The sequence below is a fragment of the Mastigoproctus giganteus genome, chromosome 12 (genome assembly GCF_048544385.1).
Source record: "Mastigoproctus giganteus isolate SK-2022 chromosome 12, ASM4854438v1, whole genome shotgun sequence".
Lineage (NCBI taxonomy): Eukaryota > Metazoa > Arthropoda > Arachnida > Uropygi > Thelyphonidae > Mastigoproctus > Mastigoproctus giganteus.
The window spans coordinates 86,527,294-86,771,577 of record NC_143586.1 but is presented as its reverse complement, the minus strand read 5'-3'; the positions used below and the strand labels follow the sequence as shown (position 1 = coordinate 86,771,577).

At 37.6% G+C, this 244,284-nt stretch overlaps 1 protein-coding gene across 2 annotated transcripts; it reads right to left on the bottom strand.

Annotated features, from left to right (window-relative positions):
- Positions 1-16,983: 16,983 nt before the first annotated feature.
- On the bottom strand, positions 16,984-161,705 carry LOC150077247 (YTH domain-containing family protein 2-like). Of its 2 annotated transcripts, none has more exons than XM_090385624.1 (5): positions 161,368-161,705; positions 122,611-122,678; positions 87,949-89,418; positions 30,787-30,886; positions 16,984-17,300 (listed from the first exon to the last, which is right to left on the bottom strand). In XM_090385624.1, exons 1-4 carry the CDS (start codon positions 161,396-161,398, stop codon positions 30,788-30,790), a joined length of 1,668 nt encoding a protein of 555 aa, XP_090241750.1. In that variant the 5' UTR covers positions 161,399-161,705; the 3' UTR covers positions 16,984-17,300; position 30,787. The 2 variants fall into 2 exon arrangements, with proteins under 2 accessions (XP_090241750.1, XP_090241751.1); XM_090385625.1 differs by having other exon boundaries at positions 161,374-161,705.
- Positions 161,706-244,284: the final 82,579 nt, after the last annotated feature.

Sequence of the window (244,284 nt, the reverse complement as noted above, 5' to 3'; positions counted from 1 at the left end):
AGGGAATGTAAGGTCACACATGGCAATTCAGGTTTTGGCACATCATGATGGTAAGATTGGTGTACTAAATATGAGAATAATGTTCCTAGTGGGAACAAGTTCATCCTTTTTTACCATTATCCACTTTGCTTGAACTACTTTTTGATCTTGTAGTTCTTTCACTATCTCATCTTCAGTGACATTCATCAGATCCCACTGCTATTACAAGTCACCCCTCATGCTACATCAAATAGTTCCTTTGGAACTATTTAATGTAGCATGAGGGGTGACCTGTACGGATATCCCATCAAAAGTTGACAATTTCAGTAGAACCTGAGAATGCTGATGCTTAGCTGTTTCGACTAGCAGATCTTCAGATCGGAGTCTTTTCACCATTTTCAGTTAACAGCCACGTTTTCCAAACATTTCTGGATTAGAAATGATGAAAGTGCACTCACAGGTTTGACAGAAAGAAAATGTAATATGAGGAATGTTGGATATTCCTGCCGATTCTCATTTTTGCATAGTCTCTTAGATTGTGACTCGTCACGTTCAGTTTCATTTAGGTCATGACATGAGCGTCTAGGCTCAAGTGCTGGATAGTTGTCATAATCCATGGTTGCTCCTTTTAGCCCTGGAGGATAACTTTTCCTCCAGGTTACCAGCCCTGCCACAAGGAAGCAGGGGCAGTGCCACCAGTGACCAAGCAATTAGAGATTAGTGGTTAGTGTGTTATGTAGGTTAGTTCTATATACAAGAAGAAGAAAGGTACCTTTCCTTTCTTTTTGAAAAGCTTACTTCGAAGAGCAAAAAATAAATAACTTAGTAAATAAACACTTGAAATTTCTCTGAAAACTTAATTCTAGAGAACGTCCTTTGAAATTTGCTTTGATCACTCAGGGGCAGTAGTGCTGCTACTCTTTGAAACTCTTAGTAAGATGACTACCTTACTGTAAGGTTTTACAACTGATGAATAATTAAGTAATTTAATGACAGTATTTGGAAGGTTATTTCAAACAGGGATGACAACTGTCACATTCTAACAAAAGAAATCACACCAGAGTATTAAACTGAATAACTCGCCCAATATGTTCCTGTTTAGCAATGGCACTTTTAGTCAAAACTTATTCCTTCACTTTCAAATCAAGTTCACAAATTATTACTATATGAACAATAAAAAGGCATACACCTAACACTTGAATGCATAACTTACATTGCTGGAAATGTGTCCTACCCATGTCATTCAAAATAATTAGCCACAGTCAAATGTACATTTCCATAATATACATGTGTTCATGTAAATTTTATTAATATTAAAACAAGTTATTTAATGTAAAACAGTGCATTATATTTCAGTTGCATCAGCAAATAGTAATAATTCATGATTTATATTAAAAAAAATAAAACACTAGCAACAACTTTTTTGTACTACAAGCTGAAAGCATTTGTTTCTGCACATCTACCATATTCCCATTCATTTTTCCAATCAGTGCATGACAAAAAACTGTCCAGTGCTACAGCTACAATATATGGTATACAGATAGCCTATGCGATATGTATGAAAAAAAGAAATAATTGCTGGATCTGTATGAAGCTTGGAAATGCTCAATAGATCATTCCAAACAAGCCAAATATAAAATTTAATGAAAATTCATCTTCTGGATGTATTACAAGCAGTGGGCAGAAATATAATAATAATTGCCAGATTTTAATGAAATTTGGGATAGTTTCACAAATTTTCTAAAATAACTAAATATAAAATTTCTTAAAAATCCATCCGTTAGGTATCAAGTTATTACATGCAGATGGACATACAGACATTGTGCCAACAACAGGTGCATTACTGTTTCTGCTAATGCATCTAAAAAAATACACTTTGGGGAAAAGAATACTTTAATTGTAGTTATGGTCATGTTGTTGATCCTATTATTTCCTTTGCTTTAATGAATGGGTTTTTTTAGTCTATTACAAGACATTTTTTAACCCATCACCAAGAAATATGTATGAGAATATCACAGAACTACTGCTGACAGACAACCAAAGTACATTGAAATGGAGATCCAATAATGCACACCATTCAGAACCACAGTTCAAAATGAACTAGAACAGTCCTGCAAACTTTTTAAATTTGAGGCATAGAGATAATGACATGGAATGAGTATTTTTATATAGAAGTCTGACTAAATGTAGTTAGTAAAAGCATTTGAACATGATTCATTTAATTTAATGATGCACATTTATATTTACAATTATCAAAGAAAAATATTACTATAAGCACAACTGTTTCTGGATGAACTATGATCATCAGCATATATGCATGTTCCATTTACTCTTCCTGCAGTATATGCTGTCCAATGAAGTTCTTCACTTCACAAAAAGAAACTGACAAATCATATTCTGCATACAAATTTAGCATTGTATATAGGGCAATAAAACAATGCAAGAATTCTGCTCATAAAAGGAGACAATCACTATTTTAGAGGAAACAAAAGGAATATACCTTCTGTAGAAACACATAACAGCAGATAAGAATAAGAAACAATAATGTATTGCAATGTTATCCCAGTTCTATAAATGGAAAACATTTTCTTGAGTCAATAATGAAGATATACTTTGTCAATATTAAAGATATACTCTGCTTTAAGACTACTTTGGCATTCAAGAACATAGAAGCAAATTCAAGTATCAAACCACTGGCATGCCACCTGGTAGCAGGTGTGAACAGGGTTGGCAGTGCCTATTATAAAGTGACTTTCAATTTATGGGCATATTTCCTCTTCAGAACTATGAAAGCTAATGCATATCTATTCAAATATAAGTAGTCCAATAACTATACAAGATGTTTTTAAAATGTATTCCTTTTTTTTTTTTATCTACAAAGATAAAAAGACTATTTAAAACATTCATTAGGTCCATGGCATGGAATCTATTATTACTTACAGAATTCATAAATAATAAACGTCACACACTGGAATGTGTATTAATACATTTCAAGGTGCTACGAAACATTTTATGAATCATTTAAAAGGCAAAGTAATATATGTGTAAAATGATTTCTACATTTATTTTGCCTAGCTACCAATATTAATCTGCCCATGAATTAAAATATTATACTACTATATTATGAAATAAGCTATTTATAAAGAAAGAACATCCATTTCATGCATCCAAAAATGAGCTGTACAATTACATCAAACTGCACAAATTATTTACCATTTTCAAGAGAAATTATAACATTACAACTTTTTAAACACGCCAAAAAACAATGTTCATTTTTTTACTAGTAGGACTTCCAAGACACTCAGGTGTTAACTGAATAAGCAGTTAATGAGGATGCACGTTAAAAAAATTCATTCACATCAAATGAATGATAGATATCGCCACCACGAACGACATCATAAGCCAACTGAATACAAACACAGACAGTAAAAATAAAACAATACCTAAAATGTGGCCAAACTATAATAATGAATATTATGTATTTTATGTTTATAACAATTATTTCGATAGAAAAATGTTTTGGTTTAAATTGTGCTTTTTATGATTACCTCCCTGCCATAGATAAAGTTGCCTGTAGTTAGGTGACACCTACCTGATGGATATATTCTCTGAATTTTTTTCTTTCAATTTACAATTAGTAATATATACACACATACAGTTGTTTATAAATTAATATCATCTCTGTCTTTTAGCTTTGAAAGGAGTCAAATCATAATCCCTAATGCAATAAGAGCCCAGTTATCTGTACAAAGAGAAGTTTTGATTGCATGACACGAGAACCAGTACAATAGTAATGCCTCCTAATTTCTTGCTTGCAAATGTGGCGCCGTAAATAACTCCGCATGTCACTGAGTGGCCACTAGAGGCTTCTAGTTTCACCATACTGAATGGTGCTGTGATCAGTCTCATGAGTGCAGCACAGATAGTTCAAAATGGTGGATGTTATAGATATACACCGATGAGCCAAAACATTATGTCAAACGAGTCATTATGCAAATCAAAGCAACTGCAGGTGAACTATGTCACGTGCGTGGGTCGTGATACTGAGCTCCGTTAATCAGTGTTCTTGTTCTTCAGATGGGAAAGGCAGCGGACTTAAGCAAGTTTGACAAAGGCCAAATTGTAAGGGCCAGACGACTGGGTCAGAGTATATCCAAAACGGCACGACTGGTGGGGGTGCTCACGGTCAGCCTTGGTTAGTACCTACCGAAAGTGGTCTGAGGAGGGGAAACCAATGAATTGCCGCCAGCGAGGTGTTGGACGGCCACAGCTCATCGATGCTCGAGGTGGGCAAAGGCTCTCCCAGATGGTATGTGGCAACAGAAGGGAGACTGTGGTGCAACTTGCCAGTAATTGGAATGTTGGTGACAGAATGCACTCACAACACACAGTACATCGAACCTTACTGAAAATGGGGCTGGGTAGCCATAGGCTGCTCTGGGTGTCCATGCTAACCATGGTCCACCGGAGACAGTGCCTACAATGGGCACAGGAGCATCGAAACTGGACCTTGAGTGATTGGAAGAAGGTCATCTGGTCCGATAAATCATGGTTCCTGTTGCATCGTATGGACAGCCGGGTACGAGTGCATTGTTTACCTGGGGAAGTGATGGCACCTGGATGCACCGTGGGATGAAAGCAAGCCGGTGGCGGCGGTGTCATGCTTTGATCGATGTTCTGCTGGGATACCCTGGGTCTAATCATCCATGTGCAAAGCACTCTGATGTCTACCACCTATCTAAACATCATTGCTGACCAGGTACACCCTTTCATGGCAATGGTCTTCCCCTCTGACAGTGCAGTCTTTCAGCAGGATAATGTGCCATGCCACTCCATCTGGATTGTTCAAGACTGGTTCGCAGAACATGAGAAAGACTTCCAGGTATTGCCCTGGCCTCCAAATTCCCCAGACATCAATCCGATCAAGCTTCTGTGGTTTGTGTTGGAACAGCAACTCTGATTTGCGGCATCTCAACCTCAGACCTTACAGGATCTGCTGGTTATGTGTTAGTACCAAATACCACAAGAATGTTTAGAAATCTTGTAGCATCCATGCCTCACCGGGTACGAGCTGTTTTGGCTTCACGTGGAGGACCAACATCATATTAGGCAGGTGGTAATGATATTTTGGCTCATCGGTGTACATCTCAAGCAAAGAGTGGTGACTGAATTCCTTATCAAGGAAGATGTGATACCTATCGAAATCAACATATATCTCAAAAATGTTTATGGTGACAATACTGTAGATGTGAGTACAGTCAGATGTTGGGTAAGACACTTTAAGAGTAGGGAAAGTGACATTGTTGACAAGACCTGAAGTGGCTGGCCAGTAATGTCAGTGACAACACGAGCCAGATCAATGCGCTGATCAGGACTGCTGCATCACAACATGCAAACTGTGCAATGAAGTAGGTATAGGGAAACCTGCTGTGATAAACATTATAAAGGAACTAGACTACAAGGTTTGCCACTGGCGAGTCTCAAAAAATGCTGACATTGCAAAACTGCGGTGCGCTGTTCTTCCTCACTGCTCTCGTAGCCTGGATCTTGTGCCTTCCGACTATCACCTTTTGCCCACTGAAGGATGCACTCCATGGAACTCATCTTGCAGACGACCAGCTCAAGCACAGTATTCGTGAAGCCCTCCGGAGCAAGAATAAGGACTTTTACAGGATTAGAATACAGCATCTGACTAGAGATGGTGGAAGTGCATAGAAAATGATGGCGACTTGTGCAAAAATAAGTGTTTATTAATGATTGAGGATTAATTGATGTAAAGGCATCAATTTACATCAATTTAATTGATGTAAAAGAGGTTTAATTGTAGAAATAGAAATTAAATTTTCTGAGTAAAAAATAGGAGACATTACTTTCATACTGCTCCTCGTATGTGCTAGTTGCACGTTCTCTAATAAAAGCCTAAAAAACACAATACACTGTAGTATTGTTTGTTAGGCTAACAAATATTATTAAATAATGTTTGTTAGCCCCTCTAATGGTCACTTAGTACTCAAAGAATGCATTATGCCAACCTAGTGCTTTGTGTAAGAACTCCGAGACTAAGAAATTGGGTGCATAGCTAACTATCAATGAGTTACTAATCATGCTTTTGAATTGCAGCAATCAGCAATTCCACAACTTTGCTTCCCCATGCCAAAAATTAATTATCACTTCACAGTGGAGCACAGTAAGAACTTTCATGGCTCAGCAACGAAACTGCTGCTTCACACATCAGCATTCATGGTGGGGGGGGCTTAAGTTTTTCTGCTGGTTTTTGTTAAATACTAGCGGCTGCAATAGTATTGTTTCCTGCTATTTTTCATTAAAAATGTATAGCAGATTTAGCTACATCAGCAGGCAAATATAGGAACCTAATTATTGCTGAAAGAACTTTCTTCGATCAAGAGTCTTCTATAAAACACTGATACAGCTGTAACTTAAATCCTATTCTTTACTTTTTAATAAAATACAATAAATAAAATCTGAATTAATGCTATATACACTCATTAAAATTGCTATAAATTAAATAAGGAAAATAATATAATAAAATATAATAAATAAAAAATAACTATATACAATTAAAACTGGAATAAAATGCTACAAAACTAAAATGTCATGACACGAGCTTTCAACAATATATACTGTCTCTATCAACCTCTTAAATACAGAATAAGACATCTGATAGAAGTCTGGAAACAATGCTCTTGCATTGTCATTTACATCAAATGATGATAAACTTATTCCTCTCCTCTCTACTATGATATATCAAAAACTCATCACACTATACTGCATGTAGGCATGGAACCAGATAGGATATGTACTTCATGTGCTTAGTTTCTCAGAATCTCCTGCTAGATCAGGTTTTGCCACCTCAGCATACTGCATGAAATAAATGCTTGTCTAATGCTAGTGTGGTTCTCATTCCCTTCTATCCAGACTGACATGAACAACAGTCATTATATTGAAATAGTACGTCCAGCACAAGCAATTACCTGCTATGAACTCTACTACTTCATTACTTCTGTCATTTAAATGTCCATAATTAGGGGGGAGGTAGATATTTACAATTCATTGTTCCAAATGTGATGCAAGCCTTATCAAATAAAGCAAAGATGTCTCAAGAATCATCTGGGGAACACACAGGCACCATATAAAAAGCTTATTTCAGTTCAGCAGTGCTAAAACTTCTATCAGGTTTTAGCTACTGCTAAATGGAGGCAATGACACATTTTAGCTACTGCTCTTCAGTGAAGTCATTCTTGCAGGGATGAAATTCTTTATTCCACATTCTTCCTTTATCTAAACCTTAATTTTCCAATAAATGTGCCAAGGCTGTTTGAGATAGCATATCATTTGCAGATGATACAAAGGTTGGCAGGGTGGTTAACAACAGTAATTAAGGTAAGCTACTGCCAAAAAAAAAAAAAAAAAAAAAAAAACTAGGAAAATTAGGCAGAAGGGCTGAGAAATGGCAGTTCAGGTTTAACACTGACAAATGCAAGATACCAATAATCCCAGATTAACAAACCAGTTATGTGGTGCTACACTCAAGACACTGGAAACTGAAAAAAAGCCCTGGGGTAATTGTGCAGTCAGATATGAAGTTCTCTGAGCAGCAAAAATAGGCTGACAGGACAGCTCACGGGATTGGTCAATGACATACAGGAACTTTGTTAGCAGGCATAAGCTGATTATCCCATTGTACAAAGGCATTGGTTAAGCTGCATCTTGAGTACTACATATGTCTGGTTTTTTTTTTTTTTTGATTTGGTAGTTGTTGGCGCATCGGCTTCTGTGGCCATATTGCACTTCCCAAGGTTTTTGCAGTACTTTGATCCAAGCCCGAGGCGGGAATCGAACCTGCGACCTTTGGGTTGCCGGGCAGGTACTTTACCCACTCGGCTACATATGTCTGGAGGCCTCATTTTAGGAAAGATGTAGATCTGCTGGAACAGGGGCAATGAGATTGGTGAGGGGAACAAAAGGGTGGTGTTTACCAAAAAAGGCCTCAGTTCTGCAAATTTTAGCTTCTGAAGACTAGGCACCTACGAGGAGATCTGAGGTGTTTAAGGCCTGAGGTGGCTAATTCTTCCTCTTGCTTAGACTACACTTGGAGGCATGAATTCAAATTGAGGAAGGATGGTTACAGGATAGAAGTGCAGAAGTTTTCCTTCAAAGCCAGCAGGTGGTTGATTGGAACACACTTCCATCTGTTGTTGTGGAAGAAGGTATTTTAAATAAATTCAGAGAACTAGATAAATTATTGGAGGGGATTGACATGTGATGGAGAATTTTTTTTCCTTCTCTTATTGGCTGTTGCTTTATAAGCTTGCTTTCTTACATCATTTGCCACTACTAATACTAATCACAATTGGCTTATATCCAACCTCCAGCTTTATCTTCTGCCTACATAAAAACACACATCTGTAAAAGAATTATTGACTACATCAAAATTCAAACTCAATTTTAATTTTGACTGGAACTTAGGCCTATCTATACTTCCACCTCTGTTACAACTTGATGGCTCTGTTCTATCCTGAGCTAAAGTTGACTTACTAGCATAATACTTTTCTTCTAACTCTTGTTTTTCAATAATCTTGCTAAATCACCCTTTACCAGACCCAGTGGTCTTCTGGCAGAATTATTAGTAAAATTCAGAATAATCTTGATGCCAAAAGAGGTTTAGGTCCTGATGGAATTTCTCCACTTATTCTCAAAATCTCTGCTGCTAAGCTTATTCCATGTTGTGCCACCTTTTTACGCTTACTTATTCTACAAGCATTTTTCCTTCAGCACGAAAATTTTCTAATTTCTAGCCAGTACCTAAAAAGAGTGACAAATTACTCCCTTCCAATTATCATCCCATTGCACTTACCACTTTTCTTCCCAAAGTAATGGAGAAATCCATAAGCTGCTAAACTAACTTGAAACCTTCAATCTGATTATGATCTCCAATATGGAGTTTATTAGTATTGATCCATTGATAATAAACACAACAGTGTTCTCCCCAGAAAATTTTCCCAGCCGGGTGGGGAAGTGTAATACTTCGCATAGTATGTTCGAATTAATATTGATCGAGATCAGTACCATACAGTACCGCGAGAATCACTTAAATTTTAGCCAGGAGGTTCGCCCATTCCATAGGTCCTGTGGAGAACACTGCACAATGTTACTCACCTTTGGAGAAACTTGATGGAAACGTTCAGTGAAACTAAAGCAGCTACTCTAGACATTTCCACTGCATCTGATTGCGTTTAGCAGAAGGATCTTCAAAACAAGCTGCCATCTTATGGATTTCCAAATGCTTTTGGGCACATTAGCATACATGCATAAATGTCTTTTTCATCAAACTGTCTATCTGCCTGCCCACTATAATGACTCCCAGTGGATGGATATTCATGAAATTTTATATTTGGCTTTTTTAGAAAGATGTAGATTCTTCCTAAATTTCATTAAAATCAAACCAATAGAAATCTGGCAATTATTTAAAAAAAAAATTGTTTTCTCCCACATATATCACATTGGTTATCCATGTGCCACTTATATTGTTTGCTGCTGTGCCCAAACTGGAGGAATGAATGAGCAATATGACTAATGTGCAGAAATGAAACTTTCTCAGTTTATGTGTAAATTGTTGCCCCCCCCCCCACTTTTTATTAGTTAATAAATTTTCATTAATTTTACATGTGACTCTTTTAGAAAGATGTCTAGCCATTCTAAATTGCATTAAAATCGGAACAACAGAAATCTGGCAATTATTCCTTTTCATTCATAAATATCACAGATGCAATCCAATACCTTATATCGTAGCTGAAGCACTGAATTATATTTGTTGCTGTGCACTGATTGAAAAAATGAATGAGCAATATGGCATTATGCAGAAACAAATGTTTTATTCATGCATTAAAGTAGTTGCTTTTTTTCCTTTTTTTATTATCAGTTTACTAAATACAAGTCATGAATTATTACTATTTGCTTAAATTAATCCCAGCAAAAAAATGCTAAATACATGCTATATTTCATTGTTATTAAAATGCAGGAAGAAAGTCCATTAAACTACATTAAAAGCATTGATAGTACTACGATTGTTTAAATTATTAAATTGCAAGGCTCGAAATATGTGTTGCATTTCATGCATATTGTTTATAAAGTATTAACAAAACATGGAGTGCATATTACATTGGGAGGTAAGTAAAGTGAAGAGCAAACAATTACTTTTAATGTATTTTTAGTTAATCAGTAATCAATTGGTAACAAGGTAATGAATTATTTTTGTTTCTATTAATCACAGAAAAAGAAAAATATTCAGTTAAGTTAAGCAATAAAAATGTGCTTGAAATGTAACAGAATGTGTACATTAACTTGTTTGCAACTGGGTAGCCAGTTTTCTCTCTGGATTACTCACTGCAGCTAATAGCAAACATCTGTCTTAACTTCTCCACTAACACTGGTGTTCTCCAAGATCAGTTCTTTCTTCCTGCTCTTTTCCTCCCATATATTAATAACCTTCTATTGATTGAAAATCCTATTCATAGTTTTGCTGTTGACAGCACACTATATTCCACCTTGTGACTTAAGATACCTTGCTATGCACAAAAGGCTTAACTTCTCGAACGTCTACCACTGATTCCTTAAATGACAATGGGCAAAATGGGGAAAAGAAAACTTTGTTAACTTCAATCCTTCCAAAATTCATTCCTGTTTTGTTTTGCAAAAAGGCTACTGCTTCTATGCTCATCTTCAATGAAAATCAGATTTATAAACAAGATCATATATCTCTGTTAAGGATTACCCTGATTACCCCACTTTCTCTTGTTGCATAACAAGAGAAATTGGGGGAAATCAGGGTAATCCCTAACATCGCAGATTTTCTCTGCCTTTTTTTTTTTTTTTTTTTTTGCTGTCAGCATTACTTTTCTTCTAAATAGCTACTCACTCTGAACAAATCTGAAATCCTCCCTAACATGGAATATTGTTCCCACATCTAAGGTAGTGTCCCCAAAGCCTCTCTCAAGTTTCTTGACTCCATTCAAAAGAGAACTGAACAGGTTAATTAATGGTCTGCCTTTTATATAGATACTTCCATAGGCACACTTCTCCTGAATTGGCATCTGTAATTCTTTTGCTCTCTTCCAAAGTAGCCCAAATACATGCCAGAACTAGTCAATATTCATTCACTGTCCAACTCCAAACTCACAGAACTAACTGTTCCTCTCCTTGTTTATGTCTTCCACTTCTTTCCCTTGGAACAACCTTCCTTCACGTGTATTTCCTAAAAATCTACAGAAATTCAAGTCTAATGTCAAGAATTATCTGTCTTTTCTTCTCAAAAGCTACCGACTCTAAAAATCTCAAATCTATCATGGAATATTGTTCCCACATCTTGGATGGTGCCCCCAAAGTTTCTCTGTCAAGCTCCTGGACTCTGTACAAAAGAGGGCAGCCAAGTTAATCAATGACCCATTTCTTACAAAGTCTTTCCACTGTTTGTCTCAGACATTCAGTTTCTGCTGCATGACTTTTCTGTGGATACTTCCATGGGCCCTGTCCTTCTGAATTGGCAGCTGTAATTATATCACTATCTTCCAAACCAGTCAACGTCCATTCACTGTCCAACAACTCAGAACCAACTTTCTTCATTTATTCCTTCTACTTCTGTTCTCCAGAACAACCTTCCTTTACAAGTATTTTCCAAAATTTAATCTACAGAAATTCAAGTCTAATAACAACTATCATCTTGCTTCACAGCCTACAACTTATGTACAGTTCTAAGTACTACAGGTTCTAACACCTTTTGTGTTTTGGTGTTTCATTAAAAAAAAAAAGGGAGAGAGGAGCACCATGTGGACTCTACATTGCTGTGATTATTGAATGGAAAAATCACAACAGTGTCATCAATAGCTGAAAGTGATTCACACTTGCAGTATAAAACATACCATGAACAAATGGGGTGGTGGTTGTTGCTGGAATGATGGTTAATGACAAAGGCTACTGTGGCCAAATTGTGTGTTCATAGTTCATTCATATCTGCCATCTTTGAATCACAATTGCTATAATATGAGTTGTAATGAGAGGTTGGAAATGAATAGGGGCGGGATTTCCAAGTTTATTGCTACTTACAGTATGTGATAACAAAAGTGTAAACTGTTGTAATAGCTGCATCTACATTTCTTTGTGTATTTAAGAGACTGTTATTACAAAAACAATGGCTGATAAAGGTAAATATAAATTTGTCAAAAGCTCCTTTGCCACGAGATATTTTAGTTTTGCAATGTTTTTTTCTGAGTTTAAATTGTACATTTATTTTTATTATTTTTTTGAATATATTTTATTATACTATTTTACTATAATTTATTTATAGAGGAATTTTAACCAGTGTACATAAATATTAATAATATTTATTTATTGTATTTTATTTTGAGGTAAAGAACATCAATTTTTAAGTTACAGCTGTCAAGTGTCTTGCAAAACAGAGTATACTTTATAGCATTATTCCTATGAAAAAATGTATTCTGAGTGTTGAACAACTCACTTTTGAACTCTTGGAACACAATCCATTCGAACATTACAGACTTCCTGTATTATAAATGGGAAAGAACAAGAATTTTTGTTTTCTTTTAATTGCAAAGACTACCTTCACAATAAGTTGTCCTGGTATTGTACTAATTCATTCTAAATAACAAAGAATGTACTCTTAATAACAAATGTAATAAAAGATTTAATTCAAGCTAGAATAAATTTCTAGCTTTTATAAATTCAAACAAATATTTTTTTAAAGGCATTTCCTCAAGCACATTTCAAGTTACTGAAATGCTGCATGAGTTTTCTAGTTTGGAAAGCTTATGCAGAAAAAAAAAAAGAAAGAAAGAAAGAAAAAACGATCAATTATAGGTCAGTACAGTTGATAATTTTAGGCCTAATGTAGTTGAGTGGCGAACACTAAAATAAAACAGTACACACATTTAAGTCAGCCATGATTAGATTCCAAGTGACTGCTAAATACAGTTAATGATAATATACTTGGCAAATAACTAGTGGCAAACTTCTCTCACCTATATCAAGCTGGACCACAAACAAGAACATTTTTCATATCATATATATATATATATATATATATATATATATATATATATATAAAAAACATGCCAAACTGGGTATAATCTTCTGGAAAGGTAAATACCACTGCAATATGTTCAGAATGTTACATGTAAGAAAGTAAAGGGTCCCTTCAGCTATTCCAAATCAATATGGATGTAACAGAAATGCCTCTTCCATAAAAAAAAAAAAAAAAAACAATTAGGGATGTAATAACAGGGAATGTAAGGATAATTGACTTAAGAATACAAGCTCCTTAACCCCTTTTCTAAATCCCCTCCCCACACAAAAAAAAAAAAAAAAAACAAGAGAAAGTACACAAAGGGCATTTCTAAATTAAGATATATCTTGAAATGTACTTACTAAGAATAAATTTCAGTTGAAAATTCCTAATCAGTGGGGGTAAAAAAAGAAATGCATCACTTTCACATACAGTCAAAATGAGCTGTCACTGCTGTTTCTCATCCCCATTATAATTACAAGTTCCTCTGTTGTGTATAGGTACATACAACAAAACTCGTGGAACAAGCCATTATGATAATATCTCATCTTGAGGAGTTAGCATAGTTTGACTGAGGTGAGGAGTTCCATGGGCATGATCTGATCCTTGCAAGGTTGCGTATTCAAGCAGAGGTGGTGTGACAGCGTACCTGGAAGTATTCTTCATTATCATTATTTAATTCATTAACCACACATATGGACCAACACCAGTGGCATAACAACAAATTCTGCTCCCCCATTTACTTTAAAAACTATATTATATCAACCATTAGCAATAGACATCCCCAAGGAATGCATCAGTTAATGTTTTTGAAAGCATTTACAAAATGCTTGCAAAAAATGTTAACGCCAGAAATGTAATTTGGTCAGACTTACCATATTTTCAAATTCTTTCTAACAACAGAAAATTTTGCCTCCACAATGACCATATGTTCTTTATTTCCTTGGCTGATAGTAGCCATTTTTAACCCCACTTCTTTCCCATATACATTCTGGAGCAGCACAATGCTTTCCAACATAATTTTAGCCAGTTTCTTTATTAAAAATTGAGACGTCCCCACTGAATAAAGCGGAGCTGTCTCAAAATTTTTAAAACATACTAAAGTTAGTGATATCTTGTATAAGATTTCACATACTGCCAGCAGTTAAAAATCTGACAACATTATGCACATATGCACACAACTGGTTTCACCATTCATTAAAGCACATTATTTTTCACATATGGATTTATTAAAAAGGAAAGTTCTCTAAGGATTACAACAAAAGGTTAACGTGACAATCTGAACTTACTGGAGAAGTTTGTGTTTTTTGCCATTATCATTTTATTCTAAATAATCAATTAGGCTATTTTTAACTGACATTTATTGTAATACAAAGTATTATTTTAAAGCATGAATTATCCCAACCACAACTTCTCAATGAGCCTAATGTGAAATGTAAAAGAATTCTCTTGTTTTGGTTTTCGTATTACAGCCAGATTATATCAAAAATCTGGATTTAGTATAATTAAGTTTATTCACTGCAAAATTAGCAATGCCTGAAATATACCTGACCAGGATAATGAAGGATAACTGCAATGGAATACAATGTAGAAAAATCTATTGGTGCAATACCAAAAGAGGTAAAATATCTTTCATTATTGCACCATAATAGATTTTTCTTTGAAAACTGAACTTGAGGAGGCTTGTACCCAGCAGTTAATATTATTAGCAAGAGGCTGACCTTCAATGGACTTTATAGTTAAAAAAAAAAAAAAAAAAAAAAAAAGCTATCTGCCAAAGTAGTAGTGATCACACTAATTTTAATTTTATAAACTTAAAAAAAAAAAAAAAATTTCAATTGCCAATGTCACTTATAAAAACTACAAGACTAAATATATTTTGATAAGGACCAGTAAGTTTAACCTTTAATAACATTTAAGTGTAATTAAATTTTATTTTAATGCTTTATCACCCTTAATACAAAATAAATTAACATTATATTTCACTACATTTCAATTTATTCTTCAATTTATGAAACAAAATGGCATATAATAGACACACAAATAACCTGATAATGTGTCCTTTTAACATAAGTTAAATGATTGGATAGGGAGCACATTTTCCAGCACTAAATATAAGGTTATAATGTACTGTATTATCCAATAACATTCAAGTTGGTATAGGCCAATATTATACATAGTTTTTTTTTTTTGTTTGTTTTTTTAATAATCTAATTTTAAAAAAAAGTATACATCTGGAAACAAAATGAACTACTTTCAGAATATATTTTTTCACATGTTTAGTATTTACTTATTGAATAGCACAACAGATGTAAAATAAAAAAAATTATGCCTATGACACAATATAAGTATAGTCTGTTCCAATTTGGAATAAAATCCTTGGTTACTTGGACTGTTTAATAATAAAAAAAAATATATATATATGTATATAACTATGATTGTAAACACAAACTCGCTGCACCAAGTTCTATCTCTCTTAAAATTCATAATTCAATATTTAACATAGTGGTAAATTTTATTCAATGTTTTAAATGTTGGTCTATGAGACGGGGATGGAAAAAAAAAAAAAATCTGTGGAGAAATTAACACAAAGGTAAATCACCTGCTATTAGTTTTATTTTGTCAGGCTAACAAGCAAGCAACCAACAACTAACAACCTTTCATCAATGTATACCTCAATTGAAAAGGTGGAGATAGCCTATAAGTTAGAAGAGGCAAGATTTATTAAATCTGCATAGAATTTCCTGCAGTCAAAATTCCTTTGCTAGGTATGATCCCACTTGTTTTTAAATGGGCCATAACTAGGAATAGCTGTTAAAATGAAATATCCTAATATAAAGAAATCAATCTTTCTTATCTGTGTGTGTGTGTGTGTGTGTGTGTGTGTGTGTGTGTGTGTGTGTGTGTGTGTGTGTGTGTGTGTGTGTGTGTGTGTGTGTGTGTGTGTACACGCGCACTTATTTACACCTTGCCTCTTCTCACTATAAATCAATAAATTCATCCTGTAACTTAATCTTGATACTACTGCCATCAGAAAACAGTAATGAAAACTCATGTCAAGATACTAAAAAATTACTCTTCCATTGTAAAGCAATCAAAAATTAATTTGGGTTTAAAATAATGAAATTATAACTAAACTTCTAACATATGCCATATGCCAATTCTTCACAAGAGGGGGGAAAAAACTGATATTGCTATTACTAATAAATTAATAAAACTGCTGAAATACAGTGTGAATAATATTTTTTTACTATCATTACATGTGTCTATAACAAATTTCCATAATCCAACAAAACATGTAACAGCTACTGCAATGTTGCTTTTTTCTCTTTTTTTTTTTTTTTTTGTAACAGTGACTCAACATTCCATATTTTACAATTAAGCTGGCTAACCTAAAATCTTGCAAAAGACAGGTTCAATAACTTGCAGTGCCTGCTAATTTCCTATGAACCAGCAATATAATACATGTTTCAACAGCAGAAACCTAAAACCATCAAAGTTCAGTTTTTCCAGTCACCCATTACAAAGATACATCATGAGAATAATAGTAATTATATATATTTTTATATATATATATATATATATGTGCATATATATATATCTACATATATACACATTTATCTACATATATATATAGATATATATACACACACAATATGATCTCATTAGATATTAATGAACCTGAAAAAAATACATCTGCATTTAGGATGGGCTACATAAGGCTTTATTTTACGTGCTTTCTTATAAGTTTTAACAACTCCAACAAAATCATCTTCCTCTTGAACATGCATATCCATTCTTGTAGTACTGGAAACTTTAGTGGAGATTAAAAAGCAGACTTCTATTTTAAAAAATTTAACACTGTCCAAAAGGTATGTTCTTGCTTGGATTTTTTTTTTTTTTTTTTTTTTCTTTTTTTTCCACCATAAAATGTATCTAAATTGCATCCCTTCATTTGTCTAATTATGTAGTTCTCACAGCCACTTAGATTAAGAATTTGAGTTATAATATTTGCTGTAGTAATTGCCATTAAATTATGGGAAAGTAGTCAAGCTGTATGTTGCAGAATGTGAAGAACATCAGCCCATACAGAACTGAAGGTTATGTGAAAATTGTTCTGAAAGAATTCAAGGCTTCACACTGTCACAAAAAACTTGAAAAACACTGATGTCCAACACCAAATTCCCAAGTATTACTGTTCACTTTTTTTATGGTCACATCATTCCTAAAAAAAAAAAAAAAATTATTAACAATTATTCAAGGGGAGTGGGGAAATAGTTTCCTTAATAATTATGCATCACAGAACTACAAAATTATGAAATAATTTGTAGTTCTGTGATGCAAAAAAAATGTATTAATAAAATAATACCTTTTTTTTTTTTTTGTCTGATGCTTTATAAATTTCCTTTTTGCATCATATGCCACTACTAATAATAAATGTTCTTAATGCATTACACAAATAGTAGAAATAACTATTTTAAGGATAATTACACTAAATCTCACCAATGGGAAAAGAATGGGGGGATAGAGTAAAAACAGTAATATTATTGTAGAAGGCAAACTGTTTTAATAAAAATAACTTATCAACCACAGTAAATATTACAAATAATAAAATCTTCTATAAAATTAAGCAACCATGAAGGCATGAAGTGCATGTTAAGTCCAACTTATTCCTATTCTCTAGCAAATTTTAGAGTAACTACTGTAGACTGCAGCCAACTTTAAATGAAATTCAACTAATAGCTCAATTTTAATTGATGATATGTGCCACCAATTTCATGAACCAGGTGTGTGCACGTATTTACTGTTTCCTAATTTTATAAGTTTTTTGCATTACAGTATTTACTTTATTATTTCCTATTATTATTTCTCAATTTGTACTCAGGTGCCATCCTTAATATATGTTTTGTAAAATAAATACAAAATAAATCATTTTACATAATAATTTAAACATGAAATTCACACTAACTATCCACAGCAACAGTGTCAACCATCTGGCAAGAACCAGACTTGTTTATACAAAATTGAAAACAAAATCTTAATACCTTTCACTCTTTTCATATGCAATTCCATGAAAAAATGATAACAAGTCACTTCCAGACAATATTTTTTTACTATCATTATAAGCCGACAAATACGGTATACATACCGTATTTGTCGGCTTATAAGACACTTTTTTTCCTTATAAATACCTTTAAAAAAAATCGCCCTGCATTTTAGAAGCTGAAAGTGACGATACAGCACATGAGCAAAACTGAGAGTTAATGTATAGTGGTTAACAGATAGTTAACTACTATATGTTAGTATACTTTTCAGTAATCACCAGGCTGTTGTTGGAGTAACAAGTGAATTCCAATTATACATTTAAGCCCTAATCAATGGCAACCATATCAAGAAGACAAAATTATAAAATTGGATTTAAGCTAAAAGTAGCACAATATGCCAAAGAATACAGGAACAGAGCAGCAGAATGAAATTTTGGACAACTGCCTACTGAGAAGATGATTCGTCAATGGAGGAAGCAGAAGTTTTATTACAAGTAGCTGATAAAACAAAGCACAACTTTCATAAAATTCCACTTAAATGGCCAAATTTGGAAGAAAACTTGTGTAGTTGGATAATGGAACTTAGAGTTGTGAGTACTAAAATGAGAACAGTAGAAGAATGAAAACGAGCAGCTGATATTGGGATACACAACTTTAAAGGAACTGAATCTTGGTGTTATCGCTTCATGAAAAGAAACACGTTAAGTTTACGTACAACTAGAACAGTCCAGAGAATGCCTGCTATGTATGAACAGAAAATATTAGATTTCCATAAATTTGTCCTTAATGCTAGAAAACAAAGCAACTACAAACAGCCAAATCAGGAATATGGATGAAATTCCACTGACTTTTGATGTGAAATCCAACAAAACTGTAAATCTGAGAGGGCAAAAATCTATAAATATTAAAACCACTGGACATGAAAAGACACACTATACCGCAGTTTTAACTTGTTGTGTTCATGGGACCAAAACTTCCACCAATGTTAATTTTTAAAAGAAAAGCTTTACTGAAAAATAAACTGCCAAATGGAATTCATGTACTTGTACAACCAAAGGGATGGATGGATGAAGAATGTATCAAGGACTGGTTTATAAAAGTTTGATACAAGCATCCTGGTGGACTACTGCGTAAAAATGCACTACTTGTATGGGATCAGTTTAGATCACATAGGACCGAAAACATCAAATGACTGGCTGAAATGATGAATACAGAATTGGTGGTAATTCCGGGTGGCTTAACTTCCCAGTTACAGCCGCTAGATGTCAGCATCAATAAGCCATTCAAGAATAACATGTGGGAGCAATGGAATAAATGGATGATAGAGAGGAACCATGATACGATGCCTATGGGAAGGATGAAACATCCATCAATAGCACAAGTGTGTGAATGGGTGCTGAAGTCATGGCATGATGTTAAGACCAAAATTGTGGTCAAGTCCTTTAAAAAAGGTGGTATAAATAATGCAATGGATGGCGATCATTTATTGAATGAGAGTTACAGTGATACTAGTGAAGCGGATGATGATGATGATAATGATGATGATCAAGTCAGTGGTGAATCTGAATGATGCAATGAATGAAGCTTTGCATGCTTCATCATCTATTAATCACAAACAACAGTCTGATAATAGTAAAGAAATTTTTGATTATGTGCATCATCACTTAAACTTGGAGGGAAACGTGTTTTGAAGACCATGCAGAAATGGATGCAGAAGTTGTTTCAGGATATGCACAAATGAAGAGGAACTCATTGCAGATAAATGTAACCTGATATTTGTAGTAATGAAGAAGAGAAACCCACTATGGGCGAGCACAAAGTTTTTGAAGGACACTCAAGGATTAGTGCTTATACATTAATTTTTTCAAGCTCAGCCTAACTGCAAAAATGAATTAACTACTTTCACGTGCCTTCATAATCATCTTTTAAAACATGCTCTGCCACAGAAATAGAACATTTTGCCAGATTTTGGTCTGAAATCAATTATGGTTAGGCTTTACTATATATGTAAGCATGTACACATCATAGATATTGTACATAATTTACAAATTAATCTTACTACACTGTACAATCAATGCAATATGTACAATCTTCATATTGTTTAACAATGTGGTATCAACCGGTGAAATACTACTTTGCTTATTGGAAGCTTGAAGTGGTGAAACCCATGTTTAGTCTCTAGGGCAAAGTTTCCGGCATCCCCCTTTCCCCATACTTCTCCTTCAACCCATGCACGGTACTAAGTACTATAGGTTTTGATACCTTTCGTGTTTGGGGTTTTCATATAAAAAAAAAAAAAAAACCATATTCTGAATTAACTACTTTCATGTGCCTTCGTAATCATCTTTTAAAACATGCTCTGCCACAGAAACAGCACATTTTGCCAGATTTTATTAAAGTTTGAAACCAATTATGGTTAGGCCTTACTATATATGTAAGCAGGTACACATCATAGATATTGTATAATTTACAAATTAATCTTACTACACTGTACAATCAATGCAATCTTCATATTGTTTAACAATGTGGTACATATTCTGAATTAGATTATACTTCTTTTTCTGATTTTGTAAATTTTTAATATAACAGTCTTTTTTTTTTTTTTTTTTTTTTTTCCCCAATTGATCTGGGTGGACACTATAAAAAGCTTTGACTGAATTTCAAAAATGTGCCAAATAAAATTATTTAATTTGATTATCATATTAATCCATTCCATTTTATTTTATGAGTTCATCACAAGTATTACATTATAATACTATGTTTTAAATTCAATAAATATTAATGCCTCTGAACTATATAATTCTGTATTCCTATTTGCATGAAAACCTAAAATATACAAGGTAGTCCATAAGGAAAGAAGCTATTTTGAAAATGTGACAGGGTATTTGAAAAATTGTTTATAATCTTTATTTTTATTGTTTCAGAATAATTCGAACATAGGAAAAGTAGCATGAGCCTTACAATGAAGGAAAGAATTGAAATTGTAATGTGGCATGCAAAATATGAAAATGTTGCAGAAGAGTTGTGTACCAGTTTCAAAAGTCTTTTGGACATAAACCACTCACAATAAAGACCATAAAGCAAACTGTGAAGAGGTCTAAGTGGGAACAGTGCATAATCTACCTAAACTTGGTAGACTTTGTATCTCAAGAACACCTGCTAATTTGAAACTTGTAAGAGAAGATATCAAAAGAAGTCCGAAAAAATCTCAAGGACCACAAAGTTTGGGACTTAAAATGACTAAAACAAATTTAAATAGAATCATAAAGAAAATTAAATACAGGCAGGCCCCATTTTATGATGCTTCAATTTACACCACTGCACATTAAGGCCCTTTTAAAAAAATAATGGGAAAAAAAAAAAAAAAATATATATATATATAAAATTTGAAAGTGCAAGTATAAATGCAGCATAGGAAGTGGGTACATAGACAGCACTAGTGTCAACGTCAGTTGTTTTCTTCTCGTCCGCCAGTGCATGTGTTGTGAGCTGTGCCTTAAATTTTAATTATTTCCTGTGTTCGTTAGTGCCTTATTATTTTAAATAAATTGTGCAACCATGTCTTCTAAGCATAGTGGCGAACCTGTGCCTGCACATGTTAAAAAAGTTGCAAATCTCTAACGATTAAAGTGAAAATGGACATTATTCGTCGTATGGAATCTGGTAAGCAGCGTTTGGAGGTCTGCAAAATCTTAAATTTAGCACCTTCTACTGTTATGACCATTATGAATAATGCTGAGAAGATCAAGCAGTCACATACAGGAATTGTTAATGTAAGCATTTCTAGAACAATTTATTCAAGAAGTGAGACAATGGAGAAGTTATTATTGCTGTGGTAGACGATATGAACCAAAATAACATTCCTGTAACACAAGCATTGGTTATGGACAAATCTAGGAGCTTGTTCAATGAAATTAATAAGGAATTGGGAGGGACTGAATCATTTCGGCTAACAGGAGCTGGTTTTGCCAGTTCAAAAACCGGAAAAACAGAAATCACAATGTAAAAATTACTGGTGAGGCAGCTAGTGCCAACACTGCAGGTACTGAAGATTATTCTCCACATTCCAAAAGTTAATGGATAAAGGCTGCGACACCCCAGACTTGATTTTTAATGTTGATGAAACGGGGCTGTACTGGAAGAACATGCCTGGTAGGACATACATAGCCTGTGAAGAAAGGTCTGCCCCTGGTTATAAGGCTAGAAAAAATCACCATACATTACTTCTTGGCAGTAATGCATTAGGCACTTTTAAGTTAAAGCCAATGTTGGTGTACCATTCAGAGAATCCAAGTGTTATGAAGGGTCCTGGGAAGATTCGGCTTTCTGTTTTCTGGCACTCTAATAAGGAGTCGGTGACCCAGATCATTTTAGTGAATGGTCATACTTTTTTCCAGAGGTGGCCCAAATTTGTGCAGAAACGACTCGCCCAAAAACATTTTAGTCCTTGACAATGCTCCAAGACATCCAGCTAACCTTGAAGATATCCCTAACGACATTCTGAATGTGAAAGTTGTTTATTTGCACCCAACATCACCTCACTGTTGCAGCCAATGGATCAGCACATTATTGTGGCCATCAAGGCATACTAGTTACGTACAAATGACTTTCAAAGGAATTGTCGAGGCAGTGAAGGCATCTAACTCAGTGACTGTGAGGGACTACTGAAGTTCCTACAACATCCTTAAGGCCATAATATTTCTGCAGCCTGGAAAGAAGTGTCGCAATCATGAATGAATGGCACTTGGAGGAAGTTGTGGAGGAAACTTTCTTGAGTTTGAGCCAGTTTCAGCAGTGGCTGAAGATGTTACTTGGATGGCTGAGGATGTTGGCCTTGACAAGGTTGACATTGATAATGTCAGTGAGTTGCTGCAAAGCCATGGTGAACCTCTTTCAAAGGAGGACTTAGAGGAGCTGACTGCACAACTGGCTAAACAGGATTCTGAGGAGGAAGAGCAGCAGAACATTGTGCCAATTAGGATACTCACCACAAAGACACTTCAATCAGCTTTGGCAGAAATACAAACAGGCTGTGAAACTATGTGATACTGACCCGGACTGGGAATGCAACTCTTCCATCCAAAGAGCTGTTACTAACATCCTACTACAATATGTTAGAAGAGAAAAAGAGAAAGACTGAGCAGATGTCATTGCTGCAGTTCCTTTCTAAGGCCAAAGAACCTGCTGAACAGGTTGACCCTCCATCAGGCCCATCCCATTAATGCCACCCTATTACGCTACTGTCAAAGAATATCAATGGGGGGAGGCAAAGAGTGGCATTTTATAAATATTATTTATATCTCATAATTATAAAATAACCACAAATATTTAATATAAAAAGCACTTATATTAACCCTCGTGGTTCAATTTTCATAGTGAAGGAACCTATTCATTTAAATACATCATAATTCTTCCTTGATTTACGCTGCTTCAGCTAACAACCCTGAGGAGGCGAAACGTAACCCTGGCATAAATCGGGGCCTACCTGTATAAGGTTTATTATCCCATGTTGCTACAAGTTTGAATGAGAATGACACAAACAGAAGGTTGGAATTTGCTGAACTGTTTTTGGCCAGGAACATTACAAACCCAAATATCAATACAAGAGTGATAACAGCTCTTCACCCCACTGCATAGTTAGACAAGCCAGGGTGAGGAGCTGTTAATAGTCCTGCATGATCTAATTATGGGATCCAGCAAGGATTCTAGAATGTCACCTTTGTAATAAGTTTAGGAATTATGTCAAAGCACTTAAATTAATAAACTAATTTTGCATTATCCACATGGTATTGGCGATTCATTTCAAAATGTGTTCATTGCTCTCCTAACAATCCTCATTTATTCTTTAACAAGAATTTAAATGCCCCTCATTTGACAGTCTGGCTGGAATTTGGGCATGAGGGCCTTTTTATCTTTGAGGGAACTGTGATTGGAGAAAGCTACCTGAGACTGCTAAAAGACAATTTCATTCCATTAATGCAGTCCAAAATCAAATTTTCAGCATTATTCTTTTATACAGGATTGAGCATCAGCTTACTAAGACAAGTTCTTAAACAAAAATTTCCCACCTTGATGGATTGGACAGCAAAGTTCCATTGAATGGTCACTGCACTCTCGAGATTTAACACCTGATTACTTTCTGTGGCTATTCTTAAATTATAAAGTGTTTAGTAATAAGTGGATGTCTCTTCTGGAGTTTCAGCAGTAATAGTTATTGAACTTAAGTACATTTTTGAGGAAATGTGTCTTGCTATGTGTTGCTCTGTGTCCAAAAGACTAGCTTTGTAAAGACCAAAATGGCAGGCATATTGAATGAACATTGTAAATTTTTTTTTAGGTTTATGTGTGCACCTTCTACTGTGCTACCATTAAAATATATATTTAAAATACTTTACAGACAAGCATGTTTTCTTACTTATGGACCACCTAATCATATAAATTATTAAATAATTTTTATTAAATGAATGCTATAGTCCTTTCACATAGTAAATTGTATACTGCACTGCCAGAGGTGTACAAACACTCGTTCCATAGTGGGCCACCATTTCCTATTACACCACAGATGGAAAGAGTGAAAACTGTGTGAAACGACTGTTATAACATATACAGGCACTCCCCGGCTTACATAATACTCGACTTATGGAAATTCGACTTGTACACAAGTTTTTGCTGGCCGGTGCAAACTTAAAAAAATCTTGGAAGCGTATTTTGCATCACATATGAATAAGTGGAGGCAGTGGCGTGCGTATCCAGGTATCATCGTAAGGGAAGGCATGGCGACCAGGTCCAAGTATCATGGGGGGAGGGGGGGAAGGTATCATTAAAATATTGTAAAGTGATCCCAAAACACTTTGTTTCGGTAATTCACTCCAAGACCTCAGAAGTTGAAATATTCACTACACAATTAAGCTATTTATCTCTCTAAACGATCATTTTTATAATGGAAATTGTGCTACACTGTCACTGTTATCATATGTTCCATTATAAGAATCAATTTTGAATGCCTTTGTAATATTTTTCTAAAACACATTTTTGGAGGTCACTACCACAAAACAAAAACAATTTGCACTTTCCAGTTTATTGGGATTTTCTGTTAGCACAATCTATTATAAACAGGTAGTAAACTCGATCTTATTGAATTTGCGATAATACCGATAACTGGAATTCTGTGGGATTTTACATTATGGTATTATGGTGAAATGAGTTCCCCTTCGCTGAAATCTTCAATCATATAAAAAACAAATTTTCAGAATCTTCTCATCATTCCTGTTTACTTATTACAATGGTGAAGGGAAAGGGACCAACAGAAACTACAAGTGCTGGCAGTGCTAGGAAACAAAACAAAATTGATTTAAAAATGAAGATGATTAAGAAGTACGAAGCAGGATGAAGTTTGTCATCTATTGCATGGAATTAGGTCTCGCTGCTTCAACAGTGAATACTATTTTAAGGAATAGTGTGTGTATAAAGAACTTGTTAAAGGATCAACACATTTAATATGAACAGTGATCACAAAACAGCGTTCAGGTGCTATATCGAAGATGGGAAAGCTATTAATAATATGGATGGAAAATCAGATTCAGAAAGAAGTGTCCCTGAGTCCAATGGCCATTCAAACAAAAACAAGTAAGATATTAGTGATAAGTACGACAAACCCCAAGCCAAGTCCATGGCAAGCAATGGGTGGTTTTATAGATTCAAGGATCGCACTGGTTTCCAAAACAAAAAAGTATGCAGTGAAGTCGCCAGTGCCGATTCTACAGCTGCAGAGAAATTTTGTGATGTGTTGGGAAAAAACTCCCAAATCTTCACAGCCCTCAACTTCCGCAGCGGCATGCTTATCAGCTGGAGACGTTGATTCTGGCAATGACGCTCGAAAGGTAAAACTCACCGTGTTATGCCTGTCTCCTCTGTTTTTGTAATTTTGTATACATTTTTGTAATTTTTCCTGCACAAGAGATAAAAACTGAATAAATAATTCTATTTATATGTTTCTCGAACATTTCTTTTTTGCTTCAATCAAATTCAGCACGCATAGTTGCGAGTGCTGCACAGGCATTTAGGGAGATTCTGACTTATGTAAAATTTGACTTACGTAGAGTTCCGTGGAATGCAACCCTTACATAAGTCTGGGAGTGGCTGTATATAACATACTGAAAAAATATTAATAGTTATATCCATAACTAGCTTATGAGCCACACTATGAAACTGCAAAAGAGAAACGGAACAAAAAATATATCGAAATCTGAATGAAATGATGGAAATGTCTGAATGTCTATTTTGCTTCACCAGTAGTGTTGCTCTAGCACTCAACACTGCTATCTCCATGAATGTCCATAAAGAGAATACTGTTATTGCATTTTGTGTGTGTTTGTGTGTGTGTGCGCACGCATGTGTGCATGCACGCAGTCATAAGAAAGGGAGTGCTGAAAACATCCATCAATATGAGAATGATCCTATCAATACAGCAAGAGCTGATTGTGCAAGTTATAAAACCATAAAGTTCCAAAACTGCAAACAATCTGCACAAATGAGATCAGTTGTCAAGATCAACAGGATGAATTTATACAGCATACAAATAGAAATGCTGTTGATTAAATATGACTGAAAATAAGTTGAAGCATTTCACTTGTGGGTCTCATAATTATTTCATATCTTTCACTAATCACCGATACTTGACATATTCTGCTATCTGTAGCATTAAATAATTATAATGCACCTTATTCACAGTACAAAATTCATAACACAACAGCTTAGTCAAGTTTTGTATGACCACTTTTTAATTTTTCATTCAGTTACTGGACAATCGGGAGTCTTCATCTCGTAATCAATTAATATTGAGAATCTCTCTCTCTCTCTCCCCCTTTATATACATATACATATATATATATATTAATAGTTATAAAAGGAAAGCAAGAAATAAAGCAAAGCAAGAAAGTTAAAAGACAATAACTAATATTATGTCCTTGATGGTATTCTTATTATTGGATTGATTTACTTTTTCTAATGATATTCTATATATATATATATATATATATCTGATAATTAAAATAAATATGATATTTAAATAAAATCATCAGCCAGTAGTACGGCAATAATGCAGAGCGAAATGAAACGCAAAATAATATAAATAAACAAACAGGGAAGGGAAAGTAGAAATAATAGGACAAAAAGGTAGTCGATAATCCCCTATATAATTTAGTCAATTAAGTCATTAAACCCAATTAATAAAAAACGATATAAATTTAAATAATGCCAATTATAAATAATTTAGCGGTACCGCCCTTGAAGGTACCAGTTCCAAAAGACGTGAAATATCACCAAAAAAGGGTTAAAGAAGCTACCAAAAAACTAAAATATCAAAATAATAGACTGACCATCATGCCCCATATCGACAGAGGACCACGAGGCCAATAATGGTCATGGAATCACTGCATTTCATATATATATATATATATATATATACAGGGTGATTCACTACCAGTGCGACAAACTTGCAGGAGGTGTAGGGGGCACAAAGACGAATTGGAATCACATAGCATTCCAGGGTCCGAAATGCCTTCGTCATGTGGTAGAGGACGTTGAACAGGAGGGCGCGTGAACAGCGATCTCACTGGAAGTCAGCATTTGCGAACCGGTTCCCGAGGCAGTAGGATGGACGAGTATTCAAATGTTGAACTGGCCGACATGCACCTCGCGTATGGAGCTGCGGACTGTAATGAGCGCGCCGCTCTGCACTTGTACCAGGAACGTTTCCCACACAGGCGTGCTCCTCATCATACGATTTTCGCACGTGTGCACAGAAGGTTACGTGAGACTGGTTGTTTCATGAGAGGTACCATGAATTGAGAGTGAACGACGAGGACGCCAGACAATGAGGAGAATGTCCTACGTCTTTCAGAAGGCAATCCGAGTACGAGTACTCGAGCGATAGGCCAACGATTGGGTATTTCCCAATCCACTGTATGGAGGATACTGTCAACAAACCAAATGAGTTCATACCATCTGCAACGCGTCCAATCATTGGAGCCTGCAGATTATCCACCCCGAAGGACTTTTGCTACTTGGTTTCTTCAACAGAAACGGTTCGCAAATGCTGACTTCCAGCGGGATCGCTGTTCACATAACCTCCTGTTCAACGTCCTCTACCGCATGACAAAGGCATTTCGGACCCTGCAATGCTATATGATTCCGATTCGTCTTTGTGGCCCCTACACCTCCTGCAAGTTTGTCGCACTGGTAGTGAATCACACTGTATATATATATTTCAGAAACCACTCTTAAAACAACTCATGAGTAAATGAGCTGCTAATCAGTCATTACTTTTTATCCCTGAATAACTCCCTATACCTTTAATGTATAGGGAATTATTCAGGAAGGGGAATGCCAGACGTTTATCAAACTCTGGAAGGGAGCTAAATGATTTTGCAATAACTGAGAGCAAAGTGGAGAAGAAATTGCTGAATTTACTGACCAATGTGATTGATTACTATGATGTGGTTGCAAAGGAACCTGATATGAAAAATAATTTTGATATCATATACTTGGATTTTAGGAAAGCTTTTGATACTGTTGCACATGGAATACTACTGTACAAGTTGGAGCAGTATGGCATTAAGGGCAAGTTGCTATATTGGATAAAAGGATGGTTGAGTGGGAGAAGACAGAGTGGTAATCAATGGGCCTACTCTTCTTGAACTAATGTTATTAATGGAGTTTCTCAGCAGTCTGTGTTGGGCCCATTGTTGTTTTCTGTATTTATTAATGTTATTGATGAAGGCATATATTGGGCTTAACATCCAAGTTTACAGATGATAGGAAGGTTGGTAGGGTTGTTAATGACAGTAATGATGGTATGCTACTGCAACAGGATCTAGAAAAGTTGAGCAGATGGATTGAGAGATGGCCACTGAAGTTTAACATTGACAAATGCAAAGTACTACACATCGGTAGCAGTAACAAATACTGACTGTATGGTACTACACTCAGGGTAGTGGAGAATGAAAAAAAACCTGGGGGTAATTGTGCAGCATCAAATATGAAGTTTTCTGAACAGTGCAGACAGGCTGCAAGAGTAGCTCATGGGGTCTTGCCAATGATATATAAGAATTTTACTAGCAGGGATAAGGTGATTATCCCCTTGTATAAGGCAATGGTCAGGTCACACCTTGAGTACCTCATACAGATCTGGAGGCCTCATTTCAGGAAATGATGTTGAGCTACTAGAATGAGTATAGAGAAGGGCCTTGAATGGTTTGAGCAAGCTTAATGCTGATGGGATTCTTTTCTATTGCTCAGATTCTGCACTTGAGGGGGCATAAATTCGAATTGAAGAAAGACGGTTGTAGATTGATTTGTGGAAATTTGCCTTTAGCCAGCGGGTGGTTGATTGCTGGAACAAACTTCCATCTGTCATTGTGGAAATTAATAGCTTAAATAAATTCAAGGCTGAACTAGACAAACTTTTGGAGTGAATGCTAAATAAGCTTGCTTTCTTGCATCATATGCCTCTACTAATGCTAATGTGTGGAACTACTACAAAAAAAATAGAACTAGGGCTCAATTCAAAGATTATAAATAAGAGAAATGTTTACATATGCACGCTTGTAAATGTGTGAAAATGCATATGGTATTTCAATTAAAATTCATCAGGATCTACCTTGTTTATTTTTAGCTTTAGGCTATTTGTCATTTGGACTTTCTCATATTTTGGTTGAAATTTTTGAATTTAATGTTAAAATTGGACTTAAAGTATTACTGTTTAAATTTTATAATTTCTAAGTTTAAATTTTTCCTAACTGGCTACTTTTATCTCAATGAAAAAGTTGTTCTCCATTCTCGGCTTGGTCTAAAAAAATTCCACTGATGTACATCTGAAGCGAATGTAAACATTTTATTTGCAACACACACTTTAAGTACAAGGTAGCAAAACTATGCATTCAGCTATGCAAATGCAATTATGTATTGCATTCACATAGTTAAGTGCACATACTGAAAAGCAAACCACATTTTTCTGTTGTTAAAATTAAATCAGTTTGTTTTCATTTCAGAAGTTCATCAATGAAAATTTGACCACAAACCAATAATGGAGAACGTTTTCTTTGAGTAAAAATGGCAGTTGATAGGCAAAATTTATATCTATAAACTGTAAAATCTAAACACTAATACTTAGTCCAATTTAACTCCCAATTCAATAAGTTCAACTGAAACGCAACAAAAAGCCATAAACCTAAAAATAAGCAAGACAGACCTCAATGCCTTTTAACTGAAACACACTGTACATGCTGAAGAAATAGAAAAAATTAGCAACTAGAATATCAGAATACTTTTCCTTGTTAGAGCTTGACAAGGCCAAGATCCCGAGCTCTTCAGTGGATATAAAGTATTTTAAATAACTAAACTATCTTTACAATGATGAATATACACAATTATAATATTTGTAAAATAATAAGAGAAGTTTACCTCAATATAGTATGTCTACGTCTGAAGTGTTCTACGTACTATATTGAGGTAAACTTCTCTTATTATTTTACAAATATTGATATCAACGTAGAATGTATTGAGCATTACAGCTCTGGTTCATACTATCTAATACAATTATAATATTTACTAAAGTACAACAATGATAAATTTTCAGACAACAAATATAGCAATGAATGAAGATACCTCACTGATACTCTGAGGAGCGTTTGAGTATCACTGGCCTTGCTTCTTTTCCCTTATTAGATATATGATCTTGCAGTCTTGTTACAGAAGGAGTATCAGGCTAAACAGAAATAATTTAATAAATAACTTAAAACTTTTCAGAATAATAAAAAAATAATAATAAAAAAACCCTAAAAAATGCAATGGTATTACTAGCTCCTTCACTGTTCCCCCACACTTTTCAACAATTAATTTATGGCTTTACAACATTCAACTGATCAAAATTCTGCTACACAAAAACACTAAAGTTACTTAAGGTCTGACAAAGTTCCAGTTTAAATCAATATAAATTCTGCTGTAAATTTACCAATTATGTTTTATGGTCACCATCAAATTAGCCTTTTTTAAGTGCATATCCCCCCCCACTCAAATAAGAGTTCTTTAGAAGCAAGAAAAAGGTGTAGCCTAGTTACAGATTTGTTATTATGTTTGGAAAACTGGAGCCCAAAGAGGTTCAGACACATTGGCTCTTGTGTGCTTGAATTAACCCAGTTGAGGAATTTATCATTTAACCTTTAAACTAAATTTTATTAAACTAATTAATCAAGTGGAATTTATGTGAGCATTCACTTCCACACTGAAAACTTAATTTGGGTACAAAGTTTTTATTTTTAAAAAAATAAAAAAATTTATAGACACCCACTTCACACAACCTGCCATAACACAGCAGAAATTCATTTCCGAGGCCATATACATTTCCTGAACTCACTGCTGAAAGAGTGAGAGAGCGCCCAATGTGTGAAATGGAAGTGGTTGGTCGGTAATGGCACATCAGAAACTAAGGCCACAGTGCACCAGCCTTTAGCTAAGGAAAGTCCACTATTAACAATTTATTCCTATGGTGTTCATTAATTACACACATACATCAGATAATTACTGCCTGAGAGAATATGTTTTTGGAAGTATATCAATCTGTTTGGTTGGAAATTAGTCAGTTATAGTGATTTATCACATGAAGGAAGTAGCAGACGGTTGAGTCTCTTCTGTCATGAGCAAAGTTTGAAATGTCAGTGATCTGTGTTATTTTAATAAGATCTGCAAAAGCTAATTGACATGCTATTATAAACGTTGGAGGAAACCAGTAGGATATCAATGGCTATTTTGAAAACATTGCAATCTTGACACCAAAGTGGCTCTTCAGCTCTAAGGAAACAGGCATGGTAGCATTTGTGTATTTGATTCTTAATAGCATTTGTGTATTTGATTCTTAACCTAGCAAGGATAATCTAATCTTGCCTACTTAATCTCAAGCTGGAATGCCACACTTGATTCGTAATCACTTGCTCATTTTTCCTTTGGTTCATATTGCAATTGAGATTATTAATCTAATCTGTGTGTAGAATATGAAATTCTGTACTACAAAGAGACATGGTAATTTTGGCTGTAAATAGAAGCTTTGGATGTTACACAACTGCCACACTGAATAGAACAAGGCTGTAAAGAAATTCGCACCACTACAGGAATGTTTTGTACATTCAGCAGTCACTAATTTGAGAAGCAGGTCTACATTCAAGTGCAAGCCACTTAAACCAATTACTGGAAAATCAGTATGTGAGCCTTAAAAATTACGAGTTGTGTCTCTTGGAAAGTTTAATGAATTAACTTTTGCTGCTCATTTTAAAATATACCAAAACACATAAAACACCTATTCAATGCACATCATGACTACAGATAAATGGGCAATTCGGCATCGCTATGTCTAGACGAGTCACCAAACATGTTCAATAACTTCCTACAATAGCACAATTTCAAGATAAAGTCAGTATCTAAAATTTTTGATCACATCTCATATATTGTGAATATTATGGTATATTCAGCCATGTTTAGGAGTAACCAATTTAATATAATACAATAAATAACATACAAATATGCTTTGTGCATTATTTGTGAAATAAACTGCACTGGAGTTAGTGCTGTTGCTGTGTTTAAAATTCACTTACCCAAAACAGTTTCACTTCAAAAACTGTAGGCCCAAATGCATGAAGATGATAGGGGAAGTTGTAAATGCAGACAACAGCACTTCAAAAGCACTTTAAACCAAGCTAAAGGGCCATTGTCTCAGAGGAGGAATCTGCACTCAAATTTAAAGGTTGCACAAGACAGGCTCTCACTTCTCACAAATGCTGAGGGTGATTACAATTTGAAGCCCTTACTGAAGTACGGTTCAAAGAACCAAAAAGCTCTGAAAGGCTACACACACACACACACACACACACACACACACACACACACACACACACACACACACACACACAGGTTTCAGTTAAGAAGACCTTATTTCAAGAACTGATTACCAATTGCTGCTCTAGAATTGGAAAAAAAAAAAAGACATACAAGAAAAAACCCTGCATTCAAATTACATGCTTTATATATGTTTCTGGCCATTGATCAAGGCACGAGAAGAGCTATATCAGTCTATGATCTTACAGTTTTAGAAGCCACACATCTCTGCCACCAACAAAACAATGCATCACTAAGAAGAGGTAAATACCAACCTGAATGAATGCTGTATGGTGCAAAGTATGGTCCAAAATATGTCCATGACTTGGTCATTTTGAGGCCAGTGTTGGCAACACACAAGGGAACCAATGAGGCCAAACTGTAAGATATGGAAGCTGAAGGTTTAGCGAGTTTCTTCAATCCCACAACAAACTGTCCACTTGACGATCTATTGCTGAACTGCAACAGAATGAGTATGAAGAAAGAATCCCAACAAACATGCTTACAGAATTTTTTTCTTTGAATTCCTCCAGACAATGGAAGTGATACTGAACATGACCCTTGAGAGTGCTTACCCAAACAGAGGGGTAGCACTCTCAAGTCACCAGACTAATTAAAATAAAGCCATAGTCTGCAACAGAGAGCTACATGCTGAAAAGGTGACTTGGCATCACCTTTGGAGAAATCTAAAGTTTCAATAGCCAAGGAAAATGGGGGGGGGGGAGTTGTTTCAGTTGATATCCATGAAATTTCTCGAGTAAACCATTATTCCCCCTAAGAAATCATTAGAAATGATGGTTGGCATCAAAATAAACAAGTCTACAGTTCCATCTTCCAACGACAATGCTATAGGCAATCCTATTCTATCCCCTAGCCAACCTAGGGACGATGTAGCACTAGATAAGAGACTCAATCCAATATCTTCATTTCCACAGCTTTCACCATTTGGCTCTTCACACAATTTTAATCTTAGACTACATTGTCTATCTATTAAACGCAAAGAATTTCAGGATTCAGTTTGCTACATTATTTTACAATAAATATTTGTATTACTCACAAATTACATCTGCATTAACCTCCTTTAATTATTCAGTATTATTTTGCTCATTAAATTGCATCACATTTTCAGTTTAGAGTTTTTAATTTAATTTTATTTTTTACAAAGTACCAAAATGTACCAGTCTAGTTAATTCTTATGTGAAATTCATTGTTTTCCAGAAATGTAACCCTGCCGTTAACTGATTACAGCACAGGAAACTTCTTAATGCACAAGCAGATTTCTGGGGGTTTTTTTTGGTTTTTTTTTTTTTTTTTTAAGGTGCATTAGCAACTAAGGCAATATATGGTCATTCCCTGACCTTTCCGCATCCTCCGTATTTGGTGGTGACGGGCTCGAACCCCGGGCACAAGCAGATATATACATTATATATCTGCTTGTGCATTAAAATATATAATATCTTAATGCACAAGCAGATTTATGTAGTATTAGTTGCATTGTTGATAGCTGTATATAATATATATAACTCCAAATAATGCAACTAGGTTTTAATTTTTCTTTTTTTTAATAAAAGCACTTGCTGATACACTATACGTGGGCTAGTCTTGTCTACAATACTATTCATGTGAGTGGGTGCACAGCACACTTTGTATGCCATCCCAAACTGTTGGCATAATGCCAATAATTATCAAATATGTATTCTGCTTTAGCTGACCTGAGCTGGAGTGAAAACTTTCTACCTTAAAATTAGTGATGGGCATAATCGAGAGATCATAATGAATTATTTTTTATTATACTCTTATCATTCAAATGATTCATCAGATTATGGAAAATCATTTGATTATATCATGTAATCATTTCATTCAAAAGATATAACTGAACGATTAATAGTTAGTAATTCCTAATCATTCGATTATGGAAATCAGTTGCTTATGCCCATCAGTACTTAAAATGCATAAACCATGGAATGTTTTAAAATATTTCTCTTTTTTTAATGCAATGCTCTATAACATTACAATGGCAGTTTTTTTATTATTATTATTTCACATTAGTAATAATATGTACAGTTGTATATTCCGATTTTCACAAAATTAAAACACTTGTTTTCCTGAATTTATTATTTTTTTTCATATTATCAGTCCTTCAAAAATAAATAATCTTATATGTATTTGTAAGAGTAGCTGATTTTTGGACACTTAAGATGTGTTTTAATAACTGTAAGTGTCATTTCTAGACTTCCAATCATTTTCCAAAAACAAAAAATTCTAAATAAAATGAGTAAAACACAAACAAAAATTCTATGAAATAACTGGCTGGTTGGCTGTTCTGATGTTTATTGGCACACTGACAACTAAATCCATGTTTATGAAGGTTAAATATTTATTTTGTGCATATCATTATTATGCCCAACTCAACGCCAGAGCTCACTCCTGGGCATCAGGCAACACAGTGGCAATCTCCAAGGCAGAATGTGCTGGTCCGAAAGGAACTAGTTATTGTTGGTGACTATTGTCAGGGAAACGGGGAATATATTGTGTAAAAAGGATAGATGGAAGAGGACCAGTGTATGTCTGCCAGGGGCAAAAGTTGATGACGTTGTAAAGCATATATCATCTTTTAAGGGCACAAAAGGTGATTTTGTTGCACACGTTGGCACAAATGACATTAAGAGTAGGAGATCTGCAGATTTACTTAACAAGTACAGGTCAATGTTGCAAAAAAGTCGTAAGTTAGGGTTAAATTTGAAAGTGTCTGCAATTCTGCCCAGACACGATAGGAGGGAGTACATGTGAGAGCCTTGTCAATCAATTCAGCCCTGGAGGGAATGTGCAAGGCTCAAGGGGTAGAATTTTTTTCAGCGTGGTCTGTGCTTGTTAACAGGAGATACTGCTTCTACAGGGATGGGATACACTTAAACAGAAAGGGTGCAAGAATATTTGCTGATGCTATCGAGGCAGTGTTAGGTGGGTCAGAAAACTGCTAGCTTCACCTCTGCCTGTGGCTACTTTTAACCTTTTAGTCTGAATCCCTCACAGAATAAAAGGTTAAAAGCAGCCACAGGCAGAGGTGATTCTTGCACAACTTCTATTAGAATAAGTAGCAACCATATTCTATTAGAATATGGAGCGAGGGGTGCTGGGGGTTTCAGGGACTGATGGCAATCATCACGAAACAGGTGGGTATATGGGATGTGTCAGGGTAACTAGGAATAGGTGCATGTATACCAATGCTAGAAGTATAGTAAATAAATTTGATGAATTTGAAGTGTTGGTCAAGATATCAAAGGCGGATATCAGAGATGTGGTGTCACACTGATATTAGGAATGCAGAATTGGAATTTGGGGAGTACAATGTGTACAGAAAGGATAGACAGGATAGGAAGGGAGGAGGTGTCATGCTGTTAATTAAGAAAAACATAAAATCAAAAGAAGTGAATCCAGTTGATATAGATGAACAGTGCACTGTTGAGTCAGTTTGGTATGATATAAGCACTGCAAAAGCGAAAATAAAGTAGGAGTGTGTTATAGTCCTATTGACTTGAATGAGTACAATAAACAATTGTACAGAGAAATAGAGTGGACTAGTAAATCAGAATGTCTTATAATGGGGGATTTTTAACTTCCCAGATATTGACTGGAACTTGTGGGTTGGTCATTCACACACTAGTAATACTTTTGTGGATTTATTGGATGATTGTTTTCTGCAGCATGTTTGAGAGGCAACCAGAGAGGGTAATACTCTTGATCTGGTTATCAGCAGTGATCATTCTTGTATTAAGAATTTGCAGATAAAGGAACCACTAGGCGGCAGTGATCACAATGTACTGATGTGGGATTTACTTAAAGATATAATTACCATCAGGGGTAAAGGAAAGGGGTTTTGCTTCCGTAAAGGCGAGTACAGTGGTCTCAGACAGTTTTTAAATTCTGTACAGTGGGATCAACTGACGATGTTATCAACAGTAAATTCTAAGTGGAAAGCATTCAAGGAATTAATCATGGAAGCTAATAAAAGTTTCATACCTATTAAGAAATATTTAATATTCAAGGTTTAGGCCTAAATGGTTATCAAATGAACTAATGAGACTCATGACAGAGAAGAAAATGCATGGAATGCATATAAATTATCAGGCGACTCAGAAGCCTATGGCAGATATAAGCAAGTCTGTAATCAGGTCACAAAGTAGGTTAGGCAGGGGAAGGCAGATTACAAGAAATCTTTGGCAAAGGATGCTAAGATAAACAGCAAGGATTTCTTTACTTTTATAAACTCTAAAAGGAAGGGGATGAATCTGATATGTCCACTTGATATTGATGGTTCGACTGTTGATGATCCTGCTCAGATAGGAAACAAACTGAATGAGTATTTTGCATCTACATTCACACATGAGTTATTAAGGTTTGAAAATGGCAGAAGGTTATCAAATTGTAGCAGGGTGCTTAATGATTTTGTAATAACTGAGAGCAAAGTGGAGGAGAAATTGTTGAAGTTAAACATAAGAAAGGCACCTGGGGTGGATGGGATCTATCCAGTTATATTAAAGGAGGCAGCAAAGCAACTAAGCAAACCCTTAGCCATAATTATGAGAGCATCCTTGGACTCAGGGGAGGTCCCCACAGACTGGAGATGTGCAAATGTATCCTCAAATCACAAAGGGGAATTGAAGGGTGACACGAGTAATTACAGACCAGTTACTTTAACTTCTGTTATGGGTAAAATAATGGAGTCACTGGTTAAAGATGCACTGCAGGATCATCTAGACAAGACTGAAGCAATAATTCAGACACAGCATGGGCTTGTTAAAAAAAAGTCTTATCTGACAAATTTGATAGGATATTATGATGTGGTTACAATGGAACTGGATGCAAAAATTAATTTTGATATCATATATTTGGATTTCAGGAAATCTTTTGACACTGTTGCGCTGTTGTTGTTGTTTTGGTTTTTAGGAGCACTAGCAACTAAGGCCATATTGCTCCGGGATATGCGGTGGTCATTCCCTGACCTTTCCGCATCTTCCGTATTTGGTGGTGACGGGCTCGAACACCGGTCTAATCAAGAAGCATGTGATATGCACTACTGCTCCTTCTCACCTGGCTACGGAGATGCCCAGACACTGTTGCGCATGGAAGACTATTGTACAAATTGGAACAGAATGGTATTAAGGGTAAGTTGCTACAATGGATAAAAGGATGGTTGAGTGGGAGAAGACAGAGTGTGCTAATCAATGGGTGCTGCTCTTCGTGGACTAATGTCATTAGTGGAGTCCCACAGGGTTCGGTGTTGGGTCCACTGTTATTTTGTATATTTATCAATGATATTGATGAAGGTATATCAGGCTAAGTTTCAAAGTTTGCATATGATACAAAGGTTGGCAGGGTTGTTAATGACAGTAATGGCAGTGTGCTACTGCAACAGGATCTAGAAAATTTGGGCAGATGGGCTAAGAAGTGGCAACTGAAGTTTAACCTTGACAAATGCAAAGTACTGCATATGGGTAGAAGTAACCCCAGAGAAACGTACCAACTGTGTGGTACTACACTTCAGATGATAGAAAATGAGAGAGACCTGGGAGTAATTGTGCAGTCAGATATGAAGTTTTCTGAGCAATGCAGACAGAGTGCCAGGGCAGGTCACGGGGTTTTGTCAATGATATATAGGAATTTCGCTAGCAAGGAAAAGGAGGTGATTGTCCCTCTGTATAAGGCAATGGTCAGGCCATGCCTTAAGTACTGCATACAGGTCTGGAGGCCTCATTTTAGGAAGGATGTAGATGTGCTTGAGCATGTACAGAGAAGGGCAACAAGATTGGTGAGGGGAATGAAGGGATCCTCTTACCAAGAGAGGCTTAAGTTCTGCAAATTGCAGTGGCTGGAGACTAGGCACCTGCACGGTGAACTGATTGAGGTGTATAAGGCCTTGAATGGGTTGAAGCACACTGAATTCTGATTGGATCCTTCCACTTGTTCAGATTACGGACCTAAGGGGGGACAAATTCAAATTAAGAAAAGACAGATGTAGAATAGATGTGCGGAAATTTGCCTTTAGCCAGCGGGTGGTTAATTGCTGGAACAAACTTCCATCTGTCGTGGAAGATGATAGGTTAAATAAATTTAAGGAAGAACTGGACAGGCATTTGGAGGGAATGGTGTGATTTTTTTTTTTTTTTTTTTGGCTGATGCTGTATAAGCTCATACACTTGCTTTCTTGCATCACATGCCACTACTACTATTTACAATATATAGTAGATGTTGATTATCTTCAAGAAGACAAATATACATTTGTATGTGATTCATAATCATTGTCACCTAGGATATCTTTGAGTTTGATGTTTTGCCTTTCCTTATGATATGAAGATCCTTTATCCTATTAATGATGTGAAGATCCTTCATCCAATTAATGATGTATGTGAAGATCCTTCATCAATTACATTTTGCATGCTGGGAAATCTATCAATATATGTTTACCTGTTTGGTTACTGTCACCTGTTTGACATACTGGAGGTTCTTTGGCACAGAATAGATAACCATGTGTGATGTTCATTATGTTGTACTCACTGCCTGGTCAGTAAAACTTCTCTATTTCCTCGTACAGTACTTGTCTTCCAATGTTCAATTTAGGTTTTATTTTATATAATTTATTCAATGTTTGTTTCTGACAGTTTTTGCCATTGTGTTTGACAGTGGTTTTGGCTGACTGATTTGTAGTCATTATGTGGAACTTGGAATAATCATTTTCATTTCCTTTTATTCTCATGTGTCCTGGTATCTAACAGAAAGTTATTCCCCATTTTTCTTTCATTAAGTCTGTTAGTAAGCCCATACTCACATCTGGTGAGTATGGGCTTGACACACCCAGGATCCCAAGCTAGATATCATCATTCTTCTCTTTCTTGATGATTCCCTTCTACTTCTGACTCTTGTGTTTCTCTCTCTCTCTCTCTCTCTCTCTCTCTCTCTCTCTCTCTCTCTCTCAGGGTAATTCAGATTTTTTTTTTTTTTTTTTTTTAGCTGGTGCAGCATAAGCCTCAAGGCTTCCTTGCACCATATAGCTAATAATAATAATAAACAGAACCCCTCTTTTTTGTGACTTTTTCATTTTCATCAAAGAACTGGATGAGTTTATTGTTTATGGTTTGTATGGCTTGGATTACACTTAAGGAATCTAAGTCAATTATATTTCTCAAATCTTGACTCTGAAGTGCTCCGGGGTTATCTGAACTGCTGCTAATTCTACACTGTAAACACTACATTCTTTTGGAAGTTCTTGCAACAGTAGCTTCTGGGAAAACAACTGATTTTCTCACACATTGGTCTGATTTTGATGTCTATATGTATTGGTACATGACTGGGGTATAGAGCTCTATATACTGCACACAATTACTGAAAGATGGAGTTTGGTAATGCCTTTTTATTCCAGTTTTGCATAAAAAAAATCACAAATATGGCTTGATAGATCCATGGTGGTATTACATATCCATCTGAATTTATAACATTATATTGAGATTATGCATAGTTAGTAGTTCTTTTAGTCAGATTCCTAGAGGCTGGTTTATATATATTTGTGATTTCTATATAGGTTTTCCCATCATGGGATGAACAGGGTTTCCAGGTAGGGTGTTCTCTTATAGATCTTCTATGCACACAGTAGTGCCAACTGTTATTTTCTAAAGAACAGTGGTGGTTCAATAGTTTCTTTGAAGAGGCTCTAAGCAAGGCATATGTGGAAAACAGCTGTTGCTTTTCGCAGTGCACTATGATGAATCGGGTCTAACCAATTTTGAGAACAATCTTTCGTGTTGGGTCACAGATGGGTGCTTTATGATCTATGAACCTTACCAGTGCTTTACAAAGGTTGAGAAATATATAACAGTATGCTCCCCATGTTGTTGTTGTTGTTAAAATTTAAAGAATATTAAGACATTTCATGTATTTGTATTTCATTCAAACCTGCTTGATATAGTCCATGGCAGTTAAAAATTTGCTCTCTAAAATGAGTCCAAGAAATTTTATGCATTGGTTAATGGCACTCTTAACAACCCTAATTTCCTCAATTGTATTTTCACTGAAGATGAGTGTTGGGTGTTTCAGTACAACCCAGAGAGGAAGAGTCACAGCCTTCGGTGGACTTCAAAATCATCATCAAGGCCCAAAACATTTTGGTTACAGAAGTCCAGGATCAAGAAGATACTGATCATGTTTTTCAAAAAACATGGTATTATTCACAGGAAATCTGAACCTGAAGGGGAGAGACTCAATGCTATGTTCTACATACAGGCACTTTGAGGGCTACTGAAACATATTTCCCAGGTGAGCTGCAATTTCGAGAGAAAGGCAGCTGGTTCTTGCTGCACCACAATTCCCCATCCATTTTGCATTTGTGAAGATATTTCTGATGAAACGTAGCACTGTACAGATCAACTATCTGCCCTACTCTCCCAATCTAGCAGACTGTTTTTCCCAAGGTGAAAACTGCCCCAAAGGAAAGAGATTTTAGGATGTTGAGGACATAAAAAAAAATGTAACTGCTGAACTGAACAGCATCCCTTCGGACAAGACCCCTGACTCTTTTCAGAAACTTTTAAAAGTGTAATAAGTACATTCAATCAGGTGGTGATTACTTTTGAATAAGAATAAAACCATTTTTGAGCTCCTTCACTGTGTTCTTTTTATTTCACCAGTCCAGGAACTTTATTGCCACAACTCATATACAATAAATTCTTGTTATAGTGCCTTTGAAAGGACCAGTCCCAAAGGCCAATATAACCCCTGGGGCTCACATCTGGTGAGTATGGGCTTGACACACCCAGGATCCCAAGCTAGATATCATCATTCTTCTCTTTCTTGATGATTCCCTTCTACTTCTGACTCTTGTGTGTGTCTCTCTCTCTCTCTCTCTCTCTCTCTCTCTCTCTCTCTCTCTCTCTCTCTCTCTCTCTCTCTCTCTCTCTCTCTCTCTCTCTCTCTCTCTCAGGGTAATTCAGATTTTTTTTTTTTTTTAGCTGGTGCAGCATAAGCCTCAAGGCTTCCTTGCACCATATAGCTAATAATAATAATAAACAGAACCCCTCTTTTTTGTGACTTTTTCATTTTCATCAATATTTTGGTAGGTAATATTGATTTTCTAGCTTTTTCCACAATATTTATGAAGCAATGGTTTATATATAAGTTCAAAATCTAATATTTTATGCTTTAAAGAAGGTGCCAGAAAAGCATATTTTATGTTTTTCTGGCACCTTCAACCTTTCTTAGCATGCTGCTAAAAAGAATTTTTAAAAAGGTTTTATTAAACTGAATATAGTTCAGTACAAAGAGCAGTCAAAAGGTATTTACCCTCATCTAGAAATATCTGGGGTTGGTTGGTTTGGATTTTATTGGGGCATTAGCAACTAAGCAACATGTGCCAAGACCAGGTCATATATAAAAAATTTAAGCTTTCAGTGACCTAATTAGGTCACCATGTTGAGGTATATAATAACAAAGGTATAAATAGTACAAAAGATAAATCAATAACAGTAAAAGGTAAATTTTAAAAACGGGTAAAAACGTTTACTGATTTTATATAGCTAAAGACAGCAGACACATGGTCATTGTTGGATAAAATCTGACTGAGTGTATAAGGCCCAGCCAGATGACTAAAAGCGCTAAAATATAAATCATGTCTAAAACGTGGACACTTGGTTAAAATGTGACAAATAGTTAAAATGGTGCCACAGTTCTTGCACATAGAAGTGATATGTCCTCAACAGAAATGCATGAGTAAGATGACTGTGTCCTATGAGAAGGCGAGCAAGAACAACTTCCTCTCTGCAGTTCCTGCACAGACTAGACTGCCAGTTTCAGATTATAGGCTTTATCTGATAGAGCTTGTTTGTGACTTGCTCATGCCAGGATTGTTGCCATTGGAAGAGTAATTTGTATAGGGGACTAACAGGCAATGAGTGCTGTGCAGTTCTGGTGATCTGGCCACGGCATCTGCCAGTTCATTACCCCTGATCCCAATGTGGCTTGGGATCAGCAGAAACAGATGTCGAATGAATACCCAAACAGAGAATGTGGTGTCTGCTGAATCATGAATGGATGAGAATTATACCTCATCCCCGATAAAGCCTGCAGTGTACACCATACAGGGTTGGTACTTACGGGTTTTAATGTGGTCCAAGGTTAACTCTATAGCATACAACTCAGCTGTATATATGCTGCATTCGTGGGGAATCTTCCCAGATATAGAACTATCTGGAAAGACAGTAACAGATCTGACAGACAACTCTGACTTCGAGTCATCAGTGAACACAGCCAAGAAATCAGAATAATCAGATCAGTAGACACCATAGAGTTATTGGTAGACAAGATCAGTAGACAGCATAGAGTTATTGGTAGACAGAGGATGGAGTTATGGTCTTACCTCAACTTTTAATGGAGAAGTCACATGATGGTAAGCAAGGCATGCCAGGGTGGAAGTAGATGCCTTGGTGACTGGGCAACATTGTCTACAGTGATATTGAGCTCTCTGAGCAGCTCTTGGACATGAATGCCAAAGGGACAGTTAGCAGTGTGATGATGGGTTTTATAAAGTTTCCCATCGTGGCTCGAAAACGTAAGTCCACGTTGGGTTGTCTGGTGGGGATTTTAGTTTAAAAGTACATTTTAGAGACAATTGCTTTCATTGGAGCAATAGTGGTGGTTCACCTGCTTAGACGTATAAACTCTGGACAGGGGATGTTCTAAATGCTCCAGTAGCAGTACGGATGGCTTGGTGGTGAAGTGGGTCTAGCCACGGTAGTATGCTATTTCTAGCCGATGCGTAGACTTGGGACCGGTTGTCTAATTTTGAATGAACAAGCGCACAATAAAAGCGAAGTAAAGTGTATCAGTCTGCACCCATTTATTTGAGGAGATTCAATTCTCTTGTGCACTTTGTTCGCAGTTGACGGATATGTGGTAAAAACACCAACTTCTTATCGAATATGAGACCCGAGAATTTTGTCTCAGGTCTACTGAAATGATGCGGTGTCCGAGTTTCAGTTCTGGTTCAGGGAGAAGGTTCTGTTTGCAACAAAAGTGTACGCAGACAGCCTTCTGAGGCGACAGCCTGAAGCCATTAGCCATTGCCCAAGATTTGACAGGGTTAATGGCATGCTGCAATTGTCATTCGATAACTCTCGGTGTTGCATGACAGACAGAAGATGATAAAGTCATCAATGAAGGGGGCACTGTTTACAGTTGGAAGAAGTTGATCTGTAATAGAATTATAGAATAATAGAATTAATAAATAGCATGCAGTCGGAATAAATAACTCCATTAGTGGTAGAGTCATCTCAGTTTGTGTACCGATGGTGCACTTCGCAAAAACCTTCTGGGCGTACGAAGGCCTCCCGCTATTTATTGGTTGAATACATTTTCTGGCCTCCTGATAGGATATGTTCAGCTCTGTTTTTATTTTTTTTTATCCTTCCACTGCTGCCGCCATGCTCTAGAGTAGGCAAGGTGCTCTCCTTGGCAATTTACACAGACTGGTTTGGAAGCTGAACATTCCTTGCTCTCATGGTCTTTCGCACCACATCAAGCACAGGCAGGATTACCATGACAAGTTGTTTGTGAGTTGTCGTATTTTTAATATCTAAAACACCTCTGTGTTTGGGTGTAAATCCTCACTAGGCAGTTTAAGTAGCCTGCCTTGATGAAACTTAGAAGCCGTGTGGTGTTGAATGTTAGGATAAGAACTCGGGTAGGGGCAAGATTTCCATCCTTACGAATTGATATTCTCTTGACAGCCGTCACTCCTTGGTCTTTTAGTTCAGAGTAGATTTCTTCTTCAGAGACATGAAGATCCCACTCTGAAGTGCCTCCTCGTGAAGAGTTCAGAGTTTAGTGGGGTGTTACACTGATCGATATTCCCCCTATGGATGTCACTTTCAGGATTCTTTCTGCTTGCTTTGTGCTTGAAGATCAACTAAAAGATCGCCAGAATGCAGCCATTTTACAGATTTTGGTGATCCTGCCAACCCTTCTAATCCTTTCTGGACAAAGGTGGTGATATCTTCCCGAATGACTGCTGTCCAGTGGAATGGAGAATGAGGAAAAGCGGTGTTACAGATGGTGTTTTATCCTCAGTTCTGGCTCTTTTGACAGAATTGGTATCATTCTCATCTGATCAGTTAGGTAGGGGCCTTGTTGGGGACCCAGAAGAAATAGGATTTAAATTACTGATAGGAGTAAAATAAAAATTTCAGATGCCCTAAGTACCTCACCCACCACGGAGCCCTAAAAGGGGATGCCCACTCTACTTGTGAACTAGCAAGTACTGCTAGTTCACGAGTAGAATGCCAAGTTCGCTCAGGAACATCATACCCACGTCCAATAAGCCTTGACCCCCCCCCCATCCTAGGACCAAAGGGAGGGAGACTTATCAGAATGCAGTTGACCCTAGCAGTAGGAACCACCCGCCAATCGATCACAATAGGGCCAGTCGGGGACTCACCATCTTCTCAAAGCAGGGGCCGAAGTGGTGTATTAAGGCTGGGCCCCTCAACCACCAGGATTCCCCTTCCCGAGTTTTCATGGGTCGCGGCCACAGCTGCACATGCCTGATTTCAAGGATGTAACCCTGGAACCAAGGTATGGGCACTGGATCCCAGTGATGCTAATCCGGAAGGCCAGCAGCATCACTGGGAGGTCCCCTCAACATGTACAGGTGCCCACGTCGAAGGGAAATATCTGGGAAATTTGATGTGTGTGTGTGTGTGTGTGTGTGTGTGTGTGTGTGTGTGTGTGTGTGTGTGTGTGTGTGTGTGTGTACACACTACTAAGTCTCATAAGTTAATGTATATTAATTTATTTATTTTTCAAGCTCCATCAGTTACTGAACTAGAGACATGAATACAGCAAGCAGTGATATGGTGAAGAAGGTTGGGGTCCAATCTATTATAAAATTTCTTCATTTGTACGGCATAAAGCAAAACAAATCCACAGAGGATTTGAAAGAAGTATAAGGAAAAGCTTGCTCATCATAATGAATAAGTTGAACATTAATGGACACTATTAGGCTTACTGGTATTTATATTATACAGGGTTCTCACTGAAAAAGAACTACCACTTGCTGAGACTATACACACGTGGGGGCATAAATTCAAGTTGAGGAAGTGTGCCTTCAGCAGGTGGTTGATTGTGGGAACAAGATTCCATATCTATTAGCATTAGCATTAGTAGAGGCATATGATGCAGCATCATCAAAAAAAAAACAAAAAACTTCCATTTCACCCCTCCATTCGTTTGAAATACCTGTCCAGCTGAGCCTTAATTAGGCTATCAACTTCCACAACAACGGATGGAAGTCTGTTCCACCAACCAACTACCCGCTGGCTAAAGGCAAATTTCCATACATCTATCCTACATCTGTCTTTCCTCAATCTGAATTTATGCCCTCTCAGGTGATTATTCTGAGCAAGAGGAAGAATCCCATCGGCGTTGAACATGCTCAAACCATTCAAGGCTTTATACACCTCTATCAGATCACCTTGCCGGTGCCTAGTCTCCAGACACTGTAATTTGCTAAACTTAAGCCCTTCTTCGTAAGAGCAACCCTTTGTTCTATTCACTAATCTTGTTGCCTTCTCTGTACTCATTCCAGCAGCTCTACATCCTTCTTGAAATGAGGCCTCCAGACTTGTATACAGTACTCAAGGTGTGGCCTGACCATTGCCTTATACAAAGGAATAATCACCTCCTTATCCCTCCTAGAAAAATTCCTGTATATCATTGACAAGACACCATGACCTACTCTTGCAGCCCATCTGCACTGCTCAGAGAACTTCATATCTGGCTGCACAATTACCGCCAGGTCCTTTTCATTCTCTACCAAGTCAGTGTAGTACCACAGAGTTGATACATTGCTCTGGGGTTGCTGTTTCCCATATGTAGTACTTTACATTTGTCAACGTTAAAATTCATTTGCCACCTCTCAGCCCATCTGCTCAACCTTTCCAGATCCTGTTGCAGCAGCATAACGTCAGTAGTGTCCGTAATAACCCTGCCAACCTTTGTATCGTCGGCAAACTTGGACATTAAGCTTGATATACCATCATCAATATCATTTATAAATACAGAAAACAATAATGGACCCAACACTGAAACCTGAGGGACTCCACTAATAACATTAGTCCATGATGAGCAGTGTCCATTGATTACCACTCTCTGTCTTCTCCCCCTCAACCATCCCTTTACCTATAACAGCAATTTGCCTCCAATGCCACACTGCTCCAATTTGTGCAGCAGTGTTCCATGTGCAACAGTATCAAAAGCCTTTCTAAGATACAAATATATAAAATAAAGTTATTCCCTGCATCCAGTTCTTTTGTGACTACATCATAGTATCCAATCAAATTGGTCAGGCAAGACTTTCTCTTAACAAAACCATGCTGTGTCCGAGCTATAACTGAAGTCTTGTCTAGATGATCCTGCAGTGCTTCTTTAATCAGTGCCTCCATTAATTTTCCTGGAACAGAAATTAAACTCACAGGTCTATAATTACTTGTGTCAGCCTCTGATCCTCCTTTGTGAATTGGGGTCACATTTGCACATCTCCAGTCTATGGGTACCTCCGCTGAGTCCAAGGAAGCTCTCGTAATTATGGCTAAGGGTTTGCTTACTTCCTTTGCTGCCTCCTTTAATATAACTGGATAGATCCCATCCATCCCAGGTATCTTCCTTATATTTATCTTCAACAATTTCTCGTCCACTGTACTCTCAGTTATTACAAGATTATCAAGCTTATTGCCAGAGTTGAATACACCTCTGGCATTCCCCTCGCTGAATAACTCCTCATGTGTGAATGTCGATGCAAAATATTCATTTAGTTTGTTAGCTACCTGAGCAGGATCATCAACAGTTGAACCATCAATATCAAGTGGACCAATCTGATTCATCTCCTTCCTTAGTAGTAGTAGTAGTGGCACATGATGCAAGAAAGCAAGTGTAGGAGCTTATGCAGCATCAGCCAAAAAAAAAAAAAAAAACACACCATTCCCTCCAAATACCTGTCCAGTTCCTCCTTAAATTTATTTAACCTATCAACTTCCACAACGACAGATGGAAGTTTATTCCAGCAATTAACCACCCGCTGGCTAAAGGCAAATTTCCGCACATCTATTCTACATCTGTCCTTTCTTAATTTGAACTTATGTCCCCGTAGGTTCGTAATCTGAACAAGTGGAAGGATCCCATCAGAATTCAGCGTGCTCAACCCATTCAAGGCCTTATACACCTCAATCAGATCACCGCGCAGGTGCCTAGTCTCCAGCCACTGCAATTTGCAGAACTTAAGCCTCTCCTGGTAAGAGAATCCCTTCATTCCCCTCACCAATCGTGTTGCTCTTCTCTGTACACGCTCAAGCAAATCTACATCCTTCCTAAAATGAGGCCTCCAGACCTGTATGCAGTACTTAAGGCATGGCCTGACCATTGCCTTATACACAGGGACAATCACCTCCTTTTCCCTGCTAGCAAAATTCCTATATATCATTGACAAAACCCCATGATCCGCCCTGGCACTCTGTCTGCATTGCTCAGAAAACTTCATATCTGACTGCACAATTACTCCCAGGTCTTTTTCATTTTCTACCACCTTAAGTGTAGTACCACACAGTTGGTACGTTTCTCTGGGGTTACTTCTCCCCATATGCAGTACTTTGCATTTGTCAAGGTTGAACTTCAGTTGCCACTTCTTAGCCCATCTGCCCAAATTATCTAGATCCTGTTGCAGTAGCACACTGCCATTACTGTCATTAACAACCCCGCCAACCTTTGTGTCATCTGCAAACTTCGACATTAAGCCTGATATACCTTCATCAATATCATTGATAAATACACAAAACAACAGTGGACCCAACACCGAACCCTGTGGGACTCCACTAATAACATTAGTCCACGAAGAGCAGCACCCATTGATTACCACACTCTGTCTTCTGCCACTTAACCATCTTTATATCCATTGTAGCAACTTACCCTTAATACCATTCTGCTCCAATTTGTACAGTAGTCTTCCATGCGCAACAGTGTCGAAAGCTTTCCTGAAATCCAAGTATATGATATCAAAATTATTTTTTGCATCCAGTTCCTTTGTGACCACATCATAATAATCAATCAAATTTGTCAGACAAGACTTTCCCTTAACAAACCCATGCTGTGTTTGAATTATTGCTGCAGTCTTGTCTAGATGATCCTGCAATGCATCTTTAACCAGTGACTCCATTATTTTACCCGGAACAGAAGTTAAACTAACTGGTCTGTAATTACTCGTGTCACCCTTCGATCCACCTTTGTGAATTGGGGACACATTTGCACATCTCCAGTCCGTGGGAACCTCCCCTGAGTCCAAGGATGCTCTCATAATTATGGCTAAGGGTTTGCTTAGTTGCTTTGCCGCCTCCTTTAAAATAACTGGATAGATCCCATCCACCCCAGGTGCCTTTCTTATGTTTAACTTCAACAATTTCTCCTCCACTTTGCTCTCAGTTATTACAAAATCATTAAGCACACTGCTACAATTTGATAACCTTCTTCCATTTTCAAACTGTAATAATTCCTCACGTGTGAATGTAGATGCAAAATACTCATTCAGTTTGTTTGCTATCTGAGCAGGATCATCAACAGTCGAACCATCGATGTCAAGTGGACCAATCATATTTATCCCCTTCCTTTTAGAGTTTATATAAGTAAAGAAATCCTTGCTGTTTTTCTTAGCATCTTTTGCCAAAGATTTCTCGTAATCCGCCTTCGCCTGCCGAACCTCCTTTGTGACCTGATTACAGACTAGCTTATATCTGCCACAGGCTTCTGCGTCACCTGATAATTTATATGCATCCCATGCATTTTTCTTCTCTGTCACGAGTCTCATTAGTTCATTTGATAACCATTTAGGCCTAAACCTTGAACGATATTTCTTAATCGGTATATAAAGTCTAGTAGCTTCCACGATTAATTCCTTGAATGCTTCCCACTTAGAATTTACTGTTGATAACATCGTCAGTTGATCCCACTGTACAGAATTTAAAAACTGTCTGAGACCACTGTACTCCCCTTTACGGAAGCAAAAACCCTTTCCTTTACCCCTGACGGTAGTTACCTCTTTGAGTAAATCCCACTTCAGCACACTGTGATCACTGCCACCTGGTGGTTCCTTTATCTGCAAATTCTTAATACACGAATGATCACTGCTGATAACCAGATCAAGAGTGTTACTTTCTCTGGTTGCCTCTCGAACATGCTGCTGCAGAAAACAATCATCCAATAAATCCACAAAAGTCTGACTAGTGTGTGAGTGACCAACCCACAAGTTCCAGTCAATATCTGGGAAGTTAAAATCCCCCATTATAAGACATTCTAGAGATTACATAAGTAAAGAACTCTTTGCTGCTTTTCTTTGCATCCTTTGCCAAAGATTTCTCGTAATCTGCCTTCGCCTGCCTAACCTCCTTTGTAACTTGGTTGCATATCAACTTGTATCTATCATAGGCTTCTGTGTCATGTGTTAATTTGTAAGTATCCCATGCATTTTTCTTCTCTGCCATATGCCTCATTAGTTCATCTGACATCCATTTTGGCCTAAACCTTGAACAATATTTCTTAGTTGGTATGTAAAGCTTAGTAGCTTCCAAGATAAGTTCTTTGAATGCTTCCCATTTTGAATTTGCTGTTGGTAACATCATCAGTTGGTCCCACTGTATAGAATTTAAATACTGTCTCAGACCATCGTAGTCACCTTTACGAAAGCAAAAACCCTTCCCTTTACCCCTGATGGTAGTTACCTCTGAGTAAATCCCACTTCAGCACACTGTGATTACTGCCACCTTGTGGTTTCTTTATCTGCAGATTCATAATGGATGAAGAATCACTACTGATAATCAGATCAAGAGTATTACTCCCTCTAGTTGCCTCCCAAACATGCTGATGTAGAAAACAATCATTCAATAAATCCACAAAAGCCTTGCTATTGTGTGAGTGACCAATCCACAAATTCCAGTCAATATCTGGGAAATTAAAATTCCCCATTATAAGACTCTCTGATTTACTGGCCCACTCTATTTCCTTGTACTGTTTCTTATTATACTCATCACAGTCATTAGGCCTATAGCACACTCCTACTCTCAATTTTGATCTCCCAATGCTTATGTCACACCAAACTTACTCGACACTGCACTGTCCAGCAATGTCGACTGGCTTCACTTCCTTGGATTTTATGTGTTTCTTAACTAATAGCATAACCCCTCCTCCCTTCCTATCCTGTCTTATCTTTTCTGTACACATTGTACTCCCCAAATTCCAGTTCTGCCTTCCTTATATCTGTGTGACACCACATCTCTGATATCCCAACAATATGTGCCTTTGATATTTTGAGCAATACCTCAAATTCATCAAATTTATTTACCAAACTCTTAGCATTGGTGTACACGCGAGTGTACATGCACCTGTTCCTATTCTTAGCTACCCTAACACAACCCATGTGTTTACTTGTACCGCAATGACTCACAGCAGTTTCTGAAATATCCTGCATCTTGTTTTCCAGGCTGCTGCTCATTCCAATAGAAGCAGGGCAAGAATCACTTTCACCTCTGCCAGTGGCTACTGTTAATCTATTAGTCCTTGTATCCCCCAAGCCAGCAGTTTTCCGACCCACCTAACACTGCCTCGATAGCATCAGCAAATATTCTCGCACCCTTTCTATTTAAGTGTATCCCATCCCTGTAGAAGCAGTCTCTCCTGTTAACAAGTACAGTCCAGGCTGAAAAAAAAATTCTACCCCTTGAGCGTTGCACAATCTTTCCAGTGCCGAATGATCGACAAGGCTCTCATCATATACTCCTTCCTATCGTGTCTGGGCAAGAATTGCAGACACTTTCAAATTCAACCCTAATTCACGGCTTTTTTTCAACAGTGACCTGTACTTGTTAAGTAATTCTGCCGGTCTCCTACTCTATTTTTGTTTTGGAAGTGGATGGGTTGAATAAATTCAAGGGAGAACTAGACAAATTCTTAGAGGGTACATGTGTGTCAACTACTGAAATCATTTGCCATTGCTACCACTACTACATATGAGACCATGAAAATTGATAAAGATAGTTCAAGTGTGAGCAAAGTAGTGTGCACGATGACCCAGGAGAAGGAAGATCCATCTCAGTCACAGACCTTGCTATTGTGACTAAAGCAGAACAGCTAGTCATTGAAGACAGACGTGTGACTATAAATTTTATAGCCTCTTTGCACTGTAATGCCTGAGTTCCTGCACATGTCTAAGTGGCAGCCAAATGGATCTCAAGATTTCTGACACCTCAAAAGCTCCACAGGAAAGAGTGTTCTACAAAATTGTTGGAGCTTAGTGATTTTTGATGAATGCCGGGTACATCACTATGACCTAGAAACAAAACAGATGAGCAAATAGAAACATTCACCTTCATCAACCACCCAAAAAAACTAAGGTTCAATTGTATGCCAACAAGGTCATGTTGTTAGTCTTCTGAGACAGGTACTGTCCTTACAGATTACATTCCAAAAGGCAAAACCATCACTGAAGGATACTACAGAAACCTCCTGGGAAAGTTGAGAGGCTATTAAGTTGACAAGACACAGGAAGCTATCCAAAGGTATACCTTCTAACTGACAATGCTCCTGCTCACATGCTGTTCTCATAGCAGACTTTGCGATCAGGTGTGGATTTGAAAATCTGCAACATTCGCCTCATTCTAGGGTGTATCAAGGGTGTATTAAGGGGCCAGTCAAAAGCCAAAAAATACAATACAAAACTTAATCTGTCTGTACAGTAATGCCAGCAATAGTACCGAATACAAATTAAGCTTTTGATTAAGTCAACTAACAGTGATGTCGTTAGGCTTACTGAGACACAGTACCATTCAGAGATTAAGATGAACAATTTCATTTTGGTTAATATTTTGTGGTCAGGAGAAGGAGAGAGACAGGGAGGGAAAGAGGAGTGGGAAAATGCTTCTCATGAAAAACAGCCTCAAGATAGTAATAATATTCTCAAATCAGACAAAAGTAACGTGGATGCTGAGTCAGCATGGCACCAAATAATCCTGCAGTAAAGGGAAGATGAGTTGGAGTACATTATAGGTCAACTGACTCTGAGAAGTATGACAAAAATCTCTTTAGGGATAGAAAAGGTCTATTAAGTATAACTGTCTCATTATGGGCAACTTCAACCTCCCCCCACCCCTTATAGAATGGAATATGTGAAAATAGTTCTACATAGTAACAGTTTTTTTTTTTTTTTAACAAATCGGAAGATTGCTATTTATCCGAGCACATCCAACAAAATACAAAGAGCTCCAATATCCTAGATCTGGTTCTCACTAAGAGCCTAGCTGTATCAAAAAAATTAACAGTACCCAATAGCAGATGGTGAACACAATACCATAAAATAAGCTGTATCTAAAGAAACCTATTTGGTGAAAGTAAAAGAAGGTGCTTCAATTTCATGAGAGGGGAACTAAAATGGATTGAGATATTTCTTGAGTTTGACTGATTGGAAAGGCCACTATATGGTGTTAAATACAAATATGCTAAAGGAAATAATCAATGAATTTATTCTCACTCAAGGCCACACACTTATTTGTACCAGAGGTCAAGGTTCATAAAGATAAAATGCCAAAATGGATGACAAGTGAGGTTAAGTTTAAGGTTAAGAGTTACTGGGCAAGCAGAGAACAGTTGCAGACAATCATGTGATGCCAATTTGTATGAACATTAAAAGAGAATATGTGACAAAGCTAATGTACAAGTTTGTGCAAAAGTAGCATACTGGTATGCAGCAATTCTAAAAAAAGCTAAAAATGGCATCATTTTAGTTATATCTCATATTGTTAACACCTTCATGAGTTGCCAAGATATTGCGCTACTTCGAATAAGTAACACTTCACCAATGGAGAAGCCTACTGTTACTTATTCTCAGTGGATACCACCACCACCCCTCAGTGGATACCACCACCCAGATGGCACCATTCAGGTCTATTTGGTCCTTCTTCGGTGGGTGGATAGGTACCCTGGTGATGCAATGATGACAAAACAGTTATGGAGCGTAACTCCACAACAGAGATGCCTGATAGTGTATAAAGTGAATTAGACTAAAGCACTTTAAGGGCTTAAGCCTCAGGCTGCAAACAAATTAGACAATGTACAAGTTTGTGCAAAAGCAGCATTAGTATGCAGCAATTCTAAAAAAAACCTAAAAACAGAATTGTTTTAGTTATATCCCATATTGTGAATACCTTCACAACGAGTTGCCATGATATTGCACTACTTCGAATAAGTAACGCTTCACCAATGGAGAAGTCTATTGTTACTTATTCTCGGTGGATACCACCACCCAGATGGCGCTGAATTGCTGCTTACTCTGCATCTAAAAAACTGGGTTTTCTTTTTCGCTCTCAGTGCTACTTTTCTTCCAAACAGCTGTTCGCTCTGTTTAAATCACAAATCTGCCCTACCATGGAATATTGTTTCCACATCTGGAGTGGTGTCCCCAAAACCTCTCTTAGGCCTTCTAGATTCCATTCAAAAGAGGACAGTTAGGTGACTTAATGACTCATCTCTAACAGAGTCCCTCCACTCTGTCTCACTGACATTCTATTTCTGCTGTATGCCTTTTCTATAGATACTTCCACAGGCACTGTTCATCTGAGTTAGCTTCTGTAATTCCTGCTCCCTCTTCCAAAACAATCCAAACACATGCCACAACCAATCAACATCCTTTTACTGTCCAACTTCAAACTCACAGAACCAACTTTTCTTCTTCCTCATTTATTCATTCATTTTCTGGAACAACCTTCCTTCATATGCATTTCCAGAAAATTACAATGTACAGAAGTTCAAGTCAATATCCTCTTTATCTTATCAATCTTCATCCCATGTACGGTACTAAGTAATATGGGTTCTAATACCTCTCGTGTTTGGGGTTTTCATTAAAAATAAATAAATTTTTCAGGGCATTCAATAACCATGTAATAATCCTAACACTGATCAAGTAAAAATTTTGCAATCATGACTAGAGACTACACCATAGACTACTTGAGACTGTATCATCTTATGATCAGAGCTTTCAAATTTAAATATTTTTCATACAAAATATGCTATACAGAAGAGAGTCCATCCCCCAATTAATAAAAATAACAGCCACACAAATCTTGCCTCACTATTACTCATCACATTAAAATCACATGGCATGGTGAAGGTTTGGTAAACACTTATTGAATACAATATAGAAGTTTTTAACCCCTGGGATACAGTTGTTTGATAATCAAATGCATCTGAGATGTAACACAATGTGTGCATAACTTGTTTTTTCAGATATATCAGCATATAATGGAATCCCTGTTTATAATGCAATCACTGCATATAATGGAACAACAGATATATCTGCATCCAATGGAAAATAATGGAATCGCTGGTTAAAGATACAGGACCATTTGGAGAAGCACGTAATTATTCTTCAATCAAAGCATGGATTTGTCAAGGGGCAGGTCTTGTTTGACCAATCTGATAGGTTACTGATGCAGTGACCAAGGAACTGGATTCAAAAAATAATTTTGACATCATATACTTGGATTTCAGGAAGGCTTTTGATACTTTCGCACATAAAAGACTGTATACAAACTTGAGAAATGTGGCATAAAGGGCACGTTACTGCTGTGGATAAAAAAAAAATAAAATAAAGGGATGATTAAGTGAAAGAAAGAGTATTTATCAATGGACACTACTCTTTATGGACTAATGTTATTAGTATATTTCCCCAAGGTTCAGTGCTGAGTCCATTATTGTTTTCAATATTTATCAATGATACTGATGAAAGTATATCAGGTTTAATGTCTAAGTTTGCAGATGATACAAAGGTTGGCAAGGTGGTTAACAAGAGTCATCAGGGTGAGCTACTACAACAAAATCTAGGAAAATTAGTTCAATGGGCTGAGAAATGGCCGTTGAAGTTTAACAATGACAAATGCGAGGTACTGCACATGGGCAGCAATAACCCCAAAGTAACTTATCAATTGTGTGGTATTACACTCAGGATAGTGGAGAATGAAAAAGACCTGGGGGTAATTATGCAGTCAGACATGAAATTCTCTGAGCAGTGCAGACTGCTGCCAGGACAGCTCATGGGTTTTGTCAATGATATACAGAAACTCTGCTAGCAGAGATAAGGATATGATTATCCCTTTGTATAAGGCCATGGTTAGGACGCATCTCTGGTACTGTATATAGGTATGGGGGCCTCATTTTAGGAAGGATGTAGATCTGCTGGAACAGGTGCAGAGAAGGCCAACCGGATTGGTGAAGGGAACAAAGGGGTGCTCTCACCTAGAAAGGCTTCTGTTTTGAAAAAAGAAGTGTTTCAAGACTAAGCACCTGCAGAGAGATCTGATTGAGGTGTTTAAAGCCTTGAATGAATTGAATAAGCTGAATATTAATGATATTCTTCCACTTGAAGAGACTGCACACATGAATTTATGCACCAAGTTGAGGAAGGATGGTTACAGGATAGATGTGTGGAAGTTTGCCTTCAGCCAGCAAGTGATTGATTGTTGGAACAGGCTTCCATCTGTTGTGGAAGTGGATGGGTTGAATAAATTCAAGGAAGAACTATACAAATTCATGGAGGGTACAGTGGATGAACTAATTTTTTTTTTTTTTTTTTTTTTTTGGCTGATGCTATGTAAGCTTGCTTTCTTGTGTTACCATTACTACTACTATATGTGTGAAGCATCTGCTTTCACTATATCCATCTGTCAGTCTGTCCAACCACACACACACACACACACACACACACACACACACACACACACACACACACACACACACACACACACACACACACACACACACACACAGAAATCAGCTCTCAGTGAAGATTTGTTAAGTCACTCCAAATTTCATTAAAATAAGTAATATAATTTCAGCAATGTTTGTTTTTCATAAAATTTAGTTATCTTTGTACACAAACCAAAGTATATTTCAGATGTTTGGTCATCGTTCTACAATGAAAACTCAGATTGAAAACATGTTTTCAGAATGTACTCTTTTAGTCCGTCGGAGACGATACAAAAGTTTAACTTCTTTAACTCCTTATACAATAACTGAACAAGCCTAAAATGTACAGAATGCATATACTGTATTACCTAACATGTTTCATGATGATTATGACAAAGATGGGAGAAAATTGTCCAGAATCTACACTTTTTGTGAAATTTTTAGCTGTTATTTTTAAAACACAGAATTACACACAAATAAATTTTACTATTTGAAAAAATAAATTTTGTATACATTCCATGGTACAGCAGATCTGGGATTTGTATAGTTAGTACCTATTTACAGTGGTTCTCAAAAAAAATTGCATCACCTCATTTTTTAGGTTGTTTATCCTTATAGTGGCAGCTAATCTTTTAGAAGTAGCTGAAAGAACATAAGTAATAACAATACACATATGTAACTATTAACCTAATGGGTAAATATACAATTAAGTACTTTTCTCCAAAATAACAGCATGTTACTTATGGTTCATATAATAAAAATTCTATGAAACCAGTGATATTTTCATTGATTTGCTCATGCAAGGATGACAGGATGCAGCAGCAGCAGCTTTATAACCAAAAAAAAAAATTCAGACAAATATTTCGTTGCCCCACTCCTTGCCTTGATGACTGCTGAACGTCATCGTGGCATCAACTGGATAAAGTTTTGAATGTATTCCTGACCTCATGGTACCAAATATGGATCTGCAGATCTCAAGTTTTTTCGTTTATTTTGCTGAAACACTCATTCAATTTTCAATTCAATTGAGGTCAGGACTGTTCCCAGGCCATTTTATTGTGCAAATTGATTTGTCCTTCAACCATTTTTGCACCTGTGGACAGTAAAGACAGTGAAATAAATGACATTTATTTAACCAAGAGCATGACTTTTCATAAATTTAAACTTTTGCTAATTTTATGAAGTAGTACTTACAGTTTCGGCTCCATGAAATGGAGTACACTAGTCCTGAAAAACACAATTGGCAACATCCCCATAGTGATCTCTAATTGTGTTAAGTAACTAAGTCTCAAGAATTCCTTGAATACCTCAGTATCCACTGTACCCTACAAAAATTCAAGACCAACTCCTCTATGTGAAATAGAGCCCCATATCATTTGAGATGCAGAATTTTTCACTATGGAGACAACAGTCAGGATGAAATTCTTCTCTTTTTCATCTAACAGTCTGCTGGCCATCTGAACCATGCAAGTTGAATTTTGATTCGTCAGAAAATAACACATTTCCACTGATCCTCAGATCAACTCTCATGCTCTTTTTTCCACTTTAGATGCTGGATTGTAATTTTTTGTGTCGAAAAGTGGCTCTTTTTCTTGGACAATGTGCTACCAATCCTGATGAGAACAGGCATCCACTTACTATTGCAGTACTTGCCTTTACTCCTGTATCCTCCTCCCATACTATTTTGATATCTGTTGATGAGGATCTTCTGTTTCAGACACACAGACAGACCAGAAACCTGTCCTGTGCTGCAGAATATATTCATAGATGTCCACTTCCTTTCTTTCTGTTTAGATGACCAATTTCTGATAATTTTCATAATAATTATGCCACTTCTGACTGATTACAGTAAATTCCTTTTAGCTAATACAGAGTGGACTGAAATCATGGGATTTCTAGTAACAGGTAGGCTTTTCGTCCAGATAAGGGCATTGAGTCCACTAGTTCACAAACGCATTACGCAGGTATTTTTATCCATGCTTGCTGCACCGCTGTCCATAATTTCGCTGCATTCCTGGGTGCAGGATCCAAAGCTCGTACAGACCTTTCACCAGCAATCCCAAAGATGCTCCACAGCATTCGTGTCCGGTGAACAGGGAGGCAAATCCATGGTGGTAAAAATCTGCAGAATGCTATTCAAACCATGTTCCAGTCTGTGGGGAAGTGCAGTCCTGCTGGAAGAGTCCATTGCCCTGTGGGTGCACAATAACCACGAAGGAATGCAGATGGTCTGCAAGGATGGACACATAACCCCGACCGTTCAGAAATGCGTCTAGACATACCAGAGGTCCCAATGTGTGGCAGTTGAACATGCCAACACCATTACCAACCGTCCACCTGCCTGAACAGTTCCTTGTTGACATGACGGATGCATAATAGCTCAGTGCGGTTTCCACCAGATATGAACCCTCTCGTCGCTCAAAATAACTGGAAACAGGACTCATCGGACCAGGATACCCATCTCCAATTATCCTAGGTCCAGTACCAATGTTCTTTCACCCAGTTGAGGCATAGTCCTGTGTTGTAGTGTTAGCACTGGGACCCTGGTGGGTTGGTGGTTCCCATAACCTATTGCAGCTAATGATCACATGATGGTCTTGGTGGAGACTTTTCTCGCATCTCCCTCATGTTTTTTTTAGCCCAACTTGAACAACTGGGGCTAAAAGCAGTGATTTCTTCTTCTACTCCAATTTCCAGAGCTGTTTTTTTTTTTTGTTGCCATCTATTATAAACTGTGTGTGTACAATTACTTGGAAAACGAGAGGGGTGACAGCGTCGCATTGCCCAGGAACCAGGTATCCCATGAATTCTGTCCTGTCAGTATACATATATAAAATGTTCCTTTACATTCAACACAGCAGCAACATTTTTCCTACATGGTGCCAATTGTTAAAGCAAAGCTATTGCAATAGCACAGAATACTGGGCTCGTAGCATATGCACTGTTTTTATACTGCCACTAGATCATCTAAGAGCTTGCTAAATATGGATGATGCAATAGAATAATGCTATTACAAAACACATGATACAAGGGCAACTCTGTTTACGAACATTCGATTTATGAACATTTGCTATAACAAACATCATAGTTCATTCAAAATTTCTTAAATTTGCCAATAGTTAGAGAGTTCCTTATAAAACGAAATGCCAAATGTATAGTGAACATAATTGTAAGATTTAAATAAACTTTTAAAAAATGTATTTATTACAATAATTATCAGAAAATTAAATGATAATTATACTGAACTGTTCTTGGTTAATAAAACTAATCTAACCAGTAAAAAAAAACTGTTGGTTTACATGTCACGCCACATAGAATGTTTTCTTGTGGGAGAAAATGGCTGCAGCTTTTAAATCAATTTCTGAGGGGTTAGCAATCTTTGAAGACGACGCAAATATGGAAAGAGGCATTTATGAAGAAAAAAATACACTAACTGGGCAATCTTCTATAAAAACATATTTTAATAAAGTGGAAACCCAGCTGTTTCTTCATTATCAGACACCTCCATCTAACTCAATCTGCACCTAGTATCACTTATGTGGAAAATATTGAACTCTGATAAAGATATTGATGCGTAAAAGTTGAATACAGTACATATATTACGTTAGTACTGTACTCATTTTCTTTATTTCTATTTTGTAACGCTTGCTTGTTAATTAAAATTAACAAGCAAGATATCTTGTTTTTTCATTCTTTTCTTATTTTATTTTACGTTACGTATCGTATATAAAAAACCATAACGCATACATACATTATAATAAAACATTGTATAGACCATTCAATGTTTAGTACATGGTTTAAAATGGCTCCTAACATACACAATATATATATCATAAAAGCTCAGAAATGCAAGATACACATAACGAACAAAACGTTTAATGAACAACATCTTTGAGTGAAACTCGTTCGTAAACCGAGAGTTGCCTGTACCACCAAAAGGTGAATTTTGAAAGTGATGCAATTTTTTTTTGAGCACCACTGTAATAGGAAAAAAAAAAAAAAAACAGATTGAAAAAGAAAACCCAGTTTTTTTGATGAACTGGAAGCAATGTGATCTGCTTGTGCAAAGAGAGATTAAAACTCGGGTAATCTCCAACAGATGTGATCTTGACTAAAAATCTGAGCATCAATGAATATGTGCATAGGGACAGTCCCTCATTTTTTTTTTTTTTCCTTTTTTTTTTGCAAGAAATCAAATGGGACTTAGTTTTAAAAGAATTGAAGTTAATTAAATTTTTTTCATCCCCCATCCTATTCAAGAATTACTTTAAGATATACATTTAAGAAAATGGTGGTGGTGGTGGCTTTTCAAGAAATTGAAACTGTTTAAGCAGGGCAAGGCCAAAGGCCAAATTGGAAGATGGAATGTATTAGCATTAGTAAAGGCAAATGATGCAAGAAACCAAGCTTATACAGCATCAGCCAAAAACAAAAACAAAAAAAACCACTTCTTATTTCACCCATCCACTAGCTCCAAATGTTTGTCTAGTTCTGCCTTGAATCTATTTAAGCTACCAAACTTCTGCAACAACAGAAGGAAGTTTGTTCCAGCAATCAACCACCCAGTGACAAAAGCCAAACTTCTGCACATCTATCCTAAAACTGTCTTTCCTCAATTTGAATTTATGCCCTCTCAGGTGATTATTCTGAGCAAGAGGGAGAATGCCATCAGCATTGAACATGCTCAAACCATTCAAGGCCTTATACACCTCAATCAGATTACCTCGCAGGTGTCTAGTCTCCAGACATTGTAATTTGCAAAACTTAAGCCTTTCTTCATAAGAGCAATCCTTTGTTCACATTCACTAATCTTGTAGCCCTTCTCCATACTCATTCCAGCAGCTCTACATCCTTCTTAAAATGAGGCCTCCAGACCAGTATATAGTAGATTATTGCCTTATACAAAGGAATAATCACCTCCTTATCCCTGCTAAAAAAATTCCTGTAAATCATTGACAAGACACCATGAGCTACTCATGCAGCCTGCACTGCTCATAAAACTTCATATCTGACTGCACAATTACCCCTAGTGCTTTTCATTCTCTACCACTGTCAGTTTAGTAACACAGTTGATACTAACACACAGTTGATACATTACTCTGGGGTTACTGCTTCCCATATGCAGAACTTTAACTTGTCAATGTTAAACTTCAGTTGCCACTTCTCAGCCCACCTGCTCAACTTTTCTAGATCCTGTTGCAGCAGCGTACTGTCATTAACAACCCTGCCAACCTTTGTATAGTCTGCAAACTTAGATATTAAGTCTGATATACCTTCATCAATATCAATGATAATACAGAAAACAACAATGGACCCAACACTGAACTCTGGGGGACTCCACTAATAACATTAGCCCATGAAGAGCAGTGTCCATTGATTACTACTCTGTACTCTCCACTCAACCATTTCTTTATCCATAGCAGCAATTTGCCTCCAATGCCACCTGCTCCAATTTGTGCAGCAATATCAAAAGTCTTTCTAAGATCCAAATATGCGATATCAAAATTATTCTTTGCATCCAGTTCCTTTGTGATCACATCATGGTATCCAATCAAATAAGTCAGACAAGACTTCCCCTTAACAAACTCATGCTGTGTCTGAGCTATAACTGAAGTCTTGTCTAGATGAACCTGCAGTGCTTTTATAACCAGTGCCATCATTAATTTCCCTGGAATAGAAGTTAAAAGAACAGGTCTGTATTTACTTGCGTTGCCCTTTGATCCTCCTTTGCGAATTGGGGTTACATTTGCAGATCTCCAGTCCATGGGTACCTCCCCTGAGTCCAAGGAAACTCTCATAATTATGGCTAAGGGTGTGCTTACTTCCTTTGCTGCCTCCTTTAATATAACTGGATAGATCTGATCCATCCCAGGTGCCTTCCTTATGTTTATCTTCAACAAATTCTCCTCCACTTTGCTCTCAGTTATTACAAAATCATCTAACTCACTGCCAGAGTTTAATTCGCCCCTGGCATTTCCCTCCCTGAATAACCCTCCGTGTATGAATTTAGATGCAAAATACTCATTTAGTTTGTTAGCTACCTGAGCAAGATCATCAACAGTTGAACCAATCTGATTCATCCCTTTCCTTCTAGAGTTTACATAAGTAAAGAACTCTTTGCTGTTTTTCTATGCATCTTTTGCCAAGGATTTCTCGTAATATGCCTTTGCCTTCCTAATCCCCTTTGTGACTTGGTTACAGACCAGCTTATATCTGTCATAAGCTTTCGTGTCACCTGTTAATTTATATGTATCCCATTTAGATGATTTATAGAACTTCTTAATGCAACGTTACATAATCGACATAATAGTGTGAATAGCAGTAAAGCTTAATAGACGGCATTCAACTTTGATTGAACTGCTTATTTACATGAAGTTGGGGTGGAAATGAAGTTTAGATTGAAGTTTAAAATAAATTAAAATAAGTTAATTGAATGAATACGGAATTGTTAAAATTTGCTCAAGGAAGAAGTGCGCTACTTCATCCCCGGTTGTCATTTGAAAAATTGAAATTTAAGATAATATGAAATAAGCAAGGCCAATAGACACACAAGCAACCTTCATATTAAACGCCATCGGTTGGCAGTAATAAGAAAGAATGAAACCGTGTATTTATAGGTTTCTATGTTCCCATAACGCATTTTTCGACATGTGGGAATCTTATGTGCGTAAGATTCCAGACCGGAGAGAGGTTGGTAGATAGTTTCGTATTTAGAACGTTAAGTTTGGTATTATGTCAACACCATTCTACAACAAGTGCTTCATGTTGGAAGATTTTGTAACTAGATCTTAATTTAATAAATGTAATGGCCGAATCGACTAGGGGATTGTGGTTGTGAGAATGTACATGTACGAATAATATGAACAAAACATGTGTAAGTTCGTACGAAACATACAAACTTACACAACATGTACATTCTCACAACCACAACCCCCTAGTCGATTGGGCCATTACATTTATTAAATTAAGATCTAGTTACAAAATCTTCCAACATGATGCACTTGTCGTAGAATGGTGTCGACATAATACCAAACTTAACTTCCTAAATGCGAAACTATCTACCAACCTCTCTCCGGTCTGGAATCTTACGCACATAAGATTCTCACATGTCGCAAAATGCATTATGGGAACATAGAAACCTGTAAATATACGGTTTCCTTCTTTCTTATCACTGCCAACCGATGGAGTTTAATACGAAAGTTGCTCGTGTGTGTCTATTGGCCTTGCTTATTTCATATTATTTTAAATTTTAATTTTTTTCAAATGACAACCAGGGACGAAATAGTGCACTTCTACTTCCTTGAGCAAATTTTAACATTTCCGTATTCATTCAATTAATTTATTTCAACTTATTTTAAACTTCAACTCAATTTCCACCCCAACCTCATGTAAATAAGCAGTTCGATCAAAGGTGAGTACCATCTATTAAGCTTTACTGCTATTCACACTATTATGTATCCCATGCATTTTTCTTCTCTGCCACGTCTCAGTTCATCTGACATTCATTTAGGCCTAAACCTTGAATGATATTTCTTAGTTGGTATGAAAAGCCAAGTAGCTTCCAAGATTAATTCTTTGAATGCTTCCCATTTAGAATTTGCTGTTGGTAACATTATCAGTTGGTCCCGCTGTATAGGATTTAAAAACTGTCTCAGACCACTGTAGTCATCTTTACGAAAGCAAAAAACCCTTCCCTTTACCCTTGATGGTAGTTACCTCTGAGTAAATCTCACTTCAGCACACTAATCACTGTCACCTAGTAGTGCCTTTATCTGCAGATTCTTACTGCATGGAGAATCACTACTGATAATCAGATCAAGAGTATTGCTCCCTCTAGTTGCCTCCCGAACATGCTGCTGTAGAAAACAATCATCCAATAAATCCACAAAAGCCTTGCTAGTGTGTGAGTGACCAACCCAAAATTTCCAGTCAATATCTGGGAAATTAAAATCCCCCATTATAAGACACTCTGATTTACTGGCCCACTATTTCTCTGTACAGTTGTTTATTATATGCATCTGAGTCATTAGGCCTCTAACACACTCCTACTCTTATTTTTGCTTTCCCAGCGCTTATGTCACACCAAACTGATTCAACACTGCACTGTCCACCCATGTCGACTGGCTGTACTTCCTTGGATTTTATGTGTTTCTTAACTAATAGCATAATCCCTCCTCACTTTTTATCACATTGTACTCACCCAAATTCCACTTCTGCATTCCTTATATCTGTGTGACACCACATCTCTGATATCCCAACACCATATGTCTTTGATGTTTTGACCAACACCTCAAATTCATCAAATTTATTTACCAAACTCCAAACATAGGTGCAAACGCAAGTACACATGCACGCGTTCCTATTCTTAGCTACCCTAACACAGTCCATGTATTTACTTGTTCCGCAAGGAAACCGTGTATTTATAGGTTTCTATGTTCCCATAATGCATTTTTCGACATGTGGGAATCTTATGTGCGTAAGATTCCAGACCGGAGAGAGGTTGGTAGATAGTTTTGTATTTAGGACGTTAAGTTTGGTATTATGTCAACACCATTCTACAACAAGTGCTTCATGTTGGAAGATTTTGTAACTAGATCAAATTTATTTGATCTAGTTACAAAAAGTCTTAAACTTTTGCCCCTGGCAGATATATCCTGGTCCTGCTCCTTATATCTGTGCACGCAATTTTTGCACAATATATTCCCTATTTCCCTGTTAATAGAGTCACCGACAACTAGTTCCTGTGGGACCAGCGCATTCTGCCTTGGGGGGTTGCCGCTATGTCGCGTGAGGTTGAAGTGCAAGATCTGGTGTTGATGTAGGCAGATTAGAGTTTGATGAGTGCCTCAATTTTAATTTTGTTGTAAGCTATGTAGTAAGCTATTACATGAAAACAATAGACAGTTTGATTTCCAATCGGTGAAAGAAAGTCATTAATATACAAGAGGAAAAGAGCAGGAAAAAAGAACTGAACACTGGGGAACATAAGCATTAGTGGAGAAGTTGGAAGACAGAACCATCAACCGCCATCTGCAGTGAATGGTCAGAGAGAAAAAGTTATCCAACTGCAAAAAACAGTCAGTGGTCTAAAAGATGGGAGCTTCTTAAAAAATCTTTTATGCCAAACAATCAAAAGCCTTGGAAGTGTCAATTACAACTGTTTGAATTTCACCAAATTTTTTTCCATAGAATATGTCCAAAAATAAGTAACACATAAGTAACATGGATTCCAGCAACACTGCTGGAATCCATATTGGCAAGCACTGATCAGATGAAAAGCACTGAGGTGGTTTAAAAAGATGCGATTGATGGATTACTCCATTACTTTGGAAACAGTACAGGCAGTAGGACGGACAATAACTGGAAGGATAAAAACATTTATCATGGTTTTTAGGAACTGCCTGGATATGACAAATTCTCTTGGATAAAAAACACTCACACAGAATAAGAAAGTGTAAAAAGACAATACTGAGCAAAAGAAAGCTCAGGAACACAGATTTTGAGAACAAATGAAGACATGGAGGTTTTTTGGCATCAAGCCTGAATTCTAACTTCTCTCTGAAGATCATGGGAAGCACTGGGTGGAACACACTGGGTATTGTAGAATGTGATTTATCAACATCATCGATACAAGAGTTAGAAGAGTAAGATACTAGCAAGTCAGCTTTATCTTTAGCTAAGGACGCAATGGAATCATCAAGTTGTAAGACATGTGGGAGTTTAGATGGGCAGAAGTTGCAGCCAAGAGCTCTGGCTGCAGAACAGAACACAAGCTTGACTATCATTTAGACAAGAACCAAGTTTTCTACTCTAGATCTGTTCAAAATTAAGTTTTGATTGATTAATAACTGTTTTACAATTGTTATGAGCTTTAGTATAGGCAGAAAATAAAGATGGACATTCAGATACAAGCTAATTGCAATATGCAACATTCTTATCATGAACAGCCTTAGCACATTTATTGGAAAGATAGATAAAGAAGGAATGGTTTTAAGGTGAAATGTGAAATAAAAGATTTCATTCCTTGAAAGAATAATTTCAGACTCGATCTGAGCAAATGTTGGAATCAGAAAATTTAAAACAGTAATCCAATAAAGGAAAAAAAGAAACAGAAATCATGCAGTTCATCCCATTTCACATTCTTATAATACCAAATGACACGAGGTTGAGAATGGTCACGAGAGAAACTCATTTAGTTCTGATCTGAGACACCCAGAGAACCAGTAACACTTACCAATTACTTTGAAGGGATGTTGGTGAGGAAAACATCACTTGTGTTAGGTGTGTGATTAGAATTGTCTAATATTCTGGTAGGTAAATTAACAAGCTATGCGAGATCATCTGTAATCACAAAAGCCACAGCAATTTGGCCATCTGGGTCCACATAAGTGGAAAACTGAAGCCAGCTGGAGTTACAAATATTAAAATGGCCAAGAAAAAGAAAGGACAATTAGACTTGAGAAAGAAGAGTTTCAAAGAAAGTAAGTCAAAGAGTTCCAAGTGATTAGTAGTTCAGAAAACAACTGATTTTAAACTAGAGATCAAAAACGAGGAGAGTCCAAATTAGGATGTCTCTGACAGGGAATATCAGAGCAGACATATTTACAAATTACCACCTTTGAAGCAAAAGGAATCACAGAGTGAATAATTAGGATAACTAAGATGAGTAGTGGTTGAGGCAACCGATAACTGAAATTCTGTCAGAAAAAGAGGTGTGTTTTGCATATTATAGGTGGAAATGGACACATGAAGTTGGAATTGAAACCACATATGAGAAACAAATGAGCAAGCTTTTGGAAAGCTTAGATCTTTTTGAAGATATAGTTGTTCTATTATGCTGACATGTATTCAGAAATTAAAGTACAAATGGGTGGGGAGGGAACATAAATGAATTAATGAAATTTTTGGATATAGCATACATGCAACAATACCCAACAATACCAATACTATACATACTCATGCTACTCCAGTCACTGGCTGGCATTAGCAGAGGTATATGATGCAAGAAAGCAAGCTTATACAGCATCAACCAAAATAAAAAAAAACTTCCCATTTCACTCATTCACTGCAGAAGTTTGTCCACTTCTTCCTTGAATTTATTTAAGCTATCAACGTCCACAACAACATATGGAAGTTTGTTCCAGCAATCAACTACCTGCTGGCTAAAGGCAAATTTCCGCACATCTGTTCAACAACTGTCTTTCCTCAATTTCAGTTTCCCCCCCCTCAGGTTTATAATCCGAGCAAGAGAAAGAATCCCATCAGAATTGAGCCTGCTCAATCCATTCAAGGCCTTATACACTTCAATCAAATCACCTTGCACGAGCCTAGTCTCCAGACGCCAATTCCAGGAAGTCAAAATATATGATTTTTAGTGATTCATTTAATCCCTTCCCATTTCACATATCTTAAATCAAACTCTTCCTCTGCTGCTTATGGTGAAATGCCCTTGAGATCAGTCCGAACTCCAAATTGATTTTCAAGAAGCATTTTGCATGATGAGAGTCCAGCTACTGAAAGCCTACTGAACATTTAGAGGGGATACATCATATTAAAAAATACTGTTAAAATATTTTTTCATATATTCGGTCTCTAATGACATATGGATCAACTAGCTGATTCATAACAGCACAATCCAGCCTTCAATCAATCAATCCTCAGGCTTGAGTTTTGACGTAAAAGCTGCTGGATGGCAAACTCAGACTTCCTATTGTGCCCTCTAAGACATCTCTATTATTGTCCCTCCACTTATTCAAGCTATCTGGAACTACCAGAACTGCAAGAACATTTTTGAATTTGATGTCTGAATAGATTACAGCATTAATCCGTGGGACTTTTCTCAGCTTAGTATTCACAAGAAACAAGGAATGCAAACTGCCTTTTCGAATGGGCCCTTAATCTTCTTTCTAAGTGGAATATAGATCCTAACCTTTGTTGCATGAAACCTATCCAGAGAGTTCCCCTGAAGAAGAGTAAACTGGCCCAAGAAATTGCTACTTGTAATGGACTTCTGAATGACATTTATTTATTTATTTTTTTTAATAACACGTAACTTCTCTTATGCTTGAATGTGTTTTGTTTGTTTTTTTTTTATGTAAAACAGCACTGAACACTCATCTTTCACTTTGAAATGTTACTTCAATTTCTGCATTTCTTTCTATGCCCTAAACATCGTTCTTATGCTTATTTGTTTGCAAGTCGTCTGACTACATCTCGTTTCTCATCACTTAAAACTGAAAAATCACTTCATATATTTACTTTTCTGGATTTTATAATAATGAGAAATCTTGCATTTTCTTAAACACTACATTTTATTTTTGTTATGGTGATCCCAAATGTGAAAAGATATTAGAACCTACAGTACTTTAGTACTGTTTATACTGTTACCAGTGGACTTGAATTTCTTCAGTTTGTAATTTTCGGAAAGTATATCTAAAGGAAGGCCATTGCAAAGTTGTAGAGAGATAAATGAAGAAGAGAAACAATTAGGCCCATAGATTGGGGGTTTAATAGTGAATGGATACCCAATGGTTCATGCATTCAGTATCCATTAGTGGTTTTCAACTTAGTGGAGTTCCCCAGGGTTTGGTGTTGGGCCAATTGTTGTTTTGTGTATTCATCAATGATATTGATGAAGGTATATCAAGATTAATGTCCTGCGGATGATACAAAGGTTGGCAGGGTTGTTAACAACAGTAAAGACAGTATGCTACTCCAATTGGATTCAGACAAGTTGGGCAAATGGGCTGAGAAGTGGCAACTGAAGTTTAACATCGACAAATGCAAAGTACTGCATATGGGTAGCAATAACCCAAGAGAAATGTACCAACTGTGTGGTACTACACTCAGGGAAGTGGAAAGTGAAAAAGACCTGGGAGTAATTGTGCATTAAAATATGAAGCTTGCTGAGCAGTGCAGATAGGCTGCCAGAGCAGGTCTTGGAGTCTTGTCAATGATATATAGGAATTTTGATAGCAGGGACAGGGAGGTGATTATCCCGTTGTACAAAGCAATGGTCAGGCCACACCTAGGGTACTGTGTACAGGTCTGGAGGCCTCATTTTTGGAAGGATGTAGAGTTTCTAGAATGAGTACAAAGAAGGGCAACAAGATTGGTAAGGGGAACAAAGGGGTGAATTACCAAGAAAGACAAGTTCTGCAAATTGCAGTGCCTGAAGAGTAGGCACCTGCAAGGTGATCTGATTGAGGTGTATAAGGCCTTGAATGAGTTGAGCAAGCTGAATGCTGATGGGATTCTTCCTGTTGCTCAGATTAAGAACCTGAGTGGGGCACAGATTCAATTTAAGGAAAGACAGTTGTAGAATAGATGTGCGGAAATGTGCCTTCAGCAGGTGGTTGATTGGTGGAAGTTGATAGCCTAAATAAATTTAGAGCTGAGCTGGACAGGCATTTGAAACGAATGGAGGAGTGAAATGGGAGGGTTTTTTTTTTTTTTTTTTTTGGCTGATGCTGCAGAAGCTTGCTTTCTTGCATCATATGCATATGCATACTTTGGAAGAGCAAGATGGAATTACCGATGCCAATACAGAAGAATAGTGCCCATGGAAATATTTATAAGAAAATGTATGCAGCAAAAAATGAAAACTTAAGTTTTTTCCAATGCAAAAGAAGAATACTTGCAATATGCTTATACAAAAAAGGTTAAAAGTCAGGGTTATCCCCAATAAAGATGTGTGATCATATTTAAAAATCTGAATGTTATCAACAGTAAAGCTTGGAAGCAGCACTCTTTGGTGAGAAATAACACAGAACAGTTTTAGATACATTGAATTTAACTGCATTTTATTCACTTCATTTGAGAATTACCTGGAGAAGGCGAAACTGTGGACTGGATTTTTTCATTCTTTGGAAGACGTTCATTAATATATAGGAGGAAAATAATGGGAGAAAGAATAGAATCTTGGGGAACATCAGCATTATTTGAGATGTTAGTATGGCTGCCAACTCTCCAGATTTATGAAGAAAATAGGTCTTTTGTGACAGTATTTTTGTAGTGAGACGGTGAAGAGTTTTTGACCTCTTCACCGTCTCACTACCATAATATAAGTGGTGAAAGAGTTTCTCCATTTTTTTTTGTAAAAACTTTTTTTTTTTATGAAAATGAAAAACTATGTAAAAATTATGTAAGAATTGAAATTAAAAAAAAAAAAAAAAAAAATCACGTGTATCCTGTATTGCACGAAAGATGTTTTGTGTGTAAACATCTTTGATGACACCTACTAAATTTCGAACAGCTAGAACCGAAACCTTGAATGATGCAATTTATGCTCACGCCCACTACTTACTTTACCGAATCAATATTAGTGATAAATACGATACACACACACCCGCTGCTTACTCTACCGAATCAATTGGAAGAGGTTAGGCCAATAGCCTAATTACCCATTTAATTGTAACCATTTGTATAGCTTAGCTTAATTTTCAGCACTCACCTCATAGTAATCCGCTTAGCTGGTGGAAGGTTTTACCACATACATAGTGGTTATAGGATTCTAATACTTTACAGGGATTATGGGTTTAAAATTAAGTTATGGGCTATAAAAATTTTTAAGAAAGGAAAGTGCACCTTCCATGGTTGCCTAATTAAATTAAATTAAATTAAGAGAGAAAAAAAAGAAAAGGAAAATATAAGCTAATAATCGCGCACGAGTGACTTTCGAGTTTCCTCGTCTTCAGTTAGCTATAGTGGGGGGGGGGAGAGAGCGCGCTTGTGTTATATACGGGTTGGGTTCCCGAAATGCATTTCAGTGCACGTGGAAACTTAATACGTGCTAAATTCCAAATGGGGGAGAAACTGGCAAGAATCTTTTTGTTTAACACGTTGAGTGATGTATGGCGCTTAAACCATTCAATAACGAGGGCTTCGTTTTCAAGGATTTTGTAGCTAGAATTTAATTTAATTACTGTGATGGCTGAATCTATGAGTGGGTTGTGATTTTGAGATTGGACGTGTTGTGTTAGTTCTGTACTTGCTGAATTAGTTTTGAAGCTATTAAAGTGGTAGTTGGTAAAACTACACATTCATTTCTCAATGAAGAAACAGATACTGAGATGAAAGATGTCAAGATCTACAACGACAATGAAGAGCTCATACTAGATCATAAATTTTTATAGCCCATAACTTAATTTTAAACCCATAATCCCTGTAAAGTATCAGAATCCCATAACCACTATGTATGTGGTAAAACCCTCCACCAGCTAAGCGGATTACTATGAGGTGAGTGCTGAAAATTAAGCTAAGCTATACATACGATCTAGTTATTACATTACAGCACATAAGGACTCCTTAAAAAATCAAGAGTCAATTGTAACCATTTGTTAAATAGCATGATATCAACAATACAAGTATTTGTATTGTTATAATCATACTATCATGTTGGATCATGTTACTCTGTCACTGTCATACTGTGTCGCAAATTACACATGCAGCGCTAACAAGATCTGCAAGAATCAACAGTATCCATGCATAATATGTTATTGAAACTATGACTTGGCTCAAGATCTCAACGAGTACAAGCACGAGTTGGTAAAACTACACATTCATTTCTCAATGAAGAAACAGATACTGAGATGAAAGATGTCAAGATCTACAACGACAATGAAGAGCTCATACTAGATCATAAACTGTATGAATCAGACTTGGACATTCACAAAACAACTGAAATATGTAAGACAATGTTTTTTTTTATTATTATTAGCCATATGGTGCAAAGTCTGAGGCTTGTGCAGCACCATCCAAAAAAAAAAAAAAAAAAAACTGAATTACCCAGAGAGAGAGAGAAAAGAGTAAGAAGTAGAAAGGAATTACCAAGAAAGAGAAGAATGATGATATCCAGCTTAGAATCCTGGGTGTGCCAAGCCCATACTCACAAAATGTGAGCCCCTGGGGTTAAACGTGTCAATAGAACAACGATGACCCTGACGAAACATGCGGTAATGACCTGCATAGCCTTGTAACATGACTATGAGAAGAAGACCCTTTCGAAACTTTTACAATCATCCAAACAGCAAGATGAATGAGGACCTAAAGCTCATCACGCTCAACCGACTCAGCCCAATTGCAAAGTGTGAAAACTTGATGACTAATGAGGACTTCTGGAACTTAATGAGAATGGTCAATGACAAGCAAAAAATTCTACTCATACATGTAATTTGGCATCTTATCTCCCAATCGCAAACCAATTCAAATATTCTTGACCAGCCCAGCTGGTTGCAGAAAAATGTTTATGATTCTGCCTCTTGATGGAAATATACAACCGCTTCAGTAATACAGACGGGTACTGTAACATCGACATTACTTGCACTTCAACTGGTAAGGCTGAAGCACTTGTAATATAATTATCTTGGATATGCTCAGAGATGGTTTATGCCAGCTATAAGCACATTCAAGATCATTACCCTTGAGATATCCATTTCTCTGTTTACCAAAGGGTTTCTGCCATGAGTGGCAATGGTTAGCCCAAAGCCACCTAAGTGGTATGTCCCAAATCATAAACATTTTTCTGTAACCAGACAGTTTATCCCAGGCCTGATCACTTCCAAGATCACCTCCCATGATCCTTTGCACAATCTCCTCTCCTGACTCCATTTTTCTTTGTTATGAAACAGAAATGATGTCATTTGAAGTCATTTCCAGGTTGTAAAATCATGACAAATTGATTTTACTACCATCTGAAATTTAGTAGATGCCACCTATTAAAATATGTTTACACATCAAAAATTGAATTTCTACTTATTTTCAGAAACAAACAGCCAAACAGAAAAAAAGAGAAACACTTTTACCTTATGCACCATAAGCAAATGTAATATTTTAATTTAAAACAGAAGGAAACATGTAACCAGACATTTTCAAACAAACAAAATGACAGTGTGTAGTTCGTAGAATGAAATGAAAAAAAAAAAAAAAAATAGAAGTAGCACTTCATGAAGGGGCTCACTTCTGGTGAGTATAGGCTTGGCACACCCAGGGTCCTGAGCTGGATATCATCATTCTTCTCTTTCTTGGTGAGACCATTCTCTCTCTCTCTCTGGATAACTCAGAAATTTTTTGTGGCTGGGGCAGCATAAGCCTCAGGCTTTCTTGCACCATATTGCTAATAATAGTGACATACATGCTGTATGTCACTATTATTAGCAATAGTGACATTCATTTGCATATTTTATCATAACAGAACACAATCTTCTTCTTAGCTGAACTGCTCATTCTAGCATTTTGTTCAGAAATGTTTCATGATAATGAAGGAAAAAAAAAAAAAATAAAAAAATACACCATGGTTGCAGAAGAACAAATTTAACAAGCAAACTCTTAGTGGTAAATCCAAAAAATAGTGCCCTTTTCAATTTCTGCAAATAGCAGTAATCAAAGTGATTCTGGGCTGTAATTCCCGTGAAAGTGAATGAAATTTGTGGACATTTCCTACCAACTAGAAAGAAGTGCTAAAAGGAAAGACAGATTTAAACAATTTAAACTGATGTATTCCACTGAAGAAAGATTTGGAGCATGTGCATACACATCGGCTGACTTTGACTAAATGTCTAGAGAGATTTCTTGATGTGTAACTAAGATTTCTTTTCTTTTTTTACTTGGTCAGATTACTGTTTCAAATCTTCTGATGCCAACGTTGGGTCAGATCGCATCAGTGAAATTATTCTTGCAGGGATGAAATCCTTTATTCCACGCTCCACCTTAAAATCTCGCCCTTTATCTAAACCTTGGTTTTCCAATAAATGTGCTAAGACTGTTCACGAGAAGAAAGCTGCATATCGTAATTGGCTTGTTTCCAAATATCCAGGTTCGTTTTCTGCCTACACCAAAGCTCATAACAGTTGTAAAGCAGTTAGTAATCAGTACAAATTGATTTTCGAACAGGCTAGGAGTAGAAAACTTTCTTCTTGTCTAAATGTTAGCCAAGCATTCTGGTCTCTTGCCAAAGCTATTGGCTGCAACTTTTGCCTATCTCTGTTCCAACCTCTGTCAAAATCTGACAGAGGTTGGAACAGAGATAGGCAAAAGTTGCCTATCTCTATTGCCACTTTAGCCAAATATAAAGTTGAGCAGCTGGCATCCTATTTTTCTTCCAACTTGTGTATTGAAGATCATGGTAAACCACCTCCCACCATTCCTGGTACACACCATTCAATGCCTCCTGTGGTCTTCCGTCCAAAGGATGTCAGAAGGATTTTGATGAACCTTGATGCTAAGAAAGCTCCAGGTCCTGATGGTATTTCTCCACTTGTTCTCAAAACATGTGCTCCTGAACTTCTCTTTTGTGTCGCTTCTTTCACTTTCTTATTCCAAAGGTATTTTTCCTTCAAGCTTGGAAATTTGCTCATATCCAGCCAGTTCCTAAAAAGGGTATCATTCCATTGCAATTACTTCTACCCTTTCTAAAGTAATGGAGAAGTCAACTAAATGCCAACTCAAACTATCCAGAAAACTTCCATCTGATCAATGATCACCAATATGGATTCAATCAGTGTCGATCCACTGGTGATATTCTGACTTATGTTACCCATTTATGGACAAATTCAATGGACAAATTTTGTTCTTGACATTTCAAAGGCTTTTGATCGTGTTTGGCATAAAGGTCTTCTAAATAAGCTTCCATCTTATGATCTGCCAAATGTGTTTTGTATTTGGATATCCAGTTCTCTCTCTGACCACTCACTGACCGAGGGTGATGGTAGATGGCGCTGTCTTTTAACTTCTCCACGAATGCTGGCATTCCCCAAGGTTCAGTTCTTTCTCCCACACTTTTCCTCTTGTATATTAATGACCTTCTTCCACTGACCAGAAATTCTATTCATAGTTTTGCTGATGATAGCACATTGCTTCAACTTCTCGAATATCCACTACCAATTCCTTAAATGCTTGTCTCCAGGTAATTCTCCAGTGGGGCAAAGATAACTTAGTGGATTGCAATCCGTCTAAAACTCAATCCTGTCTTATATCTCACAAAAAGGATTCTTCTGCTCCTATGCTTATCTTCGATGACTCTCCGATTTCTAGGCAAAATCTTATCTCTCTAATGGGGATTACCCTGACTTCTAACCTTTCTTGGCATATGCACATTATAAATATTGATTCCTCTGCATCTAAAAAACTGAGTCTTCTCTTTTGCTCTCGGCATTACTTTTCTTCCAAACAACTGTTCACTCTGTACATATTGCAAATCTGCCCTAACATGGAATATTGTATCCCCCAAAACCTCTCCAGACTTCTAGATTCCATTCAAAAGAGCGCAGTTAGGTGAATTAATGACTCATCTCTAACAGAGTCTCTCCACTCTATCTCAGCTGCATGCCTTTTCTATAGATACCTCCACAGGCACACTTCAACTGAGTTGGCTTCTGTAATTCCTGCTTCCTCTTCCAAAACAGTCCGAACACATGACGCAACCAGTCAACATCCTTTTACTGTCCAACTTCAAACTCACAGAAGCAACTTTTCTTCTTCCTCATTTATTCATTCAACTTCTGTTTTCTGGAATAACCTTCCTTAAGTATTTTCAGAAAATTACAAGCTACACAAGTTCAAGTGTAATACGTAATCGCAAATATCTTCTTTCATCTTCTCAACCTTCAATCCGTGCACGGTACTAAGTACTATAGGTTCTAATACCTCTCGTGTTTGGTGTTTTCATTAAAAAAAACTAGACTAGTAGAACAGGGGCAACCTTTGATATGTCCACTGAAGGAAGAGGCTAGAAATGAGGAGAAAAGCCACATGAACACTTGTCAGTGTTACCAAACTGAAACTTACAACAACCATTAGTGAGCAACAGTAACACATGTGTAAATCCAGTATATGATCTAAAAGTTTTGAGAGAAGACAAACTGATGAAAACAACCAGCTTCTGAACTGCTAATCCTTCTGGTGAAAGCAATCCTAAACAGACCAAGCAAGCTGATAATTCCAGGCATGTTATACTCACTCATGCAGGAAGTCACTTCTTGTTACTCTCTTCTGCCTTGAATTTGCTTGTTTCTTTTAAATATAATGACAAAGTTTTAAAATCTGAAAAAAACATACCTCACATCTATGTACTAAGGTTATCACTGCTGATAGTGTTGAAGAACATTACGTGCAAATTTATTAAAACAAAAAAGTTTTTAAATCTTTCACTACCATTTTGAAGGTTTATTTTCATAGCAGACTAAACCAGAAGAATGATCTGACTTAGTCAAAGGCATTTATACTGACAGAGTCATGGAAATAAAATCAGGACCTGAAGACCCTTTTTTTTTTTTTTTTTTTTAGTATCAAGACCGTTCATGATTCTTATGAAGTCCTGTCAAAGAGCAAGGTAGGCATTGAATGGAATTTATTTTGTATATTAGGAAGTTATCAAGATTACCGACGTAAGAGAGTAGGATGCTAATAAGTCTGCTTTATCTTTACACAATGGAATAGAATAGAACCACCAGGATGTACCAGATGTGAAAGTATACAGACAAATTCTGTGTTTATTCACGACTGCTGCCATGGGTCTACTTCCACCAGCTCTTCTGATATCAGTTCCAGACTCTGGGAACCTTCTCAGAAATCTGTGGAGAATTGCATAATTAACATTCAGCCATCTTGCCACTTGTGATTGAGAATGGTGACTGACTCAAGTCCAAAAGATTTGAACATGTGGTTCCTTTGAGATATTAACATATCGGCAACTCTAATATGATTGGTTGGAGTTCACTGAAAAGAAACAAAATGTGACTAATGGCTAAGCTATGTCAGGAACTATGTTACCACAGGCTCAGATTACATTTAATTTTCATGCAATTACATGAAATCAGTACTGTCTTTGGAATAAGTATTTTTTTTTTTTTTTTTTTTTTTTGTTAGTTGTTGGCATGAATCATCGGCTTCTGTGGCCATATTGCACCTCCCAAGGTTTTTTTTTGCATTTTATACTCTGATCCAAGCCAGAGGCGGAATTCGAACCCACGACCTTTGGGTTGCCAGGTAGGCACTTTACCCACCCAGCTAGCCCAGTCGGCGGAATAAGTAATAAACCATTCATTGCACGCTTTGCACGCATTCATTGCAGTATATAAACAGTACTGCAAAGTATGCATGTTGCACGAGTTTGGGAAACTAGACTAATTTCTCCGTTATTTCCACCACTTTTTCAACTTAGCTATAAAATTCTAGTATGTGTCTGTGGCTTTTGTGATTATACATAGCTATCAACTCTGGATTTATGACAGATGCTATTTTCTTACCCTTTTTCCTGCTCACTATTCCTAAAAGCTTTTTTTTTTTTTTCCATCCTTTTCAAAAACACGTGTACAAAAAAAAATAAAATACTTGGTTTTGCTCTTAAATTCAGAATGGAATTTTTAAAACAATTCTGCAAATTTCTGCTTAATTTCATTCTTCATTTCCAGTTAATGAATTAGTTGTCAGGTATGCTAAGGTACACTGCATAAGATATGTATATCATGCAAAACAATGATGCGCATCACAGAGTATATGTTTCACTGTGTTAAATGTGCTGTAACATTAAGCCACAGTATTTTTTTTTTTTTTTTTTGTATATGCTGCTAAGCTAAATTTGATTTAACAGTATCACAAAATTCAAAACAGAGATATGCAATGTCACCTTGATTGCAACCAGAGCTCATGGCCATCACAAGAATGCAAGTATGAGCATCTATAGTAAGAATTAAGTTGCCACAGGGGTGGCACATGTCTTTTACTCCATGTTGGGGGGGGGGGAGGATTTGTATAAACAATGTTATATGGCCTAAGACCATCACTCTGTAGAGCAAATCTAGATGCCCCCTCATCTGGAGAGAGGGGAGATGTGGCATTTTCCTAATGGTATCACTGAATGTGAGAGGATAGGGAGAGAGAGTGTACAGTTATGGATAGGCATCTTGGTTCTACCAGAGATGGATTTGGACAGTCTTGGCTCTCTTACAAAGGTTTGTAGAGCTATCCCAAATTCATTAAATTCAAACTAATAGAAAACTGGAAATTATTTCATTTTTTTTTAAATATATATCACATAAGGCTATCCATATACTGTACTTTGTAGATGAAGCACTGAATATTGTTTGTTGCTAAGTGCTGATTAGATTTATGGATATGCAGAAAGAAATGTTCTCAGTTTCCACATATGAAATACAAAGTGGTTGCTTTTTAAACAGCTTATTTCTTTTGTTACCAGTTTTTCTTTAATAAGAAAATTAATATTTTCTTATTAAATTAATCACAGCAGAAATGTGTGTTATTTTTCAGTTATTAGAATCCAGGAGGACATAAGCAAAGTACATTACAAAAACATTGATTTGTGTATTTGTTGCTTGTGTATTTGTTGATTTGTGTACATGTTGCTTGTTTATTTTATTAGATCACAGAAGATCTATGTAATGCATGTTGTATTTCTATTTTTATTTAAAATCCAGATGAAAATAAGTAATATATTATAAAGCATTGGGTGAATATTAATTTGATAAAAGCTCAAAATGATTTTCAGGTCACAGTGTTGACTCATTCTCTCAATGGATTGCACACACACACACACACACACACACACACACACACACTACTTGCTTTAGGCACCATTATAAACAACACTGACAGAGTAATCAATTCCTTGGATGATGGAGGTATACCTAACATAAACTGGCAATTTAATGTATAAAGTCATTCAAATGAAACAGAATTGGAATAAACAGCACAAATGGTATACCTGTTTTAAAGTACCCATGGCATTGAAACATTGGCTGCATCATATTACTATAGTATAGGACCTCTTACACAGCAAGTCTTAGGTATAAAGGTTGCTGGTTTTCTGATTTCCTAGTTTTTGGGTCCAGCACTGCAGTTTACATTAGAATTAAGATAAAGTGTACACGATTAAGAAAAATGAAATAATTTTGCAGTGTTATTTAGTAATTCACAGAACTTCAATATTTATCTAATAGCTCCTTTGAACCATTAGTCAAACTGACTGATTTGATTTCAATCTGGAAATAAACAGGCATTTAGTTTACACACATGGGTATAAGTGCTTTATTCCTTCTTCTAATTCAAAATGAAAACAGCATGAAAAATAAATAAATAAAACACCATTCAAAATGGATCTTTCCAAATGACTTGCACCCCTAAAAATGAAACAGAAACCTGTAGAGAAAAAAAGAAAGAATGCGATTCAAATTGATTGACTGACAGGCACATTACATGAATTATTACAAGTATGCCGCCGACCGGGCTAGCCGGGTGGGTAAAGTACATGCCTAGCAACCCAAAGGTCACGGGTTCGTATCCCGCCTCAGGCTTGGATCAAAGTACTGCAAAAACCTTGAGAGGTACATTATGGCCACAGAAGCCAATGCGCCAACAACTACCAAAAAAAAAAAAAGTATGCCTATTATCAACTGAAGCAGTTAGCAGTAGTGGCAACTTGCTCCAACTAAAAGTTCTGCAATCTCTGAGTTTAATGTCTAGCTAGTTGTGTGAAAGAATTCCACTAAGCTAATTGGGGATTAATTTTAATTAGATACAATATACTCTAGAATTTGAAATACTGATCCAAAATCATTTCTTCACAGCATCTGTATTTCATGCTGCCAATCAGGGAATGTAGTTATGCTGGTTAACAATGGTCTGATGCCATCTGGATGCAAATGGCTGCTGGATGTTTTTAAACTCACTTTTAGTTGTCAAAACGTTCACATCACCACATACTGGCTGAATCCAGATGTATCCATGTTTTTCATGGCATGCAAACAATAGCCACCATTCCTCCCTTTCATTGAGTATGAACTGTTTATTCCAAAAGTGTTTCATTTGAACAATTATGTTAATGGCATCTAAACTTAATTCTCGGCATTCTAAGTTGGCCATGCAACTGCCCTTGCCAAGAAAGCTGCTTTTAGTTAAGTGTCTCCCCCTTGCACTAAACTAAAAGCAACAAATATTACCCACAAGTGTTCGAAATGGTCCTCAAAGTACAAACAAACAATAATGCATTTTTGTCTTCTCTAAAAAAAAGGGGGGATCAGTAAACACCGGATTAACTCTGTAATAGCTTCTTCAATTTATAAACAGTGTTTAGATGTTTCTTTAGTGGGCACCTTTCACTGCTTCCCAGGAAAATAAAGAAAGATGATAAGGGTGGGTTGAACCTTGTTAACCATATGTACTTTGAAATCACTCTGAAAAGACAAGCAGTAGTGCTGTCCCATTACAAATATCAAGGGATAATTTCATCCTCAAGGAGAACTTTTAAGAATATGGGATTTGTGATGCATGTACATGAAACAGCAGACAAAATCAACTTTCTAATCTATCTGTTGTGGTTTTTATTCACATAACCTGATAAATGAAATCCTGCTTCAACAGAAAAGCAATGTCTATGTTTTCATCATTGAAAATAATGTCCACAAACCAGCAGCCTAATAATTAGGAAGCTACCCCCAAGCATAACTGAATGTGGTATGCAAAGTTATTATTTTCCGTAGGTGTATTAGTATATACATTAAACCCCTGCTATTTGCAGGGGTTTAACGTTCCTGAGAAATGCCATGAATACTGAAAACATGAATACCGAGTTATGGTTCCCATAGTAATAAAAGGGCTCCGTTCCAAAGTATGAAATATATAAGAAAAACTAGCTAGTCTAAAATTTTGTCTATGTATGTATTATATGTGCCTTCATAATATGACTATGTACATAGTGAAATACAAGCATAAGGCATCGAAATGAAAATAAGAAACAATTTAATATTAAATGTAATATTTATTAGAAAATTCAAACCAATCTTTCAAACCAGCACCTTTGCTAGCTAAAAAACTTATCCCGTCAGTACTATCACTAGTTTCACTAAAGTGTTGATGAAGGTGTTTTGCCTTTTCACAAATGATAACTGAACTTAACGGAATTTTATTTTGAGTTCAGTCTTTTATCCACAGATTTAAAGCTTTTTCCAATTTTTCTAATTTAACATCACGAGTTACAGTGCAAATTTTTGAAGCAATCAGCGCGTTTTCACAGACACTACAGCGGATTTTTTCTTCCGATTTCTTGATTGATCATTTTGCCACTGACGAGACACTTTCACCATTAGAAATTTTGTCTAATAACTCAATTTTACCTGCTAATGTCATCACCTTCTTTGATCTTTTCACAATTCCCTTGTTATTTGTAGACTAATTTTTGTAGGGGTTAGAAAAGAACTTGTCTACAATAAAGTCACTTTCTTTTAACCGTTAACACACTCGAAAAAGTCTGTTTAAACAGTAGATTTTTCACTTTTGTAAGCATATCAATGTATAAATTAATAAATTTATAAGCATATAAATTAAAAGCAAACAACGAAACCTTACATGACAAGTGCATAACACATACTGAACAAGGATTAGAAGGAAATATCCACACTCGTGATTTTGTCACCCCTCTCCCCACTTACTGAGTGCTGTTTTGACTGGGAAAGATGATTTTAGCCATGCCCATGTTTTTTTATGGCAGAAAATGTTCACTGCACTTTAAAATTCACATTTTTTTTTTTTATAGGTTTCATTTTATATTAAATCAGCGACTGCGATATGCGAAACCGCAAATAGCAGGGGTTTACTGTATTGCGTAGATAGTATGAACCAGAGCTGTAATGCTCGATCCGTTCTACGTTGATATCAATATTTGTAAAATAATAAGAGAAGTTTACCTCAATATAGTACATATGATACTCTCCAGAAATTAAAACAAAAAAAACGAAAAACTTACATTAGAGTAACAAATAATTAAAAAATAAGTAAAAATCAATTTAACACAATTAAAAATCAATTTAACGCAATTAAAAATAAGAAAATTAAATAATAGAATTTAACAAAAAAAAATGCAAAACGATTTTCCTTCCTGAAGCTGACAATGCTTTTCGACCATATGTCGAAAAGCGTTGTCAGCTTCAGGAAGGAAAATCACATTCCTGTGATCACAGGAATGAAAATTACCGAAATTACCAAACAGGAATGAAAATTATCTGTTGGTACCTAACCAACCAACAATAGTAATATCAAAAAATACTTCTTTCTTTATTTCTGTCCCATATGTTCAACAGTGGCACAAACAGCTTAACAGATTCTTTAAAGATACCGAATTTAAAATTGTGGCCAGGCCAATACGGAAATTACACACTGTACTGAACAGTCACTCAGTCCTTTCCTCATTTGTAACACAAATTAATGACCTGGTATACAACATTTCTTGCGGTGATTGCGACTTGTCTTACCAAGGTTCAACGCGTTTTTCCTTTGAATATTCGTGTTAACACGTTCGCTGCCGGTCATGAGTCAGCATGCGATCGTCAATAGCATGGCACAGAAGGAGGAGACTGTCACCAGAAGCCGACTATGTTTCCATAACGAAAAATGGTAATAAGGGATTGTTAGGTATACCATATCAATATTCAAGTGTCGTATAAGCAGTTTCCAAAACATTTTGAGATTCACGCACCAGCGCGTGATAGGCACTGGAGGTCAAATTTGGCTTTAAATGCCGCATCACGCGCTGGCACGTGACACAAAAACATAATAATATAGTATGTAAATAATAAAACAAAAAACATGGTAACATTAAGAAATACGTTTTATTTCATACCGAACCAATAGAGATTACAAATACTATGTATAAGAATGTTACTTATGTATAATGTTCGCACAATCTAAGCAATAGCCGGGTGATCCTTCACAAACACTGCAGATATAAATTGTATCCTTACGTTTCCCTTCGGAATAGCAACGTTTGCATTGCTTCCTCGATATCTTTCCACCTTTTCTTTCTTCCTGTGGTTTCCAGTTCAGGTACATCATGCACAGTATGAGGGAGATCAGATGGCTGTTTCAATAAAGATCTGATCACTGATAAACGTAAGTCATAAAGTTGCACCTTGTTACGTGAATATTTATTATTGATCATTATTAGTTGCAAAATATGCATAAATATTTTTGTAGGCCACCTAATGGTTTTCCTTTCGCAAGGATAATAGGCAAGCATTTGATCTTGCTTGTCAATGCCTGACATAAACCTATTATACTCAATTATAGGCAATGGTTTTGATTTCAGTTCACCTCGTTTGTTCTGCATTTCCACCATATCATTTTGGTATTCTGTAGATATGTAACTGACATCTCTTCTGTCCTTCCACTTAGCTGTTGTTGTTTGTTGTTTGTTTAGTTTTTTTTAGGAGCATTAGCAACTAAGGCCATATTGCTCCGGGATATGCGGTGGTCATTCCCTGACCTTTCCGCATCCTCCGTATTTGGTGGTGACGGGCTTGAACCCCGGTCTAATCAAGAAGCGTGTGCTACGCACTGCTGCTCCTTCCCACCTGGCTACGGAGGCGCCTTTCCACTTAGCAATCATTACACCACGGGCACACCTTGATAAAGTTTCCCCTTTCTTCATCTTTTTTTCTCGAACCTCTTTCGGAAATGTTTTCCCATTACTTCTGATTGTCCCAGTACAATGAGTTTGTCTGTCAGCGAGACACTTAGAGAGTTCATAGCTATTGTAATAATTGTCCATAAATATGCTATGCCTGACATCTAACATCCCATCAAGAAGTAAGGTCATGACGACTTTTTGTGCATGTCCTTTTCCACCAGAATCATCCAACATACCGGTATATACTTGAAATTTGATAACCATGCCAGTAGGAGTTGTGATCATATATAACTTGATGCCGTACTTATGGCATTTGTTTTGAATGTACTGTCGAAAAACAAGCCTTCCACGCCACAATATCATAGACTCATCTAAGCTAATCTCACGTCCTGGATAATATATTTCCGACATTCGTGCATTGAACAGATTCACCATTTTTCGAATTTTATATAGACGATCCTGTCCGTGGACATACCTCTTTCTTTTCTGGATTTTTTGCAAAATGCAAGGCCTGCAGTAATAATAAGAAACGATTCCTGCTCATGTTATCTGCAAACACATGTAATCCGAACAGCTTATCTGTTTTCCAATAATCTTGTATGCGGTTCAGTCAAATGGTTCCCATATGTAAAATTAATACTAAAAATACCAGCATTTCATCTCTAGTGGTGTCCTTCCATGCATTTATTCGAGAATGTTCTTTATTTTCTAGGGGAAGAAGTATTTCATGAGCATAAACATTTGTTTGTGTAATTATTTCATCCAAGATATTGTCGGTCAATAAATAACGAAAGTAATCTATAGGATTATCACCTGACACTGGTTGCAGCAAAGACTCAGATTTTGTGAAACGAAACTGTTTCATCGATGTTACGTCATTTTCCCACATGACGTTTTCCAACTTACCAGAATCCTGCAGTGGAAGTATAGCCTCTTCCACAATATCTCCATCTACACTTTCCGAATCCGAAGCGTCCTTTGGAGGGATAAAATCTTCGTCATCGTCGTAACTGACGTCACTGGGATATACTTCAGATAAATCCTCCAACATTTTTGCAATTTCTTCATCTGTAAGGGATTTTTTATATTGCACTTTCCTTCTTTTTGGGTGCGACTGGCCTGCTAAACTGTCATCTGCACAACTCATATTACAAGGCTTTTCCGCACATCACGTAACAAAATGTTCAACACCACGCAGAACTACATATAGTTTACACCCTTTACTTGATGCAGAAACACAATGCCAACTGAAGTTGACAACTTCATACAAAAGTCTAATGAATCCCGCGCGTGATTGGGTAATGATGCCACATCCCGCGCCTGAGCATGATCGGCTCTTCAATACTGCTGCGAAATCACGCGCTGGTGTGTGATCGGCAGCGAATGTGTTAATCAACATGCGGCCTCAGTTCGTGGTTCTCGTTCAGCAGCGTCAGAATTAGCCTTTCAAGCCGTTAACGAAAAACATACATTTTTATTTAATGAGGCCAAAATACTTAGTATCCAGCGTAATTATACGCGACTATTAATTACAGAAACCGTAGAAATTAAATTACATGAAAATTCTGTTAATGTTCGTCAGCCATATCTGATCTCCGATTCGTGGGCCTTTAAGTGCGTGCACGAAGACAAATAATCCCTATTTAAGTTTCATGCTCACCCCTATTCGGTAATTTTCATTCCCCTGATCACGACATACGGTTGAAAAGTGTTGTCAGCTTCAGGAAGGAAAAATCATCTTGCAATTTTTTTCATTAAATTTTTAATTAATTTTCTTTAATTTTAATTGTGTTAAACTGATTTTTAATTATGTTAAATTGAGTTTTAATTATTTTTTAATTATTTGTTACTCTAATGTAAGTTTTTCGATTTTTTCATTTTAATTTTTGGAGAGTATTATATGGAAGGGTTCTACGTACTATTTTGAGGTAAACTTCTCATATTATTTTACAAATAGTATATATTGCATAAAGTGCCTATTGTCATCAGAATGACTGTCCACATGTAACAGCTCAACTCCCAGTGGATGAATTATCATAAATTTTATATTTTTCTTTTAGAATGATTTGTTGAGACTTTTCAAATTTCATTAAAATCAGACCAGCAGAAATTTGAAAATTATTATTATTATATATATATATATATTATTTTTTTTCCATACATATTACATAGGCGATCCATATACTATTGTAGCTGAAGCACTGGAAATGTGTTTTGGCATGCAGCAATTTAAGAAATGAATGGGCAATGTGGCAGATGCATAAAAATGAAAAATGTTTTTAGTTTGTATGTAAAAGTCGTCGCTTTTTGCAAGTTTTTTTTTTTTTTGTTGTTATAAATGAATTGCTATTTACTAATGTGCCTGAAAAGTAATTCACTGTGCACATTAACTAATTTGAATTAAATTTCTACTGAAAATTAAAGGGAGTGGTGGAGAAATTAACTCGTGCCTCCAGGTGTTATATTGTAAAGTCCCTGCTTACATTATTATATATATACTTGGGTGGTCATCTCCAGTATTACCAGGCATTTATATACATCCTCTAACACAAATTGCAGGCACCCCGAAGGAACAGGAATAGAAAGAGGATACTTAGAGTAATGATAGCAAGGAGTTAAGGAACACATGATGAAAAAAGTTGTAGCTGCTAATGTGTGTGAACATATTTAATGACACAAAATAATACTTCAATGGAATTGCAGATCAGCATGATATAAATCATATTAATCTATCCATCGACAAAACCTCCTGCAGTATTTAAACACTAAGCCTCTTGCCCACAAGTGCCCACTGGGTGAGAAATCTGAGCCTTAGCTGGCCAAGACAGTACACCCACACCACAAAGACACTCAGAAGAAATCCCTCTAGTATGTGTTCAGGCACTGTCCTACTGAAAAATGGCATCAGGCACCCCAGTAAGAAAGGGGAGAGTGAAGGATTCCAGAATTTGTCACATAGCAGTGAGTGAGCAATCAGATTGCCACTGACAAACATCAATAATGACTATCAAAACTGATTGTTCCCAAACCATAATGCTAGTAGGGTTATAGTGTAGGGAGCAAAAAATATGGTGTATAGTATAGTATTCAACAATGGCTCTAGGATCACTACATTCACCATGTCATTGCCATTCAAGGATCACTACATTTACCATGTCGTTGCCATTCATGATCAGGCCCCAAGCCCCATGATCCGTCACCACGGTGACAATCATTGGGTTAGCGGGTAAACACCGCATACATGAGTGGTGACAACACACTCTAAAAGTGGGATTTTATGATGATGAATGAATATAAAATCAAATTTTAAGTTTTGATTTTGCCCTAAGTTGGCAACTATATAGCACATTATACTATTTTGTCCTAAGTTTGCAGCTAAATAGCATAACAGCATGTATATTTGATAAAATATACATGCTGTTATTAAAAAAAAAAAAAAAACTAAAAACTGTGGGAAATATCTATTAGCAGTCAAATTATATGCTTTTAAAGATAGGATAGATCAAGAAATTTAAAAAATAACTATTGCCATTATGAACATAATTCAGTAAACTAATGGACAGTCTGACAGGTAAGTGAAAATAAAATGTTAAATATTTATATGAACTTTATTTTCTCACTAATAAATAAATTCTATTGAATAAAACTCTGAACAACACAAAAATAAAAGAAATTCTTACTTGAGTTTTACGATGCTCATCTTCTTCCTGACGTTTCTCATAATGAAGAAAGTCATCAAAAATAGATGTCACATGTTGAAAATTATGAATTACTTTTAGTACCTCTTTTCCTTTTTCAAACAATACTTCCTGTGTGTCACGTGAATTAGTGACAGGTTTATTCTCGTTGTTCTCCAAACGAATATGCCGTAAATGGGAATTGGGAACATCTTTAACATAAATCCATTTAACCTTGAACTGTCCTTTCCACTTATCCTGTGTCCACACACCTGATAAGGTATCATAGTCCACAGGGGATACCATCTGTGCCATCCCACAGAAGTGTCCAGAGCCATTTACACTAAAAAACAGGTAAACAGGACCTTTACCCTCCTGCTGACGATATGCAACATCTAATCGCTTGTTACCATGTTCTGTTGAGCACCAAATGGAATACTTAATAGAACGGTGAATATCATCCTCCGAATAAGATTTAATGATGAAAAATCGTGCTCCTTTAGGATTCAGATCAAATTCTTTTGGATTATAACTATTTTCCATTCGAAGTTTTTCTAACACAGGATGAGATGGAAAACCATCAGTTCCAGTAGACAGCTGATTAGATGACACATGAGGTTGTTGTGGCTGATTTGCTAGAGCATTATAAGAAGGTCCAGAAGGTCCATTAGCCCTACTTCCTCGGGGAGCACCCCAAGCGGCAGACCTGGATTGCGGAGGTGGTGGTGGCGGACCCATTTTACCTCCCCCAGGACCACCACTACTATTGCCATTCTTATTTTCCCAAGTTCCAATATCCATGCCTGGAGAATTATGCTTTCCATGAAGCATAGGAGCTGGTGGAAATGACTTTTTCAATTTTGGTTGCGGTTTGGCTGGCTGACTTGCTATAGTAGCCCAAGTTAATTTCTTTGAGCCAACTGGCTGTCCAGAAGCAGAAAGGGACACTGCATCTGAAGTAGCAAATTTTTTTCCTAACTGATGTTCACTTATCAAACTAGTTGAACCAGGTGTAACTACTGGTTTAGAATATCCATCTTTATTAAAATGAGAGTCACTCTTGTGATCACTTAGAGCAAGATTTCCCATTGCTTGTTCTACATGTTTTAATGCACCTCTATCTGTCCCCTGATCATAAGAACTACGATAATAGTCATCATGATACCCTGTATGGCCTGCAGGTTTGTGTGTACTAACAGCAGAATTCCCCCAAGTAGAATAATCTCCACTGGTCCCCGCAAAGAAGTTGAATCCTTGATTATAACCACTAAAGCTATTTTGTCCAAACATGCCATCCATGTAATGGGAGTCACCACCTCCCATCTGGCCGCCAAGGAATGTCATAGGATCACTGCCATTACTCCATGCCCCATCACCTAACCCTTGATTCAAATAAGGAAATCCCATCGATGCATAATAACTTGGCAAATATGGTTCATTTATGCTTGATGTAGACATTGGAGTGTTGTATGTCTGAAATAAATATAATTTAACTTAATACACTATCTGCAACAACTCAACTTCAACATTTAAAAAAATTTTACTCCTAGCATGGCTAAAAATTAATATTTCTTAAATATGGTTACTGAATTAACTCTTTTTGAATTAACTGCGTGATGGCAGAGACAATCCTCTGAAGGCCATCTCAAAAATAACAAGCCTGCATTTACTGTTGGTTGAAAAAAAAATCTGTGAGTTTCTGTACCTTCCTAAAATAGAGACAAATTTTTACTTGTAGTTTTTGAACTTTTTATCATTTTCCTAGAAGTATAGCATCAGTGACCCAACCAGAGACAGCATCACAGTATTTGTTCCATTTTTTAATTATAGTAATGCTAGCATGGAAACCAGATAGCTACTGATGCTACAAAGCTTGGAATTGTGTTTGTTTCTAGTTCAAGTATTTAAAGAAGTTTCCAAGAGATCTATAGGTTCAACAGTTTTAATGGTCTAACATGTTTTTGAAAGATTCATTATTATTTCTGAATAATAAACAATATTCACTTGGAATTGAGTTAGCAACATGTGTAACATTTAAACTGCAAGTGATCTACACCATGCTGAATTTTAAATAAATTTTGTAAAAAAAAAATGAAAATGAATAATAGTATCTTATATACAAGGGGTGATCATTTAATTTGCAGACTGGTGCAAGATCTTATCTCAATTGTCATCTGAAGATTTCTCCTCTAAATACTCTCCCTTGAACTTTACACACTTTTGCCACAGAAATACCCATGCATTAAATGCTTCTTGCAAGCCATTTTTCGAAAGACTGCGAAGTGCTTCCATTGTGGCTATGCAAGCATCATTGTGTCAGAAGCGAAATGCCTCCCTTTCATAGCTTTCTTCAGACATGGCAACAGGAAGAAATCAAACAGGGCTAAGTCCAGTAAATAAGGAGGATGTGGCAGAACCTAGGCACCTATAGCAGTGATCACTGGCTGCACAATATTAGCCATATGGGGGTCTGGCATTGTCTTGATGGAGAAACTACTTCACACTGGAAAGTTCTTGACGTTTCTCATGAATGGCGTGGCAAAGTTTGGTAAAGTACCAGTAATTTTGGGTGGATTTTGGTATGGCTTTTTCTGCTGCATACAATATATTTTGTGTGATATACTCAACCACTTCATCAGTTGAGGCCCATTGGATTATTTGTGGATCAAGTATAGCTAATTTTTTATGAGTTTGCCAATCTGCTTTCTTGGTTAACCATTGCAAAATCTGCTAAAATAGCAAGAGGATTTATTGAGTAATTCACTTATAGTAGGAAAACGGTTGCTATGTAGTGGATCATTGGTAATCTTCCACTTTTGAGAAGGATACAGCGTTGCCAAACAATCTGGTCTACTTCAGTATTTGTTCCAGAAGGAAAGCAAACATTTTTAATCCACTGCAGGATGAAGGCCTCTCCAGTAACTTTCCAGTTCCTTCTGTTTTGTGCAATGGCCATCCATTTACTACCCACAAACTCATGAATTTCATCTGTCCATCTCCGTCGTTGTGTTCCAGGTTTTCTTCTAGCTCCTCTTGGGTACTATTCTGTTATTTTTTTGTCCATCTGTTATCATGTCTTCGAGCTGTGTCCTGCCGAAGACCATTTTAGTTCTTTAGTTTTGATAAGAATGTCCTTTACTTGAGTTTGCTGCCTAATCCATGTGTTTCTCTTCTTATCTAACAGTCTAATTCCCAATATAATTCGTTCCATTCTTCGCTGTGTAGTTCTCAGTTTCTCTTCCATTCTTTTGGTGAGTGCCCAAGTTTCACTTCCATAAGTCATGGTGGGGAGTATACATTGGTTCATTATTTTATGTTTTAGACAAATTGGGATATTGCTTCTCAGTATGTGACTATATTTCCACACATTATTCCACTCCTTAGGCACCATGCCTTTCTTAATGCATTTTGTGAAGAGTCTTGCCACTTTTTGTGTCATGTCTCTTCCTCCCAATTTTAACAACTTTACAGTAACTTCATCTTCCCCCAGGGCTTTCCAATTCTTCATTTTCTTCAACGCTTGTTCTACCTCATCAGGAAGGATATCGGGTATGTCGTATGTGTTACTAATTTGCGATTCATCTTCCCCACTGCTGGCATCATTCTCTTGCTCCTTGTATAATTCTTTATATAGTCTGCTATTTGAATTATGCCTTCTCTGCTATTTATTAAGTACACCATCGCTATTCTTCAGTTTCATTATCATTTTTCTTTCTGTATGCTCAAGACTGCTGATTTAAGTCCTTTGTTTTCCCTTAATTTTCCTTTAATGCTTGTTCTACTTTTCTTGTATTAAATCTTCTTATGTCCTCTCTGAGTCTCTTTCTAATGGCTTTGCATAACTCAGTATACTCAATTTTCTCCTTATCAATGTTTATCTTGCTCTTCATTTGTCGTCTTCGGTTCATCATGACAAGTGTTTCTTGACTAATTTTTTCTTCTTTGGATTTCTTTTTACCCATAGGTTTCTTGGGCTTTATCACTTTCAGAAAGTTGTAATATTCCTCGTCCATATCGTGGTCCTGAGCAGTCTGCAGAAGCTGAAACTTGTTCTTAAGTTTCAGTACATACTGCTTTTTCTCCTCTTCTGTTATCAAAGACCTTCGTATTATTTACTCGAGTCAGTTTTTTTCCTTTCTTTTCTTACATCTATATCAAGTGTGCACCTTGCCATTCTGTGATCACTTCCAACATTTACGTTGTTCAGGACGGTAACATTATTCACGATATATCTTCTGTTAGTGAGGATAAAGTCTATTTCATTAGTTGTTAATCCATTTGGGCTCTTCCATGTCCACTTTCTGTTCGCCCTTTTCTTGAAAAAAAGTGTCCATTACTGACATTCCTCGAGATTCTGCAAATTCCACAAGTCTTTTGCTTCTTTCACCAATTCCAAAATTTCCTATAGTTCCTTTCTGCACTGTTTGATCTCTTTCCAACTTTAGCATTGAAGTCCCCCATAATGATAGTGTTTTCTGCTCATCTAGAAGACTCAATTTAGGTGTACATGTCTTCAACCTCTTTATCATCATGGCTCAATGTTGGTGCATAAATAATTATAACCTTTAGTTTGTACCTCTTAGAAATCCTGAGTAGTAGTTTTGACACCCTTGGTGATGTACTTTTGAATTCCAAAATGTTGTTTTTTATATTTTCATGGACCAGAAAGCCAATTCCACCTTTGCTCCTTTCACTGTTTCCATTGGTGTACAGCAGATTTCCACTTGATAAACTTAAGTGATTTATTTCTTCTTCTTGTTTCAGCCAAACCGATGATATTCCAATTCACATTTTCTAATTCCTTTTCCAGCTCTAATATCCTGTCTTCACTGATGAGCGATTTTAAGTTGTAACAGGCCAAGTTCAGTTTCCGTCCATGGCAGCCTTGTTGTACCCAAAGATTTTTAACACCCTCTGCTTCCACTCTGATCCTCTCACTGCCGTAAGAGGGGGAGTGAAAGCTGCTGGGGATTGAGGGCCATTTGTTTTGTCTTACTGTCATGTGCTGGAGGGTTTGGTCTTTTCCTCTTCACACTGACCAGGCGTCTTGAAGAGAACCACTCTAAACATTCGTTGCCACCTAAGTGACGTAACAGGGCTTACCATCGAGAAGGTGTACTCGTGTACACCTTCTTGATGGATTTTAGGAAAGCAGGCCAACCAGACTTCTCCTAAATCTTCTGAAATAGAAAGATATTGGATCCATCAGTGTTTTAGACTGAGTGTCTGATAACACACAGAATGCCTATTCTCCTCTAATGACATAGCCTGTGGTTTCAACTATATCCCTTGGAGGCAGAGATATACTAGTATGCAATTAGAGGTAAGGTCATATAAGGTCATCAATATTGGCTTGGAAATCACAGCAATCCCACTGAAGCAGGTGTTCATTATTTATTTTTTGTTAAATGTGCAGAATGTTTCTGAAGTGAAGAGGTTTTGTGCTATTCACTCCTGTTTTTGTCTCTTTCCCCCAGAAAGAATGGCCTTCCTGTATTCATATCTCCCTCAACAAAAATTTGTAGGGCAGGATCACCTGCAGCTTTTTGTCTGTGTCCATTTCCTGTTGGTGACTGGAAGTTTTTCTTTGTATTTACTTGTATCCTTGGTTAGGGGTCCAAAGATTTTCAAGTGGCATAGAAAGTGGCATATTGGCTGCTTGAGTTTTTGTTGTACTCATCATGGTTTTTACATTATTCAAGAAAGAATCTTAGGGGTATTGTTAGTTCAGTATGTGATTCAGCTGACTGGTAGGTCTTGGAACCTATGCATTTGGGCATGCATAGGTTTTGTTCACGAGTTGGTAGTGAGATAATTTGTTTTTCTTCCTGGTAGGTAGGAGAAACATTAAGATTTTCTTTATATTTCAGATAAGTTTCTCACTTTTTTAATGGTCACCTGTTCTAGCATAAGCAGGGTGGTCACTTTTGCAATTTGGACATACTAGTTGTGGAGCAGTACAGGCTTTGCAGTTATGCTCTACAGAACCACACTTGCACAAGTATGGGTTCCTTGTCAAGCTATCTGTGAATATCCATATTTCTGACAGAAGAAACACCATAGCAGATTTGAAACATATGGTCTGACACTGCATACCACATATCCAGCTTTAATGGAAGTTGGATGTTGCAACATATTAAACATCAAGATAAGATTTCATGTAGGGTTCAGAACACCATTTCTGGTGGAGATCTTAACTTGAATCACTCCTTGTGCTTTAAGTTCTTCTAATCTCTTCTTCAGACACATCCAGTAGATCCCAGCATGAGATCACTCCTTAGAGGTGTTGAGATATCTGTGGGTGTCACAGTTACTGGTGGTTCTGCATAGAGGTTAATATTCAAAAGCCACTCCAAATATTTTACACTGGAGGTCTCACTGAGGATGTCTCCTGACTAGTCTTTTTTACAAACTTGTGATATCCAGGTCTTTCCAAATCCAGATATGTTCCAATTTCTATTTAACTCTAAATGAAGACAATTTGCCAATAGAATTTTTAATACTAAGTTAATGATCAAGAAAGTTAGAACTGGATAGGTTTCTGAGTTAGTTTTCTAGTGTTTGGCCACTCCTGCGGTGGCAATATCTTTTTTTCTTAAATGTCTGGCAACCCAGAGAAATTAGTTTATGGGTAATTTATGTTATGCTCTTTTTTGGCTCTGGGAGTTGTCTTTTTCTCCCAGGTTACCAGCTCTGCAAAATGGAGGCAAGAGCAGTACCACCTAGTGACCAATCAAAGAAAAAGGATTAATTTAAACAAAAGGGGGTTAAAGAAGGTGAATTTCCTTTCTAGGTTATAAATAAAACTGCAATTAGCTTTACTTAATTCAAATACTCAAGCTTAATGGACTTGCAAAACTTGGTAGAAACATATTTAACAGTTATGCAGACTATGGATAAACACTATGAAAAGCTCTGTGATCACTACTATTGCTTGTCATTTGGGACCAAACATTTCTCAAAAGGTTGCTCAGCGAAAACAAAACAGGCCAACCCAGCTTTAAAAAACTTAAACCCAACAGCTCCAAGGCTCCCAAGAACTTCAGCAACACAGAATATTTGCTAATAATGATGCCCACTGTCACCAGAAAATGCCAACCAGGGCAAAACTTAGCTAGGTGGCTAGGCTCCTAGGTCCAGGCTTAATCAACTTGATGAGCTGTTTTGATAGTCACTCATGAGGCATGCAGGGAATAATTTCAACACCATTCCCTTGGATTTCAGCAGAGCATTTGACCCAGTCCTATATGAAAGGTTATTCTATAAGCTGGAAAAGGTTGGAATCACAAAAATCTCTAGATGGCTCACAGGGTAGGAGGCAGAGGGTTGTGATTAATAGTTACTCTTCGGATTGGGCCAACATACAAAGTGTGGTTCCCAAGGATCAGCACTGGGACCATTATTTTTGATTTTCTCAAATGACATTGACAAAGGGATACAGGGTGTGATGTCAAAATTTGGAGATGTCAAGATCAGCAGAGTGGTTAACAATCAGCACTAAACAATGCTTCTTTGGAATGTAGATTTCAGGGATGGTCAGAAAAGTGGCGGCTAAGTTTTAATGCAACAAAATGTAAATTCTTCCACTTGGGGGATAGCAATCCCAAATTTAATTATACACTTAGTGGGACTGAATTTTAAACAGCAGAGGAAGAAAGAGATTTGTGAGTTAATATACTGCCAGACAGACATGATGTTCTCCGAGCAGCATAGGCAAATAGCATGAAGGCCCATGGTGTACTATTGGTGATTTATCATACACTGGCTTGTAGAGAAAGGGATGTCATAATCCCACTGTATAAAGCAATTATAAGAACATAATTGGAATACACTGTTCACGTATGGAAGATATACCTAAAGAAAGATGTCAGCTTCTTGAAAGGGTCCAAAGATTGGCAACATGCCTTGCGAGATCAGCAAAGGGGCATCCATATGAGGAAAGAATTCAAATGTGTGGGCTTCAGAGTTTAATAACTAGGCATCTTAGAGGAGTCTCTAAGCTGCCTCCATGGGTGATTGAAGCTAACAGCTTGGAGATTTCGAAGGTCAGTTAGAAAAGTACTTATGTGGAGTGGGAGTCAAATAGATGATTTGTTTATTTTTTTATTTTTTTTTTTCTGTTGCAGAAAAAACCTCAGATTTCCTTGCACCATATGACTAATACTAACCCCAACATTTAATAATACTTAATACTTTTTATCTTTAATACCCCAACATTTTAACTAAAAATTCTACAAAATTTATTAATAAAATCAAACTTAATATAGCCAAACCCCTTATTGCCAGTATGAAATAGGCTCTAGATCTCATCAATGAGCAGGTTTCTTTAAGAGTACATTATTTAAAATATTAATGGCACTAAGATGGCTGGTATAAATTCCTCCCCCAAACTTTGACTGAAATATGTCAATGATATTTTCATCATCTGAGACAAGGACAATATAACTAGAACCTTTAGATAAAACTATTTGAATAATTCAATCTCAACATTACATTTTCTCTACAAAAATGCAACAATACCAATCTAGATGTATAAATAGTATAAACCAATTTGTTGGTATAATCCAATTTCTAGATATCGGTATAAACTTCAACAACCACCTATAAACCTCTTTTCAGAAACCCACCAGTATTCTGTCAGTTTTAAACCATAACCCTAATCATCACACTTCTACAAAAGTATGAATCAACAAGTGCATGATGATACCTATTTTCATAACATTGCTCATGAGCTGAACATAGGATATAATTTCAACACTGTTTACTTGGATTTCAGCAAAACATTTGACTCAATCCCACATGAGAGGTTACTCTATAAGCTGGAACATGTCAGAATCACATACATGAATAAACTGGGTAAAATTTGTTACCCTAGATAACCTAAGACAAGACCTTGACTTCATCAAATCCATCCTCATTAAGAACCAATGTGCAGACAGATTAATTAATAGGCCCATGGACTGTATCATCAAAAATGTTCATAAACCCCCCTTCTCCCTCAACTCATATAGCACAGATCAGCCAATTTATATTTCCTTTCCTTTTGGTATAGCAAAATGGTCAACAGATAAATACTCTGCTCCACCCCACCAAATGAGAGATGTAATCTACAGACTAGTATGCCAATACAGTAAATATTAAGAAGGCAAACTCTGGACTATAAATGATAATCAAAGTACACACATCTAACCCCAAAGTACCGAACATGGTATCACACACCATCACAGAAGGCACCTCCATAGCCAGGTGGGCAGGAGCAGCAGTGCGTAGCATATGCTTCTTGATTTAGACTGGGTTCGAGACCACCGCATATCCCCGGAGCAATATGGCCTTAGTTGCTAATGCTCCTAAAAACCCAACACCAACCATCACAGAAGGGATTTCTGAAGGCATATCACATAAAGAGGGATTAGTAAAATATGTTCAACATAAAGGCAGAATTACCACTCTCCCCACTCAGAAAGAGTAATCACTTTCTTCCATAGCTCAAGCACTTACAGAAACACAGCAATCAGGCTGAGTACACAAGGAAGGGGCACTCAACATACATCTATAAATATGGCAAGTTACCAGCCCATTCAACTCGCGCAATACTGCAACTTTTCACAGCACTAAAAAGGCATTCACTTCTGACATCAGTTTCCCCTCCCTCAGAGTCAACATACTTGGCTATTAAGAGGAAACAACTCCCTGATGGCCCTCCAGCCACAAATTTAGAGGATTCATCCAGTATGCATGATGCTTTGTCTTTGGATAGCATTATTTCTGCACTTCCCAAAAATCAATGTTTTAGCATTAGCAGAGGCATATGACGAAAGAAAGCAAGTTTATATAACATCATCCAAAAAAAAAAAAAAAAGAAAAATCTTCCCATTTCCCCCATCCATTTACTCCAAATGTTTGTCTAGTTCTGCTTTGAACTTATTTAAGTTGTTGACCTCTATTACAACAGATGGAAGTTTGTTCCAACTACCAACCACCCGCTGGCCAAAAGCAAATTTCCACACATCTATTCTACAGTTGTCTTTCCTCAATTTGAATTAATGTCTCCTCAGGTCAGTAATCTGAGCAAGAGGAAGAATCCTATCAGCATTGAGCTTGCTCAAACCATTCAAGGCCTTATACACCTCAATTAGATCACCTCGCAGGTGCCTAGTCTCTAGACATTAATTTGCAGAACTTAAGCTTTTCTTGGTAAGAGCAACCCTTTGTTACACTTACCAATCTTGTTACCCTTCTCTGTACTTGTTCCAGCAGCTCTACATCCTTCCTAAAATGAGGCTTCCTGTATGCAGTACTCAAGGTGTGGCCTGATCACTGCCTCATACAAGGGAACAATCACCTCCTTATCCCTGCTAGCAAAATTCCTGTTTAACACTGACAAGACACTATGAGCTACTCTTGCAGCCTGTCTGCACTGCTCAGAAAACTTCTTACCTGACAATTACCTCCAGGTCCTTTCATTCTCCACAACCCTGAGTGTAGTACCACCCAGTTGGTACATTACTCTGGGGGTTAGTGCTACCCATATGCAATACTTTACATTTGTCAATGTTAAACTTCAGATGCCACCTCTCAGCCCATCTACTCAACTTTTCCAGATCCTGTTGCAGTAGTGTACTAATTACTGTCATTAACAACCCTGCCAACCTTTGTATCACAGACAAGACTTCAGTTATAGCTCGGACACAGCATGGTTTTGTTAAGGGGAAGTCTTGCCTGACCAATTTGATTGGATACTATGATGCAGTCACAAAGGAACTGGATGCAGGGAATAACTTTGATATTATATACTTGGATCTTAGAAAGGCTTTTGATACTGTTGCATATGGAAGACTGCTGCACAAATTGGAGCAGTGTGGCACTGGAGGCAAATTGCTGCTGTGGATAAAGGGATGGTTGAGTGGCAGAAGACAGAGAGTGGTAATCAATGGACACTGCTCATCGTGGACTAATGTTATTAGTGGAGTCCCTCAGGGCTCAGTGTTGGGTCCATTATTGTTTTCTGTATTTATAAATGATATTGATGATGGTATATCAAGCTTAATATCGAAGTTTGCAGACGATACAAAGGTAGGCAGGGTTGTTAAGGACACTACTGACACTATGCTGCTGCAACACGATCTGGAAAGGTTGAGCAGATGGGCTGAGAGGTGGCAAATGAAGTTTAACATTGACAAATGTAAAGTACTACACATGGGAAACAGCAACCCCAGAGCAACATATCAACTCTGTGGTACTACACTGACAGTGGTAGAGAATGAAAGGGACCTGGGGGGTGGTTGTGCAAGCAGATATGAAATTCTCTGAGCAGTGCAGACGGGCCGCAAGAGTGGTTCATGGTGTATTGTCAATGATATATAGGAATTTTTCTAGCAGGGATAAGGAGGTGATTATTCCCTTGTATGAGGCAATGGTCAGGCCACACCTAGAGCACTGTATACAGGTCTGGAGGCCTCATTTCAAGAAGGATGTAGAGCTGCTGGAACAAGTACAAAGAAGGGCAACAAGATTAGTGAATGGAACAAAGGGGTGGTCTTATGAAGAAAGGCTTAAGTTTTGCAAATTACAGTGTCTGGAGACTAGGCACCAGCGAGGTGATCTGATAGAGGTGTATAAAGCCTTGAATGGTTTGAGCATGCTCAATGCTGATGGGATTCTTCCTCTCGCTCAGAATAATCACCTGAGAGGGCATAAATTCATATTGAGGAAAGACAGATGTAGGATAGACGTGCGGAAATTTGCCTTTAGCCAGCGGGTGGTTGGTTGGTGGAACAGACTTCCATCCCTTGTCATGGAAGTTGATAGCCTAAATAAGTTTAAGGCTCAGCTGGACAGGTATTTTGAACTAATAAAGGGGTGAAGTGGAAGTGGTTTTTTTTTTTTTTTTTTTGGCTGATGCTGCATAAGCTTGCTTTCTTGCATCAAATGCCTCTACTAATGCTAATGCTAATCATCTGCAAATTTAGACATTAACCCTGATATACCTTCATCAATATCATTAATAAATACAGAAAACAACAATGGGTCAACACCGAACCCTGGGGGATTCCACTAATAACATTAGTCCAAGAAGAGCAGTGTCCATTGATTACCACTATCTTCTCCCACTCGACCATCTTTTTATCCATTGCAGCAACTTGCCCTTAATGCCATACTGCTCCAAAATTTGACATGAAGTAACATGCAATTACAAATTTGTAAACAGTTTCACAGTTTAATACTGATGTTTAAGGTATTTTTAAATTTTCCCACAGGAGGATTAAAATGATCCCTAAAATGTCTGGGTTTTTGCCAATTATTATTTTAAGTCTAATTTATTATTACACTCTGGTACAACACAGTGTAATATTTCAAATGGAAAACATGTCCTTCAACTCTCTTATATTGAATGCATCAAATATTATGACATATAAGTTGATCTTTGGAGCATTAAAAATCACCTAAAATTAAAAACTTGAATTAAAAGCACATACCTGGGGAAGTTTGTTTGTTTGTTATTTGGTTTTTAGGAGCATTAGCAACTACGGCTATATTGCTCCGGGATATGCGGTGGTCATTCTCTGACCTTTCCGCATCCTCCGTATTTGGTGGTGACGGGATCAAACCCCGGTCTAATCAAGAAGCATGTGCTACGCACAGCTGCTCCTTCCCACCTGGTTACGGAGGCTCCTACTTGGGGAAGAGAAATTAATGTAAGTATAATTACAATTTGCTACATAATATCCTGGAAGTTCATTTTAAGCCGAGAGGATTTTATTTTATTTTTATTTTTCTGCTAACCTTCTAAATCCCAAGAATTTGTTCTTTTTCTTTATCAGATGAAAACAGTTCACATAATTTATCAGAGTTATGCTTTTTCAAGTTTACTCTGAGTTCTTGAAAAGTAAGTTTTTGAAATTCTAAATGTCTTATAGCAAATATGCTTCCTTATTAAGGCATTGTTTACAGTACCATGTATACTAACTTTTGACTTTCAAAAATCTGGAGATTAGGCATTTGGAAGCAGAAGGTAAACAGGTGTTTACATATTCTATTAGACCAACTGATTTTGACTGCTTCGAGATACTCTTGCAGACTTTGCCCACTAAAAATATGTTGAGTGAAGTTTTGTTCATAAGAATGGTCGTGCTCTCTCAACTTTACTGTCAGGAGCATTTACAAAGCTTCACAGGAATAGAAGATCTAAACTTGGCATGTGTTTCTAACTTGGCTGAATATTCAGCACTGCTATTGGGAATTGTTAAAATGCCAAGATATGATTTTGGATAATTTATTACAAATAAACAGTTCAATTATTTCAAGCTTCCTTGTGTACTTATGAGTTCCCCAACAAAACCACTGTATATCAATTCTTTCTTCTTTCACATGGGTATCTGATGGATCCTCACACTTAAACTGACAGAATTGATACTGCAAAACAACTAGTACTTCAATTAATAAGAAGGGAGAAACATGAACAGACTTTCTGCACAAGTGAGGATAGCATAAACAGAAGTATCAGCTTGCCTTGGCCTGTTCAAGATTGCTTCCACCAGAAGTTGCAAATCATAAGTTTTTTTCCTTGAGTTCATCAATGTCTTCAGTCAAAACTTTTGGATCATGAACTGGATTTAAAGGGGTCAGTACCACCCACTAATGACTGCTTGTTGTGATTTTCAACTTGGTAACTCTGAAAAGTACTCATATTGCTTTTCTTGCTAATTCATTAAACAGCCTTGTCGAAGGCTGCCACTGTTCTACAAGCCTGGTTACACATTAAACCACATAGGGCCAACATGTACACACATGCATCAAAACCTTTTAAAAATATTATCATTACAATCACTAGTAATTGTTAGATTATGATATATTTTATCATTGTAATAGTCATATTACTACTACAAACTAAAAAGTAACTACAAATTAAAAAGTAGAACACAGTGGCACTGGCCCCTGCTCAGATCACTTGCACTATATAACTCCAGGAAAATTATAAAAAAAATTAAAAACATACTAAGTAAAAATTTGTCCATATTTAGGTACTGTCAGTACCAGTCAGTTCCCCAAACTAGCACTGAGTTAAAAAAGTAGAACAATGACAATGGACCTGCTCAAGCCATTTCTGCTTATAACCCTGGGAAAAATTATATATAAAAAAAATTGTCCATATTTAGGAAGGTACAGAAACAGAAAATCAAACTTTTGTCGTCAACCAACTGTTAATGCAGGCTCATTATCCAAGATGACCCTCCAATGGCCACTGCCATTACCATGGAGTTAAAAATGTACCCCATGGTAACATTTATGATGAGAGATATGGGTATGCCTATAACAAATTAATATATATTACACAGGTTTGGTAGATACTGTATTTAAAAGTTAATATATTTGCATGTACACTTTGTTTTTTGTATTCAATAACCTCTAAATGACAAATAAAAATTGACTGATTTCCATCTAATAAAAAAGTGGTCTGTATCTGAAAAAGGCTGGGAAACAATGATTTACACAACCTTTGCTAGAAACATATCATTATTCCCTCTAAACAAGACAGTTAGACAACACCTGAAATAATGCATTCAGGTTTAGAGAACAGACCTAAAAAAAACAAAAAAAAAATGCAACTTCTACAAAAGGTTTAAAAGATGGTAACCAGATTAGTTCCATGCAAATTGATGCAGATATGAAGAATGACTCTGAAGATGTGGCTGCAAAGCTTGACAAGTACACAACTAAGGGGAATTCCTAGTGATACATATAAGGTGGCTGAGTGAAATAAACAAGGAAGTTCTGTTCTCTCACATAAGCAGGACAACAACTAGGGTGCTCAAATATAACATTTCAATGAATAACAAAAGACTGAGCCTTGTGAAGTTCACCTGCAGGCAGCAGGTTCTTCAACAGCATAATAAGTTGCTTCCTAATGTGGCAGATGCAGTGAATCTGGCTAAATTTAGTATTAGTAATGACAAATGATGCAAGAAACCAAGCTCAGAAAGCATCAGCCAAGGGGGGGGAGGAAAGGGGGAAGACTACACAACTCCCATTCACACCCCCCAAGAATTTATCTTTGAATTTATTAAAACCACCTGAAGGCAACTGAAGGAAAGGTTGGCTGAAGGCAACCTTTCACACATCAATCCTGCAACCATCCTTCCTCAATTTCATGTCCCATCATGGTTGTAGTCTCAGCAAGAAGAATGCCATCAGCATTTAGCTTAACCTATTCAAAGCCTTAAAACACCTTAATAAGATCTAACCACAGGTGCCTAATTACCACACACAGCAATTTGCTGAACTAAAGCCTTACTTGGTAAGAACACCCTTTTGTTCCCTTTGCTAATCAAGTTGCCCGTCTCTGCAGCCATTCCAGAAGAGCTACATCCTTCCTAAAGCGAATCCACCAGATTTGTATACAGTAGAGAAGATGCAGCTTAACTATGGCCTTGTACAAAGGGGTAATCACCTCTTTATCCCTGATAGCAACGTTTCCATATATCGTAGCCAAAATCCCATGACCTGTCTGGCAGCATGTCTGCATTGCTCAGAACTTCATATCAGACAGTATAATTACCCTCTGGCCTTTTTTTTTTTTCATTTTCAAATACCCTGAGTGTAGTATCATACATTTGGTATGTTAAGCTGGGATTACTGCTACCTGGAATTGTCAATGTTAAACTTCAGCTGCCATTTTTCAGCCCATTGCTAAATTTTCCTAGATTTCATTGGATACTATGATGTACATTACAAAGGAACTGGATGCAAAAATATCATATGCTTGGATTTCAGAAAAGCTTTTGATACTTTTGCGTATGAAAGACTACTATACAAATTGGAGCAGTATGGTATTAAGGGCAGGTTGCTACAATGGATAAAAGGGTGGTTGAGTAGAAGACAGTGGTAATCAATGTACACTGCTCTTTATGGACTAATGTTATTAGTGGAATCCCCAGGGTTCAGTGTTGGGTTCACTACTGTCTTTTATATTTATAAATGATATTGATGAAGGTATATCAGGCTTAATGTCGAAGTTTGCAAATGATACAAAGGTTGGCAGGATTCAGTGGCGTAGTTACCATGTAGGCAGACAAGACAATTGCCTCCAGGCTCAGACCCTTTAGGGGCCTGGCGTCTTTGGCTGTCTCCTGTTTTTGCAATTTTCATTAAGTAGGGGCCCAAAAATGTTCTTTGCCTCCGGGCCCAAAAAGGGTAGCTATGTTAGTTGCAGGATTGTTAATGACAGTATGGTACTGCAACAGGATCTAGAAAAGTTGGGCAGATGGACTGAGGAGTGGCAACTGAAGTTTAACATTGACAAATGTAAAGTACTGCATATGGGTAGAAGTAACGCCCAGAGAAACATACCAACTGTGTGGTACCACACTTGGGGCGATAAAAAATGGAAAAGACATGGGAGTAATTGTACAGTCAGATATGAAGTTTTCTGAGTATTGCATACAGGCTGCCAGAGCAGGTCATGGAGTATTGTCAATGATATACAGAAATTTTGCTAGTAGGGAAAAGGAAGTGATTATCCCTTTGTATAAGGTAATGGCCACAACTTGAGTATTGCATACAGATCTGGAGGCCTCATTTTAGGAAGAATGTAGAGTTGCTTGAGCAAGTAAAGAGAAGGGCAACAAGATTGGTGAGGAAAACAATAATGTCCTCCTACCAAGAAAGCCTTAAGTTCTGTAAATTGCAGCATCTGAAGACTAGGCACCTGCAAGGTGATCTGATTGAGGTGTATAAGGCCTTGAATGGGCAGGCTGAATTCTGATAGGATTCTTCTGCTTGCTCACATTACGAACCTGAGTGGGCATAAATTCAAATTGAGAAAAGACAGTTGTAGAATAGATGTGTGGAAATTTTCCTTTAGCCAACGGGTAGCTGATTGCTGGAAAAAACTTCCATCTGTCGTGGAAGTTGTTAGCTTAAATCAATTCAAGGAGGAACTAGCTTATGGATGTGTGAATTTTTTTATTGGCTGATGCTACATAAGCTCATATGCTTGCTTTCTTGCATCACACACCTCTACTACTACCTGATTACCATTGTTAACCACGCTGGCAACCTTTGTATCATCTGCAAACTTAGACGTTAAGCCTGATATACCTTCATCAATAAATATTGAAAATAATAATGGGCCCTGCACTGAGCCCTGAGGAACTCCACTATTAACATTATCCCATGAAGAGCAGTGTCCACTGACAGCCACTCACTGTCATCTCTCACTGAACCATCCTTTTATTCACAGTAGTAACTTGCCCTTAATTACACATTATTCCACTTTGTACAGCAGTCTTTTATGTGCAACAGTATCAAAAGCCTTAGTGAAATCCAAGTATATGATACCAAAATTATTTTTGCATCCAGTTTCTCTGAGACCATATCATAGTATCCAATCAAATTGGTCAGAGAAAACTTCCCCTTAACAAACCCATGCTGTGTCTGAATTATTACCGGTCTTGTCCAGATGATCCTGCAATGCTTATTTAACCAGCGACTCCATTATTTTACCTGGAACACAAGTTAAACTAACAGGTCTGTTATTACTTGTGTCACCCTTTGTTCTCCCTTCATGAAGTAGAGATACACCTGCACATCTTCAGTCTGCGGAGACCTCCCGAGTCCAAGGATGCTTTCATAATTATGGCTAAGGGTTTGTTTACTTCCTTTGCCACCTTATTTAATATAACTGGATAAATCCCATCCACCCCAGGTGCCTTTCTTATGTTTTAACTTCAACGATTTCTCCTCCACTTTACTCACAGTTATTACAAAATGATCTAACTCACTGCCAGAGTTCAATTCACCTCTGGCATTCCCCTCCCTAAATAACTCTTTGTGTGTGAATGTAGAGGCAAAATACTCATTTAGTTTGTTAGATACCTGAGCAAGATCATCAACAGTTGAACCATCGATATCAAGTGGACCAATCTGATTCATCCCCTTCCTTCTAGAGTTTACGTAAGTAAAGAACGCTTTGCTGTTTTTCTTTGCATCCTTTGCCAAAGATTTCTCGTAATCTGCCTTCACTTGCCTATCCTCGTTCGTGACTTGATTACAGACTAGCTTATATATACACCATAGGCTTCTGTGTCACCTGATAATTTAATGAATCCCATGCACTTTTCTTCTCTGCCAGTCTAATTCATCTGACATCCATTTGGGCCTAAACCTTGAACATCATTTCTTAATTGGAACAAAAAGACTAGTAGCTTCCAAGAATACCTCCTTGAATGATTTCCATTTAGAATTTTCTGTTTGTAACATCATCAGTTGAACCCACTGAATAGAATTTAAAAACTGTCTGAGGCCACTGTAGTTCCTCTTACGAAAGCAAAAACCCTTCCCCTCCCCTATAGTTACATCTTTTAAGTAAATCCCACATCAGTACACTGTGATCACTGCCACCTAGTGGTTCCTTTATCTGCAAATTCTTAATGCGTGAATAATTACTGCTGATAATTGGATCAAGCGTATTACTCCTTCTGGTTGTCTCAGGTACATGCTGCTGTAGAAAAAAAATCAGACAGTAAATCCACAAGTCTTGCTAGTGTGTAAGTGACCAACCCACAAGTTCCAGTCAATATCTGGGGATTAAAATCCCCCCTTAGAAGACATTCTGATTTACTGGCCCACTCTTATTTCTCTGTATAGTTGTTCACTGTACTTATCAGTCATTAGGCCTATAACACACTCCTACCCCCATTTTTAGCTTTCCCAGTGCTTATTTCACACCAAACTGACTCAACATTCCACTGTCCACCAATGTCAACTGGATGCACTGCCTATCCTGTCTGTACACATTGTACTCCCCAAATTTCAATTCTGTATTCCTTATATCTGTGTGACACCACGTCTCTGAAATCCCAACAATATCTGCCTTTGATGTCTTGACCAGCACTTCAAATTCATTAAATTTATTAACTATAATCCTAGCACTGGTATATATGCAAGTATATAGCACCTGTTCTTACTCTTAGTTACCCTACACAACCCATGTATTTACTTGTTTCATGACGACTCCCAGCAGTTCTTGAAATCCCAGCAACTTGCTTTCCAGGCTGCTGCTCATTCCAATAGAAGCAGTGCAAGAATCACTTCCACCTCTGCCTGCAGTAACAGAATCTATTAGTCTGTGAATCCCCCAAAACTAGCAGTTTTCCGACCCACCTAACACTGCCTCGATAGCATCAGCAAATATTCTTGCACCCTTTCTATTTACATGTACCCCATCCCTGGAAGCAGTCTCTCCTGTTAACATGTACAGAGCAGGCTGAGAAAAATTCTACCCCTTGAGTCTTGCACAATTTCTCCAGGGACAAATGGATCGACAAGGCTCTCATCATATACTCCCTCCTATAGTGTCTGGGCAGAATTGCAGACACTTTCAAATTTAAAGATAACACACAAATTTTTTTCAATATGTACTTGTTGAGTAAGTCTGCAGACCTCCTACACTTAATGTCATTAGTGCCAACGTGTACAAAAATATCTCCTTTTTGCCCTTAAAAGATGATATCTGCTCTACAATGCCATCAACTTTTGCCCTGGAGACATACCCTGATCCTATTCCACTTATCCTTTTTGCAAAATATATTTCCCATTTCCCTGACAAATGAGTCACCGACAATAACTCCTGTGGAACCAGTGCATTCTGCCCTGAAGATTACCACTGCATTGCCTGATGCACAAGAGTGAGCTCTGGCTTTGAGTTGGGAAACTGAGAACTTGAAAGAGCCCATTTTAATTCCTTCGAAGGCATCTACCCTACACCTCAAACTCTCGTAGACGCTCATCAGAACGCTGATTTGTCACCTAATTTTTTGACACTGCACCTAGGACACAAAAACATCCTCCTTGGCCAAATTATGTCCTGTTCCAGAAAGCTCTGCAAACATTTCACTTTTTGCACATATTTTTTAGACTGATGCATTGGAGAATCGTCCCTTTTAGTTCTCCATTGAGCCACAGTGCTCCTGCTACCTTGTTCTCGTTGCTTTGCTTCTCTAGTCTGGGGCATGATTTCCATTTAAATACAATTTAATTAACAATGAAAATTAATAAGATTAATATGTTTAATTGATTAACAGACAATACTATACCAGCTAACAGATTCATAATACAGTACTACGTATTATGCTATCTAGTTTTATATTATACCATATGCTATCAAGTTTTGAACAGTACAAAATTCTATGGATACTAAGTAGTAACCTACAAAATCTCTATCTGAATTCAAAATAACTAAGGAGCGTGACTAGGACTTTAAAGCTACTTCTAGAAAATAAATTAAGTCAATAAAATGGCAAAAATTTAGCAAAAACTTATCCGTTTGCTGAAGCAGAAAAATCTTTCGTACATCCACAAAAGTTGCTAGTGATTGACCAACCCATAAGTTCCAGAGAGTAAGTATCTGGAAAGTTAAAATCCTCCATGATAAGACAGCTGTGTTTATAACTGGATAAACAGAACTGCACCAATGTCCACTTTATTTCTCTGTATAGGTTCCTTATACTTAGCACGGCCAATAACATACTGAGTGTAAAGCAGACCAAGAAGGACCTGTCAATGATATACAGGAATTTTGCTAGTAGGGAAAAGGAGGTGATTATCTCTTTGTATAAGGCAATGGTCAGGCCACACCTTGAGTACTGTGTACAGGTCTGGAGGCCTCATTTTAGCAAGGATGTAGAGCTGCTAGAAAAAGTACAGAGAAGGGCAACAAGACTTGTGAGGGGAACAAAGAGATGCTCTTACCAAGAAAGGCTTAAGTTCTGCAAATTGCAGCATCTGGAGACTAGGCACTTACAAGTGATCTGATTGAGGTGTATAAGGCCTTGAATGGCTTGAGCAGGCTCAATGCTCATGGGATTCTTCTCTTGCTCAGATTATGAACCTGAGAAGGCATAAATTCAAATCAAGGAAAGACAGTTGCAGAAGAGAAGTGCGTAAATTCGCCCTTAGCCAGTGGGTAGTCCGACTGCTGGAACAAACTTCCATCTGTCATTGTGGAAACTGATAGTTTAAACGAATTCAAGGAAGAACTAAAAAAACTTTTGGACCAAATGAATGGGTAAAATGGGAAGGTTTTTTTTTTTTTTTTTGGTTGATGCTGTATAAGCTTGCTTTCTTGCATCATGTGCCTCTGCTAATGCTAATACTCAATGACTGCTTTCTATAGTAGAATGTTAGAGAGAGAGAGAGAGAGAGAGATAAGTGAAAGCAATACTTTTAATCTGTTTATAAGCAGCAATTCTTTATGCACTAAGAATCAAGAGATAAAAGAACCACTAAATGGCAGGGATTACAGTGTACTGATGTCAGATTTACTTAAAGAGGTAACTACTGGAAAGGACAAAGGAAGAGCTTTTACACTCATAAAAGTGACTACGGCAGTCTCAGTGAGTTTTAAATTCTATAAGTAGGACCAATTGATAATGTTACCAACAGCAAATTCTAAATGAGAAGCATTCAGAGAAGTAAGCAACCACTGCTACTAGGCTTTTTATACCAATTAAGAAATACTGTTAAAGGCTTAGACTTAATAAATGATTTCAAATTAACTAATGGGACACATGGCATAAAAGAAAAATGCTTGGGATGCATATAAATCATTATGTGATACAGAAGTCTATAGCAGATATAAACTAGGCTGCAAGCAAGTCACAAAGTCAGTTAGGCAAGCTAAGGCAGATTACAAGAAGTCACTGCAAAGAAAGTAGCAAATATGTATACACTACGAAAAAAGAGAATTACATTATTCCACTTAATATCAATGGTTTAACTGTTGATGATCCTGCTCAAGTCACTCACAAACTGAATAGGTATTTTGGATATACATTTGCGCTGTTATTTATTGTTATTTGGTTTTTAGGAGCATTAGCAACTAAGGCCATATTGCTCCGGGATATGCAGTGGTCATTCCCTGACTTTTCCGCATCCTCTGTATTTGGTGGTGACGGGCTCAAACCCCGGTCTAATCAAGGAGCGTGTGCTACGCACTGCTGCTCCTTCCCACCTGGCTACGGAGGCACCCCTATATTTTTGCACATGAGGAATTGTTTGGGGAAGGATATATCAGAAGTTTATCAAATTGTAAAGTGGGGAGCTAAATTATTTTGTGATAACTGAGAAGAAAGTAGAAGAGTTGAAGAAAGTTGGAAGAAAAGATGAAAATTTGAAGAAAGTTGAAGCTAAACATAAAAAAGGTGCCTAGGGATCTATCCAATTATATTAAGGGAGGAAGCAAAGCAGGTAAGCAAACCCTAAGCAATAATTATGAGAACATCTCTGGATTTTGGGGAGGTCACTAGAGATTGGAGATGTGCAAATATATCCCTAAATAAAAAAGGGGGATCAAAAGGTAGACACGAGTAACTACAGACAAATTAGCTTAATTTCTGTTGCAGGGAAAATAATGGAGTCCCTGGTTAAGTAATGCAGGACCACCTAGACATCAGTGCAGTTATGCTGCAGTCACAACATGTATTTGCTAAGGATCAAACATTTTGCACCATTCTCACTGGAGTATGATTGAGTAACAAAGGAACTGGGTGCAAATTTTTTTTTTTTATCATATACTTTGATTTCAAGAAAGCCTTTGATATTGTTGCACATAAAAGACTGCTGTACAAACTGGAGCAATATGGCATTACGGGCAAGTTACTGCTATGAATAAAAGGATGGTCCAGTGGGAGACGACACTGAGTGGCTGTCAGTGGGAACTGCTCTTCTTGGGCTAATTTTATTAGTGGAGTTTCTCAGAGTTCAGTGCTGGGCCCATTATTATTTTCAATATTTATTAATGATACTGATGAAGGTATATTAGGCTTAATGTCCAAATTTGCAGATTATACAAAGGTTGCTGGCACTAGGGATGTGCAAGTGAGGCACTTGCCACATGTGCCACCTAAAATAAACTACTGCATATATACACTGAGTGGACAGAAATCATGGGATACCTACTTAGTAACGGGTAGGCCTATCTTTTGCCCGGTTAAAGCAAAAACTAGTCCTACCCAGATAAGGGCAGTCACACGGTGAGGCATTGAGTCCACTAGTTCACGAAAGCATTCCACATGTATTTCCATCCACGCTTGCTACACCACTGCCCATAATTCCAGCGCATTCCTGGGTGGAGGATCCAAAGCTTGAACGGAACTTTCCACAGCATCCCAAACATGCTCCACAGTGTTCATGTCCGGTGAAATGAGAGGGCATTCCATAGTGGCAAAATCTGTGGAATGCTCTTTGAACCATGTTCTAGTCACCACAGCTCTGTGGGGAGGTGCATTGTCCTGCTGAAAGAGTCCATCACCCTGTGGGTGCACAATGCCCATGAAAGGATGCAGATGGTCTGCAAGGATGGACAAGTAAACTGGACCGTTCAGACATGTGTCTAGACATACCAGAGGTCCCAACGTGTGCCAGCTGAACAATCCCCAGACCATTACGACCATCCACCTGCCTGACCAGTTCCTTGTTGACACGATGGGTGCATAGCTTTGTGCAGTTTCCACCAGATACACACCCTCCCATCCACTCGAAATAACTGGAAATGGGACTCATCAGACCAGTCTCCAATCATCCAAGTTCCAGTGCTGATTTCTTTTGCCCAGTTGAGGCATAGAGTCCTGTGGCATGGTGTTAGCAATGGGACTCCCGTAACCTGTTGCAACTAATGATCGCCTGGTGGTCTTGGTGGAGACGTTTTTCGCACCTCCCTTGTTGAAGTCGGCAGTGATTTGTGCCACTGTCGCTCTCCATTTGGCTGAAACAATGCGAGACACGTTGATGGCCAAGTTCATTCACCACATTTCCCCACCCACGGGCGCTATCCATGATGAGATGTTATTCTGGAAATGGTGTATTCCGATACACTCTTGATACTGTCAAAAGGGGATAATGCAATTTCTGTACCAATTCCACAATAGAATGACCCATGCACCGGGCACCCACTAGCATCCCTCTTTCAAAGTCGGTTAACTCACATTTATCCATACTGACACTGAATTACCATCTAAATGAACGTAGTGATGATGCAGTGTACCTATATACCTGCCAAGTGGTGGGTTTGTCCACTAGCAAGAGGGGTGACAGCATTGCATTGCCCAGGAACCCCATGAATTCTCTCCTTTCAGTGTATGCATGTTACAATACAATATGAATTAGGTGCTGTAACAAGGTTTGCCTCAGATGCCACAAATGCTAGTGGCATTTGTGGCATCTGTGTTCATGTTCATTTTCAGCCCTGAAAGGTTGACAGGGTTGTTAACGACAGTAATCAAAGTACACTGCTGCAATGAGATCTAGAAAAATTAGCCAGATGGGCTGAGAAATAGCAACTGAAGTTTAATGTTAACAAATGCAAAGTTTAATGTTAACAAATGCAATATACGGGTAGCACTAATCTCAGATTAACATACCAACCCTGTAGTACTACACTCAGAATAGTGGAAAATGAAAAAAGAATGTACAGGCTGCGAGGACAACTCATGGGCTTTTGTCAGTGATATACAGGAATTTTCTAGCAGTCATAATAAGGAGCTGATTGTCCCATTATATAAGGCAATGGTTAGGCCACATCTTGAGTACTGCATACAGGTGTGGAGGCCTCATTTTAGAAGGATGCAGTCCTGCTGCTTAAACACCTCAGTCAGATCACCTCATGGGTGCCTAGTCTTCAGTCCAACATTTTGCATCATCTAGAGACTAGATACCCACAAGGTGATTTGATTGAGCCATTTAAGGTTTTGAACTTACTGAGCAAGCTCAATGCTTGTGGCATTCTTCCTCTTGCTCAGACTACCCACGAGAGGGCATAAATTCAAATTCAGGAACAATTGTTGCAATGTGAAGAAGTTTGCTGTCAGCCAGCAGTTAGTTAATCATTAGAACAAAATTCCATTTGTTGTGAAAAATATGGAGTTTAAATAAATTGAAGGAAGAAATAGATAAACTACTGGTTATGTACAGGTGATGTTGGGAGCCTTTTTTTTTTGTTGACAGTGTACAGGCTTGCTTTCTATACAGTAGATATCCAGTTTGAGGGGGAAAAAACAGAAAAGCAAGAAGGGGAAAGGAAAGGCTTCAAGATTACAAATTTGCTGCAACATGTGAAATGTGGAATAAATTTATAAATAATTATAGAACACGCTACTCTACAAATCAAACAATATCAATTGACAAAACTGTTTACAACGAAAGCTAGATGTCAGATTACAAAATTTGTGCCAAACAAACATAAAAGTGGCATCAAATTTCGAAAAATGTTAATGCAGATTCAGAATTCCTTTTCAATGGTTTTCTATGTTTGGAAAAGATGATAATCAACTGACAGATCAAACACTACTGGAACATGGTTTTGAAACTGATGGAGCCATTCCTTCAAAAAAGGAATATAACTACTGATATCTTTACTTTAAAGCTTTATAATTCAACAAAATATGATCCAGAAGTATTGCCTTAGAGAAGCGACTAGAAAGTGGCATCCCACATGGACCATGCAATCAGCACCCCTCCCTCCTCCCAAATACCAAAGGCAGGTTTGAGTTGATGTTTCCTGGAACCCTATGTAACCACCTAGTTTGCCTGTATGGATAGCCTAACAAAGAACTGATTAGATGACAAGGAAATATACCATCAAGGATATTTCTAGATGTCCATTAACAAGTTTTCCATAATTTACTTGGATCTAGCTGCTCTAAATGTATGTATTCTTCCTTGCAAAATTCTAAACTCAATTTTTCCAAGAAAATGTTTTGCAAATGCTTAAGAAGCTGATGGAAATCTTCAACAGAACTAAACAATTCCAACAAAAACCGCGTTACGGTCCGAGGGATAATTAATTTAAAAAATGACATTACATGATTTATGAAAACAGATACTGTACTGTCACAGTCCACTGTGCAATTAACCACTTGGGCACAATAAAAATATAACATGAGCAGGCATATTAGCAGACTTTCCCCTCATTATTATGATTGTAATAAAGGAATAAAATAGTTCAAAATTATTCACTTTTTTGAAGCCAACTGTATTTTCAATCTGTTACGAACACAACTGTGAAAAATAATTTTTTTTTTATACTGAAAATGTATATTCTTAATGTTTTAAAATAACTTCAATGCCTTTTACACACATGTACTTTAGACATTTTTATAACTTGTTTATTACTGCTCACATATGCGTGTACTTCACTGTCAGCAAGTGATACTTGAAATAAACATAGCAACACTGAAGATACTGTCGGCAAGTAAAACTTGAAATAAACAGCAATCAAAAAGCCCATGCACTTCAACAGTGCACAGACTTTTTGATTCTTGATAATGCATGGGCAATAAATGTAAACATCTGACACAAGCAAAGTGTCAGAGAACACAGAGCCAGCAGGCTCTATGGCTGGACAATAAAAAACTGCTAATCTTAAATTCCATTGACATCACAATTGACATCACTTTAACAGATATTTTTATTTTCAATTTACATATTTTGGTAAACAAGAATTCACTACCAATATACTTAGCAGAAAGTTAAGTTCCCTAGTAGGCCTGACAGCTTACAAGAACTTCTCCACAATTTGAGAACTAAGGAGATTAAAATTCTTTAAATTGAGTATATTTTGCTTGCTGTGTTTCAAACACATCATGCAACCACTCAGTGATTTTGAAAATCTTCCCTCCAAAAATTACAGTATTCAATGAAGGGGCAGCTTGCAGAACGCTCTATTTGTCATAATGTTATTAATTTTCTATAATAATAATTATAGAAAAATTAATCACCATTAAATTAAAAATAAGCACATTAATCACCAATAATGACCAAGTTAAAAAAACTGAAACCAACTCTCACAATACATTAACAATGAATAGAGAAAGGGAAAACAAATTCCAAAAAAAAAAAAAAAAAATGTTCTTAACACATTCGTGAGGGTCCTTTGTGTGCTTTGAGGCACTGTTTTTTAGTAAACGGATTTCATCTCTGAAGAAACATCACTCCAAGTAATGCCAACATCTGTTGTTTGTACTATTCTAACATCAACAGATGCATTTGAACAAGATTCAGAATCACCTGACTAGAATTCTATTTCAGTATCAGATAATATATTATAAAGAGCTGATTCAATGTTATCAGCTCTAATGTACATCCCTGTTCCTTTTCAGTCCTGATGTCCCAGGCTGCGGATCCATTATAACAACCCATTAAGGTGAAATTTTAGAAATCACTTTTTACAAAATTTTACCAGTAGACAGAGGAAGATGATTTGTTTTTCACAAACCAAAGAATTAAAATTCAGCAAGCATAAGCCTCAAAAAATTTTTACCTTTCCTTCATGTGGAAAACACTAAATGAGAAAAAATAACTTCATAGCAAAGAACATATGAAACTGCAAACAAAGTATACAGCTTTTATAGTGTTCTAAACAGTGCGATTAACTCAAAGCAAAATCCCAGCCATAATGCAATAGCCCATGGGTTCAATCAGTGTACCAATATTGCTCAGTTGTGCATTTCATGTACCTTTCCTTCTACAGTGCTCATTTATCAACTGCAATTGAGCGTTAAAGCAAAAAATTGCTGTTCATTTTGATGAAATTTTGCATTCAGGCAGTGAACATGTTAAGCAGCCACTTATTTTTCTATCCATTTTTTTTCATCCTTGTTAATAATAATATAAAAAAACAAATGAATGAGAAATATTTCACTTTACTAGTGATCACTAATTAAAGAGGGGACAGTGAAACCTGATAATGCATTAAGAACATATCTGCCCCCCCCACACACACACAGGAGGTATGTCCTACAATTTGGGAGCCACTGAAGTAAACAGTATGCATTGATACTATTTCTTTATGATGAGTTCTAAACTGAAATGCCCTCAATCAAAGAACATGAACTGAAATTCGCTGGTTTTAGAAACAAAATAAAAGTTGAAATAGTACCTATAAGATTCCAGGAAAATATTCATTATATTCTGATTTACTGCCTAATTACTAAATTTTAAAACAAATTCTTATAAATAACATCACTTTGATTTCTACAATAAATAAATTTCAGTTTATTCTACAGATGCCTAAGGCCAGTAAAGTTTATGCATTCATTGACTGTTAGTTAGTTAAAGTCAGCCAGAATTTTCTGGAACCACAGTTAGCATTAGTAGAGGCATTTGATGCAAGAAAGCAAGCTTATGCAGCATCAGCCAAAAAAAAAATAACAATAAAATAAAATAAATAAATAAATAAAATAAAAAAAATACTATTACAGTTCAACGGGTTCATTTTTCATGGTGCTATACAGGCTCAAAACCAGAACCTCCTGACTTCTAGCTGCATGCTAACTACCAGACCAAGACATGGTCCCAAATTTATAAATTATATTATTATAACCAAATTATATCCATCTAAACTTTGTAAACTACATTACACTAGGGTCTTCTATTTATTTCTTTTTTTTTTTAATATAAAATCCAAACTACTAGATTGAATGTACTTCCAAGTTTAAATGAAATAGCCACTTCATAATCTATCAGAATGTAATCCTAAATTACACTGCTCAACAGCTAAAGTGTTTCGGTACTAAAATTAGTCAATTGACTAATATTAATATGATAAATACAAATTTATATATATATATATATATATATATATATATATATATATATATATATATAGTTAAAATGGATTATCAGCTCTAGTTTTGATGATACACTGAAAGGACAGAATTCATGGGATACCTGGTTCCTGGGCAACGTGATGCTGTCACTCCTCTCGCTAGTGAATGGACCCACTACTTGGCAGGTATATCGGTACACTGCATTCATACAGACAGTTATTTGATGTCAGTATGGATAAACATCATGTGTTAACCGACTTTGAAAGAGGGAAATGCAAAATTCACCAAATTTCTATGGAATTTGGCAGTCTACCATATATGTTTTGTAATAGCATTACCCTGTTGCATCATCCATATCTAGCAAGCTCTCTTAGATGATGGTACATGCCATAGATGACTGCATCACCACACTGGCAGTATAAATACAGTGCATATGCCACGAGCCCAGTTTTCTGTACTATTGCAATAACTGTTTTCACAATTAGCACCATTAAGGAAAAATATTGCTGCTGCATTGAATGTAAATGGACATCTTATATATGTACACTGAAATGACAGAATTCATGAGGTTCCTCGGCAACCCTATGCTGTCACCCCACTTGCTAGTGGGCAAATCCACCTCTTGGCAGGTATACAGGGTGTTTCAGTTAAACGTTTCAGAACTTCTAAGAGGGGTAGGGTACATCCTGACAACTCGAAATCATATAGCAATGTGGGGTCTGAAATGCTTTCCTGAAGCGGTATTGTACACAGAAGTTGTCGTGCGACGTCGTGCAGCACAGATTCGATTTTCGGTCAATGAATGGGCCGGTATTATGGGAGATCACCTCATCGGACCTTACCTGTTACCGTGTCGTCTAACCGGACCTATCTACTTGATCTTTCTGCAGCAAGTATTGCCACAACTTTTGAGAGATGAACAGATTTCTGCATCGACGCAACAGACAATGTGGTTCCAACACGATGGAACCCCTGCCCATTATAGCGGAGATGTTCGTAACTACCTGGATGTCACATTTGGTCAACAGTGGATCGGACGTGGTGGTCCCGTGCGTTGGCCTGCTCGGTCACCCGACCTATCATGTCTTGATTTTTATTTCTGGGGTCATATGAAATCGCTAGTTTATGACACCTTATGACACCCCTGTTGGCAATGCTGAGCAGTTGGTTGCAAGAATCGCAGTAGCTGCCGAAGAAATTCGAAATTCGCCTGGAGTATTCCAGAATGTTCGGATGTCCATGCGTCGGAGATGTGAGGCGTGCATTGTAGCCCGTGGAAGAAACTTCGAACACTTACTTTAATCCATGTACCTTTTGCTTCTTTTCATGTATTATTAAAACGATTTCTCACTTACGGTCTCTTTTCTTTATGGTGCTTCTGTGTACAACACCGCTTCAGGAAAGCATTTCCGACCCCACATTGCTATATGATTTCGAGTTGTCAGGATGTACCCCACCCCTCTTAGAAGTTCTGAAACGTTTAACTGAAACACCCTGTATAGGTACACTGCATCCACGTAGACAGTAATTCAATGTCAGTATGGATAAACATTGTGAGTTAATTGACTTTGAAAGAGGATTGATAGTAGGTGCCCAACGCATGGGTCACTATCGCAGAAGTGGTACAGAAATTGCAATATCCACATTCAACAGCATCAAGAGTGCATCCAGAATATGCCATTTCCAGAATAACATCTCATCATGGACAGCACTGTGGGTGGAGAAAGACGGTGAATGAACTTGGCCGTCAATGTCTGTCTCGCATTGTTTCAGCCAGCCAAAGAGCGACAGTGGCACAAATCACCGCCGACTTCAACAAGGGAGGTGCGAGAAACATCTCCACCAAAACCATCAGGCAATCATTAGCTGCAACAGGTTACGGGAACAGTTGACCCATCAGAGTCCCATTGCTAACACCATGACCCAGGCCTCTACGCCTCAACTGGGCAAAATAAATCGGCACTGGACCTTGGATGATTGCAGACGGGTCTCCTGGTCCAATGAGTCCCATTTCCAGTTATTCCGAGTGGACGGGAGGGTACGTATATGGTGGAAACTGCACAAAGCTATGCACCCAACATGTCAACAAGGAACTGGTCAGGCAGGTGGATGGTCGTAATGGTCTGGGGATTGTTCAACTGACACACGTTGGGACCTCTGGTATGTATAGATGCATCTCTGAATGGTCCAGTTTACGTGTCCATCCTTGCAGGCCATCTGCATCCCTTTATGGTCATTGTGCACCCACAGGGCTATGGGCTCTTTAAGCAGAACAATGCACCTCCCCACAGAGCCGTGGTCACTAGAACATTTTTGAAGAGCATTCCACAGATTTTACCACTCAGGGTTCATGTCCGTTCACCGGACATGAACCCTGTGGAGCATCTTTAGGATGCTGTGGAAAGGTCCATTCAAGTTTTGGATCCTCCACCCGGGAATGTGGTAGAATTATGGCCGGCAGTGCAGCAAGCATGGATGGATGGAAATACCTGTGGAACATTTTTATGAACTAGTGGACTCCATGCCTCGCCATGTGACTGCCCTCATCTGGGCGAATTGTGGGCATATCATTACTAAGCAGGTATCCCATGATTTCTGTCCACTCAGTATACATATGCAACTTTAGTGCACTGCTCGATTTTTGGGAAAATTTGGCCTCGATGTATAGTTTGTATGGCAACACTGCAACCTTTGGTGCTAAGTCACTATTTCCTGTCTAGATACATCAATCAGTCTGAGCCAGGCATTTGTCCGTGCTACACTTGTTTTCAAACTGAACAAAAACTTAAAATTTAGCATGCCGTGTAAGTCTGTAAATAGTGCAGATAATTCTTATGTTTGTGGAAGTGACATTTGCATCCCATTATCCAATAATAAAAAAGCATACAACTTATTTTTGCTGTAAGGTTGGGCACCAAGACAAAAGTGGACTCAAATTGAGGAAAGACAGCTGCAGAATAAATGTGCGGAAATTCTCCCCTAGCCAGCCAGTAGTTGATTGCTGGAACAGACTTCCATCAAATTGGGGAAGGACAGATGTAGGATGGATGTGCAGATGTTTGCCTTTTAGGTTGGTTGGTGGAACAGACTTCCATCCTTTGTTGTGGAAGTTGATAGCCTAAATAAATTTAAGGCTGCACTGGACAGGTATTTGGAACGAACAGAGGGGTGAAATGGGAGCTGTTTTTTTGGCTGATGCTGCATAAGCTTGCTTTCTTGCATCATATGCCTCTACTAATGCTAATGCTAAAAGCTGGGTGCCTCATATTGGCTGCAATACTTGTGCTTCTAATCTCCACAGCTGGTGAAATCACAAAGGCCGATCAATACATTTCACAATGCCTATGATATGGAGAAAGCCTACAGATCATATAACAGATTTTTATTTTTGTATGGTACCCCTCTTCAGAAGGGAATTTCCAAGAAGAAAAATGGTCCCCTACGATGGATTTCCTGTTCATGAGCCACCAGCTGAATATGTTTTAGAATTTAATGAATAGTCAGGTGATGGCCAAGATAAATCACCCAAGTCCTCCACATCAACAGATCCTGATTTTATTTCTGATTTCCTCTCTGCAGGGCCACACAAAATTACAGAAAATTAATTAAATGATCTTATCAGAGATACGGATTTAGCAAAAAATAAGGCAGAGCTTTTAAGCTCAAAACTGCAACAGTGGAATCTCCTTCAAGATGTTAAGTGTTTGTATACTGGTGCTGCCAAAGGATTTAACCCAGTTTTTTTTTTTTTTTTAAATAGAAAATAACCTTCTTGCCTGCAATGATATCAACTGTTTAATGGACTCATTTAATATTGACCACAATCTTCAAGACTGGAAACTCTTCGAAGATTCTTCTAAACTGAGTTTAAAAGTAGTGTTACTACATAATGGCAGCATACTACCATCAATTCCAATAGGACATGCAGTTCACATGAAAGAATCATACAATAACATGAAGATTCTTATTGAATCCATCAACTACAAGGAGTAATTGAAAAAATATAAAAGAATCATAAAATAACATGAAGCTTCTTATTGAGTCTATCAACTACAAGGAGTACCAATAGCAGATTTGTGGTGACTTGAAAGTTACTGCCATCTTGTTAGGAATGCAGCAGGATAACACAAAAGTTTGCTGTTTTCTTTGCAAATGAGACAGTAGAGCACTGCCTTCTCATTACACAAGAAAATACTGGCCTTCAGGGGAATCACTTGATACAGGGATAAAAAATGTCCATTACAGTCCACTAGTTGAGCCAAGCAAAATCCTGTTACCTCTACTACACATAAAATAGGGACTTAGGAAACAATTTGTTAAGGCTGTGGATCACGATGGGCCAGTTTTCAGTACCTCAATGAAAAATTTCCAAGACTTGATGAAGCCAAAATAAAGGAAGGTGATTTGCTGGCCCAGAGATATGGGACTTTTTCAAGGATGAAAAATTTGACCAGATCCTCCATGGTGATAAGAAAGCAGCCTGGGATGCTCTCTCACTTGTAGCAACAAACTTTCTGGGAAACTGTTATTGTTGTTAGCGCATCGGCTTCTGTGGCCATAATGCACCTCCCAAAGTTTTTTTGCATTATATTGTGATCCAAGCCCTAGGCGGGATTCGAACCCGTGACCTTTGGGTTGCCAGGCAAGCACTTTACCCACCTGGCTAGCCCAGTCAGCTTTCTGGGAAACAACAAAGCAGATAACTATAAACAGCTTGTGAGAAACTTTCTGCCATCACACCATACATTAGGCTGTAACATAAATGTCATTAAAAATATGCTTTCTTCACTCTCATTTGGATTTTTTCGCAGACAACTGTGATGAGCATGGTGAGACATTCCATCAGGACATCTTGGTGATAGAGAAGAGATACCAAGGAAAACAGAACTCTGCCATGCTAGCTGACTACTGCTGAACTGTGACAAGAGATGTCTCAGATGTGGGGTACAAATGACAGGCGAAGCAGCAGTGTAAAATGTGAATCAAGTGATTTTTTGTATTTTGCTGATCAATGTGATGTATTTATTTATTTTTTTAATAACTCAAAATGTATCAATTATTATTTTAAATTGTTTTGAAAAGTTTTTTTATAAAAAAACATTTTTCAATATAAGATATATTAAAACATCATGGTGGATGTTTCTAATTTATCCCATTTTAGAATACAAAATCTATGAAATATGCTATCCTGGCTAGCATATTTCATAGAACATAACTATTTAATATCGGTGTTTAGATACACCATAGACACTCTTAAAAAAACTACAAAGTAGTTTTTTTAAGAGTGTCTATGGTGTATCTAAACACCGATATTAAATAGATACTAAACTCTTAAAGTATTATGCCATGTGCATTTAATTATTCTAAATAGAACATAACATATAGCAGGTATTTTCAAAACTTGAGCAAAATTTTTTATGCTGATTTCTCAACTCCCATGCAAAACAATACAGAAAAATACTTTCATCAAAGAAACAAAAAAAAATTACAAATTTGTTGAACAGTGTTTCCTTTGCATTTTCAAACCATATTAAAAATAATAATGAGATCCAATGATATAATCACTTTCATGTGCAGAGTTGAGTTGCCATCAAATTTCCATTTGATGGCAACTCGTGGTGACGACTCGTGGTGGCAATTCCATTTGATGGCATCAAATGGAATTGCCATCAACACTCATGAATTGAATAACCATATAGTTACTGGTGGGGAGAAGGTGTATGCATGATAGAAAAAGCATTGTTTACATGCTACTTCACTTTCCAGTACGTAAGATGCATAGACAGATGTCAAGAAGACGGCAGTCACATGAGAACCTTACGAAAATGAAAAAATTAACAGTTGACTAACAATTAATTCCTACAGAAAGACACCAACAAAGAAATATCAAATATCAAATTTTTCACCACAGTAAACCTTTCAAATGCTGATGCTTCCTCACAGAAGCTTCAATATTAACATTCCACTAATAATTACAATGGAGAAGTTAAAAATTAAAAAGTAAAAAACTAGAAACCAAATTTCCATAAATTACAGTAAGTAAAAATACTAAAATATTTTTTACCTGGTGAGGACGATTTCTCCAGGAATCAAATTCATCTTCTTTGACCAAGTCTTTGGGTCCATTCACCACTAAAATTCAATTTTAAATACTTTAATATAAAAAATTTATGAAATATAAATAATTTTTGCTTGCTTATCCAATTAATGTTTCCTTCTTAAAAACTTTTTTTTTTTTTTTTTTTTTTTTATTAACAGACACTATATATATATATTATTACAGAAGTAAAATTATGTTCTGAGAGCCAAATATGAAAAGCCCTACTCTGTATTTATATACTGAGCGTACATAAAGAACGTGATTCTTTATAGAGCCATATTCTTTATATATAGAGCAGAGCTTTCTAAAGGTAACCCACTCTTGGCCCCATTTAATTGGATCCTAGAGCTGAAATTAAAATGATGAACAGCAATATCATAAATTAATAAAAATTAATTTATCTGAAACTGTCATATGCTTTATGGCTTGTAATTATAGTACTGTATTTCAATGCTGTATTTAGTTACAGTTTCTATCATGTGTGAATATCAGATAATTGATATATAATAGAAAGAAATTTTATGACAAATTTAGAACATTAATTTGTTCTGTCTTTTGTTAGATCAATCTCCAAGACTAAAGCTTTAGTTTGCTATACAGTATATCAGTTTTTGAAGGAACTTGTCTTTGGGGAGAGGGGGATTATACAATGAAATTCATAAATCAAATTAGGGTTTTGTTTCAGTGACAAATTATAAGTTCCACATTACATACTGCTCACAGAAAATTTTAGTCCGTTAAAATTTTGGAAACTTTTAATTCCACTTCTAAAATATTTTTGTTTACTTTTATGTTTCATGAAGGTAAAAAAAATATTAAAGGTACCAATATGTTGGCTTTAGTCTTTCTTTGGCTTCCATTTTCTAGTCCTTTGTCTCATACACCATATTGCCAAAATCATTCTCATAGAAATGAACTTTTTTTTTTTCTCATTTCACTTTAAACACCAAAGCTAAGTTTTATAATGTACAAAGGTAAAAAATGCATGGTCCATCCTGTATTCTCAAATCTATCCATAGTACTAGGGTGTAATACCTTTTGTGTTTGAGGCCACATTCAACTTCAAATATGTACAAAAAAATGCTTGCAAAAACATGGTAGTTAATTCCACTGTATTAGGTGATTATGACACCTAGAAAAAAAGTCAGTTTTGTGAAAATGTTCAAAGACAGAAAATTTGCCTAGTAAGAATGGGAAAATGGCACCCACAGGAAAAGACTGAATTTGTTTTCTACAGAGCTTAGTAATCTAGAAAGGTTCTGACTGAGGTTTGTGTCTTTGAGAAGGATAGTAAAGTGAAAGAAAGTGAAATTTTCATGTTTTTAATGATGCTAGAACAAGGAGGCATAAAAAATAAAACTAACAGAAAAACAACTTATTCAGCAGATGGGATGACAAATGTTGAACATCACACAAGCAGCAATGTTAACTCCTCTGCAATGAGAGCAATGTAGTTTATGCAAACTACATTGCACTCATCTGCAATGGTTCATTTCCAAGCAATGCAGAGGAGGCAGTAGAGCACCGGCTATGCAATGTTAGACATCTATAATTGGATGAAATGGGGAGCCAATTTCCATGCCTTCCTGGATGGTGGGCTCACATTCACAAATGAAAAACTATTTTGGAGCCAAGGTGAGCAAAGAAAATAACATTCCTCGTTGCATGCAATTGGACAGGAATAAATAAGGGAAAGCTACTATACATCAGTAAATCGGCCAACCCAGTATGACTGCATGAAGTGCAGTCAACACAAGTGAAATATGTATCCAACTACGGCACCTCAATGACCTCTTTTATGTTTAAAGAGGGGCTCACATAATTTGACAAAGACATAGCTAGGTAACTGCACATCCCACAAAACTGATGTTAAGACCCAAGCCATGGAATCTGTTTTTCTTCCTCGAAACATGATAGCGTTCATACAACCATTAGATAAAGGAATTATTAAAAATTAAAAAAAAAACACTATTACCACAGTAGTAGTATGATGGGAAAGATTTGCCAGATTACAATGAGAGATTCGATGGTGCACCAATACTTGCGCAGTCCATTACACTGCTTGATGCAATTCACTTCCTGTCCAACACATGAACACGAGTTATCTACAATTATTTTTTATGTCCAGCCTTACTGCTGTGTATCCAATGTTTGAGAGATTTTCAAAGGAGGACTTGAAAACATTGATGAAGAAGTAGAGAGAAGGTACATAGAGACAGATGCCAACACATCAACAGAAGAGGAACTCCACAGGAAAGGAATTGTGTTGGTCTTAAACAAGGAAAATGAATTTCATTTGCATCTCTGTTAGAGAACTGCTGCAACTGAGCAAATTTTTGGCCACTTCAGAAAAAAGCATAAGAACAGCAATATGCAAAACCATTAAACAAAAAACTTTATATTTGATGTTTTTAAAAGTACATAAAAAGAGACCACCATCAGCTAATTTTGTACTGAGAATGTTATTTCAACACTGTACAAGTTCATTATGGTGAAACTGGATGTTAATTTAAGAACTTATTCCACATCACTTAGCTATTGTGTAGACAGGGTATCATCTTTCACATTACTAGCTGTTTTGATGGGTTTGCTTATAGTTACCGTAAAGTATTTGTGTTTTTGCTTATTTTTATTTCAATAAACAAAAAGGTGTCAATTTTTTTTTTTTTTATTTATGCCATAAATTTATTAATACAGTAAGCACCAGTTATAGTGATCATGTTTGCGAATTGAATTTTCATCCTAATAAACAGCGATTCTAATAAGCAAAAATTGACGAATATTATCCACAGACTATAAAAATAAAGACAAAGCACAAACTTACATTTTATTACCAAAAGTTTATTACCAATTAAATTATATGTGAACATTGGAAGAATGTTATCCACAGGTTAGCAAAATAAAAATAAATTTATACTTACATAGATAGGTTAATTAATATATATATATATATATATATATATATATATATATTAAACAACATTTTGTAATATGATTATAATTTAAAATAGTCACTTATTTTAGATTGCCTTAAATTATCAGTACAAAGTCTATAGATTTATCAATATTGTATAACAGTATATTCACGATCACTTGCACCAGTTTCATCCAACGCTCTCCTCAGGACAGCTATAGCTTTACAAGTTTGCCGTTTTGTAATTGGAATTTGTTCAGGTTCATCTTCATTTTCCTCCTCCTTGCCGAAATTATCAGTAACAGACTGGACAATTTCTTCATCTGTTAAAGCTGCAGTAAATTTAAGATCATCATCTATGTCCATCCAATCATTAAACTCCTGTTCACCCATGGCTACACGCTTTTTAACATGATCAGTATTGTGACTTAGTTTACCATTGTGAATGGTCAACTAAAGCCACGTTTTTGTGAAACAGCTGCTAACGCAGGTTTCGGAAACTTCATTCCAGTCAATCATTGTCATATGAAGTGCATCTAGAACAGTTATCTGCTATGCGATGATGTTCCCAAACCATCATCTATAGACTGGATGACTCTTTGCTTCATATCCGATCTATAAAAGGCCTTAAAGGTTTTTCTTATTCCCTGGTCAAGAGGTCAAGAGGTTGAATCAGTCATGTGATATTCGAAGGTAGAAAAGCTAATTCGATGTTTTTGAAAGTCAACTTTGGATGAGATGGACAATTGTCCAAAACTAACACAATCTTTTTTGTTTTTCTTATCCAATTGCAAATCCCATTTATGAAGATAATCTTCAAATAGAGAAGCTGTCATTGAAGCATTAGCGTTATTGGCATATTTAACAGGCAGCTGTTTTACTCCTTTAAAACATCTAGGCAATTTACTCCTGCTTTTAACTAATGGCTTCTATCTTGATTGTTCTCGTTAAAAGTGCATGTTAAAAGAACCATAATCCTGTCTTTGATCTTCTTTCTTGTAGACACAGAGGAATTCATAAAATCATGAAATGGTCTGGGGTAGCCATATAGTACAACCCTGTTTCATCTGTATTAAAAATTTCTTCAGGATTATAAGTGCTTAACACAGTTTGGCAAGAGGTTTTCAACCAGTTGTCAGCTACAGAACCATCAGATCCTATTTTTTTCCGTGAAGTTTTTTGCAAACAGTATCATGCCTCTCCTTCCACCTTGTCAGCCATTTGTCCATAACCTTAAACTCTTCTATAGTTTTTCAGCAAAATCATTAGCTTTTTGAAGAAGAATGCTGCAATTAATTGGTGCATTAAATGAGCTGGCCTGTTTGAACCAAACGAGGAGAGCTTCATCTACTGTTTGGCATTTCCCTTAACACTTAATTTTTTTTTGGTTTCACTAATCACAGTGTTTAATGTGTGAAGTGATTTTAATACAGTGGAATCTCATTAATACAAAGTTCAAGGGACCTAAATTTTCACATTTTGTAATAACAAGGTCCCACAAAGTGTCAAAAATTTTTTTTTTTTTTTTTTGGTACATACTTTATATCTAAGAATAATGATATCAAAAATAAATTAATAAAATAAAATAAAAATGAAAGCCTTGTCTAACAATACAGTAATAGGAATAACATATTTTTTAAAGATTTTATTTTATTTGTAAGATAAACTAAGAGAAAAGCAATATTAACAGAAAAGAAAATATTGTACAATATATATTTTGATATATATAATATTTTAGTATCACAGTAAAAAGAATTACAATCTTAATATAAAAGGAGACATACAAACTATTAACTTTTTAATAAATTAATCTAATTTAAAGAAAGAATCCAATGTTGTTTGCACAGTTTTCGTCCTATATGCATTTTTAACTATAGCACAGACTTTATCAAATGCAATAGTTGTTTCTTTATCAATGTTACTGCAGTCCAACACATTCTCTATCATGCTCAATGCGTTTTGGGCATCTTTTTTTAGATGGCAGTGAGTGGGCTTCTTCACTTTTGCTGGTAACAAAAACATCATCGTTTTATTTGGTATCCAGCAGTTCTTCTGGTGCTGGCATTTCAGTGGTAGCAACTTCATCATCCACCTTCACAAACTTCAAATTCGCCAACAAAATCCATATGCTCCTTCAAATTCCTCCATTCCTCACTGTTGCTATCACATTCGTCTGCTGGGCCATGTTTTTCGATGATGTTCTCCCCAAAGCCACTCTTTCTGAAGCAGTTGATTATTACATTTGATGTAATACTTTCCCAAGCAATAACAAGATTACAGATAGCATTCAAGACATTCCAGTTTGGCTGCAAATTGTTCCCTCCTTCTATGTTGCTGATCAAGTATCTTATCAAACAGGCTCTATATGCTCTCTTGAGGTTATAAATAATGCCTTGATCCAGTGGTTGCAATAAACTGGTGGTATTGGGGGTAAAAATGGCAGCCATATATTTTTCAACTTAAGTGTCTAGACAGAATGTGCTGTACAAAGGTCTAGAATCATCAAAATGTTCCTTTTTTCTGAAGCCATTCTTCTGTCCAATTTTGATAACCAAGACTGAAAAATTTTGACCGCAAGCCAAGCACTACTATTGTCCTCATAATTATTGGGAAGTTGGTTAACTGCTTTAAAACATCTTGGCTTGGAAAACTCACCAATCGCAAGTGGACGTAGTTTTGTTCTGCCATCTGAATTGCAGCATAACAAAACAGTGAGTCTTTGTTTACTTAATTTTCCACCATGACAACCCTCCTCAAACAGCAAATATTTTGTTTGGCAGCAAATCATAAAATAAACCTGCCTCATTAAGATTAAAAATATCCTTTGCCTCATATTTTTCAAGGATGGACAGTACAGAACACAACCAGTCTGTAGCCTTTTCTTTGTCGACTAATCCAGACTCACCTCAAACATTTTGCAAAACCAAGTTATTCCTGTCTTTAAATCTTTGGAGCCAGCCACTGCTGCATTTGAAGTCGCTGATCCCATGTTGCTGAGCTAGATAATTTGCCTTTTCTTGCAAAATCGGACCTGATATTGGCAAATTAGATGCACGCATCTGTTGGTACCACCCAAAAAGTTTTGTTTCAAACTTCTCATGTTTTGCACTACAAATTCGTTTCCTGTTTTTCATTGCTGCTCCAGCGTCACACACTAAGTCTTTTTGGGTTTTTCTGTATTGTAGGTGAAGGGATGTTGTATTCCTTTGCAATGTCCATTTTGCTTCTTTTCATTCTATCAGCCTCTTGTATAATTTTTAGTTTAATTTCCACGCTTAATTCTGTCTGTCTACGTTTTATCACCATAACACTGCTAGATAAGATTTAATATAAACAAATTTTAAATTAATTTAAAGACACAAGTTCCGAAAAAGACATCAGCTCAGATAAAAATGGCACAAAAAATAGATTGCTGTATACGATAGCAAAAGACTCTTTGGACTGGGGTAACAATTGCAACTGACCTTATTCCCATGGAGAGCAAGGGAGTGCATGTAAACAACTTAGAAAAATTTTTTATTCTTTTCTTATTTTAACAACTCATCCTTCAGAAAGATGTTTTTCAGAGTGCACTTCATGTTGTAGCTACCATAAACCTCTTTTGTTTACACAAAACTAATTTCTAATAAGTCAGTGGCATCCTTCGGGAAGTAGGGAGCCAGGTGGCCGAGGGCAATAATCACATCGCTATGCCAAGATTTGTATTAAACATACAAAATGACAATATTTATTTCTCATGGGGTGGGAAAAAAAAAAAAAAAAACACTTTGTAATACATATTAACCGAATTTTGTAATAAATGAATATATTTACATGGAAAAGCCTATCCTTTCACAGGGGAATGGTATGTGCTTCATATAAACGAGTACTTTGTATTAACGAGATTTTACTGTAATCCTGATAAAGATGAATGAGGCACTCCTAATTTTACTGCTCCTTAACCTTGGAACATATTGCTTAAGTTTAATTTGTCATATGTTTCTATAATTCATAAGTTATCTTTTACACTCTTACAATATATTTTACAATTTCTCATCTTTTATCTTAGTTATCTTTTACAATTTCACCTTTTGCCCTCTCAGGTTTGTAATCTGAGCAAGACGAAGAATCCCATCAGCATGGAGCCTGCTCAATCCATTCAAGTATAAGGCCTTGAATGGATTGAGCAGGCTCAATACTGATGGGATTCTTCCTCTTGCTCAGATTACAAACCTGACGTGGCATAAAGTGAAATTGAGGAAAGACAGTTGTCAAATAGATGTGCGGAAATTTGCCTCGAGCCAGCAGGTATTGATTGCTGGAACAAACTTCCGTCTGTCGTTTTGGAAGTTGATAGCTTAAATAAATTCAAGGAAAAGGTGGACAAACGTTTGGAGCGAATGGATGGGTGAAATGGAAGGTTTTTTTTTTTTTTTTGCTGATGCTGTATAAGTTTGCTTTCTTGGAGCATATGCCTCTACTAATGCTAATACACTCAAATTCACTCTTTCTGTTCACTGACATTTTTTTTTTTTTTTTGGGTAGTAAAATTTAAAATGCAGTAAAAAAGATAAGTGTCAATCAATAAAGCACATGGCATGCACAAATTGGAACTAACACAAAAAGCACAAGGGAAATACACAGTAAAAAGTTTACAAAGTTTAGATATGAAGAGCAGATTCTGAAAATTTTTGTTTTTTATATGATTGAAGATTTCAGTGAAGGGGAAACACATTTCACCATAATAATGTAAAAACACACAGAATTCCAACTATCAGTATTATTGCAAATGCAATAAGATCGAGTTTACTACCCATTTATAATAGATTGTAGAAACAAAAAGCACAATAAACCGAAAACAGCAAATTGTTTCTGTTTTATGGTTGTGACCTCCAGAAATGTGCTTTAGAAAAATAACACAGAGGAATTCAAAATTGATTCGTATAACAAAGATGTGATTCTAATAAAGGATGAAAGTGCAATGCATTTTATTAATTTGAATCGGTTCTTTGAAATTTGATTCTATAAAGCAGCTGATTCTAATAACTGGTAATCACTATAACTGGTGCTTACTGTATATCATTACATAAACCAGGGGTGTCTTTTTTTTTTTTTTTTTCATTTTTTTCTCATTTTTTTTTTTTTTTTTGGGTAGTAAAATTTAAAATGCAGTAAAAAAGATAAGTGTCAATCAATAAAGCACATGGCATGCACAAATTGGAACTAACACAAAAAGCACAAGGGAAATACACAGTAAAAAGTTTACAAAGTTTAGATATGAAGAGCAGATTCTGAAAATTTTTGTTTTTTATATGATTGAAGATTTCAGTGAAGGGGAAACACATTTCACCATAATAATGTAAAAACACACAGAATTCCAACTATCAGTATTATTGCAAATGCAATAAGATCGAGTTTACTACCCATTTATAATAGATTGTAGAAACAAAAAGCACAATAAACCGAAAACAGCAAATTGTTTCTGTTTTATGGTTGTGACCTCCAGAAATGTGCTTTAGAAAAATAACACAGAGGAATTCAAAATTGATTCGTATAACAAAGATGTGATTCTAATAAAGGATGAAAGTGCAATGCATTTTATTAATTTGAATCGGTTCTTTGAAATTTGATTCTATAAAGCAGCTGATTCTAATAACTGGTAATCACTATAACTGGCGCTTACTGTATATCATTACATAAACCAGGGGTGTCAAACGCCTGTTTTGTATCTCGTGGGCCATTTGTGGCCCGCGAACACAACGAAGTTTCCAAAAAATATTTTTAAAAAAATATACACTGGTGTTCAAAGAAAGTGCATCATCCCTTAAAATTGTAATTGTCATCCGAATAACTTAAGTATATGACAATATTTCTTACATTTTGCATCAGATAAGATTGACATGCATAGGTGATGACATAATATTGCATCAGCTGCTACTTTCAGCTATATAAGCACGCTCTGCAAGATTTACAGTCATTCCTTGCTTGTGTCAGGATGGCGAGTTACGTGCAGTTGCTGTCACGAAGAAAGAGTGCTATTGTTGCTTTACGTGAGGAAGGATGTTCTTCCCGTCATATTGCTTATAGTGTCTTGTAATCAGTCGGATGACAATAACAATTTTAAGGGGTCAGTCGACGGGGGAGTAGATTTCTTTCCAAACTCAAGAATACTGTTCTGCTGATAGGAAAAAGAGGAACCAGATACAAACGAGTCTCTACGCCAAAACAGTTTTGAAGCGCTTATGCCTTAAAACCCATAAAGCTTCTTCATCTGAGCTGAAAAAAGAATGGGAAGAACATAGTGGTGAAGAATACCAGAAGAGTATCTGAAGAATATCCAGACTTTATGGTGTCTACAGTGAAATTCCCTCCCAGTCAAATGATATGGGGATGCATTTCGTATCACGGAGTAGGTCACCTGCAGTTCATAAAAGATTCTGTAAATGCCAATGGATACCTGGCTATACTGGAAGTCAAATTGCTGCCAACCATTAGAGACCATTTCAACCTGCCAAGTAACTGCATCTTTCAGGACGACTCTGCTCCTTGTCATCAGGCAAAAAGTGTAAGTAGGAACTTCTTCATTTCTGCATTAGAGGTTCAGCAGTAATGTGTTTACATTTGTTACAGGTGAAAAAAATGGTTGGAAGAACCGACCATTACAACTCTCACCCAGCCAGGAAACAGCCCAGACCTGAATCCTATAGAGAACTGTTGGCATTGTGTGAAATCTGCAGTTGCCAGAAAGAAACCAAAGATCCTTTGTGAACTTCAGGAAGCCATAATTTGTGTTTGGAGCCACGACCTATCAGTTGATTATGTCAATGCCTCGATGGTGTGCTGTTGTCATCTGGGCCGGAGGTGGTTCAACTAAATATTAGTTTGCACCTGGTGAACTTTTCATTTTGTTTTCCATTTAAAATAATAAACTGAAGCAAATTGAGTGCTTCTGATAACATTTCAGCCATAATTATTGTTTACCAAAACTGTTGTATAAAGGTTGCAAATGCTCATTTTGGAATATTTTGAGTGCACCTGTCAAATATTACTTAGCTTTGCCTTAACTATTAATAAATATCTTTTGTTTATATTTCTATTTGTGATGCTAGTCATTAATGTAACATACCAATGCAAAAAAGGATTAGAAATGTGAAATTCCTAGATTATGCACTTTCTTTGAACACCGGTGTATATAATAGCACAAAATGGAGTGTAGCAACTCCTGCACCACCTATCAGTTAAGCAGGAAAGCTCAGCTTCTCAATGAGCACGCACAGGTGGCGCATCTACATTTTTGCGTACTTTCCAGTTCTGGTGTTTACCTGAAAAATATTCGAGTCTTTGGACCTTTATAGAAACTGTCAAGGTGTATATATATATATATATATATATATATATATATATATATATATATACACACACAGTACTTGCGCTTGCATGGATTTTAGTCATTCAGTCAGTTAGAATTTGATCTCATGATGCACTCTTTCCGAACTTTCGATTATTAACGAGTAATATTAATAATTCTTTAGTTTTTATTACATTGTTTGAGTGCTGTAAAAAGAAAGCTAAGTGAATTTAATCGCCTTTGTTATATGAAAACATAAGAATGGTAATAAGAGGCCCTAGTAAATTCAAAATGGTGGGTAGTACCAGAAAAAAAACATGTTTACAGTGACATTGTTTGCAATTTCAATGAAAAATGGACTGATTTATACTTCTTTGTGGAACCTGATGTAAAGCCTGTTTGTTTAATATGTCAAGAATCAATATCTGCTGTCAAGGAATACAATTTGAAAAGACATTATGACATGAAACATGCAACCAAGTTCGTCAGTATCCGGGGTCAGGTATGCACAGACAAACTGAATCTTCTCAAAAAATCATTAAAATTGCAACAATCAGTTTTAAAGAAAGTATCGGAGGATGCTGAGAGTTATGTCAAAGCTAGTTATATCATTCCTCAAAAGATTGCCAAAAGGTCGAAACCATTGTCTGATGGAGAATTTGTGAAGGAGTGCCTTGTAGCAGCAGCTGAAGTTGTGCCCAAACAAAGCTGATACCTTCAAAAAGATAAGCTTGTTCTGAATATCTGTTACTAAGAGAATAGAAGAACTGGCACTGAATGTTGAGGAGACATTGAAAACAGAGTTGCTAGCATGCAAAATTTTACTCATTGGCATTGGATGAAAGCACAGATTTAACTGATACAGCTCAGTTGGCTATTTTTATTTGTGGGATTGACGACGAACTTAAGTCTTTGAAGAACTGTTGGCTTTATGTCCCTTGAAAGAAACCACAAAGGGAACAGACATTCTGGAAGCTACAAAAACAACTCTTGTTAGATATTACCTCAGTTTAAAAAACTTTGCAGGGTTTGGGATGGATGGAGCCCCAGCTATGGTTGGAACAAAAGCGGGATTGGTAGCACTTTTAAAAAAGGAACAAGAAACAGATACTAGCAGATTTACGAACTACCATTACATCATTCACCAGGAAAATTTGTGCCAAATCTCTCGGTTTTGAAAATGTCATGAAAGTTATCACAAACATTGTGAATTTCATCCGAGCAAAGGGTTTGAATCATCGACAGTTTCAAAATTTTCTACAGACGAAAAGGGATGCTGATCGTGGCGATTTTATCTACTTCTCCGACGTGCGATGGTTAAGCCGTTCAAAAGTGCTCACGAGGATTTTTGAGTTGAAAGATGTCATCCAAGAGTTCATGACAGCAAAAGGCTAGCCAGTATCAGAGTTGGACAATCCGAAGTGGTTGGCCGACTTTGCCTTCCTTACGGACATTTTTTCTCATTTGAATGAGTTAAATTTGAAGCTCCGGTCAAAAGATCAACTGGTGCAAGTCCTGTTTAATCACATTAAAGCTTTTTGGATGAAATTAGACCTGTTTAAGTGCCATCTTCAAAATCAGAATTTAACTAATTTCCAAGGAATGTTGAAATTGCAGTCTGCAAAACATGCTCCTCAATATGTGACTGCAATATCTCAGTTCCAGACTGAGTTCCAAGAGAGATTCCAAGATTTCTGTGCTCAAAAAAAGACCCTGAATGTGGCAACTAACCCATTTCTCTGTGAATGTGATGGAGACTCCAGGAGACCTCCAAATGGAAATCACTGACCTTCAATGTAACTCAGACCTGAAAATCAAATTTGATGAAGTGTCTCTCCTAGAATTTTACCAAAAATATGTAGAAAAGGGAAAATATGTCAATTTAAGAATGCATGCAGCAAGAATCTTCTCCCTCTTCGGAAGTACGTACTTATGTGAACAGATGTTTTCTAGAATGAAGCACTGATTAATCTGGAGCACTGCCTCCGATTAGCTACCACAGAAATAGTTCCTGACATTGAATTATTAGTAAAAAATACACAGTCAGTTTTCTCATTAACTGAATCTTTCATTGCTATTGTATTGTAATAAAATTTACTTATAAATGCAGTTGGTTTCGTTCTTTTAAAGTTTAAAATTTAAACAATTCCTAGGTTTACAAAACAAAGTTATTACATGGAGTTGAATTCCAAAACAACTCTCAAGGGCAATATTTTCAAGTCAAAAAATTAAAAGAATCACATTATAGTAAAGTGCATGGAACAACACTGCAATTGGTTTTAAGTGTTTTTACTCAAAAAAATTTTCCCTTAGGTGTTGCTTTTGAATTCGAGCCTAAAAGCTGTATATACGACTTGTCTACTGTATGGCCCAAGATGTGTACCAAATTTTAAAATTGGTCTGCAACTTCTAAAAGGATGAGTGCCCTTGACATAAACCAATCACCATTTTCATGCATATGGAAGATATAGCACAAATATAGCATACTGCCAACTCATGCATCTTTGGTGCTATGGCAACTCTCGGTCCGTGATCCTGAAAGGTCTGTCCCAATAATCACACATAATGGGAATTGCACATTTTACTTTGAAAAAAAATTCCTATGCAATTAGGTGTTATGGCCTGTACATTAAAATAAGAAACAAAAGGGTAAAAAAAATTGAGCTATAATAATGTGAGCATCCTTTGATTCAGGAAAAGTCCATCAGATTGGAGATGTGTTAACCTCCCCTATGCCAGGGAAAATTATGGAGCCAATAATTAAAAAGGCAATACACAATTGCCTTGACAGAAGTGGAGTTATTATTATTATCATTATTATTAATATTGTTATATTATTTCTCCCTGATTGGGGTTTCCACCTCGTGAAGGGTATTGCTACCAAGTACACAGGGTGGTTGTTGTTATGTCTGGTGCTACTGTTGGTCAAGGAACTCTGACTATCCTACAGGTGTTCAGGATTGCGACTTTCTGGAGTTCCTTGTAGGTGTTCGCTGGGAGACCTATTGCTGCTAGGCTGTTATGTAGGGCGTTTGGCACCATACCTGTGGTTGATATGATGACCAGTGTTGGGTATCGCTATGTCAATCAGATAGGTAGCCTTTTCCTTCTTGTCCACAACGGTTATGTCCGGTCTGTTGTGCGGCACTGTCCTATCCGTTATTATGATGTGGCCCCAGTACAGCTTGTGGGTTCAAGTCTCTAGTACTGCCTGGAGTTCGTACTTGTAGTACGGTACACTTTCTTTGACCAACTGGTACTTCCTTGCTAGCTTCTGATGTATTATCCTGGCTACCTGGTCGTGTCTATGAGTGTACTCAGTCTGGGTGATCACCTTGCATCCCGCAGTGATGTGTTGGATCGTTTCTGAGGCCAGGTGGCATCGTCGACATGTGTCATCGAACACTCCGGGCACCTTGGCGATGTATTTTCCATAGTTGATTGATTACCTGGTTGATTACTTGGTCTTGGATGGCGAGCAAGAATCCTTCAGTCTTGGGGAAGAGCATCCCCCTCATGAGTCATGCATTGGAAGCAATTTTATCTATATGATCTTGATGGAGATCAATTATAGTATCTGCCATGGAATGTCTTCTCTGCCAGTCTTTCTAGCTTCGTTTGTAGCTCCCGGTTGGGGGGAGAGAATCCTCGCTTAGGTTGAGTGGGGTATATCGCTTGTCTATCTTCCGTATGGCCTGGTGGAGTGCTGCTGCGTGTTTCTGGAGGTAATCCTTCAGGTTAACGATCGCTGTCTTCTGTTACTCAATGAGGTCTATCAGGCCCCTTCCTCCTTCTTCCCAGGCAATTGTGAGTCTTTCCATGGCAGATTTCGGGTGGTGTTGGCAGCTCTTGGTCATCATTGTCCTTCTCATGATATCCTCCAGCTCGGTGTTAGTCCAATCTATGACCCCGAATGAGTATGTTAGCACTGGGACTGCATAGGTGTTTATGGTTTTAACTGTGTTCCCTCCGTTCAATTTCGCTTTCAGCAGGCTCCTGAGTTTCTAATGGTATTTTTCGGTCAGGCAGGCCTTAATTTCCTTGTGCTGCAACTGCTGAGCCTGCATCATCCCCAAGTATCTGTAGGCCTCTCCCTCTGCCATGGCTTCCATCTCTTTACCACTCTGCAGCTGGTAGTTTCGGTTGCCTAATTTTCCCTGATGCAATCCGTGGGTCTTGCATTTGTCTAGTCCAAATTCCATCCTAATATCATTGCTGAATTCTTTGATGATCTGGAGTAGTTGCTGAAGGTGCTTCTTGGTTTCTACGCAGAGCTCGATGCCTTCCATGTACATCAGGTGGGTGAGGGTGTACAGGTTCTTCCTTCTTTCTTTGAGGTTATATCTGTACTTGCTACTGGTGGGCATGGTAGATAGCGGGTTAAGTGCTAGACAGAACCACAAAGGTCAGGGCATCTCCCTGAACGATTCCTCTCCTGATGGGGATTGGCCTGGTTGTGATGTTTTCGACCTTAATGATGGTACTCCATTTCACCATTGTTTCTCCTAGGAAGTTTGTCACTATCGGATTGACTTTGTAGATGTTCGGCACCTCTATTAGCCAGCAATGAGGCACAGAGTCGAAGGCTTTGCGGTAATTGATGTAGGTTGTGTACATGTTGCGGCGCTTCTTGTAGGCTTGCTCCACAACCGTAGCATCTATGGTTAATTGCTCCTTGCGTCCTATGCTCAGCCATTTGCATCCTTTCTGCTGTTCGACCATTATGTTCTGGCTCCTCAAGTAGTCTGATATCTTCCTGGTTATGCAGCTGGTCAGGATTTGTACATTGTTGGGAGGCAGGTGATTGGCCTATATTTCACCGGGTTTCTTGTATCTTCATCTTTAGATATGCGATTCCTCGAGTGAGAAACTTCGGGATTGTCTCTGGGTGCCTTATCATTCGGGTGAACTGCTCTGCCAGGTGCTTGTGTGTGCAAGTGAGCTTCTTGTACCACTATTTGTGGACGTTATCTATTCCCGGAGTTCGCCAGTTGTGAGAGTTCTTGATCGTCTGTTTTACTTCTTCCCGAATCTCCCACCCTCTCATTTCTTGTACATCCTTGGTTTTCTTATGTTCTAGTTCTATCCAGGTGGCTCGGCTATTGTCTTACTTCCCTGCTCCATATGTTTCCCCAGAACTCCTCAATCGTCTTCAGCTCGGGAGGTCCGTTCCCTTCTTTCCCGTCTTCTCTGAGATTCCTGTAGAAGCTTCTTTGGTCCTCATCGAATATTCGGTTGTTTGTTTTCCTCTGGGTGCTCTCTTTGTATCGGCGTAGTCTCTTGCTGAGTGCAAGGAGGTTCTGCTTCAATGTGTCCAAGTACTCTCCTATTTTCTGATTTTTTGTCTCACATTTGCTGTGGACACTGTTTCTTGAGGATGCTCTTCACTTTTCCAATTGTCGTACCTTGTATATCAAGCTTCACTTCAATCTAACCATTACACAGCCTCCAAACAGTCTCAATAAAAATACTTTAATTATAATAACCAGTATTTACCCATCAAGAGGACACAGCAGCAGATACATTGGTGTAAAAAAAGTCATTCACATTTTTGGAAAAAAAGTGCTAAAAATTGTTTAAAACTGTGCACTTTGAAATGCTATTTTAATATAAATGGTACAACTACAAAAATTTTATATGCATTTTTTATAAATGCAACTGTACAATGGAATATCAAGATTGAGGGATCTTTCTTAGATCAAAAGGTGTTATACAAGTGGGTATGTTGGTGTACATACATTGTGTTCCATTCAATATCTATGTGAAAAATAACTAATAAAATAATAACACAATTTTAAAATAAAGGTTACATATTCTTCATTTGAATTTGCATAATGGTGTACGAGGCCTATCCAACATGTTGTTGTTGTTTGGTTTTTAGGAGCATTAGCAACTAAGGCCATATTGCTCCGGGGATATGCGGTGGTCATTCCCTGACCTTTCCGCATCCTCCGTATTTGGTGGGCACGGGCTCGAACCCTGGTCTAATCAAGAAGCGTGTGCTATGCACTGCTGCTCCTTCCCACGGAGGCGCCCCTATCCAACACAGTGCCCTCAGTAAGGTCAAGTGGCACCTTGAAACAAACAACAATCTTCTCTGAGAATGTATTTAAAGAATACTGGGATGTGCCAGCATGGTAGCAAGGTCTAAGATAATTCTTTGATTTTAAAGAACACATTCTGACAGAATCTTAGTTACTGGTTGCCCCAAACACTACTCAACTCAGCTACCCTAATTATGCTGTCTGATTCCTTTTGCTTCAAAGGTGGTATTTGTGCACATGTCTACTCTGATATCCTTTGTCAAGAGGTTCCTAATTTGGAATCTCTTTTTGAACTCCTCTGACTTAAAACACCATTACCTCCAATTTTGTCAAATTCATCTGTTGTGATTATCACTCTCCCAAATCACTTGTAACTCTTGACTTTTTTTTGAAACACAACTATCTCCAATCTTACATTCCTAACAGCGATGAAACTAATGCAATTTTCCTTGGTGATTTTAACGTTCACAACTCCAGCTAGCTTCGGTTTTCTATTTACACAGATTCAGTTAGTGGAGATGCTGAGGATTTTGCAATTGCTAATTACCTCACATAGCTTGTTCACTTACCTACCAAATAATACAAACCACACACACGCCCAACACTTGATATTTTCCTCCCCAACAACCTTTCAAAGAAAACATTCACCATGAGGGGTCCTATCAATCGGTAAATCAAAAAACACCACACAGTTTCCTACTATATCCTTCCTGTTAACTCACAATGGGCTTAATGCTGCTGATATGGTATGAACTTACTGCTGCTCATACTTTAAGAGATAAAATTTTTTGAAGACTAAATGCACAAGACATGTTATGGGTTGAAATTAACTATATAATATTGGTGTAAATACACCATAGTTTACCCATAAATTTAACTACATAAGTAGTGTAACGGCATCATTTATCTCATATTGTGGCTACCTTCACGAGATATCAGGTATTGCACTACTAGATAAGCATTTTTTATTCGAAGCAGTGCAATACTGATATCTCGTTGTGAAGGTAGCCACAATACGAGATAAAATCAAACAATGCAATTACACTACTTATAGTCAAATTTATGGGTAAACTATGGTGTAATTACACCAATATTATATAATTAAGAGAAAAAGAACTAGATGATACTTTATTTACATAGCTTTAGAAAGACAGTTTCAACTTCCAGTAACAATATTATATGTATTTACAACAGCATTGGAATTACGGAGACAGCATCTACACACATCCCTTTCTATTCAACTGTAACTATCCATCTGTGGGCACTGAATACAATTAACCCTTTGAAGAACATGTACATAGATCTACGTCTTTCTTGTATATGAGTTGTGGAGAGTATGTATGTAAAGTCCATCTCATCTAAATTCAGACTTTCCAGAAGTTGCTATTTGTAATCATATCACTGTGACAGCATGGCACTGTATCCATTGATCAAACGTTCCATATTCAAAAACTGTATAGCTATCACAAATATTTTGCAATACTTTCTTGCACATTTAAAAATGTATATAACTAAATTTAATAAGTAAAAATTTTTGCAGTACTATTCTCTATAGTTAAAATGCAAATAGTTTAATCAAAAATGACATTTTAATATGGTTGAAAACATTTGAACACTCTTTGTGGTAATGTATGTATGTAACAAAAGAAAAAATACCCAATTTGCAGATTTTCGCTTTTAAACAATAAATTGCCTTTACAAACAATTTTGAGTGCACTGTTTAAGTAATTATTTAAGCCAAACCAAAAAAAAAAGTGTTAAATAATGTTTGTTATAAAAGACTAATTTACAAACACTATAAGGAGTGGACAAGTGAAGTGGATATTTTTTTTTTTTTGCTGATGCTTGCTCCCTTACAACATATGAAATTTTATGAACTGGCTTTTCAATATTAAAATTTGTTGTCCTGAAAAGAGTAATGAATTCATATGGAAAGAGATATAGAGAGAACATTAACTGCATTTTATTTTTACAGAATGCAAATAAAATCACTGTAAAAGTTTCTGCTCTTTGCCCCAATAATTATTTTCCAAATCCCTCACATGCTGTACACATTGAACCCATCTATCAGATGTCACCTGCTTTAATGCTTCCTGTGACTTACATTTGATTTGCTGTAAACTTTGTTAATAGCAGCATTTTTTTCATAATATGGTTTTGCCTAAGCCCAACAGATTCACAAGACTGAGGTCACAATGGTGTGGCAGTAATCTTAAAACAAAACAGCCATGCTCTTCTAAAAGTTCATTTACAACATATTTTGTTGCATAAAATTCAACAGTTGTTTTCAGTACACCAGGTGGATAATAAATGTTATTTTGATGCAACCATAATTTAACGTTGTACTTTTGAAGCCCTATTAATTTGCTGCTAATGACAGGATGCACTGTCAAAGACAATTACACTTCTTTTTTGGAATAAAAAAAAAGATAAACTGAAGCCATTATTAACCCACTGCAGGATGGAAGCCTCCTCAACGATTCATGTTGAGGGAAATGGACATAATCTGCCATATTGTTCCAGTGGGGGTTGGCAAATCAATTTTATTTAGCATTCAGGGACTTGAACCCCAGTCTACTCAAAGAGCATGTGCTACAGCACTCCCGCTCCTGACCACTCGGCTACAGAGACCTTTTGAAAAACTGGGCAGTAACTCAGTTTAAACCTACTGCTGAAATTCTCAGCATTCACTGAATCATGGTAATGATCCACTTTTTTTTCTTACACAAAATTAAACAGCAATTCTAATCAGCAAAAATCAGAGGAATATTATTCCTCTGATTTTTGCATTAACGCACAAATTTACACCTTTTTTTCCCCTTACTAATTAACAAAATTAAATAAGTGAAAATTGGAATATTATCCACATGTTAGCAAAATAAAAATTTACGCTTACGTACATAGTTAATTAATATACATACAATACTAACTAAACATAACACTTTTTGTAATTTGTTATTCAACACACTTTGTAATCTGATATTTCTGTTCACTGACTTTTTTTTTTTTTTTTTTGGGTTGTAAAATCTAAAACAGTAAAAAAAAAAGATGTGTCAATCAATAGCAAAATGCAGCATGCAGAAATCGCAACTAATACGATATATGTGCAAGTGAGATACTGAATAAAAGGTTTCTGAACAGAGTTTTTACAGAATTTTATTTTCCCATACTGTAGTTTTTTTCATCTTTTAAAAGGAAACAGAAATTTTTAACAATTGAATTCAAGATTGAGATTTTAACCAGACTTTCAAAGGGAGAAAGTGGATCTCGTTAGCAAAATTTTACAAGGCCGGAAAGTCAACCATAACAGACATTAAAAACAACAAGGAAAATATTTTAAAGTTCGCATCAAAACTTGATTCAGATGATGCAAAAAAAAACCAAAAAAACTATGACAACAGCTAACAACCCATCCCTCGAAAATGCTGTTTATTTCCAGTTCACACAGAGACGAAGTTTGGGAGAAACCATATCTGAATCTTTGTGAAAAGGCACTGGATTTTAACAAAATTAGGCAGTTTCTCAGATTTTAAAGCCAGTGTTTTTATTTCTAAACTTACTAAACATTTTTTTAGCCTCCAGAACAGTATTTTTGATAAGTTCAGAAATCCGAACAAATCGGAAGTCCGAATTACCTCCGCTTCCAATTAGTTTGGATTATCGATGCACTACTGTATATGATATCAAAATTATTTTTTTGCATCTAGTTTTTGTCACTGCATCATAGTATCCAATCAAATCGGTCAGACAAGATCTCCCAACCTATTCTGTGACTGAAGCATAACTGCTTTCCTGTCTAGATGGTCCTGCACTACTTCTTTAACTACTGCCTCCATTATTTTCCTTGGAACAGAAGTAAAGCTAACAGGTCTGTAATTACTCGTCACCCTTTGTGAATTGGGGATGCATTCACACATCTCCAGTCCACAGGGACTTCTCCTGAATCCAAGGATGCTCTCATAATTATGGCTAAAGGTTTGCTTACCTCCTTTGCTGCCTTCCTTAATATAAATGTACAGATCCCATCCACCCATGGTGCCTTTTTTGTTTCAAAAATCTCTTCCACTTTCCTCTCGGTTATCACAAAACCATAAAGCTCTCTGTTAGAATTTCATAAACTTCTGACATCCCCCTCACTAAAGAATTCCTCATGTGTGAAAATAGATGCAAAATAACTATTGAACCTGTCAGTACCTGAACAGGATCATCAACTGTCAACATCAAGTGCCTCAATGTGGTTCAACTCCTTCCTTCTATTGTTAATATAGAAGTCTTTGCTGCTTTTTTTTTGGTATTCTTTACCATAGTCTTCTCAATCTGCCTTGGCTTGCCTAATCTCCTTTATGATTTGATTGCAGACTAGTTTACATCTACCATGCTCTTCTGTATCACCTGATAATTTATATGCATCCTGTGCATTTTTCTTCTCTGCCACCTGTCTCAACAATTGCTATGAAAAGCCTAATAGCTTCTATGATTATTTCTCTGACTGCTTCCATTTAAAATTTGTTCTTGGTAACATCACTGGTCCACTGTATAGAATTTAAAAACACTCTCAGAACACTGTAGTCTCCTTCACAAAAGCAAAATCCCTTCCCTTTAACCCTTGATGGTAATCACATCTTTAAATAACACATCAATACACTGTGATCACTGCCGCCTAGTATTTCTTTAACTGTAGATTCCTAATGAATTAAGAATCACTGCTGATAATGAGATCAAGAGCACTGCTCTCTCTTGTTGCCTCTGCTGCTGTAGAAAACAGTCATCCAATAAATCCACAAAAAGTCGTGCTAGTGTGTGAGTGACCAATTCACAAATTCTAGTCAATATCTAGAAAGTTAACAACTCCCATTATAAGACATTATGATTTACTACCCCTCTTTCTCTTTACAGTTGTTCATTGTACTCATCACAGTCATTTGGCCTATAATACACTCCTACTCTCATATTTCTTTTCCCAAATGCTTATGTCACACCAAACCGAATCAAGCTCTGGCCATCCACATCAACCAGATGCACAGGCTTAGATTTTGTGTTTCTTAACAAAAAGTATAACCACCCTTCCCCCTCCCATAATGCTTGATGCTCTGTCTGAAGCAAGGACTTCCTGGAAAGAATTTGGGTGTCCGGTTGTGCCCAATGGGTGTGGCAGCTGATGGCCATGTTGTCTACTGAGAGGAAAATCTGTGATAAATTAAACACCATATGGCAAGCACAGTGGACCAGTTCTGAGAAGGGAAGGCAGTTTTATACTTTCCTGCCCTCTGAGCTGGCAGAGATTGCCTTGGCTCCAGATTGGCTTGATGATCTGTTCCATCCTTACTGGACATGGCTTGATGTCCAGGCACTTTCAGCTGGGTATGGTCCCTTCATTTTTGTGCGAGTGTGGTGAGCAACTGGCATCCACATAATGCTATATTGTCCATTTTATGCATATTTAAAGTTCCAGCTGGAGCAGGAGATTCTTATTCTATATGATGACACTGTGTGTGAACTCCTTGAGAGTTGGGAGTTTTATAACTAGTTTTGCTGGTTTGTTAAAAATGTATCTAAGCGGAAAAGCATTTATAGTAGTCACCAAATCCTCATGGTGGAGATGGTAACTCATGGTGGTGGACAGTCCATACCACGAGGCCAATAGTCGTTGCTGCAATAAATTTTATTTACTTTATGTTTAAGTTGACACTTGGTGATTGTTTAATTAACAAGACACTTGCTGATTGTTGTCTTTTGTTTAATTAATAAACCAACTGACAGCAGCAGTTGAGTTTAACTGCAGATGAGAGTCAACAGCTGCATATAGGTGGAAGCCTGGGGGGTAACTGATACAACTCACCTAAATATAAATGTCCTTTCTGTATACACTGTACTCCCCATATTCAAATTCCCTTATATCTGAGTGACACAACTTCGCTGATATTGCCACAATGTTTGCATTTGATGACTGACTTGCCATGCACTTCAAATTTATCTAATTTATTTACTATGCTCCTAGCATTGATGTACATGCACTTGTTCTTACTCTTAGGGTAACTAAGAGTAAGAACACATGCAAATACACCAATGCTAGGAGCAAGAACTAAATACAGCTTCTGTATTTACTTGTTCCATGATGACTCACAGCAGGCCATGAATTCCCTAAAACCTTGCTTTCCAAGACCTGTATGTTCCAATAGGAGCAGTGCAAGAATCACTCTCACCACTGCCTGTAGATATTGTTAATCTATAAGCCTTGTACCCCCCCCAGGTTTGACCCACCTAACACTACCTTGATAGTATCAGCAAATATTCTTGCACCCTTTCTATATAAGTATATCACACCCCTGTAGAAAGTCTCTCCTATTATCACAGACCATGGCTAAGAAAAATTCTATCTCATGAGTATTGCACAATCTCTCCAAGGCAAATTGATTGACAGTGCTCATCTTAATACTCCCTTCTATCGTGTGTACAGAATTTCAGACACTTTCAAATTTAACCCTAATGTACAACTTTTTCTGAACATTGCCCTGTACATTTTAAGAATTCCGCAGACCAACTCTTAACATCATTCGTGCCAACGCATACAACAATATCACCTTTTGTGCTCTTAAAAGATATCTGTTCTATAAATTACATATAAATTTTTAAACATATAAAATTTTACATATCAGATTGGGATGAATCAGATTGGTCCACTTGATATCGATGGTTCAACTGTTCATGATCCTGCTCAGGTAGCTAACAAACTAAATCAATATTTTGCATCTACATTCACACATGAGGAGTTATTCATTAATGCCATAGATGAAGTAAACACTGGCAGTGAGCTAGATGACCTTGCAATAATTGAGAGTAAAGTGGAGGAGAAATTGTTGAAGATAAATACAAGAAAGGCACCTGGGGTGGATGGGATGTATCCAGTTATATTAAAGGAGGCAGCAAAGGAAGTAAGCAATCTGATAGCCATAATTATGAGAGCTTCCTTGGACTCAAGGGAGGTACCCACAGACTGGAGATGTGCAAGTGTAACCCCAATTCACAAAGGAGGATCAAAGGCTGACACAAGTAATTATAGACCTGTGAGTTTAACTTCTGTTCCAGGAAAATTAATGGAAGCACTGGTTAAAGAAGCAATGCAGGATCATCTTGACAAGAATTCAGTTATAGCTCAGACACAGCATGGTTTTGTTAAGAGAAGGTCTTGCCTGACAAATTTGATTGGATACTATGATGGAGTCACAAAAGAATTTGATGCAGGGAATAACTTTGATATTATATATTTGGATCTTAGAAAGGCTTTTGATACTGTTGCACATGGAAGACTGCTGCACAAATTGGAGCAGTGTGGCATTGGTGGCAAATTGTTGCTATGGATAAAGGGATGGTTGAGTGGCAGAAGACAGAGTGGTAATTAATGGACACTGCTCATCGTAGACTAATGTTATTAGTGGAGTCCCTCAGGATTCAGTGTTGAGTCCATTGCTGTTTTCTGTATTTATAAATAATATTGATGATGGTATATCAAGCTTAATGTCCAAGTTTGCAGACGATACAAAAGGTTGGCAGGGTTGTTAAGGATGCTACTGACGCTATGCTGCTGCAACAGGATCTGGAAAGGTTGAGCAGATGGGCTGAGAGGTTTAACATTGACAAATGTAAAGTACTACATATGGGAAACAGCAACCCCAGAACAACGTATCAACTCTGTGGTACTACACTGACAGTGGTAGAGAATGAAAAGGACCTGGGGGTAATTGTGCAGGCAGATATGAAGTTCTCTGACAGTGCAGACGGGCTGCAAGAGTATCTCATGGTGTCTTATCAATGATATACAGGAATTTTTCTAGAAGGGATAGGGAGGTGATTATTCCCTTGTATAAGGCAATGGTCAGACCGCACCTTGAGTACTGTATACAGGTCTGGAGGCCTCATTTCAAGAAGAATATAGAGCTGCTGGAATGAGTACAGAGAATGCAACAAGATTCGTGAATGGAACAAAGGGTTGCTCTTACGAAGAAGGGCTTAAATTTTGCAAATTACAGTGTCTGGAGACTAGGCACCGGCGAGGTGATCTGATAGAGGTGTACAAAGCCTTGAATGGTTTGAGCATGCTCAATGCTGATGGGATACTGCCTCTTGCTCAGAATGATCACCTGAGAGGGCATAAATTCAAACTGAGGAAAGACAGATGTAGGATAGATGTGCGGAAATTTGCCTTTAGCCAGCGGGTAGTTGGTTGGTGGAACAGACTTCCATCCCTTGTTGTGGAAGTTGATAGCCTAAATAAATTTAAGGCTCAGCTGGACAGGTATTTCGAACGAACGGAAGGGTGAAGTGGAAGTGTTTTTTTTTTTTTTTTGGCTGATGCTGCATAAGTTTGCTTTCTTGCATCATATGCCTCTACTAATGCTAATGCTAATAACATCATCATATTATGCCTCTGACAGGCATACTCTGGTCCTATTCACCTATCCTTTTTGCATAAAATATTTCCCCATTTCCCTGACAAGTCACCAGCAATAACTATCTCCTATAGAACCAGTGCATACTATCTTGGGATTGCCGCTGTGTTGTTTTAATAGTAAGTGCAAGCTCTGGCATTGAGGTGATGGTCGGCTGAGTGCTTGATGGGGCCCAATTTAATTCCTTCAAGGGCATCCACCCTGTTCTTCAAGCTCTCATATGTGCCAATCAGAAAATTGAGTTGACAACAAATAACATCACACTCTTGACATTGAACACACAAAAAGACATTCTGAATGGCTGTATCATGTCTTGCCCCAGATAGATCTGCAATATCCAAGCTTCATCTAACATAATTGGATGAGGATTCTGTAATAAAAGCATGTTCCATTTTTGCAAATATCTTATCCTGGCAACCGCTAAATATGCATTTTCAGTTAAAACTTTACAGTGATTGTGCTTCTGATAGTCAAATCCAGGCTCTTTCATGGTGCAGCATAACGATGCTCAGCTACCAAATAATTCAACTGTCTAATGATACAATTTGATTATTAGCATATTGATTATAAATCAAATGTTTTAAACAAGCCTTACTGAAACTGTCCATTCTAGTAATGCTTGCAAGTCTTTTAGGTCTGCTTTTTCCTGGTGTCGATGGCTGTTGTTCAGTTACTGCATATTTTCAACACTTGCTTGAGAAATCCTTAACATTTATGCTGCTCCTTCACAAACAGATGTAAAATTGAGTAGAGCCCATTGTTCCCTTTACAAAATAGGTCACCATATTTTTCAACATAATTTGAGCAGCTGATTGTAAGCTTTTTCCTTTCAACATATCATTACTGCTTGCCTTCATCTTTTACCTTTTACTATTTGAGCAAGAAGGATGGGCTTATCTCATTTGTGCAATCAGGACCTTGTAACAATTTCATATTAAAATAAAACAATATATGAATTGATCAATCAAGTTTTTTTTTTTTTTTTTTTTTCAAAACAATTGATGTATCTTTGACGTAAGTTGGCCACAATTTCGTTCATAATGCAGAACTACTTTCTGCAGAAAGTAGCAAAATAAATACCAAACATAATTCTGAACAATAAGACAATATGATTGAATTTAATAGCTATGGGGTTTTGGGTGATAAAAAATAAAAAAACTATAATAAATAAGCAGTTATATACTAATAATGTGCTCATTGCTAATTCTTATTTATTTCCTATTATTATTTTTGTACCATTCAAAACTCATAGCTATTTCTTAAAATTCAAGCAGCCATAGCTCAGTAACTGTTCACAATCACACACACACATTTAAGTCACTTTTTTTTTAAAATTTAAATCTAGAATATGTCTGATAATTTTGTTTTTATACATCTTATATATGGCCGAAGCCATTCTATACTTCTCCCTCTCTCAAGGTCTAGACTATCTCTCCCTTCCCCCCCTCTATATGTCCTCCCCCAAAAAAAAGCATGAAGTGTTTGAGGCCTTGTGTTTTTGTTTTAATTTTTAGATCTTTGTCATGACCTAAACTTTATTTGCACTTGTTTTCTCACTTCATTTTTGAAACATCCTGTACATATCTACAGTCATTCTATACTTCTTTTCCCTGTCTCAAGGTCTGAATAGTATCTCTTCCTCCTCCCCATCGTTCCCCAACTCAAAAAAAAAAAAAAAAAAAAATACAGAGTGTTTGAGCCATACTGTTTTTTTTAATTTTTTGATCTGTGACATGACTTAACCTTGATTTCTTACTTCTTTTTTTTTTCTTTTTTTCAGCCAAGGCTGTAAACTTTGTGATACCCTAGTAAGGGAAAACCTAGCTTAAGAAATTATTTTATACTACAGGAACTCCCTGACTTATGTAATACTCGACTTACGCAAATTCGACTTGACGTAAGTTTTTGCAGGCCAGTACAAACAGAAAAAAATAGGGAAACGTATTTTGCACCTGTAGGGATAAATGGAAGCATCGTGAAAATATCGTAATGTGAACCCAATAATATAGTGATGGTTTTTTTTTTTTTTTTTTTTTTGTAATTTGTTCCAGGTCCTTGGAAGTTGAAAATTTCACTATATTACTAAGCTATTTACCTCTCTAAAAGGTCATTTTTATAATGGAAATTGCAATACCCATTCATCGTTATCATATGTACACGTTATAATAATCAATTTTCAACACCTTTGTGATATTTTTCTAAAGCAAGTTTCTGGAGGTCACAACCAAAAAACAATTTGCACTTTCTGGTTTATTGGGCTTTTTTGTTAACGCAATCTATTATAAACAGGTAATAAACTCTATTTTATTGCATTTGCAATAATACCGATAACTGGAATTCGGTGGGTTTTTACGTTACGGTATTAGGGTGAAATGTGTTCCCCTTCACTGAAATCTTCAATCATATAAAAAATAAATTTTCAGAAACTTCTCTTCATTCTGATTTACGTATTTCAATGATGAAGGGACCAATGGAAAGTGCAAGTGGTGGTAGTGCCAGGAAACGAAATGAAATTGATTTAGAAATGAAGATGAAAATGATTAAGAAGTAGGACAAAGTTTGTCATCCATTGCAAAGGAATTATATCTCGCTGCTTCAATGGTGAATACTATTTTAAAAGACAGTGTGCATATAAAAGAATACATTAAAGGCTCAATGCACTTAAGATCAACAGTGCTCACAAAACAGTGTTCAGGTGCTATATCAAAGATGGAACAGCTATTAATAATATGGATGGAAAATCAGATTCAGAAGCAAGTACCCTGAGTCCAATAGCCATTCAACCAAAAGCAAGAAGTACTTATGAAGATATTAAGGATAAGTACGGCGAACCCCAAGCCAAATTCGTGGCAAGCAATGGGTGGTTTAATAGGTTTAAGCATTGCGCTGGTTTCCACAATGTTAAAGTATGCAGTGAAGTTGCCAGTGCCAATTTTGCAGCTGCAAAATTGGCACTGGCAATTTTGTGATATGTTGGAAAAAATTATTGATGAAGGCAGCTATTCAACACAGCAAATTTTTAACATTGACAAGACTGCCCTGTATTGGAAAAAAATGCCGGATCGAACATACATTGCCAAAGAGGAAAAGACAATGCCAGGTTTTAAGGCTTCAAAAGATAGGGCCACGCTCTTGCTTGGGACTAATACAGCAGGAGATTACAGATTAATGCCACTGCTTGTGTACCATTCTGGAAATCCTTGTGCATTTAAGGGCATCAATAAATGCCACCCTACCCGTGCATTTCCGATAGAACCAGAGAGCATAGATAACAATATGTCTTTGAGGATTGGTTTAAATGCTGCTTCATTCCCAAGGTTGAAAAATATTGTAAAGACAACGATGTTCCTTTCAAGATTTTGCTTCTATTAGACAATGCTGCTGGACAGCAGCATTATCTAATAGAAGCAAAATCACAACTAGATGATTTCAATTTGAACATGAGTCATAATTCTACCACCAAACATGACTTCACCATTCCAAACTATGGATCAGGGTGTTATTTCAAATTTAAAAGCATACTATTTATGCACAACATTTGCTTGTTTGTTATTTGGTTTTTAGGAGCATTAGCAACTAAGGCCATATTGCTCCGGGATATGCGGTCGTCATTCCCTGACCTTTCCGCGTCCTCCATATTTGGTGGTGATGAGCTCGAACCCCGGTCTAATCAATAAGCATGTGCTACGCACTGCTGCTCCTTCCCACCTGGCTACGGAGGCGCCTGCACAACATTTGCTCAGGCATTGTCTGCATTAGACGGTGAGAAAAATTTGACGTTAAGAGACTTTTGGAAATCTTACAATATTTACCACGGCATCTTAAACATTAATAAGGCTTGGACGGAAATTATTAAAAGTTGTTTAAATGGCACACGGAAGAAAATATGCGCACGGAATTTAAAAAGCTTCAAAGGCTTTGAAAAAGACAAATCATATGAAGAGGTGATAGATAAAATTGTAAAGGTAGCAGAGTTACTTCAGTTGGAGGTTGATGCCAAAGACATGGAAGAAGTTAATAGAAGAAGAAGAGAAGGAATTATCTAACGAAGAATTTAATGACTTCCAGGCAGTAATAGTAAAAGAATAGTAAATGCTGATGAAGCTCAAGGTGAACCAAATAAGGAACCAAGATGCTTCATTACCAGAGAGATGGCAATAGCATTTCGTGAAATTGCATCGGCAATGGTGAGGTTTGAGGAGATGAATCCTGACAGCGAACGATTCTTAAAAGTTAAGAGGGGTGAATGATATGCTTGCTTGCTACAAAGAAATCTACAAGGAAAAGAAAAAAGCCACCGTCCAGTCATCCATTAATATGTTCTTTTGTAGTGTTGAGCAGCTGACCCCTTTTAAATCTCCACAACCCTCAACCTCCACAGTGGCATACTTATCAGCTGAAGACGCTTATTCTGGCAACGAAGCTCGAGAGGTAAAACTTACTGACATTATGCCTGTCTCCTCTCTTTTTTTTGTAATTTTATAATTTTGAAATTTTTTAAATTGCACGCTTTTGTAATTTTTCCTGCGCATGAGATAAATTGAATAAATACAATAAATAATTCTATTCACATGTTCATTGAATATTTCTTTTTTGATTCAATCAATTCAGCGAGCACAACAGTTGCACGTTCTACACAAGCATGGGGGAAATTCCGACTTACGTAGTTCCACAGAACGCAACCCTTACATTAATCAGAGAGTGGCTGTATTTTTAAATATTTCTTTTTATTGGCAAGTTATCAGTCACAGCAGTAAGTTTGTTATCTTTACATTTATTTAGTTTTCAGGCACATTTGCATATTTATATGCAAAAGCATAAAGACAACAGACAAAACAGCACAGGAATGGAAACTACAAGAAATTTTGAAATTGATGAAAGAAATGAAAGGATGAAAGACTTGTGGAATTTGCAAAATCTAGAGGCATGTCAGCAATGAACACTTTTTTCAAGAAAAGGGTGAACAGAAAGCAGATATGGAAGAGCCCAAATGGATTAACAACTGATGAAATTGACTTCGTCCTCACTAACAGAAAATATATTGTGAACAATGTTACTGTCCTGAACAAGGTAAATGTTAGAAGTGATCACAGAACGGTAGGATACACACTTAATATAGATGTACGAAAAAAAAAAAAGGAAAAAAACCGACTAGAGCAAGGGTTCCCAACATTTTTTTTGCTTGTGGACCCACGAGTTCTAACTTTACATATGTGGTCCCCATATACGCATATGTAATATTCCTAAATGAAATATTTATTTGTAGGTTAGTAAAAGCTAATAATTAAACAATTCCAATATAATATAAAAAATGTAAATTACAAATTTTTGAAAATTTTAATTGATAAAACTGGTTTATATTTTTTACTTGTAATGACAGAATTAGTAAAAAAAAATTTTTTTAAATACTTTTTTTTATATTTAATGTTGAAAATGCTTGTAGGTACTAATGGAAATATAGTTCACTAGTACAATAACGTTCAATAACACAAACAATAGATTTCACCACGACGATGCCGATTACTCACTATAGAATGAAATGACTGCCTCTGACTGACTGACTCTTTCTAGATTAGTCGGTGCTTAAATGTTTTCTTCTTCGAGAATTTTTTATGGAAAGAAATTTTTTTTTTGCGTCAACTAAAGAAGGTTCCAGAAAATACGAGTATCTTCTAACTGCAAATTTCTGGACTTTTCTATGACATTAGTTTATTTTATTATTTTTATTTATTTAACAAATTATTTTATTTATAATATTTTATCATGAACCCCTCAAGCTCATATTATGGACCCCCAAAATACAATTTTTTTTCTTGTGGACTCCCTCAAAGCTTCTATGGACCCCTGGGGGGTCCATGTGGACCCCGGTTGGGAAATGCTGGACTAGAGTAAATAATACAAAGGTCTTTGAGATAACAAAAGAGAAGAAAAAGCAGTATATACTGGAACTTAGGAACAAGTCTGAGCTTCTACAGATCTTTCAGGACCAAAATATCAATGAGGAATACAACTTTCTGAAAGTGATAAAGCCCAAGAAACCTATAGGTAAAAAGTAATCCAAAGAAGAAAAAATTGGTCGAGAAACACTTCTCATGAACTAAAGGCAACAAATGAAGAGCTAGATAAACACCGACAAGGACAAAACTGAATATACTGAGTTATGCAAAGCCATTAGAAAGAGACTCAGAGAGGATATAAGAAGATTTAACACAACAAAAGTAGAACAAGCATTAAGGGAAAACAAAACTTAAATCAGTACTCAAGAGCAGTAATACAGAAAGACAAATGATACTGAATCTGAAGAATAGTGATGGTGTACTTATAAATAGCAGAAGACTATTATAAAGTATTATATAAGGAGTAAGGAAATGATGACAGCAGTGGGGAAGATAGATCACAAATTAGCAGCACATACCCAATATCCTCCCTGATGAGGTAGAACAAGCATTGTGAAGAAAATGAAGAATCAGACCCCAGGTGAAGATGAAGTTACTGTTATTTGTTGTTGTTATTTTAGTTTTTAGGAGCATTAGCAACTAAGGCCATATTGCTCCGAGATATGCGGTGGTCATTCCCTGACCTTTCCGCATCCTCCGTATTTGGTGGTGACGGGCTCGAACCCCGGTCTAATTAAGAAGCGTGTGTTACGCACTGCTGCTCCTTCCCACCTGGCTAAGGAGGCGCCATGAAGTTAGCGTATAGTTGTTAAAATTAGGATGAAGAGACATGGCACAGAAACTGGCAAGACTCTTCACAAAATACATTAGGAAAGGCGCGATGCCTAAGGAATAGAATAATGCAATCATAAGTTTAAATCATAAGATAAATCCAAAATTAGAAATTATAAACCAATTAGCTTGTTGTCCCACATCTACAAGTTGTTTACAAGGGTCATTACTAGCAGATTAGAAAGAATACTTGATGAGAATCAACCGAAAGAGCAAGCTGGCTTTAGGACAAGATTCTCAAATATGGATCACATTCACGTAATATCACAGCTAATGGAGAAAGCAAATGAACATAAAACACCATTATGTCTGGCATTTGTGGATTACAAAAAGGCATTTGACTCCATACAGCATAAGGCAATGTTTCGAGCACTGGAAAGACAAGGCATAGACATCATACATTATGATTTTGAAGAAAATATGAGAACGTCCTCCTTTATTAGACTAGACAAAGACAGTAGCAAAATTAAAATTGAGAAAGCATTTAAAATAGCAAATTTACAACTGAGAAAGGAGTTCAACAAGAAGACAATTATCTCCCAAGTTGTTTACTGCTGCTCTTGAACAAGCTTTCAGAAGATTGGACTGGTCACAGAAAGGAGTCAATGTGAATGGAGAGTGCCTAAACCATTTGCAGATGACATTGTGATCAAAGCCATGATCCCGAAAATTTAGAAGAAAATCTTAATCAGTTATGAAGAGTTAGTAAGGATTTTGAACTAAAGATGAATGTGGTTAAAACAAAAGTAATGATGAACAAGTATGCCACAGGAGGAGATATAATCATTAAAGGAGCAGAAATTGAAAAGGTGGATTCATATAATTATCTTGGACAAGTCATTAGCTTCAATAATTATAAATGGCTGGAAGTCAAGAGTCAAGAATAAATCTCAGATGGATAGCATTCAGTAATATAGTCACATACTGAGGAGCAATATCCCAATTTGTCTGAAATGTAAAATAATAAACCAATGTGTACTGGCAACCACAACTTATGGAAGTTAAAACTTGGGCACTCATCAAAAGAACGAAAGAGAAGCTGGAAACTACACAACGAAGAATGGAATGAATTATATTAAGAATCAGACTGTTGGATAAGAAAAGAAATACATGGATTAGGCAGCAAACTTAAGTAAAGGACATTCTTATCAAAACTAAAAAATTGAAATGGACTTGGGCAGGACATGTAGCTCAAAGACATGACAGATGGACTAAGAAAATAGCAGAATGACACTAAGAGGAGTTAAAAGAAAACCTGTAAGACAAGAACGGAGATCTCCAGATGAAATCCAAGAGTTCGTGGGCAGTAAATGGATGGCCATTGCACAAAACAGAAGGAAATGAAAAGTTGCTGGAGAGCTCTTCATCCTGCAGTGGATTGAAAATGGCTGATGATGAATAAGCACCTACTGTCTTCACCATGTCCAACCATCTGTCCATCCACACCTAACACTTCAACTCCAGTGGGTGTATTTTCATAAAATTTCATTAAAATAAGACCAACAGAAATCTGACAATTTTTTCCCCCCAGTTTCTAAAGAAAAAAGAAATGCATTGATTAATTGTGTATTTAATGCAGTATGTTAGCTTTAGCCAGTCAATGAATGCTTTACATGTATTGTTGCTTTGGGGGAGAGAGTGGGGGGGAGGGAGAGAGAGGAGTGTATTAAAAAAAAAATATATATATATATATATATATATCCAATATTTTAAATTAAATAAAATAAAACATAAGCCAGTAGTATGGCAAAAACTGTAGAGCGAAAATTAACATAAAAATAACCCAAATAAACAAACGAACAAAAAAAGAATAGACATAATAGTAGCCCGATAACTCTTCTATAATTTCGAGTTTTAAATCCAATTAATATACTTTATTATAATTTAATTAATGTTCATATTTAATAAAATTCAATGATAGTATATATTTCGGCTTCATATGGAGGAATTGCAGGTTGCTGCCTCTAATGAATGCTTGATTATATTTATTTTATTATGATTTAACTTTCGTCAACATTTAATATAATTCAATAGTAATGGGTCGATATGCTAATTCAGCAACGCCTGTGTCACCATCTATTTTCCTTTTTTCTTCTATATAAGCTGATTCAGCTTACAGTATGTCAGTGGTGTGGCTCTGCTCTAGAGTGCTGTCTGTTCTATAGTTTATTTTTCGCTGCATAAGGACCACCGCCGTGCAAATCCTCTGCACTGGTGGATCGATCGGAGGAGGGAGGGTGAATTGGTACTTCGATCTTTTCACCACGGCGACGATTTGTATAGCGATTGAAATGCAGCGATTCCATGACCATTATTGGCCTCGTGGTCCTCTGTCGATATGGGGCATAATGGCCATTCTATATTTATTTTAATTTATTTTGATTTTGTTATTGTTTGGTAGTTCCTTTAACCCTCTTTTGGTGATATTTCACGTCTTTCGGAACTGGTACCTCTCGGGGGGGTACCGCTAAATTATTATATAATTGGCATTATCCTAAAATTTGTATAGTTTTTATTAATCGGATTTAAAACTCGAAATTATACAAGAGTTATCGGGCTACTATTATGTCTATTCTTTTTTTGTTCGTTTGTTTATTTGGGTTATTTTTACGTTAATTTTCGCTCTACAGTTTTTGCCATACTACTGGCTTATGTTTTATTTTATTTAATTTAAAATATTGGATGTATTTCAGCTTCATATGGAGGAATTGCATGTCGCTGCCTCTAATGAATGCCTAATTATTTAATTATTTATTTATTTACTTTATTATAATTTAATTAATGTTAATATTTAATAAAATTCAATGATAGTGTATATATATATATATATATATATATATATATATATACATACACACACACACACACACACACACTGTAGTTGTAATCAAACTGAACAGCTAAGTTTAGAGAATGTAAAACTATAGTTTAACCGTTCTATAGTTATAATTGTTGCACTTGACAGATAAGAAGATAACTACATTTCTTTTCACTTTTATTAATCATAGTAAAAGAAAAAACATTTCAATTAATTTAAGAAGAAAAAAAAAATCTAATGCACCCAAAAAGTAATGCACTACATACATTACTTAACTTATTAACAACTGAAATTGCCAGCTAAAAGTATTATCCTTCCTGTATTATCCTTCACTTTGTAGAATTACCTCATCCATGTGGCAGAATCATTATTTCAATTCTCCACCACTAGAGCTAAATAACTTGTCTTTCTGAACCTCACACTGGAGTGGTGAAATAGCTGTTTTATCTAGCAACTTCAGTCATGGCCACTTGGAGGGTGAATAACGTCACTTTAAAACCCTTTAAATCAGATGAAACTAACTCTAATCACTCTGACCATGATAATCTGTATTATAATTCTTGAAACAGCAAGGCATCAAAAATTTTATGAATATATTCATTGTGATGCTTATTGCATTAATTCTTGTCCCTGTATGAAGTCACTAAGAACTTACAGCAGATTTAACAGAAATAGCAACATCAAAATTCCTCAAGAATATTTCTTCTCGGTTGTTGCCACCAAATGTCAAATTTTGAAAAATGGCAACATCCCACATGATTAGCCTAAGCCAAGCATATACCATTCACCTCACAAATGGCTGCTGCAGAACCAAAGGACAGTCCTAGAGCTAAGGGAGTCTGTGTGCAAAAAAGTAACATTGCAGTCCTAGCAACTCTACTACCCTTCCAATTTAGACCTGCAATTTGTTAGTCCCAAAACCGAATGACATTATATAAGTTAAAATAATGGAGAGCACCACAATTTGAAATTTTCAGTATACAACATGTGTTCTCAATGACAACTTTTTGGACAAATACAAGATCTGTAATAATAAATTGAATGTATAGAAGCAATAAGAATGTTCTGATTACTCTATATTTCTGTCTTATAATAAAAATTAGTCATTTCTGCATTCAGAATGAACTCCATATACCAAATGTAATGGAGCATGAAAAACAAAATAACATTCACAGGTTGTGTTACAAACTATCAAGCTGCAAAATGATAAGGTTAAACTATAAACTGCTACTAAAGTTTGGTTTCATCATTTAGGTTCACCTAACTGGGCTCATACAATAAAAAAAAAAAAAAAAAAAAAAGACAACAAATGATGAAAGCAATAGTTGCAATCATTTCAGTTCCTTGACAAGCAGGTGGATCTACCACAAATTGGTGAAAAGCTTATTACAGCAAAAGGAAACCAAAAGCCCTAACTAATTGAAGAAACATCTTGGCCTATCAAAAGTTTTAAGTTTAAAATCATAAGAGGAAAAAAAATGATGAAAGTGGGGAGGGAGAGATCCTCACTTCTTTTTCAGTGTATTTAATGTTACTTTATTCAGAATTGACATTCTATTGTGCATTATATATCTAGCTTGTTATGGACAAAACTTATGAATACAACTGAAACTAAGTTAAACTGCAGTTTACAGTGCTTACTCAAAGATATGTGCAACAGGGAGTGATGGACATGTGTAGTTCTGCCCATTGCTTTGCAATGGTTGCTGATCACAACACTTTTCTGTTAGAGTGAATGCCGTTTTGCAAATGACTTCAGCCAGCAGCAGCGTATTTATTCCTTTTTTTTGCCTATTAATCGTGTTAATCTTTGGTATATCATTGTAAAAAAGAAAAGTTAGGTATTTGTTTAGTTTTTTTTTTTTTTTTTGGCTTGAATCCCTCCCAAAGTCATTCTTACATAAAAAAAACCAAGAAATTAAGCAAATGAGGGATAACCCCAGGGGGCTCACATCTGGTGAGTATGGGCTTGGCACACCCAGGGTCCTGAGCTGAATATCATCATTCTTCTCTTTCTTGGTGATTCCCTTCTCTCTCTCTCTCTCTCTCTCTCTCAGGGTAACTCAGAATTTTTTTTTTTGTCTGGTGCAGCAAAAGCCTCAGGCTTCCTTGCACCATGTGGCTAATGATAATAATAATAATAATAAAAAGCCATTAATTATTCACAATAGTAAATTCTACTAATCAGGCAGAGCTACATATGCCCTCACTCCTTGTCACATGGATAAGCACAATAAACTGAAGATTAACTAAAAACTATCTTCCTTTAAAAATCTGCAGTAACTAAACAGCATAGACCACTAAGTGCCAATTTTAATTTTAAAAAGTATATAAATTTTTATAAAAATTGCTATAAAGTCCTACAAAAAAAATCCATAAAAAATGGTGGTAAAAACTGAGTATATAGACTACATGCCTTTTGTTTTTTTTGTTAAATTTTTTTCAGACTAAATTCAATGTGGCAACAAGTCTGAAAATTGAAGAACAATTAATTTAAAACTGAAAAGGGGCTTCCAAATTTAAATATTACTCACCTCTTGGCTTCCATTATTTCATATAAAATTTCAGTAGAGAAATATTTAAAAAAAATTATAAGCATTTCTAAAATAAATATACAGATAGCACTATCATATTACTGTATAAACAGGAAAATTTAGTTAACCATCAGCAGCAGAAAAAACTCACAGGACAAAGAGGTGAGCTGAAACTTATTCAAAAATTCATTCAAAAGCTTTTCTTGAAAGGTACTGCAAGTTTCCAATGAATGGACAAAACGTTTTGAAATGCAAAACAACTGAAGCTTATAATGTAATGTAAATTTCAGCTCTTTTTGGTTATTTTAAAATTACCCTGATGCACCATCCAATGGAAGGTCACATCTATGAAACTAAGAGGAACAATTTGCAGGAAAACAATTTTTAATTAACCCAATCCCTGAATTTCAAGAATTCATTTTATAAAAGTGGTACCCTCCTCATGAACTACCACCTTATCATGTTGAGGTCTGGGTAACCCAATGACCCTGAGGGCTATGCTGGTGGGAGCTTAGACTCCTGGTAGAAATATTCTAGCCAGACAAGCTGAAAGATAGGGGGTCAGATGCAAGTATAGTCCACAACCAAAGAAAGAAACCAGCAACCCACCCTTCAGATGTAAAATTAAAATGCACAAAGAAAATTAAAGGACAAAAAACCAAACAAGCAATATGCTTAATGGGAAAAGAAGAAATGGATACTATTTCTACTAAATTGTGGTCTTTATACAGAAATTAAGCCTTTTGTGAACAGAAATAACACCAATTCAAAAACCTACATCCAAGTTGACATCAACCATCACTTATCACACCAATTCACCTGTGTAAAAAAATGTACCACTGCAATATCTAAAAGGCATTAGCATTAGTAGATGCACAGGATGCAAGAAAGCATCATGTACCTCTACTAATGCTAATTTCTTTTTCTTTTAGATGTTTCTCTACCAGTGAGTTATGGGAAAATTTTAAGTGGGCTAATACAGAAAAGTAATGATTACAATAATGGAGGAAAACAAACCTTTACCACTTTTTCATTTTTATAAATTTTTACTACTTTATATATTTATACTTTTTTTTTCAAGAATATATACATGTAGATATATAATTAATAGGTGAGCTGTAAAATTAAACTTCTTGAAAGGCAATATACAGTGGGGAAGAGGAAAAAAGCACTGCTGCCTTGTTATGGACAGTGTGTTAAGTGAGCTGCAGGCCAACATTATTCTTTTGTGCTGATACATTACAGAAAAGATAATTACAGCAAATACTTGCTGTCTGTAAAATATATCTGTTATGAACTCTCACAAGTGTAATACAGATCATATTACTTTGGGCATTAACATATGCGAAATCTATAAATGATATAGTAAAATATCTGTAAATTAGGAGGTTTTATTCAAATATATGAGAACACACATTGTACTTCACAATTTGTTTGCACCACCACATTTTAAAAAGACTTTCACACAAGTAACTGGAATGCTTGATGTAATCGTTTCATGATTATTTTCCTCGGATGATATGCTGTTTATCACATTATTCATAATATCCAGATGTCTTTTATGACTAAGTGCAGTTAGAGGTTCATTAGTACTTACCCAGTACTTTTCTTATTTCATTGTCAATATGATATAAAAATAAAATATTTCCAGCTTGTAAGAATTAAATACAAACGCAATATCAATAATTCTAAGAAGTCTAAATCACTAACATCCTACAGGGAAAACTAGTATTCAGAAATGTTAACGGACAACGTACAAAGTTCGTAGGAACTCCATAGGAACAGAAACGAATGTTGTGGTTTTAATAATACTGTTCACTCGTTATACGAAATACAAAAGAAATATATCAATCATCCTGCTTTTTTTTGGTGCAGGACTTAAACGAAACACAACTAAGAACATAGTTACCCGTACTTCCTTGAACTTTCATACGCTGCATAATTTTCACTGTCCCTTATTAGTAATGCTTCTGGAAATACACCCAATAAGCCTAATGTTAAATCTTGTAGATGGCTCTAAGAATATTTCAACAGAGGTTCCGTAAAGTGTAAGTATCCGAGAATTTTCCCCACCAACAGCTGATTAAAGCGTACAAAGTCTGTTTTTTTGATTTTCACCGAAGGAAAGACTAATTCTACTAAATGCGTGATTCCGGACACTGAAATAGCACTAAGGACATTGTGATGGGGTAATGCACAATCAGATTGCTCAGAGCCAAAGCAGCTATACGGAGACTTAGAATTCGTCACTCTTACGCTCGATGGTAACAAAAGAATAAAACTATGAAAAATTATACATCACATTTCTGATGTTAATTAAAAAATTAAGCAGTTCAAATTTTACATATATTTGCTTCTAATTTTACAAAAGAAATTAAATAGAGAATAATAAGACCGCAGCAAATACTTTTGACACCGTATACAAAAAGCGTTTAATCATTAGGCATATTCTTTAAAAGGTAAGAATTACACATAAAAGAAAAGGATAAAAATTTCAAAAAATAAATAACATACAAAACAAAAAAATAATAAAGATTCTACACTAGTAGTTCAACTTCTTATCATGAAAACCACACTTCGAATTAAAAATGCTATAAAAAGTGATTGTCATTAATCTGAACTAAGTCCGTTACAATGAATTTGAATGCCACTGGCACAAAGTGTTGTATATTATTATTACTGAGGCTCTACTCGGTTTCATAACAGACTGAGTTTCAAAAGCCATTATCAAATAAAGGGCACCATTACTGTTTTGTTGTGTCGATATATAGAATCCATATCAGTACCGTGGCTTAGTCACTTGGCACCAAATGGGATGGGTGGGAGGAGTATCGAGTAAATATAAGAAATTGCTGAAGGCTTTTACACGCCAGTCTGATTATTTCGTCTCCGTTGGAGACGCAGGTATACCCGTGAGTTATTGCTGGGTCCCCTTGCAAGGCACACAAACAAGCAGATAAATTTAACACACAACGGCCTCAGTCGAAAGTAGCATGGTTTTCCTCCCGGAAACAGGTTTTTCATAAAACAAATGAACAACAGAACACATGTAGTTTACAGGCATATTATACACTGAGTGATCACTGAATTATGAACAGCCCTATAAAAACTTAATGCAACCCGTTGACCACGTGAGGAACGAGAGTGCTGAGTCAGTTGACCTATGTAGCATTGATAAGATGCCAGTGGTTCAAAAGGTATTAAAATTCCAAGAGTGAAGGGTAAAAGGAAGGATTTATCGGACTTTTATTAGGCCAGATTGTGGGTGCTCGATGAGCTGGTTCCTCGATTTCCCAAACGGCTGAACTGGTGGGGTGTTCGAGAACCGTCGTAGTTAAAGTGTATCAGGACTGGTGTCAAAATTGTCAAACGAAAACCCGGCGGCAAAACTGCAAAGGCCAAATTATTATTTTAGGGTTACCCGTAATTAAAAACATTAACCCGTATTTGTGTCTGTAAATTGCGTATGTTCTATGGTTGATTTGCTTGTTTTGCTGGACGAAAAAACCCTAGTAACTGGGGAGAAAAACCTTGCTATCTACGCCTGAGACCAACTAACTCAGCCACGGAGTGAAAAAAACCCATTAAAGTTCCTCGCGTTAATTGGTGTTTTTCACTCCGTGGCTGAGTTTTGGTCTCAGGTCAGCGAAAAGCAAAGGTCGCTTTTCGCTGCAAAAGTCAGCGAAAGGCTAAGGTTAGACGTGTGCACCGGGTCCGACGACTCGTACAGGCGAACAGGTGCAACACTGTTGAAGGTTGAGGATCGCCAATATGGCCGCCGTCGTGATCGGACGTACGATTCATCGCTCCGTAAATTTTTAGTCAAAAATGTGTTTTAACAATAGTTTAAAATTTACAGTGTATTCTCACAACAAGATAAACAGTACAGGAGTCCCTTGGAGAGAAACTTTTGGTATTTTAGTGGGTGTTTTTTCAGATATAAACGTCATTATCTGTAACCGTTGTTGCCAGACCGCATGGTCACCAAGTGGCTGACGACAGGGCTATAGAGAGGTAGCCGTTATTGCGCGGCTGCCACGTTTCTATCTGGCACTTGACTGGAGAGGTGTCCCAAATAGTATGACTTGGACAGAACTTCTGTCCCAAAAATTTCGACGTGTTGTGTGAGTTTAATTCTCCCCCCCCCCCTTCCTGCCATGGACAGAACCTATCATCGCTTCTACACGTGCAGTGATAAAGCCAAGCTCAAACCCTTCACCTGCGGTATAGAAACGCCATTTCGAAAGTAATCCGAACTCTGGGGCTATTTTTAAACTGGCTCTTTACCCCCCCCCACCTGTGGACAGTAGGGGTTAGCACAAATATTTAAAGGCCTACTACCAGCCTTCTGCTACAGCTACGAACTTGTGGTGGGCATCATTTGCCATAACTCTCGAAGCGCTACCTAACAGGAACAAAACAATCCCTATAGACCGAATAGTCTCTTTTATCCGAATATTGCTAAAATGGAAGGGAAACCAGATACCCCCTGCAGCAGACCAAAAACGATGACTGTATCACCATACTAGACCAACACGAGGTTTCTCGGGGCCCCCGTTCTGGGGCCTGTCAGACCGGGAAGAAAAAGAACTCGAAGCCAACGATCCTGAAATTGGAACGGGAAACGAGTTCCCAAACCGAATTAAAAGACACACCAGAGAATTCCGCAACGTCAAAGGAGGCTAGCGAAGAGAAGCAGGAGGAGTCAACCCTGAATCCTACACTGCCAGAGGGTACGATATATGAAAAGTCACTATTTCTAAAAACAGCTTTGGAAAACATTTTCAAAGAACAGATAAATAGTTACTACCAGGGTAAGGGCACAAATAGTGACCCTTTGGAATAAACTGGACACTCTCCTGGTAGAGGCCTACCTCGAAAGTGAACGAGAAAACGCAACACTCCAGGCCTACATTGACTGTGGGACAAAACAAATGCCACAACGTGCACTCACATATGCCCAAGCGTTGAGGGCCACTGCTCAGGATAACAAATGCCACAACGTGCACTCACATATGCCCAAGCGTTGAGGGCCACTGCTCAGGATACCATATCCCAAAAACTACAACCAAACGCAAGATTCTCTTGCCGACGCCGCACCTGGTCATTCTCAAACCAACCTCAACTGAGGAGCATCGCACCAGCGAAGCTGTTAAGCAAACAGTAATAAAAAAACCTTTGACAGGACCTAAAAACTATAAAGATAAAATCTGTCTATAAAACATTGAATACAGGTGTTATTATTGAAACGCAAACTGAGGAAGATGCGAACAAAATTCTGAACAATCCAAATCCAAAGATTCAGACTCTCGGTCGGGAAGCTGCGCCCCCTAAAAGAAAGGCCCCCAGCATAGTAATCTTCAACACCGACAAAGACCTAACGCCAGAGGCACTGCAAGTGGAACTGTACGCCAGAAATCTCCAGCATGAGCATCCAGAAATGGAAGCAGCCACTTTGATAACTCCTAAATATCAAACAAAGTCCAAGACAGGAGGAAACACAACCTGGGTAATGGAACTCACACCTGAGGCATGGAAAACCATCAACCAAACAACCGGAATCTTCATACAATGGGGCAATGGGGCAGCCACCGCTTTAAGGAACACGTATCTGTCCCCAAGTGTTACCAATGCTGTCGTTTTGGGCACACCACACACACACCTGTGTCCAGACGGAGGCTACCTGCGGCCACTACGCGGAGAGAGTCCATGAATTCAGCACATGCCCCAAAAAAGGAGAAACCACCAATCTGTGCCAATTGCAAATTACAGAAGGTGCCAGCTGAGCACTCACTTAGGGACAAGAAGTGCCCTGATACTGCAAACCTGTCTAGTGCATATCAGATGACAATTGATTATGGCTGTACGCCTTAAACCATTCAATCTCAACAGGGTCAATTTTGCACAACTAAACGCGCAATGATCAAAAGTAGTAGCTGGACAATTTACCAAAAAAGCAAATGAAGAAAATTTAGACATTCTCCTGATCCAGGAGCCATACGTATACAGCAAGGAAGAAAGAGGACATCCCCTGGCTTACACAATCGTACAGGACAACAGAGAGACCCCTTGGGCATGTATAATAGTCAGAAACCCGAACATCACAGTCACTAAAATCCCCAGCTATTGTACATCATGGGCCGCTTGCGCCCACATTATCACTCCACTTGGCGAGTTATATGCAGTCTCGCTGTACTGCCACCCATGGGGGACGTCCTCCCAGCTATCAGGTACCTGCAGAATATTCTTACTGATTTCCAAAACGCTAGGATCGTCGTGAGTGCTGACGTCAACTGTCGATCCCCGGCGTCGTGAAGCGAAACCACAGAAAGGAAACGTGCCACAAATGGGCAAGACTTGGAGGACTTCCTGGCAACCAGTTCTTTTACCATTCTCAACCAGCCAAATAACCCTACCACCTTTTCCAGTACGATGTGGGAATCCACGATCGACATTACATTGACCTCAAGATCTCTTGCTGGCCACCTCTCTGCGTGGATGGTTAGAGAATGCTGGACCACGTCGGACCATAGGGTCATAACTTTCGAACTCCACCGTACCATAGCCAGACGAAAACCTGTTCCTCAAACCCAACACAGACTGGCCTTTATTCCAGACGATGCTAAGCGAAACAGCCCAAACTCTTCAAACGGAGGAACCCAAACTCTTCAAATGGAGGAACTAAACCCTGACCAACATCAAGCGGCTGTAGTCAGCCTGATCACCACGGCTGCAAACCGCTGCATTAAAAGGAAAAATCCTACTCCCGGGGCTGTCCCCTGGCGGTGCACGCATCTACAACTGCTCAGACATGAAACTAACAGAATGAGAAAACTATTCCAGCCAGCACATCGTTCCTGGCCTGCAGCAGAAGTAGACCAGCTCCGAGAGCAATATCGCGAAGCAAGAGACCAGTATACTGCCCTGATCCGTCGGCAGAAGCAGCACTCTTGGGAACAACTAATCTCCACAAGGGGTAACGACAACCCCTAGGGCGTCGTATACAAAGTTACAACAAATAAACTCCCGAGGGGAGAAGTCATTCCCGCAACCAGAACGCCACAAGGGACTTACACCTATGCGTTGCAGGAGACCATAAACAATATTTTGGACAGCATGTTCTGAGGACACCTCACCCCATCTACTTTGGAACAAATATCATTATGCCAGGATAATGACACCTATTCCACCACCAACATGGAAAAGCCACTCACCAGAACTGAACTTGATGTCGCCGCTAGGAAGCTACGAAACAAGAAATCACCTGGTGCCAACCTCTTGTAGCCCGGGATTGTTAAGAAGACCGTCCAGAACATTTCCGAGGTGATACTTAACCTATTTAACCACTGCCTCAAGGAGGGATGCTTTCCGCAAGTCTGGAGGGCTGCCAGGGTGTGCCTTATTCTCAAAAATCTAAACAAGCAACAGGACCTCCCGGAATCGTACCGACCAATAGCGCTTCTCTCTGTGTTAAGTTAGCTCTTTGAACACCTTCTCAGAGACAGAATTGAAACTCACTACTCGGCTTCAGGTCTGCGGTCACAAAATTAGTTTGGTTTCAGGCGGGCTGCTCCACCCAGGACGCCCTGGGAAACATTACTAGAACTGCAGAGACAACTAACCAAAAATATCTTCTAGTAATAGTAATAGATTTTGCCAGGGCATTTGACACTTTGTGGTGGCCAAGTGTCCTCGGCCGACTCCGGAAGGCCTACATCCCAGCAAACCTCTTCCAATGCATAAGGATGTACCGCACTAACAGATCGGTCGGCGTTCAGGCCCCATACTGCTCCATTACTAGACAGATTTTCAGAGGCAGCCCTCAGGGCTTTGTCTTGTGACCGCTCCTCTGGAATATGGTCCTCGACAGCTTTCTGAACCTGGACCTTGGCCGCGTCACATCTCGGGCGTATGCGAATGACCTGCTCCTGATATTGAGGAAGGATTCCAGAACCATGCTGGAAGCTTCAGACACCCATGCCATTAGTGTCCTACAGGAGCAGGCCGACAATAATAATCTCCGCATATCCTCTACCAAAACCAGTTCAATACTACTGAAAGGAACCCTAGATATAAGGAGACCTCAAATCCGCATTAATGGATCCACCATAAAGCTCACAAAGGAAAAAAACACCTCGGTGTCATATTGCACAAGAATCTTTCATTTACGCCCCACCTGATCTACATTCAAAGAAAGATTAGAGGATACTCTGCTCTACTTGCGAGGGTCATCCGCAAGGACTGCGGCCTGCGAAGGAGAACCCTCAAATTATTCTACAAAACTGTCTTCCTGCCTGCCGGCGTGTGGTACAGAAAGGCCAACACCGCCGTTAACAGAAGAAAATTGGAAACCACGCAGTGGTACATTCTACTCACAATCTCAAGAGCCTGCAACACCCTAAACACACATGCGCTCCAGGCCCTAACGGGGGCTCTTCCCCTCGACCTGGAGATTGCTTACTGTGGGGTAGTATACCAACTATCCAAAGGACGAGGAGCTACCCACTTGGACTTCATTGCGGACCATGCAAACGACTCCAATCGGAAAGTAAACGTCTCTCTATATACCTCCAGCAGGTTTGGCAAAACCGCTGACAAGCATCAAGCAAGGGTTAAATTACTAGAACATTTATACCTAATATACAACTAGTATTCCCAAATTAAATTATCCACCTTGGCTCTCTCCCGGACTCCTTGTTACCCCTCTGCTAACTGGACACGGCACTATAAGAGACAAACTCCAAAGATTCGGACTTTATGACACCCCCTTATGCCATTGTGGCCAACAGGAAACTTGGAGACACCTAATGTACAACTGCTAACTGTATGAAGACCTGTGCTGCCGACTCATAACCAACACCCAATTAATATTACAAGACCAGGAGCACCTCCTACTAACAGAAGAAGACACCTACAATGCTTTCACCCAGTTTGCCCAAGATCTCTTTACAAGAAGAAGGATGTTCCCACAACCAAAACTGCGGCCGTAAAGGGTCTACCCGGCATAAACTATGGCAAACCATGGCATAGACCTGATACCAACGTAACCACGAACGGCATTAACTGCCCGCAAAAAGACTACACCACCGACAGCTTCAACTGTAGTGAGTACAAGAAGCAAGAAATGAAGACGATATGGACGGAACTAGTCCCATGAATGACTACTGAATAAAATGTACCTTTGGATACCTTGTTGGGATACTGTCCCATGAGTGACCTTCCACCGACTGATGACACAAGCCATGTTGGCAGTCTGAGCCGGTGCCCTTGCCCGGCCCATCTTACCTTCTCTTTCCCCGGCAGGGGGGAGAAGACGATCCTCCTGTTTCCTCGCCACCCCCACTTTCCCTTCGGGTGGAACATGGGCATGCCCCACCAAAAGCTGGAGTCGTCTTGCCTGTTGACTCCAATAATTCTGTCTCTCCCCCCAGCCTTCTGTCCCCTCTCCCACTCTATCTGATGCAAGCGAATGCCCCACACTCTCCAAACCTAATTACATTCGCCCATTAATATTTCCGGCCTTTCAAATTCTAACGTTATCCCCACTTTTTTTTTTTTTAGGTCCCAGTTGCCGAAATCTCAGGAAATTAAGCGGCAGGACCTGCCAGAGTAAATCTTAGTCTACTGGTGTTTCGTGGACTGCCTCCATGGGGCAACGTTGGGCCTCAGCAGGGGTCCAACAGCTAAACGACCAGAAAATCAAAAGTGCATGACACTACACAAATACAATATCCGCACACTTTTAAATCTCTGCCATTTCCAGTGAACTGGTACACTCACAATAAAAACAACGCGGAGATTGGGGAAACCACTGGTGCCGTTGACCCTAAACACACTTTACACTTTTTACTGTTGAAGAGTTGACTACCCAATACAACATAGACCAACCCGGAACAATATCTGGCATGACCATGCATCGCACGTATGGGCTATACCAACAGACGACCCCTACAGCATCCTCTCCTAACCAAGGTTCATCAGCGTAAAAGACTCGCCTGGTGCAAAGAGCATGCAAGTTGGACGTTAGAAGACTGGAAGAAGGTGTGCTGGTCGGATGAGCCACGTTATTTACTCCACACCGTGGACTGTCTTGTACGGATTTGGCGTCAACAACATGAGGCTCTTGATCCAACATGCATGGTATCAAAAGTGCAGGCTGGTGGAGGCAGTTGTATGGTGTGGGGCATGTTTTACTGGCAGGAACGTGGAAGAACGTATCAGTGGTCTCTGCTATCGTTAACTGCTTGCTCACTGTGTACACCCCAAGATGATAATGCACCAAGCCATTGAGCACTTGTGCAGGAATGGTTTGAGGAACACAGTTCTGACTTCCAGCATATCGAATGATGAAAAATGGAATGACATCAGAACTAGAGTGCCATCTGGCTATCAAATCTCGCACCTGTGAGATTTCTTTAAAACGCTAATCCCTGGCGGGGGGAGACACACGCTCCCTTCCCCCTTGCCAACCCTATTTCCCTCTGGTGAGGCATGGCCATGCCCCACTGAAAAACGGGATGTAACCTTCTCTATCGACCCCTCTGCTTCCTATTTCACCCCCAGCCTTTTGTCTCCCCCCCAAATCTGTCATCTCACACAGCGATTAGCCCTACATCAAAATTCTAAGCCACACCAAAATTCTTGCCCGACCCAATTAGGCTTTATCAAGACCTTCAGCATAAAACCCCAAACAGTGCTCCTAAAGCAAAAACCCAAATTCGCAATAAAACATCCTCGCGACTATTTATTTTTCTAATTTTTATTTTATTTATTTTGGTCCTAGCCACTGAAATCCCAGGAAAGTAGGTGGCAGGATCTGCCAGAGTACTGTTTCAATCACTGGTAACACCCGGTGTGTGGCTGGTGTTGGTAACGTCGGGCCCCACTAGGGGCCCAGCGGCTAACAGGCTGGATCAACAATGGGCACAACATGAGAGCAAAAATAGCAGTAAACAGAAAGAAGCTCGAAACTATTCAAAGATTTATCCTCCTCACCATTACCAGGGCCTGCCGTACTGTCAGCACCCTTGCCCTTCAGGTGCTGGCAGTCGCCCTTCCTTTGGACCTGAAGGTGATACATTGTGGACTCCTCTAATAACTATCAAAAGGCACATCGGTGATTTTCATGGACTACACCATTGATCCCACTAATAACTTGATTGCTGAAAAGAAGCACCTTAGCCTCCATTTACAGCAGATATGGCAAGATAGATGGGCTAACTCTACTAAAGGAGATATCTCTAGGAAATTTATTCCACATATCAACAAGGTGTATCCCAAGTCTCCTTCATGGTTCTCTCCCTGCCTGTACACAACTTTCATGCTAACAGGTCACGGATCCATCAGAGCCAAACTCTCAAGTCTTGGAATTATTGATGATCCCCTCTGCCATTGTGGAGAGCTGGAGAGTTGGTCTCACCTAATGTATGACTGCCCTTTGTATAAGGACCTTCGCTGCATTCTGATTGCCAGAATTAACTTCAATCCAAAACTCCAACAGCGTTACTTGTTGGACAGCGACAGAGAGTACAAGGCCTTTTCGCAATTCTGCCAGGAGCTCTTCACAAAAAGATCCCTACCGCAGGAACGAACGTACAGCTGATTAACTCGTCTTGTCTGCGCGGTAGCACAGTGGTATCGTCACCATCTCCCCCCATACCGGGTGGAAAAGGCCTGGGTTCGAATCCCGTCGATGACGCGAGGAACTTTAATCGGCTTTTTTCACTCCGTGGCTGAGTTAGTTGATCTCAGGCGTAGATAGCAAGGTTTTTCTCCCCAGTAACTGGGATTTTTTTCGTCCAGCAAAACAGGCAAATCAACCATAGAACATACGCAATTTACAGACACAAATACGGGTTAATGTATTTAATTACGGGCAACCCTAAAATAATAATAATAATTTGATTAACTCGTCTTGCCCGAATTCAAGCTGGACTGTCAACGACTACCATCGTTAATGGGACGGGACCTCTGTTCCATGAACGACAACACTGTTTTGGACCTTCCTGATTTAGACTCTTTACAAACTGTGATATTATGCAGCTCTGCTGAATCAATTTCAAGCTGGACTGTCAATGACTACCATCGTTATCGGGATGGGACCTCTGTTCCATGAATGACAACACTGTTTTGGACCTTCCTGATTTAGACTCTTTTCAAATTGTGATATTATGCAGCTCTGCTGACCCAGTTACCAAATGGACAGAAGCCTTGAAACCGCCCCCAAGTCAGACTGCAGTGAACATACATCTCTAATTTTGACTTAACAAAAGGGACAAATCTGCGGTGAGACCCGTACTAGTGAAACAGTCTAGTGATAACCACACACTTGAAGACCAGACCTGAAAGCTCCGAACTCGTAGTGACAAGTATACATCAGGCGGGACATATTACTTACAGTCCCAAGTGTGACAGCCTTGCCAGACTGAAAACAAAAAAAAAAAAAGATGGGATGGGACCTTCGTCCCAGCTATGACACTCCAAAGCACAGCTCAGCTACTGCCATTAAGCTTTCTTTGCCACGCACCCTTGCGTGGTTCTTTTTCTCCACCACCCAGGCAGGGGGAGGTTACCCCTGGTCGCCTGCCCCCTCGCCATCCCTCTTTTCCCTCTGGTGGGGCATGGGCCTGCTCCACTGATTTGGGGGTCATCTTCTCTATGGACCCCTTATCTCTGTCTTTTCCCCCCAGCCTTCAGTCTCCCTCCCCCTTCTCTAACTTATAACGAGCGTCTGAACCATCTCTAAATTGCCTGAGCCCTACACCCAAAAACTTAATAACAACATCAGTTGCATAATCAGTAATCCTTTTGGCTGACCTCTATCTGTAGCATTTTTTTTTTTTTTTAGGTGCTAGCCACTGAAATCTCAGGAAATTAGGTGGCAGGACCTGCCAGAGTAAATAATTATAATACTGGTGTACCTGGTCTGCCTCCACGGGGCAGAGTGTGGACAACGTTCGAACCCATTAGGGGCCCAGCGGCTAAATGACCAGAGGAACAACGGTACACGACACTACACATATACAAAACCCATACGCTTTTAAACCTCTGGCATTGACAGTGTTCTGTTCCACACCCACAATGTATACTACGTGGAGATGGGGGGAACCCCTGGTACCGTTTGACACTAAACACACTCTACACTCTGCTACATAGTACATATCCCACACACTTTTAAATCTCTGGCTTGGCCGATACAGAGAACATACGCGGAGATGGGAGAAATCCCAGGAACCGTTAGACCCTCAACATACCAAATATCGATTGGCCTCCGTACTTCCCCCGATATCAATCCCATAGAGCACTTGTGGGACACTATAGAAAGGCATATCAGGCGTCTATCTACACCAATCATCTCCATACCTGCATTGCAGACCGCATTACACACATCTTGGTTGGCCATACCTCCCGAACGCTTCGACATCTTGTTGAATCAATGCTACGTCGGATAGCTGGTGTACTGAGGGCAAAAGGAGGACCTATGAAGTATTAGGGAGATGGTTATAATTCAGTGATCACTCAGTGTATGAGTGCAATACAACCTAATTTTCTAATACACCTAAAACACAAACAGCTGTAATAAAGTTGTACAAATAGCTTTATTATAGCTGCCAAAGTGCGAGAAAGCTGCCGATATAATTTTCAAAATAAACTATTTATTAGGATCACCCAGAATGTTAATTCAACACCCATGTGTATTGTGTCTGTATATTGAGTGTGTTTTCTGGTCAATTTACCTGTTTTGTTGGACGAAAAACCTGATATTTACACCTGGGACTGAGTAACTGAGCCACGGCATGAAAAAAACCCATAAAGGTTCCTCGCGTCATCGATGGGATTCGAACCCGGGCTGCTTCCACCAGGTGTGGGCAAGACGGTGACAATACCACTACGCTACCCACGCAGACATTTACTACTATTATTTTTAGGCCACCCAAATAATTAAATTCACCTGCAGTGCTATGTGTCTTATGTCTGTGAATTGCTTGTGTTCTATGGTTGATTTATCTGTTTTTCTGGACGAAAAACCCCAGTAGTTTCTGGCTAGAAAACCTTGCTATCTACGCCTAAGACCAACTAACTCAGCCACGGAGTGAAACAAGCCCATTGAAGTTCCTCGCTTCATCGACGGGATTCCAACCTGGGCCTTTTGCACCGAGTGCAGGGAGAACGATACCGTTGTGCTACACGCGAAGACTACTCACGCAGACATATAATTCTCCAAGAAACTATCTTTAGGCAGAACGCTTTGAATAAATGGCAGTTGTTTGTTTCTTTGATCGCCAACGCATCTTAGATTACGAAAGTGTAAATACCATAGCGAATTGCCAGTTTTCCTAGATAAAAATTCCGAAGTTCGGGATTGGAGAACTGTGCAAATTAAGTTTAAACTTTCATCTGCCCATAAATATTCAACATATTTTGTTTATCGGTTCTAAGTAAAACTATTAAAGCATTCTAATTAATTCACTAATCCAGCACGCTTATAATAAAGTTTGGGATTAATTCTCAATTCTAAGAAGAAAGAATGGGCATAGGTTCCAAAATAATTGCATAACAGTCTGATTAAAGAATAATAATATTTCTTAAATAAGAGGAGAATAAAATTTCCTACATAAGAAGAGTACGTGCACTGAGAAACGTTCTCGGTGCATCTACCGAGAACGTTTACAAAATACTCCACTCGTCAGGCTGATATATGCAATACTGCAAAAATTATTAACATATATTTCCGAGCTATCCACTGGAAAGGTTGCGGCTTTTTTTTTTTTTTTTTCACATTTTAGACGACTGCTAGACCTAATTGCTTTTGCAGGTAAATACTCCTTAAAAGCCTCCATTAAACAAACGATACGATTATTGCGCTGCGTCTTTTCTCTGTAATTCATGGAAACCCTAAAAGAGGATCCAAGAGAACGTACCGCATACTGACGTCAAGTACACTGAGTGAACAGAAATCATGATATACCTACCTAGTAACGAACGGGTCCACCTTTCACCCGGATAAGGGCAATCAAACGGCGAGGCATCGAGTCGACTAGTTTAAAAAAGAGTTCCAGAGGTATTTCCATCCATGCTTGCTGCAATGCTGTCCATTATTCCATCGCATTCCTGGGTGAAGGATCCAAAGCAGCTCAGACGGACCTTTCCACAGCATTCCAAAGATGCTCCACAGGGTTCCTATCCAGTGAATGAGGCCATTCCATGGTGGTAAAATCTTAAAATACTCTTCGAACCATGTTCTTGTCACCACGGCTCTGTGGGGAGGCGCATTGTCCTGCTGAAAGAGTCCATTGCCCTGCGGATGCACGATTACCATGAAGCGATGCAGATGGTCTGCAAGGATGGACACTTAACTTGGACTGTTCAGAGATGCGTCTAGACGTACCAGAGGCCCCAACGTGTGCCAGATGAACACGCCCAGACCACTACCGACCGTCCACTTGCCTGAACAGTTCCTTGATGACTTGACGGGTGAATAGCTTCGTGCGGTTTCCGCCAGATACTCACCCTCTCGTTGCTCGGAATAACTGGAAACGGAACTCGTTGGACTAGGAGACCTGTCTCCAATTATTCAACGTCCAGTGCCAACTTTCTTTCGCCCAGTTGAGGCGTAGAGTCCTGTGCCATGGTGTTAACAATAGAACTCTGGTGCGTCGGCGGCTCCCTTAAACTGTCATGGTCTTGGTGAAGACCTTTCTCATACCTCGTTGGGTCGGCGGCGATTTGTGCCACTGTCGTTGTCTGCGCGGGTAGCACAATGGTATCGTCACCGTCCTCCCCACACCGGGTGGAAAGGCCTGGTTCGAAACCTGTCGATGACGCGAGGAACTTTAATGGGCTTTTTTCATTCCGTGGCTGAGTTAGTTGGTTTCAGGTGTAGATAGCAAGGTTTTCTCCCCAGTAACTGGGGTTTTTTTCGTCCAACAAAACAGGCAAATCAACCATAGAACATACGCAATTTACAGACACAAAATACGGGTTAATGTATTTAATTACGGGCAACCCTAAAAAATAATATACATTTTTTTTTTTTTTTTATTTATGCCACTGTCGTTGTCTGAGAGGGTAGCAAAGTGGTATTGTCACCGTCCTCCCCACACCGGGTGGAAAAGGCCCGGGTTCGAATCCTGTCGATGATGCGAAGAACTTTGTTGGGCTCACTCCGTGGCTGAGTTAGTCGGCCTCATGCGTAGATAGCAAGCTTTTCCCCCCAGAAACTTGGTTTTTTTTCGTCCAGCAAAACATGCAAATCGACCAGAGAACACACGCAATTTACAGACACGAATCGGGTTAATGTAATCGGGTGACCTTAATATAATAATTTGTTTTGTTTTTTGTGCCACGGTCGCTCTCCGGTTGGCTGAAACAATGCGAGACAGACGTTGACAGACACGTTCATCCACAACTTTTCTCCACCCACAGCTACGTACTGTCGAACGGGGATAGTGCAATTTCTGTACCACCTCAGTAATAGAGTGACCCATGCGTCGGGCACTCACTATCATCCCTCTTTCAAAGTCGGTTAACTCATGACGTTTATCGATACTGACATCGAATTACCGTCTATGTGAATGCAGTGTACCTGAATACCTACCAAGCGGTGGGTTCGTCCACTAGCGGGAGAGCGAGAGAGAGAGAGGTGACAACGTCGCGTTACCAGGATCCAGGTATACCATGTATTCTGTCCTTTCAGTGTAATATGCATAAATGATTAGGCATACGTTGGAAAACTCTAGTTATATCAGATAACAGTCCAATTGGTATACTGCATGATTACAGCTCCCGGCCCTCCTGGGTTCGCAATTCGTAAAATCGCGTCCTCCATGCACTGGATGGAAAATACCTGAATTCGAGTCCCATCGATAACGTGAGGAATTTTAACGGTCTGTTTCTCAACGTGGCTGAGTTAGTCGCTGAACGAAAAACCGAGTTTCTTGGAATAAAACCATGCCAAGAAACTCGGTTTTTCGTTCAGCGAACAGACAATCGACCAGAGAACAGATGCAATTTACAGACAGTATACATGAGCAATACGGCCTTAGTCGCTGATGCTTCGAAAATCCCACTACATTCAAATTCCAAACTTTACAGTAGGTGTGAAAAAAAAATCTGAATTGCCCCTTTTTCCTGACCCTAATAGTAAGTATTAGACACCTAGAAAATAAGGCTATTAGGTATCATATACCGCTTCCATAAGAGTGTATCTTGTTTGGTTGGTTTGTTTGTTTTCCATGAGAAAAAAAAAAAAAAAAAAACATGAATTTCCTGTAAATAAAATCATGCAACCCTCTCCCAGGGACTAATTCGGCCACGTTGTTAAACAGAAAAGTTTCTCCAATAGAGATGGAATTTGAACCCAGACTTTTTTCATTCAGTGTGAAAGGTGGTAATCAAAATCACTGTATTAACCGCAACGATGCTGACAGATGCATTTTTGCAGAGAGAATCATACCCTGGAAAGTCTTAGGAATGCAACCTCATAGGAACATAAATTTAGCACACTGAGTTGATCCTCTGTCCAGTTGGATCAACTCAGTTGCTAAATTATCTTTAACCCAGAGTTTTCATTTTGCAAAATCGCAGACTGAAATCACAGTAGACATTTAGCTTATCAATATCCTTCAAACTGAAGCAGACTTTACACATATGTGGCTTGGTTAGTCAGTCTCAGGAGAGGCAGTCCAAGTTTTTTCTCCTTTAATCTTAATATCACATTTTTGTGAAGAGTGAATGGTTTTGCAACGGATTTTAGTACAGTGCAATTTAATAGTATAGGCCAGCAGTCAAAAACCTTGGCAACCTTTTGATAAAATAATTAATAAGGTCTCTAATTGCAGTAAGAACTACATATAATTAATCCCGTCACAGGACATAAGAGATGTGTATCTTTTATATCACAGCATGGTGGTGCCAGGGGTTAACAATGGATATTTACATCCATATCCATACAGACATAAGAGATAAACATAAGAAACACATACACGTTAGCTACATAATATACAGTAGTTATTAGGCAAGTGTTGTCCAAGGTGAAATTTTGTGAGGAAGGCAGATTAGCACGAATAAATATGTCTTTGTCTTAAGGGAGGTCCTGAAGATTGTTTTGAGGTGCTTATTGTTGGAACCCGTTAAGTAGTTGATTAGTTATGGGAGTTTAAAATTGGCTACTGTTTTCCATAGACTTGGCATGGGGAGGGGGGGGGTACAGTAAAAATTTGGAGAGCAGAAGAATTTTAGGGAGGACTGATGATTCTGATTCAGAGAAGCGATCTCTGCTTGATGCTGATTCTACTGGTGTTTGAATGATGATTTATCTTGATAGAATTACAAAATTATAGCCTTAGAAATATTACGATACCGTAACGATATCCAATATGGCGGAGGACAATGGTCTTTTTTAAGGATATCCAATATGGCTAAGGACAATGGGAGGTACATCGTTATGGGATGAGTCTCACGAAATACTGTTACTGTCGAAAGTCTGCGCATCGTCACTGTCCTCCCCACACCGGGTGGAAAAGGCTCTGAAAGGAATGGTTCGAATCCCGTCGATGACGCGAGGAACTTTAATGGGCTTTTTTCACTCCGTGGCTGAGTTAGTCGGCCTCAGGCTTAGATAGCAAGGTTTTTTCTCCAGAAACTGGGGGTTTTCGTCCAGGAAAAACAGGCAAATCGACCAGAGAACACACGCATTTACAGACCCAAAACACATGGGCAGATGTAATCAATTACGGGTAACCCTAATAAATAATTTGATTTGATTTGTTACTGGCGAAAGAAATCGTGAAAATAGTCTCACAAGAAAGTCCACAGTCTTTTTAGTCAATGAGAGCCCCCATTGTAGTAAACAAACCTGTAAATTCAAAGCGGCAGATGATCGAGAGTGACGATGCAGCCTCTCTAATGTTAATCCTATGGCTGACCAATGGTCACTACCATAGGAACAACGTTAGGTTATATGTAGGAATTCCAGCCTTACCCATGAGATAAACGCTTGAAATTTTACTTACGTGCACTGAATAATTCCATATCAGATACACTATGTGGCACGATCAGGAAATTCGATAGTCCGAAGCTCTGAATCATTAATTCGGAGCAGTGAAATAGGCCGGAGGAGCGGAGGCTCTTCCCCAGGACTGTGTGTCATGCTGGAACATGACAATACTTGACCTCATTCAACTGCTGCAAATAACCTTTGAAATAATATAGAAACTTTATTTTTAACTTTTCCCTCACCCACCATACATCCGGACGTTGTACCTTTGCTCTGTCACCTTTCGGTCCTCTAGAAAAAAAGAAACATTACGAGCACGTCGTTCTTTAGATGACGAAGAAGTCAAAGAAGTGGTGCACATGTGGCTTCACAAACAACAGCAAGAGGTTTTCAGAGTTGGCATTAATAAGCTTATGGGAATATGCGAAACATATTTGGAAAAGCAAGGGAACCACTTGGATAAGTAATAGTAACATTTTTCTATATTTTTAATTTTCTTGATTTAATAAAAAATAAATTGCCTTTACGTTTTGTTTTACCCTGGTATATTCCATAATAAGTACAGAGAAGATCAGAACCTCGATATGTATGCCAGATAGTGGGAAAACTGATGATGTAAGGAACCAGCTATCATATGTTAAAGCTACTAAAAAGTGAGCAATTATTCATATGAGAACTAATTACTTGAAGCAAAAATGAACTGATGACTTGGTCAGAAAAAATGCCTCGAGACAGAGCAAAATTTCATTGTCTCCAATTCTACCTAGACATAATAAGAAGTATTTTAAGATGGAAGCCTTTGTCAGCCTGGTCTGCCATAGTTATTAGAAAGAATCTGTAAAGTTGAAATTCATTTGAACGGAGTTGATGCAATAATTCTTACTAATGTCACTGAGGGGACATTAAGCGTTCGGGAAATTGTTTCGGAGAGGAAGACAGAAGTATCATGCAAATAACTCAGGTTAGTAGCGCGCGCCAATACACTGCACCCTCTTGACAATGCTTGTGTGCGATTTCTAATTACTTTGTGCTTTAAGAAGCTATAAGGCTGTAAAAAGTAATAAAATATAAAATATTATTTGTCTATATAGTAATCTCAGAAGTATTGTGAATAAATCAAACGAATTAGAGCCTTGATTAAGTCAGCCATTCCTGAAAAATTAGGACTAACAGAGAGACGATGAAATCCAGAGATTGGAGATGAACAATTTCATTATAGTGAATACATCATATGTTCTAGAAAGATTGAGATGGTCGAGGGGAGGAGGAGAGAGGAAGATCATGTTTCTTAGAAAAACTCCCTGAAAGCCACCAGGTTGTTCCCAAACGGCCATTCAGTCAGTGGGATGTGAGATGACATGCCATAAAAAAAGTTAACGATGGAGATATGTTACGGCTGCTACACAGGCCTGAACCCTTATATTGAGCAGTGAACAGCGGTCGATATAAGGGTATCTATAAGATTCTGTTGCAACAAATCCCATTCTTCCACCCTCCAAATCTTAAGGGTGAGTTGTTTGAGGAGTTAATTTTTTCTAAAGGTTTAACGGTTTGGAACATTCCGTATTCACCTCCAACTTTTGTTTCTGCTTCCGGACAGTCCAGTGTTGATGTAACTCTTACCAACAGAGCCTTTGGCAGTAACATTCATTCTTGGTCGGTTCAGCCCATGTGGTCCGGTAGTGACCATAATGCCATTGTATTCCACATTAAATTTAACGTTTCCTTGGGCCCTTCCAGACACACAGCTGATTTTCCCAGATATAGAACAGTTAATATAGATTGGTCACTTTTTGATGCAAAATTTTTGGATACTTTTACTCCTACCTGTATTGCTTTTCTGAATTCTCTGGACACTAATTCCCATCTTGAAGAATTTATGAAGTTATTCTCTTTTGTTTGTGACTCTACATTGCAGAAATGTTCTCGTTCCCCTTCTTCCGTCCCTTGGTGGACGTCTGAGCTCTCGAACCTGAGAAAAGCTTTTAGCTCTGCAAGGCGAAAATTTCAAAGGGCTAAGCGTTCACACAGACCCCAGGCGGAAATACAGACTTTTTACGAACAGTATAAAACATCAAGGAGAACTTATTTCAATACTATATATAAATGTAAGAGAAAAGCTTGGGATGATCTAATTTCAAAAAACTTAAATTCTGACCCTTGGGGTTTTGTGTTCAAACTGGTTACTGAGAAGATTCACCCTGGTCTGATCCATTCTTCAATCCTAAAACCAGATCTCACGGAAACTCTTTCTTGGAAGGAATCCATCACTCTCATTTTACAAGAAATAATAAAGGATGATATCACCGTTCCTGAGAGTCCTTTGCAGACTTCCTTAAGATTGAATCATCTTTGTTACTCTGCTTCAAGTGTTGAGGAACCTTTTTCCATTTTTGAAATCGACAACTCCATCAGTTCACTTAATTCGGGCAAATGTCCCGGTCTGGACTTGATGGAGGTGTCCATACTGAAGCGAATCTGGAAGCTTTGCCCGACTTGCATTAGTGACTTATTGAATTCTTGTTTGGCTGGTGGTTGTTTTCCTGATTCTTGGAAGGTAGCAAATTTGAAAATATTATTAAAACATCAAGACAAACCGGCAAATATGGTTACTTCATATAGGCCTATTGCTTTACTTCCTGCTTTAAGCAAAGTACTAGAAAAATTAATCTCACTTCGTTTTCAGATTTATTATAACAATCATTCTCTTTCGGCACGTAATCAATTTGGCTTTCGGAAAGGGTACTCAACGGTGGATGCCATTAATGCCACCCTTGATTTGACAGCTGCCTCTAATAGCAAATATGTCCTTGGTCTCTTTGTAGACTTCAAGGGGGCCTTTGACACCTTATGGTGGCAAAGTGTCCTCGCGAGGTTTCGGGAGGCCGAGGTTTCCATTCCTTTATACAGGTTAATATCAAGTTATTTCTCAAACCGTAACATTGTTGTCTCCTCTGGCTTTGAAGTTGTAAAGAGACAGGTTACTCGTGGCTGCCCCCAGGGCTCTGTTCTGGGACCAATTTGTTGGTCCGTTGTTCTGGATGGGTGGCTCACTCAAAATCTACCATATACACATAAAGTTGCTTACGCCGATGATTTGGTCGTTCTCATCCTTGGTAATTCCAGGTTGGAATTGGAGGAACGTGCCAATGAGGCACTCCTTGATCTTGACTGCTGGTGCCAACTGCATAAGCTCGAGGTCTCAGTCTCAAAGACAAAGCAGATGCTGTTGAAGGGGCGGCTAGCTGTTAACAGACCACCAACCGTAAAACTTAATGATAATTCTATTGGCCTTGTAACTTCTTTCAAATATTTAGGAGTCATGCTGGATAATAAGCTCAATTTCGTCCAGCATGCGAAATACTTGCTAAAGAAAATTAAAATCCTCACTGGCAAAATACTTCATATAGCAAGATGTACTTCTGGTTTAAAATCCAGTGTGCTTCGAACATATTACAGATGCATCTTTATCCCGATTATTGTCTATGCTGCTGGTGCTTGGGGCCGTAAATGTACTACAACTATGGTTGCAAAGTATCTTATACAAGCGCAACGTTTTTTCCTTTTAGCAACATCACGTGCTTGCAGAACCATTTCTACCCCAGCCCTGTTAGTTTTAACTGGGAAATTACCAATTCAATATGAGGTTATTCAAAATTTTCTTATGTTCCATAAAAGTCGAGGTATTCTTGTCCAATTGAACCAGTATTCTAACAATTTGGATCTTACCTATAAGGAGGAATGGAAAAGGTTGACAGCACTCTTTAAAGATTCCTGGCAACAGGATTGGAATCTTAATACAAAAGGAAGAGTAACTTATAGTTTTAAACCTACAGTAGAAATTTTTACTAGGGATAACTTTCCCTGGTTTACGCCAGGTCTATATCTCACCTTTCTTCTTTCTGGGCACGGTAGCATTAATTTTAAGCTTTTTCATTTCGGTCTTGCTAACTCTCCAAACTGTTTGTGTGGTGAATTGGAAACAGTTCCACACATAATATTAGACTGTCCTTTATATGTTGATTTACAGCTTCCTTTTCAATTAATAACAAACGTGTTTGATGTTTCTGAGTTTCCTCTTTTGGTTTCCTCTTTGGAATTGTTTGGGGCTTTTTCAACTTTTGCGGATAAGGTTTTCAAACGTCGGAAAATCTTAATGTCAGATAGTTCTTAGATAACATCGACACCATTAGGAATCTAACTCTTGTGTTTTAGGTATAATAATGCACAGTTTTTGTTTTGCCCTGGTTGGGGTGGAGTCTTTCTTCTTGTACTTCTGTTGTAAATGAGATGTCTTAGCTCGTAGTTAAATGTAAATATGTAACAAAGTTTTAACTCTTCTAGAACTTTTGTATTATATTGTAACTTACAGTTATTACCTGGTTTTGTTTTTGGGTTTCTGAGTCTGTTCTGTGTTTGTTTTCTAGTTTTGTATATATGTATATCTCTTCTCAGAAATTGAGATTTTGTAAATTTCAGCCCCATTCGGGCTGGTGGTTGATTCATTAAGTTAAATGGTAAATGTAATTATTTACTTAAGTGTTGTTCCAATAGTTGCTGAATTTTGTTGTAATAAGTTAATTGGTGTTATTGAATCAAATTTAACTTAACTGTAGTTGAATATACTTACTTATTTTTGCTTTCAATTGGAAGATTTTATATAACAAAATATAAATAATATTTTGTAATAGTAAGAGTTTTAAAGCAATATTTGTTGAAATGTTTTTAATTATTTGCCACTAGTGTTGAGGAAATTCTTTTTTCCTCTTCTGTTTCCTTTTCTAACCTATTTCTTCCGTTTCTTTCTTCTAACTATTTTCCTACTAAGTCCTTCCCATTTATTCTTGATGTTTTGCATCAGTATGAAGTATAGTAGTTCCTGGCTGCCTCCACGTGGCTAGGGACGGGAGTCTGGGGGTAGAAGGAAATTGCTTCTGCCCCCAGACTGCGAAATGCCAGGAGCCGGCACACAACATACAACAGAACACAAACTTACACACAGTAACGGGTTCAAACATTTTATTAGTTGTTCTTTCTTTGAAAAGTTTTTTTTTTTTTTTTTTCTGCCGGCTCAGCGATATGCTTTTAGAGTACACTGCGGTGTATAGGGGAAACCCTGGATCCCGCCTAACAAACACAAATACTTGAATACTTGAATTCTTCCACCAGCGGAGATCTTAACCAACCAAGTGACCGGGGAAGTTGGCTGTTGCTGTTGAATGCGAGGCCCGAGGGCGACTCACCCCAGTTCGATCGGAATTAAGCCTGGTAATCGTACTGGTCACAGCAGTCGTTGGTTATCTTCAGTTTCAAAATATTCCTCCGCCACTTCAGCACTATATATAATGTTATCGTGCATGAAAAGAAAATATGGGCCAACTGCACCCCTAAAAAGTAGCAGGTAGAGTTCGACGATCTGTTCTCCGTACCGCTGCGCAGTTATGGCACCTATCCAATTATATTAAAGGAGGCAGCAAAGGAAGTAAGCAAACCCTTAGCGATAATTATGAGAGCTTCCTTGGACTCAGAGGAGTTCCCCATGGACTGGATGTGTGCAAATGTATCACCAATTCATAAAGGGAGTTCGAAAGGTGACACAAGTAAATGTAAACCTGTTAGTTTAACTTGTGTTCCGGGGAAAATAATGGAGTCACTGGTTAAATAAGCATTGTAGGATCATCTAGACAAGACTGCAGTAATATTTAAGACACAGCATGGCTTTGTTAAAGAGTCTTGCCTGACCAATTTGATCGGATAATATGATGTGATCACAAAGGAACTGAATGTCAAAAATAATTTTGATATCATATACTTGGATTTCAGGAAAGCTTTTGATACTGTTGCACATGGAACATTGCCGTACAAATTGGAGAGGTATGGTATTAAGGGTAAGTTGCTACTGTGGATAAAGGGATGGTTGAGTGGGAGATGACAGAAAATGGTAATCAAAGCACACTGCTCTTCATGGACAAATGTTATTAGTGGAGTTCCCCAGAGTTCGGTGCTTGGCCCATTGTTGTTTTATGTATTCAGCAATGATATTGATGAAGGTATATCAGGATTGAGGTTCAAGTTTGCAGATGATACAAAGGTTGGCAGGGTTGTTAACGACAGTAAAGACAGTACTTCAACTGGATCTAGACAAATTGGGCAAATGGGCTGAGAAGTGGCAACTGAAGTTTAACATTGACAAATGCAAAGTACTGCATATGGGTAGCAATAACCCAAGAGAAACGTACCAACTGTGTGGTACTAGACTCAGGGAAGTGGAAAGTGAAAAAGACCTGGGGGTAACTGTAACAGTCAAATATGAAGTTTGTTGAGAGGTGCAGACGAGCTGCCAGGGCAGGTCATAGAGTCTTGTCAATGATATACAGGAATTTTGCTAGGAGGACCAGGGAGGTGATTAACCCGTTTTACAAAACAATGGTCAGGCCACACCTAGAGTACTGTGTACAGATCTGGAGGGCCTCATTTTAAGAAGGATGTAGAGTTGCTAGAACGAGTACAAAGAAAGGTAACAAGAATGGTGAGGGGAACAAAGGGGTGCTCTTACCAAGAAAGGCTTAAGTTCTGCAAATTTCAGCGCCTGGAGCGTAGTTACCTGCGAGATGATTTGATTGAGGTGTGTAAGGCCTTGAATGGGTTGAGCAAGCTGAATGCTGATGGGATTCTTCTTCTTGTTCAGATTAAGAACCTGAGGAGGCATAGATTCAAATCGAAGAAAGACAGTTTTAGAATAGAAGTGAGGAAGTTTGCCTTTAACCAGCGGGTGGTTGATTGATGGAACAGACTTCCATCTTTTGTTGTGGCAATTGATAGCCTAAATAAATTTAAGGCTGAGCTGGACAGGCATTTGGCATGAATGGAGGGGTGAAATGGGAGGGTTTTTTTTTTTTTTTTTTTTTTGGCTAATGCTGCATAAGCTTGCTTTTTCGCATCGTATGCCTCTACTAATGCTAATGCTAATGCTAAATAACGTCTACAATCTGTTTGTAGGGTAAAACGGGACTCATCACAGAACAGAACTGTATGCCATTTGTCAGGACTCCATGTCACATGTTCATGGAGTCCTGACAAATGGCAGAGCTCATCGACACGCAGTGTCGATGAGCTCTGCGGTGGTTTGAGGTTAATGGGATACAAACCACTGGTTTCCTTGCATAGAGTCCTCTTTCACTGAGCGTTCTTACCACCCTCTGGTTGGAAATGTCTTCACCTATGGTCGCAGCACCTCAAGAGACAGTTGATGACAAGACATCATAGGGTTCCGTCTTGCTGCCAGTTAGGGGTCTGTTCTGTTTGACGTAACCCTCGGGCTTACCTTGACAAGCTCTTCTTATAATGGGTCCGGTGTCCTGAGACTACCTCCATAAAAAACTATTATATTTAGGCCACCCGAATAATTAAATTCATCTGCCGTGAAAGGCTGAAAGGGGCACCAAAAGAAAGATTAAATAATTGCCAACGTTGCCGTCATTAACAGTAAGGCACAATTTTCCATTCTTGCCTCAGGTACTAAAATAGCTCGGCACGGCGCTTAAGCTTTCTACTGCACTCCCGCTCCTGACCACTCGGCTACGGAGGCGTCGCACATATCCTGTAACAATCTTTCCTCAATTTGAATTCATAATCCCCTCATGTGTGTAGTCTGAGCAGGAGGAAGAATGGCATCAGTGTTGAGCTGGCTCAGCCACTTACTTTTAAAGGAGGCTCCACCGCTTAGCGGTTGCCTTCTAATCCCTCCTCCATTGTAAACGGTCGTGCAACTTTCTGGCTCGCATAGCTCCACAATTCCTTCTCTTCAAGTAAGTCGAAGCCGTCCCCTCTTTCGTCTTCCCGACGGCGACCAATTCATAATTTGCTCTTTGAGCATTGATCTTTTGCATTGAATTTGAACATTGATCTTTTGCATTGAATTTGAGCATTGATCTTTGCCGTGGTACTGCACGTCCTTAGTTGGACGTGCCGTACGACTGCAAAGATCAATGCTCCAAGCGACCTACCACATTTTCTCAAAATTCCATCCCTCCATGATGGTCTCATTCCGAACTCTTTGAAGGCGTGCAGTAATCCAGGGGCCAATAGCGTTTATTGCATATTATTCTGCAAAAAAGGTCAAATTTTTTGGGAGCTGTGAGAGCCAACTACGGCCAGACTACTACTTTCGGCCTCTCATTCCTAGCGCTTCCCTTCCACGCGAGCGCATAAAGGGTATAAATATATATTTTTTTATTTTATTTTTATTTTTTTTAAGGTCCTAGCCACTGAAATCTTAGGAAATTAGGTGGCAGGACCTGCCAGAGTAAATCTTAGTCTACTGGTGTTTCCTGGTCTGCCTCCACGGGGCGAAAGTGGGGCAACGTTGGGGCTCAGTAGGGGTCCAGCGGCTAAATGACCAGATGAACAACGGTACACAACCCTACACATGTACAATATCCATATAGTTTGAATCTCTGGCATTTCCAGTAAACTGGCACACCCATCACAATGCAAGAAACGCGGAGATGGGGGAAACCCCTGGTGCCGCTTGACACTAAACACACTTTACACTTTACGGCCAGACTACATTGTTCTCCAGTATTGCCGTTTTCTATACATTTTTGTAAGCATTTCTGTTCGCAACTGTAGAACTTTTTTGTCGAAATGTTAATTGACTACTTGAGCACTGTTCCATCGGTGTAAAAAAATCTGATTAAATTGCCCGTGACATTCGAGTAGACATGCTCTCATGCCCTGAAGCCGAGAATTTTCGGCCCACAACAATATGACAGTACTATCTCTCCCTCCGTTTGATCGGATAGAACTCGGCATGATTTCTTCTTGACGTCAAAAAAAAAAAAATTGGATAAAACGGAAAACAAAAACAAAAACGATAAAAAAAAATTATAAAAACCGGAACTCCAAAAAAGGCAGTGGAATCATATACAATATTTGTAACAATCTTTTTTTAGTATAATTCTTTAAATACAATCAGGATACTTTTTTTATCACATTTTGCAATGTTAACTGTTGTTAATGTAGAAGGTTTTAGCACGTTGTGCCTTCAAGTAACTAATATAAAAGTTTCAAATTTTCTAAATATTTAGATAAGCATGCTTCTTACAGCTGAGAGAACATCCTGACCTTCTTTAGAAAGAAGATTTCATCAAAGTGGCCCTCGTGGGTAGCAGAGCTGGTAGAATCACCATCCTCCCCACACTGGGTGGAAAGGACCTCAGTTCGAATCCCATCGATAACGGGAGGAATTTTTATGGGCTATTAGCATTAGTAAAGGAACATGATGAAAGAAAATAAGCTTATATAGTATCAGCCAATAAAAAAACCCCCTTCTGTTCTGACTTGAATCTATTTAAGTTATCAACTTTTATAACGACACATGGAAGTTCGTTCCGGCAATCAACCACCCGCTGGCTAAAGGCAAACTTCCGCACATCTATCCTACAGTACAACCAGTGGTGTATTCCGGCAGGAACGCACTGGAACGACCTTCCGGTACTTTTTTCTCAATGTCATAATAGAAAATCATTAAATTTATACACCTTATATTATGAAACAATGGCATAATCAAAGGGGAGGGAGAAATATCTATTTTACCCATTGCTACTATATATTAATAGTAATCTTTAATTTTAATAGATTTCTTTAAAAATTTATTTAAGAACAAAAATAGAAATTTCGCAATGAAACTTGAACGTTTCTTACTAAAGTACAATGTGTTAGATAAAGAGATCCAACGAATGAGATATACTGTGAAAGTACAATGTGTTAGATAAAGAGGTCCAACGAATGAGATATACTGTGATGGGTGCGAACGCTGCATTTTGATTCGCCATGAGCTGAACGCTAGAACTGGTTGTTCTATGAACCGTGAGTCTGAAGTCTGATTCAGTTACTGTACAGTAGATGTGACGTTATCATATAGTCTTCTGGAGCACGAGCGTCCCGGTACTATATTTTTTAGCAATGCACGTCTGCCTACAACTGTCTTTCCTCAATTTGAATTTATGCCCTCTCAGGCGATTATTCTGAGCAAGAGGAAGAATCTAATCAGCATTGAGCATGCTCAAACCATTCAAGGTTTTATACACCTCAATCAGATCGCCTGGCAGGTGCCTAGTCTCCAGACACTGTAATTTGCAAAACTTAAGCTTTTCTTCATAAGAACAATCATGTGTTCCATTCACTAATCTTGTTTCCCTTCTCTGCACTCGTTCCAGCAGCCTACATCCTTCTTAAAATGAGGCCTCCAGACCTGTATACAGTACTCTAGGTGTGGCCTGACCATTGCCTTATACAAGGGGATAATCACCTCCTTATCCCTGCTAGAAAAATTCCTGTAGATCATTGACAAGAAACCATGAGCTACTCTTGCAGATCGTCTTACACTGCTCAGAAAACTTCATAGCTGCCTGACCAATTACTCTCAGGTCCTTTTCATTCTCTATCTACCACTGTCAGTGTAGTACCACACAGTTGATACATTACTCTGGAGTTACTCGTCCCATATGCAGCACTTTACAGTTGTCAATGTTAAACTTCAGTTGCCACCTCTCAATCCATCTGCTCAACTTTTCTATATCCTGTTCCAGCAGCGTACTGTTATTAGTGTCATTAACAACCCTGCCGACCTTCGAACGTCTGCAAACTTGGACATTAAGCCTGATATACCATCATTAATATCATGACTAAATACGGAAAACAACGATGGACCCAACACTGAAACCTGGGGGACTCCACTAATAACATTAGTCCACGAAGAGCAGTAGCCATTGACCAGTGTCTTCTCAACCATCCCTTTATCCATAGCAGCAATTTGCTTCCAATGCCATACTGCTCCAATTTGTGCAGCAGTCCTCCTTGTGCAACAGTATCAAAAGCCTTTCTAAGATCTAAATATATGATATTAAACTTATTCTTTGCATACAGTTCTTTTGTGACCACATCATAATATCAATCAAATTGGTCAGAAAAGACTTCCCCTTAACAAACCCATACTGTGTCCAAGCTATAACTAAAGTCTTGTCTAGATGATCCTGTAGTGTTTCTTTAACCAGTGCCTTCATTAATTTCCCTGGAACAGAAGTTAAACTAACAGGTCAGTAATTACTTGTGTCGCCCATTGATCCTCCTTTGTGAATTGGAGTTACATTTGAAGATCTCCAGTCCATGGGTACCTCCCCTGAGTCCAAGGAAGCTCTCATAATTATGACTAAGGGTTTGCTTACTTACTTTGCTGCCTCCTTTAATATAACTGAGTAGATCCCATCAACCCAAGGTGTCTTTCTTATGTTTATCTTCAACAATTTCGCCTCCACTTTGTTCTCAGTCATTACAAAATCATCTAGCTCACTGCCATATTTTAATTCACCTCTGGCATTCCCCTCCATGGATAACTCCTCATTTGTAAATGTAGATGCAAAATACTCGTTTAGTTTGGTAGCTACCTGAGCAAGATCAGCAACAGTTGAACCATCGATATCAAGTAGACCAATATGATTCATCTCTTTCCTTCTAGAGTTTACATAAGTAAAGAATTCTTTGCTGTTTTTCTTTGCATCCTTTGCCAAAGATTTCTCATAATCTGCCTTTGCCTGCCTAACCTCCTTTGTGACTTGGTTACAGACCAGCTTATATCTGCCACCTGTTAATTTATATGAATGTCATGCATTTTTCTTCTCTGCCATATGCCTCATTAGTTCATCTGACATCCATTTTGGCCTAAACCTTGAACAATATTTCTTAGTTGGTATGTAAAGCCTAGTAGCTTCCAAGATTAATTCTTTGAATGCTTCCCATTTTGAATTTGCTCTTGGTAATATCATCAGCTGGTCCCACTGTATAGAATTTAAATACCGTCTCAGGCCATCGGAGTCGCTTTACGAAAACAAAAACCCTTCCTTTTACCCCTGATGGTAGTTACCTCTTTGAGTTAACCCCACTTCAGCACACTGTGATCACTGTCACCTAGTGGTTCCTTTTATCTGCAGATTCTTAATGCATGAAAAATCACTACTGATAATCAGATCAAGAGTATTGCTCGTTCTAGTTGCTTCCCGAACACGCTGCTATAGAAAACAATCATCTAATAAATCCACAAAAGCCTTGATAGAGTGTGAGTAACCAACCCACAAATGCCAGTCAATATCTGGGAAATTAAAATTTCCCATTATAACTATTGTGCATTATTGCGGACACAGAGCGAAATGGAGACAGAATAAATAATGACAAGTTTAATATTAATTGGAAAACATATATTAAATTAGATACATGCAGAATCTTTTGGTTAGTTTGTTAACCTTCATCAAAAACAATTATTTTAAGGCCACCCGAATAATGAAATTCATCTGCCGTGCTGTGTATCTTATGTCTGTTAATTGCGTGTGTTCTATGGTAGATTTGTCTGTTTTGCTGGACGAAAAACCCCAGTTTCTGGGGGGGGGAACCTTGCTATCTACGCCTGAGATTGACTAACTCAGCCACGGAGTGAAAAAAGCCCATTAAAGTTGCTCTCGTCATCGACGAGATTCGAACTCAGGCCTTTCCCAACCGGTGTGAGGAGGATGGTGACGGTACCACTGTGCTACCCACGCAGACTGTTAACCTTCATCATGTGTGAATATGTGTTATTGTTAGGGCGGCTCCTAGAACGTTAGTTCAAATCCGACTGGTATTACTGTAGCTTTTTACAGACTCTATAAATTAGGCCAGACTTGGAGTAGTGTGATGTTTGTGTATTTTATGTATGTTGTGTTGTTGCGATGTGCTGACCTCTTAGTTACCTAGAAGCAGCGATCGCCGGTAAGGTGGGCCAGTTCCAGTAGATGGGACGCCTTAGGGCTCAGTTTATGAGACAAAATGAAAAAAAAAAAAAAAAAATCTCTGGGGGGCCGCTCCAGAGTTAAAAAAAAATAAAATAATAATAATAATAATAATAATAATAACAAAAATAATAAATAAATAATAAAAATTAAATTAAATTAAATAAATAATAAAAATTAAATTAAATTAAATAAATAATAAAAATAAAAATAAAAATAAATTAAATAAATAATAAAAATAAAAATAAAAATAAATTAAATAAATAATAAAAATTAAATTAAATTAAATAAATAATAAAAATAAAAATAAAAATAAATTAAATAAATAATAAAAATTAAATTAAATTAAGTAAATAAATAATAATAAAACAAACTCTCGTCAGCTATAACTACAAATGCCACGTTAATCCCAATTAATTATCCAAAGTTAAACCAGTTCTTAACTGTGGAAGCATACTTTTTCTTAGATCAAATGCAGCTTTAGCAAAGGTTTGTAACAGTTGAAGTTTATCTCGTTCCATCAAGAGATGAAACTGCTGTCCAGGAATCACATTCACCAGGGGATCACTAATTATTGATCGCACACTATCATAAATATTACATTCACACAAAATGCGAAGCCAATTTTCCTTGGCTCCACAAAAACACAATTCAGTATTTGTTAATCCTAGAGCAAATAGTTTCTCATTCAATGAGCCATGGCCTGTTATCATATATAGCAACTCCAACCCAGGCGTAAACCATTCAGTTACCCTTTTATCTAGGAGAAATGTCACCTCAGGAAGAAATAAATATGTCACCCTTCCCGCAGTTCCGGTGTCCCATCTCGTTTGCAGGTTAATTATCTCCTTTATACACCGCTTCTTTTCCCTTTTAATATCTACCTGAGTATCAATTGTAATGTTATGAAACATAGCGGGAATCTTCTTCTTAATCCGATAACATAGTCCTCGGTATATCAGGAACAAGTCCAAAGGAACAGCCCCGGACAACACCTGAATTGTTGCAGTATATACGGTCCTACACACTCTCAACATGCTGAGAAGCATTGATCTTTGTATAGAGTTGATTTTGCTTGGAACCTCACCAACACAGCACGATGAAACCAAGCGCCCGCTGCATATGTTATCATGGGAAGAAATACTGCCTTATAATATAATGAGAGAGTCTTGCGGGATAAACCCCAGTCAGACTTAGAAACACGAATAACAGCTCCAGAGAACTTTTTCGCTTTAGTTCCTAAATATGTTAGATGTGGAAAAAATGAGAGTTTATAACCTATTACTATTCCTAGATATTTAGCTTCAGATGTCATTGGTAGCTGAATACCATTTAACTTTATTTGTGGAGGTCGACCAGGGTCCAATTTGCTTTTAAAAAGCATCATTTTAGTTTTATACCGATTAATAGTTAACTTGTAGTTTTGTGACCAGAGATGCAAATCAGTCAATACAATATGAGCATTATGTTCAAGACTACTCCTCGAACTCCCAGCCACTATAATTTCCAACTGTAGGGCAAAGGCTATTGTCCTACAGTTGGAAAAAGAGCGAGCTAACCAATTTTGAAAGACAAGGTTCCATATGAAAGGGCCTAAGACTGAAACTTGGGGACAACCACGAGAAACGTGCTTTTTAATATAAAAGGTTTTAGATTTAACAATTACATATCTGTCACTAAAATACCTTCCAAACAATTTATATAATTCTTGAGAACATCCAGCTATCCCCAACTGAGCAAGAGCAGCTTCCCACCATACTGAGTTAAAGGCACCCTGAAAATCCACAAAAATGGCCAATTCATACTTTGAAGCAGAACTCTCGATGTGTGTTCGAAAGTCCTCTAAAGCATCCTCTGCTGACTTTCCAGATGTAAACCCATATTGTTTATTTTAAATCATCCCACGCTGCTCTATTAACTGCGTAATGCGCAGAACCATCAACCTTTTCAGTAATTTGTCATGGTTAGCTAGAAGGGCCGGTGGTATCCAGGATCTGAGAGGGGCTTACCAGGCTTTTTGATTAACTTCAATAAAGATACCTGGTGGAAAATATCCTTCTGCAAGACATTTGTTATATAGTAGTAGTAACAACTGCCGAAACAATTTATAAAACCGTGCTATAAATTCATTCTCTATCAAATCATATCCTGCACATTTCTTAAAATTTAATTTTCCAATTACACATGCTAATTCATTCATTGTAAATGGCTCCGTAGTTATCTGAGTTACATGTAAAGAATTTTCTCTTCTTATTGAAGTCTGATTTGCTGTATCTTCCAAGGAATCATCTTGTGGGAATAGTTTATCAATTATAGCTACAGTGGAATCCATCCATCTATTGTTTCTGTCGAACTTGTACGCACAGTATTAAAAACATCAGAATTGCGTAGCTTGTCTCTTGTAATTTCATACAACAGTTAAGATGTTAACCTTCATCAGTCAAACTGACAGTTATGTGGAACATGAGGGCGTGTACTGCCATCATGTATATGAACTGCGTGACGTTCATATACATCACGCCTTTAATCATATCCCCCATTATAAGTAACTCAGATTTACTGGCCCAATCTATTTCTCTGTACAGTAGTTTATTACACACATCAGAGTCATTAGGCCTATAACACACTCCTACTCTCAATTTTGATCTTCCAATGCTTATGTCACACCAAACTGACTCAACACTGCACTGTCCAACCAGGTCGACTGGCTGTACTTCCTTGGATTTTATGTTTCTTAACAAACAGCATAACCCCTTTCTATCCTATCTATCCTTCCTGTACTCCCCAATTTCCATTTCTGCATTCTTTATATCTGTGTGACACCACGTCTCTGATATCCCAACAATATCTGCCTTTGATGTTTTGACCAATACCTGAAATTCATCGAATTTTTTTATCAAACTCCTAGCATTGGTGTAAACGCAAGTACACGTGCACCTGTTCCTATTCTTAGTGCCCTAACACAGCCCATGTATTTACTTGTTCCGCAATGACTCCCAGCAGTCTCTGAAATCCTCTGCACCTTGTTTTCCAGGCTGCTGCTGATTCCAATAGAAGCAGTGCAAGAATCACTTTCACCTCTGCCAGCGGCTACTGTTAATCTATTAGTCCGTGTTTCCCCCCCCAAGCTAGCAGTTTTCCAACCCACCTTACACGGCCTCAATAGCATCAGCAAATATTCGTGCACCCTTTCTATTTAAGTGTATCCCATACCTGTAGACGCAGTCTCTTCTGTTAACAAGCACAAAGCAGGCTGAGAAAAATCTACCCTTTGAGACTTGCAGAATCTCTCCAGGGACGAACTGATCGACAGGGCTCTCGTCATATACTCTCCTATACTATCTGGGCTCAATTGCAGACACTTTCATATTCAACCCTAACTCACAGCTTTTTTTTTAACATTGACCTGTACTTGTTAAGTAATTCCGCCCGTCTCCTACTATTAAGATCATTAGTGCCAACGCATACAACAATATCACCTTTTGTAACCTTAAAAGAGGATATCTGCTCTACAACGTCATCAACCTTTGTCCCTGGCAGACTTACCTTTTTCACAATGTGGTTGACTTAGTCGGTCTCAGGCGAGTGTAGCATGGTTTTTTTCTCCCAGAAACTCTGGTTTTTTGTCCAGCAGACAGAAAATCGACCTCAGAACACACCGAAGTTACAGACAATATACACGGAGCAAGATGGCCTTAGTCAGGAGCGGATTAAGGTCGGTTGAGGCCCCGGGCGCAGAAGAAAATATTGGACCCCTTAAAAAAAAGAGAGAGAAAGGGAAAATAAAAATACATGTTAACCATTTTTTTAAATAAATAAAAAATATTATGTACTATTAATGTTTTATTTCCAATAAAATTTGAATATAATATATGTATAATATAATTAATAATAGCATAATAATAATCACAAAGTTTTGAACTAATAGTCGAACATATTAGTTTAACTATTAGTTGAACTAATATATTCAACTAATTTGTTGGGGTTTTGCGTGGGCCCTTCAGAAGTCGGGGCCCAGGGCGTGCGCCCGCCGTTAAATCCGCCTCTGGCCTTAATCGTCGATGATTCTAAAACCCAACAACAACAACCAACCAACCATCAAAGTGTGGTTCGCTGTTATAAATTCCTGTAAACCTCTGAGAGATATAAAAGTTTCTAGCCATTCCTGCTGATAATAGGGCCAGTCAAGTAAAATATGTTTCACCGTAAGAACATTATGGCAGTGAGCCTGTGGAGGGAACTTCATATCAATGACATTTGAATCTATTGGTTGTTTTTGTTGCCTAACCGACGTTTTCGTTTCAGAATATGCGAAAATATGCAGGGATCCAGCAAATTATCACTGTATTTTGTTCGTCTTATAGCTGAGTCAATTTGGATTTGATTCGTTTCAGCAGGAGATTGTGAATGTGTTTCATTCTGCATTGAATTAATAGAGCTTAAAGATCGATTTAATGATATCCTGTATACTGGTTTGAGAAAATAAATACTTAAGAGCCAGGTAGATGGCAGAAAGTCCTGCAGAGAAACTGCTAGAGAAGCAGAACAGTGAAAGCAGGTAAACTGTGGCAGCACATACTGTTTTGTCGGATTTCGAGCCAGCAATGTGTATTTCATTACCTGAGGATAATTTTGGGTGTGGATAGCATGAATCGCCTTATATTTAAGATTTCCAAGAAATATCTACCTCACTGGGTGAAATAAATGTCATATATAACCACAATTGTAGCCTACGGATGCCTGGAGACTTCCACGCCTTGGTAGATTTTTTCAATCTGTAAATTCCAATCTGAAGTAATCTCATGGAGTCTAAATGCTTGCAGGTTTATTGAAAAGAGGCCTATTTCTATATTACGCCTCTATTGCGGCTGAAAGAAGTATGTCCAAATAGGATGAGTTGGTAAGCTCCACACTTTGGATGCATAGTTCTAACAAACATTTTCCATCTGAGATGTAGTGGTGGCTCCACTACATCTCAGATGGAAAATGTTCCTTCGACATATAAGCTTTGAGTTTGGGAGGTTCTGTAGTCTCCCAAAGAAATTCTCAGATCGTTGGCTGGATAGGTTCAAGCCATGCTATTGCACTATTTCTGGCAGAGTCATAGACTGTAGATCCATAGTCCAGATGCGATCTGATTAGAACTCGATAAAAATTGAGAAGGCTAGCATAGGTTTGGATTTGTTTTATATGTGCTAGGAAATTTGTTAATTTGTTTTTGTTTTATCTAGTATCAATCCAATGAAATGCACGGCACGTGTAAACATGATGATATGGTTCTGTAAATATAACTAAGGGTCTGGATCCAGATATTTGCGCTTTTTGCAGAAATGTACGGCTAGCGTCTTTTATTTTGACATATGATAGTTCTACGTAGAAGCCATGCAGTGATCATGTTAATTGTGATTTGCAGCGTCTTTCTACGTATGACATATTTTGAGAATTACACGATGATACATCGTCTGCTAAAAGACATCTTGGCACTGAATTCGCAAATTCATTAGTTAGTTGGTTAAGTCGGGGAGTAGTAGTAGTAGTAATGGAGGCATGTGATGCAATAAAGCAATTTCATACCTCCATTCCCTCTAAAATTTTGTTCAGTTCCTCCTTGAATTTATTTAAGCTATCAACTTCTACAACGACAGATGGAAATTTGTTCCAGCAATTAACCACCCACTGGCTAAAGGCAAATTTCCGTACATCTGTTCTGCAACTGTCTTTCCTCAATTTAAAATTATGTCCCCTTAGATTCGTAATCTGATCAAGCGGAAGAATCCCATCAGAATTCAGCGAGCTGAACCCATTCAAGGCTTTATACACCTCAATCAGATCACCTCGCGGGTGCCTAGTTTCCAGCCGCTGCAATTTCAGAACTTGGCTTTCTTGGTAAGAGTACCCATTCGTTCCCCTCACCAATCTTGTTGCCCTTCTCTGTACATGCTCAACCAACTCTATATCCTTCCTAAAATGAGGCCTCCAGACCTGTACGCAGTGCTCAAGGTGTGGCTTGACCATTGCCTTATACAAAGGGATAATGATCTCCTTTTCTCTACTAGCAAAATTCTTGAATATCATTGGCAATGTCCCATGACCTGCTCTGGCAGCCTGTCTGCATTGCTCAGAAAACTTCATATATCACTGCACAATTACTCCCAGATCTTTTTCATTTTCTACGACACTAAGCGTAGTACCACGCAGTTGGTACGTCTCTCTAGGGTTATTTCTACCCATATGCAGTACTCTGCATTTGTCAATGTTAAACGTCAGTTGCCACTTCTCAGACCATCTGCCCAAATTTACCAGATCCTGCTGCAGCAGCACACTGACATTACTGTCATTAACAACACTGCCAACCTTTGTATCGTCTTCAAATTTCGACATTAAGCCTGACATACCTTCATCAATATCACTGATAAATATACAAAACAATAGGGGGCCAAACACCGAAGCCTGGGGGCCTCCACTTTAGTCTACAAAGTTTGCCACTCTCTGTCTTCTCCCACTCAATCACACTTTTATCCATTGTGGCAACTTACCCTTAATACCATACTGCTCCAAATTGTACAATAATCTTCCAAACACAACAGTGTCAAAAGCTTTCCTGAAATCCAAGTATATGATATCAAAATTATTTTTTGCATCCAGTTCCGTTGTAACCACATCACAGTATCCAATCAAATTGGTCAGACAAGACTTCCCCTTAACAAACCCATGCTGTGACTGAATTATTAGTGCAGTCTTGTCTAGATGATCCTGCAATGTACCTTTAATCGGTAATTCAATTATTTTCCACGGAACGGAAGTAAACTAACCGGTCTGTAATTACTTGTGTCCTTAGATCCCCCCTTTGTGAACTGGGGATACATTTGCACATCTCCAGTCCGTGGGGACTTCCCCTGAATCTAAGGATGCTCTCATAATTATGGCTAAGGGTAAAAGAGTAAAATGAGTGGGACTTACAATCGATCCCTGTGGTACTCGTTCTTTTATATAATGCTGTAAGACAGTATTTTGATAGCGTACTTGAAAGGTTCGACGTTGAACAAAGAGGGGAAGGTCGCCTCGAAGTCCAAGTCATAGAGATCCTGAAGAATTCCATAACGCCTAGCAGCATTTGACACAAGTAGTGTCAAATGGTCATTCTATATCCAAACTCACATTAGCCAAATGTTCTTTTTTAATGCCTTGCAGATATTAGATTCTACTTTGATCATAAGGGTGATCAAGGGAAGATCTGTGCTTGCAAAAGCCCAACTGATTGGCTTTAGCAAAGTTTGAGTTTCTAAAATGCAAGTTAAGCTGTTATTCATCCTTTCATGAGTTTTCCGATGACAGCTGAAAAGCAATATCGGATGATAATTACGGGAATTTGAAGGTCTTTTCCAGGTTTTAAAAAGGCAAAATTATTGAATGGCTCCAAGAACTCGGATACACATTATCTAGAAAAATACAGTTTCGTAGTCTTTCCAAGTCTGCTTCATTCCAGTGTCATAGAAATAAAAATTCCGTCCCTACCATCTGCATAATCGCGAGTTTTGGCTATGGACTCTCTCAGTTCTGATAACCCAAACGGCTAGCTGTAGGCGAAGGAGGCATATGTATAGAAATTAATTTTACACTGTTTAATTGAGATTTTATTTTCTTAAAAATTGAGCTGAATAACGTCACTGCTGTTACCTTACATGTTTCTCCTAGAATGATGTCTTGAAGAGAATTCATTCCCATTCCAATTGATGGTGGGAAAGTGAAACTGTGGAAACTTGCCATTCAGCAGTCTGATCTACCAAATTAGTCTCACGTCGGTGTCTTTTAAATGACGAAGCGAATGTGATCCAGAATCATTTCTTCGCTTTTCTGATAACTTTTGTCGAGCTTTTATTATAATTTGTTTACTGGTTGTGAAATTAATAGTAGTAGATTTGCAGAATCGGTTCCAGCTTAATTTTTCTCCTTCTTAACTTTTGTACATTCTTGATACCACAAGTGCTTAGTCCGTCTTCGGCGTGATGATATTTGTGGAATTGAGGCGCTTGCTGCATAACTATTATTTGCTTTCTTATGTAATAAGTTGCTGTATCGATCGGTCGGAATGAATAAAATTCTGATGTATTTTCACATGGGAACTAAAGGTTGACGAGTTTGACCCTGTAAGCTTCCACTTCGTTTAGTTGATCTTGGTAAACTCACCATTCGAAGTTTGAGTATAGAGAGGGAGAGCAGATGTAGAGGTCAGTTGCTGAAGATGACCCACTAGACAGGTGTATGTGCTGCAGCCTGTATTTAGAAAGGTAAAGTGAGGTGAGCGAGTAATAACGTTTTGATTAATCTCCCTCATCCATTTCTGAAAAAACACCCACAAAGGGTGGTGACCATTAAAGCCCCTAATAGTTAAATTAAGGGTAGCAAATTATCCAGAAAATCGTCGAAGTACTTTATGGACAAATGGATATTCGGTGAAAAGTGAACACAGTACTGCGACTGCTTCCAACGAGATATGTGTAAAAATTAGTGTGGAAAAAGGCCCTGCGCGGATAGCACAGTTGTATCGTCACCGTCCTCCCATACTGGGTGGAAAAGATCCTGGTTCAAATCCCGTCGATGACATGAGGAACTAACTCCTGGTCAGTCTCACACGTGGACAGCAAGGTTTCCTCTCCCCCCCCCCAGAAACTGAAGTTTTTTCCGTCTAGCAAAACAGGCAAATCGACCAGAGAACACACGCAATTTACAGATAATATATAAAAGGGTATGTGTAAGAAAATACAATAATCTGAATTTGAATTTTGTGGAAAAAGCCCCTGTGCGGTAGCACAGTGGTATCGTCACCGCCCTCCCCACACCGGGTGGAAAAGGCCCGGGTTTGAATCCCGACGATGACGCGAGGAACTTTAATGGGCTTTTTTTTACTCCTTGGCTGAGCTAGTCGGTCTCAGGCGTAGATAGCAAGGTCTACCCCCTCAAAATCTGGGGGTTTTCGTCCAGCAAAACAGACAAATCGGTCATAGAACACACGCAATTAAAGACATAAGACATAAGTAAATAAAAATCGCACTAGAACAAAATACACCTCAAGTTAAGCACAGCGCTTCCAAAGCGTCCTCACGATTTCGTAAATGTAATGAGACTGGAATGTCAAAATCAAAAAAATATATATATATATATATAATAATAATAATAATAAGTAAAATGTTGAAAATTTAATAGCATCATTAAAAAACGAATTCTTAACTGTTCTTTTAAGTAAATGAAGCAATCGTATCGTGGAAGAAAGGCATATTTAACCACAGTTAAGTTTCCATTTAGTACCCATCCAACCGCCAACCAAAAAAACCTACCGTTGTCGAATATTCAAATACAGTCAATGACATTTAAATACAATATATTTCACTTTTTTTTAGTACGGATATTACGTGAGGAATATCTCCGTAGGAGAGTTTTACATAACGTGGCTGAGTTTGTTGGTTGCAGAAGATAGTACGGTTTTATTTTCCCAGGAACTCGGGGTTTTTGTCCAGCAAACAGGAAAATCAAAACCATAACACACGCCATTTACACATGTAAAATAAATGCCACAATATGGCCTAAGTCGCTGATGCATCTAAAAACCCTACAAATATATATATATATAAATAAATAATAATAATAATAATAAATATACAAAATTTACGAAAACCAAAATAAAATTTAATTAAATTCTTCTTTTAACTTTATTTTTTAATTAAATTTCTACTACGTTTTTAAATGCGATTAAAATATCGTATACATAATGAAATAAAAGTTATCTGAACAAATGTACACACAGAATACGGGAATGTATGCAGGGCTGTACTTATGAACAGGCATATTATGTACATATGAGGCGCTAGCCTCGGGTCTCACCATAGTGGGGAGCCTCGCATGGCCCTTGTTATCTCAATTTTTTAAAACGATTTCTTTTTTTAACGCCCTGATCTAAACTAGGAGGACTCACTTGTACCTCCATGTAAACAGAGACAGGTGAAATTTACTGAAAGCATTTTTGCGAAAGAAAAGATTAATTTCCAGAATAAAGGAAAACTACTCTCTCCTAATTCTCTAATAGGGGATGAGAGTAGAACACGGGTTGACCACGGCATATTATCGGCGTCGGGAATATGCCTTAATCTCTTCCACTGGCTATGAAAGAAAGAAAGCAGTTGACCAGCGCGACTTCTCGGTACAGTACGTTGGAGTCGATTGTAAATGTGTTACGGACACCACTAAATCGTGGAATGTCCCTTTAGTTCTTAATTCGTGCATTGTACAGCAGCAGCTCTATTGCCTAAAAGCCAGAGGTGCGTACCCAGGTCTCTCGAAATCCGTTCGTTATATGGAAATTTTATTTGCTCTACAGAAACTATTTTAATTGGACCACCCATAGATTTCAAAATCTATATAACCTGAGATCGGAAAGCTGTGAAATTTAGTTTAATTTAGCAATTAATAATGCAACGAAAAAATTAAACTGGAGCATCTAAACGAAAAAGGCAACGAGAAAAAGATCAAATTCAAAAACAAGTTCAATACTTGTCTTTATATTTCGCAGTATTGCAATGTTTGCTGTAAACAGAACGATAAAAATAATTGTTTCTTTCTGATTAGTATCAGCATTAATAGAGGCACATGATGCAAGAAAACAAGCTTATACAGCATCAGCCAAAAAAAAAAAAAAAAAAAATCTTCCCATTTCCCCGTCCATATACTCCAAATGTTTGTCTACTTCTGCCTTGAACTTATTTAAGCTGTTGACCTCCACTGCAACAGATGGAAGTTTGTTTCAGCAATCAACTACCAGCTGGCTAAAGGCAAACTTCCGCACATCTATTCTACACTAGTGTGCAAAACTTAAGGACCAACACTATTTCTAAAGGTTACAACAACAAAATCTCTACTTAAGGTACGCTTTATTGATGAGAGTAGATTCAGTCTCAGCAGCGATTCTGGACGTCAGCTAATCTGGCGAGAGTTTGGCACACGATATTACCCCGAAAACATCACTGAAAGGGATCGATATGGCGGTCGAGGTGTTCTCGTCTAGGAAGGCGTTATCTTGGATGGACGTAAACAACTCCAGATACTGGAAGGCGGTACTGTAACCGGTGCACACTACTGTACTGAGGTAATCCTTCCCCATGTGCGTCTGTTCCGTGTTGGGTCCGTTGTTGTTTTCGGTGTTTATGAATTATATTGATGATGGGATATCAACTTTAATTTCCAAGTTTGCAGATGATACAAAGGTTGGCAGGGTTGTTAAGGACACCACTGACGCTATGCTGCTGCAACAGGATCTGGAAAGGTTGAACAGATGGGCTGAGAGGTGGCAAATGAAGTTTAACATTGACAAATGTAAAGTACTACATATGGAAAACAGTAACCCCAGAGAAACGTATCAACTCTGCGGTACTACACTGACAGTGGTGGAGAATGAAAAGGAACTGGGGGTAATTGTGCAGGCAGATATGAAGTTCTCTGAGCAGTGAAGACGAGCTGCAAGAGTAGCTCATGGTGTCTTGTCAATGATATACAGGAATTTTTCTAGCAGGGATAAGGAGGTGATTATTCCCTTGTATAAGGCAATGGTTAGGCCACATCTTGAGTACTGTATACAGTACCCAGGTCTGGAGGCCTCATTTCAAGAAGGATGTAGAGCTGCTGGAACGGGTACAGAGAAGGGCAACAAGATTAGTGAATGGAACAAAGGGTTGCTCTTACGAAGAAAGGCTTAAGTTTTGCAAATTACAGAGTCTGGAGACTAGGCACCGGCGAGGTGATCTGATAGAGGTGTATAGTCTTTGAATGGTTTGGGCATGCTCAATGCCAATGGAATTCTTCATCTTGCTCAGAATAATCAGCTCAGAGGGCATAAATTCTAATTGAGGAAGGACGGATGTCGGATAGATGTGCGGAAATTTGCCTTTGGCCAGCGGGTGGTTGGTTGGTGGAACCGACTTCCATAATTTGCTGTTGAAGTTGATAGCCTAAACAAATTTAAGGCTCAACTGGACAGGTATTTCGAGCGAACGGAGGGGTGAAATGAGAGTGGTGTTTTTTTTTTTTTTTTTTTTGGCTGATGCTGAATAAGCTTGCTTTCTTGCATCATATGCCTCTACTAATGCTAATGCTAATGCTAATGTTCCGAAGTGCCATTGACTCCGAGTTCGTGTTTACGGTGATAACGCCACACCCCATCGCACTATAGCTGTTGATATGCTTTTGGAAATTGAGGACATTGTTCGTATGGATTACCTGCCCGTTCTACCCATCTAAATCCCATCGAACACATATGAGACACTCTGGAGAGAGACCCACCAGAAAATGTTCACCAGCTGAAGATGGCGCTGACCGAGGAATGGACGATATTACTGCAAGAACTTATCAGCATTGTTCTAAGTATGGCCAGGCAGTGCAAAGCCTGCATCGACATTAGGTCTGGAGACTAGGCACCGGCGAGGTGATCTGATAGAGGTGTATAGTCTTTGAATGGTTTGGGCATGCTCAATGCCAATGGAATTCTTCATCTTGCTCAGAATAATCAGCTCAGAGGGCATAAATTCTAATTGAGGAAGGACGGATGTCGGATAGATGTGCGGAAATTTGCCTTTGGCCAGCGGGTGGTTGGTTGGTGGAACCGACTTCCATAATTTGCTGTTGAAGTTGATAGCCTAAACAAATTTAAGGCTCAACTGGACAGGTATTTCGAGCGAACGGAGGGGTGAAATGAGAGTGGTGTTTTTTTTTTTTTTTTTTGGCTGATGCTGAATAAGCTTGCTTTCTTGCATCATATGCCTCTACTAATGCTAATGCTAATGCTAATGTTCCGAAGTGCCATTGGCTCCGAGTTCGTGTTTACAGTGATAACGCCACACCCCATCGCACTATAGCTGTTGATATGCTTTTGGAAATTGAGGACATTGTTCGTATGGATTACCTGCCCGTTCTACCCATCTAAATCCCATCGAACACATATGAGACACTCTGGAGAGAGACCCACCAGAAAATGTTCACCAGCTGAAGATGGCGCTGACCGAGGAATGGACGATATTACTGCAAGAACTTATCAGCATTGTTCTAAGTATGGCCAGGCAGTGCAAAGCCTGCATCGACATTAGGTGTGGCCATATCTCCTACTGAGGACCAGCTCTTCCCTTTGTTCCATCTTTGGCAGTGATGCATCGGTATCATGGCAGCCAGTGGTAAGCTGCCATTTTTGAATAAAGTCCCTCTGTAGCGTTTTGTTTCCGTTGTTGCGTCAGTGTTGTTTCCTTCATCATTTCTGTACCACACGAGGTTCCTTTGGTATGCTTTTCCCATATCCTGGCCACTCCTATGAGAAGCTATAGGCGAAAACCTGACTGCGCCTTAAATTTTGCACACCAGTGTACAACTGTCTTTCCTCTGTTTGAATCTATGCCACATCAGGTTTGTAATCTGAGCAAGAGGAAGAATCCCACCAGCATTGAACCTGCTCAATCCATTCAAGTCCTTATACACCTCAATCAGATTGCCTCGCCTTTCTTCATAAGCGTACCCCTTTTTTTTCCTTCACCAGTATTTTTTCCCGTCTCTGTACTCGTTCTAGTAACTCTGCATCCTTCCTAAAATGAGGCTTCCGTCTGTACGCAGTACTCAAGGTGTGGCCTGACCATTGCCTGACAAGGGGATAATCAACTCCTTATCCCTGCTCGCAAAGTTCCTGTACATCATTGGAAATACCCCATGACCTACTCTGGCACCTGTCTGCACTGCTCAGAAAACTTCATATCATGTATGCAAGTTTTTTTTTTTTTTTTTGGACTTTGGTATCTTTAAAGGGAGCTTGGCAAGAGCTTAGCTCCTCGGGCCCCGAGAAGTGCAAGTACAGTCCTTGTTAAGTGCATTGCAATTTGTTTTTCGATGTAACAGATTTCTATCTAATAGTGAACAAATGGCCGATAGTTTAAGTTAGGTTTTGTTAATATTGCCATCTGTTGGCAATATTCTGTACAAGAAAATAATATACAGACGCTTAAACAATTTTTGTTCTTATAATTGTGTTTTTAACATGCCGGCTCTAAATAAAATAATTAAATTTAAATTTAAAAAATGAAACGATTAGATTTTAATTTTAAAATCTCATATTTCGAAATTTTGATTTGTGAGAATTATAATCAACATCTTAGAAACAAATAAAATGTGATGCTGCTTGTTTTAAGAGATACTTTAACAAACAGTGTACACTTAGAACTTTCTGTAGTTTGCCTAGGTCGTGTTGTTATTACCTGTACAAATGTACACACAGAATACTGGAATGATATATATTATTAAGTGCATCGCAATCTGTTTTGCGATGTAACAGAACACGATCTATGAGTGAACAAATGGTCAATAATTTAAGAAAGGAATTGTTGATGTCGCCATCTGTTAGCAATATTCTGTAAGAGAAAATAATTTACAGACATTTAAAACAATTTTTGTTCGTATATTCGTGTTTTTAACATGCCGGTTCTAAATGAAATGATTAAATTTTAATTTTAAAAAAATCTCATATAACGAAATTTGATTTGTAAGAATAGTAATCAACTTCTGAGAAACAAATAAAATGTGGTGGAACTTGTTTTAGGAGATGAATTAACAAACAGTGTACACTTAGTGATTTCGGTAGTTTGCTAGGTCGTGTAGAAATGTACTATTTTTATTATTTTTTCTTCTTTCCAAGAATATAAATTATACTCCCAAAATTTATTTTCTACTATTTTATGACAAGACCTATTAAAATTCAGCTACATATACATGAATGTTATCAAATTGCTTCCCAACATAAAATTCGATGTTGCTGGGAGCAAGGCCATAAATCTAAAGAAATAGCACAGATAACAGAACTTCGAAGAACTGGAAAATTATGAGTCTATTCAGTACATTCGTCATGCTGCTTTCAGGAAGGACTCTAGCATTTAACAATAAAGATACCGAATATATAATAATAATAATAATAATAGTCAGAGAGCTCCTCGACCAACAGTAGCACCAGACATAACAACCACCCTGCGTACTTGGTAGCAATACCCGTCACGAGGTGGAAACCCCAATCTTAAAGAAATAATAATAACAACAACTACTACTACTATTACTACCACCCCATGCACCTGGTACCAGTACCCGTCGAGGAGTTAAGAAAAGCCATTAAGAGAAGAAAGATGATAATAATAATAAAGCAATATAACTGCAACATAATAAAAATATTAGAAACATATTATTATTATTATTATTTCTCCCTGATTGGGGGATTCCACTCCGTGACGGGTACTGTTACCAAGTACACAGGGTGGTGGTAATGTCTGGTGTTACCGTTGGTCGAGGGACTCTTTGACTATCCTACAAGTGTTCAGGATTGCCGCTTTCTGGAGTTCCTTGTAGGTGTTCTCTGGGAGACCTATTGCTGCTAGGCTGCTATATAGGGTCTTTGGCACCATACTAGTGGTTGACACGACGATCGGCATGGTCGTTACTTCTTGCATATGCCACATCTCCTTGACCTCATGTCTGAGATTCGTGTACTTCCTAATTTTTTCCTCATGGGTTTTCTGGACATTGCTATTGTTGGGCACCGCTATGTCAATCATGTAGATAGCCTTTTCCATCTTGCCCACAAGGGTTATGTCCGGTTTGTGGTGCGGAATGGTCTTATCCGTTATTATGGCACGGTCCCAGTACAGTTTGTGGATTGGGGTCTCTAGTACTGCCTGGGGCTCGTACTTGTAGTATGTTGCACTTTCTTTGGTATTTCCTCGCTAGCTTCTGATGTATTATCCTGGCTAGCTGGTCGTGTCTATGAGTGTACTCAGTCTGGGTGATCACCTTGCACCCCGCGGTAATGTGTTGAATCGTTTGAGGCCAGGTGGCTTCGTCGACATGTGTCATCTGACATTCCGAGCTCCTTTGCGATGTATTTTTTATAGTTTCTGGTGTTGCAACACCAGAAGTTCTGAAGTTGCAACACATTCAAAAAATTTTGATTAATGCATCACATAAATCATCAAGGAAAAAACATGTCAATTCCAGAACTTGTTCCTGGTGGTCGTCAGAATTATCTTTGGTTGGGAAACAGGTCCACCACGCTCGTCGCACCTATCAGCGCAATCGTCATTTGTCTCAGGCTGATGTTCGCATCTTTTATAATAATTACGTTGATCTCAAGAAACGTTATGTGAAGGCAATTGCTACCAGGAAGAAGGAAACTTGGACAGAATTTGTGCACAACTCTGGTAATGCAGACCCGTGGGGCTACTTTATAAAATTGTAAGAAATACATTATTTCCACTAGAAGTGTATGGATCGATCATATACAATGGTCTGGAGACCACTAACTGGACGGATTCTGTAAACATTATTCTAGATAATCTTTTTCTACAGGACAATGTGAGCTCCGACTCTGATTTTCATACTAATATTCGTTCTGCCAATTCTCTGTATGTTTCTTCAATTAAGACTGAGCCTTTTAGTGCCATCGAGCTGGACACAGCGGTCAAACAAGTGAAAGTTAGGAAATGCCCAGGGATGGACATGCTGGAGAGTACCTTTATAGTACGGCTCGCCAAGATTAAGCCCAGTATACTTCTACAACTTTTCAATAAATGTTTAGATGCTGGGACTTTCCCAGATCTGTGGAAGACAGCCCTTATTAAGCTGATTAGGAAACCTGACAAGTCCCCCCAGGAACCGAGGTCTTATCGGCCTATAGCTTTATTGGCCAACCTTGGTAAGCTATTAGAACGTTTAATTGCCCTGCGATTAAACAACTTGTTATTGGAACGGGGATTAATTGCGCCTAATCAATACGGATTCACTCCTGGAAGGTCCTGTGAAGACGCCCTTGTAGACTTCATTTCTTCTGTTGAACACTCCAGTTTCAAGTATACTCTTGCTATCTTTATTGACTTCGAGGGTGCTTTTGATTCCCTTTGGTGGGAAAGTGCCCTCGAACGTTTACGTCATGCCGAATGTTCCCAGCAACTTTATCTTCTAATTAAGAGCTATTTCTCTAACAGATTTATCACCGCCAGATCTAAGTACAGACAAATTTTGCGTCAGGTCTTTCGAGGGTGTCCTCAAGGCTCCATTTTGGGACCACTTTTCTGGAACTTTGTCCTGCAAGATTGGATTACCCGAACTTTTGACAACGTGAAGATCATGGCATATGCGGATGATTTCACAGTCCTTGTTGGTGGAAATTCAAGGTCTTCTATTGAAATATCCGCTGAGAAAGTTCTATCTGATCTTCAACAATGGACAGTTGAAAATAAGTTAAAAATTTGTTCTACCAAGACAAAAATTATGATCCTTGGCTCTAAATTGGATGTTCGTCGACCACCAAGAGTTAAAATAAACAACAGACAAATACCTCTAATAACGGAAATTAAACTTTTGGGAATAACTATTGACAGCAAGTTAAACTTTCTCCCTCATTTATCCAATCTGCGAATTAAGATCAGAAATTTCACCGGCGCTCTTGTCAGAGTTTCTAGAACTGAGTGGGGTCTTTCTAGAAGATGTTTAAGAATCTACTATAACTCTGTGTTTCTCCCTATGGCTACCTATGCTGCTGACGCTTGGTTCCATAGGGTGCGGACTGTACAATTTCAATCAAAATTGATGACAATCCAGCGTACAATGTTACTTTGTATTTTGAAGATTTGTCGAACAGTTTCAACACCTGCTTTACAGGTTTTAGCCGGGACGTTACCACTCGATCTCTACGTAATTTTCAGAGGCTTATGTTATCGCCTGAAACGTCAGATTCCCACTGAGATCCTTGGTATTTCCATTAACACTCAAGTCGATGTTAAACCCGAACGACAAAGAATTTGGCAAGAGTTGATCAACTTGTGGCAGGGTAGGTGGGATGACACAACACTGGGCAGTGTAACGCGTAAGTTTTTTCCTGAAGTTGACTCTCTTATGGATAAAAAATCTACAGTCTGGTTTAGCCTTGACTTGTTTACCTCCTATTTGATATCAGGACACGGATCATTAAATAAGAAATTGTTTAAATTTCGCTTGTCTCCTACGGAACTCTGCCATTGTGGCGGTGTGGAAGATTGGCAGCACGTGTTGTACTCTTGTCCCTCATACAATGAATTTCGAGTAATTCTGCAGAATGCAATTCCCAACTTTTCATCAGGATTGGAACCTAATTTTGTATCAAATGCCACGAGTTACCGCGCTCTTCAGGATTTTGCTAAGGCAACCTTCAATAAAAGGCTCGCAATCGTTTCTGCAATGACTACACATGCGAATGTTTCAAATTCAGCTCAAGACTCTTCACCTTCACTGCAATGACGTCCATTTTCTCAACAAGATCTACAACTCGGGACTTGTGCTCTGTGTGTGTGTTGTGTTTTTTTTTTTTTTTTTTTGTTTTTTTTTTGAAACTCTACAAGTGTCCTACAACAGTTTGGTGATGAAAATTCCTGTGCTCCTTTGCTCCGATGGCTGTTAACTGACTGTGACTTTGTTATTGGTGTTTGACTGTGACTTTGCTACTAATGACTGCAGGACTTACTGGATTTAACCTCAATTGTTTATAAGGTTTGTGCCTGCTTCAGGGCTTGTGCAAAGTTTTGTCGGTTGAATGGTACTGTTATCCTTAATTATTTTCTTTGAACTTTTTTTTTTTTAATGTTAATATGCATAAGATTACTTTTATTGTTTACTTTGAAATTATCTATGTTTACCTCAATCTGTTGAGGTTTTCTTTTGTACAGTATTTAATCCTTGTATAGTTGTATAAGTTAACGAGGCGGAGATGAACTAACGTTCCAGGTGCCACCCAAGACAAATAAATACATACAAATACATACATACATAGTTTCTGGTGTTGATTACCTGGTCTTGGATGGCCAGCATGAATCCTTTAGTCTCGGGGAAGTGCGTCCCACTTGTGAGCCATGCATTGGAAGCAATGTTATCGATGTGAACTTGATGGTCATTGTAGTGTCTGCCATGGAGTGTCTTCTTTGCCCATCTTTCTAGCTTCGTTTCTTGTGCCGTCTGGGCGGGAGGGTGCACCTCGCTTAGGTTCAGTGGGGTATACCATTTATCTATCTTCCTTATGGCCTGGTGGAGTGGTGCTGTGTTGTTCTCGAAGTAATCATTCAGGTTAACTATCGCTGTTTTCTGTTGCTCTATCAGTTCTATCAGGCCCTTTCCTCCCGCTTTCCGAGCTGTTGTTAGTTTCTCCATTGCTGACATCAAGTGGTGTTGGCGGCTCTTGGTCATCATTGTCCTTGTCTTTCGCATAATATCCTCTAGCTCGGTGTTAGTCCAATCTATGACCCGAAAGGAGTATGTTAGTACTGGAGCTGCATAGGTATTTATGGCTTTAACTGTGTTCCCTCCGTTCAATTTCGCTTTCAGCAGGCTTCTGAGTCTCTGACGATATTTTTCTGTCAGGCATTTCTTGATTTCCTTGTGCTCTAACTGCTGAGCCTGCATCATCCCTAGGTATTTGTAGGTCTCTCCTTCTGTCATAGCTTCGATCTCTTTACCAGTCAGCAGCTGGTAGTTTCGGCCGACTAATTTTTGCTGGTGCAGTGCGTGGGAATTGCATTTGTCTAGACCAAATTCCATCCTGATGTCCTTGCTGAATTCTTCGGTGATCCGGAGTTGTTGCTAGAGTTGCTTCTCGGTTGCTGCGTAGAGCTTGATGTCATCCATGTACATCAGGTGTGTGAGGGTGTACAGGTTCTTTCTTCCTTCTATGAGGTTATATCCATACTTGCTGCCGTTAAGCATGGTGGATAGCAGGTTGAGTGCTAGACAGAACCACAGTGGGCTCAGAGCATCTCTCTGAAAGATTCTTCTTCTGATGGGGATTGGTCTGGTTGTGATGTTCTCGACCTTAATGGTGGTACTCCATTTCGCCATTGTTGCTCCTAGGAAGTTTGTCACTATCGGATTGATCTTGTAGATCTTCAGGGTCTCTATTAGCCAGCTATGAGATACGGAGTCGAAGGCTTTGCGGTAATCGACGTAGGCCGTGTATAGGTTGTGGTGCTTCTTGTAGGCTTGCTCCATAACTGCAGCATCTATGGTTAATTGCTCCGAATTCATCCTTTCTGCTGTTCGGCCATTATGTTCTGACTCTGTAAGTGGTCTGATATCTTCTTGGTTATGCAGCTGGTCAGGATCTTGTACATCGTTGGGAGACAGACAGGTGATTGGCCTGTATTTCGCCGGGTTTCTTGTATCGTCTTTAGGCTTCAGACATGTGACTCCTTCAGTGAGAAACTTATTATTATTATTATTATAGTAGGATCTCCCGTAAATGATTACATATACTCGTTTATATATTGTGCCTGTAAATTGCATGTGTCCTCTGGTCGATTTGCCTGTTTTACTGGACAAAAAACCCGTTTCTGTGGAGAAAAACTTTGCTATCTACGCCTGAGGCCGACTAGCTCAGCCACGGAGTGAAAAAAGCCCATTAAAGTTCCTCGCGTTAGCGACGGGATTCGAACTCGGGCCTTTTCCACCCGCTGTGGGGAGGACGGTGACGCTACCAAGGGTCACCGTCCAGCGCAGAATAGAGATAGATTTGCTCATTCCAGTACGTGAGGACTTCCCGAGTCTAAGGATGCTCTCATAATTATGGATAAGGGTTGCTTACTTCCTTTATCGCCTCCTTTAATATAACTGGATAGATACCATACACCCCAAATGCCTTTCTCATGTTTAACTTCAACAATTTCTCCTCCACTTTGCTCTGTCATTACAAAATCATTCCACTTCCTTACAGAATTCCTCATGTCTGAATATAGATGCAAAATACTCAGTCAGTTTGTCAGCTATCTGAGCAGGATCATCAACAATCAAACCACAGATATCAAGTGGACCAATCTGATTCATCCCTTTCCTTCTAGAGTGTATATAATTAAAGAAGTCCTTGCTGTTTTTCTTAGCATCCTTTCCCAGCTTCCACGATTAATTCCTTGAATGCTTCCCATACGGCTTATTCAACACAGCATGATAGAGCAATGATTACACAGTAATTAATGAAAAATTAATGAACTAACGGCCTTAAAAATAATCTGTAACCTTTTCATGTTACTTTGTACAGCAATGGCCTTTCCGTCGATATTCGGGACTAATTAAAGTTTTGATTCCATAAAAAATCCCATAACTTGAAAAGTATTACAGTGAAATGAAGTCGCGGGTTCGATTCCCGCCTCGGGCTTGGATCAAAGTACAGCAAAAACCTTGGGAGGTGCAATATGGCCACAGAAGCCGATGCGCCAACAACTACCAAATCAAAGAAAAAAAAAAAAAAAGTGAAATGAAATTCCTCTGCGTCCAATAACATTCATGCAATTTTTAGACAAATTATATGACATTATATTATTCGTCACAAATTATATGACATTAATTAGACAATTATTCTTAAATAATTATATAACAAATAGCATTCATGTAATTTTTATTTTATTACTTTATTTTTTTGTTTTTGCAAGACTTTTTAGAAACCACATACTTTATTTATAATGTTGATTTTATTAACTAAGAATTGGGGTTTGCGAAATTCTTCGATATTATTAGATAAAAAGTGCAGCCATTATCAACCCACTGCAGGATGGAAGCCTCCTCAACAATTCATGCTGAGGGAAATGGACCATAATCTGCCACCTGGTCGACCGTATTCAGCAGTCATGGGATTGAACCCTGGTCTACTCAGGGAGCGTGTGCTACTGCACTCCCGCTCTGACCACTCGGCTACGGAAGCCATTATTAGATAACAAAGTAGTAATTATTCTGAAATATCTTCCAATGTACTCATTCAAGAGTTTATAACAAGGAAATCCAAAAATTTGAAAATTGAATGTGATGACCCAATTCATTTCACTCTACTGATTACGAAATCACCAAAATTCTTGCATTAGTGGGCACCTAGATAACTTGACTTATAACTGCTGTAAACCAACGAGACGTTTGAAATGTATTAAAGTCCAGTTGCATAATAACAACCTTAGAGACTTCGCTGTTATTTGATTAAGGAAATGTCGCTTAACCAAGTTGTTGATATTTTATTGGCAACGTTATTGAGGAAATAGAGAAGAATGTTGAACACTGTTCTAAGAAACGTTTAATACAGGAATTACTCAAGTGGTCATTGCTCTTGGAATATGAGAACAAAGGAGGGTCGGGGGCAAAAACATATACAGTATATGTATATACATATATATATATCAGAAGACTCAAGTTGATTTTATCCACAGGACTGCTTGTAAATATCTTAACCTGACTTTATATTGCAAAAAAAAAAAATAAATAAACTTGATTCATCAATACTTAACTTGAAAATTGTGAAACGATTCAACAAATTTCAGTACTGCGCTAGTACAGATTCAGAAGATAAAATAAAAACTAGCTGTTTCATCAACATAACTTTAGGCGGATACTAAAGCATACACAATTAAGAGATTGAGAATGATCACCTTCAACCAAAATATACATCCTGGCTCGTTTGTGAACCTCAGTGGTTATGGAGTTGTGGGTATTTGAAGTTCAAAAATGATTGAATAGTAAGTCCGGATAATTTCATTGATCACTAAACAAAAACACATTGGCACGTGTTGACAATGAAAGCGTATCTAAGCGTATCGCGATCATTGGTAGATGGATTGGGGTGGATGGATCCCTGGATTGATTGATGGATCCCTGGGGGATGGATTGATGGACCCCTGGTGGATGGATTGATGGATCCCTGGTGGATGAATTGGTGTTGGCCACGAAGATGTCCATATCTCAACGCCTTAGATGTTATTATTGTGGATGAATAAAATGATCTGGAGTATCATCAGAAAGCGAAAACCCTAGATGCACTGGTCCGTTTATTAACATTTATTGTAAATTAGTAACTATTATCGACAACTGCTGTAAATTCAGCAACAAAAATATTATTTAATTGCTTGTTTTAAGCTTTCGCTATTCTTTCTAGTCTATTAACACGGTACTTGAAGATTTCTAAAAATTTCGTATTGCTTGTTCTCTTATTTTATTTTTTAAATTGAGGTATTATAATTAGACAACCTTTGAGAATCGGACCAGTATTTATACGACATTTTTTCACTGGAAATGACCTCAGGAATTGGTTTTTTGAATTAAGACACCGTTATATGTTTCATAGAAAGGTATCACAGTGCTAGCAAGAGTGAATCGCATGCGGCACAGGTGTAAAACCATCTAGTGACTCTAGTCATTCTAGTGCAGCGATTCCCAACCGGTGGTTCGCGAACCCCTGGGGATTCGCGAAAGTGTTCCGGGGGATCGCACTAAAAATTCCGTAATGGCGTCTGCATAATTTATATAGGTATATTATTGTAAACTGCAAAATATAACTAATAATAAACAATAAAGTAAACTAAAATTAAAAAAAAAGTCAAGAGTTGCCAAAGAAATCTCCCACAATTCCTTATAATTACTATCTTACAGTATATCATGTTAAATATCTAAAATTATTTCTTGACTAAACCTCCAAAAGTGTGAAAAAGGTTGTTTATGCTTGGGTAATGCGAGGTATAATCAGATGCATGCATACTACCTGGGTAGTAGAAAAGACGGAAGTGCATTACCCATGCATAAACAACCTTTTTCATACTCTTGGACGTTATTCCAACAACAAGGCAAATATGGGTAAACCAATAAGCTTCGAAACGGTGCCATCTGGGTGGTGGTATCCGCCGAGAATAAGTAACATTAGTCTGGTGAAGTTACTTATTCAAAGCAGTGCAATACCTCGGCCACTCGTTTTGAAGGTTCGTTCACAATATGAGATATGAATAAACGATGCATTCATACTACCTGTGTAGTAGAAATGATAAATATGTTTTCCATACTATTTTTTTTTTTTTTTTTCATTCTCAGGGATCATTGTTACGTATAGGTACATTTTTTTTTTTAGAACCTATAGTACTTAGTACCGTGCATGGGTTGAAGAGATGAAAGAAAATATTTGTTGACATTAGACTTGAACTTCTATAGATTGTAATTTTCAGGAAGTTGAATGAATAAATGAGGAAGAAGAAAAGTTGGTTCTGTGAGTTTGAAGTTGGACTGTAAAAGGATGTTCGCTGGTTGCATCACGTGTTCTGACTGCTTTAAAAGAGAGAGAGAGACAGTGGGAATTATAGAAGCTAATTCAGAACAACAGTCCCGTGGAAGTAGTCATCGATAAAAAAGACATGCGGCAGAAACAGAACGTCTAAGAGACAGAGTGGAGAGACTCCGTTAGAATGAGTCATTAATTAACCTAACTGCCCTCTTTTGAACAGAATCTAGAAGCCTGCGAGAGGTTTTGGGGACACCAGATGTGGGAACAATATTCCATGGTAGGGCGGATTTGCAATTTGTACAGAGTGAACAGCTGTTTGGAAGAAAACAGCTTGGTTTCCCTTTTCGCTGAGAGCGAAAGAGAAAACCAAGTTTTTTCGATGCAGAGGAAGCAATATTTGTAATGTGCTTGTGCCAAGAGAGATTAAAAGTCAGGTAATTCCCAAGATCTTGCCTAGAAATCGGAGTGTCATCGAAGATAAGAATAGGAGCAGAAGAATCCGTTTTGCGAGATATAATACAGGACTGAATTTTAGAATGATTGAAATTGAGTTTTCTTTGCCCCACTGGAGAATTCCAACAGCTTCAACTTCTCGAATGGATACTCGAGAAGTTGAAGCTGTTTCAGCAGGGCAGAGTTTCTCAAACTGGAACTTGGAGTGTAAAGTGCTATCACCAGCAAAACTATGGATAGGATTTACGGTCAATGGAAGAAAGCCATTAATATACAAGAAAAGAGTGGGAGAAAGAACTGAACCTTGGGGGGCCACCAGCATTAGTGGAGAAGTAAGAAGGCAGAAAGCCGCCTACAATCACCCACAGTGAGCAGTCAGAGAGAAAACTGGATACCCAATTACAAAGCTCACAAACCATTGGATGAAAGCTTATTTAGAAGACCTTTATGCCAAACACGATGAGCCTTTGAAATATCAAGACCAATGGTTTGAGTTTCACCAAAACCTTTTCCATTGAATTTGTCCATAGATGTACATCTTCTTCTTCAAGAGGAGTGTTTCCATTTACAATGGGTTTCCTCAGCCTACAAGTTATTTTTGGTAGGATTTTTTTCCCGCCATAAAGTGCGGTCCAAGGTGTCTTGGCCAGTTAAACCTTGGGCTGTCATTAACTCCCGTTCTCCAGCCATTCATGTCCTTCTACGTCTTCCTCTTCTCCATCTTCCAGGAGGTATCCATTCTGGGATAGCCTTTGGATATCTGGTTTCTTGCATCCGTTTTACATGTCCATACCATGTGAAACGCTTTTTTTGATAGTGTCAATATTCTTTTTCACTTCTATTTTCTCTCTTATGTCTTCATTCCGTTTTCTGTCTCTTCTAGAAGTTCTTGCTGAAGTTCTTGCATAGATGTACATAGCAAAAACATCATCAATTGAACGACACTGACGGAATCCGTGCTGGCGATCGTTGACCAGATGAAAGATTTTCAGATAGTTTAAGAGTTGGTAGTTTAATTTATTTCTCCATTACTTTGGAAAGAGTAGAAGTAATCGCAATGAGACGATAATTGGATGGAAGGGATTTGTCACCCTTTTTAGGAACTGGCTGGATATGAGCAAATTTCCCAGCAAAAGCAAAAACACCTTTGAAATAAGAAAGTGAAGCAAGACGACACAAAACAGGAGTAAGTTCACGGGCAGAGGTTTTGAGAACAAGTGGAGAAATACCATTAGGACCTGGATCTTTCGTAGCATCAGATTCATCAAAATCCTTCTGGCGGAAAACCTTAGGATTCATTCAATGGAGTGTACTGGGAACGATTTAAGGTGATTTGCCAGGATCATCAATACATGAGTTGGAGGAAAAATAGGTTGCTAGCAGGTTAGCTTTATCTTTGGCTGATGTGGCAATAGAACCATCTGGTTTTGACAGAGGTGGGAACAGAGATGAGCAAAAATTGCGGCTTTGGAAAGACCAGAATGCTCGGCAATACTTAATCATTTTTATTATGCAATGTCGCTTATAAAATTGTAATGCTGGAAATATTTTATAATGAAAATTCAGTACTTTTATATGATTTCAGAGAATATAGGCTTAGGGGTCTGCGATAAAAATATTATGTTGAAAAGGTCCGCGAGTCAAAATAGGTTGGGAACCGCTGTTCTCGGGGATAGTTTTACACCTGTGCAGATATCTCATTTGTTGAAAGAAAGTTCTAGATTAAATAGTTAAGAAATCATTTAGGTTAGTAAAGTTTCGGCAACTGTTGTACATTGCCCTGATGACGTTTTGTGCCTAAGTAGTTCTCTTATTTTGCGTTGTGCTTCTCGGTTAAAATTTCAAAATGTATATCCATTTGACGGCCGAATTCCCAGCTGCGTTCTACTATTTCTGACTTATTTATAGTGCCACCCAAGTGTGGACGTCAAAGACGTCTTTTCAATAGTTTTCCATCTACCGATGACGTCACAAAATTGAAATTTTGTGAATGCCATGTTTTGTAATTTCATCTCTCACCTCTGAACCTCTTCATGTTTGTTAATACTAAAGCAAGAAGGATTGTTCCTTACATTTTCTATACAGATCGCATACTATATTAAGTGTTTCAAATGGTTATTAAATTAATAATAATCTAGTGGCATTATTTATTAATAATAGCAGTAATAAATATAAGCATGATCTGTTTGTTTGATCGTAGGATTTACAGCGCAAGGGCAACAAGGCCAAATACCCCAAGCATGATCTAATTAAGTCGTTTGTGTAGTGCTCTCTTTCACGATAGTGGCTTATTAAAAATTTATTATAAATTTTATAAATGGCTTTTTATTATTTATTTTTTTTTATTAAATACAATAATTAATTAAATATAATAATGTATATTGGCTAAATTATATTGTTTTAATCGATTCTCTGGTGACGTAATGCTGTCTCTATTTCTGCTCATATATGCAATCTTTAAATTTGTTTGGGTTTAAAAAATATAAATATTATTTAATTTGTCTAAACGTCAAGTTATTTCCTCCTTTAGTTATATAAAAAGTAAATTCCATGAGAAAGTTCGACATTTTCAGCTAAACATGTGAAAAAATGATTGAATTTACATGGCTTGGAATGTTGTGTTTTATCAATTGGCAACCAGAAATGCAGGCATCGTATTTCCTGTAATATTTCTTACAGGATAAAGATAACAGTTCCAGAAAATGACTTTTTGCATTGAAGTTGGTAGTGACAATTCAGACAGATTGTTCGTCAGATTTCCGTCTCACTAGCTGCTTTACTGAAAGAATTATGGGCTTTGAATGGATGTTGTCAAGTCACTTATTACTTCATATAACCAAGTAGGCGTGTAATTCTGAACAAAAACATTTACTTTACGGTAATTACTAGTTCCAGAACGACACAAGGTTTGCAACCTTTGTTATTCATTTGTCCTTGAATTTAATACCTAAGTTCTCTGTAATATTCCTTGAAATAAGTTTGCCAAGTAATGTTTATTTCTGCTGTTTTTTTAAACTTCTATCAATAAAATAAATATAATATTAATTGTGCGAGGAACGATGCATTGCAGAATGCTGTAGTAATTATCAAGAAAGACTATGTGTACATTAACTTTTTTTTGTGTGTGATCCATTGTGATAGACCCCTTTTCTTCTTTTTTTTTTTATGGTGTTCTAAACAAGACAAGTTATTGGAACTTGCCATGTTTGGAGCACCATGTTCTAGTTCTACGGATAAAATGCTGAGAAGCACGAAGAAACTTATCGACATTATACATGGATTTCTGCATATCGTAATTTTCAAGTACATTAGGAGGAAGACAACAGAAATCAGAAAACAGAATATCAGAATCAGTGGCGGATTACCCATTAAGGCAATGAGGCACGTGCCTAGGGACCCCAGGCTTTGGGGGGACCCATCCAAGACATTTTTCTATAGTGTTCTAAAATAGATTAATGTTTTCAATAAACATCATAAAAATCTTGATTAATTTAAGCGAAAATTGAAGCAAAAAATTCAAAAGTACAAAATTTTATTTATTTGCCACCTAACTTTTATTAATTTTTTTTATTATTATTATTTGGGGGGGGGGCAAATATAATTTGCCTAGGAGCCCCAACTATCCTTAATCCGCCACTGATCAGAATATCAAAACAAAATATCAACAGAATATCAGAAAACAGAAGTAGAGTGAAGAAATACACAGTAGTACATTTAGTGAGGTCTCTCTCTCTCGTTAAAAACTACTCAAATAAATAAATAGTGCAATGAACAAAAAAAAAAAAAGCTTTTGAAATGCAAAGGATACAATATTTGTAATATGTTTTTGCGTACAGGGGTCAGAAGGGCATCTGCCTATAGTTGCACACCAGATTATGCACGACTAATGAAAGTTGGTCACATGAAATCAAAGGCAAAGGCAGAAGAATGTTCATGTCAGTTATTCCAGATCTTTGAATATGCATCTTGATACAGATCATGATACTACCACTACTAAAGCGAAAAACCATGCATTTCAATAACTGGCTATTTCAATCCTTCAAAAAACAGTAAATGTAGAAAACTGCGAGTGTAGACACTGTTGCTGCTACAGACACATTCCTAACCAAGTAAAAAACCTTCATAAAAAATTAGGTATAGTAAACAATTTTTCAATTAGATAGTATGAACCAGAGCTGTAATGCTCAATACGTTCTGCGTTGATATCAATATTTGTAAAATAATAAGAGGCGTTTACCTCAATATAGTACGTAGAACTAAATATAGTAAGTATTCTACGTACTACATTGAGGTAAACTCCTCTTATTATTTTACAAATATTGATATCAACGCAGAACGTATTGAGCATTACAGCTCTTGTTCATACTATCTAATAAAGTGTTCTACGTACTATATTAAGGTAAACTCCTCTTATTATTTTACAAGTTTTCAATGTAATAATACCGGCCACTTTTGAAAACTCCTGCCAGCAACGACTTTCTTTCTCTTAAGAAAGTAGGCTGACCCTTCTCCTTGCTCGACTCGGCAAGGACGATTACAAGTTGAAGCTCTTGTTTATGTACCATTCAGAGAACCTAAGAGCTCTAAAAGCCTACACAGAAAGTCCCATCTGCCCGTTATGTTATATGGCGTGTTATAATAATTATTATTATTATAATTAGCCATACAGTGCAAGGAATCCTGAGGCTTATGCTGCACCAGTCAAAAACAAATTCTCAAAGAATTCTTAAAGAGAGAGAGAAGTATAAGGGAAACACCAAAAAAGAGAAGAATGATGATATCCAGCTCAGGACCCTGGTTGTGCCAAGCCCATACTCACCAAATGTGAGCCCCTGGGGTAAGATAGCCAAAAGATTGGTTTATCGTCTTATTCCAAGAATTGGGATTACCAAGTGTTATGTGTTTCTGCCAATGGGAATCCAGCCTTCAAACATTGGGAAGGAATAATACTTAACGGCAAGGGCAGATCTGGTCTTTGCATATACGGAGTGTAATAGCAAAGAAAAATTTATTCTATTTACAGATAACGCAGAATCTTCTTTTCGAATTTGGTTGGGGGATTATTGTTTCCAACCCGATATGCCTTTGGTTGCTGCTCCAGAACTGTAAGGCTACTGAGAAAGAGAGAGAATTTTGTATTAAAAATACTGATAAGTTCGGATAATGTTCCCGGACTACTGAGAAAGAGAGAGAGAGAATTTTGTATTAAAATACTGATAAGTTCGGATAATGTTCCCGGTCATTCTTGTTCTGGGTGATTATTGCCAAACAATAAGGACTATCGGATGGCATTCTGTTTATAATAAATAAATAAATAAATATTTTTTTTGCTGTCGACCACATAAGCTCAGAGGAGTTCACAAGAGAGAGAATACAAGAATATTATACAGTATTTAGCATATATATATTGATGGCCTGACGTAGGTCAGGAGTGAGGATGCATAGCATGCGTTCCTTGAGTGGACCGGGGTTCAATCCCGTGACTACTAAATACGATAAATATTTGTATTGACGATTTATTGTAAACTCTACTGACTTGGTTGTCGTGCCGGAATATAAACAGAAAATTAATTTAATTTATTTATTTATTGTGTAGGACGGCATCTGAACATCAGATGCCTACTGTTCTGTAGGTAACCTACAGACCAGCTGTTTCTCGTGAAGTGGACATGCCGTATTCCACTGTAAAGCTAGTAATGCGTCAGGTGTTGCGGTACTATCCTTACAAAATGCACATGCTAAAGCATGGTGATGCAGATATTCGTTTCACATACGCACTTCAGTTTCCGGCGCGAATGACAGTGGATATCACTTGGCCATGGAACATCCTTTGGAGTGATGAAGCCCACTTCTGCTTAAATGGACAAGTGAATACCCACAACTGTCGCATTTGGGCAACAGAAAACCCTCGAGTTATCCAAGAAGTACCGTTGCATTCTTCAAAAGTGACAGTGTGGTGTGGATTTACGGCCACATTCATGATTGGGCTATATTTTTTTTGAACAGATAACACCGACTGAATCCCGCACCTGTTCCGTCACTGGACAGCGATATTATGAAATGTTGACAAATTTCGCAATACCAGAGCTTCAACAACGTGGGTGCCTTCAGGATGATATATTCATGCAAGATGGTGCGCCATCCCACATCCACCGTTTGTCCAAAGATTGCTAAGACAACACTTTACAGACGAACGGGTCATCAGCCGTTGTTTCCAGACATCTTGGCCACCCCGATCACCGGACCTCACCCCATGCGACTTCTGGTTGTGGGGTTTTTTTTGAAGAACCAGGTATTATTGCGAAGGATTTCAAACTCTTGCAGACCTGAAGGACAGCTTTAGATGTCAGGTGCTGGCTATTATGTTACTCATTTATGGACAAATTCAATGGAAAAGTTTGGTGAAACACAAGCAGTTGCTCTTGACATCTCAAAGGCTTTCGATCGTGTTTGGCATAAAGGTCTTCTAAACAAGCTTCCATCTTATGGTTTGGCAACTGTTTTTTGTAATTGGTTATCCAGTTTTCTCTCTGAGCGCTCACTGAGGGTGATGATAGATGGCTCTCTGTCTTCTAACTTCACTAATGCTGGTGTGGCCCAAGGTTCGGTTCTTTCCCCCACTCTTTTCTTGTATATTAATGACTTTCTTCCATTGACTGGAAATTATATCCATAGTTTTACCGATGATAGCACATTGCATTCCACTTTCCATTTTGAGAAACCTTGCCCTGCTCAATCAGCTTCAACTTCTCGAATATGCGCTACCAATTCCTTAAATGCCGATCTCCAGGTAATTCTCCAGTGGGACAAACACAACTTAGTTGATTTCAATCATTCTAAAACTCAGTCTTGTCTTATATCTCGCAAAAAAGGATTCTTCTGCTCCTATGCTTATCTTTGGTGACACTCCTATTTCTAGGCAAAATGATATATCTCTTTTGGGGATTACCTTGACTTCTAATCTCTCTTGGCACAAGCACGTTACAAATATTACTTCCTCTGCTTCTAAAAAACTTGGTTTTCTCTTTCGCTCTCGGTGTTACTTTTTTTCCAAACAGCTGTTCACTCTGTACAAATCGCAAGAACACGTGCCGCCACAAGCCAACATCCATTTACTGTCCAACTTAAAATTCACAGAACCAACTTTTCATCTTCCTCGTTTATTCATTCAACTGCCGTTTTCTGGAACAACTTTCCTTCATATGTATTTCCTAAATTTTCAGTCTACAGAAGTTCAAGTCTAATGTCACCAAATATCTTCTTTCGTCTTCTCAACCTCCAACACAAGCACGGTACTAAGTGCTATAGGTTCTAATACCTCTCATGTTTGGGGTTTTCATTAAAAAATAAAAATAAAAAATCCAGTTGACATGTCACGTTCTGCTGTAGAAAATGCTGTTCTTCGAATGGAAACTGTTGTTGACCAAACTGGACACATTGAACAATTGTAGCGCTGCTCAAGTGATTTGTATTTCCACAGCGCCATATAGTGACAAATTTTGTAACTAATTTTTTTTTTTTTTCCAATAAATGGCGAGTGCATTCTTTATATTACCTGTTGTCCAAATTTCTCTTCAGTACGAGCCTTAGGACTCGCTCCAGAGCCCTCTACATAGGGACACTTTAATTTTAACAACCCTGTAAATAATTTTGAGGGAAAACAATAACTTAACAAAAATAAGCTCCTTGCCGTAAGAGTTTTATATCACTTTGAAATCGCTTCATCACTAACGCTTAGCACTCAGAACATTGCAGAGCACGTCTAAAGACTTAAAAGTCTAAATCAACAAATTTGGGGCGCATTACTGCGTGAGGTGTACCGTCAGGGGTAACCTTCTGCTCTCTCAAAAGATCGACACCAAAAAATCAGCACTTGGTCTTATGTCCGACTTAGAAACCGCTATATAGTCAATATGCTGTACTATACCATTAAACACTCATCAGCCAAAATATTAGAAACCTTTATTCAATATCTAGTAGACGCTGCTTTTTGTCCGAATTACAGCCCATACACGTCGTGGCATGGATTCCACTAGTGCATGAAGGAATTCAGCTTCAGATTCGACTATTCTTCCATTAGAATATGTGTTAATTATTGTATTGTAGTCTGTAAAGAACTGCAAAGCCCAACTACTCTTTCCAACATATTAAACATTCTCAATTGGATTCAGACCTGGAGAATTAGGCGGCCAAGTAAGAAGTTGGAAGTCTTGGGAATGGTTCTCAATCCATTCAGATAGTTTTTGCATAGTGAATAGTTATGTTGTTGTTGTCTTAAAATAACCATCGCAATCCGGTAACACTGAAGCATTGCAGGGATAAATTTGACCGATACGAAAGAAAGATATTCACTGGAGGTAAAACAACCTTCTAACAGTATGAGCAGCCCAGTTCGTACCAGCAGACCATACCATACCACCTCCAGAGCTTAGATGGTGAACACGAAACAATCTGGGCGTATGGCTTTATGAGGTTCGAGCCACACATTCACTCTAACAGTGGTTATTTAAAGAAGTGGCTTTCGTATAGGCAAATGATTGCTAAATCCCATATTCTTGAAATACCACCGCATAGTTCGGGTCTTTCTTCGCCTAAATTAAATATAACGATCATTTGCTGCACACTGGACTTTATATTCTGACACACAATTCGATTTAAATTCCTGCGATCTCGTTCTTGGAGTACCAATTTTCTTCCGCATTTCTTCCTAAAGAATGCATTTGCCTTTCTTCTTCCACTCATTGTACACTTTTGAAATGGTTGCTATCGACATACGATTTCCTTTGTTTTCTCAATTGTAGCTCCTGCGTGCTCGAACAATAACAATCGGATCGACCAAAAAGCCCCAGGAAAGCGTACAGTACAGTATTTACATAGCAAGGAGCTAGTGATCATACCACGTGACAATTTATATTTGCATACAGTTCGTTTAATGATCTGTTGATGCCACTTTCAAAAGGTTTATAATTTTTTGCCTAGTGTAAATTATATCATCTGAATAGATGATTTTTTAAAATTTTAACTAGTGCATTGCGTTGTCCCCCGCAATTCGTAGGAGTCATATATATGGAGAGATAATCATAAAAAACCAATGGTGGGACAATGTACTGATAATGGAATTTGTAGCTATGCATTCTAAATCTCGAAGAGTAAGACGTTCTTTAATTGAAATTACTAGAGCAAAATAGAACAAATATAGAATATAATAAATTAAATTTTGAAGAGAAATGGCTACCATAAGACACTGAAGTTGTGATCAACAACAAAGTTGTATGTTGTCATGTTGGCCTTAAGTTGTCGTGTATCTATTTTTGGTCTCGCAATATCAATACATTAAATAAGAGTGTTTTTCCTTCAAAAATGTAAATATTTTAACGATTAATCGTGAAATAAAGAAATCGTTGGAAAGAAAGTCACAGTGATAATGTCGTGTACTAGTACTAGTCGTGTATTAATAGTACACGACATTGATAATGTCGTGTACTATTAATTAAATTTTTTTCCGTAAATAGTAACTGGTGTTTTTTTTTTTTTTTTTTTTTTGATAACGTAGTTAACCATGTACTGTAGTTTTGGTTATACCAGATGTCCTAAGCTTGTAACTGTCGCCATCTCTCGGTCATATTTTAAATCACCGAGATTTAAAACAATGATTATTATTTGTGCATTATTTATTTTTTAAAATCAAATAGATCAAGTTTATTACTGTTTTTACTTAAATACGTAATTTTGTACAAAATTAAATATCTAAGGCGTTGTATATTTAACCAATAATTAAAATTAATATTATAGTATAATTAAACAGATAAATAAACTGTACTTAACCATAATTTTTTTTTTTTTGGCTGATACTATTATAAGCCCGCTTTCTTGCATCATATGTGTCTACTAATGCTAATATTAATTAATAATGTAAATGCATTTTAATATTACTTAGCTTTACAAAAATAAATTAATAAAAATCATATGGAGTTTAAACCATCCTCTTTTACTTTATTTTTTTTATTTCTTTATTTTATTTTTTCCACTAATTAACTTGGCTTAAAAGCAGTTTTTTTAAAAAATGTCTCTTACATAACTTCTCTTATTAAAATAATAAAGTGATAAAAAATGCATATATTTTTAACTTATATTATTAAAATACTAAAGTGATATAAAATATGCACACTTTTTTTATCACTTGAGTATATCACTTTTATATTCGCAACTCCATTTGTACTCCTTGTACTGTTCGTAGTTTGATTGCTCATTAGGTAATTGAAATCAAAAGTTATTGAAAGTACATTATATAAAGGAAGAGATATGTTACGACACCTTGCTCAGACTCACATTAACCTCATGTTAGATTTTGGATTGGTTGCCAAGTCCGTTTTTAAGACACTGTAATTTGTTATAAGAAAGTGATCTCAATTAGTAAGAAAACTTTCATACAGTTGATTGATTGATTGGTTTGGTTTTTTATGGCGCATTGGCAGCTGTGGCCATAATGCGCCAAGACTAGGTAATATTTAAAAAGTTTAAATTCTCGGTGACCTAATTAGTAAGGCCACCATGTCGAAATATATAATAATGTAACAAAAGCATAAATTAAATACAATTAAAAACTTTTATTAATTTAAAATAGCTAAAAACAGCAGACACATTGTCATTGTCAGATAAAATCTTTCATACAGTACTCACTGTTAAACAAAAAAAAAAGTTATGTACAAGCAATATATAACGTTCTATTACAATAAATATATAACATATATAATATTCTAAAAAAATTATAACATTAAATAATACTTTTTATTATTAAATAAACTTACTATTTTTTAATTATTAATAATTTATTTAATTATTAAAACACTATTTATCAATAATTAAAATTAATAATATTTTAATTAAACAAATAATTAAACTAAAATTAAATGAAATTGCAGTTATAGCAATTTCAATGTTAGTAATTAGCAATGTTAATAAATTTTTATATTAATGCTATAACTGTAATTTCATTTCATTATAGTTTAATTATTTGTTTAATTAACATCGAGTTTGTAATAACCTCTTTTATTGTTTTTATTTATTTATTTTATCATTATTATTTTTTATTATTATTTTTTTTATTATTATTATTTATTTTATTTATTTTTTTTTTTTTTTTGTGTGGCCAGTAGGATATAGACTACAGTACATACTTGAAAGGTCTTAATACTGACAGAAAAACAGGTTGCCTTCACAATAGCTACACTAGTAGTGCACTACTTTCAAATAAACATTCCTATTCCTTTTAGGTGATGTAATTTCTTATAAAAGGTTAATTTCCCATTTATTTATAAGATGGCACAATAGCTAAATGTCAGATTAACCGCTGGAGATGTAATACGAGGTGGCAACAGAGTTCCGAGACTGGTGCTGTTGCAGTCATGTTCAATGAGATATGTTGTAGTTTATACTTGCTCCAACAGATGGCGGCACATAGATTTTGCAGTAATAACCAGTTTCTTTAGGAGCGTGAACGCTCCGTGTCTGGAGCAAAGAACGAAAATCAAATTTTGCTTTAGGTTGGGAAAATCTGCAACGTAAACGTATGAAATGTTAAAAATTGTTTATGGTGATGAAACGTTAAGTCGTACCAGTATGTTTGAATAGTATAAGCGGATCAAAGAGGGACGTGAGGTCTTCTGACTTCATCACTAGTGATGGGTGCTGGGTAGGAGGCATCAGAGCATGCAATAGACTTCAAAATCATCACCAGGGTCCAAAACGTTTTGTCCAGGATCAAAACGATACTGATGATGCTTCTCGGAAAACAGTATATGTTTTCGGAGAATTTGTTAAGGGGAGAAAGTCAATCAAACAAAATATACCCAGACAGACAGACAGACAGTCAGGGTGTTTTATAAGGAATTTATCCGAAGGGGAGATTGTCAATGCTGCGTTCTATATAGAGGTGCTTCAACAACTACTGAAGCGCATTTCACGGATTAGGCCACAATTTCGAGAGAAAGGCGGCTGGCCCTTGTTGCACGACAATGCCTCTGCCCATTCCGAACTTGTTTTGAAGACATTTCTGACGAAATATGGCACTATACAGATCAGTTCCACCCTACTTGTCAGATCTAACACCAGACGCTTTTGTCCTCTTTCCTAAAGTGAAAACTGTCCTCAAAGGAAAGATTTCAGGATGTTGAAGACATAAAGAAAAAAGTAACCGCCGAATTGAATATCATCTCTTCAGACGCCTTCGCCGACTCTTTTCAGAAACTTTTAGAATGGTGTAATAAGTGCATTCAATTATCTAGTGATTACTTTGATTAAAAATAAAACCATCTCGAGCACCATCACTTTAAATATATGTTCTTTTTACCGCAGCTCTCTATAGACGCTATTACCACACCTCGTGCATCCAATAACTGATTTGAGACAGAGTTCACATGGTCAGCTGTAGGATGAAATTTTCCAGTTATTTAAAAAAAGACAATATTTGCACAATGTAGTAAGCATTACACTGCGGCTCGCCATGCTGCTAAGAACTTGTGTTAGTATTAGTAATGAACACAAAGGAAACCTGTAGAAAGAAATTAAGCATAGGCTGTTTCAATCAAACCTGGTCAGTTGCAACCAAAATAAAAAAATAAAAAGAAATAAAAACTTTTTTCTCCTCCTCTCTCTAATTCAGTGTTATTAGGGTTAGCAAAATGCATTATTTATGTAAGTACAGTACTCAAACACCATGTATTGAAGCATATTTTAACGAAAAGATGCAGCCCCTTGCGACAGCACGGTGGTTATTACGTACTCCTCCGCCGGGTGGAAAGGGACGAAGTTCGAATCCCTTCAATAATGCAAGGAATTTTCATGCGCTTTTTGCACAATGTGGCTAAATTAGTCCGTTGCGCGATCTTCCTGGAAACGCCTTTTTTTGTCAAGTAAACAGCAAATCCAGCGTGAATGCATGCTGACAAGAATATACTGACGCTTCATAGCCTTAGTTGCTTTGGCGCGCACACACCTAACCTAACCACTAGCAGTAGGAAGATCCAGCTACGAGGCATATTTTAATTAGAAGATCCAGCTGTGAAACATATTTTAATTAATGAAAGAGAATGGGCCTGTGGCACTGGTTTCCATAGTTTAAGTGAAGAATAATACAGCAGGGCCAGTGGAGGCAGAAACTAATCTTTAAATTAACTAATCTAACTAATCGTTAAATTTAATGATTCTAACCATAGGCGGTGACGGTAGTGCCGGGATTGGTCGATCACCTCACAATCGCGTTTGGGGTTGAGGTCATGATGAGTTGACCAAAAATGTTCCGCGATTGCGGAGTGCTCAGTGTCACCCAAGCGGATCGACCTATCGTGTTCCGCGAGGCGGTCCTGAAGAAGTCTGGAGCTCTCCCATGTATAGCAACTGCTGCAATCGTGGCAAGTTATGCGGCATACAATTCCGCTGCGTAAGAGAGGGACGATAAGTGCTTTTACGCTCGAGACCAGAGATCGTAAGCTCCTACCAGGAAGTTGAACGCATTTAATGCGGTACTCACCAGGATCTTAGAAATCTGGTCTGAGGTGCCCGGTTAATAAGAAATATAGGAAGTAGGTACACTGTCGGGGGGGGGGACGATGGCCTCGGGTAAGTTGCAAGCTCTTGTGCTTGTAGCAGGCACCTGTCTAACACACGAGCTGGATATCCACAGTTGGTTAGGTCAGCTTTTACTCTGGAAATCTCGGTTCGCCTGGCTCCTCTGAGCTGCAATGGCTCCAAGCTCGAGAGTAGAGTGTGTGCGGTGCTGTTTAGATGACAAGGGGCATGGGCTGACCTGTAGTTAGTGAATTGCCTGCACCACGTTGGCGTTCGGTATACTGAGGTTTCCAGGTGTGAGCCCACTCGTTTCACCAAAACATTCAGGAAAAGAAGGGATCCGTTCTCTTCCAACTCTAAAGTGAACTGAATAAAGGGGGATAAGGAGTTGAGGTACTCCAACAATATCCGAACAGCAGCATCTGAACAGCAGTATCTAAACTCCAACAATATCTGAATAGCAGTATCTGAACCACGGGGGGGAAGATGGTGAAAATATCAACATATATGCATCACAGAGTAATTGGTACCGGTGGGTTTAGGAATATGTGTTCCTCTAACTCCTCCATTGCGATGTTAGCGACGACGGAGCTGACAGGGACGCCCATAGCTGTACCGTGTATCTGTTTGTACAGAGAATCGCCCGATGACACAGCCTGACAAACACAGATTAAGGGCTGCACAGATGTCTTACGTAGATAGTGATGTTCTATCCGATAGGCTGGGATCATTCTCTAGAAGACGTCTGGTACAAACGACGGCCTGGTGGACTGGAATGAAGGTAAATAGAGAGACAACATCAAAGGACGCAATGATTTCGTCATCAGGAACTATAAGCTGTTTGATGAGGCGAAGGAACTCCTTGCCTTGAGACTGAATCGGTGGTATTTCCCACTAGGGGCGTTAGGAGACAGGCGACGTGTTTTGATAGTTCGTATGTCAGCGAATAGCAACAGGACACGATGGGTCGGAGAGGAACCCCCCCCCCCTCCCGGCTTATGAACTTTTGGCTGGCCATAGAATTGCGGGAGCTGGCAGCCCGTGGCATTCAACTGCCATCTTGTCGACATTGAGATCTTGCTCGATTTGAACCACTCATTGAACAACTTGTTAACGTTTGATTCCAGTCGTCCTAAAACTTTGATGGGTGAGTCACTTACAGGCTCGTAAACATTGGTATCTTGTAGGAGGGCGAGGGCCGAACGATCCAGTATAACCGTGCGACGTCTCTTGTCGGCGGGAAGCACAACGATGGTGTTGTCTTTCCTGATGGAGTTAAGAGCAGCGTGTTGCCGCGGTTGAGGTTGGGGTTTGCTGGCGGTGCACGCTAAAGAACAGAGGCCGTTCTGAAACGGATGTCATTAGTAGTCTCTTCGGGGAGATTGGCTAAGGATGCCTCTACTCCCATGGCAATTTGCGTGATTGGCGGTCTCGACGGTAGAAAGGCGAACTTCACACGTTCTGTGCATTCCACATTCTAAGTACAGTATATACAGTACAGTGTTCATCCAATTACGATTGGATGAACACTATACTATTCATCCAATTGTGACCATAAAATTGTATGCGTGCGCTGTAATATTCGAAATTTCGCTATTGGATGGTTAATCAAAGTTTCAACTCCCATTCGCTCGTAATTTGTCATCAGAATCGCATCTTCATCAAACTTGTATTTTTTCTTTTTCTTTTTTAACAAAAGCGGACCAGCACGTGAAGCACGCTAACTGTCCCTCTCTGACCTTCAATGATGAAGGTCGGATACAAAGTTTTCTTTATTCACGCTGCACTTCACTGAAATTAAAACACAGAAGTGGAGCAATGTATGAAAATTTGCATCAATGTTGTTCGAGTATAAATACGTAGGTGATCGTTTTTCAAATAGCGGTAACACTGCAGCTACTATTATCTTGTTTGTTGTGGATGTGAGTTCATTACAGAAGTTTAGCCAGTGGAGTGTGAATTTCAGCGAATTTCAGCGGGGTGGATTGATTACTGGACTGTCTGAAGTCGGGCGGTCAACCTGGAAAATTGTTGCCCATGTGATCCATGCTACAAGAACTACGGAAAGCGTAGGCGATTACAGGAAGACCCGGTGACATCTCAGAGGGTGCAGGATGAGCAGGTGACCAGGCTGATGAGCTCAAGTAACCCTCCAAAAGAGAAATAAAAAAGTAACATCAAACTATGTATATGAATATAATTATATTTTATTGTTTTAAGGGTATTAACGTATACACACAATTTAATGGAATACGGCTAACGTATTTAAGATTAATTTCACAATCTATTTTATAAGGTTATTTAGGAATTTTTGGCATATCATTAGTCCACGGAAGTTATACAGGCTGAAATCCCACGAATAGCTGAAAAGGGATCTTCCTTCTGCCTGTGATCGACTTACTTAATAATTCATGTACAGAGGTTCGTGTATTTCCTATCCATTCAAGATCTGGAGACGCAGGTGCATGACTGGTTTTGGGGAAGACCCTTTCTTATAAACTACATGTACTTCATAATTATTTAAGAAACGCCTATGGGTCCCCTTCTGTGGCAGCGCTCGGTGGCACTAGATCCAGTATTCCCCACTTTCACACAGTCTGTATACATTCTATATAGAACTCTTTATTGTCTATATAATATCAGTGTAAATACACCATAGTTAACCCATATATTTGAGCTACGATTGTAGCGTAGAAGGCATCGTTTTAAATGTATCTCATAATGTGGTTGCCTTCACAACAAGATAGCTACTATTGAATTACTTCAAATAAATAACGCTTCTCTAGTAGAGAAGACTACTGTTATTTATTTTCAGCAGTAACAGTAGTCTTCTCTACTAGAGAAGCGTTATTTATTTGAAGTAATTCAATAGTAGCTATCTTGTTGTGAAGGCAACCACATTATGAGATACATTTAAAACGATGCCTTCTACGCTACAATCGTAGCTCAAATATATGGGTTAACTATGGTGTATTTACACTGATATTATATAGTTAATTATCAAAACCCATAAGAATTATGCCTAGTGCATTTAATTTTCCAAGAACTCTTTATTGTATACATAACCCTTGGTGGGTAGCACAGTTGGCAGGATCGCCTTCCTCCCCACACCGGATGGAAAACCTACATTCGCGTCCCATCGATGACGGGAGGGATTTTTATGGACTTTTTCACAGCGTGGCTGAGTTGGTCCGTCTCAAGCGAGGGAAGCATGGTTTTTACTCCAGGAAACTAGGGTTTTTCGTACAGCAAACAAAATCGACTTCAGAACACGCATTTTTTTTAGACAATATACACGGAGAAATATGGCTTTAATGGCTAATGCTCATAAAAAAAACCCTACTACTACTACTGTATGTATAATCGTACACCGCTGTGTTTTGTACAATACTAGGAACTGTACACTACTGTGTACATTTCCGTTCAAAGCTACAAGCCTAGGGTTTTACTTGAAAAGATGATTACATCAAAACGATAAAGATGATAAATACCAACGTAAAAAAATATTAGTAAACAGCATTATTAAAAAATTAAAGAAAGGTAAAATTGTTGGGGATGTATATTGATATAGTATTTAATAGGTTTAAGGATGTTATTACACATGATCTGCGTGTATGTTAAGCGCCAAAGCAATTAAGGCTACCGGGCATTAAGTACAAAGGGTACTAGGAAAGTTTTGCAATATGACGCAATAATGAATCACAGGAAGCTGCTTGTTGCTGCATGTTGAGACATGTTCATACGTGCATAGTAGCCGCCGCGCCAAGTCGATGCGCTCAGTTATTCATTAGTAGTGAGAGTGTAAAGTGCTTGCGATGGCATCGTGGTCACGAAATGAGATAAGGACAGTTTTGCGGTATAATTTCGTGCGAGGTTTAACCATAGACCAGTGCTTAGAAGAAATGACTCTTGCACTAGATGATGATTGTCCACATCGTACAACGATATTCAGGTGGTATAGAGAATTCCAAAGGGGAAATTTCACTCTGGAGGATTCTGAGAGGCCGGGAAGGCCACGAACGTCAGTTACGGAGGAAAACGCTACTGCTGTGAGGAAAATGCTTGACGAAAACAGGCGAGTGACCTACCAACAGATAGAGGATACTTTGGGCCTAAATGCACCAGCAATTCGTTCGATTCTGCAAGATCATTTGCACGTGAAGAAACTTTGTTCTCTCTGGGTGCCGCATCAACTGACTGAAGAGCAGATGACACGACGTGTGACTTGGTGCCGGGAGATGTTAAAAAAGTTTGATAAGGGACAATCTCGGTATGTGAACAACATCGTGACAGGTGACGAGACTTGGCTGTACTATTACGATCTGCCGACCAAGGCTCAAAACAAAGTTTGGGTCTTTGATGATGACGACACACCCGTAATTGTCAGAAAATCCCGATCTGTAAAGAAGAAAATGATAGATGTATTTTTAAAATCGAGTGGAATTGTGGAACGTGTCGTTTTGGACACGCAGAAGACAGTCACAGCTAAGTGGTATACTGAAGAATGCCTGCCTAAAGTCATTGGATCTATGAAGAACCTGCGGCCAAAGTCAAGAATGGACACCTGGTACCTCCATCACGATAATGCTAGAGCTCACCGCGCCAAAGCCTGCACCGAATATTTGACCACGACAGGACTGAAACTTCTCGAGCACCCTCCCTACTGTCCATACCTTGCTCCCTGCGACTTTGCACTGTTCCCGCATGTGAAAATGAAGCTAAAAGGGAGGCGGGTTTCCAGTGATGAGGACCTTCTACGGGCTTGGGACAACGAGTGTGCTTTACTCCCTAGTGAAACTTGGCAGAACTGGTTTAAAGATTGGTTTCGGAGGATGGAGAGGTGTATTGAATGTAGAGGAAATTACTTTGAAAAAATTAAATAAACAAAGCTGTATTGCAAAACTTTCCTAGTACCCTTTGTATATACTGTATTATATCTGTAAATTACTTGTATTCTGTGGTCAATTTGCCTTTTTTGCTAGACGAAAAAACCTGAGCTACCTGGAGAAAAAAACCAAGAAACCCTCGCCTGAGACCGACTAACTCAGCCACGTTGTGAAAAAAAAAAAGCACATAAAAATTTGTCCCGTCATTGACGGGATTTTAACTCGGGTCTTTTCCACCTGTGTGGCGAAGGTGGTGATTATTTATATCCACTTGCTTTTTAGTCTAACAAACATTCAAATCAACCAAATAATATACCGTATAGAATACAAGCAGTATTCTGTACTAACATCTTATAGTTTTAGTTTATTTTGATGGTTAACGCACACCAAACACTCAACCATAAGTCGTCAGACGAATGTTTAACACAAGATGACAGACTTGCTGATTGGTAGCAGTGCACAACACAAAAACTTAATAACTTAGGTCAAGAATTTATAAGCGTTTGCACTTCAGGTTCAAATTGTGGTTCACGGTAGTTATGAACTTGTGAAATCTATAATAAACAGTCGAAATAAAAGAAAATTTGTTTATAGCCCGGGGTCAGTCGGTCCTCAGGGAAGTGACGCAAGTGCAATTAACGGGACCTAACCTGAGAAGGGTCTTCCTCAATATGGGCATGAGAATTTTTTGCTGTCCTTTTCCAAGCTTTTCTGCGTTAACTCTTTTAGTCAAAAATCAACCCTCTGGTCTCTCCAGCGACGGTAACATGTTCTCGGACTTTGCTTTTTTTAGAAACGACTACAATTATGTTCACGTAATCAACCTAAGCCTATCAAAGTTGACATCGGGCAAATCTTTTGTCCACTAAATATATATTAATTAAATGTATTGCAGAATATACAGTATTAATTTATAAAAGTATGTATACTCATAACAAAATTTTATGTAAAATTTGTTTATTGCACTTATTTTGATATGGGGGACATTTATGAAACATTTTAAGTAAGAGCGTGACATTTATGAAATATTTAAAGGGGAACAAGGTATAAAAGTTTGAGAGACCCTGTCCAAAATCTTGTAATAACGAAAATGCGTAGCATCAAATAAATCGCGTTAAAAGAGGAAGTGCAATAAGTTATAGTTTTTTTTTTTTTTTTTTTTTATGATTGTTGATTTGTAAGCTAATAATATCAATCGGGCAGTTTAGGTATTCTTTACAACCTAATAAGCGAGCCTCAATACATATTTAATAACAAGCTACATTTCTTATTTCAATATTAAGTAGCTTTCATTTATCCATTTGTGCGTGGGAGAGGAAAAGTTCAGAATGAAAATTTTCGTGCCCAAATTCACCTTTTAAACTGTAGCAATCTCGGGATGAGTAAGAACAGTTATTAGTTTTACACTAACTGAATTATTTTATTTGTGTCATTACTAGTGTGGATTCCTTTAGTATTTTTCCCCTTTATTATTATTTATTATTTTTTTTAATTGGAACAGTAATATCGGATGTTATCAAAGGTACGTCACTGAAGCGTACTCAGATTTCCAACTTTTTTTTGGAGCAACTGAGAATTTTTTTTTTTTTTTTTTTAATAACCGTGACTGAAGAAACCACTTGTCGGTACTTGGTACATAAATCGCTATTTCAGGGCAGCTTTGTATCGTACAAGGAATACCTACAGGAAGTCTAAGGTCATAAACGCTGATACTACTAGAAGCAGCTAATTTAGTTTATGGTTTGTTTAGATTACATGAACAGTCCCTGTCACTTTATCGTGTGGCGCGATTGGCCGTAACGGTATCATTTTTCTGACGGGGTGAACCAGCCTTTACTAAACGAAATAAGTGAGTGTGTTAAATAGTTGCACTGTTTACAAGCATTGTGGTTTTTTTAGTAAGAATTTCTGGCCATTTCGGAAGCAAATGCAGACAAATGAGTGCCAGCTTCGGCAGTTTATTTTCGTATTTTATCACAAATTTTTCAGAAAACTGTTTTGCTACATTTCAAATACGATAAAGGTGAACAGAAATTTCAGTCGTTCTAAATCTTCTAAAATTAAATTAAACTTTTAATTCTTTCAAATTCCCTTCTCCATAAACCTAACAAGCCACAAGCTTAATTTACATTTACAATTCTTAAAATTAATTTTATTACTTTTAAAAACGACATTATATTCCTTATAAAAATATTAACTTTATTCCTTATAAATATTAACCCTTAACACTGAAGATTTTCGCCTCCGTATGTAATTATCTATCAATTACTATATTAATTACTCACAAGAAGGATGTTTCTACACTTAGTATTCCCCCGTTATTAATTATTAATTATCAAATTAATTTGCTCTCTCCCGTTTTAATGATGACAAAAGTTATTTCCTTCCCTCTGTTTTGCGTACACAGCAATAAGATCTGACATAGAGCATGTTAACTAAAACGCGTGCCATGTCATTCATTCATTTCTCCTGTCATGGGCAAGGAAAGCATGGTGGAGTAATAGGAATTCCTAACCCTTCCAGTTACTGCTGCCAATCTTTTTTTAATATTTTTCCCTTGTCATCTTGTTAAAAATTCTTAACACACTCCCTAATATGTGTTGTATAGCCATCATTCTTCTTTTTACTCCCTCCCCTTTCCTGGTGTGTGTGTGTGTGTGTGTGCGCGCACGCACATTGATTTTATCAGTCTTCAGTTTTATTTTTCAAATTCCCAGTTCTGCAGGTAACCTTGTCTCACTAGGTTTGCGCTAACTTCCTCTTGAGTTTTCATTATGAAATGCGATTAACTTACTCGAACACAAAACAAAAAAGATAAGAAAATCAATTTTAACAGTTTCTTCAGGTACATATTCTGAAATGCGTAGTTTGTCAGTTTTATTTTTATATGGAGATTTTGAGCATAAATGAACCTAAAGCTTTAGTAGGCCTACGAATGCTGCCCTGTCGTTTGCTTTCAATATTAATCTTAAAAAAATAATTGAAAGTAGATATTCTATTTTACTTGGAAACTAAATACTGCAAATTAGCAATAATTATCAGCTACAAGGATGAAAGAGAAAAATAAATAAAAGAAATACTACGATTTTAAAAACTTACCCAGCTGTTTCACCTAAAGAGAAAGTAAACTGCATTAATCCATTTTGTGTTGATTCTCGGGGAGCCAACACGCCACCTGTGAAATAATTAGGGTAAATGTGATAATAAAAATAAATAAAATGATACAGCATTTAAATTTTTTTTTTTTTTCGCATTTATGCTAAAATAAACTTTACCCATGTAAATTAAATTATCATTAGTATAATCAAATTCTTATAATTTAAATTATTTCCCCTAACCTTCATTAACAACACAGTCTAAGTGAATATTATTTCATTTACAGAAATAGTTCATATATGAAATTTATTTATATTCAGGGAGAACAAAATCGATATTAAATTATACAAAATTAAATTGAATTAAATGGATATTAAATTATACAAAATTAAATTGAATTAAATTGATATTAAATTAAATTAAATCGATATTAAATTATACAAAATTGATAACAAAAAAATTGATACTGATGAACATTCTTTGATTTCTCTAAATTGATTGAAATCAAGGTGATTTTAATTAAACTTTTCCTTTTAAACAATCCAAGAGCACAAATATGAATACATAAACAGATTGTTTTTCATTACTATTTTTTATGAGAGTTTTGCTTGTGCATCATTACTTTTTTATGGAAATTTTGCTTGTACATCATTACATTTTTTATGGAAAATTTGCTTGTGCGTCATTATTTTTTATGGCAATTTTGTTTGTACATCATTACTTTTTTTATGGCAACTCTTTGCTTTTGCCGTTGCTCAGTATAATTCAAAAAGCAACCGCAGTGTTTCGTCTTTTACGTTGTAAAACTTTGTGAGGGGTGATACATGTAATAACAAAACAACGATCCCACATCCACAGCACATAAATAAAGAGAAAGCCTACCAACGAAGTACACACTTCAAGAGAAAATTAATAATAATTTTAAAAAGCAGCATAACCAACCTACAAAGATTTTCCGTGCGGTTTAAGGCATATATGACAACCTGTCACCAAAAAAAGATATTAGCATTCCATTTTTTTTTTTTTTTTTTTTTTTGATAGTCGCCTTCAAGCCAGAACTGTGCCCCGAGGGAAAAGGGAAATGTTTTTACACATACGAGAATGGCGACATCAGTTCTAGACTTGTAGCACGTGCCGTTCCCAGTCAACACATCTTCAAATGGCTCTATGCCAGAACAGTAGAGATGAAAATGGATTTTTAAATATCTATTTTTAGTTGCGCAAAAATGCCTAATTGTGTCTTTAAGATGGAGAAAAAATCCATAAAAAATGAAGTAGTAATTCTGCATTGGATGCAATATTTCTGTCGGAAATATACTTAATAAATTAATAATTATTATTATTGACAAAATCATTAAAACAATATGTTTAAACTAGCTAAAAAATACGTTATTATGACACAAAACACAAAATAGCCCATACGTTATAACTCCGCTGAAGTGGAGTGAATTCTTAGGCTGAATTCTCCGTTGAATTCTTAGGCACTGCTACACTGTAATATGTTCAAATCCAGAAGTTTTTTTTGTTCGAGGGATGGGGAAAGGGTCAAAAAATTAAGTAGAACATTATAATTCCATAGCAATTTTGTTGTTTTCAATATTAGTTTTAAAGAAGAATCTCTGCAACCAGAAAATATATCGAATTACTTAGATCCTGTAAAGCTTCATTTCTAACTTGATCAGGATGCATCCGTAGAGCTCGACGTATCCATTATTCTTCTGAGAAACAAAAAGAGGAATTGAGAATTGAATCATCTACCATGGGCATTGCGGTATGCAGATCTTAATTCTACTCGTTTAGGAGATGTCCTAATACTTTAAATGGAGCGAAAGAACCCAATGCCATTATCATCGAAGTTGAAAGTGTTGTTGTTAGGGATGCAGTAACGTTGCACGGCTACTTTTAACAGATCCACTGAATCTCTTCTCGATTAATTTGGGCACATAACCAAGGAGAGTAGTGAAAGTAGAGCATTTTTAATACTGTCGCCACGAAATGCATAACTATCTTGGAAATGAAATTCCGAAGTACGTCAATAAAATGCATTCATCATTACATGCAAAGTTGTAACCTTGCACGGAATGAATAAACTAAGAAGGAAACCTGTCTTAAACTTTGGAAGTATCTCGATTCTGTTGCAGATAATTGAAAAAACATTACAAATTTCACTGGTGTGAAGAGTGTGATATAGAAGAAAGACCTGTGAAACGACTTGTAATGAGCGTCTACTATTCCTGGTTATTATCAGCATAATCTCAAAAAGGCATGTCCAGCGAATAAATAATAAGCATATTGTGTTATGTAACATTTCAATCAGTTTAGAAATTTAAATGCATATCATGAACAGTCGGCATCCTAGCCTGAGGACAAGTAACGAGTTTTCCTGTACTTGACGGGAGGAGGGAGAAATCGGAGACCGATCAGAAAAGAAACGATAACTGAAAGTCAGTTCCAGTTTGCCATGGAGTCGTGTACATCAGTGATAGTTAATCTCTTTTTTGATGTACTTCTTAAAATATTTTCGAAGTTTCTCGAGTCCCAATCTCGCAGCTATAACGATATTTACGATTGCCGCCCTTCAATATCGTTTGAAAATGGCCTGAGGTCGAATTCCATCTAGATGGAATTCTTTCTGACTTTTCCGTATCGTGGTCAAATAAATAAATTAGTCCGTCTCGGAAGAGTTTTTCATCTTGCATGCCGACAACAGACACCCGCAATTTACAGACACAACACATTGCTTCCTCATGGCCTTAATTGTTTAAAAAAATCAAAGAACAACAACAAGCTGAATATATTATAAATCCTCCCTTCTTTTTTCATTTTTTTTAATTTGAATACTACTATAAAAAAAATATGCAATCCTCTTTTACGACTAGAATTATCTTCATAATTGGTTAAATTCTACTTATTTTCCCCCACCCTCCTTCGGAACGGTGTTCCTACTACAAGTGCTATACGTACCATAACCGAGTGATCAGAGGCAGGAGTACAGTAGAGCGCGCTCTTTAAGTGGACCGGGGTTCAAATCAGTGACTGCTAAATGCGATTAACGTTTGTATTGATTGATTTATTGTAAACTCCACTGACCTGGTGGTCGTGCCGGAATATAAACAAGAACCTTTATACATGTACTTATATGATGATATGAAAGCATTATCGTATCCAGGTATCATCGTAAGGGTTGGGGGGATGACAACCAGGTTTTTGAGTGTTTTTTTTTTTTAGATAGACCAAGGAACACTTATAGGCATACACTTATATGCATATACACATGGTTAAGGGGCATATGTTACCTCTGCTCCTCCCTGAATACGCCCCTGTATGAAAGCATATTTACATACAAATATTGTAGAAAGCAGTGCTGTAGTACAGAGGCATAAGTAAAGCTACAGAAGGTAAAAATGCCATTTTCAATTGATAATCACGTTTTGATCAGAGAATCCGTATTTTGCAAAACAAGGTTCCGAACAGTTGATAGTGTTATCTAGCAAAGCAAGTTGAAAAATTCACCCAAAGAAATGAATATTTAGAAGCAGGTGCACGAAGAATATTTTCACGGAAGTGTTGTTTGGAAAGCTAATATCAGAGCTGGCATAAGAATAGATAAGTAAGTCTAATAAAGTTTGCACAGATGGAGGTGGAAAGTACACAAAGTGCCAAGGACTAGAAGGGTAAGAATAGTAGAAAAAAGAAGTATTGTAGGTTTGTAAAGGGCGAAAAAATGTTAATATCCTAAAAGTAATGATGATTTAAGACAATTATGGGCTGAATTGCAAAGCGAATTATAGGTGAGGGAACTGTAAAGTGAAATGAATAAACAAATAAAATAAAGATAAAAAATATAGAAAATAAAAAAATATAAAGTGTTAAAGCTGTCATCAGATACGAGTGGGCAAATTTAGTAATAGGTCAAAACAGGGATAGCAAAAATGCAAAATGTGATGTCAGCCTGATATCATGTATATATACCTGACCATGTATCAACATTTACTTCAGCTGACATCAGATTTTGCATTTTTGTTATCCCTGTTTTTGACCTATTACTAAATTTGCCCATCCATATCTGATGACAGCTTTAACACCTATTTTTAACTTTCTATATTTTTTATTTTTATTTTATTTGTTTATTCATTTTACTTTACAGTTCCCTCACCTATAATTGGCTTTGTAATTCAGCCCATAATTGTCTTAATTCATCATTACTTTTAGGATATTAACATTCTTTCGCCTTTTACAAACCTACAATTCTTCTTTTTTCTACTATTCTTACCCTTCTAGTCCTTGCCACGTTGTGTACTTTCCACCCCATCTGTGCAAACTTTATCAGACTTAGCTATTCTTTTGCATCCTTTTATATACTTTTGCATCCTTTACTGCTGCTTTTCGCGTTTTGATGCATCTGTCATAGCTTGCTTATTTATTTTTATTTTTACCCATCAACTGAAACTTTGATTTTATTACATTATATACATATAGTATTTTTTAACTGAAAAATCAATAAATAAAAACTACATATTAATGTAGTGAGAATCAAAAAGACTAAATGAAAATTCATTTTCCTACTCACTGGTTCAAATTAATTTGAATATATATATACTATTATTTAACAATGATATTAAGGAGACATTTGGTTTGAAAAAAAATTATACGCTGTTTCTTATTCCTTTATGAGAACGAGCGTTAATAGGAATAGCGTGCAATCATAGACTGGATAAAACGTCTAGCATAAGATTGTCAAAACTTTTAATAGTTGTTATTCTGCAGGTGGCTCTCGTTGGGTTTCATATGGCAAGGAACAATAATATATAATGACAGCTATAAAGATAATGTGCAGTAAGTGGATCTTGCGAACACACATTTTGACCCGAAATTAAAAGCATCTCTCTTTTAAAACAGTTGGAGCCAGTAATGAATTTTTGTTCATAAACGTGTGATAAACAGAACACAGTTCTGTTTTTCAACCATCCCGCAGTACGTAATATATTTAGTCATACTTAGAAAGTACTTAGACATTTTGAAGGATGGTATGTCTAATTTTGCACTTAACGGCATAATACATCCGGTCTTCTTTTCTTTATGGTGTTTTACTCACTTGAAATTACTGTATATTATTGCTTGATGTGCACAATTTGCTCTTAGTAGGCTTGTTTCTGCACTCTGTACGCCCTTCATTAGTTTTAATGTCTTCTCTCCGTTTCCTCCTTTCTTTTACTGCTCTTTTCATCACAATATGCAAATTATATCTCTCTTATTTCATACTGACCGTTCCTCCCTCTCTCTCTATATTTATCTATTTACGAAAACAAAGCAAAAAGTTTAGATTCATGTTTAGCATTATAAATGTGCTTAAAAGACAATTAACATAAACTATCATCTGGTCCTTCAGAGGGAGAATTGTTGCTACTGATTTGGGATAAAGAGAGCGACTTCATTGTATTTAGAATCTGGGGCTTATTTGCATCATATGGTAAATACTAATACCAAATTCTAATTAAATACTAAAATGAATTTCAATAGTAACAAGGATTTTTCGACTGATGGCATCGACTTCGATTTGAAGTCGATGCCATCAGTCGAAAGAGGAAAATGTATCCTTGACCTAGTTCCGTTTTCAAACTGGTGTATATCAACCTTGAGTCATTCCTTCAAGTTTTAATTACGTGCATAATCATAGTAATCGATTATTAATTACAGTCTACGTGAATGACATTACAGAGAGACTTGATTCAGGGATGCGATGATTCCATATAGCCCTAATTCTGATGGTACTGCCCTGCAAGAAGAAATTGTATCTTGATATTATAGGCCCTGAAAAAATTAGTGTGAACCTTGCGGTTAAATAGTGATACAACGTGAAATAACAAAAAAAAAAAAAAAAAGAGAGAAAGAAAAGGATAAAAAATGTTGCAAACATTGGATAACTATTCGTTTATTTATCGGGTATTAACCATTACATGATTACTCACGGAACAACACTCTAAACCAGTGTTTTCAACCTTTTTTTAATAACGGCACCCCTAAGTAATTTATTTTATTTTGCGGCACCCCTACTCGATTTTCTGCCTGTTAGATCCGATTCTCTCTCTCTGTATATATATATATATATATATATATATATATAATATTAAAAATATATATATGTTATATGATATTTATTACAATAATATTATAAAAATTACATTTCATAATACAAATTATATGTATACAGTATATAATTTTATTCTTTATATAGAGGTACTAAGTCAACATCAATTATAGATCACCACAAAATTAAAAAGATACTGTACACCTTTTTATAATGAAATAAACATATAAATTAAAAAATAATAATAAGTTTAAGTAATTTAAACCCAAATTACGTGGCACCCCTGGAATGTTGTTGCGGCACCCTAAGATGCCGCGGCACCCCTGTTGAAAACCACTGCTCTAAACTAAGCGGTCGTTCGCGTACAGCCCTCGTGGATAGCAAAGCTGCTATTACCGCAGTCTTCCCTACAACAGTTGGAAGATCTGAGTTCGAATCCCTTCAATTACGTGAGGAATTTTTATGGGCCTTTTTCATAACGTGGATAAGTTAGTCGGTCTCAGGCAAGGGTAGTATGGTTCTCCTCTTGAAAATTCGGCTTTTTCGTCCAGCAAATCAGCCACAGAACACGCAATTTACAGACATAATATATGTAGCGCAATATGGTCTAAGTCGTTGATGAGCCTAAAACCCTACAAAAACCAACCACCCAACCGCTTGCGTACTGTTTGAAGCCTATTCGGAGAAACCCACTTGGAAAGTAGAAAAATAACACTTCATGTGACAATGTCATCTAAAAATCAATAATTATGCACGATAAATATAAATTATGTGCTAACTAAATCTCTGAAAGAATTCTGAGGTTTCGAATGAACGCGC

Excerpts from the sequence above, each read along its gene's own strand:
- LOC150077247 (XM_090385624.1), bottom strand. The coding sequence starts at position 161,398 with ATGCAGCGTATGAAAGTTCAAGGAAGTACGG. Across the intron at positions 122,679-161,367 it reads GAAAGTTCAAGGAAGTACGG|TGGTGAATGGACCCAAAGAC; the intron begins GTAACTATGTTC and ends ATTGAATTTTAG. Across the intron at positions 89,419-122,610 it reads GGAGAAATCGTCCTCACCAG|ACATACAACACTCCAATGTC; the intron begins GTAAAAAATATT and ends TATTTATTTCAG.